General features: G+C 49.9%; 2 non-coding genes and 1 pseudogene across 2 annotated transcripts; 1 reads left to right on the top strand and 2 right to left on the bottom strand.

Annotated features, from left to right (window-relative positions):
* Window positions 1-98,122: 98,122 nt before the first annotated feature.
* LOC123358427 lies at window positions 98,123-266,896 on the bottom strand (annotated as a pseudogene).
* Window positions 157,758-157,829, bottom strand: TRNAC-GCA. The gene has a single exon. It is a non-coding gene; the product is annotated as a tRNA-Cys (tRNA).
* TRNAS-AGA lies at window positions 160,760-160,841 on the top strand. Its single transcript has one exon. It is a non-coding gene; the product is annotated as a tRNA-Ser (tRNA).
* Window positions 266,897-288,358: the final 21,462 nt, after the last annotated feature.

Raw genomic sequence — 288,358 nt, 5'->3', positions numbered from 1 at the left:
GTGGAATTTGTGGGATACTTGGCACAAAAAATAGTCCATGGTTTTAACCCCCAGCTCATTTTTAAGCAGTAACATCCCAAGGCCAGCTTCCTTGGCTCAAAGTGGCAGGAGAGTTATTATGATTATAAATCATATTCATTACCTTAGTGCTAAGGAGCAACTAACAGTGGGTCCCCATTGTGCTAGGCAAAGTACAAACACAGAATAGTAGCTGGCCCATGCACTGAAGAATTTACAATCTAAATACACAAGACAGACATAGAATGGGGGAACGGATAGACCCCACTATCTCTTTCACACACACACTGCTCACAGCCCCTGGAGAGAAAGCAAAGCACAGGAACTGGACGTTAGTCCAGCAAACACAGTGGAGGACAAGCTGTAATCTTCACACAATGGTCAAAAAGGAGGCATGTGGGTCCCTGCCCATAGAGAGGGGCTGGCTACAGGCCTGATACCTGAGGGGCCATTCCTTGAGCAGACCATGGAGGCAGGTCAAAGGCTTCGCTACCCCAGAACTGTGACATCGCAAAAGCACATTTTGGGGAATTAGGAAATCTAGTGACTCAGGGGTAATGGGAGGGAGAATTAAACTCCCCCAGTGTAAGGAGAAGGCTGGGGAATTACACACTAACATTCAGGAGCAACAGCCTCTAATTCTTCCGGAAAAAGGAGAAGGTCAGAAACAAGAACTGGGCCACGCAGCCTCAGGAGGGACAGGCTCAGAGATCCAAGGAGCCGGGAGGGAAGACAGCTTGTGGCTGCTGCAGATGGGAAGAGGGGGGACAAGACTCTCTCCAAACTCTCACTCTTCTTGACCCTGACCTGATTTTACAATCTATGACCCAGTCTCACGTCTTGTGGGCAATTTCATACTCACTAGAGGTAAGATGTCATGATCAGAGAACTGCTTATTAGCTTGGACCATGCATGGAGGGGCAAGGAGGTGAACATAGATAAATGGGTTATTAACGGCAGGTCGACACTACAGGCGGGATTGACACACTGAGATTGATCTAGCCGTGGTCGATTTAGTTATACGATTTAGTAAACGTGGCCTGAGCTTGCTACAGTTCAGGGCCTTATATTAAGCTGAGGCTTTGTGAGAGTGGTTATGCTGAAGTCTGGGATTTACCTGAGGTTTGGGTACGGATTCAGGGTTAAAGGTCTGGGATCCCCCACAGCTCTAGATCCCCAAACCTCTCCTCCCTCCCACTGATCCACCCAGCCCACTTCCTGGGTGCCCTTCCCCCACACTCCCCTCTCCTTCTTCCCATTACTGGCAGCCGGCACCACCTCCCGGCGCCTTGGGAGCTTCTTGTGTTCCCTCCTCGTCTCTCATTACCTTATCCCTCCCTGCTGCCTGCTAGTCTATGGGAGACAAGGAAAAAAAGGGGGGACAAAGAAACTTGTCAAAACTTGGATGATGAATAAAGGTATAAAGTTATTACTGCTCAGGTTCTTTAGAGACCCCACAGCTTCTAATAACCCAGGGGACAGGACTCCTTACCCAGAGAGGTCACCGTCTCATAGTTCTCCTTCATGACATCCCTGTAGAGGGCTCTCTGAACAGGGTCCAGCAGAGCCCATTCCTCCTTGGTGAAATACACAGCCACCTCCTCGAAGGTCACTGGCCCCTGAAAGAGCAAGAGTCCAACACTCAGTACCTGCTGCCCCACTCACAGCCCCACTACTCACAGAACAGCAGCACCAGGTAAATGGAAGCTCCGGGAGGCACATGTTAACAGAGTCCCACCTCACCTTGCCTAGAACAGCCAGGTGGCATCAGAGGGTAGAAAGAGAGAACCTTTGTGTCTCCCAGCTGACAGACGGAGGCAGGGTCATCACATTTATCATATACCTACTAGCCAGAGCTTAATATAGGAGATGGGGCTGTCTCTGGACCCTGCTGGTGGCTCCCTGGTAGGAAACCCAACACTCTCCAAATAAAATATATGGAAGAAAAGGGAAGTCAATAGTAAAGAATCTAAGTTAGAAGGTCAGAATTGTAGAAAGCTGGCAAGGGAAGCTAACAGAAATCAATGATCAACCAATGAAAATAAGAAGGAAGTTTTTAAAAGTACAAAATTAATCCTAACAATGGTAGTGCTACATTACTAGATGGAAATGGCAGAATAATCAACAAACATGCAGAAGAGGTAAAAGTGTTCAATAAATATTTCTCTCCTGGATTTGGAGAAAAACAGATGATGTAACTCATATCATAAGATGTTGACGCTGACAGTCTTTCCATTCCAGAAGTAACTCATGAGGATGTTAAACAGCAGCTATTAAAGTTAGATGTGTTTAAATCAGTGGGTCCAGAGAACTAGAGTTCTGAAAGACCTGCTGGAGGAGTGTGGTGGACTGTTAATGTTGATTTTAATTAGGACTTGGAACACTTGGGAAATTCTAGAAGACTGGAATAAAGCTAATGCTGTGCCAATATTTAAAAACTATCAAAGAGATGACGCAGCTAATTACAAGTGTGTCAGTCTGAAATCGATACTGGGCAAGAGAATGGAGCAGCCGATACTGGATTTCATTAATAAAGAAAGGAGGGTAATATAATTAGTATCCATTAAAAAGGTGTAGACACAATAGATCCTATCAAACTAACTGTATATCCTTACTGGATGAGATCAAAAGTTTGGTTGCAGCTAATAGTACTGATGTAATATACGTAGGCATATGAGTTGGTTCAGCACAATATTTTGACTAGAAAGGTACAAAATACACACGGCATACATTAAATAGATTAAAAATTGGGATTGTAAATAGGGAACCATGGTCGAGTGGATTTCCTTCTAGGGGGTTCCCACAAGGATTGGATCTTGGCCCTCTGCTATTTAACATTCTTATATGACCTGGAAGAGAATATAAAATCATCACCAATAACGTTTGCAGTTGCCACAAAGACTGGGGGTGGGGGGTAACTAATGAAGTGTCAGTAGGTTCAGGCTCCAGCACTGGGAGTCTGGGAAGTTTTCCCATCCCTGGCTGGAGGGTTATTTCCTGTTCCACAAAGGCGGGAAGTTCCATTCCCAACTCCTGTGCCTTGAAATTAGGCCCTATCTGACACTACAGCCCATATTCAGCATAGTGGCAGGATTATAATATGATTAGGACATGAGGCATTTTGTACAAGATGAGTCATGTGCGGTGTCATCGGAAAAGTTATGATTTGCTGAATATGATTATCCTACCTGTGTGCATGGATCATGTTTGTATTTGAAGTTATGGATATTGACTCTGTATCTGTCTTTCAAATGTGCTTACTCTGGGTAACAGCCACAACGAGCCTCTCAGGTACAACAATGAAGAAGCCAGACAGTGCTGATGGCTCATCAACAAAGACATGTGACCAGACCACATGACAATGAACTTCATTTTGGTACCTGTATTTTTCCACAAACTGGACTGGGAACTTAGTTTAGAACATAGGGTTCCCGCCATATGGAAAAGCTACATAAGGTGGGGTGTGACATCATCTCTTGGCCTCATTCCCCACACAAGAGAACTCCTGGAAGCACCTGAGGATCAAAGACTGAACTGGGGGAAGTGCTGGTCCCAGGGTAAAGGGATTTCTAGGTTGTGTATGGAAACTTGGGGGACTGCTTGTAGCATCAGTCAGGGTGAGAAATTGCTAATTCAAATTCTATCCAGATAGTATGTTAGGCTTGGTTTGAGTTTTTGGTTATTTGCTAAGTAATCTGCTTTGATCTGTTTGCTAACACTTATCGCCGGGAAATTGGCTGTTGTCTTCTCTCTCTCCTTGAGTGGCTCAGGTAAAGCACTCAGGTAGCTTAGTTGGATGCCTGGCGCCACCTGCTGTCGTGCTGGGTGATAACAGGCCCTGGAGAGGCTGGCTGAATCTCCAGCAAAGCAGTGTGAGAAGGGCCAGCCCAGCTTGAGGGTTAGAGGGCACAGCGGTTCCCAGAAGCCCCCCCAGACTGCACCCTGGGATGACAACCCATCACTCCCTACATTACACAAGTCTCAGCAGGTTTGTCACATCCTGTCCCCTCCCTTTCTCCACCCAAGATATTTCCTGCCTCCCACCACCTCTAGCAGCTCCCACCAGTGGTGAGCTCCAGCCGGGTGGCATGAACCGGTTGTTAAATTTAGAAGACTTTTTAGAACCGGTTTTTCCAGGATAAGCGGTTCTAAAAAAGCTTTTAAATTTAACAAAGGCTTGGGCAGCTGTCCACCCGGCCCCTGGCCCCAGCTCACCTCCCCCTCTCCCGTGAACGCTCCACCCTCCTTCTCCTCCCCCTCCCCTGCTTCCCACAAATCAAATGTTTGCAGGAAGCCTGAAACAAGCAGCAGGCAGGTAAGCCGGGCTGGGAGGGGGACGGCACGCGCGGCCCAGTCCGGCTCCACCTGAGCGGCTCCCCCTGGCCCCGGCCAAGCACCCCTGGCTCGGGCTGATCCCGGCTGAGCAGCTCAGATCCGGCCCAGCACGGGCCCTGCAGCACCGGTCCCGGCCGAGCGGCTCCAGCCCAGATCGGGGAGTCGGGTCCTGTGACACCAGTTGTGGTCCTGGCAGAGCTGGCTGCGGTCCCGGCCGAGCGGCTCCAGCCCGGATCGGGGAGTCGGGTCCTGCGGCCCAGTCGCGGTCCCGGCAGAGCGGACCCAGTCCTGGCCCCAGACAGTGTGATAAGGGGCTAGGGAACAGGGAGGGGGTGTTCGGTGGCTTGTGGGGGGCTGGATAGGGGTCGGGGCGGTCAGAGGGCAGGGTACAAGGGGGTTGAATGGGGGCAAGGGTCCTGGGGGACAGTCAGGAAGGAGCAGGGGTTGGATGAGGTGCTGGGGGGCAGTCAGGGACAGAGAGAAGGGGTGGTTGGATGGGGCAGAGGTTCCAGGGGGGCATCAAGAATGAGAGGAGGGGTTTGATGGGGCGGCAGGGGGCAGTCAGGGGACGGGGGGATGGGTCAGAGGTCCCCGGGGGGTGTCAAGGAGCATGGGGGCTTGGAAGGGGCACGACCCCTAGGGGGGCATGACCCCCTCGTGAGGTGAGGAGGAGGGAACCTGTTGTTAATATTTTGGCAGCTCATCACTGGCTCCCACCCTCCTGTACATTTACTGCTTCTCTCCCTCCAAGCAGAACCCACCACCAGCTCCCTGAGAATCCCTTACCTGAGCCAGCTCCATTGCAGTCATTTTCTTCCCCCTGGGAGGAGGGGATGATCTGGAGCAAAATGTGGACATTAATCTGTAGCCTGCCAGGGCGAGAAGGACAATGTGAGAGAATTCAGACAGGGTTTCTGTCCTTTCCTCATGTCGATTCCCCCCAGGATTTTCCCCTGCTAATGGACATTCTAGGTTCTGCCACACTGTGAAGCAGAGAGTGACCTTCTCCCAGTACAGGCCTAGCCCCGTCCCACCAGGTTGTGATCCTCTGACACAGGGTGAAACCCTCCCAGCAGCAGAGTCTCTCTGTTACACTTATCAAGTTTGCGGGTGATACCAAGCTGGGAGGGGTTGCAAGGACTTTGGAGGATAGAACTGAAATTCAAAATGATCTGGACAAACTGGAGAAATGGTCTGAAGTAAATAGGATGAAATTCAATAAGGACAAATGCATAGTACACCTCTCAGGAAGGAACACTCAGTGGCACACATACAAAATGGGAAATAACTGCCTAGGAAGGAGCGCTGTGGAAAGGGATCTGGGGGTCCTAGTGGATCACAAGCTAAATAGGAGTCAACAGTGTTGCAAAAAAGCAAGTATCATTTTGGGAAGTATTAGCAGGAGTACTGTAAGCAAGACACGAGAAAAAATTCTTCTGCTCTACTCCACGCTGATTAGGTCTCAACTGGAGTAGTGTGTCCAGTTCTGGGGGCCACATTTCAAGAAAGATGTGGACAAATTAGAGAAAGTCCAGAGAAGAGCAACAAACATGATTAAAGATCTAGAAAACATGACCTATGAGGGAAGATTGAAAAAAACTGGGGAAGACTCAGAGGGGACGATCACAGTTTTCAAGTACATAAAAGGTTGTTACAAAGATGCCGGAGAAAAATTGTTCTTCTTAACCTCTGAGGATAGGACAAGAAGCAATGGACTTAAATGGCAGCAAGGGCGGTTTAGGATGGAGATTAGGAAAAAAAACTCCCTGTCACGGTGGTTAAGCACTGGAATAAATTGCCCAGGGAGGTTGTGGAATCTCCATCACTGGGGATATTTAAGAGCAGGCTGGACAAACACCTCTCAGGGATTGTCTAGATAATACTGAGTCCTGCCTTGAGTGCAGGGGACTGGCCTATCTACCTCTCGAGGTCCCTTCCAGTTCTATGATTCTAAGAACCAAAGGCCAGAGAAGAGCAGAATCAAAGGAGTCACTCTGGGGATTCTCCCTGTCACTGTCCCCAAGGCAGCTCTCTCAGGTTTACAAAGCTGTTTGATGCTCCAGCCTTTATCCAGTCTCTCCTGGCAGTGCCCCTTTCATGGGCTGGGCTTTAATTTTAGCCTTTGGGAAGCGTGACCACGGGGGCTCTGAGACTGGGCCTTCTTGCCTCAGCACATCTTGTTTCTTTCTGTGTCTCCCCAGTGAGTCCAAATGAGTAGATACTCCTCATACGGACTGTGAACATAAGAGCTGCCCACTGCATCAGACCAATGATCCATCTAGCTTAGTGACCAGTGCCAGGTGCTTCAGAGGGAATGACCAGAACAGGGAATCATCAAGTGATCCCCCCCGTCACCCATTCCCAGCTTCTGGCAAACAGAGGCTAGAGACACCATCCCTGCCCAGCCTGCCTGTGACACTGGCAGATGAGGTGTTAGCTCTTGCAAAAGCCCCCATGTCTTCACTGAACAGGGACAAACGCATCACTGGAATCAGTCTGACTCACCTGTGTTAGTATTGTTAAAAGAGGTATTAGAATTATAACAATGGGTTTAGACTTTACTGAATGCGTGTGATTTGCTGCCAGGGTTAATATCTGACTAGCTGCATTGTGAGCCTCTGTAGCTCTGTAAATCACCAGACAGGAGAGAGACTTTACCTAGGTGAAGTGCTGATTGACAGCCGAATGCATTACACCCTGCCTGGCAGGAAAGGTTCATCAACACCAGATAGACTATTATGGGATGTTAAAGACAACAAAAGACTGTTGCTGTGCTCTTGACTTCCCAGTAGCTGAGTTTCCAGCTCAGAGCACATGGCAGGAAGGGGATAAAAAACCCCATGCAGAAGGAACTGATTATCTGTATGCTGCTTGGACTCGGGGGGGGGGGGGGGCAAAGTTTCTAGGCATAAGCACAAGATCCCCAGCTGATTAGCCTGGGTTAGTCCTAAAGAATATGCAGAGCTTGCTTATTATAGAAGCTTCTATTACCTTTTGAAATTTAAGACTGTAACTCGTCTGCATCTATAGGATTACCTGCTTTAACTTCGTAAACAACTCTCCTTTCCTTTTAAATAAGTCTTAATACAGGTTATTACAGGACTGGCTACAAGTGTTGTCTTTGTTGGAAGATCTAAGATTCAATTGACCTCAGTAAGTGACTGGTCCTTTGGCATAAGGTCAGGCTTGACAAAGCCCTGGCTGGGATGATTTAGTTGGGGATTGGTCCTGCTTTGAGCAGGGGGTTGGACTAGATACCTCCTGAGGTTCCTTCCAACCCTGATATTCTATGATTCTATGACTGGCAGTAACCGGAACATTGCTGTGATTCGTGGGGTAAGGCAGTGGTTCTCAACTAGGGGTCCTGGGCCCCCTGGGGGCCACTAGCAGATTTCAGGGCAGGGGCCAAGCAAGGGCAGCATTAGACTCACTGAGGCCCAGGGCAGAAAGCTGAAGTCCCAGCACATGGGGCTGAAGTCCAGGGCCCTGAGCCCCACCACCTGGGGCTGAAGCCAAAGCCTGAGCAATGTAGATTTGTGGGGCCCCTGTGGCATGGTGTCCCGAGAGAGGAAGAAAGTGCCCTGAGGACGCAGCCAGAGGGTTGAACCCTGACACACAACTGGCTCAGAGGGTGTCATAAACAGTTAGTTAAGGGTTAAAGTCTCTTTTACCTGTAAAGGGTTAACAAGCTCAGTAACCTGAGGAACACCTGACCAGAGGACCAATCAAGGGACAGGATAATTTCAAATCTCTGTGGAGGGAAGGCTTTGTCTGTGTTCTTTGTTTGAGTGTTCGTGCTCTCTTTGGATCTAAGAGAGGCCAGACATGTCTCCAAGTTCTCCTGGAGTATTTCCTACTATCCAGTATAGTGAGTATTAGTTAAAAAGGTGGATTAGTCTTTTGAGTTGCTTTCTATATTTGCAATTGTGTTTGCTGAAGTAATCTCTTTATTTCTATTGCTGTACTTTGCTTTTACTGAGAAAGAAAGGGGGAGGGGGAGTTCTCTCCAGCTTTATGATTTAGACTCTGTGTATTGTTCCATCTTGGTATTACAGAGATAGTGTACTTTCTTTTCATTCTTTTAATAAATTCTTTTCTGTTAAGGACTTGGTTAATACTTTCCTTGGGTGGATTCTCAGGGAAAGGGGGGGGGGGGGAGAGGGTTACTTCCCTTGGTATAGAGATTCAAGGTGATTTGAATCTGTGTCCATCTCTCTCCAGGACCAGGGAGAGTCTTGGAGGAGGGGGAGACAGGGCGTGGGTCAAACACGTAAACATTGACTGGTGGCAGCGAAGAAGATCTAAACTAGGATTTTAGTTTAGGGGAGTCCATGCAGGTCCCCATCTTGGAACCCAACAGCTCTAAGTGGGGGTGAGACCTATGACAGAGGGTCTCTGCAGTCAGGAAGGGCTCGCAGCGAGGGAAGCCCGGCAACTGATGGCTGGAGGGGTGAATAGGTTTGGGGTACGGTGGGGGAAGAAGCATCTGGGACTGGATAACCTGGGGCTGCGCAGTCACCATAGGGGACACTTGCTCCTCCTGTGCCCTTTCCACACCCTCTTGCGAGTCGAGAATGACCACCCTGTCCCCACCCCCAGCGGCAGCCGTGTCTCAGGACTCTCCCCAGTTGCACCCACTAACTCTCCTCCCATTTGGGGTACAGCTCGGGGCAACAAATTACCACCAAGATGAACCCAGCTGGCTGCTGCCTGTTCTGGTGCCACAGGGGCCTCTGGTGGGTGAAAGGCAGAACTGTAGCACTTCTCAGGCAGAACGTATCTTCTTCAAGCCAAAAAAAAGAAATTCTGCGCTGGACGTGAATTCTGTGCGTACGCAGCGGTGCAGAATTCCCGCATGAGTAACTCACACCTGGCACAAACACAGCCTGCTCACTCCCATCTCTTCTCCCTATGTGTCGAGTCCCAGAGCTGCTGCTGTCATTAATGCACACAGGCTTTCACTCCCGTTAGTGCTGGCAAGACCCAATCCAGTGATAGGACTGAACCCTTATTTTCCTATCACATGGGACAGTCTCAGCTGAGGGGGAGGTGAGATGGGGAGGGGGTACAAAGGGGAAAGTTGTTGTACCCATGTTGGTCCCAGGACAGCAAAGAGGTATTTTTAATTGGTTCTAAAACAATTACCTCCCCCACCTTGTCTCTCCAAGAGATCTGAAAGTGGCAGGAGGAGACAAACAGGAAGACAGAGCTCAGGACTCTAAACCAAACATTTCAAACCCCTGGACGAAACTACATTTCCCTTCTGCCCCTGGGTTTGTTTGTATCCTACAGGAGGGACCACCCCATTCCCCTCACAGCAGCAACGGGAGACTGCAGCCAGCCCCAGATGGTCTTTCCCAATCCTGGGATGTTTGTTGTGACAAAGATTGTGTGTGGTGGGTGCACGGGCTGGGGACAGCCGGACTGATCTGCAGATTGGAAAGTCAGGGCAACTCTAGCACAGCTTGGGGGCTGTGGGAGCAGTTCTAGAGCTGGGCCTCTGTCCTCTCCAGGTCCCATGGCAGATGGCTCTGGCAGCATCAAGTGGGTCCATCACTGCAGGGTAAGGTGGGGTAGTGTCTGAGATCAGGGTGAGAATTGCTCAAGAATGGGGGATGGAATTCACCTCCCCACCCCTCTGCAGAGCTCAGCAACTAGGGATTTATCCAGTGAAGTGAAATTCACACTGGGTGACTTTGAGTCAGCCACTGAAAGATCCTTGTGCCTTCGGTTCCACACTGGCCACAGGAGTTGACTAGTTCTCCCTCCCCAGACTGCCGGGGGCAGCCAGGGATAATTAGTGGGTTATGGGAATTAGAAGATGAAAATTCACTAAGAACAATGATATTTGTGTGTTTATTATTAAATCCCCAGACACCCACCAATCCCCGTCCTCCTTCTGATGAGCTATAAATATCTAAGGGACTCAGCTACCGGTCCTGCAGTCAGTTCCTGCCCTTCCCCACTTTCTAAAGCAGCACTTTTAAGAACAGGGCAGAGAAACATGTAAATACTTTGAACCAAATTCCAGAAGCTGCTGAGCATGGAGAAGTAAAAATGAAACCAAGATTCCGTCTCTCCAAGGACCTAGTGCAAAATAACAGACACTCCCCAGAAATCTGAAATGGCCACTTCATAACTGATAATGTTATTAATCTGTTCACTTCTGGGAATTACCACTAAGAGCAACAACCCAGTGACGGTGATTTCCTGAGGAAAAGATCTCATGTGTCTTTAGATCATACCGATTTGTAATCTGGAACGATATACACTAAAATGCCTAATTCGTAGCCCTACGGCAATTGCCTGGTGTCACTACAGGGCAGAATTAAGGTTGGTGCCTTAGTTGTGAATTTCCATCCCCTAGCATATTGCAATTGCTGTTAAGTGGGTTTGACAAAATTCATTGTGTCTATTTCTTTCTTTTAATTTCAATAGAGAGCGATATTTATTTTTAAACCCTTTTTTCAACGTTCACAATTTCAATGTTCAGAGCTGTGGGAAGTTATGGGGGTGGTCAGACAATTATTTAATAACAGTAACTGTTGAGAGTCCAAAAGCCAAATCATAGAACTGTTCAAAGAGAAATTGTCAATGTCACACCCAAAATATACAGTGTAAATATCCTTAAATCAAACTCCACTTTCTCCAGAAGCATTTCTGTATATTACCTATATAAATATTTTTTCATCTGTGTGTGTGTGTACAGTGAAATTAACATTTACTGCAATTTATTCATAAAAATCCAATCCTTTCAAGCGTAATTTTAAGTAATGAAGTACTTGAAGTATTTCACTTCCTATACTGGAATGTTTCACTTCAGGATAATTACACCCTCCCTGTGATGTATTTTACTCTCAGTACCGTAACCTCTTGTGATGTAGCTCCTGTCTAGGAGCTCTGCTGAAGCCAGTGGCATTATGATCAGGTGACACTGACATGAGCAGAGACACATGGGGGAGCATGAGGTAACATGGAGGCTACCAGAGTTGAACGTGGCCATAAGAGCACACGCTCTCTCAGCCTCTCCTCTCTCCCACCTCCCAGCGTCAGTAATTCTGAATCGTTCCCTGAAATCTAAATAGCCCCAGTATCAGAGACAGTGATTAACGCAGGTACCTTAGGGGCTGCAGCGCCAACCCCCTGCCTGGATTAGGAGGGTGAAGAATTGCAGTAGAAATGGGTTAGGTTGGGAGAGGGCACAGCTGATGGGGGACTGGGAGCTGAGTTGACCAAGAGGCCAGAACTCATGGGGGGGAGGTTTGGGAGAAGAAGTCAACAGGACTGGGTAGAGGCATTTTAGTGTATTTTCTTCATTAACCATTCTGCCACGTAGACTCAGACTTTAAAGGTCAGAAGGGACCATTATGATCATCTAGTCTGACCTCCTGCACAAAGCAGGCCACAGAATCCTACCCATCCACTTCTATAACAAACCCCTAACCTACATCTGAGTTACTGAAGTCTTCAAATTGTGGTTTGAAGCTCTCAAGCTGCAGAGAATCCTCCAGCAAGTGACCCATTTGGGCTTTGGCTACACTTGCAAATTTGCAGCGCTGCAGCAGGGTGTGAAAAAACACCCTCTCCGGCGCTGCAAAGCGCCAGTGTGATCAGAGCCCCAGCGCTGTATATCAATCCCCACAGGGAGGTGGAGTACGGACAGCGCTGGGAGAGCTCTCTCCCAGCGCTGGCACTCCGACTACACTTAGCGCTTCAAAGCGCTGCCGTGGCAGCGCTTTGAAGTGCTAAGTGTAGCCAAAGCCTTGGAAACTTTTCATTCACATCTAAACACCGGGGAGCTAAGCTGGGTTGATGCATTTTCACTTACAGTGGTACAGTTGTAATTAGGTGCTTAATCAGATGCTCATGCAGCACAAAGCAGTCAATAATGGGTGTGCTTTCATTCATTAACTTGACTGTGTGCTGTGCATCGCTTTGAAAAAAAGATGCTGTGAGGGAGTGTCAAAATTGTAGGCATTAAGAAATGGTAAGTAGGTGTCAGTTCATTTCTCATGCGTTTCTCTCCTAATTTTAATGTCAGTTTTGAATCAGTATTAATACCATGTTGTTTTAACAGAAGTAGGGTCCATTTGTATAATTGTTTGCAAGATTTCATTGGATATTGTGACCCAGCCGTCTTCACCTTTTATATTCAGATTCCTAAATACAACCCAGCACACCTCTCCTGACAGACTGCAGGCCCTGGCCGGTGATTTGTCAATTGGAAGTGACAGAGGAGGAGAAAAACCCGGGTGTATTGGTTGATCACAGGATAATTATGAGCTGCCAACGTGATGCAGCCGTGAAATAGGTTAATGCAGTCCTAGGATACATCAGGTGAGGTATTTCCAGCAGACACATGAAAGGGTTAGTACTGTTATACAAGGCACTGATGAGACCTCATCTGAAATAGACCTCTACCTTCTGGCCTTAAAGTCTGTGAGTCTATCAACTGTGCCTTGCGTTGCACAGACACTGATGGAGATCAGGGCCCCATCGTGCAGCACATGGCAGAGAACCTGACTGAGATCAGCACCCCCATTGTGCTGGGCACTGCACAGACAGAGAGGGACAGTCCTTGCCCCAAAGAGATCACAATCCAAGTAGACAACAGGGAGGAGGAAAACAGAGAGGGGCTGTGACTTCCCCCAGGTCACCAAGCAGGTCAGGGACAGAGCCAGGAACAGACCCCGGTAACGCCAGAGTCCCGTCACCCGCAGCTTGGAAAGGTCCCCAGACCCCATTGTATTAGGCTGCAGGAAGAGGTGGTTTGTCCATGGATGAACAGGCTGTCTTGGCAGGCAGCTCAGCTGCAGTCCCTGCACACAGCTGGGTATGTGGGTCATGGGTCAGGAGAAGTCAGTGTCCAGCCCTGTGGGGCTGTGCTCCTGGCTCATACCTCCAGCACTCACTGCTGCCCCTCCCTGACCAGCTGCACTGTTCAGCCAGCCTCAGGCCTCAGGGAGGTCACTGCCCCCCATCCCCCATCCCCCGCAAGCCTTCAAACAGGGACATGGTGCACCAGTACCAATCAGAGTGCACTAGTGTAAATTCTGTCTGTACTAAGGGTTTGCACCAGTGCCTAAAACACCAGGGTGGCAGAGACCTTCAGTGCCCAAACCAGCAGTACGGTGGCACTAGAACTGGGATCTAGTTCTAGCTCGGTCATAGACAGCCTGGGTGACCTTGGACACATCAATGTTTCTCCTCCCAACTTTAGTCTCTTTACCCAGCTGCCACTCACTGGGGTCTCCTCTCTCTCTCCAGAGCTGCTCACCACTACAGTCTGTGTGGGTGTCCCCAGAGCTAAGGCAGGTCAGCTCTGGAATAGTCTTACAAGGGGGGCTGGGGAGTCTCTTTCCCTGGAAGTTTTTAAGAACAAGTAGGACAAAGCTCTGTCAGAGACAATCTACAGATACTTGGTCCTGCCTTGGCAGAGAGAGCTGGACATGACAACATCTTGAGGTCCTATCTAGCCCTACATGTCTAGGATGCTATGCAATATATACATATAAAACAACAAGATGAAACCAAATAAAAACATGGTGTCAGGCCATTCAAAAAACAACAACAAAAAACTACACTGCACAGCATAAAATGACACAATACTAAGGAGAAGAAAGCAACGCAAAGCAAACTAACACACCTTAGGATAAAAGTACACAATGCAAAAGAGCTCAACTCAATCCAACACAACAAAGACACCAAACAAGCTGAGGCAAAACAATGCACCATAAAACTATGCAACACAACATGGTGCGATCACAGTTCCAAATGGCCCCATGCAAAACAGCTCAGCGTAGAACAGGACACAGCACAAAAGAGAATTATTTCAATGTAGGCCTGGAAGGGATCTTGAGAGGTCGTCTACTCCAGCCCCCTGTGCTGAGGCAGAACCAAGTGTTAGGATATAGCTATTCAGGCCTGTCTGCAAAGGCCTGTACTTTAAGAATGTAGGTGTATTCTTATCACTTAGCTAGTTATAGAGGTATAAAAGAAGTAATCAAAGATCACTGTCTGTGGAATGGCCTTCTCTTACTGCGACAGGCTAAAGCCTTCAGCCAGTACAGTGGTGCGACATGATCTGGGTCGGGGTCAGTGCAGTGCCAGACCCAACGGGGACACAGATCTCAGTCGAGGTCTCTGAAATGCCCAGCACTATGGAGGCAGCGGTTTGGGTCGCAGTCGTTCGCTGCCTGCGACAAGGGGGGCCGTGATCTCGGTCCAGGTCTCAGTTTTACCTGGCACAACAGTGGGGTCTGATCTCACCTCAGGTCTCTTCAGCGCCTGGCAGAACAGGGCCCAGATCTCAGTTGGGGTCTCTGCAGCACCTGGCAGAACAGGGCCACGCTCAGTACGATAAGAGCCCTGATCTCAGTCACACACCTGGGGAGAAAAGCGGGAAGATTTTTGAGCATTAGATATCAGTATTTCAGAACTGAGGAGAAAATGGGGCACAAACTAAATATTTGCCAATATAAGAGAGAAGCACCAACATCTGGGAGATTTTGTGTCACCATTTAACAGTTGAAGAGAAAAGATGGGAAATTGGAGGGGATTATACAAGGATATTGAATCAACAACAGAATGGGAGGGATTCTTCTCGCCCCACACTCACGTGGCCGGCAGGGAGCCCTGGGTGATGTCTTTTCACAGGGGAAAGGAGTGGGGCTGGAGTCAGAAAGTCACTATCAGTAGGGAGGGCCTGGCAGTGGGGTCTGGGAATGTGACTAGCAAGTGGTGGGGGGTGCAGTGTATATTGGAAAAGGGGTAAAAGAAATGCAAACAAAACATGGTACTTAATTAAAATCCTGTTAGGGCTCCAAAAGGAGCATAGTAGATTGTGCTTGCTTTTTCAGATCTTTGGAGCAGTGTTTTGGAGCAGAAGATGAAAGTGAACAGTAATAAGAACCCTGGTGGAAGTGAAATGTGTCCCTTTTGAAACAGTCTCTGAGCTGCTGATAGCTTTGAATCCAGAGGCAAGCCAAGAAAGACTCTGTGTGGATGCAAATTACCCAGCTGATGGGGGGAAGGAGGAAACTGCCATTTGCAGCACAAAGAACCTGAGAATAATGAATGCATCTGGTCAGCAAACAAGCTACTAGAAGACTTAGATTATGGCCCTCCAGAAAAGGGAGGTGAAAAAACAAGTCAAGCCTGAAAATAAGGGGGACAGGTTAACCCTAAGGAGAGAGAGAGAGAGAGAGAGTGTGTGTGTACACAGAGCAGAAATCTGAAGCTGTGGGAAACTGAGGCACGTCACCTCATAAATTTCATGAATGATCAGTGAGTGGGGTAATTCACTAGCCTGACTATAGAACAAAATAAGGACAGCCTGAAGGTAATTCTTCTGTTTTTCCTGCAATTAGCAAGGACATTTGTAAAAGGAATTGGTATTATTATTAAGAAATAATCTGACCCCACCAGGGGGGGTGGAAATTGTTTCTTTTGTTTTTCAGACACTCTACAACCATGCTGGCGCCAGCTGAAGAATAACCCAGAATACAATGGATCTGTGTTGTGTGGTGTTTGTCTGCGGTGTTGGTCTTGTTGCTAGCATGAGGTGGGTGGGGGATGGCTTCAAAAGGCTGACCTGGGGGGAGAGGAAGAGGTGTGTGGGAATGCAAAATGCTCAACTGGGAGGCCAGCACCTGGGTAATGGCTACTATGGTGCCTGGAAATAGAACGGCAGCTAAGGTGGGCCCCACAAGCCCTATGGGAATAATGAGAAGGGGAGGAGCTCACTGGGAATCAATGGAGGGGTGATGAAAAACGGTGCACATCAAAGGAAATGTTTGGCCGTGCCCCTCTCCTATGACTATGCAGGAGCAGGATCCATGGCCTATGGCAAGGGGTGGACAATTGGGCGTACTGTGTAGGAGGGGTTTTGCTGGAAATGTACATATTTCTGGGGGCACAATTACACCAGCCCCAACCAAACTACACACATACACATGCTGCTATCTGGACTTTGGTGCACAAATGGATCTGTAAATCTTATTGCTGTGAATAATTGTCTATTTAGCCTTTGAGCTTTTTGTGGCAAGGTCTCTCTGTCCCTGTGGGCATGTCCACACTGCAGTCAGACACCGGCAGCTGGCCCGTGCCCGCTGACTTGGGCTCACACGGCTCAGGCTGTGGGGCTGTTTAATTGTGGTGTCTATGGTCCAGCTGGGGCTGCAGCCCAAGGTCTGGCCCCCTCCCACCTCGCAGGGTCCTACAGCCTGGCCCCAGCCCGAGCCCAGACACCTACACTGCAATTAAACAGCCCCTTCGCCTGAGCCCTGTGAGCCTGAGGCACCTGGCATGGGCCAGCTAGGGGGTTTTTATGGCAGGGTAGAGATACCCTTGGTGTCTGTTCAGCACCTGTCACAATGGGGACCCTGATCTTGGTCAGTGTCTGTGAAGAGCCCTGCGCAACAGGGGCCTGACCTCAGTCGGGGACTCTGCAACTCCCGGCATTACAGGATCCCGGATTTTGTTTAGGACCCCTGCAGCATCTGGCAAAATGTGGGGGCAGGATCTCTGTCAGGGTCTGTGCAGTGCCCAGTACAGTGGTGGGGCGTGATCTGGGTCGGGGTCAGTGCAGGGCCAGGCCCAACGGGGACACAGATCGCAGTTGAGGTCTCTGAAGTGCCCAGCACAATGGAGGCAGCGGTTTGGGTCACAGTCATGCGCTGCCTGGCACAAGGGGGGCTGTGATCTCGGTCCAGGTCTCAGTTTTACCTGGCACAACAGTGGGGTCTGATCTCACCTGGGGTCTCTTCAGCGCCTAGCAGAACAGGGCCCAGATCTCAGTTGGGGTCTCTGCAGCACCTGGCAGAACAGGGCCACGCTCAGTACGATAAGAGCCCTGATCTCAGTCACACACCTGGAGAGAAAAGTGGGAAGATTTTTGAGAATTCGATATCAGTATTTCAGAACTGAGGATGGGGCACAAACTAAATATTTGCTAATGTGAGACAGAAGCACCAACATCTGGGAGATTTTACATCAACATTTAACAGTTCAAGAGAAGGGAGGGGAAATTGGAGGGGATTATACAGGGATATTCAATCAACAACAGAATGAGATGGATTCTTCTTGCCTCACACTCACAGGGCCAGCAGGTGCTGGGGAGTAGCTGGACTGGGAAACCTGGGGCTGGGCCGTCTCCATGGGGGACACTGGCTCCTCCCTCCCCTTCCTGGCCCGTCCCAGGGCCCGTTGCCAGCAGAGAGTGGCCCCCCCAGCCCAGCCCAGAGGTGTCCCTGTCTCAGGGCCCCCCCAGCCTCTGCCCATTCACCCTCTGCCCAGCTCAGGAATCACTCGGGGGAACCATTTCCCACCCGCACAAGGACAAATCCCTGCAGGTGGAAATGGGGGAAAACCCCCAAACCTGAGACCTGAACTGGCCACTGGCGAAGGGGAGAGAAAATGGGGCACAATCGGGGGAGAGGGGGGGAACAGGGAACTTCTCAGGGGTTGTGGGGGGTCACCCTGGGGGCTGCTCGTGGCTCTCTAGGGAGAAAGGGGGCAGGACGGGGGAGGAGGGGGGTCCCCACGGGAGGGGGCAGAGGTAAATCCGAGGGGATCTCAGCCCCCCCCTTTCTCTCCCCGCTCCTCGGGGGTCACCTGCCCCCCCCGGCCATGTCCGGGCTGCACAGACATTTCCCGCCCGCCCCTCCCCCCCAGCCCGGTCTCACGCCCCCAGCCCCGCCCGGCCCCACGCAGGGACCCCAGGGTTAATGAAAGGCTCTCCCGCCGCGATCTGCGCATGCCCAGAGCTCCAACGGCACCAACCCTTCTCCGGCCCGGGAGAGGCTCCAACGGCCCGGCGCGAGCCAGGCAGAGCCGCAGCGGCCCGCGCGCGTTTGCAGCTCGGCTTGGTCTCTCCCCCCAACGTCACTTCCGGTCCAGGGAGAGTCAGGAACTACATCTCCCAGACTGCCCCGGGGCCGCTTCCGCTCTCTCCAGCCCAGGTAAGGGAGGTCCCCCGGGGCCAGCCAGACCCTCCCCCCACCGCTCATCCTTTCCCCCGGCCCCGCCCCCTCTCCTAGCTGGTGCCTCTCAGACCCCCCCCCGCCTTTTCCCGGGGAGCGGCAGAGCTGGGGGGGGGGCTTGTGACCCCCACGTGATAACCGGCCCCCCCACAGCCCAACCCCCAGCCCTGACCCCGCCCCCAGCTCGAGCGTGTCCGCCCCACGCGTGTCCCCGGCCCTGTCCGCCCCGCGCTGCCCCCGGCCCCACCGCGCTGCCCCGCGGGCTGCAGGAGCCCCCGTGCTGCGCTTCCGGCCCCAGCCATGGCCCCGCTGCCACACAAGGGGCGGGGGCAGGGCCGGGGGGGGCGGGAAGGGGCGGCTCCTCCCCAGGCCTGGCCCCGCCCCCGGGCCCCACGCAGGGGGTGGGACACGTGGGGACCCGCCTCAGCCCGGAGGAGGCAGGAGAGGGGCCGGGGCTCCCCAGGAGAAAAGCGGGGGCAGGGGCTAGTGTAGCAGCTCCCCACCCCCAGCCCCTGCATTGGGTGTCAGCTGGATCCCAGCTGCTGCAGCCCGCCCTGGCGAGCGCTGCAGCCTGGGTGGTGGGGGTTGCGGAGCACAGAGAGGGTCTGGAGCGGCTGGGAGCGGGGGTGGGGGGAGGATTGCAGGGCACAGGAAGGCATTAACCCCTCTGTGCCTGGCCGGGGGGGCTTCTCTGGCTGCAGTGGCGCCAGCTCAGGTAGGGGTTATTGGAGGGGTTGCTGGTGGGTTCCTGCTGGAGGGGGAGGGGCAGGAAATACTGAAGAGGTGGCAACTTCTGGGGAGTTAGGGCTGGAGGGGGCAGGGAATACCCTGGGTGAGGAAAGGGAGTGGGACAGTGTGTGACAAACCTGCTGGGACTTGTTTAACGTGGGCCTAGATGTGGGTGTTGGGGGAGAAAATTCCCTAATTTGTGAAACAGGAAATAGAGAAACCAACCCCATGGGCAGGGCGGGGAAAACTGACCAGACTTCCTGTGCTGAATCCAGGGGCTGGTGTGACATGGAAAGGGGGCACCCAGCAGGGAGGTGTAGGGAAGATGTCCCAGCCCCTCACATCCAGCTGCTGGCAGTGGGGAGGGTGTTGGGTTCCCCACCATGGGGTTGTATCAGCCTCTGGCTAGTAGGTGTGTGATGGATCTGCCGGGAGAGACAAGGGGTCCCTCTTTGTTCTCTCACAGTGATGCCCCCTAGCTGCTCTCAGGACTGGTGGCACAAATTTTCTAAACTGAACCAAAAGTTCCTGCAGTTTTCAAAAGAGGAGAAAAGCAAAATCTGTGATTTCACACTCACAGTGTCTGATAAGTGGACAGAAAGTTATCACAGTGACAGGGACGGTGACTGGGGAATGCCGGGCAGTGCTTGGAGACAGGACTCTGACACAAGTTGATCAGAGAGAAGGATCATGGTTAGTAGAAGTTCCCACAGCCAGGGGCCCAGCAGCTATTCCCTGGGACGCAGACCCCAGAGTCCCCAGCCAGGGACCCCAGATACCCCTCAAAGCCCCACCGGCCAGGGAAGCCCCACCAGACCATGACTGTCAGGTTGGGAATCCCAAAGGGTTCCCCCCACCAAGAGCCCCCAGCAGCCAGAGACTCGCCTACTGGGAACTCAGTTCCTCACTGCCTGCCTAGGACCCGCCCCGCACACCACCACCAGCAGGATCTGCCCTGCCGTTTGTCTGGGACCCCCTCCTCCACCCAGCAGGACCCCCTGATGCTTTTCAGTGGGACCCCTCACTCTGCTTCCCTGGCATCCCCTGACCTAGTGCCAGGGATCCCCTCCCCCAGCTCTGTGCACTGGGCACGGCAGCGATGCCAGGAGCCAGCCGGGGAAGCCCAGACGGAGCTCCTGGCACAGCACCAGGCTCCCTCTAACCCCCTGTCCCGCCTCCCCAAGAGACGCCCACCCCGGCTGTTCTGCAGCCAACGGCCCCCAGCGATACCCACCTCCAGGACCCACAGCCTCAGGGCTGGGCACATCACAACCACCCCCTGAAACCCCAAATCTCCAGAACCCACCAACCTCACTAGGGTACCCCCTGTAATCTCCCCCCACAGACACCTCCCCCCACCCCGCACAACACTGTTACCTCAGAGTGTCTGCTGAGTGGATAGAGAGTTATCACCGCCCCCTGCTGGCCAGTCACACAGGCAGAGGGAGCCCTGGGGGATGTCTCCTGAACAGGAGAATGGAAGATCTGGAGGGCAAGAAAGGTAAGAAAAGTCCATGGCCTGTCACTAGCAAATAATGGCCACCATGGATCCACCCCAGAAGTGGCTGCATCTTAGCACAGGGGAAATCAACCCCTCACAGAGGCCATTTGCTATGGGGTTTGGGATACTTCTGGACCCACACTGCACTCACAGAGACCTCCTCATCCCGTGCCAGCTGGAGAAAAGAAAAGGGTCCAGCCAACTCTCCCATTACCAGCTGGGGACCACTGATCCCGAAAGAGGAGGAGGCCTCGAGCTTTGATGTGTATTAAAGATGTGGCTGGTCTCTTTCTTCGGCAAACATTTTAACGGAGGTAAAGGGGGGAAAGAAATGGTTCTCAAAGGAGAGGGGAAAGATCAACACTGGGGAATTTAACCCCCTGCAACCTCCACGATGGAGAATGATTCAGGGCAACAGGTTTCCTCTAAGAAAAGAGAAGTTGCTGGGATTGAAAGACACGGGGAACAGCCCCAAACATGAAAGGAATTTTAATTGATATTTGATAATAACGTAGAAGTGAAAGAGAAAGGGTGGAAATAGAGATTTTGGCTCTATTTTTGCAAATAATAGAGAGGAAAGTGGAAAATCAAAGGGATTTTATATCAGTTTATATCTGATGTGCAGTAAAATGTCAGTGTTTCACATCAGTATTTGTTAAATGAATAGAGAGGAAATGGGCAACATTTGCAAACATTGTATATCTATGTTCAAGAAGCTGAGAAAAGGTGTAAATCTGAGATTTTCTTGGTATTTTATAATTAGAGAGACAGGGGCAAATCTCAGGGCATATTCAATTAGAAATAGACAACTAGAGAGAAGTGGGGCAAATGTTTAGGGTATTTTATATCAACCTTTGAGATGTGCAGAGAAAACGTGTCACAAACTGCAACTGGAGGTGGAAAATCAGACTCCTGGAGAGACCAGGGGGAAATGGGGGAGGCGGGAGAGCGGCTCATTGGCGGGGAAAGGGGCAAATCTCCCCGGATTTTACAGCCCGGGTGAGACACTGAGCGAGAAAAGGGGCAGAACTGGAGAGAATTTGTATCGGGGGTGAGAGGCAAGTGGCACCAGAAATTAAAAGGTACAATGACTAGAGTGAAATCCCTGCAAGCTGCATGGACACTTCAAAAACACAATATTAGAGGCCCAACTTAAATATGTACCCCAAATTAAAAAACAGAGCAAAAGAACTAAAAAAGAGTCATCGTGGCTTAATGACCATGTAAAAGTAGCAGTGAGAGATAAAAAGGCATATTTTAAAAAGTGGAAGTCAAATCCTAGTGAGGTACATAGAAAGGAGCATAAACACTACCAAATTAAGTGTAAAAATGTAATAAGAAAAGCCAAAGAGGAGTTTGAAGAAGGGGCTAGCCAAAAACTCAAAAGGTAATATTGTTTTTTAAGTACATCAAAAGCAGGAAGCCTGCTAAACAACCAGTGGGGCCACTGGAGGATTGAGATACGAAAGGAGCCCTTAAAGACGATAAAGTCATTGCGGAGAAACTAAATGGATTCTTTGCTTCAGTCTTCATGGCTGAGGATGTTGGTGAGATTCCCAAACCTTTTGTGGGTGACAAATCTGAGGAACTGCCACAGATTGAAGTGTCACTAGAGCAGGTTTTGGAACTACTTGATAAACTTAACTGTAACAAGTCACCGGAACCAGATGGTATTTACCAAGAGTTCTGAAGGAACTCAAATGTGAAATTGAGGAACTATTAGCTATGGTTTGTAACCTGTCCTTTAAATCGGCTTCTGTACCCAATGACTGGAAGATTGCTAATGTAATGCCAATATTTAAAAAGGGCTCTAGAGGCGATCCTGGCAGTTGCAGACTGGTAAGTCTAATGTCTGTGCCAGGCAAATTAGTTGAAACAATAGTAAAGGAATAAAATTGTCAGGCACATAGAAGAACAAAAATTGTTGAGCAAAAGTCAATATGGTTTCTGTAAAGGGAAATCATGTCTTACTAATCTATTAGAGTTCTTTGAAGGTGTCAACAAACATGTGGACAAGGGGGAATCCAGTGGACATAGTGTACTTAGATTTCCAGAAAGCCTTTGACAAGGTCCCTCACCAAAGGCTCTTACATAAATTGTTATCATGGGATAAGAGGGAAGATCTTTTCATGGATTGAGAACTGGTTAAAAGACAGGGAACAAAGGGTAGGAATAAATGGTAAATTTTCAGAATGGAGAGGAGTAACTAGTGGTGTTCCCCAAGGGTCAGTCCTAGGACCAATCCTTTTCAACGTATTCATAAATGATCTGGAGAAAGGGGTAAACAGTGAGGTGGCAAAGTTTGCAGATGATACTTGTGACGATGCGGTTCTGATGGGACCCAACTGAGAGTGACAAATCGCTTAAAACAGGGCAGTTACAGCCCAAGGCTGGGATTTTTCCACCTCTAAGGCAAACGAAACCAGCCAGACAAAGAGGACTTTGGTTTCACCCCACTGGTTAACCACAAGTCACACAAGCAATTCCCTTAGACGCTCCAGTCTTCCAGTATCACCACCAGTGCCACTCATCCTGGGGATGAATGGTTATGAAAACCAACACCCCAATACAAGAAAAAGGTTCTCTTGATCCGAAGGAATCAAGCCCCAGACCCAGGTCAATATACACATCAGATCTTACCCACAAATCACGCTGTTGCCAATCCTTTAGAGTCTAAAGGTTTATTCATAAAAGAAAAAACATAGAGATGAGAGCTAGAATTGGTTAAATGGAATCAATTACATGCAGTAATGGCAAAGTTCTTAGTTCAGGCTTGTAGCAGTGATGGAGTAAATTGCAGGTTCAAATCAAGTCTCTGAAGTACATCCTCCTCTGGGATGGGTCAGTCAGTCCTTTGTTGAGAGCTTCAGTTTGTAGCAAAGTTCCTCCAGAGGTAAGAAGCAGGATTAAAAACAAGATGGAGATGAGGCATCAGCCTTTTATAGGCTTTTCCAGGTGTAAGAACACTTCTTCGTTCTGACTGTTGAAAATTACAGCAAAATGGCGTCTGGAGTCCCATGGGCAAGTCCCTGCATACTTTGCTGAGTTACAAGGCATATCTGCCTTCTCTCAATGGGTCAGTTGAATAGCTGATGGTCCTTAATGGGCCATCAAGCAGGTGAGGCAGAGCTAACACCAGCTTGTCTGGGATGTCTCCCAGAAGCACAGCATAAGTTGGAAATACAGACAGGATAGAGCTAATACTCATAACTTCAACTACAAAATGATACATACATATAGACACCATAATTATAACCAGCAACCCATAACCTGGTCTTGGACACCTTATATGACCCCCTTTACATAAGATTTGGTGCCACTATTTGGTGTTCTATATGGTCCCAGATTATATCAATAATGTCACAATACTAAACTGCTCAAGATAGTTAAGACCAAAGCAAACTGTGAAGAACTTCAAAAAGATCTCACAAAACTAAGTGACTGGGCAACAAAATGGCAAATGTGTATAAATGTCAAGTAATGCAGATTGGGAAAAATAACCCCAACTATACATACAATATGATGGGGGCAAAATTAGGCTAATCAGGAAAAACATCTTTTTGTCATTGTGGATAGTTCTCTGAAGACATCCAGCAATGTGCAGCAGAAGTCAAAAAAGCAAACAGGATGTTAGGAATTATTTAAAAAGGGATAGACAGTAATACAGAGAATATCTTATTGCCCTTGTATAAATCAATGGAAATAACTAATTTAGACCCCATCATTTTCTATGTATATTTGGGATTATGTTTGCCAATGGGCTGCACTATGTGTTATCCTGACATCGAGTACTGCTGAGATCCTGCATTCAATAATATCCCTGCCCTTCCTGTTCCCGTTCTCCACTGAACCCCACGCTTATGTTCCCAGCTTCCCGAGGACTCTGTCTTTGTCTCTGGACCCATCTGTCAGCAAGAAGCAGTGCCAGGGAGACTTTGATTTCTGGGACGTGGATTTACTTTCTGTGTGTTTTAAGAGACTCTGAAATTGAGTGTCTGTGACATTAAGCACAGTACAAACTGGACTGTTAACAGCTGTGTCACCTCAGTTCCCCAGGCTGGGGTGCCTTTTACACTGCTCTACTGTGAGAGCAGCCACGCCTGGGCAGTTCACATGCAGTCTCCAGCATGTAACTCGCTCCCAGCTACACAGTATTGAGTGCTGCTAGACAGTGACTCACAAATTACAGTGCCCCACAGGAGAACCCCAGAAAATTCTCTGGTCCCAGACTTCCCCCAGAAATGTGCATCTTGCACTGTCCAGCACACTCCTGAACAATGGGAGCTCATATGAAATCTGTTGTTTCATCAGTGGAAAATGACATGCACCAGCCTTGTTATTCCAAATGGAGTTTCCAACACACTTTAATCCAAACACACTGGTTTGATAAAAAAAGGAAACAAAATTATTAACTACTGAAAAAAAAGATTTGAAGTGACTACAAGTAATGAGGCATAAAAGTCAGAATTGTTTATGAAAGAAATGCAAAGATAAAACACAAACTAATGTTTAACTTAACAAGCTAAAAGGGATTTAAAACAAATGTTTCTCTCACCATGTGCTGAGACAGGCTCGTTTTCCTTTCAGCCAGGACTCCCCCTAACCTGCCCCTGCTGCCCACATTCAGTTCTTCAGGAGTTGTCATGAGCAGAGCGAAAGGGGGTGGGGGGGGAGAGAGTCTCATGCATTTTCCTCACCTCTTTTTATAATTCAGTCCTTTGTACTAGAAACCACTTCAGTTCCCAGCTGAGTCATGGTGACAGGCTGTCATAGATACGAGCTTCAAGTGTCTCTGTGATGGAATGTAAATGTCATCTTCACACCTTCCCCCTGGTGGAGAATGGCTATTTGACCAGCTGTTTGTCTTGCTGTCTCTGAGGAACTTAAGGTTAGGGTTGCAGCTTTTTCGGTAATATCATACCATAAAATCTCATCACTTTCCATACAATGTTGCTACACATTGTAACAGGAGTATCAGAGGGTAGCCGTGTTAGTCTGGATCTGTAAAAGCAGCAAAGAATCCTGTGGCACCTTATAGACTAACAGACAATTAGCAGCATGAGCTTTCGTGGGTGAATACCCACTTCTTCGGATGCAAGTAGTGGAAATTTCCCGGGGCAGGTATATATATGCAAGCAAGAAGCAAGCTAGAGATAACGAGGTTAGTTCAATCAGGGAGGATGAGGCCCTGTTCTAGCAGTAGAGGTGTGAAAACCAAGGGAGGAGAAACTGGTTCTGTAGTTGGCAAGCCATTCACAGTCTTTGTTTAATCCTGAGCTGATGGTGTCAAATTTGCAGATGAACTGAAGCTCAGCAGTTTCTCTTTGAAGTCTGGTCCTAAAGTTTTTTGCTGGAGGATGGCCACCTTAAGATCTGCTATTGTGTGTCCAGGGAGGTTGAAGTGTTCTCCTACAGGTTTTTGAATATTGCCATTCCTAATATCTGATTTGTGTCCATTTATCCATACAAACGGACTTCACTAAAATAAGACAGGAGATCTACATTACTCACATCACCTCTCTACAAAGGAAAAAGGACTGTAAGCTGTCTAAACTCTTACCTGCTACGGGGGCCACAACTGTGGTACCCCTAACCCACCCAGCAATATCGTCAATCTATCCAACCACACACTCAGCCCAGAAGAAAAGTCTGTCCTATCTCGGGGACTCTCTTTCTGCCCTGCCACCCCCACCAACATGATACAGTTCTGTGGCGATCTGGAAGCCTACTTTTGCCGTCTCCGACTGAAAGAATACTTTCAGGACAACACTGAACAACGCACTGATACACAGTTACCCTCCCACCAACAGCACAAGAAGAAGAACTCCACATGGACTCCTCCTGAGGGTCGAAATGACAGTCTGGACCTATACATTGAATGCTTCCGCCGACGTGCACAGGCAGAAATTGTGGAAAAACAACATCGCTTGCCTCATAACCTCAGTCGTGCAGAACGCAATGCCATCCACAGCCTCAGAAACCATCCTGACATTATAATCAAAGAGGCTGATAAAGGAGGTGCTGTAGTCATGAACAGGTCTGACTACCAAAAGGAGGCCGCCAGACAACTCTCCAATACCAAATTCTACAGGCCACTTCCCTTAGATCCCACTGAGGAATACACTAAGAAACTGCATCATCTACTCAGGACACTCCCTACGCTAACACCGGAACAAATCAACATACCCTTAGAGCCCCGACCAGGGTTATTCTATCTACTACCCAAGATCCACAAACCCGGAAATCCTGGACGCCCCATCATCTCGGGCATTGGAACTCTCACTGAAGGACTGTCTGGATATGTGGACTCTCTACTCAGACCCTATGCCACCAGCACTCCCAGCTATCTCCGTGACACCACTGATTTCCTGAGGAAACTACAATGCATTGGTGACCTTCCAGAAAACACCATCCTAGCCACCATGGATGTAGAGGCTCTCTACACAAACATCCCAAACAGATGGAATACAAGCTGTCAGGAACAGTATCCCTGATGATGCCACAGCACAACTGGTTGCTGAGCTCTGTGCCTTTATCCTCACACACAACTATTTCAAATTTGATGACAATATATATCTCCAGATCAGTGGCACCGCTATGGGCACCCGCATGGCCCCACAATATGCCAATATTTTTATGGCCGACCTGGAACAACGCTTCCTCAGCTCCCGTCCACTCACGCCCCTTCTCTACCTATGCTACATTGATGACATCTTCATCATCTGGACCCATGGGAAGGAGAGTCTGGAAAAATTCCACCAAGATTTCAACAGCTTCCATCCCACCATCAACCTCAGCCTGGACCAATCTACACGGGAGGTCCACTTTCTAGACACCACGGTGCAAATAAGTGATGGTCACATTAACACCACCTTATACCGAAAACCTACCGACCGCTATGCCTACCTTCATGCCTCCAGCTTCCATCCCAGGCACACCAAAAGATCCATTGTCTACAGCCAAGCACTGAGGTACAACCGCATCTGCTCTAACCCCTCAGACAAAGACCAACACCTACAAAATCTCCACCAAGCATTCTCAAAACTACAGTACCCACACGAGGAAATAAGGAAACAGATCAACAGAGCCAGACGTGTACCCAGAAGCCTCCTACTGCAAGACAAACCCAAGAAAGAAACCAACAAGACTCCACTGGCCATCACATACAGTCCCCAGCTCAAACCCCTCCAACGCATCATCAGGGATCTACAACCCATCCTGGACAATGATCCCTCACTTTCACAGGCCTTGGGTGGCAGGCCAGGTTGGCAGGTTGTTTGTGGGCGAGGACTGAAGCATATTCTCACCAGTAACTGCACACCGCACCATAGTAACTCTAGCTCAGGAACCAATCCATGCAACAAACCTCGATGCCAACTCTGCCCACATATCTACACCAGCGACACCATCACAGGACCTAACCAGATCAGCCACACCATCACCGGTTCATTCACCTGCACATCCACCAATGTAATATATGCCATCATATGCCAGCAATGCCCCTCTGCTATGTACATCGGCCAAACTGGACAGTCTCTAAGGAAAAGGATAAATGGACACAAATCAGATATTAGGAATGGCAATATTCAAAAACCTGTAGAACACTTCAACCTCCCTGGCCACACAATAGCAGATCTTAAGGTGGCCATCCTCCAGCAAAAAAACTTTAGGACCAGACTTCAAAGAGAAACTGCTGAGCTTCAGTTCATCTGTGAATACCCACTTCTTCGGATGCAAGTAGTGGAAATTTCCAGGGGCAGGTATATATGCAAGCAGGAAGCAAGCTAGGGATAACGAGGTTAGTTCAATCAGGGAGGATGAGGCCCTGTTCTAGCAGTAGAGGTGTGAAAACCAAGGGAGGAGAAACTGGTTCTGTAGTTGGCAAGCCATTCACAGTCTTTGTTTAATCCTCAGGATTAAACAAAGCTCAGGATTAAACAAAGACTGTGAATGGCTTGCCAACTACAGAACCAGTTTCTCCTCCCTTGGTTTTCACACCTCTACTGCTAGAACAGGGCCTCATCCTCCCTGATTGAACTAACCTCGTTATCCCTAGCTTGCTTCCTGCTTGCATATATATACCTGCCCCTGGAAATTTCCACTACTTGCACCCACGAAAGCTCATGCTGCTAATTGTCTGTTAGTCTATAAGGTGCCACAGGATTCTTTGCTGCTTGTATTGTAACAGGAGGATATTCAGTAGATTGCCTTTTCAAATGGTACCTCACAAGCCCTACAGTGATAAATGAAGGGGAGGGGAGGGATCTCCCTTTTATAAACACCCAGCCAGCCAGTTGGCTGTAAAATCCCTAATGGTGCGAGTTCTCTGCTTGCTTTACCTCTAAAGGGTAACAAGCCAACAGGGTTTAAAAAAAAAAGTATTGGGCACCTGACCAAAAGAGCCAATGGAAAGGCTAGAACTTTGTTAAATGGGAAAGTAACTTTCCCTTTGTCTGTTGTTCTCCGGAGAAGGCGACACGGAGTAGCAATGCTGTGTATGGCTTGAATCAGGTATGAAAATTCATCTTCCATACCTAGAAGAAATGATTTGGCCAGGGAATGTTTAGACAGACATAATCAGGTTTATTTTTTATTTTGGCTTTTGGATCTCCTCTATGCTATCCCAGATGCTTTTGTTTGCTTGTAAGCTTTAAGCTGAACCCTCAAGAAATCTGTTTTGGGTGCTTACAAAAATTTTCTTTTAAGATCTAGCAAAAGCCTAAGTTCCAGATGTATTGTTTTCCTTTTCAATTTTAATAAAATTTACCTCTTTTAAGAACAGGATTGGATTTTTGGTGTCCTAAGAAGTTTGTGTGTGTTTGATTATCTGGTAGCCACTGCTAATTTCCTTTGTTTTCTTTCTCAGCTTCTTCCCAGAGGGGAGGTGAAAGGGCTTGAGGGTGCCCCATAGGGAAGAATTCTCAAGCGCTCCTTCCTGGGTCCAAGGGTTTGGGTTTTTTTTGCCTTTGGGTGGTGGCAGCATTTACCAAGCCAAGGTCAGAGAGAAGCTGTAACTTTGGGGGTTTAATACAAGTCTAGAGTGGCACAAATTAATTTGTAGAATCCTGTCGGGCCCCCGCTTTCTGCACTCGGAGTGACAGAGTGGGGATTCAGCCCTGACACATACTATGAACAAAATTGATCATAATTTTCTAGAAGAGTGAACATAGGGGAACAGTAGCACAGTGTCTGTGTGTTCCCAACATATATGTGGGTATTCTAGTCCGTCCCAAGCAATGTGTTCGGCATCTTCAAACACCTGAGGAACCGGTCCTGGGAATTGACTGGTTTATTAAGTGACACTGTATGGAATTGAGAGACACTTTATATTATTATTATTTTATTATAAATACTGTGGCAAATTGCCGGTACGGTTATGCTGGGTCTCGCGCTTTCTCTTCTTTGGGGAAGGTACAGGGTGCCATTGCTTGCCTCTGAATCGGTATTTTAATTATCCCACTAGTGTCCTTGAGAAGGGGAGTGGAGAGGGAGGGACCTGGGCCCACCCTCTTCTCCAGGTCCCAACCCAGGGGCCCTGAGGTTAGTGGTGAACCACTTGAACTGGCGATTCCTTCCCCTGGGCTACTTCCCTTTCCTGCCCTTCAGCTTGTGGAGGGGCTTCTTGCCCTCCTTCTACACAAGCCAGGTGCCCCTTACCTAGGGTTTTTGGATTTCTCAGCCCACCGCAGCACTCCTCCAAACTTTCCTTTTGTCTCTCTTCAAAACTCTTCTCTGCTCCAACCAAACCTTCCTGCTCCAACTCCCACACTGTCTGACTGAAGCAGGGGTTTTTATCACCTGACTGACTGCTGGTGCTCTAATTCATCTATAGCAAACTTTCTTCCCTCTGCAGGGAATAAGGCTCCCTGCTAACCCTCTCCTGCTGCCCTCTGACCAGGCTGTATCACACTGTGTACTGAGAACTCCAAGGCTTTTCCATGCCATGTGCTGTGAAGCTTGTGTTTGGGACACAGGAATTAGAAGCCACTTGGCAAAAGGAATATAAAGGGGAGCTGCATCATCTCCATTTTGTCTTCAATCCCCCTTCCTACCTCTGGAGCAACTTCTCTACAAACTGAAGGCTTGAACAAAGGACTGAATAATGTGGATGTGTACCAGAGAGCCTTTCAAGCCAGAAACTCACCAATACTGCTAAGAACCAGCTGTATAGATTTCTGAATGTGTCTGACTGCTTTCCCATTTAACAACTCCCTTTTTCTTTCTTTCTTTCTTTCTTTCTTATAATAAACCTTTAGTTTAGATGCTTTCTTGCTTATAAACCTTTAGTTTAGATGCCAATGATTGGCTGGCATCATAGTATTTTGAGTAAGATCCAAACCTATACTGACCTGGTAATGTGGCTGACTCTGGGGTCAGAAGAACACTTTGTTTATGTGAGCAGAGTTTTTAAATAACCTCTCACTGTGCTGGACCTAGTTGCTGATTGGGAGTCAGAGAACAGGGATGCAATAAAGGGGGCCGTGTGATTTCTTTTTTCAGTTTCTCGATAACCAGTGTCGGGGATCAGAAGCACAGTTGGTGACTGGTCGGTGAGTTTAACTTCCGTGTTAACCACCAGTTTGGGGAGCCTCTGCTCTCCCTTTTTCAGCCTGCCCTGGTCTTGGCATTTTCAGTGAGGACTAGCCCAGGCACACCGGGTCACACCAAGTATTAAAGTTAAATTAATAGAATGTTTTTTATGACAAAGTTTTATGAAATCAATGGAACTCCTTTGTTTTCTTTCATCTGAGCAGGGTTTCCATTTTCCAAACCTGATGTGATCTCCCAGCTGGAACAAGGGGAAGAGCCATGGGTCTCAGACCTGCAGGGTTCAGAGGGAAAACAGACCCTGAGATCTCCCTGCAGAGGTGAGGAAACATTAAACCAACTCTGAGTGTGAAAGTGCCTGAAGGAAACATCTGGGATGCCCTACGAAGCCCTTGAGAGGTGTCTCAGTTCATTATTGTTGCCAGCAGGGGTCATATCCTCAGGGTAACTATAGCTCATGGCTTCCCGTAGATTCTAGCAGACACCAGGCAGTAGCTTCCTCCCTTCCCCTTGAGAATTTGGATGGGATTTGAAACCCAAATTGATCCCCTGCTCTCTCCTGTTTTGGGGAAGAGTATGGGGGAGTTCAGTTTGTGATTTTTATTTGACCTCCCTCCAGCACTTAGTTTGTTTTGGCTTTTCACTTTCATCCCTGTTTGATGTTTCTGTCTTTTTCACAGCAGGTGATGCAATGGCATGTGAGAAAGAGGAGCAGAATTCTCAGCAGAAAAATGTTCAGCAAGTGGATAAACACAGAGCATTATTGCAAAGATCAAAAAGCCATGTGTCCAGGAGTCATGAGGAGGAAAAGTCCTGTGAGATTCAGCACAGACCAGAGAGAGAACAAGGAAACCAGCCGGGGGTGAAAATGGGTAAACGTATTTCCTCTCAGGGAACTCAGAAGGACCTCAAGGAAACCACAACAAAGCAGGAAATCATCATTGGAAAGAGAAAAAATACATACACAGTGTGTGGAAAAAAGTTATGTGACTACTCAGCCCTTCTTAATCATCAGAGAATCCACACAGGGGACAGGCCCTACGAATGCCGTGAGTGTGGGAAAAGCTTCACTCAAAGATCAAACCTTTCTAGACATAAGAGAATCCACACAGGGGACAGGCCCTACGAATGCCGTGAGTGTGGGAAAACCTTCAATCGCAGATCAGCCCTTTTTACCCATCAGAGAATCCACACAGGGGACAGGCCCTACGAATGCCATGAGTGTGGGAAAACCTTCATTTACAGATCAGGCCTTTCTCGGCATCAGAGAATCCACACGGGGGACAGGCCCTACGAATGCCGTGAGTGTGGGAAAACCTTCACTCGAATATCAACCCTTTCTGTTCATCAGAGAATCCACACAGGGGAGAGGCCCTATGAATGCCGTGAGTGCGGGAAAAGCTTCTCTAGCAGCTCAGCCCTTATTCAGCATCAGAGAATCCACACAGACGAGAGGCCCTATGAATGCAGTGAGTGTGGGAAAAGCTTCTGTATCAGCTCAGCCCTTTCTAAACATCAGAGAATCCACACAGGGAAGAGTCCCTATGAATGCCGTGAGTGTGGGAAAAGCTTCTCTAGCAGCTCAGCCCTTATTCAGCATCAGAGAATCCACACAGGGGAGAGGCCCTATGAATGCCGTGAGTGTGGGAAAAGCTTCTCTAGCAGCTCAGCCCTTTCTAAACATCAGAGAATCCACACAGGGGAGAGGCCCTATGAATGCCGTGAGTGTGGGAAAACCTTCAATTGCCGCTCAAACCTTATTATTCATCAGAGAATCCACACAGGGGAGAGGCCCTATGAATGCCGTGAGTGTGGGAAAAGCTTCTATAGCAGCTCAGCCCTTTCTAAACATCAGAGAATCCACACAGATGAGAGGCCCTATGAATGCAGTGAGTGTGGGAAAAGCTTCTATAGCAGCTCAGCCCTTTCTAAACATCAGAGAATCCACACAGGGGAGAGGCCCTATGAATGCCGTGAGTGTGGGAAAAGCTTCACTCACAGCTCTCACCTTAATGGGCATCAGAGAATCCACACAGGAGAGAGGCCGTATGTATGCCGTGAGTGTGGGAAAACTTTCAATCACAGCTCGCACCTTCTTACCCATCTCAGAATTCACACAGGGGAGAGGCCCTACGAATGCCGTGAGTGTGGGAAAAACTTCATTTACCGCCAGCAGCTTATCAGCCATCAGAGAATCCACACAGGTCTGAGACCCAATGGAAGCAGTGAGTGTGGGAAACCCTTGTCTTGCCACTGAGCCCATGTGAGCCATCAGAGAATCTGCAAGGGGGATCAACACCACAAACCCTCTAGGGCTATCGATACTTTCATACTTTTCCTGATTCCCACAGAGTAACTTTTAAAAGCTGTTTGAACTGCATGAAGCACCGATATCCCTCAGCTTGGCCAGATGAGTGGCCCATTTTTGCATTTTGCAGTTTGACCTCTTTGAGGTGGACCCATTTGTCCTTTCTATCAACTCCATTGTCCCATGAGTAATTCAAGTGTGTCCTTCCCATAAGAAACAAGGGAGCATCACAGTTATACCATTCCTCCTATTGCAGTCATTGTTAGAGTCACCAATGATACATATTGTATCATTGCCAATTGTTCTCACGTTGCTCTGGGTTGTGCTGAAGAGCAGTTATCATGGGAACTTTTCATATTACATTTAAAAGAAGAGGAGCAGGGGCAGGAAAAAAGTGTCATTTCCGCTGCTGTGATACTGGAAGGAGATGTAAAAAGCGACAGAGTCCTGTGGCACCTTATAGACTAAAAAATGTTTTGGAGCATAAGCAATATACCAAAACCTACAGGATAACACTTCAGTCTCCCTGGACACACAATCGCAGATTTAAAAATAGCCATCCTGCAGCAAAAAAACTTCAGACCCAGACTTCAAAGAGAAATTGGAGTTTCAGTTTATTTGCAAATTTGACACCATCAGCTCAGGATTCAACAAAGACTGTGAATGGCTTGCCAACTACAAAGGCAGTTTCTCCTTCCTTGGTGTTCACACCTCCACTGCTATAAGAGAGCCTCATCCTCCCTGATTGAACTAACCTTGTTATCTCTAGTCTGATTCTTGCTTGCATATTTATACACGCCTCTGGAAATTTCCACTACATGCATCTGACGAAGTGGGGATTCATCCACGAAAGCTTATGCGCCAATACGTCTGTTAGTCTACAAGGTGCCACAGGACTCTTTGTCACGTTGTACAGATCTGAACTAACACAGCTACCTCTCTGATACTTGAAAGGAGATGGGGTGACTCAGAGATTCTCTCCTTCCCCATCACGGCAAAACTTTTACCTTTTGACTGAGCCAGGCAGAGTTTATCGTCATCACATTCTACCCCTCCACTTCTCAAAATGTCATGTGATGAAGTGTTCTCAGTTGTCTGTGCTTGGAGATGATGCTTTGACTTATTTAATCCTGTACCAGAGTTGCTGTGACTCGAGATGAAAGTATCAAAGGCCTGGAAGGGGAATTCAAATGGATCCTAAATACAGTGTCATCATTTAGAGTTTAAATCCCAGGTTCCATCTATTGGTAAAGCCAATTCTGGCAAGGTAGCTGTTTTTTCCTCCATTATGGGGATGCTGGGATACTAAACATGTTGTAAATAACATAACTGACTATGGAGACAGTGCTGAGCGAAGCAGATTTGAATGGATCAGAGGATAATGTGATGGGAGAATCTCTTGTCCTGATTCTAAATAATGAGATGTAACCTGCTCTGGAATTTCAATTTACACTTTCATTGTCATGTATTCTATCTCTCTGTGATCTGGGTTTCTATCTTTCTTGATGGCTGTGTGGTCGCACAATTAGATATTAGTTCAGCTCAGATTTATTGGAGAATTTAAGACAAATGACCATTTGCTAAAGTCATCATTTCTCCCTTCAGCTTTGCTTTTTCCCCATATCTCCATGATGACTTGGAGACAATTCAAGTGCAGTTCTGTCAACAGGAGAGAACTCTCCAGTTTACTGGCCATGGTAACAAAGACACAGCAGTGATTTAAAATCTCCATTAGGAAATGGTGAACAGCAGACCCCCCACTAACTGAGGGAAGTGCATATGAGCACAGTGTAGTTCAGTTACTTAAATCAATATTGTCTCAGATGGCTATGTTGGCAGGAGAAGCTCTCCTGCTGTTGTAGCGCTATCTACACAGGGGATTAGAGCTGTGTAACTACGTTGTTCAGCTGTGTTGATTTTTCACACCCCTGAGCAATAATTATACCGATAAATGTCTGTAGTGAAGACCAGACAGTTTTCTCTTGTGTTTTATGCATTTACATCACTTCTCCCTTACCTCCTACTTCTTGGAAAGATTTAAAGTGTGAAAAGAGAGGTATTTTTCCTCATGATGCAAACATTCCCACATAGGAGACGCCTTCCACCAACACGCATGGCAGAAGAACCAGAGATATATGAACTCTCAGAAGTGTTGGGACAAACCACAACTTGAGCCATGGTTCAGTTGTTGGCAATAGGGATTAAAAGAAAACTAACATATACGACAAGGATTTGTGATCTTTGAATATATTACTGTTACTAGTGAAAATGAAATTATAGGTGAAGTTATTGGTTAAAGAGTAAGACACTAATTGTTTGATAATCTGAATTATTTTGGAAAACTGAAAGTTGTCTTGTTTTTTTCTTTTTTTAGTCATACAGGAAATGATGGCTAATCTTCAAAAGTTAATTTGATTTAATTTACCCCCTGTAGTGTAAGGAGTTCTGGTAGAAAACCTCACTCCAAAGGTTGGGGTGGGAGAATAGGTGTTAGTGTGTAGAAGAGAATATTGGGCCCGTATAGATTTTATTTTTTTGTAAATTTCAAATAGAGCATATTTTACTGAACTTCAAAGTCAATTTCTATTAAAGGAAAACTACTCGAGGAGACAATTTGTATAGGTTTTTACTCTGTAAACGGGTCGACTGACCCCTGCGGCGCCTCCTGCTGGTTACTCTGGGAATTAGCTTTGTTCAGCACCGGAGCGCCCTGTGCAGGCTGGTGATCCACCTGTTCTCAGGCCCCCGTGTCCCTCCCTGGACCCAGTGCCCCTTTTCTCCAGGGTGCTGCCCCCTGGCAGTAACCCCTTTTCGCTCTGGGCTTCCCCTTTTGTCTCAGGGAACCCCCACCCTCTATCCCTACCTTGCCTCAGTATGTGGCTACTGTCAGTCATTGCCTAGCCCCACACTCTGGGGCAGACTGCAGTATCAGCCTATTCATCATTGGCAGGGTTGGGTTTGGACCTGCTGCTTTGGCTACCCCTGGGCTGCCCTCTGCAACCCCCAGTACCCGTTGGCCTTGTGCTAGGCCGCAGCCTGGGGCTTTCCTGGCTAGAGCTCCTCAGCCTTTCCCCGGCCCTGCTTCGCCCTAGGTACTTATCTCAGCTCCTAAGCAGCCAGGCCCATCTCCCTCTGAAGGCAGAGAGAGACTGTCTGTGCTTCTGGCTTCCCTGGCCTTCTTATAAGGCCCTGGGCTCAGTTTGGGGCGTGGCCCCAGCTGCAGCCACTTCCCCAATCAGCCCAGCCTAAAGGCTGTTTTCTTGAGCCTCAGCCCCTTCCCAGGGCTGTTTTTAACCCCTTCAGGGCTGGAGCAGGGGTCCACCCTGCTACATACCCACTTACACTGTAAGGGTCACTGACTTCCCCACTTCTCTAATTTGCAAAGGAAAGGCCTGACATCCGTCATAGGATGTGTCCAGCAGGTAGGAAACTGCAGTTGTCAACCATCAATACCAAGGAAAAGGCTGAAGTCCACTGCCTTTCATATCAAAAAGCCATCTAAAGGCTGGTCTACACTGAAAAGCTATGTTGACATGGCCACATCTCTCAGGGGTGTGAAAAATCCACTCTTCTGAGAGAAGTAGTTCATGTGAGCTGAGCCCCAGTGTAGACAGTGTTAGGTTGTCAGAAGAATATTTCCAGTGTTTGAAGGGTAGACACAGCTTTAGACAGGTTGATCCCCTCTGGGAAGCGAGTCATGACATCAATTCCAATTTTGACCCATCTCCCTGTAGGTGAGAGAGCTGCTAGTATGGAGGGCTGAGCCAGGTATCCAATCACCTGGTTCAACTGAGGGAAAAGCTCTTAGTACCCATCAGTCCAAAGACTGAGGGAAATGGAGCGTTCCAACCATTGTCATTTTAGTATTTTATTGTTCCTCTCTCTGTTTTTTGTGCTGGCCTTTCTGTTATATCAGAGTGTGGCTGTATAGCTCAGTGTATGTGTGATGAATGCTCTTTGGTGCCAGTTGGCAAAGAGGTCAGAGTAATTCACAAGAAACTCCTGTCTCAGACCCGACAAACTCATCCCACCTAATGCACTGATTTTTATGATATTTATCCAGGAAGCGTAGCAGTGAGATCTGTACTGAAACCTTGTAAATTATTGTTACTCCTGATCACTTCAAGAGGTGGGTATGAGTCCTATTGAAGGAGTAATGTAAGTCACCCCAATCACAGGTCTTGTTGGGGACAGCCCATTCAAGTGGGAGGGAATTGTCACCCGTCCCTTGCTAGCCAGTTATGCGATGTATTGCTGCATTGTCAGCCTTTGCACCAGCCCAGAAAAGCCAATGGAAAACTATCAAAGACAAATTATAGACATCGAAACCCTGTGGCAGTGAAAAGGACAATATGACAATGAGGAAATGGTCCTTCCTGTGAATATACACAAAAGACTGATTCAGTTTATGACAGGGTGGAGAGAAACACTCTGGGTCCATTCACCAAGGAGATCACTAATGACCAGTGGTGCTTCAAGAAAGGCAGAGGCCTGGCTCCTAGGGACTAGCAATCACTGCAATAGACTGTCACCTCACACGTCAGTCTATTTAGATAGGGAAGGGAGCTATTAAAGTGTAGGTTGCATTTTGTGATTTTGTTTTGTTGGTAATGGTTGGTTTCCATCACTCACATTTGTTTCTTTTTAAAACTCTGTCCCGTGGTAAAGAAATTTTTGTTTGTTCGATAACTGTGCTCAAGTGCTGTGTGTGATACCAGTAAAACTGGTAACCTGGGATGTACCATTGCTTTGGGCAGAGAGGATCTGGGATTTTTCTGAGCCCTGGTCTAACCTAGGGGAGGGGATCGATCTAAGTTATGCAACTTCAGCTACATGAATAACGTAGCTGAAGTCGATATACTTAGATCGACTTACCGTGGTGTCTTCGTCGCGGTGAGTCGACTGCTGCAGCTCCCCCATAGACTCTGCCTGCGCCTCTCACCGAGCTGGAGTACAGTCGAGGGGAGAGCACTCGGGGATCGATTTAGTGCATCTACACTAGATGCAATATATCGACCCCCGCTGGATCGATCGCTGCCCGCCGATTCGGCAGGTAGTACAGAAGGTCTAGAGAACATGACCTATGAGGGAAGATTGAAAAAATTGTGTTTGTTTAGTCTGGAGAAGAGAAGACTGAGAGGGGACGTGATCACAGTTTGCAAGTACACAAAAGGTTCTTACTAGACGACCTCTCGAGGTCCCTTCCAGTTCTGTGATTCTAAGAACCAAAGGCCAGAGAAGAGCAGAATCAAAGGAGTCACTCTGGGGATTCTCCCTGTCACTGTCCCCAAGGCAGCTCTCTCAGGTTTACAAAGCTGTTTGATGCTCCAGCCTTTATCCAGTCTCTCCTGGCAGTGCCCCCTTCATGGGCTGGGCCTAGTTTTAGCCTTTGGGAAGCGTGACCCCGGGGACTCTGAGACGGGGCCTTCTTGCCTCAGCACATCTTGTTCCTTTCTGTGGCTCCCCAGTGAGTCCCAATGAGTAGATACTCCTCATACAGACTGTGAACATAAGAGCTGCCCACTGCGTCAGACCAATGGTCCGTCTAGCTCAGTGGCCAGTGCCAGGTGCTTCAGAGGGAACTAACAGAACAGGTAACCATCAAATGATCCATCCCCTGTCGCCCAGTCCCAGCTTCTGGCAAACAGAGGCTAGAGACACCATCCCTACCCAGCCTGCCTGTGACACTGGCAGATGAGGTGTTAGCTCTTGCAAAAGCCCCCATGTCTTCACTGAACAGGGACAAACGCATCGCTGGAATCAGTCTGACTCACCTGTGTTAGTATTGTTAAAAGAGGCATTAGAATTATAACAATGGGTTTAGACTTTACTGAATGTGTGTGATTTGCTGCCAGGGTTAATATCTGACTAGCTGCATTGTGAGCCTCTGTAAATCAACACACCGGAGAGAGACTTTACCTAGGTGAAGTGCCTGACTGGCAACCGAATGCATTACACCCTGCCTGGCAGGAAAGGTCCATCCACACCAGATAGACTATTATGGGATGTTAAAGACGACACAAGACTGTTGTTGTGCTCTTCACTTCCCTCTGGCTGACTTTGCAGCTCAGAGCACATGGCAGGAAGGGGGTAAAAACCCCCATACAGAAGGAACTGATGATCTATATGCTGCTTGGACTCTGGGGGGCAAAGTTTCTAGGCATAAGCAAGAGATCCCCAGCTCCTTATTCTTTAGGACTAACCCAGGCTATGTAGAACCTGCTTATTATAGAAGCTTCTGTTACCTTTTAAAATTTAAGACTGTAACTCGTCTGCATCTGCTTTAACCTGCCTTAACTTTGTAAACAACTCTGGTTTTAAATAAATCTTAATACAGGTTATGACAGGACTGGCTACAAGTGTTGTCTTTCTTGTGAGATCTAAGATTCAATTGACCTAAGGAAGTGACTGGTCCTTCGGGACTGGCAGTAACTTGAACATTGCTGTGATTTGTGGGGTAAGGCAGTGGTTCTCAACCAGGGGTCTGGGGCCCCCTGGGGGGCCGTGAGCAGCTTTCAGGGAGCTGCCAAGCAAGGCCGGCATTAGACTCGCTGAGGCCCAGGGCAGACAGCTGAAGTCCCAGCGCATGGGGCTGAAGTCCAGGGCCCTGAGCCCCACCACTCAGAGCTGAAGCCAAAGCCTGAGCAATGTAGCTTTGTGGGGGCCCCTGTGGCATGGGGCCGCAGGCAGTTGCCCTGCTTGCTGCCCCCTACCGCCAGCCCTGGCTTTTATATGCAGAAAACCAGCTATTGTGGCCCACGTGGGCCGTGGAGTTTTTATAGCATGTGTGGGGGGAGGGCTCAGAAAGAAAAAGATTGAAAACCCCTGGAGGAAGGGACCATCTGACACAAAGGTTGGCTCACCTGCGTGGTGAGATATATGGGATCACCCAAGGGGACTGTCTGTGATTCCATGTTAATGCTGTTACAGAGCCTGAAGCGTTTACACTGGATACTTGGTTGGTGAAATCTCCATACAGACCTCACACCCAGTTTGGGGTTTGTTCCCTGCTTCTCACCAGTCTGCCTGAGGCTGGTGCTCGTGCTCTCGAGTCACTCTCTTGAGTCACTGGGGACAGCGCTACAGAGACTAACGGGCACAACGTTCCTGATCTGGATGTCAGTAAGGCTTTTGATACAGTTCCACAGGGGAAACTATTCGTCAAATTGGAGACGATGGGGATTAATATGAGAACCAAAAGGTCAATAAAGAATTAGTTAAAGGGGAGTCTACAAGGGGGTCATATTGAACGGTGAGTTGTCAGGCTGGAGGGAGTTACTAGTGCAGTTCCTCAGATCAGTCTTGGGACCAATCTTACTCAACACTTTTATCAGTGATCTTGGCACAAGAAGTGGGAGTGTGACACAAAGCAGGGAGGGATTGCCAATATGGAGGAGGACAGGAAAATCATACAAGAAAATCTGCATGTCCTTGAAAGCTGGAGTAATAGAAATGGAATGAAAATCAATAGTGCACAAATTCTACTTGTTAGTCCCCAAGTGCATAATTTTGCAATAAGCTGGGGATTTGTCAATTGGAAGTGACAGAGGAGGAGAAAGACCTGGGTGTATTGGTTGATCACAGGATAATTATGAGCTGCCAATGTGATGCAGCCGTGAAATAGGTTAATGCAGTCCTAGGATACATCAGGTGAGGTATTTCCAGCAGACACATGAAAGGGCTAGTACTGTTATACAAGGCACTGATGAGACCTCATCTGAAATACACCTCTACCTTCTGCCCTTAAAGTCTGTGAGTCTATCAACTGTGCCTTGCGTTGTACAGACACTGATGGAGATCAGGGCCCCATCGTGCAGCACATGGCAGAGAACCTGACTGAGATCAGCAGCCCCATTCTGCTGGGCACGGCACAGACAGAGAGGGACAGTCCTTGCCCCAAAGAGATCACAATCCAAGGGCAGGGGAGGAGGAAAACAGAGAGGGGCTGTGACTTCCCCCAGGTCACCAAGCAGGTCAGGGACAGAGCCAGGAACAGACCCCGGTAACGCCAGAGCCCCATCACCCGCAGCTTGGAAAGGTCCCCAGACCCCACTGTATTAGGCTGCAGGAAGAGGTGGTTTGTCCATGGATGCACAGGCTGTCTTGGCAGGCAGCTCAGCTGCGGTCCCTGCACACAGCTGGGGGGTGTCCCCTGGGTCAGAAGAAGTCAGTGTCCAGTCCTGTGGGGCTGTGCTCCTGGCTCATACCTCCAGCACTCACTGCTGCCCCTCCCTTCCCAGCTGCACTGTTCAGCCAGCCCCAGGCCTCAGGGAGGTCACTGCCCCCCATCTCCTGCAAGCCTTCAAACAGGGACATGGTGCACCAGTGCCAATCAGAGTGCACTAGTGTAAATTCTGTCTGTACTAAGGGTTTTCACCAGTGCCTAAAACACCAGGGTGGCAGAGACCTTCAGTGCCCAAAACAGCAGTATGGTGGCACTAGAACTGGGCTCTAGTTCTAGCTCCATCACGGACAGCCTGGGTGACCTTGGACACGTCAATGTTTCTCCTCCCAACTTCAGTCTCTTTACCCATCTGCCCACTCACTGGGGTCTCCTCTCTCTCCAGAGCTGCTCACCACTACAGTCTGTGTGGGTGTGCCCAGAGCTAAGGCAGGTCAGCTCTGGAATAGTCTTACAAGGGGGGCTGGGGAGTCTCTGTCCCTGGAAGTTTTTAAGAACAAGTAGGACAAAGCTCTGTCAGAGACAATCTACATATACTTGGTTCTGCCTTGACAGAGAGAGCTGGACTTGATGACATCTTGAGGTCCTATCTAGCCCTACATGTCTAGGATGCTATGCGATATATCCATATAAAACAACATACAGAGAAAAACCGCACGACAACATGATGTCAGGCCATTCAAAAAACAACAACAAAACAAAAACCTACATTGCACAGCATAAAATGACACAATACTAAGGAGAAGAAAGCAACACAATGCAAACTAACACACCTTAGGACAAAAGTACACAATGCAAAATAGGTGAACTCAAATCAACACAACACAGACACCAAACAAGTTGAGGCAAAACAATGCACCATAAAACTATGGAACACAACATGGGGCAATCACAGTTCCAAATGCACCATGCAAAACAGCTCAGCGTAGAACAGGACACAGCACAAAAGAGAATTATTTCAATGTAGGCCTGGAAGGGATCTTGAGAGGGCATCTACTCCAGCCCGCTGTGCTGAGGCAGAACCAAGTGTTAGGATATAGATATTCAGGCCTGTCTACAAAGGCCTGTACTTTAAGAATGTAGGTGTATTCTTATCACTTAGCTAGTTATAGAGGTATAAAAGAAGGAATCAAAGATCACTGTCTGTGGAATGGCCTTCTCTTACTGTGACAGGCTAAGGCCTTCAGCCAGTACAACGGTGCGACGTGATCTGGTTGGGGGTCAGTGCAGTGCCAGACCCAACGGGGACACAGATCTCAGTCGAGGTCTCTGAAGTGCCCAGCACAATGGAGGCAGCAGTTTGGGTCGCAGTCGTTTGCTGCCTGCGACAAGTGGGGCCGTGATCTCGGTCCAGGTCTCAGTTTTACCTGGCACAACAGTGGGATCTGATCTCACCTCAGGTCTCTTCAGCGCCTGGCAGAACAGGGCCCAGATCTCACTTGGGGTCTCTGCAGCAGCTGTCAGAACAGGGCCACGCTCAGTACGATAAGAGCCCTGATCTCAGTCACACACCTGGAGAGAAAAGCGGGAAGATTTTTGAGCATTAGATATCAGTATTTCAGAACTGAGGAGAAAATGGGGCACAAACTAAATATTTGCCAATATAAGAGAGAAGCACCAACATCTGGGAGATTTTGTGTCACCATTTAACAGTTGAAGAGAGAAGATGGGAAATTTGAGGGGATTATACAAGGATATTGAATCAACAACAGAATGGGAGGGATTCTTCTTGCCCCACACTCACATGGCCGGCAGGGAGCCCTGGGTGATGTCTTTTCACAGGGGAAAGGAGTGGGGCTGGAGTGAGAAAGTCACTATCAGTGGGGAGGGCTTGGCAGTGGGGTCTGGGAATGTGACTAGCAAGTGGTGGGGGGTGCAGTGTATATTGGAAAAGGGGTAAAAGAAATGCAAACAAAACATGGTACTTAATTAAAATCCTGTTAGGGCTCCAAAAGGAGCATAGTAGATTGTGCTTTCTTTTTCAGATCTTTTGAGCAGTGTTTTGGAGCAGAAGATGAAAGTGAAGAGTAATAAGAACCCTGGTGGAAGTGAAATGTGTCCCTTTTGAAACAGTCTCTGAGCTGCTGATAGCTTTGAATCCAGAGGCAAGCCAAGAAAGACTCTGTGTGGATGCAATACCCAGCTGATGGAGGAAGGAGGAAACTGCCATTTGCAGCACAAAGAACCTGAGAATAATGAATGCATCTGGTCAGCAAACAAGCTACTAGAAGACTCAGATTATGGCCCTCGAGAAAAGGGAGGTGAAAAAACAAGTCAAGCCAGAAAATAAGGGGGACAGGTTAACCCTAAGGAGCGTGTGTGTGTACAGAGCAGAAATCTGAAGCTGTGGGAAACTGAGGCACGCCACCTCATAAATTTCATAAATGGTCAGTGAGTGGGGTAATTCACTAGACTGACTATAGAACAAAATAAGGACAGCCTGAAGATAATTCTTCTGTTTTTCCTGCAATTAGCAAGGAAATTTGTAAAAGGAATTGGTATTATTATTAAGAAATAATCTGATCCCACCAGGGGGGTGGAAATTGTTTCTTTCGTTTTTCAGACACTCTACAACTATGCTGGTGCCAGCGGAAGAATACAATGGATCTATGTTGTGTGGTGTTTGTCTGTGGTGTTGGTCTTCCTGCTAGCATGAGGTGGGTGGGGGATGGCTCCAAAAGGCTGACCTGGGGGGAGAGGAAGAGGTGTGTGGGAATGCAAAATGCTCAACTGGGAGGCCAGCACCTGGGTAATGGCTACTATGGTGCCTGGAAATAGAACGGCAACTAAGGTGGGCCCTACAAGCCCTATGGGAATAATGAGGAGAGGAGCTCACTGGGAATCAATGGAGGGGTGTGAAAAATGGTGCACATCAAAGAAAACGTTTGGCTGTGCCCCTCTCCTATGACTATGCAGGAGCAGGATCAATGGCCTATGGCAAGGGGTGGACAATTGGGTGTACTGTGTAGGAGGGGTTTTGTTGGAAATGTACATATTTCTGGGGGCACAATTACACCAGCCCCAACCAAACTACACACATCTATATGCTGCTATCTGGACTTTGGTGCACAAATGGATCTGTAAATCTTATTGCTGTGAATAATTGAACCGGGGCATACCGCCTGATTCCATACCAAGTGGTTACGTTGGTTTAGACAATAACCCATTTCTCTGTGGACATTCAATGGACTTATAATATGGACAAAAGCACGTAAAACCTGCAGGGGCAGCTTGCTGCAGCTGCCAGCAACTGGACACATTAAGATCTTGACCCTGTCGAAGGAGGAGAGGCAGTGTTTCGGTCGTGGCTCGGACGTGGGACCATACTGCAGTGGTCAGGACTCGGTGTTGCTGTGCATTGTATATTGTTAACAGTACTTGTGTCACGCTGCACATGCAGATAACCTATAAGTAATGTAGTAAGTCCTTCCCACCCCGCAGTGTGCAAGACAACCCGGGCCCAATATAATGGGAAGTCTGGGACACTAATTGGACTAGGTGTGGTATGCCCGTAGAAGAGAAGGTGCAGGGCACGGTACTACACAAGGGGCAGTGGGACAAATGGAATATCGACACCTTCCACCTTGATGCCTGGCCCTATCAGAAAATGTGTCGCCATCTGTCCTGTGCTTTTCCAGGGATACCTGGGCAGGAGGATCCCAAAAGAAAAATAAAAAAAAAAGGAGGGTGGAGTGTTAGGATAGAGCTATTCAGGCCTGTCTGCAAAGGCCTGGACTGTAAGAATGTACCGTATTTATCGGCGTATAACACGCACAGGCGTATAACACGCACCTTCATTTTAAGGGGGAAATTTCAGGAAAAAAACTTAAATTTCAAATAAAGGACTTTGAAGCTTCTTAAGGTTCAGGGCCGGCTCCAGGCACCAGCGGGGAGGGGGGCTCGGGCCGGGCCGCTCGGGAGGGGGACGGGGGCTCGGGCAGGGTCGGGCCACGCCGCTCGGGAGGGGGGCAGGGGCTGGGGCTAGGGCCAGGGCCGCTCGGGGGAGGGAGGGAGGACGGGGTCTCGGGCCGCTCTGGAGGGGCGCGGGGGCTAAGGCAGCTCGGGCCGGGCCGCTCGGGAGGGGGCTAGGGCCAGGCCGTGCCGCTCGGGAGGTGGGGGCTCGCGCAGGCCGGGGCTCGGGGCTCAGGCCCCGCCGCTGGGGGGGGGGGAGAGGGGGGGGGCTCAGGCCGCTGGGGGGGGGGCTAGGGCCGCGCTGCTCGGGAGTCAGATAAAAGAGAGCTCATTTAGGGGGCGGCGAAATGACGGGCGTGTATGTGCCCGCTTACCGGAAGAGTGGCGGGAGCTCTTCCCCGGCTGCAGAGGACAGGCCGCTCCTCGGCTTGTCCCCGCGGGTGCACACCAAGAAGCGGCCCCTCCTCTGCAGCCGGGGAAGGGCCGCGCTACCAGCTCCGCCTGGGGGGGGGGTTGCTTACCGCGGAAAGGCGGGAGCCGGTAGCGCAGCCCTGCTCGGGCTGCAGAGGAGGGGCCGCTTCTCCTCCGCTTGTCCCCGCCGGTGCACTCCGAGAAGCGGCCCCTCCTCTGCAGCTGGGGAAGGGCCGCGCTACCAGCTCCGCCTGGGGGGGGGGTTGCTTACCGCGGAAAGGCGGGAGCCGGTAGCGCAGCCCTGCGCGGGCTGCAGAGGAGGGGCCGCTTCTCCTCCGCTTGTCCCCGCCGGTGCACTCCGAGAAGCGGCCCCTCCTCTGCAGCTGGGGAAGGGCCGCGCTACCAGCTCCCGCCGCTCTGCCGCAGTAAGGGCCCCCCCACCAGGCGGAGCTGGTAGCGTGGCCCTGCCCCAGCTGCAGAGGAGGGGCCGCTCCTCAGCTTGTTCCGCTGCTCTCCTGGGGGCAGCGGCCACCCCCCACCGTCCAGACCAACCGGTAGCCAGCTGCGGGCCGCCTCCCGGGGGGGGGGGGGCTAGGGCAGTGCTGCGCTGCTCGGGAGTGGGGCAGGGGCTAGGGTGCCGCTCCGCGCCGCTGGGGGGGGGGGGGGGCGGCGCTTTTCTTTTCTGCCTGCGGCGGCAGAAATCCTAGAGCCGGCCCTGTTAAGGTTATATCGGCGTATAACACGCACACATCATTTGCCCCCTATTTTCAGGGGAAAAAAGTGCGTGTTATACGCCGATAAATACGGTAGGTGTATTCTTATCACTTAGCTAGTTACAGAGGTATACAAGAAGGGATCAAAGATCACTGTCTGTGGAATGGCTTCTCTTACTGCGACAGGCTAAGGCCTTCAGCCAAGATGTAGTTAGGCAGCCATACGCTGGGAAGTGTCTGGTCACATCCTCACATTCCAAACTAGTCACATTGAAATAAGGTGCTATTGGGCTGTTAGGAATACAATCCTGCCCTGATATTTCTATCACCTCCAGAGAAAGAGAGGAGCCTAGAAGATGTAAAAGGAAACCTGGTTTGATAGCGTCCTGTCTGGCAAGAACTCACTTATCAATAGACACAGCTGGAAAACCCTTATCTCTGCATAAATGTAGTGGTGAAATCCTCACTTCTGTATTGTTTTGTATGTTTATTTGCATGGCCTCTGTCTGGCTCTATGATTGTTTCTGTCTACTGTACAATTAATTTTGTTGGGTGTAAACCAATGAAGGTGGTGGAATATAATTGGTTAAATAACCATGTTACAATATGTTAGGATTGGATAGTTAAATTTCAGTAAAATGATTGGTTAAGAAATAGCTAAACAAAACTCAGGTTTTACTATATAGTCTGCAGTCAATCAGGAAGTAAACGGGGGGGGGCGGGGGGGAGAATGGGAACAGGGACTGGGGGAATTGGGATCATGTTTTGCTAAAGGGGGGAATGAGAACAGGGGATGGGAACAGGAACAGGGACACAGGCAAGGCTCTGTGGTGTCAGAGCTGGGAAGGGGGACAGTAAGGAAGGAAACTGGAATCATGCTTGCTGGAAGTTCACCCCAATAAACATCAAATTGTTTACGCCTTTGGACTTGGGGTACTGCTGCTCTCTGTTCATGCGAGAAGGACCAGGGAAGTGAGAGGGTGAAGGACTAAGCCCCCTAACACCAAGTATCCCTAGACATTCCCAGACTGGTGTATCTCTAACTTGACCTTAAAAACCTCCAATGAAGGAAATTCCACAGCCTCCCTTGGAAGCCAATGCAAGGCAAACACAGACCAAAACAACGCTGTACACGCACACGCTGGGCTTGGGGTTAAGGGGAGAGGCAAGAATTCAAACAATCTGGGTTCAGTTCCCAGTTTTGCCCCAAATTCTCCATGAAAACTTGAGCAAATTACTTCAGCTCTCTGAGCTTCAGTTTCCCCATCTGTAAAATGGAGAGTCGCCTCCCACCATTGGCCTATTTAGCCTTTGAGCTTTTTGTGGCAAGGACTCTCTGTCCCTGTGGGCATGTCTACACTGCAGTCAGACACCGGCGGCTGGCCCGTGCCCGCTGACTTGGGCTCACACGGCTCAGGCTGTGGGGCTGTTTAATTGTGGTGTCCATGTTTCGGCTGGGGCTGCAGCCCAAGGTCTGGCACCCTCCCACCTCGCAGGGTCCTACAGCCTGGCCCCAGCCCGAGCCCAGACAACTACACTGCAATTAAACAGCCCCTTCGCCTGAGCCCTGTGAGCCTGAGTCACCTGACATGGGCCAGCTGGGGTTTTTTAACGGCAGGGTAGAGATACCCTTGGTGTCTGTTCAGCATCTGTCACAATGGGGACCCTGATCCTGGTCAGTGTCTGTGCAGAGCCCTGCACAACAGGAAGCCTGATCTCAGTCGGGGGCTCTGCAACTCCTGGCATTACAGGATCCCTGATTTTGTTTGGGGTCCCTGCAGCATTTGGCAAACTGTGGGGCCAGGATCCCTGTCAGGGTCTGTGCAGTGCCCAGTACAGTGGTGCGACGTGATCTGGGTCGGGGTCAGTGCAGGGCCAGACCCAACGGGGACACAGATCTCAGTCGAGGTCTCTGAAGTGCCCAGCACAATGGAGGCAGCGCTTTGGGTCGCAGTCGTTCGCTGCCTGCGACAAGGGGGGCCGTGATCTCGGTCCAGGTCTCAGTTTTACCTGGCACAACAGTGGGGTCTGATCTCACCTGGGGTCTCTGCAGCGCCTGGCAGTACGATAGGAGACCTGATCTCAGTCACACACCTGGGGAGAAAAGCGGGAAGATTTTTGAGCATTAGATCTCAGTATTTCAGAACTGAGGAGAAAATGGGGCACAAACTAAATATTTGCCAATATAAGAGAGAAGCACCAACCTCTGGGAGATTGTGTGTCACCATTTAAGGGTTCAAGAGAAAAGAGGGGAAATTGGAGGGGATTATACAAGGATATTGAATCAACAACAGAATGGGAGGGAATCTTCTTGCCTCACACTCACATGGACAGCAAGGAGCCCTGGGTGATGTCTTTTCACAGGGGACAGGAGTGGGGCTGGAGTGAGAAAGTCACTATCAGTGGGGAGGAGCTGGCAGTGGGGTCTGGGAATGTGACTAGCAAGCGGTGGGGGTGGGGGGGGCTGCTAGGTTGGGCAGGGTGGGGGAGGGGAAGTAGCTGGGAGGGGAAACCTGGGGCTGGGCCGTCTCCATGGGGGACACTTGCTCTTCCCTCCCCTTCCTGGCCCTTCCCAGGCCCCGTTGCCAGCAGAGAGTGGCCCCCCCAGCCCAGCCCAGAGGTGTCCCTGTCTCAGGGCCCCCCCAGCCTCTGCCCATTCACCCTCTGCCCAGCTCAGGAATCACTCGGGGGAACCATTTCCCACCCGCACAAGGACAAATCCCTGCAGGTGGAAATGGGGGAAACCCCCCAAACCTGAGACCTGAACTGGCCACTGGCGAAGGGGAGAGAAAATGGGGCACAATCGGGGGGGGGGCAGGGAACTTCTCAGGGGTTGGGGGAGGGGGGGTCACCCTGGGCGCTGCTCGTGGCTCTCTAGGGAGAAAGGGGGCAGGACGGGGGAGGAGGGGGGGCCCCACGGGAGGGGGCAGCGGTAAATCCGAGGGGATCTCAGCCCCCCCCTTTCTCTCCCCGCTCCTCGGGGGTCACCTGCCCCCCCCCCCGGCCATGTCCGGGCTGCACCGACATTTCCCGCCCGCCCCCCCCGGCCCCCCGCAGGGACCCCAGGGTTAATGAAGGGCTCTCCCGCCGCGATCTGCGCATGCCCAGAGCCCCAACGGCACCAACCCTTCTCCGGCCCGGGAGAGGCTCCAACGGCCCCGCGCGAGCCAGGCAGAGCCGCAGCGCCCAACGCCCTTTTCCAGCCCGGCTCCGGCTCCGGTTCCCCCGCCGACGTCACTTCCGCTCCGGGGAGGGTCAGGAACTACATCTCCCAGCCTGCCCCAGGGCCGCTCCCGGCCTCTTCTCAGCCCAGGTAAGGAAGGGCTCCAGCAGCTGTTACTGCGCATGCGCCGTGCGAGCCCCGCTGGGGGTGAGAGAACAAAGCCGCTGCTGCTCCCCGGGGGGGGCTCTGTGCGGGGGGGCCCGGCCGGGGGGGGGTTCTCCAGCTGGGCCCCGCCCCCCGGGCAGCCCCGGGCTCTGCCCGCCCCAGCCCCGCCCGGACCCCCGGGGAGTGAGAGACCCCGGGGGGGGGGCGCTGGGGGGGCGGGCACGTGACTCTGCCCCGGGGAACCCGGGAGAAGCCTCGGAGCCGCCTCGGCCCCAGCGGAGCCGCAGCAGGATCCGCCCCCCGCTGGGATGGGGGGGGCCGTGTGCGGGGGGGCCCTGGAGGGGTCCGGGGGGGGCGGGGCATTAAATCGCTCCCAATAGCCCTGTGCTACTCCCGGGCACTGCGCATGCTCAGTAGCAGCTGCTGAAGCCGCTGCCCTTCCCCCCGCCCGTATCAGCCGGAACGTTCCGCTGGGAGGGGGCGGGGCTGGGATGGGGCGAGGGAGCAACAGGGAGCGGGGCGGGGCCGGGGGCTGAGCAGGGAATTGATGGTGGGGGGGTGTCAGGCAGGTGGGGGCGGGGCTGGGGGACTAAAGGGAAGATCCGGGCGGGGCGGGGGGAGCATGAGTTGAGCCGGGGTTGCGGGGGGGGGGGTGAGTTCACTGTATCCTGCCCTGTTTGTGCCCCGTCCTCCCACCTACAAAGTCTCTCCAGCTTTTCCCCTTTTCCCCCATTATCACACGTGGGTATAAAATCCAGGGAGATCCCCCCCCCCCAATGATCAGCTCTCTAACCTGCCCCCCCACCCCGATTTCCCCTGGTCTAATCTCTGATTTTGCCCTGGTCTCTCTCTCTACTTCTCAAGTGTCAATTTAAAATCTCTCCCATGGGGCAGCTTTTCCCACCCATTTTTTCTGCAGTGATTTGTCCTCATTTAGGTGGGAAATTGTTGCCCTGAGTCATTCCCCAGCACATGGCTGCCCTGGTGTGGGGATGGGAGGAGATGCCCGTTCTCTGCCAAGGCAGGGATGGGAAAAGCACGTGTCCCCCATGGAGACTGTCCAGACCCGAGCTTCCCAATCCCACCCACTGACCCCAAACTACCAACACAGTTTCCCCCAGCCCTCAGTTGCCAGTCACCTGCCTGTCCCCCACTTCCGCCCCCTTCCTTTATCCAGGGACCTTCCAGCTCCCCCTCCCCCCTTAAATCAGCTCCTCACAGGCTCCCTGCTGCTCATGTGAATGGTGGCAGTGGGGGGGAACCATCACTTTGTGTTTATGTATTGGACAGTCTCAGAAAATCCAGGCAAACACTCCCCCTTTTCCCTTTAGTTATTTAATAGCAACATAAAATCCCCTCAGATCTTGGTATTTTTCTCTCATGTTATCAATTGCTTAGCTTGTGACTTGTTTTCTCTGCAAATCTCAAAGACTGATATAAAATACTCTAAACATTTGCCCCACTTTTCTTTAGTTGTCTAATTCTAAGTGAATATCCCCTGAGATTTTTTCCTTGTCTCTCTCATGATAAAATACAAAGAAAATCTCAGTTTTACACCTTTTCTCAAATTCTTGAACCTGGATATAAAACGTTTGCAAATGTTGCCCATTTCCTCTTTATTCATTTATCAAATATTGATGTGAAATACACTCAGATTTTACCTCATGCCAACAACTGATATAAAATCCCTCTTTTACACTTTCCTCTCTATAATTGGCAAAAATAGATCCAAAATCTCTCAGATTTCCACCCTTTCTTTTTCATTTCTGAACATTGATCTCAAAGCTCAGGATTTCCCTCTTTCTATGTCAATATCAATTAAAAATCCTCTCGGGTTTGGGGCTGTTCCCCGTGTTTCTAAATCCCAGCAACTTCTTCCTTCGAGGGAACCTGTTGCCCTGAGTTCTTCTCCATCCTGGAGGTCTCAGGGGGTTAAATTGCCCAGAGATCATCTTTCTCCTCTCCTTTGAGAATCACTTGTTCCCTCCTTTACCTCTGTTAAAATGTTTGCTGATGAAAGAGACCAGCCACGTATTTTATACCCATCAACGCCAGAGGCCTCTCCCTGTTTGGGGGGTCAGTGGTTCCCAGCCGGTAACGGGAGAGTTGGCTGGACCCTTTTCTTGTCTCCAGCTGGCACGGGATGAAGAGGTCACTCTGAGTGCAGTGTGGGTCCAGAAGTATCCTAAACCCCATGACAAATGGGCTCTGTGATGCAGCCACCTCTGGGGTGGATCCATGGTGACCATTATTTGCTAGTGACAGGGCATGGACATGTCTTACCTCTCTGCTGAAGGGCAGGCGGGGGTCCTAGGAGGGCAGTGGGGGAATCTCAGGATGGCAGTGAGTTCCTAACTGAGGTCCCTGGCTGGTGGGGGCTCTTGGTGGGGGAAACCTTTGGGATTCCCAGCCAGCAGTGAAGATCTGGTGGGCGTTCTTTGGCCGGTGGGGCTTTGAGGGGTATCTGGGGTCTCTGGCCAGGGATTATGGGGATTGGGTCCCAGGAAATATCTGGTGGGACCCTGGCTAGGGTGGTCTGGGTACTGGGGATGTTGGGGGCCCCCCTGGATGGAAGCTCTGGGGGCTGCTACTAACCATGTTCCTTCTATCTCATCAGCTTGTGCCAGAATCCTGGCTCCAAGCACTGCCCGGCATTCCCCGGCCAGGCCCAGGCACCGTGAAAACTTTCTATCCACTTATCAAACACTGTAAGGTGAAATGACAGATTTTGCTTTTCTCCCCTCTTGAAAACTGCAGGAACTTCCGGTTCCATTGGGAAAACTCCTGCCCGATTCCTTGTCCTAGATCTGGAGGGTGAGGGAGGTGGGAAGGGATCTAGCACTGCTATACTATGGCACTATCTTTCACAGCGTTCTGGACTCATTCTTTCTGAAATCTGGATTCATTAAGAGAAATGTTAATCCAGAGTCACTGTATGGAAAGACAAGGAGTGACTCCGGATGGACAGTGGGGCAAATGAGATCAGCAATTCTCCCTGTGAGGAGGGGCTCTCATTAGCTGCTCTCCCCAGAGAGCTAAAGGAGGGAAGCTGCTCAAACGCTCTGTCCCTCTCTGCTCAGGATACTGGGGTTCAGCTTCCTGGGTCAGACGCTGCAGCCCCCATTGTGATCGGGGAGACCAGGCTTAGCAGCTGCTGCTCCCCCAGCGGGGTTCTGTGCTGGGAAGTGACCTGAATTAAAGCTGCTTCTCTGCCCGGCCCAGGGGATGACTTTCTCCAGCTGGTCCTAGCCCCCTAGGGCAGCCCTGGGCCCTGTTAATACTAAATTCTGAGCCAGAGTCTCCAGGTAACTGACAGACCTCAGGGAAAGTGCTGGGGTCTGGCAAGAAAGTGACTCTGCACAAACAGCCCCTCCTCATTTCTCCTCCCAGTAGCAATTGCGAGTAGAAAATCCAGCCCTGGGAGAGCAAAGCCCCCAGGAATGGGACTTTCCCAGCCAGAGGGGCAGGGAGAGAGGACAGGGGAAGGAGAGACTGAAAGGGGCAGTGGGAGAAATGAGGGGGGAGAGATTTCCAGCTCTCTAGTCCACCCAGACACATGTATTGCTGCGTCCCTGGGCAGAACCACTTTCCAGTGAACAAAACAAGGATCAAACAGAGGAAAAGCCAATTCCTGACTCCATATTCCCCCTGCTGGGGTGTAGCTGCCGTGGGGTCAGTGTCCGAGGGAATCCCCCACAGTGACTCCTTTGGTTCTGGTCTTTTCTAGCCATGTGTTCAGAGACTTCGTTACGGGGTGAGGGGAGGGAGAAGGGAGGTTAAAAATGTGTCTGGGCTTAGCCTGGCAGGAGGGGCCAGGTCTACATTGTAATAAACAGATTGAGCATTTCCCAGCATGGTAGAATCTAGGGTGGCTGTCTGCAGGGAAAGGGCCTGGGGGAATTCTGATGTGAAATGAACTAAAACCTGTTCTGAAACGCCCACAACTGCCCTTCTCCCCCAGACAGGCTGCAGAATGGCGTCCATGTTTTGCTCCAGCTCATACCAGCCTGCTGTGGGACAGGGAAGAGAAATGGCTGCAGTGGAGCCAACTCAGGTAGAGATTATTGGGGGGTTGCTGGAGGGTTCCTGCTGGAGGAGAGGGAGAGCAAATACACCGGAGATGGGAAGGTTTGCACAGTCTGGTTTGGAGGTTGGTGCAGGGCAGGAAATTCACAGCGTGGGGAAAGGAGGAGGCCAGGGTGTGGCAAACCCGCTGGGAGTTATTTAATAAGTGGCCTAGATTCTAGGAACAGACCCAGGAGGTTGGGAGGTGGAAATGCCCTAATTTGTGAAGAAAGAAAATAGCCCACCTACATGGAGCTAGTCAAACTGACCAGACTCCCAGTGCTGGAGCCTGAGCTCACTAACCAGCGGCTGCTGTGAGATATGAAGGGGGCACCCATGAGTCAGGCTTATTGGAGCTGCCTCTCCCTTCATATCCCGCTCCTCACCATGGGGAGGGTGTTGGGCTTCCTACCAGGGAGCTCTCACTGGACCCTGCTAGGGGCTCCATCTCCTATATCAGTCAGTGGCTGGTAGGTGTGTGATGGATCTGCTGGGAGAGACAAGGGGCTCTCTCTTTGTCCCCTCACCCTGGTATTTGCTGGATACGCTGAGCGGGGTGGGGGTGGGACTCTGACTGTGATCCACCCAGAGCTTCCATTTGATTCGCTCCTCTCTGCCACAAATAGTGGGGCTGTGAGTGGGGAAAGAGGTCCTGAGTGTTGGACTCTTACTGTTTCAGGGGCCGGTGACCTTCGAGGAGGTGGCTGTGCATTTCACCAGGGAAGAGTGGGCTCTGCTGGACCCCACTCAGAGAGCCCTCTACTGGGATGTCATGCAGGAGAACTATGAGACTGTGACCTGGCTGGGTAAGGGTTCCTGTCCCCTCGGTTCTTGGAAGGGGAAATGAAGAATTAAGGTTCATGCCAGCCCCACAATGCCACCTCTACTCTGTCCTGTTGCAGCATCACCCCAATATGCCAGTGACACACACACACTACCAGAGACCCTCCCCTGCTGCAGAACACTTTGGGAACAGAGCACAGGAGCCGTATCATACAGTGTCAAATAGCTCCTGTTTGCTCAAGTGAAACTGTGAGTTAGGTCTGGCATAACTGTTCCATACCCCTAATCATTTTTGTTGCCCCTTTCTGAACCTTTTCCAATTCCAATATATCTTTTTTTGAGATTGTGCAACAACATCTGCATACAGTATTCAAGATGTGGGTGTATCATGGATTCATTTGTTGTTTTTACAAATATGATATATTCTGTCGTATCTATCCCTTTCTTAATTATTTCCAACATTGTTCGCTTTTTTTCACTGCTGCTGCACACTGAGTGGATGTTTTCAGAGAACAATCCACAGTGACTCCAAGATCCATCTCTTGAGTGGAAACAGCTAATTTAGACCCCATCATTCTGTATGTATAGTTGGGATTATGTTTTCCACTGGGCTGCACTATGTGCTATCCTGTCATCTAGTACTGCTGAGATCCTGCATTCAGTAATATCCCTGCCCTTCCTGTTCCCTTTCTCCACTGAACCCCACCAGCCCATGCTTCCTGTTTCCAGCTTCCCCAGCACTCTCTCGCTCTCTCTGAACCTCTCTGTCAGCAAGAAGCAGTACCAGGGACACTTGCCCTCTGTCTGGAGTCTTCGATTTCTGGGACATGGATTTACTTTCTCTGTGTTGTAAAAGGCTCTGTCATAATGAGGGTCTGTGACATTACCTAGAGTACAATCTGGACTGTTAAATAGCTGTGTCCCCTCAGTTCTCCAACCTGGGGTGCCTTTTCCACTGTTTTCCCGCGAGAACAGCCCCTCTTGGCCAATTAACATACAGTCTCCAGCATGTAACTCACTCCCAGCTACACAGTATTGAGTGCTGCTAGACAGCCACTCATGAATTACACCTCAGGAGAAAACCAGAAAATTCTCAAGTGCCCAACTTTCCCCCAGAAATGTGCGTCTTGCACTGTCCAGCACGCTATTGAACAACACAAGCTCATATGAAGTCTGTCATTTCATCAGTGGAAAATGACATGCACCAGCTTGTTATCCCAAAGGGAGTTTCCAACACACTTTAATCCAAACACACTGGTTAGATAAACAATAAACCAAGATTGTTAACTACCGAAAACTAAAACTAGGCCCAGCCGATGAAAGGGGCACTCCCAGGAGAGACTGTATAAAGGCCGGAACATCGAACAACTTTGTAAACCTGAGAGAGCTGCCTTGGGGACAATGACAGGGAGAATCCCCCAAAGTGACTCCTTGGATTCTGCTCTTCTCTGGCCTCTGATTGTTCCTTCCATAGTGGAGTACTTTGCACTTGTCCCTACTGAATTTCATCCTCTTTCCTTCAGATCATTTCTCCAGTTTGACCAGATCATTTTGAATTTTAATCCAATCCTCCAAAGCACTTACAACCCCTCCCAGCTTGGTATTGTCCGCAAACTTGATAAGTGTAACAGAGAGACTGTTATTGGGAGCGTTTCACCATGTGTCAGAGGGTTACACCCTGGTGGGAGGGCGCTAGGCCTGTACTGGGATAAGGTCACTCTGTGCTTCACCTAGAATGTCCATTAGCAGAGGAAAACCTGGGGGGAATCGACTTGTGGAATGGACAAAAGCCCTTTCTGAATTCTTACACCATGCCCTTTTCACCCCAGCAGGCTACAGGATAAGGTCCATGTTTTGCTCCAGATCATCCCATCCTCACAGGGGGAAGGAAATGGCTGCAATGGAGCTGGCTCAGGTAAGGGATTCTCAGGGAGCTGGTGGTGGGTTCTGCTTGGAGGGAGAGGAGCAGTAAATGCATAGGAGGGTGGGAATTGCTAGAGGTGGTAGGAGGCAGGAAATATCTCGGGTGGAGAAAGGGAGGGGACAGGATGTGACAAACCTGCTGACACTAGTGTAGTTTAGGGTGTGTTGGGTTGTCACCCCGGGGTGCAGTCTGGGGGGCAGTCTGGGAACCGCTGTGCCCTCTAACCCTCAAGCTGGGCTGGCCCTTCTCACACTGCTTTGCTGGAGATTCAGCCAGCCTCTCCAGGCCCTGTTATCACCCAACACGACAGCAGGTGGCGCCATACACCCAACTAAGCTACCTGAGTGCTTTACCTAAGCCACTCAAGGACAGATAGACAACAACAGCCAATTTCCCAGCTCCCCAACCTTGCACACTTGCTGTAGGATACATTCAGAATTATACCCTCTTGTAGTGCACAGGGATCTCTGTAATGTCAGCTCATTAATATAGCTCCCCTTCCCCTCGATCTGGGACAGATATTCACAGCAAGCTTGTGCTAACCAAGCTGAGATTTTCCCCAGACACTTCACTCAAAATACGCTGGTTAAGATAAAGCATAAAAGAAGTTTATTAACTGCAGAAAGGTAGATTAATTGATTATAAGTGATAACAAACAGATCAAAGCAGATTATTTAGCAAATAACCAAAACTCAAACTAAGCCTAACATACTAGCTGGATAGAATTTGAATTAGCAGTTTCTCACCCTGACTAATGATACAAGCAGTCCACCAAGTTTCCATACACAAGCTAGAAATCCCTTTACCCTGGGAGCAGCACTTCCCCCACTTCAGTTTTTGTTTCTCAGGTGTTTCCAGGAGTTCTCTTGTGTGGGGAATGAGACCAAGAGATGACATCACACCCCACCTTCTGTAGCTTTTCCATATGGTGGGACCCCTTTTTTCCAAACTCAGTTCCCAGTCCAGGTTGTGGAAAAATACAGGTAGTAAAATGGAGTTTCGTGTCATGTGGTCTGGTCACAGGCCCTGCTGCGTCACAGTATCCATGACTAATAGGCTGGCTGAAACAATCACAGGAAGGCTAAGCTCTTCCACAGTCCATTGTCTTTGTTGATGAGCCATCAGCTCTGTCTGGCTTCTTCATTGTTCTACCTGAAAGGCTCGTTGTGGGTGTTAGCCGGAGTAAGCACATTTGAAATACAGATACAGAGTCAATATCCATAACTTCAGATACGAACATGATATGTGCACACAACTAGGATAATCATATTTAGCAAATCATAACTTTTCCAGTGACACCACACATGATGCATCTTGTACAAAATACATCATAATTATGTCCTAATCATATTATAACCATACCACTATGATGAATATGGGGTGTAGTGTCAGATAGGGCCTAATTTCAAGGCACAGGAGTTGGGAATGGAACTTCCCCTCTTTGTGGAACAGGAAATAACCCTCCAGCCAGGGCTGGGAAAACTTCCCAGACTCCCAGTGCTGGAGCCTGAATCTACTGGCACTTCATTAGTTACCACCAACCCCAATCGTTGTGGCAACTGCAAACTTTATCAGTGATGATTTTATACTCTCTTCTAGCTCATGGATAAGAATGTTAAATAGCACAGGGCCAAGAACCAATCCCTGCGGGAACCTGTTAAAAAGAAATCCACTCGACCTGGTTCCCCATTTACTATCACAGTTTTTAATCTATTTAATGTATGCCGTGTTTATTTTGTATCATTCTAGTTTTTTTAGTAAAAATATTCTGCTGATCAAGTTATATCCCTTACAGAAGTTTAGGTATATTACATCAATACTATTAGCTGCAACCAATCTTTTGATCTCCTCCGGTAAGGATATCCCGTTAGTTTGATAGGCTCTATTTTCTCTAAACCTTTGTTAATGGGCCCTAATCATATTACCCTTCTTTGATTCTGTATTAATGAATGAAATCCAGTATTGGCTGCTCCATTATCTTGATGAGTATAGATGTCAGACTTCAGATCTTTTAGAAAGCCTTGGATACAAGTTATCCAGACCCTCTGATTTAAACATGTCTGACTTTTAATAGCTGCTGTTTAATGTCCTCATGACTTCTTGTTGGAATGGAAAGAGTTGTCGTCAACATCTTATGATACGAGTACATCATCTGTTTTTCTCCAAATCCAAGAGATAAATATTTATTGAGGACTTTTACCTCTTCTGCATTATATTTGATAATTCTGACATTTCTATCTAGTAAAGTACCATTGTTAGGATTAAGTTTGCACTTAATATACTTCTAAAAATTTCCTTCTTATTGTCATTGATTGGTCATTGATTTCTGATACCTTCCCTTACCAGTTTTCTACAATTCTGACCACCTAACTTCTATTCTTTACTATTGACTTCCCCTTTCTTCCATATATTTTATTTGGAGAGTGTTGGGATTCCTACCAGGGAGACACCAGCAGGGTCCAGAGACAGCCCCATCTCCTATATCAAGCTCTGGCTAGTAGCTATGTGATAAATGTGATGACCCTGCCTCCATCTGTCAGCTGGGAGACACAAAGGTTCTCTCTTTCTACCCTCTGATGCCTCCTGGCTGCTCTAAGCTAGGTGAGGTGGGACTCTGTTAACATGTGCCTCCCGGAGCTTCCATTTACCTGGTGCTGCTGTTCCATGAATAGTGGGGTTGTGAGTGGGGCAGCAGGTACTGAGTGTTGGACTCTTGCTCTTTCAGGGGCCGGTGACCTTCGAGGAGGTGGCTGTGTACTTCACCAGGGAAGAGGGGGCTCTGCTGGACCCCACTCAGAGAGCCCTCTACTGGGATGTCATGCAGGAGAACTATGAGAATGTGACCTCGCTGGGTAAGGATTCCTGTTCCCTCTGTTCTTGGAAGGGGAAATGAAGAGTGAAGGTTCATGCCACCCCCACAATGCCACCTCTACTCTGTCCTGTTGCAGCATCACCCCAATATGCCAGTGACACACACACACTACCAGAGACCCTCCCCTGCTGCAGAACACTTTGGGAACAGAGCACAGGAGCAGTATCACACAGTCTCAAATATCTCCTCTTTACTCAAGTAAAACTGGGGGTTAGGTCCAGCATAACGAACAGAAGCTTCCTACCCCCGGCCTTCTCTCAAACCCTGAGTCTTCTCTACCCAAATCAGAATGTGCTTGGGGTGTAACAAGCAGGCGGCTGGAGTCAGAGCTGCCGGTCCAGGGTTACTTATCACACAGACACTTGGTGCGGCCTTGAATGCTGGCTGGGAGTATCCAGACAGGGGATCTCCAGCAGGAGAACACTGAATCTCACCCAGGATTACAGATGACACAACTCCTCACTGCTCTGGATTGCACCCCAGCATGTGAAAATGGCCTAGGTTGGTAGTGACATTTCTTGAGACACGCAGAGTCTTGCTCCCATATCACCAGGTGTAATAACAATAACAGGAAAGGCCGAATATGGAAAACTGATTGTTCAGCTTGCTTTTGACCTGCATCATATTTTGCAATATAGTCCAAATAAGGAAATTAACGTGCAACATATGTGTCATTGTTTGGGGTTTTAAGCTTTAAAAGGCTTGTGTGGTTTTTAGCTCAGGGGGACAGTATTCCAATAGCTGTCGCCCCCTGCGCACTTTTAACCAAGAAAAGAACCTCAGGCTGAGCTGTTCCAAAATAAGTCGTGTGGTCGTTTTCCACAACAGCTTCAAGTGGTCCCTGTGATGGAATGTAAATGTCTTCTTCACACCTTCCCCCTGCAGGAGAACGGCTGTTTGACCAGCTGTTTGCCTTGCTGTCTCTGAGGAACTGGTCTGTGGGTGTTCCCCAGAATTGTAACTTTTTCAGTAATATCATACAGTAAAATCTCATAACTTTACATACAGCGTTACTACACGTTTTAACAGGAGGATAATATTCAGTAGGTTATGTGTTTTCAAATGATACCCCACAAGCCATACTGTGTACAAAATTGATGATAATTTTCTAGAAGAGTGAACACAGGGGTATAGACTGACACAGTGTCTGTGTGTGTGTTCCTAGCAGATATGTGGGTATTTCAGTCCCTCATAAGCACAGTGTTCGGCATCTTCAAGGACCTGGGGAACTGGTCCTGGGAATTCACTGGTTTACCAAGTGTGACACTGTATGGAATTGTGAGACACTTTGGTATTAATAATAAAATAATAATATAATCTGATAAAATTGCAATGAATCGCGCTAGATATGCCATGTAAGGTGTCAGTGAAAATGTTATGATTTGCCAAGTATGATAATTTTGTTTCTATGTTTGTACCACCTTTGTATTGTGAGTTATAGATATGTAGGGTATATCTGTATTTCCAGACTTGTGCAGTGTTTCTGGGTGACATCCTCAGACATATTGGCATCAACACTGCCTAGCCTGTTTGATGGCCCATTGAGAGTCATCAGCTGTACAATGAGTCCATGGAAAGGACCAAGGGGATACACCTATTGAGTCAGCAAGACATGCCGGGGTATGCCTGTGTAATGAGAACTTCAAGGCTTTTCCTTGCCACGTGCTGTGAATCTTGTGTTTGGAACACAGGAGGTACAGGCCACCTGGCAAAAGGAATGTAAAGGGCAGTTGCATCATCTCCATTCTGTCTTCAATCCCCCTTCCTACCTCTGGAGCAACTTCTCTACAAACTGAACCCTGGAACAAAGGAGTGAATGACCCATCCAAGCTATGGATGCGTTCCAGATGGACTTTCATAGAATCTTAGAATATCAGGGTTGGAAGGGACCTCAGGAGGTCATCTAGTCCAACCCCCTGCTCAAAGCAGGACCAAACCCAACTAAATCATCCCAGCCAGGGCTTTGTCAAGCCTGACCTTAAAAACCTCTAAGGAAGGAGATTCCACCACCTCCCTAGGTAACCCATTCCAGTTCTTCACCACCCTCCTAGAGAAATAGTTTTTCCTAATGTCCAACCTAAACCTCCCCCTCTGCAACTTGAGACCATTACTCCTTGTTCTGTCATCTTCTACCACTGAGAACAGTCTAGATCCATCCTCTTTGGAACCCCCTTTCAGGTAGTTGAAAGCAGCTATCAAATCCCCCCTCATTCTTCTCTTCTGCAGGCTAAACAATCTCAGTTCCCTCAGCCTCTCCTCATAAGTCATGTGCTCCAGCCCCCTAATCATTTTTGTTGCCCTCTGCTGGACTCTCTCCAATTTATCCACATCCTTCTTGTAGTGTGGGGCCCAAAACTGGACACAGTACTCCAAATGAGGCCTCACCAGTGCTGAATAGAGTGGAATGATCACATCCCTCGATCTGCTGGAAATGCCCCTACTTATACAACCCAAAATGCCATTAGCCTTCTTGGCAACAAGGGCACACTGTTGACTCATATTCAGCTTTTCGTCCACCATAACCCCTAGGTCCTTTTCTGCAGAACTGCTGCCCAGCCATTCGGTCCCTAGTCTGTAGCAGTGCATGGGATTCTTCCGTCCTAAGTGCAGGACTCTGCACTTGTCCTTGTTGAACCTCATCAGATTTCTTTTGGCCCAATCCTCTAATTTGTCTAGGTCCCTCTGTATCCTACCTCTACCCTCCAGCGTATCAACCACTCCTCCCAGTTTAGTGTCATCTGCAAACTTGCTAAGGGTGCAGTCCACACCATCCTCCAGATCGTTAATGAAGTTATTGAACAAAACCGGCCCCAGCACCGACCCTTGGGGCACTCCACTTGATACCGGCAGCCAACTAGACATGGAACCATTGATCACTACCCGTTGAGCCCGACCATCTAGCCAGTTTTCTATCCACCTTACCGTCCATTCATCCAGCCCATACTTCTTTAACTTGCTGGCAAGAATACTGTGGGAGACTGTATCAAAAGCTTTGCTAAAGTCCAGAAATAGCACATCCACTGCTTTCCCCTCATCCACAGAGCTGGTTATCTCATTATAGAAGGCAATTAGGTTAGTCAGGCATGACTTGCCCTTGGTGAATCCATGCTGACTGTTCCTGATCACTTTCCCCTCCTTTAAGTGGTTCAGAATTGATTCCTTGAGGACCTGTTCCATGATTTTTCCAGGGACTGAGGTGAGACTGACTGGCCTGTAGTTCCCTGGATCTTCCTTTTTCCCTTTTTTAAAGATAGGCACTACATTAGCTTTTTTCCAGTCATCAACTGGAAAAGCCAGCAACTCACCAATACAGCTAAGAACTTGATATATCCATTTTGGAATGTATCTGACTGCTTTCCCATTTAACTTCTTTCTGTCTTTCTTTCCTTTAAACCTTTAGTTTAGATGCTAAAGGATTGTCTGGAAGGATGGAATTTTGGGTAATATCCAAACCTATACTGACCTGGTGATGTGGCTGACTCTTTGGGGTCAGAGGAACACTTTGTTTATGTGAGCAGAGTTTTTAAATAACCTCTCACTGTACTGGACCTAGTTGCTGATTAGGAGCCAGAGAACTGGGATGCAATAAAGGGGGCTATGTGATTTCTTTTTTCAGCTTCTCGATAACCCATGTGGGGGATCAGAAGCACAGTTGGTGACTGGTCGGTGAGTTTAACTTCAGTGTTAACCAGCAGTTTTGGGAGCATCTGCTCTCCCTTTTTCAGCCTGCCCTAACTTTGGCATTTTCAGTGAGAACTGCCCCTGGCCCACCAGGTCACACTAAGCACTGAAGTTAAATTAATAGAATGTTTTTTTATGACCAAGTCTTATGAAATCAACTGAACTCCTTTGTTTTCTTTCATCTGAGCAGGGTTTCTAGTTTTCCAATGTGATGTGATCTCCCAGCTGGAACAAGGGGAAGAGCCATGGGTGCCAGACCTCCAGGGTTCAGAGGAAAGAGAGATTCTGAGAACTCCCTGCACAGGTGAGGAAACATTAAACCACCTCAGAATCTGTAAGTGCCTGAAGGAAACATCTACGATGCCCAACAAAGCTCTTGGGGTGGTCTCTCAGTTCATTATTGTCCCTAGCAGGGGTCATATCCTCAGGGTACATATGGTTCATGGCTTCCTGTAGATCCTAGCAGACACCAGGCAGTAGCTTCCTCCCTTCCCCCTGCGTATTTGGATGGGATGTGAATTCATCCCCCTCCTCTCTCCTATTTGGGGGAAGAGTTTGTGGGAATTCAGTGCCTGATTTTTATTTGACCTGTCTTCAGCACTTGTTTTCGTTTGGTCTTCCCCTTTCCATCCCTGTCTGAGGTTTCTGTCTCTGTCACAGCAGGTGATGCAATGGCATGTGAGAAAGAGGAGCAGAATTCTCAGCCTGAAAATGTTGAGCCAGTGGGTAGAAACAGAGCATTATCTCAAAGATCGAAAAGGAATGTGTCCAGGAGTCATGAGCAGGGAAAATCCTTGGAGAATCAGCACAGACCAGAAACAGATCAAGGAAACCAGCCAGGGGAGAAAGTGGATAAATTTATTTCCTGTTGGGGAACTCAGAAGGTCTTCATGGAAACCACAACACAACAGGAAATCCTCAGGCGAAAGAGAAAAAATACATGCAGTGAGTGTGGGAAAACCTTCAATCGCAGCTCCCACCTTATTAGGCATCAAACAATCCACAGAGGAGAGAGGCCCTATGAATGTAGTGAGTGTGGGAAAAACTTCACTCATAGATCAGCCCTTTCTGTTCATCGGAGAATCCACACAGGGGAGAGGCCCTATGAATGCCGTGAGTGTGGGAAAACCTTCAATCGCAGCTCAAACCTTTCTAAACATCAGAGAATCCACACGGGGGAGAGGCCCTTTGAATGCCATGAGTGTGGGAAAAGCTTCACTCACAGATCAGCCCTTTTTGTTCATCAGAGAATCCACACGGGGGAGAGGCCCTATGAATGCCATGAGTGTAGGAAAAGCTTCACTCACAGATCAGTCCTTTCTAGACATCAGAGAATCCACACAGGGGAGAGGCCCTATGAATGCAGTGAGTGCGGGAAAACCTTCAATCGCAGATCAGACCTTTCTAAACATCAGAGAATCCACACAGGGGACAGGCCCTACGAATGCCGTGAGTGTGGGAAAACCTTCAATCGCAGCTCAGCCCTTTCTGTACATCAGAGACTCCACACATGGGAGACACCCTACAAATGCCGTGATTGTGGGAAAACCTTCAATCGCAGCTCTCACCTTATTAGGCATCAAACAATCCACAGAGGAGAGAGGCCCTATGAATGCCGTGAGTGTGGAAAATGCTTCACTAGCAGCTCAAACCTTTCTCAACATCAGAGAATCCACACAGGGGAAAGGCCCTATGAATGCCGTGAGTGTGGGAAAACCTTCAATCACAGCTCACACCTTTCTAAACATCAGAGAATCCACACGGGGGACAGGCCCTATGAATGCCGTGAGTGTGGGAAAAGCTTCACTAGCAGCTCAGGCCTTTCTAAACATCGGAGAATCCACACAGGGGAGAGGCCCTATGAATGCCGTGATTGTGGAAAATGCTTCACTACTAGCCCAATCCTTTCTCAACATCAGAGAATCCACACAGGGGAGAGGCCCTATGAATGCAGTGTGTGTGGGAAAACCTTCTCTTGGCACTCAGCCCATATTAGGCATCAGAAAATCTGCAAGGGAGATCAACACTGTAAAAATCTCTAGGGCTATCAATACTTTACTTTTCCTGATTCCCACATACTAACTTTTAAAGATTTTTGAACTTTTTGCAGCACCGTATCTCTCAGCTTGATCAGGTGAGTGGCCCATTTTTGCCTTTTGCAGTTCACCCTCTTTTGAGATGGACCCATTTGTCCTTTCTATTGTCCCACAAGTAATCTGACTGTGCCCTTCATATGAGGAACCAGGGAGCATCACATTTATACCATTCCTCCTATTGCAAAGTTATTGTTAGAGTCACCAGTGATACAGATTGTATCCTTGCCAGTTGTTCTCTCGTTGCTCTCGGTTCCGCTGAAGAGCAGATATATTGGAAACTTTTTTCAAATTTTATATGTAAATGAAGAGGAGCGGGAAAAATGTGTCATTTCAGCCTCTGTGACACCGGGAGAATACATGGTGACACAGAGATTCCCTCCTTCCCCATCACCGCAGAACTGTTACCTTTTGCCTGAGCCATGCAGAGTTTATCTTCATCACATTCTATCCATCCACTTCTCAAAGTGTCATGTGATGAAGCATTCTCCATTGTCTGTGCTTGCAGATGATGTTTTGACTTCTTTAATCCTATATATTTTCTCTTTCGCCTGAGGATTGGAGGATTTGCTATGACTGGAGATGAAAGTGTCAAAGTCCTGGGAGGGGAATTCAAATGGATCCCAAATACAGTGTTATTATTTAGAGTTTAAATCCAAGGTTCCATCTATTGTAAAGCCACTTCTGGCAAGAGGGCTGTTTTTCCCTCATTATGGGAATGCTAGTATACTAAAAATTTTGTAAATAACATAACTGACTATTGAGACAGGGATGAGGGAAGCAGGTTTGAATGGATCAGAGGACAATGTGGTGGGAGAATCTCTTGTCCCGATTCTGAATAATCAGATGTAACCTGCTCTGGAATTTCACTTGACACTTTCTTTGTAATGTATTCTCTCTCTGTGATGTGGATTTCTATCTTTCCTGAAGGCTGTTTGGTCACCCAGGTGGATATTAGTTCAGTTTGATAGGAGGTAGCTCAGATTTATTGAAGAATTTAAGACAATGACCCTTTGCTAAAGTCCTCATTTATGATTTCAGCTTTGCTTTTTCCCCATCCCTCCATGATGACATGGAGAAAGTTGAAGTGCAGTTCTATCAACAGGAGAGAACTCTCTAATTTACTGGACAGGCTAACAAAGAAACAGCGGTGATTTGAAATTCCACTCAGAAATGGTGAACAACAGCAGAACCCCAACTAACTGACGGAAGTGCATCTGATCACAGTGTATTTCAGTTGTTTAAGGCAATATTGTCTCCGATGATCTGGGAAGAGAATTCCATGGTAAGTGGTTTTGAACTAGGCAAAATGCCCATGTGTTTGGTTCCCAGGGCATTTGTAACCCAGGCCCTACAGAAGATCTCTCCTAGCTAATCCTATGGTATGGGAAATGCAGCCTTTCATGACACAGATGTTGAGGAAATAGAAGTTGAGTTTTTGGTTGAATTTATCCTTTGTAGGTGCTAAAGATGTGTATAAAATGAAACCAGTGTTGAAAATGTAATAGCTTCCGAAAAATAGCCATTTTTTAATAGAATCTCCAGCTCTGGTAACTAACGAAGATTCTGATCCAGGCCTGTATCCAGTCCCTTCCCTGGACCTGTGCCACCGAATTAAAGAAAAGCTGGTCATGTTTCAGGAAGTCATTCCTCATTAACACTGCTGAGATTTTAAGTGGTTTTGTAAAGGATTCTACTTCAGAGAAGTGTAAATTTACCCTATCCAAGACCAAGGATTTGGAAAGAGCTGAGGTTGAAAGAGTCCACACCCAGTTCTTGGTTTCCACCCCAGTAAAGGAAGCTATGGTGACCCAAGGAATATTGTTTGTACAACTCCACTTCCTAGTTCAGTGTCGCTGATTACACTTCCAAAGTATGCCAGGGTTAGATTGAGAACAGTCATCCTTCACTGTTTGGATGCAAAGAGAGAGTGCTTCATAGGACAGTCCTTCCCTGTGGATCCCAAACTGGCTGCCTGGTTGGCACTGCTATAACAGATGCTCTAAGGCAATGGGAGAGATTTCTCCCATCAGACTTGATTAGTCCAGCCCCCGCAAGCGGTGGTGGCTATGTTGGCAGGAGAAGCCCTGGGCTTTGTAACTATGTTGCTCAGCTGTGTGGATTTTTCACACCCCTAAGGAATATAGTTATCCCGATAAATATCTTTAGTGTAGACCAGAGAGGTTTCTCTTGTGTTTTATGCATTTACATTACTTCTCTACCTCCTCCTACTTTGAAAGATTAAAAAGTGTGAAAAGAGAGGTATTTTTCTCCATGATGCAAACATTCCGACATAGAAGACCCCTTCTACCAACACATATGGCTGAAGATCCTGAGATATATGAACTCACAGAAGTGGTTGGGACCTACGTTGGGACAAACCACAATAAGAACCAAGGTTCAGTTGTTGGCAATGGGGATTAAAAGAAAACTAACATATATGACAAGAATTTGTGATCTTTGAATATGTTATTGTTACCAATTAAAATGAAATGATAGGTGAAGTTATTGGTTAAAGAATAAGAGACTGTGTGATAATGTGAATTATTTTGGAAAACTGAAAGTTGTCTTGGTTTTGTGTTTTGTTAGTCGTACAGGAAATGATGGCTAATCTTGAAAAGTTAATTAGATTTAATTTACCCTGGTTCCTCAACTGTAGCTACAGTTCTAGTACCCATCAATCCAAAGACTGAGAGAAATGGAGAGTTCCAACCATTGTCCTTTTAGTATCTTATTGTTCCTCTCTCGGTTTTTTGTGCTGGCCTTTCTATTCTATCACTTTCTGCATTTGTTTAGTTGGTCACAGTTGGTTTCCATCACTCACGTTTGTTTGTTTAAATCTCTATCTGTTGTGAAATAATTTTTTTGCTTGTTCGATAACTGTACTCAGGTGCTGTGTGAGATACAGTAGCAATGGTCCACAGTAAAACTAGTAACCTGGGATACGTGGGGAAGAGAGGATCTGGGATTTCACCGAGTATCTGGTGATCTGGGCTGGACCCCAGAGGGGGACACATTGGAGGAACTCAGGGGTTAAGGTGGCTGCTGTAGCTCAGAGGAGGGTCCTTGAGTTCCAGCAGGCTGGTAGTTTGGTCACTAACATCCAGCTGCCAAATGCAAAACTCCCTCTTCCTTGTGGCAGGTGGCAACAAGGAGACTCACAGCCCTTAGCACCCTGAGAAGGGTCACAATGTGCATCTATGTTGATCCACCTGTCAAATTCACACAGGGAAAGCTCCCGATAGCACAAAACTCTGCCCTATGAAATCATGGAACATGTGCGCTTTGCTCTGTGAAAGCATGTAAAGAATCCAAGTGCTGGAGGACAGGGTTTGGGTCCAGAGTGACCTAGACAAATTGGAGGTTTGGGCCAAAAAAAATCTGAGGAGGTTCAACAAGGAGAAGTGCAGAGTTCTGCACTTAGTACGGAAGAATCCTATGCACTGCCACAGACTGGGGACTGACTGAGTGAGGGGGGGTTTGATAGCAGCCTTCAACTACCTGAAAGAGCAGCATTGTGGGCTTCCGTCATGCCGGAACATCATACAAACAGCTCACGCAGCTGGAATCATAACACACAAGACCAGGGGATGGGAGATGCAGGTTTCCAAGGGTTCTGTCTTTCTCAGATGACACATTCCAGCCCCTTGTGTGCCTCCATCCTGTATGACCTGCTGGACTTCAACACATTTATTGTCTCATTCTATAGATAATGTGATTGCAACACAATGTGACTGAAATTAAACCACTTCCAGATGAGGAAACAACAGAAGAGAAAAGCCATTATTGCATTGGCTGGGAATCAAGCCCAGATCAACGGCTTAGAAAGCACCTATGCACACCACTATACCACCCATGCGTCTGGCAGGAGTAGCTTTCCTGCAGGTTCTGTGCACTGGCAAAGGGGGTGACACATGACCATGGAGTTAGTGAGCAGGGTGGATGGGCTGGAAGCTGCCTGACAGCTGGGAGCAGAGTTACCATCCCAGAGTGACTGAAAGGGGGCAATGGTGAAAACAGATCTCATTGGGAGCTGGCCCCACACCCGCCCCGCCCCTAGGAGAGGGGAACTGAAGCTCAACTTCAATCACAGAAAAATATTCCCTGAGAAGGAAGGGGACAGCTTGTTTTAAAGACCAGGTTTGTGTTTGTTCCTGCTACATACGGAGGGGCTGGGTAGTGCTGATTCCAGCCCCCAGACTCCAGGAGGATAAGGAACAAATTCAGGCTGCCAGTGACCTGCAGGAGGGAGATGATCTTTTGACAGTGACGGACGCCTCGTCCTAAAGGCCTTTGTCTGCCCCCTTCCAGTGACTGTTTGGCACAGGAATGCAGCCCCCCACTCCTGGGTCTCTCCTGGGGAAATAATGTTTCTGTGCAAAACACCAAAGCTTTTAACAGAAAGGAAGAAAAGGAAATGGCCACACGATGGGACTAGCACATAAGGAATGAAACACAAGATGCTTCTCCCACGTTGTGACGTTATTGATATAAATGGGGACCATATAGAACATGGGTTGCAACCAAGGTCCTGTGGTGGCACCAAATCCTAAGTAAAGGGGGTCATATAAGGTGTCTAAGACCAGGTTCTGGGTTGCTGGTTATGATTATGCTGTCTGTATGTCTGTGTATCATTTTGTAGTTTAAGTATAAGTATTGGCTCTATACTGTCTATATTTTGTATTATGCTCTGCCTCTGGGAAGTGTCCCAGACAAAGCTGATGTTAGCCCGGCATAGCTGGCTTGATGGCCCATTAAAGGGCCATCAGCTACACAATTGACCCATGGAGAGAAGGCAGACACGCCTTGTGACTCAGCAAAGTATGCAGGGACTGGCCCATGTGACTCCAGACTCCATATTTTTGCTGTAAGTTTCCACCGTGAGGACAAAGGGATTCTTACACCTGGAAAAGTCTATATAAGGCTGATGCATCATCTCCATCTGGTCTTCAATCCTGCTTCTGACCTCTGGAAGGACTTTGCTACAAACTGAAGCTCTGCACAAAGGACTGTTGACCCATCCCAGCGGGGGATGTTCCAGAGACTTAATCTGAACCTGCAGTTTACTCCAGCACTGCTGCAAGCCTGAACTAAGAACTTTGCCATTACTGTATGTAATTGATTCCATTTAACCAATTCTACCTCTCATCTCTACCTTTTTCCCTTTGTAAATAAACCTTTAGATTTTAGATTCTAAAGGATTGGCAACAGCGTGATTTGTGGGTAAGATCTGATGTATATATTGACCTGGGTCTGGGGCTTGGTCCTTTGGGATCGAGGGAACCTTTTTCTTTTATTGGGGTGTTGGTTTTCATAACCATTCATCCCCAGGACGAGTGCACTGGTGGTGATGCTGGGAGACTGGAGTGTCTAAGGAAATTGCTTGCGTGACTTGTGGTTAGCCAGTGGGGTGAGACCAAAGTCCTTTTTGTCTGGCTGGTTTGGTTTGCCTTAGAGGTGGAAAAACCCCAGCCTAGGGCTGTGACTGCCCTGTTTGAGCAATTGGTCCTGATTTGGCACTCTCAGTTGGGTCCCGCCAGAATCGCTCCGTCACAGTGGCGTAGTCGTGCTTGGATCCACAGAACCAGGTCAATTAAGCTTTGGGTCAGAACCCCACGCTATCCAAATTTTAACTTTGGGATTGAGAGTTGGGTTGGTTAAAGGTCAGTGACCATGAGACAGAAAGCATCAGGAAAAGCAAGGAAACTGCAAGCCTTGAGAGACAGCCTGCAGTTTGATTATGAGCAAGAACTGGCAAAAATTCGAATGGAAGAGAAGCAAGTCTTGGCCCAGCTGGAGAGAGAGGCAGATGAGAGAAAGAGAGAGGCTGCTAAGAGAGAAGAAAAAGCTCGTAAGGGACGTCTGGAGCTGCTGGCTGCTGAGGAGGAGACTCGCAAGGTGCAGCAGGAGACTCACAAGATGCAACAAGAAACTGCTAGACTCCAGCTCCAAGTCAAAAAAGCAAGGGAAGAACGGCAGAGACTGTATCCTCTTGAAAGTCCAGTTTGTAACAATGTTGGTATGTTGTATAACTCTGAGCAGTTGTTTGGGGGTAACCAAATGTACCCCAACAATGCCACCTTTTATGTCAATGCTGTTACTGTGTGTTCAGTAGGGGGTGGCCCCATAAATGGTGCCAGTGCTATGTATGAGAGTGTAAAAGTCAATGGTAAAAGCTGTTTAGGGCAAATTATGGCTTCTAACATCACTCTTGTTAAAGCAGATCTGGTCAAAGAAGAAGATTATTTACCAAATCAGAGTGTGAATGTTGTGATCCTCTGTGAGTTTACTGTCCGTGTGCCTTTAGCCAGAATCCACCTTGAGTGGAATGGGGCTCAGCATGAAGTGATAGCTGGCGTCAGGAAGTTATTGCCTAAAGATCTTTTAATTGGGGAAAATGTTGAAGCTTTGTTCAATCCAGGTAGCCAGTCACAGGAGAGGAATAATCTTAAACCTGGTTTGTCTGTGCAAAAAAGCAGCTTGTCTGGGAATGAAGTTTCTGAATGTCTGTCTGATGTCTCAGAAGTCAATCTGAAGTTAGATCAAGAGCAGAAAGATGTCATGGATGAGGAAAATGTTTCTCAGGAGCAGATTAAGGTAGATGGTCAGGTTAAAGCCCTAACTGAGGAAGGAAAGGGTAAATTTGTAATGGGTAATGCATTGGTGGCTAGTGCAGCTTGTAGAAGTGAACCTGAAATGGGTAACTGTGATTTGCTAAAAGTAGCTCAGTGTAGTGAAAAAAGCAGCAGCTTATCTGTTGGGAGTGGCAATGTGCCTGGTAGGGAAAGTTTGGAGGAGCCTAGGCAGCCTTGTAAGCTAATGGCTTTGTCTAATCAGCAGTTTGGGAAGGGAGGGATAATGGAAGATGAGTGTCCCTGTCCCTTACCTGTTTCCTGTGTGGAGAAATGTGACAGTGAGGGGAATGTGCCTGTCTCTGTCAGGGGTATTGACTTGCCTATGAAGGGAGCTACCTCGGTCTCCAAGCAGTTGTCTGTGAACAGCCCTGTGTGCTGGGACAAGGGAAATGAGATCCCAAGCTGTGTGTCTGGTAAAGGAGAATGTGTCTCTGGCTCTTCTGTGTCTGTGGAGCAGACAGAAGGTGCCTGTCAGCCTGTGATGGTTGAGGGTGATTCAGTTGTCTCGGAGTTGGTTGTAAATACAGCTAAAGCCCAGGAAGGGAATAGTCCTGAGTTTGTGTCTGCTGGGGAGAATGGCACTGTGACTAGGTTGCATCCAGTTAGTGTCATAGCAAGGTCCCAAAGACCAGACAGTTCTGGTGCTTGTAGTTTGCCAGTTGCTAATGTGTGGTTGGAAAAGGGTGCAGCAACTCTGTCTGATCAGGGTGATACCCTAGCCAGGGCACAAGGAGAGCATGAAGGTGAGTTAAGTGTGTTACCTACTGACAGTTTGACAACTTGTAGCAAGAAGGAAAAGATTCCTGAACTTGTTCATGGCCAAGGGAAGAAGACTGCTTCTGACCTGTTATCTAGAAAGTCTGTAGGTGTGCCTAAAAGGGGATTGTGTAGAAATCCGCCTGTTGGGCCTGAAGTGAGTCTAAATGTAAGTGAGACCCAGAAAGCGTCTGTGGTTGCTCAGGGAAGTGTTCCTGTAGAGCAAGCCCTAGGTGGAGAAGGGAAGGGCAGAATTTCTGAGAGGGGTGAATTGCTGCTTAGAAAAGCTCCTAGGGAAAGGAATCCTCATGGTAGCCTGTGCAAGCAGTTTACTGCAACTGAAGGGTGTAAAAGTGATTTAATCAAGGAAGTTTCAGTTCCTAACAGCCAGAAATTTTCTGTTGTGAATGGATCCACTGACTTTCCTTTTGAGAGATCCAGTGTGGGCAGCTTTGAAAAGGTCTCAGGTGGAGTAGAAGCTGTTAAGGAAGTTGAGCAGCCCTATAACCACCTGGCTGTGTGTAGCCAGCTTGTTGGGGAGACAATGCTATTGGGACAGGAATGTCTCCATGCTGAATCGGTAAGTGAGCAGTCTGTGCTTCAGGGTCTGAGGACAGATTCAGTTACTGGTGTTTCAAAGCAGAACAGTTTTATGGCTGAATGCTTAAGGAGGCAGGGGAGAGCAAGCCAGCTCTCACCCTCAGACTCTTTGGATTTGTGTGGTATCTCTGTAAGACAAAGTCCAGCCTTGGAATCCATAGCAGCTAAAGAGTTAAAAGCTAGTGTCTGTGTTGATGCGAATTACTTGGCTGGCAGGGAGAAGAAAGAACTGCTAATAGCTGTTAGCACACAGGGCCCACCCCATCAGCCAGTGAATTCTGTTAAGCAAGAGAAATCAGGGTTTAATCCAGAAGGAAAGAGAAGACTGAATTTTGCAAAGGGAAGCCACAGGTTAACCCTAAAATGCCCAAACTCCAATGGTATTGAGCCAAGGGTGTGGCATGACAAATATGATTGTAAATGGACACTTGCAATGAATTTGTTGTTATTGCTAATGCTAACTGTAACAATGTATAATGTGCCTAATCTTTTGGAAAATCCCTTGAACATGTTGAAAGGAATACATGAAAACGCACTTTATGTTAAAGGGCCTTGCTATACTGATGTTTCACAGTTAATGCCTGTAAACAGTGTTGGAACTTTTCACAGGGGAAAATACATTCCAGACCTGATGTGCTGTATGAAAGGGGAAACTGAGGCACACTACCATATTGCTTTCATGGCTAAATGCCAAAAGTCCTGTACTATGAACAACCTCAATATCTACATTGGTTTAATGTTAATTGGGTTCAAAACATTGGCCAGAACTGGTATGGATAAAGTAGCTATTTTCTTTAGCTCTTGGCAAGATCACATGAAACATACAGGAACCATGCTGCAAAAGCTAACCAAGTTATACCTTAAGTTTGTAAAGAGATCCATTCATGTTATTGAACATGACTTTGATAAACCATTTCGGTTATACACTGGTACGGCCTGTAGCCCAACACTAGCTGTAGTGAGACGGACCCAAGGAAAGGGAGCTCTTGGGATGCAGTCAGCGATGTTTTGTCATCCCTTCCTGCATCAATTTTGCGTTGGGGGTGTGACGTTATTGATATAAATGGGGACCATATAGAACATGGGTTGCAACCAAGGTCCTGTGGTGGCACCAAATCCTAAGTAAAGGGGGTCATATAAGGTGTCTAAGACCAGGTTCTGGGTTGCTGGTTATGATTATGCTGTCTGTATGTCTGTGTATCATTTTGTAGTTTAAGTATAAGTATTGGCTCTATACTGTCTATATTTTGTATTATGCTCTGCCTCTGGGAAGTGTCCCAGACAAAGCTGATGTTAGCCCGGCATAGCTGGCTTGATGGCCCATTAAAGGGCCATCAGCTACACAATTGACCCATGGAGAGAAGGCAGACACGCCTTGTGACTCAGCAAAGTATGCAGGGACTGGCCCATGTGACTCCAGACTCCATATTTTTGCTGTAAGTTTCCACCGTGAGGACAAAGGGATTCTTACACCTGGAAAAGTCTATATAAGGCTGATGCATCATCTCCATCTGGTCTTCAATCCTGCTTCTGACCTCTGGAAGGACTTTGCTACAAACTGAAGCTCTGCACAAAGGACTGTTGACCCATCCCAGCGGGGGATGTTCCAGAGACTTAATCTGAACCTGCAGTTTACTCCAGCACTGCTGCAAGCCTGAACTAAGAACTTTGCCATTACTGTATGTAATTGATTCCATTTAACCAATTCTACCTCTCATCTCTACCTTTTTCCCTTTGTAAATAAACCTTTAGATTTTAGATTCTAAAGGATTGGCAACAGCGTGATTTGTGGGTAAGATCTGATGTATATATTGACCTGGGTCTGGGGCTTGGTCCTTTGGGATCGAGGGAACCTTTTTCTTTTATTGGGGTGTTGGTTTTCATAACCATTCATCCCCAGGACGAGTGCACTGGTGGTGATGCTGGGAGACTGGAGTGTCTAAGGAAATTGCTTGCGTGACTTGTGGTTAGCCAGTGGGGTGAGACCAAAGTCCTTTTTGTCTGGCTGGTTTGGTTTGCCTTAGAGGTGGAAAAACCCCAGCCTAGGGCTGTGACTGCCCTGTTTGAGTAATTGGTCCTGATTTGGCACTCTCAGTTGGGTCCCGCCAGAATCGCTCCGTCACACACGTGCATTGACTTTTAACCTTGTTTGTGGTGGTGGTGTATCCATGTTGGTCCCAGGGGTCCTCTGGGGCGCCGGGCATTGGCCACTTTCGGGAGAGTGGGCTAAATGAACTGGTCTGACTCAGTGTGGCTGTTCTTATGTTCTAACTGCTGGTTATGGAAGAGACGACCTTCCAGGTTACACAGAACTGAAGAAGGGTGCTGGGTTAGCTCCACAGCTTGTCTCTTTCACCAACAGAGGTTGGTCCTCTGCAAGCTCTTACCCTCACCCGCCTTGTCTCTCTTGGACTCTGAAAAGTGCTTTCTCTCCACTCCCCTTGGAGAGAAGTTAAGTTTCCCAAAGGGAAGACGTATCAGGCTGAAGCAATTGTATTGATTGTGACACTAGAATTGAAGATTTAATATTATAAATAAATGAGTCTAAACCTGAGGTTCTGGTTTTCACATTGGTTTTTCTAACTCAGTTCCCAATGCTCTTCTAGAAAGGCCTCCAGGCTGCCTGCCCAGCCCAGCAAAAGTGGCAAGCAGAAAGCCCACAATGCTGCTCTTTCAGGTAGTTGAAGGCTGCTATCAAACCCCCCTCACTCAGTCAGTCCCCAGTCTGTGGCAGTGCATAGGATTCTTCCGTCCTAAGTGCAGGACTCTGCACTTCTCCTTGTTGAACCTCCTCAGATTTCTTTGGGCCCAATCCTCCAATTTGTCTAGGTCGCTCTGCACCCAAACCCTGTCCTCCAGCGCTTGGATTCTTTACATGCTTTCACAGAGCAAAGAGCACATGTTCCATGATTTCATAGGGCAGAGTTTTGTGCTATCGGGAGCTTTCCCTGTGCCAATTTGACAGGTGGATCAACATAGAGACACATTGTGACCCTTCTCAGGGTGCTGAGGGCTGTGAGTCTCCTTGTTGCCACCTGCCACAAGGAAGAGGGACTTTTGCATTTGGCAGCTGGATGTTAGTGACCAAACTCACCAGCCTGCTGGAACTCAAGGACCCTCATCTGAGCTACAGCAGCCATCTTAACCCTTGAGTTCCTTCAATGTGTCCCCCTCTGGGGTCCAGCCTGGATCACCAGATACTCGGTGAAATCCCAGATCCTCTCTTCCCCAAGTATCCCAGGTTACTAGTTTTACTGTGGACCATTGCTACTGTATCTCACACAGCACCTGAGTAGTTATTGAACAAGCAAAAAATTTATTTCACAACAGATAGAGATTTAAACAAACGTGAGTGATGGAAACCAACTGTTACCACTAAACAAAGGCAGAAAGTAATAGAATAGAAAGGCCAGCACAAAAAAGAGAGAGAGGAACAATAAGATACTAAAAGGACAATGGTTGGAACTCTCCATTTCTCTCAGTCTTTGGATTGATGGGTACTAGAGCTGTAGCAACAGTTGAGGAACCAGGGTAAATTAAATCAAATTAACTTTTCAAGATTAGCCATCATTTCCTGTATGACTAACAAAACACAAAAACAAGATGACTTTCAGTTTTCCAAAATAATTCACATTATCACACAGTCTCTTACTCTTTATCCAATAACTTCACCTATAATTTCATTTTAACTGGTAACAATAACATATTCAAAGATCACAAATTCTTGTCATATATGTTAGTTTTCTTTTAATCCCCATTGCCAACAACTGAACCTTGGCTCAAGTTGTGGTTTCTTCCAACGTGAGTCCCAACACTTCTGTGAGTTCATATATCTCGGGTCTTCTGCCATGTGTGTTGGTAGAAGGGGTCTTCTATGTTGCAATGTTTGCATCATGGAGAAAAATACCTCTCTTTTCACACTTTTTAATCTTTCAAAGTAGGAGGAGGTAGAGAAGTAAGGTAAATGCATAAAACACAAGAGAAAACTAAGGCCTGGTCTACACTAAAGACATTTATCAGGATAACTATATTGCTTAGGGGTGTGAAAAATCCACACAGCTGAGCAACATAGTTACAAAGCCCTAACCCTCTGTGTAGATAAGTGCTACATGAGCGGGAGAGCTTCTCCTGCCAACATAGCCACCGCTGCTTGCGGGGGCTGGACTAATCAAGTCTGATGAGAGAAATCTCTCTCATTGGCTTAGAGCATCTGTTATAGCAGCGCTACAGCAGCGCAGCTACATTGGTGCAGCTGTGTCAACATCAGCTTAATTGTGTAGCCACAGCGTCAGACACAAAACCATAGAATCAGGACTCAACATGCATGTCTCTGGAAGTCTGAAATTGGAGGCTGACAAATACGTTGCCTCATTGGTTACCATCATTTCTACAGCCTGAAAGTCCTTGTTACCCAATCAGGCAGCCAGTTTGGGATCCACAGGGAAGGACTGTCCTATGAAGCACTCTCTCTTTGCATCCAAACAGTGAAGGATGACTGTTCTCAATCTAACCCTGGCATACTTTGGAAGTGTAATCAGTGACACTGAACTAGGAAGTGGAGTTGTACAAACCATTTTCCTTGGGTCACAATAGCTTCCTTTACTGGGGTGGAAACCAAGAACTGGGTGTGGACTCTTTCAACCTCAGCTCTTTCCAAATCCTTGGTTTTGGATAGGGTAAATTTACACTTCTCTGAAGACTACTTTACAAAACCACTTAAAATCTCAGCAATGTTAATGAGGAGTGGCTTCCTGAAACATGCCCAGCTTTTCTTTAATTTGGTGGCACAGGTCCAGGGAAGGGACTGGATACAGGCCTGGGATCAGAATCTTCGTTAGTTACCAGAGCTGGAGATTATATTCAAACATGGCTATTTTTCTGAAGCTATTACATTTTCAACACTGGTTTCATTTTGTACACATCTTTAGCGCCTACAAAGGATAAATTCAACTAAAAACTCCACTTCTATTTCCTCAACATCTGTGTCATGAAAGGCTGCATTTCCCATAGCATAGGATTTGCTAGGAGAGATCTTCTGTAGGGCCTGGGCATTTTGCCTAGTTCAAAACCACTTACCATGGAATTCTCTTCCCAGGTCATCGGAGACAATATTGCCTTAAACAACTGAAATACACTGTGATCAGATGCACTTCCTTCAGTTAGTTGGAGTTCTGCTGTTGTTCACCATTTCTGAGTGGAGATTTTAAATCACTGCTATTTCTTTGTTAGCCTGTCCAGTAAATTAGAGAGTTCTCTCCTGTTGATAGAACTGCACTTCAACTTTCTCCATATCATCATGGAGGGATGGGGAAAAAGCAAAGCTGAAATCATAAATGAGGACTTTAGCAAAGGGTCATTGTCTTAAATTCTTCAATAAATCTGAGCTACATCCTATCAAACTGAACTAATATCCAATTGGGTGACCAAACAGCCTTCAGGAAAGATAGAAACCCGCATCACAGAGAGACAATACATGACAAAGAAAGTGTCAAGTGAAATTCCAGAGCAGGTTACATCTGATTATTCAGAGTCGGGACAAGCGATTTTCCCACCACATTCTCCTCTGATCCATTCAAACCTGCTTCCCTCATCCCTGTCTCAATAGTCAGTTATGTTATTTAAAATTTTTTAAAGTATCCCAGCATGCCCATAATGAGGGAAAAACAGCCCTCTTGCCAGAAGTGGCTTTACAATAGATGGAACCTGGAATTTAAACTCTAAATGATCACACTGTATTTGGGATCCATTTGAATTCCCCTCCCAGGTCTTTGACACTTTCATCTCCAGTCATAGCGACTCTGATATAGGATTAAAGTAGTCAAAACATCATCTTCAAGCACAGACAATGGAGAATGCTTCATCACATGACACTTTGAGAAGTGGATGGATAGAATGTGACGAAGCTAAACTCTACCTGGCTCAGGCAAAAGGTAACAGTTCTGCAGTGAAGGGGAAGGAGGAAATCTCTGAGTCACTCCATCTCCTTCCAGTGTCACAGAAGCTGAAATTATACTTTTTTCCTGCCCCTGCTCCTCTTCATTTACATATAATTTGAAAAATTCCCAACATAACTGCTCTTCAGCACAACCCAGAGCAATGTGAGAACTGACAAGGATACAATCTATATCACTGGTGACTATAACAATAACTTTGCAATAGGAGAAATGGTATAAATGTGATGCTCCCTGGTTCCTCATAGGAAGGGTACACTCCAATTACTTGTGGGACAATAGAAAGGACAAATAGGTCCATCTCAAAAGAGGGCGAACTGCAAAAGGCAAAAATGGGCCACTCATCTGGACAAGCTGAGGGATAATGGTGCTGCAAACAGTTCAAAGAGCTTTAAAAGTTACTATGTGAGAATCAGGAAAAGTATTAAAAAAACCCAAAGTATTGATAGCCCTAGAGATTTTTACAATGTTGATCTCTCTTGCAGATTCTCTGATGGCTAACATGGGCTGAGTGCCAAGAGAAGGTTTTCCCACACTCATGGCATACATAGGGCCTCTCCCCTCTGTGGATTCTCTGATGCTGAGAAAGGGCTGAACTCTTAGTGAAGCATTTTCCACACTCACAGCATTTATACGGCCTCTCCCCCGTGTGAATTCTTTGATGTCTAATAAGGTGCGAACTGCGATTGAAGGTTTTCCCGCACTCACTGCATTCGTAGGGTCTTTCCCCTCTGTGGATCCTCTGATGTCTAGAAAGGGCTGAGCTGTGAGTGAAGCTTTTCCCGCACTCACTGCATTCATAGGGCCTCTCATCTGTGTGGATTCTCTGATGAACATAAAGGGCTGAGCTGTAAGTGAAGCTTTTCCCACACTCACGGCATTCATAGGGCCTTTCCCCCGTGTGGATTCTCTGATGAACAGAAAGGGCTGATCTTTGAGTGAAGCTTTTCCCACACTCACTGCATTCATAGGGCCTGTCCCCTGTGTGGATTCTCTGATGAACAGAAAGGGTTGATATTTGAGTGAAGCTTTTCCCACAGTCACTGCATTCGTAGGGCCTGTCCCCTGTGTGGATTCTCTGATGTCTAGAAAGGCCTGATCTGTAAGTGAAGGTTTTCCCACACTCACGGCATTCATAGGGCCTCTCCCCCGTGTGGATTCTCTGATGTTGAGAAAGGGCTGAGCTACTAGTGAAGCATTTTCCACATTCACTGCATTCATAGGGCCTCTCTCCTCTGTGGATTGTTTTATGCCTAATAAGGTGCGACCTGCGATTGAAGGTTTCCCCACACTCAGGGCATTTGTAGGGCCTCTCCCCTGTGTGGATTCTCAGATGAACAGAAAGGCTTGATCCGTGAATGAAGTTTTGCCCACACTCAGTGCGTGTATTTTTTCTCTTTCGCCTAAGGATTTCCTGTTGTGTTGTGGTTTCCATGAGGACCTTCTGAGTTCCCCAACAGGAAATAAATTTACCCAATTTCTCCCCTGGCTGGTTTCCTTGCTCTCTTTCTGGTCTGTGCTGAATCTCCCAGGAGTTTCCCTGCTCAGGATTTCTGGACACATTCCTTTTCGATCTTTGCGATAATGCTCTGTGTTTATCCACTTGCTCAACATTTTCCTGCTGAGAATTCTGCTCCTCTTTCTCACGGACCATTGCATCACCTGCTGTGATAGAGACAGACACCTCAAACAGGGATGGAACAGGAAAGACCAAACCAAAACAAGTGCTGGAGAGGGCAAATAAAAATCAGGAGCTGAACTCCCCCAAACTTTTCCCACAGACAATCCAGGAAGTTTCTAGAAAGTGTAGGGGACAATTTCCTGGTGCAAGTGCTGAAGGAACCAACTAGGGGAAAAGCTCTTCTTGACCTGCTGCTCACAAACAGGGAAGAAATAGTAGAGGAAGCAATAGTGGATGGGAACCTGGGAGGCAGTGACCATGAGATGGTTGAGTTCAGGATCCTGACACAAGGAAGAAAAGAGAGCAGTAGAACAGAGACCCTGGACTTCAGAAAAGCAGACTTCGACTCCCTCAGGGAACTGATGGGCAAGGTCCCTTGGGAGAATAATATGACGGGGAAAGGAGTCGAGGAAAGCTGGCTGTATTTTAAAGAATCCTTATTGAGGTTGCAGGAACAAACCATCTCGATGTGTAGGAAGAAAAGTAAATATGGCAGGCGACCAGCTTGGCTTAACAGTGAAATCCTTGCTCGTCTTAAACACAAAAAAACAGCTTACAAGAAGTGGAAGATTGGACAAATAACCAGGGAGGAGTATAAAAGTATTGTTCAGGCATGCAGGAGTGAAATTAGGAAGGCCAAATCACACTTGGAGTTGCAGCTAGCCAGAGATGTTAGGAGTAACAAGAAGGGTTTCTTCAGGTATGTTAGCAACAAGAAGAAAGTCAAGGAAAGTGTGGGCCCCTTGCTGAATGAGGGAGGGAACCTAGTGACAGAGGATGTGGAGAAAGCTAGTGTACTCAATGCTTTTTTTGCCTCTGTCTTCACAGACAAGGTCAGCTCCCAGACAGCTGCACTCTGCAGCACGGTATGGGGAGGAGGTGACCAGCTCTCTGTAGAGAAAGTAGTAGTTCGGGACTGTTTAGAAAAGCTGGACGAGCACAAGTCCATGGGGCCGGATGCACTGCATCCGAGGGTGCTAAAGGAGTTGGCCGATGAGACTGCAGAGCCATTGGCCATTATCTTTGAAAAATCATGGCGATCGGGGAAGGTCCCGGATGACTGGAAAAAAGTTAATGTAGTGCCCATCTTTAAAAAAGGGAAGAAGGAAGATCCAGGGAACTACAGGCCAGTCAGTCTCACCTCAGTCCCTGGAAAAATCATGGAACAGGTCCTCAAGGAATCAATTCTGAACCACTTAAAGGAGGGGAAAGTGATCAGGAACAGTCAGCATGGATTCACCAAGGGCAAGTCATGCCTGACTAACCTAATTGCCTTCTATAATGAGATAACCGGCTCTGTGGATGAGGGGAAAGCAGTGGATGTGCTATTTCTGGACTTTAGCAAAGCTTTTGATACAGTCTCCCACAGTATTCTTGCCAGCAAGTTAAAGAAGTATGAGCTGGATGAATGGACGGTAAGGTAGATAGAAAACTGGCTAGAAGGTCGGGCTCAACGGGTAGTGATCAATGGTTCCATGTCTAGTTGGCAGCCGGTATCAAGTGGAGTGCCCCAAGGATCGGTGCTGGGGCCGGTTTTGTTCAATATCTTCATTAACAATCTGGAGGATGGTGTGGACTGCACCCTTAGCAAGTTTGCAGATGACACTAAACTGGGAGGAGTGGTTGATACGCTGGAGGGTAGGGATAGGATACAGAGGGACCTAGACAAATTAGAGGATTGGGCCAAAAGAAACATGATGAGGTTCAACAAGGACAAGTGCAGAGTCCTGCACTTAGGACGGAAGAATCCCATGCACTGCTACAGACTAGGGACCAAATGGCTGGGCAGCAGTTCTGCAGAAAAGGACCTAGAGGTTACGGTGGACAAAAAGCTGAATATGAGTCAACAGTGTGCCCTTGTTGCCAAGAAGGCTAATGGCATTTTGGGTTGTATAAGTACGGGCATTTCCAGCAGATCGAGGGATGTGATCATTCCCCTCTATTCAGCACTGGTGAGGCCTCATTTGGAGTACTGTATCCAGTTTTGGGCCCCACACTACAAGAAGGATGTGGATAAATTGGAGAGAGTCCAGCGGAGGGCAACAAAAATGATTAGGGGGCTGGAGCACATGACTTATGAGGAGAGGCTGAGGGAACTGGGATTGTTTAGTCTGCAGAAGAGAAGAATGAGGGGGGATTTGATAGCTGCTTTCAACTACCTGAAAGGGGGTTCCAAAGAGGATGGATCTAGACTGTTCTCAGTGGTAGAAGATGACAGAACAAGGAGTAATGGTCTCAAGTTGCAGAGAGGGAGGTTTAGGTTGGACATTAGAAAAAACTTTTTCACTAGTAGGGTGGTGAAGCACTAGAATGGGTTACCTAGGGAGGTGGTGGAATCTCCTTCCTTAGAGGTTTTCAAGGTCAGGCTTGACAAAGCCCTGGCTGGGATGATTTAGTTGGGTTTGGTCCTGCTTTGAGCAGAGGGTTGGACTAGACACCTCCTGAGGTCCCTTCCAACCCTGAGATTCTATGATTCTAAATAAGAGAGAGGAGGGGATCAATTCAGCCTTCACATCCCATCCAAATACGCAGGGGGAAGGGAGGAAGCTACTGCCTGGTGTCTGCTAGGATCTATAGGAAGCCATGAGCTATATTTACCCTGAGGATATGACTCCTGCTAGGGACAATAATGAACTGAGACACCTCCCCAAGGGCTTTGTAGGGCATCCCAGATGTTTCCTTCAGGCAGTTACAGATTCTGAGGTGGTTTAATGTTTCCTCACCTGTGCAGGGAGATCTCAGGATCTCTCTTTCCTCTGAACCCTGGAGGTCTGGGACCCATGGCTCTTCCCCTTGTTCCAGCTGGGAGATCACATCAGGCTGGGTAACAGGAAACCCTGCTCAGATGAAAGAAAACAAAGGAATTCAGTTGATTTCATAAGACTTTGTCATAAAAAACATTCTATTAATTTAACTTCAGTGCTTAGTGTGACCTGGTGGGCCAGAAGCAGGTCTCACTGAAAATGCCAAGATCAGAGCAGGCTGAAAAAGGGATCACCCACTTGGGTTATCGAGAAGCTGAAAAAAGAAATCACACGGCCCCCTTTATTGCATCTCAATTCTCTGACTCCTAATGAGCACTTAAGTCAAGTACAGTGAGAGGTTATTTCAAAACTCTGCTCACATAAACAAAATGATCTTCTGACCCCAAAGGTCAGCCACGTTACCAGGTCAGTATAGGTTTGGATCTTACCCAAAATACCACACTGCCAGCCAATCCTTAGCATCTAAACTAAAGGTTTAAACAAAAGAAAGAAAGAAAGAAAGTTAAATGGGAACGCAGTCAGATACATTCCAAAATGGATATATCAGGTTCTTAGCAGTATTGGTGAGTTGCCGGTGTGAAAATCTGCCTGGAACACATCCACAGCTTGGATGGATCATTCAGTCCTTTGTTCCAGGGTTCAGTTTGCAGAGAAGTTGCTCCAGAAGTAGGAAGGGGGATTGAAGACAAAATGGAGATGATGCAGCTGCCCTTTATATTTCTTTTGCTATGTGGCTTGTACTTCCTGTGTCCCAAACACAAGATTCACAGCATGTGGCATGGAAAAGCCTTCGAGTTCTCATTACACAGGCATACCCCGGCATGTCTTGCTGACTCAATAGGTGTATCCCCTTGGTCCTTTCCATGGGCTCATTGTACAGCTGATGACCCTCAATGGGCCATCAAACAGGCTAGGCAGTGTTGATGTCAATATGTCTGGGGGTGTCACCCAGAAACACTGCACAAGTCTGGAAATACAGATATACCCTACATATCTATAACTCACAATACAAAGGTGATACAGACATAGAAACAATATTATCATACTTGGCAAATCATAACATTTCCCCTGACACCTTACATGGCATATCTAGCATGATTCATTTTAATTTGATAAGATTATATTATTTTATTATTAATACCAAAGTGTCTCACAATTCCATACAGTGTCACTCTTGGTAAACCAGTGAATTTCCAGGACTAGTTCCCCAGGTCCTTGAAGATGCCGAACACTATGCTTATGAGGGACTGAAATACCCACATATCTGCTGGGAACACACACACAGACACTGTGTCAGTCTATACCCCTATGTTCACTCTTCTAGAAAATTATGATCAATTTTGTACACAGTATGGCTTGTGAGGTATCATTTGAAAATGCATAATCTACTGAATATTATCCTCCTGTTAAAATGTGTAGTAACACTGTATGTAAAGTTATGAGATTTTACAGTATGAGATTACTGAAAATGTTACAATTCTGGGGAACACCCACAGAGCAGTTCCTCAGAGACAGCAAGGCAAACAGCTGGTCAAACAGCCATTCTCCTGCAGGGGGAAGGTGTGAAGACGACATTTACATTCCATCACAGGGACCTCTTAAAGCTGTTGTGGAAAACAACCACACGATTGATTTTGAATCAGCTCAGCCTGAGGCTCTTTTCTTGGTTACAAGCGCGCAGGGGGCGACAGCTATTGGAATACTGTCCCCCTGAGCTAAAAACCACACAAGCCTTTTAAAGCTTAAAACCACAATCAATGGCACATACATTGCACGTTAATTACCTTATTTGGAATATATTGCAAAATATGATGCAGGTCAAAAGCGAGCTGAACAATCAGTTTTCCATATTTGGCCTTTCCTGTTCTTGTTATTCCTAGTCTAGTTCGTGGTTTGACTTTTCTAACACTTCCATTGTGGTTATGTTTCACAAGCTCAGTTACTGCAAATCAGTGTGTTTGGGGACTTTCCACTACACCTCCTTAGGCCCCTTCTGCACACAAAGCCATTGTTCCCCAATTTGGGGGATTTTCCATTCCACTTTGCCTTTCTATGCCCTTTACACAGAGAAGCAAGCTCAGCTAATACTTCAGGCCTTCTAACTTGACCAAAGCTCCAAAGCTCTTTCTGTAGATTTTCCCTCCCAATTCTCATATCTCCGACAGACAGCCTGGCACCATGACTCAGCTGAGAACTGAAGTTGTTTCTAGTACAAAGGACTGAGTTATAAAAAGAGGTGAGGAAAATGCTTGAGACTCTCTCCCCCCTTTCCCTCTGCTCGTGACAACTCCTGAAGAGCTGAACGTGGGCGGCAGAGGCAGGTTAGGGGGAGTCCTGGCTGAAAGGAAAACCAGCCTGTCTCAGCACATGGTGAGAGAAACATTTGCCTTGAATCCGTTTCAGCTGGTTAACTTAGATGTTAGTTTGTGTTTTATCTTTGCATTTCTTTTGTAAACAATTCTGAGCTTTATGCCTCATTATCTGTATCTTAAAATATTTTTTTTGATAGTTAATAATCTTGTTTTATTCTTTATCTAACCAGTGTAGTTGGATTAAAGTGTGTTGGAAACTCCATCTGGGATAACAAGGCTGGCGCATGTCATTTTCCACTGATGAAATGACAGACTTCATATGAGCTCCCATTGTTCAGGAGTGTGCTGGACAGCGAAAGATGCCCATTTCTGGGGGAAGTCTGGGAGCAGAGAATTTTCTGGGGTTCTCCTGTGCTGCACTGTAACTCGTGAGTGACTGACTAGCAGCACTCAATACTGTGTAGCTGGGAGTGAGTTACATGCTGGAGACTGTGTGTGAACTGCCCAGGAGTGGCTGCTCTCACAGCAGAGCAGTGTAAAAGGCACCCCAGCCTGGGGAACTGAGCGGACACAGCTGTTCAACAGTCCAGGTTGTACTGTGCTTAATGTCACAGACACTCAATTTCAAAGAGTCTCCTACAACCCAGAGAAAGTAAATCCACGTCCCAGAAATCAAAGACTCCAGAGAGAGGGCAAGTCTCCCCGGCACTGCTTCTTGCTCACAGAGAGGTCCAGAGACAGAGAGAGTCCTGGGGAAGCTGGAAACAGGAAGCATGGGCCGGTGGGGTTCAGCGGAGAAAGGGAACAGGAAGGGCAGGGATATTACTGAATGCAGGATCTCAGCAGTACTAGATGACAGGATAGCACATAGTGCAGCCCATTGGAAAACATAATCCCAACTATACATACAGAATGACGGGGTCTAAATTAGTTGTTTCCACTCAAGAGACGGATCTTGGAGTCACTGTGGATAGTTCTCTGAAAACATCCACTCAATGTGCAGCGGCAGTGAAAAAAGCAAACAGAATGTTGGGAATCATTAAGAAAGGGATAGATAAAAAGACAGAAAATATTATATTGCCTGTATATAAATCCATGGTACGCCCACATCTCGAACACTGTGTGCAGATGCATAGACAGCTGCAGCGGCACAGCAGCCAGCAAACAGAGCTGTAAACAGGGGAGTTTCAGAGGGAGTTTACTTGGGAGACTAAGAGACCTAGGCAGAGGAACTGACAGGCTAGTGAAGGGAGTGGGTGGTGGTCTGCCAGTGTTCTGGTGCCTTTTGGGGGTTTGTTTTGTTTTGTGTTTCTTGGACTAACACATTTTAGGTGGGAAGGCTATGACCGATACAGAGGCAGCAGGGAAAGACACAATGAGGATGACTGGATGTGGAAGCTGCGGCATGTACACGATCCTGGAGGGGGTACCTGAAAAGAGTTTTGTCTGCATGAAGTGCCACCTGATAGAGCTGATAAAGGTAATAGGTAATAAAGGTAATAACTGGAGATATACCAATCTCCTAGAACTGGAAAGGACCTTGAAAGGTCATCGAGTCCAGCCCCCTGCCTTCACTAGCAGGACCAATTTTTGCCCCAGATCCCTAAGTGGCCTCCTCAAGGATTGAACTCACAACCCTGGGTTTAGCAGGCCAATGCAGGTGGAAACTCTGGTCAAGTTTAGAAGGGGGTTCGAGCCGATGATGGAGCAAAGACATGAGGAGGCTGAAGGGATAAGCTCAGACTTGCAGATGGAAGCAGGACCAAAGAACTCTGAGGGGAGACTGCTGGGTGAGGAAAGTGGACAGTGGAAGCATGTGACTAAGAGAACCAGGCAGAGGAAAAGAGGGGCCAGTGAAGGAGAAATAGAGCTCAGGGACAGGTTTGCAGAGCTGGAAAATGAAGAAGGGGCACAGCAGGTGGTTGCTGAAGGTGAGAGGGCAAGGAAGAAGAGAAGAGCTGCTAGTCCTATAGGAAGAGGGGAAGAGTCAATGGAGACAATACCAAATATGACCCCCAGGAGGATACGGGAAGGGTTGCGGAGGATTGCAAGGGTGAATAGGAATCGAGAGGACTTGCAGCCAGTGGGAGCAGGGGATAGACCGGAGAATCACACTGTCACCAGGAAAAGGCAGGTCTACGTGATTGGGGACTCCCGACTGAGAAGAATAGACAGGCCTGTAAGTAGAGCTGATCCGGAGAACAGAAGGGTGTGCTGTCTGCCAGGTGCTAAGATATGGGATGTGGACCTGAGGCTGAAAAGGATCCTAACGGGAGCGGGAAAGAATCTGTTGATTGTCCTTCATGTGGGAACAAATGGTACGGCTAGATTCTCGCTGGAACGTATCAAGGGAGACTATGCCAGGCTGGGGAAGACGCTTAAGGAAATCGAGGCTCAAGTGATCTTCAGTGGGATTCTGCCGGTTCCCAGAGAAGGACAACAAAGGTGTGACAAGATTATGGCGACCAACAGATGGCTCAGGCAGTGGTGCTATAAGGAGGGCTTTGTGACGTACAGCCACTGGGAAGCATTCATGGATAGAAGACTGTTCTCTCGGGATGGACTCCACCTGAGTAAGGAGGGAAATAGACTTCTAGGATGGAGGCTGGCACAATTGATTAAGAGAGCTTTAAACTAGGAATTTGGGGGAGATGTCCAGGTAATCTCCACGCTGGAATTTAACATTGAGAGGGAAGAAAACAAAGTAAGAGAGGATACAGCCGTGGGCAGAAGAATGGACATAAGGAGGAAGGGTAGTGTAGATACCAGTCTAATAGGTGATGCTGGTGGTAGAATGTCTGTGCCTAACCCCCGGGGAAAGAATGTCAGTGAAGCCAAACAGCAGGAATTAAGATGTCTGTACACTAATGCGAGGAGCCTAGGTAACAAAATGGAGGAACTAGAGCTACTGGTGCAGGAAGTGAAACTGGATATTATAGGGATAACAGAAACATAGTGGAATAGTAGATCATGACTGGAGTACAGGTATTGAAGGGTATGTGCTGTTTAGGAAAGACAGAAATAAAGGCAAAGGTGGTGGAGTAGCATTGTATATCAATGATGAAGTTAACTGTAAAGAAATAAGAAATGATGGAATGGATAAGACAGAGTCTATCTGGGCAAAAATCACACTGGGAAAGAAAGCTACTAGAGCCTCCCCTGAGATAGTGCTTGGGGTGTGCTACAGACCGCCGGGATCTGATTTGGAGATGGATAGAGACCTCTTTAATGTTTTTAATGAAGTAAACACTAACGGGAATTGTGTGATCATGGGAGACTAACTTCCCAGATATAGACTGGAGGACAAGTGCTAGTAGTAGTAATAGGGCTCAGATTTTTCTGGATGTGATAGCTGATGGATTTCTTCACCACACAGTTGAAGAACCAACAAGAGGGGATGCCATTTTAGATTTGGTTTTGGTGAGTAGTGAGGACCTCATAGAAGAAATGGTTGTAGGGGACAACCTTGGTTCGAGTGATCATGAGCTAATTCAGTTCAAACTAGATGGAAGGATAAACAAAAAGAGATCTGAGACTAGGGTGTTTGATTTCAAAAGGACTAACTTTAAAGAATTAAGGAAATTAGTTAGGGAAGTGGATTGGATTGAAGAACTTGTGGATCTAAAGGTGGAGGAGGCCTGGAATTACTTTAAGTCAAAGCTGCAGAAACTTATCAGAAGCCTGCATCCCAAGAAAGGGGGAAAAAATCACAGACAGGAGTTGTAGACCAAGGTGGATGAGCAAGCATCTCAGAGAGGTGATTAAGAAAAAGCAGAAAGCCTACAAGGAGTAGAAGATGGGCAGGATTAGCAAGGAAAGCTACCTTATTGAGGTCAGAACATTTAGGGATAAAGTGAGAAAGGACAAAAGCCATGTAGAGTTGAACCTTGCAAAAGGAATTAAAACCAATAGTAAAAGGTTCTATAGCCATATAAATAAGAAGAAAACAAAGAAAGAAGAAGTGGGACCGCTAAACATTGAGGATGGAATGGAGGTTAAGGATAATCTAGGCATGGCCCAATATCTAAATAAATACTTTGCCTCAGTCTTTAATAAGGCTAATGAGGAGCTTAGGGATAATGGAAGGATGACAAATGGGAATGAGGATATGGAGGTAGATATTACCACATCTGAGGTAGAAGCCAAACTCAAACAGCTTAATGGGACAATCGGAGGGCCCAGATAATCTTCATCCAAGAATATTAAAGGAACTGGCACATGAAATTGCAAGCCCATTAGCAAGAATTTTTAATGAATCAGTAAACTCAGGGGTTGTACCGTACGACTGCAGAATTGCTAACGTAGTTCCTATTTTTAAGAAAGGGGAAAAAAGTGATCTGAGTAACTATAGGCCTGTTAATTTGACATCTGTAGTATGTAAGGTCTTGGGAAAAAAAATTTGAAGGAGAAAGTAATTAAGGACATTGAGGTCAATGGTAATTGGGACAAAATACAACATGGTTTCACAAAAGGTAGATTGTGCCAAACCAACCTGATCTCCTTCTTTGAGAAGGTAACGGATTATTTAGACAAAGGAAATGTAGTGGATCTAATTTACCTCGATTTCAGTAAGGCATTTGACACAGTTCCACATGGGGAATTATTAGTTAAATTGGAAAAGATGGGGATCAATATGAAAATTGAAAGCCGGATAAGGAACTGGTAAAAGGGGAGACTACAACGGGTCGTACTGAAGGGTGAACTGTCAAGCTGGAAGGAGGTTACTAGTGGAGTTCCTCAGGGATCAGTTTTGGGACCAATCTTATTTAACCTTTTTATTACTGACCTTGGCACAAAAAGCAGGAATGTGCTAATAAAGTTTGCGGATGTCACAAAGCTGGGAGGTATTGCTAACACAGAGAAGGACCGGAATCTCATACAGGAAGATCTGGATGACCTTGTAAACTGGAGTAATAGTAATAGTGAAAAGTGCAAAGTCATGCATTTAGGGATTAATAATAAGAATTTTAGTTATAAATTGGAGACACATCAGTTGGAAGTAACAGAGGAGGAGAAGGACCTCGGAGTATTGGTTGATCACAGGATGATCATGATGTGATATGGCTGTTAAAAAAGCTAATGCAGTTTTAGGATGCATCAGGCGAGGTATTTCCAGCAAAGATAAGGAGGTGTTAGTACCGTTATATAAGGCACTGGTGAGACCTCATCTGGAATACTGTGTGTAGTTCTGGTCTCCCATGTTTAAGAAGGATGAATTCAAACTGGAACAGGTTCAGAGACGGGCTACTAGGATGATTCGAGGAATGGACAACCTGTCATATGAAAGGAGACTCAAAGAGCTTGGCTTGTTTAGCCTAATCAAAAGAAGGTTGAGGGGGGGATATGATGGCTCTTTATAAATATATCAGAGGGATTAATATTAGGGAGGGAGAGGAATTATTTAAGCTTAGCACCAATGTGAACACAAGAACAAATGGGTATAAACTGGACACTAGGAAGTGTAGACTTGAAATCAGACGAAGGTTTCTAACCATTAGAGGAGTGAAGTTCTGGAACAGCCTTCCAAGGGGAGTAGTGGGGGCAAAAGACATATCTGGCTTTAAGACTAAGCTTGATAAGTTTATGGAAGGGATGGTATGATGGGATAGCCTCATTTTGGCAATTGATCTTTGATTATCAGCAGGTAAGTATGCCCAATGGTCTGTGATGGGATGTTAGATGGGATGGGATCTGAGTTACTACAGAGAATTCTTTCCTGGGTGCTGGCTGGTGAGTCTTGCCCACATGCTCAGGGCTTAACTGATTGCCATATTTGGGGTTGGGAGGGAATTTTCCTCCAGGGCAGATTGGCAGAGGCCCTGGAGGTTTTTTGCCTTCCTCTGCAGCGTGGGGCACAGGTCACTTGTTGGAGGATTCTCTGCAGCTTGAGGTCTTCAAACCACAATTTGAAGACTTCAATAACACAGACATAGGTTAGGGGTTTGTTATAGAAGTGGATGGGTAAGATTCTGTGGCCTGGATTGTGCAAGAGATCAGACTAGATTATCATAATGGTCCCTTCTGACCTTAAAGTCTATGAGTCTATGATGTGGTCACCCCATCTCAAAGAAGTTTACTGGAGCAAATAGGAGATATTTGACACTGTGATACTGCTCCTGTGCTCTGTTCCCAAAGTGTTCTGCAGCAGGGGAGGGTCTGTGGCAGTGTGTGTGTGTCTCACTGGCATATTGGGGTGATGCAGAAACAGGGCAGAGTAGAGGTGGCATTGCGGGGCTGGCGTGAACTTTATCTCTTCATTTCCCCTTCCAAGAACTGAAGGGACAGGAACCCTTACCCAGCGAGGTCACAGTCTCATAGTTCTCCTGCATGACATCCCAGTAGAGGGCTCTCTGAGTGGGGTCCAGCAGAGCCCACTCTTCCCTGGTGAAATACACAGCCACCTCCTCGAAGGTCACCGGCCCCTGAAAGAGCAAGAGTCCAACATTCAGTACCTGTTGCCCCACTCACACTATTCGTGGAGGAGAGGAGCCAAACAAATGGAAGCTCTGGGTGGATCACAGTCAACAGAGTCCCACCCCCACCCCATTCAGAGCATGCTGGAAACACCAGGGTGAGGGGACGAAGAGGGAGCCCCTCCTCTCTCCCAGCAGAGCCATCACCCACCTACTAGCCACAGACTGATACAGGAGATGGAGCCCCTAGCAGGGACCAGGAAGCTCTCCCTGGTCGGAAACCCAACACCCTCCTCCTTGTGAGGAGCTGGATGTGAAGGGCGGGGCAGCTCCCCTAAACCTCACTGCTGGATGCCCCTTTGATATCTCACAGCAGCCACTGGTCAGTCAGGTCGGGCTCCAGCACTGGGAGTCTGGTCAGCTTTCCTAGCCCCATGTAGGAGGATTATTTTCTGTTTCACAGATTAGGGTATTTCCACCTCCTAATCTCATGGGTCTGTTCCTAGAATCTAGGCCACTTATTAAACAACTCCCAGCAGGTTTGCCACACTCTGTCCTCCTCCCTTTCCCACCCTGTGCATTTCCTGCCCCGCTCCAACCTCCAAACCAGACTGCACAACTCTTTCCCTCTCTGGTGTATTTGCTGTCCCTCTCCCTCCTGCAGGAACTCACCAGCAACCTCTCGATAATCCCTACCTGAACAGGCTCCTCTACACCCATTTCTCTTCCCTCTCCCATGAGCGGTTGGGATGAGCTGGAGTGAAACATGGACGTCGTTCTGCAGCCTGTCTGGGGGAGAAGGGCAGTTGTGGGCGTTTCAGAACAGGCTTTAGTTAATTTCACATCATGACAGACATCCTAGATTCTGCCATCCTGGGAAAATGCCTGATCTCTTTATTACAGTGTAGACCTGGCCCCTCCTGCCAGGTTAAGCCCACAGAGACATTTTTAACCACCCTTCTCCCTCCCCTCACCCCCTAACAAAGTCTCTGAACACAAGGCTAGAAAAGAGCAGAACCAAAGGAGTCACTGTGGGGGATTCCCTCGGACACTGACCCCACGGCAGCCACACCCCAGCAGGGGGAATATGGAGTCAGGAACTGGCTTTTCCTCTCTCTGATCCTTGTTTTGTCCACTGGAAAGTGGTTCTGCCCAGGGATGCAGTAATACATGTGTCTGGGTGGACTAGAGAGCTGGAAATCTCTCCCCTCTCATTTCTACCACTGCCCCTTTCAGACTCTCCTTCCCCTGTCCTCTCTCCCTGCCCCTCCGGCTGGGACACTCCCATTCCTGGGGGCTTTGCTCTCCCAGGGCTGGATTTTCTCCTGGCAATTGCTACTGGGAGCAATTAGGGAGGGGCTGTTTGTGCAGAGTCACTTTCTTGCCAGTCCCCAGCACTTTCCCTGAGGTCTGTCAGTTACCTGGAGACTCTGGCTCAGAATTTAGTATTAACAGGGCCCAGGGCTGCCCTAGGGGGCTAGGACCAGCTGGAGAAAGTCATCCCCTGGGCTAGGCAGAGAAGCAGCTTTAATTAAGGTCACTTCCCAGCACAGAACCCCACTGGGGGAGCAGCAGCTGCTAAGCCTGGTCTCTCAGATCACAATGGAGGCTGCAGCGTCTGACCCAGGAAGCTGAACCCCAGTATCCTGAGCAGAGAGGGACAGAGCGTCTGAGCAGCTTCCCTCCTTTAGCTCTCTGGGGAGAGCAGCTAATGAGAGCCCCTCCTCACTGGGAGAATTGCTGATCTCATTTGCCCCACTGTCGATCCGGAGTCACTCCTTGTCTTTCCATACAGTGACTCTGGATTAACAATGGTCTCAATGAAACCAGAGTTCAGAAACAATGGGGGTATCTGGCCAGGGACCCCAGATACCCCCACCGGTCACAGTAAGAGCTGGTCACTGGCGAAGGGGAGAGAAAATGGGGCACAATCGGGGGGGGGGGAGACAGGGAACTTCTCAGGGGTGGGGGGAGGGGAGGTCACCCTGGGGGCTGCTCGTGGCTCTCTAGGGAGAAAGGGGGCAGGACGGGAGAGGAGGGGGGTCCCCACGGGAGGGGGCAGCGGTAAATCCGAGGGGATCTCAGCCCCCCCCTTTCTCTCCCCGCCCCTCGGGGGGGTCACCTTCCCCCCGGCCACGGTTAATGAAGGGCTCTCCCGCCGCGATCTGCGCATGCCCAGAGCTCGAACGGCACCAACCCTTCTCCGGCCCGGGAGAGGCTCCAACGGCCCCGCGCCAGCCAGGCAGAGCCACAGCGCCCAACGCTCCTTCGCAGCCCGGCTCCGGCTCCTCTGTCGACGTCACTTCCGCTCCGAGGAGAGTCAGGAACTACATCTCCCAGCCTGCCCCGGGGCCGCTTCCGTCCTATTCGCAGCCCAGGGAAGGGAGGGTTTTAGCAGCTGTTACTGCGCATGCTCCGTGCGAGCCCCGCTGCAGGCGGGAGAACAAGGCTGCTGCTGCCGCCTCCGCGTGAGCCGGGCCCGGGCTGAGCCGCTGCTGCTCCCCGGGGGGGCCCGGCCGGGGGGGGGTTTCTCCAGCTGGGCCCCGCCCCCCGGGCAGCCCCGGGCTCTGCCCGCCCCAGCCCCGCCCGGAGCCCCCGGGGAGTGAGAGACCCCGGGGGGGGGGCGCTGGGGGGGCGGGCACGTGACTCTGCCCCGGGGAACCCGGGAGAAGCCTCGGAGCCGCCTCGGCCCCAGCGGAGCCGCAGCAGGATCCGCCCCCGGGGGGGGGGAGCCCGGTGGGGGGGGGGAAGGTCAGTGGGACGCGGGGGGGGGGGGGGGTTGAACTGTCCCTGGGCAGCCAGGAAATTCCCGGGGGGGGTCGAAGGGGGGAGGGGGGTGAATTGGATCCTGTCCCTGTTTGTGCCACTCGCCTCTCGCCCCCGATACAAATTCTCTCCAGTTCTGTCCCTTTTCTCGCTCAGTGTCTCACCCGGGCTGTAAAATCCGGGGAGATTCACCCCCTTTCCCCTCCAATGAGCCGCTCTCCCGCCTCCCCCATTTCCCCCTGGTCTCTCCAGGAGTCTGATTCTCCACCTCCAGTTGCAGGTCGTGACACGTTTTCTCTGCAAATCTCAAGGGTTGATATAAAATACCCTAAACATTTGCCCCCCTTCTCTCTAGTTGTCTATTTCTAATTGAATATGCCCTGAGATTTCCCCGTCTCTCTAATTATAAAATACCAAGAAAATCTCAGTTTTGCACCTTTTCTCAGATTCTTGAACATAGCTTGGTGGGGCAGGGCTGGGCTGGCAGGGGCTGTGGGTCGGGAGTGAGGGGCACCATCAGAGGTTGAGGGGGGGCAGGGTTGGACTGTAAGGGGGCTGTGGGTCGGGAGTGAGGGGCACCATTAAAGCTTCAGCCGGGGCCACCCCCCAGCTATAGCCCTGTACTGTATGTACAGGATGTTTCTAAACACACAGCACGTGCACACTACTTCCCCCCCCCCCCCCAGTGTAGTATTAAATTGCTTGGTTTACATTGTGATCCGCAAAGCTGAGTCAGGTGCCTGAACTCCCCACACAATACCTGGGTTCCACAGGCACCTTCCACTGTGAGTCACAAACGCCAGTTCACTAGGTGGGGAGCCATGTGAGCTAGTCAATGGGAGAGGCTGGCAAGGGGGAGGTACTAGCACCGCATGAGGAATATTCAACGTCATTGAAATATAGTCAGAAGTAAAATTTCATTGCTCGGTGCTGCAGAACAGTCAACGTTTCCAGCCGATGGGACTGCAGCTGGGGGGGTGGGGATTCCATTTGAAAACTTGAAAGAGGTAAACAATGAACAGAAAACCACACAGACATTGAATAGTAACAGTAACAAAGGACAGTCAAATAGCAAGAAACGAACAGAAAAAAATAACATGAAGAGACTAAAAAAAAATCTACAAAAGAAATCAAAGACATTGAAAAAAAATGTCACCGCAGAGCTGGTGGGGCAGGGCTGGACTGGCAGGGGGCTGTGGATCAGGAGTGAGGGGCTGGGAGAAGCACATTGTCCTAAACCCTGCCCCCCCCCCTCAAAGATAGATGCCTAAATCTGGGTTGCAGGGGGGTGGCTGTGGCTTAGCACTCCACAAATGGGAACCCAGCCCCTGCCGTCAGGTGACTCAGGTGCCTAAGGCATTTCTTGGACTGGAGGTAGGCAGCTGCCTCAAGCCACACAAACTGGCGGTAGGGGGAGAAGGAAGAGGTGGGGTTGGTCACATCAGCTGCTTTATAACGCTTAGCCCCACGGTTCACACACTCCCCTGGGCTGTGGGAGACCCGGGTTCAGTTCCCCCTGGCTGGAAGAGCTGATGAACGTGAGTACCAACCTCAGGCCAAACAGCTACAAACTACTCAACCTTATATGCTGCTTCCATGACACCATGTATCAGCGGGTGCCAACTCATCCGATCCCTTTCCTGTAGCCCACGGGGTAAGCAGAGCTGGGTGCCTGCCCCTATATTATTTACTTGGTTCCAGGCTGGAGTGCTAGAAGTCGCTGCGTTTTGCTACCGTACAGATGTCCAGTGCTGGATGAAACTTCTGGGGGCCTGGCACCAAACATATGTGTGGGCCCCCATGGGGAATAATTGTAAAAGACAGGAGATCAACACAGGACTTGTCTTTGACACAGCACACAGGTTTTATTAACAATATTTGAAGTTTAAGTTGCAGATGGAGGTGGCTGCCACTAGGGTACCAGCAGTGGTAGCCCGAGGGGAAAAAAAGATACACACACAAGTGGATATAAACTAAATTATAAAAGAAAACAGAGAAAATGAAACACAGCTAACAAAAGCCAGAGCACCCAAAATACTAGCCATGTGCTGCTCCCACTAAAAAGGCCCATTCCCACTAGCTCACCATTCACATTTCTCATAGGAACCACCAGGGCTTGTATTACATTTTGATATGAAATTGGGGGTGAATTTAAAACTATTTAAAATATTTTAAAAATAAAAAAACATCAAAATTTTAATACATTTTACTGACAGTATAATTAGTCATACTAGACTTGCTTGTCCTCCCCCCAAGGCCGAGAGGCACACAGACTGGGATCAGGACCAGCTGTGCCCCCAAAAGACCAGGCCAACCCTCCAAATCAGACCAGAGCCACATCCCTCCCCCAGAACAACCCCCTGGAACTGGACCACTTTGAATCAGGCTCTAAGACACCATAAACTGTACGGACTACCTAAGACAAAAATACCATTTCTCATTCTTTTTTCTTTGTTTTTTGAAAAGTAAACGTAAGAGTGGCCAGGCTAGGTCAAACCAAAGGTCCATCTAGCCCAGTATCCTGTCTGCCGAAGAAGTGGGCTGGAGCCCACGAAAGCTTATGCTACAATAAATTTGTTAGTCTCCAAGGTGCCACAAGTCCTCCTGTTCTTTTTGTGGATACAGACTAACACGGCTGCTACTCTGAAACCTGTCTTCCAACAGTGGCCAATGCCCGGTGCCCCAGAGGGAATGAACAGAACAGGTAATGATCCAGTGAGCCATCCCCTGTCACCTATTCCCAGCTTCTGGCAAACAGAGGCTAGAGACACCATCCCTGCCCATCCTGGCTAATAGTCCCAGGGACCTCTCCTCCATGAATTTATCTAGTTCTTTTTTAACCCTTTTATAATCTTGGCCTTCACAACATCCTCTGGCGAGGAGTTCCACAGGTTGACTGTGCGTTGTATGAAGAAATACTGCCTTTGGTTTGTTTTAAACCTGCTGCCTCTTCATTTGATTTGGTGACCCCTACTTCTTGTGTTAGAAGAAGTAGTAAACACCACTTCTGTATCTACTTTCTCTACACCAGTCATGATTTTATAGACCTCTCATCTCCCCCACCCTGCATATCTTGTGAACTGGGCTTTTCCCTCCCTGCTGCTGCAGCCTCCTCCCCACTCTTGGGCACAGCACCCACACACCCCTCTGCCCCTGCAGCCAGCTCCCCCCTCTAGGGCTGCTTGGTTGCCAATATTCCTGATGCTGGGAACTGAGAGGGGAGGGGATGGCAGGAGAAAGGCAGGTAATGCCCTTCCCCCCCAGGGGAACAGGCCTGGGGGCTGGTCAGTGCTGGGAGGGGACAGTCTCTGCTGCGGGTGTCACTGTCCGGGACAGAGACTCTCTCCAGCCTGAGCTGGGACTGGGCAGATTATCAGGGGACACATATTTGTGCCCCCTTTATTGTTTTCAGGATTGAAATAAGGGCGGAGAACCCCAGAGAAGGTGTCAGTGAAAGTGAAGAGATGGGACTTGTCAGTCACATTGTAAAAGGAGACCTCGCCCGCCTCATAGTCCAGGAAAATCCCCACCCGTCTGGGCCTGACGCTCACGGACAGCAAGGTCGGGGGGGAGGCATTGGCCTCGCATTGCCCAGCATGCTGCCATATTATCCAGGTTCCATTCTTCGGTAGAAATAGAATATGCCCCTTCCTGCGCCCATCTTCCCTACAGACCCCCAGAGTCCAGAGATTCTTTTCTCCAACCTCCACCTCCCAGTAATGTCTCCCGCCCGTGAATCCCTCAGCGCCCAGGACAACCGCCATAGTATCAAATCTCTCCGGATTGTCAGGCAGATCCTGGCGCTCGTCTCGGTGTGTCACACGTTTCCGATCCTCAGCCAGGACGAGGTAGGGATTTGCTGTGCTGGGATCCAGAGTCACATCCACTGGGGAGAGAGTCACAGAGTCACTGCCGGGGCCAGAGGCTGGCCATTCTAGGGGGGCACAATCTAAAGGGGAGGACATGTGACCACCCCATGTGTCTTCTCCCCTGTGCCCGGCCCAGGGCTGCCCCGCTCCTCCTGCCCCATGTTACCTGTGGGAGCGGGGGGGAGAGCTCTGTCCTTTTCCCACTGCACCTGTGCCCCAGGGCCTGGGCGGGGAGTGGGACAGAGCCTTTCTGATGTGGCCAAAGCCAGCTGCTCCTGGTCGCTGCCTCTGTGCAGCTGAGCCAGCCTGGCTGGGGTGACAGCTCCTGCTCCCTGCCTGGGCCCACCTGCGGGGGATGGGGGCTGAGCTGAGGGGACTCTGGCTCACTCAGCACCTGGTCCCGCATCCATCCTCCTGCTCCCCACTGCCAGGGCTGGGGCCAGGCACAGCGGGAGAAGGGAACTCCCCCTTCTCCCTGCAGCAGGCCAATCTGGGCAGGCCCCCCCCCCACATGTAGCCTCGAGAAGTGGCATGTACACCCTGGCAGCTGGAGCTCCATGCACTGAGTGGGGTACGAGGACATCCCAGCGGCTGTGTGAGCCCCGCACGGTGCTGCTGACATGGCTCAGCCCTGACCCCTGCTGGAACCTCTCTCCCTGCGGCCCATGCAGGTCTTGGTCTCCCTGTGGTTGCCATTAATGTGAGTTATGATGTGAGCTCCTGTCCACTAAGAACTGGCCTCGGGCTGGGCTGAGATCGGTGACAGGGAAGTGAAAGCTCCCATCACTGCCCCCTGCCAAACCAGCCCATCCAGCTTCCCCCCGCAATGCGGTAACAGCAATACTCACACTTGGCAACACCCTGAGCGCCCCCAGCGGGCAGGGCGAGGGCCTGTCCAAGGGGCACAATCTTCAGGAAAAACAACAAGGAGTTCGGTGGCACCTTAAAGACCAACAGATTTATTATGGCATCAACTTCCGTGGGTAAAAAATCCCATTTCTTCAGCTGCACGGAGTACGAAGAAGTGGATTTTTTCCCCACAAAAGCTTATGCCCTAATAAATCGGTTGGTCTTTAAGGTGCCATCGAACTCCTCGTTGTTTTTGTGGATACAGACTGACACGGCTGCCCCTCTGAATCTTCAACAAGGGAGACTGAGGCTGGAGATTAGGAAACATTTTCTCACTCTCAGGGCGGTGAAGCTCTGGACCGGCTCCAAGGGAGCCTGTGGGATCCCTGGCACTGGCGGTTTGTAAGAACAGGTTGGACAAACCCCTGTCAGGGATGGTCTAGGCCCTGCCCCAGTGCAGGGAGCTGGATTAGGCGACCTCACAAAGTCCCTTCCAACCCTGCATTGCTATGAGTCTAGGTTACAGCTGTTCTGGCGCTGGGTCCAGGGCCCTGGCGGTTCTAAGCACGGTGTGTGGCACACGGTGGAGTTAACAATCTTAGTGATCACAGCAGCTGGCAGCTCAGAGTCCCTGCCAGGGCCTGTAACCAGCTCAGCTGGGTGTTACTGGCTTGTGTGGACAGGAGCTAGGGTTGCCACCTGTCCAGGTTTTCACAGGATCAGCCCATTGTTCAGGTCGCTGTCCTGCGAAATCTGAGTCTGTGCTGGATGTTAAAAGTCCTGGGTTTGTCAGTGGCTGTAGTGGGGGAAGCTGTGGGGTGGCAGTGACTGCTCAAAGGGAGCGCTAGCTTCAGAGTGTCTTGGGACCAGCAAGCGGGAGATGAGGAGCTCGGAGCTGGTAGGGCCCAGTCACCACGGTGGAAGTACCAACCGTGACGTTTAACTGCCGGATGGTAACGGGGTGGATCTGGTGCCAGACCCTGCTTTGTGAGGCTGGTGCCCAGGGCAGTGACAGGAACAGAAGCCTGAGAGGGCTGGTCTCCTCTCCCAGGGTGGGATGGGACACAGTGCCCGGGGTGAGGAGACAGGGGGTGTAGGTGGAGCAGGCAGATGTCCCATTTTTTACACCTCAGAGGGGGCAACCACAACAGGACCCCAACATTGTTTGTGTAACTGATCTGAGTGCCCCCCTCCCTCCCAGCTGTGTGCGGTAGGATACCCCAGAGTACATGGAGCCATGGCCAGTGGTGCTGCAATGTGTGTGCATGTCCCTTGGGGTCTCTAATCCCTGCTGGAGCTGCCCAGACTCTCCCAGCCTTCACCAGTACATACGTATGGTCAGGCAGCATGCTGGGTGAAAATACACCCAGACAGCTGTTTGTAGCCTATCGAATGTCATAGGAAAATGCTCTGTGTAGGGAAAGGAGCCAGGAGCTCCCACGGGGAGGTGGATCTCCCCATGGATAAAATATCAGCGACTTGTACAGTACCTGCGTAGAGCTGTGCGCTTCTCCACCCTGTAACTAAACACAGACAGAGGGGTGAGAACGCCCGTGAACACCAACACTCTGAACAGGAAACAATGTCACACAAGGGTGATAATGGGGGGAATGGAACTTACCGATCTCAGCCTGGAGTTTGGCTAAAAACAAAACACAGAGAAACGAGTCAGGATCACATCATGTTGCAGAAGGAAAGCGAGTCAAAAAGACTTTAAAGCAGAGAAGTTAAAATCCTTAGACTCAGCCAGGAGGCTACATCAGCAACCAGAGCCTGGCAGCTCCTGGGCAACAAAGGAATCAGCAAGGGGAGAAACACAGTAACCCCATCCTGCCACCTGGCCAGGTGCAAGAGGTTGTGAGAGCCAAAGAGGGATCCTTCAGCAAATGGAAAATATTAAAATTTTAACCCTGTGAAGTCAGTAAAAGGAGAAAAGTGCATCGGGTGAAGAGTATGAGGGGACTGAATAGGCCAAAGTTTAACTAGAAGAGTAAATGGCCAGAGATATAAAACAAATACCAGGGATTTATTTCAGGCTATCAGAATCAGGAAGCCTGTGAGAGAATCAGTGGGTGCCCTGGATCAGCAGGGATAAAGGGAGCAATTCAGGAGGGTGAGGACAATGGTGAGAGAATAACCGATTTCTTTATATTGATTATCACCATAGAGGGTGTTCGGGAGAGACCTACTGTGGTAGAACACACCCCTGTACTCACACTCTATGCACTATTGTAATAATCTTTGTACAAAGTATGCCTTGAAAGGTATCGTTTGAAAACTCATCATTTGCTGATCAGTACTTCCCTGGGAAAATATGTGTGACACATTTGTATGTGATGTTTGAAGATTCCCCTGTACAGTGTTATTAACCCAAGTTCCAAGCCCCACAGCTGAGGCCAAACAGAAATTGGCAAACAGGTCTGGCCTAAACAAAGGAGTGTGTGCTCTGCTTAATTTGCATTAATCAAGCAGAAAGGGAAAACAAATGAACAAAAATACTAGCAGGAAATATCCTCCTACATAGATTCCGTGTCTCAGCTGGAAATGTTTTTTCAAGGTGTGTGTGTTAGGGGGGAAGAACTGAAACTATAAAAAGGAGGGAAACCACCCCAAGGCCCCCTGTTTTCTCTGTCCCTGCACATCAGATTCACTGCACCTGAAGAGAAAAAGGAAGCCCTCATTGGACTCTGGGGAAGGGGACCTGACCTGAAAGTTTGGTCAGTAACCTGCTGGAGCATGTGATAAGAATCTGCTTGAATTTAATATAGTTTGTTAAGTTAAACTTCAGTAAACATCTTAACTTTATTTTTCTTGTAACCATTTCTGACTGTTATGCCTCATCACCTGTACTCACTTAAAATCTTTCTCTTTGCAGTTAATACATTTGTTTTACTGTTTTATCTAAACCAGTGTGTTGAAATAGAAATATATGAATAATTATGTGAGATAATAACATGGCATATTATTCCCTTAAAAGAATAACATCTTAAAATATTTTGTACTGTCCAGGAGAGGGCTGGGCAGTGCAGGACACACATTTCTGGGAGGAGATCTTCGACTGGGGGTATGCTCAGGCCACCCTGCAGTATAACCAAGGCAGAGGTTGCAGAGAAGGTTGAAAGATTTCTTCACCATATAGCCACCGAATCAACAAGAGGTGATGCTATTTTAGATTTAGTATTGGTGAGTAGTGAGGATCTCATAGAAGAACTGGTTGGAGAGGAGAGCCTTGATCTGAGCGATCATGAGCTAACTCAGTTTAAACTAAATGGAATGATAAACAAAAATATGGCTGCAACCAGGATCCTTGATTTAAAAAAAAAAGAGGGAATTAGTTAGAGAAGTGGACTGGACTAAAGAACTCAAGGATCTGAATATGGAGGAAGCTTGGAATTACTTTAAGCCAAAGTTGCAGAAGCAATCAGAAGCTTGCATCCCACGCAAGGGGAAACACATTTTTAGGGAAGGGTTGCAGACCAAACTGGATGAGTAAGCATATGAAACAGGCATCAAGAGAAAGCGGAAAGCCTACAAGGAATGGAAGATGGGACTGATCAGCAAGGAAAACTCCCTCTTGGAGGTCAGAAAGTGTAGGGAAAAAGTGAGAATTGCTAAAAGCCAAGCAGCGCTGGACCTTATGAAGGGAATTAAAACCAATAAGTAAAAGGTTTTATAGCCACATAAATAAGAAGAAAACAAGAAAAGAAGCGGGACCATTAAACACTGAAGATGGAGTGGAGATTAAAGTAATCTAGGCATGGCCCAACACCTAAATGAATACTTTCCTTCAGTTTTTTATAAGGGTAACGAGGAGCTTACGGGTAGTGGCAGGGTGGCTAATGGGAATGAGGATATGGAAATAGAAATGACCACATCCAAGGTGAAAGTCAAACTCAAACAGCTCAATGAGATCAAATTGGGGGCCAGCTAATCTCCATCCAAGAATATTAAAGGAACTGGCACGTGAAATCACAAGCACAATAGCAAGTTTTTTAATGAATCTGTAAACTCCAGGGTTGTACCCTATGATTGGAGAATTGCTAATATCGTTTATATTTTTAAGAAAGGGGAAAAAACTGATCCAGTTTGACCTCAATTGTATGCAAGGTCTTGGAACAAATGTTGATGGAGAAAGTAGTTAAGGACATAGAAGTAAATGGTAATTGGGATAAAATACAACATGGGTTTACAAAAGGTAGCTCGTGCCAGAGCAACCTGATCTCTTTCTCTGAGAAGGTAACTGATTTTTTAGACAAAGGAGATGTAGTAGATCTAACCTACCTGGGCTTCAGTAAGGCATTTGATACATTTCTACATGGGAAATTGTTAATTAAATTGGAGAAGCTGGAGACAAATATGACAACTGAAAGGTGTTTAAGGAACTATTTAAATGGGAGATGACAACAGGTCATACTGACAGGAGAATTGTCAGGCTGGAAGGAGGTTACTAGTGTAGTTCCTCGAAGATCAGTCTTGGGACCAATCTTATTTAACATTTTCATTAAAGACCTTAGCACACTCCCACTTTTTGTGCCAATACAATTTTCAGATGACACGTCAGGAGGTATTGCCAATATGGAGGAGGACTGGATCTGAACACCCTTGAAAACAGGAGTAATAGAAATGGGATGAAATTTAACAGTGCAAAGTGCAGGGTCATGCACTTCAGGACTAGCAACAATAACTTTTGGTACAAGGTGGGAAAGTTTAAGTTGAAAGTGACAGAAGAGCACTTGGGTATATTGGTTGATCTCAGGATGTCTATGAGCTACCACTGTGATATGGCCATGAAAAATCCTCATGAAATCCTAGGAGTTATTTCTAGTAGAGATAGGGCAGAAATGGTTACTCCCCTTGTGCAGTACGGCAAGGAATCATTACAGCTATTCACACAGGTTATTGCAGTGGTTCCCAACGCGGTGCCCGCGGGCGCCTCCACCGAATTTCAGCGGCATTTCGGCGGGGACGCCTCTCGATGACGCTGCTTGCCGTCGACAAGTGACGTCATCAAGAGGTGTCGCTCCCGAATTTCGGCGGGGACACCTCTCAAATGCCGAAATGCCACCGAAATTCGGTGGGTGCTCCACCGCCGCAGTAGTCCTTCATCTGGCGCCCGCCAGATGAAAAGGTTGGGGACCATTGGGTTCTATATACTCAGGAAACAAGACCTGTGCATCTCTGTGGACACCTCTATGAAGATCTCTGCTGAATGTGTAGCAGTGATTTAAAGAAGGAAGTGTTAGGATGCACACAAAACAGGACAGAAAAACATACCGTGTGCAGTACTGGTCACCCCATCTCAGAAAGGGTCTTTCAGGCGGAGCAATTAGAATAATTACAGCTCTGAAGACAAGGTCATATAAAGACTGATTGAAAGAGGTGGGACATTTTAGTTTACGGCGCAGACATGACAGAGGAATACAAAAGAGTGTGAGAGAGAGAAATTTGGGTGCTCATATCTATCTTCTTTCCTAATACAAGAAGAGGAGACTCAAATACACTGAAAGGCAGCAAATCTCACACTATAAGAGGAAATGGTATTTTATATGAGGCATAATTAGCCTGTGAAACTCCTTACCACAAGAAAAACAAAAGGATAGTGCCGTGGCTAAAGAGAACATGAAGATTTACACTGGGTAGGACTGAAAACAAAAACAGACAAACAAAGAAAAAAACCCAAATGGACAAAGGATTCAAAGAGGCCCAGGCATTGATATGGAAATGCAAATAATCAGAGTTGTGACCGTTCTCAAAAACACAAGCATTCTGTCAGGGAGAGAAACCCCCTCCTGCTTCAGGGCACAAGGCAAACATTAACTGATGGGGGTCAGGGAAGGAACTTTCCCTGGGGGCAGGTTAGTCTGTCATTGGGCATTAGGGGGTTTCTCGCACCTTCTCCTGAAGCAGCAAGTGCTGGCCACTGTAAGAAGCAGGATCCCAGACTAGCTTAGCCTGAGTCTGATTTGCTCTGGCAACAACTCGTGTGTTCTGAAAAGCTTCTGTTTTAGAGCCTGATTCAGCAAAACACGTAAGCACATGCTGAATCGGGATGGACTGACTCATGGCTTAAAGTGCAGCATGTGCTCAGCTACCCTGCTGAATGGGAGCCGGGTGCAGTGAGCAGCTGGGGAGAGGGAGGGGGACCCTGGGCCATGGGCCCAGCGCAGGGAGACACCACCAGCCAAGAGGCCTTGCAGGGTGGGGGCGATGCTGGGAAGAAGGGTCCTACCAACTGGTGCAAATTTTTAAACATCTTGCTGCAGGAACTTTGAGGCTGCAAGGCCCTGGGATTTTGGATGGCATGCAATGAACTAATGACTAAAATGAAGTGACGGGGAAACTGTTTCCAAGGAACAATGGGAGAAAAACTTCGCCTGGGCAGAGTTTTCATCACGAAAACAGTAGTGTGGCTGTTGTACGGCTGGAGGCACTAACTCTAAAAGCTGTCTGTCTGAGGTAATGGCAGCTAGAAAAGCTAGCCACAGGCTTGTCTCATCTGGCCAGTATGAGGAATCTTAACACCTGATGATACTCAGCTGGGGAGTCCAATATGCCTGCCTACACATCCCCATTAAGGCTGTTACCCACTTCTCTGTGGTGCTAGGACCCCTATAATCACCCTGGAAGAACACTAGCGTAGCTGAGATTACTAGAACATTGTGGTCTTCCAGGGTTGAGAGTTCAATCCTTGAGGAGGCCCCTTAGGGATCTGGGGCAAAAAATCAGTACTTGGTCCTGCTAGTGAAGGCAGGGGGCTGGATTCGATGACCTTTCAAGGTCCCTTCCAGTTCTAGGAGACAGGTATATCTCCTATTATTATATTATAGTATTTGTAATGTGGCAGCATCTCAAGATGAGGCCCCATTGTACTGGGCACATCACAAAGAGACAGAACATGCCACAGAGAGCATTCTCTTCCCCCCTCACTTCTGAAATGTGACACAATGAGATCAGTGAGTGAAATTCCCTAGTTGAGTTCTGTCTGGAGACTCCCTGCAGATGTGCACTTCTCCTCCGATGCCCATGCTGTTAACTGTAGGTCATCCAAGTCCATATGAAGATGGACTTCCGACTTCAAGGTGCAATGGAGATTCCTTGAATGTCTATCAAGTCCAAAGGACCTTCTGAGCCAATGGAAAACTAGGAGGATGACGTCAGCTCTTTCTTTACCCTACTGCCATTGCCTACAAGAGAATCTTTGCTCTCTGGTTATTCTGGAAGGAATACAAACTTTCACGCTTTAGATCAGGCCGCACAACTCGTAAAGCGGCGAGGGCCACATTACTCCAAAGCAAACAGCTGAGGGCCAAACCCCCTGGCCCCGCGGAAACACCTCCCCCCCCAGTACCTCCCGACCCCGCAAAAACACCCCGCTCCAGCACCGCCCAGCCCTGCAGAAACAAACCCTCCTTCCCCAGCGCTGCCCCACCAAAACAGCTGTGGGCCAAAAAGGAAGGTTGGGGGTGGGGAGGTGATACTTGATTTTAAATCAACAGGGGGCTCCCAGCTGAAGAGGTGGCTGGGAGCCCTCAGGGTCAAATTAAAGGGCCTGGGGCTCCGGCGGCTGGGGGAACCCGGAGCTTTGCGGGGCTGGGGCAGGGATTTAAAGGGCCCAGAGCTCCTGCCACTGAGGGGAGCCCGAGCCCTTTAAATCCCAGCCCCAGCCCATCCGCTGGAGCCGCGGCCGGGATTCAAAGGGCTCTGGGCTGCCCGCAGCGGCGGGGAGCTCTGAGCTCTTTAAATCTCAGCCGCCGCCCCTAAGAGGGCCCCGCACCCAAGCCCCAATGTGGCGTGCTGGCAAGAGCCGGTGCGCTGTACTGAGGTGGCCCAGCTTCCCCAGGGGGCAATTTAAAGGGCCTGGGGCAGGGCTGTGGGGCTGCGGGGCTCTGGGAGCTATTTTAAAAGTCCAGGGCTCCCGTTGCATCTACTGACCCGGTCCTTTAAATAGCCACCGGAGCCCCACTGCTTCCCCAGGGCTCCCTCGGTTCTTTAAAGGGCCGGGGCGGTAGAAGCAGGGGAGCCCCGGGCCCTTTAAATAGCCCCCAAGCCCCAGGCTGCTGCTGCTACACCGGTGGGGGAAGGAGGAGGAGGGGCACTCACCGTACAGGGTGGGCTGTACCCCCTGTACTTGCACCCCCTGCCCACACCCAGCCCCTGCCTGCAGCCAGCCCCGCACCCCCTGCCCGCAGCCAGCCCCACACCCCCTGCCCGCAGCCAGCCCATCTCCAGCCAGCCCCACACCCCCTGCCCACACCAGCCCCGCACCCCTTGCCCTGCCTGCACCAGCTCCTGTCTCCAACCCCTGCTGCACCCCCTGCCCTGCCTGCACCAGCACCGCACCCTCTGCCCTGTCTCCAGCCAACCCCTGCCGCACCCCCCTGCCTGAAGCCAGCCTGTCTCACACTCCTGTCTCCAGCCCTGCCAACCCCTGATGCACCCCCGCTGCGTCCCTGCCTGAAGCCAGCCAGCCTGCCCCACACACCCCTGTCTCCAGCCAGCCCCGCACCCCTTGCCCTCCCTGCAGCCAGACCCTACCTCCAATCAGCCTCTGCCCTGCCTCCAGCCAGCCCCTTGGCCACTGGTGCCCTGCAATTCCCAGGGCAGTAACCCTACACACCTGCTTCAATGAGGGGGGCAGGGAGCAGCTGAGACCCACACATGTGCACACCCGAGGGTGCCCAGACAGCAAGTGTGGAAAATCGGGACAGGGTGGGGGGTAATAGGAGCCTATATAAGAAAAAGACCCCAAAATCGACACTGTCCCTCTAAAATCGGGACATCTGGTCACTCTAGCACACCCCCAGGGAGTGGCAGGGACCCACACATGTGAAACGGAGCTCCTTTCTAGTTCAGGCCCATCTGTTTAAAAAAGAACTTTAGGTAGGGCCATACAGCCATATTCTCCTGGACATGTCGGGCTTTTTGGTTCTTAAATCGTCATCCGGGAGGAAAATACGGATGTATGGTAACCCTATTGGGACAAAAAATACAGACTGTGGCACATCCCTTAAATCAGAACTTTTTAACAGGGAACCAGTTGCTAAGAAATGAAAGGCTTTTTCTTACATTTTTTTTTTTTTTTAAGTCATCACTCCCGGGGCCCTGCTGAAAATGTTTGAATTGGGCCCCGCACTTCTTAAAGCCGGCCCTGCCGGCCGCGGCTGAGATTCAAAGGGCTCTGGGCTCCCCGCGGCTGCAGAGTGCCGTGTGCGTATGTTGTGCAGGCCTGCTTTAGAGCCTCAGCATAACTGATGGCAGGTAGAGGCAAACTTCCCTTGTGGCAAGTTATTCAATAACTGGCCACTACAAGAGTTCTTGCACCTTCCTTTTGAAGCAGCTGATGCTTGCCACAGTCAGAAACAGGACCCCCGGCTTGGATAGACCCCTGGTCTGATTCCATGTGGTTATGCCATTGTTTTTGGCCAGACACCACTGACAGAGCTAATGACGTGAACTAAATGCATGTGCACGCTGAGACTTTGGCCATGTGGAATCAGACCAGAGTGGCTTCAGCATGCTGCTTGTACTTACCTTTCCGCTGGGGCATACAAAGGTGTTCCAGGAACGCTGCCTAATTTTGCATTGGACCCAGTGTGTGGTTCCATGTCATCAGAAAGAAGTCCTGGAGACACATTTTCAGAAATCCCACTTGGGATGACACTGATGCATGCACCAGCAATCCTCGCAGCTGGAGATAATTGGCTGTGGATGATGACTGCCCAGGAATGGCTGATGCAAATCTTTCCCAAGCGCACTGCATTCTCCCTTCTTGTTCCTTTACCTTTTGCTCTGCGTTGTATCCAGATGCAGCAGATGGCCAGGACAATGACAAGATCCAGGATCACTGCCAGAGCCACCACCCAGGGAGAGACCCGTGGAAAAAAGAGATCTGCAGGAGAAATATTGATTTAGGAACAAACACATGTAGAATGAAGACAGGACATTGAGAAAATGGTGACACTGTGACTGGTTAAAAGAATCTCACAGGGAAATACAACGTGAAATGTGGCTCCTTTGAGTTTTATTATTAAGCCAATGAAATTCCGAATGCTAATCTGGTTACCAAACATGGTTAATTAATATAAGTGGGGATATTAGTGGTAGGCACGGGGCATGGCAGAGCTCCACTACACCCATCTGCCACTGGTGTAACTTAGAGCAGCCCCTAGGCTTCTCTACTGGATGTCAGGGCTGCAACCAGTGCAGACTGGCCCTCGAGATCAGAATGCTGTAACCAATTACTGATGCTCCACATTCTCCTGTGCTCAGGGAAGCTCAACCACACAGGGATTTTAATAACAACAAAGCCTGAGTCTGAGGGCGGGTTTACATTGCAGTGTAGACATACAGCGTGTTCCTTGCTCACTGGGGGCAGGGGTTTCCTACAGAATCTAGAATCACTAGGGGATGATTAATACAATATTCCGCAACAGTGGCTATGCAAATTCCCCAGTCCTTGAAGCTTGACCTTCTGGGGTATAGGAGGAGGGACGGGTTTTACCTGTTTCCAGGAAGTTGGGGGGACAAAGTGAGACTTTTGGAATAAAAGGCAGTTAAAACAGACTCAGGGGTCAGGGCTTTCTTCCTGGGTGAGCAAATGGACAGCACCTTCTTTACACTGGTGCTGGAGCCTGAGCAGACCTGCTGGGGGAATCACAGTGAGGTGCAGAGGGGACTGCAAGTCTAAGCCCCCAGTCTGGAAGGAGAGAGATGCAGGTATCTGCCTACGAGAGATGACAGCTGGGAGCTGGAAACCTTAACTGGATGCCCTCAAGGAAGACCAGGAAGGGAGTCAAAGGTGACTCTGTGAAACTGATGCACTGGGCATGCCACAGGGAAATGTTACAGCCCTTTGAGATGGAAGATGAATAGTGCTTTACAAATGCAAAATTATTATTACAGTGACAAAATATTGGTTCTATAATAATAAAGTTACTAGCTAGGAAATAGTACAAAAAGCCTGAACTGTTTTTCTAAAATGTTAAGCTGGATTTAGGTAACATTTTGTATTTACACCTTATAGGCTTGATTGTTTATGCCTAGCAAATCTCCCTATCAATTTCATTGTACAATGAATACAGGATCAGGCTCATGAAACGAGACAAAAAACGCCCTATGTGCACAGGGGGGGTCCGGGTCATGCTGCCTGTGGAGTTCTGCATTTCCTGACTTTTGTGCAATTCAATACAAGTTACAGTTTGAACCCTCAGGTCTAACTTTTTAAGGCAATGGGAGTTTTGCCAGGGTCTGAACTGCAGCAGGGGATCCATAGTGCAGCCATTTTACATGTCAGTCTGGATAGCCCACAAACATTATATAGAACTATTTTGAGTCACCAGGTATATCCAAAGAGAGTTGAGGATGCTCAAGACCTCACTACTAGGAGACACTCTAGTAAGTGCTCCCCACTAACATCTGCAGTGTCTCAGTCTGTCCATGTGCGGCACTGACCTGCTATGTAAATTGCTGACTCTCTCTCCAGGTTGACACGCGGGTTCCTAACACAGCAGGACACTTTCTGGTTGGACTCTTCTGTTATAACAATGGCAATCTCTGTTTGAAACAGGCCACCGGCTGCTCGGGATATGTTTTCAGAGGCTGATGGTAAGAGCTGCCCCTGGAGATCTCTCCACTGAGCCTCGGGCTGTGGGTACCATCCGGATGATCGACACACCACCTTGATCCCCCCGTCCTGATGTCCCTCCACAGAGATGTCAGGGCCAGAGCCCAAGCCTAGAGGGGAATGCAATGAACTGATGTTAAATCTACAATATTGTGTTATGAGCCAAATGTTTCATGACAGTATCTTCAAGAACACCCCTTTGGGAAGGGGGGAGGCATGGATTCTCGTAAACTAGGAATTTCTGGGACACCTGGAAGATGTGAACAGCACTGACCGAGGTAAGGAGGAGATGATGTAGGACGGGGTGGCCAACCTGTGGCTCCGGAGTCCCGTGTGGCTCTTCAGAAGTTAATATAGGCCTGTATAGGCACCGACCCCGGGGCTGGAGTTCCAGGCGCCAACTTTCCAATGTGCCGGGGGTGCTCACTGCTCAGCCCTGGCTCTGCCACAGGCCCTGCCTCCACTCCACCCCTCCCTTGAGCCTGCCATGCCCTCACTCCTCCCCCTCCCTCCCAGAACCTCCTGCACGCCATGAAACAGCTGATCGGGAGGTGTGTGTGTGGGGGTGCTGATTAGTGTGGCTTCCCATGGGTGGGAGGCACTGGGAGCAGGGGGTCGGAGCTGATTGGGGGCTGCTGACGTATTACTGTGATTCTTTGGCAATGTACATTGGTAAACTCTGGCTCCTTCTCAGGCTCAGGTTGGGCACCCCATATGTGTGGTATTGTTCTATCCACTCTCAAGGCCTGATCCAGAGCGTAACGCCTCACATTAACAATCTGGGCTTTGGATTAGGCCTGGAAGAGCTCTGTAGTGTCAGACTAGATTGGATATAGAGACCATTTCTTTTTGTTTTAATGTGATCGATGCTCTGCATTCTCAATCCATCTTGTGTTAATGAGAGTATTTGAGTCTCAGGGCGAGTCTACTCACAGGCTGGTACCAGCAAAACGAAACCAACTTCAACTCACATCTTTGGTTCTTTCGGTGCAAGTCAGTGTGTAACGCTCTTATTTTGTGTCTCATTTTTATTTCATTTAAATCAGTTGTGAAATGGGACACTGTTAATCTGAAACGACACACACGTAGACTCGCACTGACATCACAAAGGCGTGGATTCAAATTGATGGGCCGAGTTTGTGAATGCTGTTGGAGAAGAACTCAGTTCTCACTCTCTGGTTGGGTGCAGCAAAGTCAGATACTTTATTTCTCGAGCAATTGCATAGAGGGAGGGAGTGCGCTAGGATGCAGGGTTTCCCCCTCCTAGGCAGGTCTCTCCACAGGTAAACAGTTCCAGCATTTATACCTTTTGTTACAGACAATAAGAAGCACCAGCTGCATTTTGTTTATACATAGGTCATCCTGATAACATATTTTTCTCACTTATTTTGACTCTAATCTTATTTACACAAGGTCACAACAACTTCTCACACAGTTCCTTCCCACTCGCCTTACACAATCCTCGCTTCTAAAAATCTCGCGTTATTAGGGTCACAGTTAGCCTGACTCTTGCTAACAGAGACTGTCATGCATTAAGATCCCCTACAAATCCCTGTCAGTTCTTGTTCTACTTCCACAATGCCTTACACTCAACTCAGGGCTTAGCTACACTTACGGTTTGCAGCGCTGGTCATCCAGCTGTGTAGGAGCAGCGCTGGTGTGTGGCCACACTCACAGCTACCAGCGCTGGTGTGTGGCCACATTTGCAACATTTGCAGCGCTGTTGGGAGTGCTGCATTATGGGCAGCTATCCCAGCATTCAAGTGGCAACAACGTGCTTTTCAAAAGAGGGGGGTGGAGGGTGGTGTACTGTGACAGGGAGCGGGGAAGAGAGAGAGAGTGGATTTTTGGAGCCAACACTTTAGCTTCCTGGATTGAAAAATCACAAAATGTTCGCGAACCCTTGGTCTTAATTGCAAACAGCCTGCCTCCAACGCTGTTTCTCTGTCAAGCAAACATTCACTCCCTGCCTCTCATTTGATCGTTCACAGCCAGGTACAGATAGCTCCTGTTTGCTGTGATCAGTGTTTGTTTTTTAGATAAGCAGTTCAACGGAGCTCCGATTGGAGTTCACAACAAAACAAAGAGAGGCTGCATAACAAAACAAAGAGAGTAATTTAGTTAAAAGCTTTCTGGGATATCTCCTTATTCCCTGGAGGCCAATACAAGCGCTGGTGTGTGTCCACACTTGATGAGCAGCGCTGGATCACCAGCGCTGCAATCGCTACACCCCAACCTGGCCAGGTGTACAGCCAGCGCTGCAGCCAGGGAGTTGCAGCACTGGATGTGCCTTGCATGTGTGGACGGTTACTAATTGCAGCGCTGGAAAGCCTCTACCAGCGCTGCAACTTGCAAGTGTAGCCAAGCCCTCAGTGGCACCTCTCTGTTATTCTGTCTGTGTTTGTAATGTGACACCTTTTGAACGCTGTACCTAGTCGATTCCGAAAGTGCAGGGACTGTTCTAGGTCTCACTGGGCACTTGACTTAGGGGAAAATTGGAAAACCAAACAGGGGACAAATTAAGCCTCTGCCAACTGATTAGCCCAACCACAACTTCAAGCCCCTTTGCAAGTGTCCAGAGATCAAACTTCCAGCATAACTAGTGTGTCACACACTTTGTATCTTGTGTAGGCTGAGTGCATCGCACGCATGAGGGGCTCCTTGCGTACCTCCATACCCCCCACAAGTCACTGTCCCATCCCCCTCTACTTCAGGGACTCCCTGCAACTCCCCCCAATCTCCCCCATACCAGGGGTTCTGTGTGCACACCCCCATTCCCACTTCCCCCAATGCTGTCCCTTTCCCCCATGCCAGTGGCTCTGTTTACTGTCCTATTTCCATGTCCTCCACACTGGGGTCCCCATCCTTTCCATCATGCCATGGTTTATGGGTGTCTCTTCTCCCCCATAGATTGGAAGGGTAGGGTGGATGGCTGGTGCCCTCTCTCCCCTGACTGGAGCAGGTATTGAGGAGGCAGGACACTGGGAAGGAGGAAGGAAGGAATGACCTCTCCATCCCCTCTGGCTGTCCCTGCTGGCTGAGTATCCACCCCATGGAGGGAGAACAATTATTTCTCTTCTAACACTGGAGGTGTCAACATGATAAACTCTGTTGGCAGAGTGAGTAGGGCTGTTATGCTTCAAGGTGTTAATGGTGCCATCAACAGATATCAGCTCCATATGGCCCCCATTTCCCCCCATTTTTGTTTTCTGATTGTCTCCAAGATCAACAGGATTCTGGCCTTTGATGCTGAGAAAATTCCCTAAAATGTTGGAATTGATCAGAGGTGGCATTCAGTCCATTTGGCCCCACTGCCTCTCATTGACTGCTGTTCTGTCATATGTGCAGATCCTTCATTTTCTCTAAGGACCAGGGATAAGCTGCTACATAACCCAGGAGACTGATAGTGTGAGCAGGGGTAAGGGAATCAGTTTTCCTTTTAACAATGCTATAAACAGGCTTGGTGCAGCAGGTGCATATAAGAGGAATCATGTGGAGTAGTTGTGAACCACCTAATTGACATGCATGAAGGCTGAACTCTTCCATAACCTTCACTTGCAAAGCAAAGTTTAGAAGCAGCCTCAGCGTACAGAGCATTCCAGCAAGCCCTTCAATGTGTCCTGAGAGCAGACACTGACTCTACTGGGAAATTATGGGAAGTCAAAAGAGAATTCAAAGAATTGGCCGGCAGAGAAACCACAAGCATTGTTTCCCAAGAGCTCTCTATTTATTATCCTTTCTGAAGTAAAAACAGCAGTGAAACAAGTTACTAACCTTCCACCTGCAGGAGCACTGAGGCGCCTTGAAAAAAGGTAAGTGATTGAAATAAACAAGCGTCAGACCTTCGTCAGAAGGTCGGATATCACGTATTCTCAGGGAAACACTTCCACTGGTGATGTCATCTTTCAGCAGCTCTCTCCTTCCTTGATAGTCCAACATCTGATTTTCATACTGATCCTGCCCATTTTGGTACAGGTGCACAACTGCAGAGTCCTGGGATCGGACCCATCTCACCTCCATGCTCTGAGCGCTCATCCTGGGGGAGAGGTGGCAGGGCAGGACGGCCTCCCCACCGACAGATGCTGTGATTGGACGATCAGGTCCAGTCACTGTGAACTGTGCTGTGAAATGTGTCAGGGATAAAAAGTCAATTAAATCAAAGAGGAGCTGAGTGGTGTGTTAATTCAGTAGTAAGACCCCAGTAAGAGAGAGCATCGTGTATTAGAATGCATGACATGTACCCACGCAGTGCCCTACACACGTGTACGATGGCAGAGCTCATGTGAATTTTATGCATTACTTGTATGATCTCTGACTATGGCTCAACACTTCTCATGGACACCGTGGGGATAATGGTATGGGGGGCCTGATTCTCTGATACGCCAAGGCCTTTTCATGCTGCTGCAGCACAGGAACCGTCCCAGCTGCTGTAGAGATGGTGTAAGCGCTTGCAAAGTGTAAAGATATGAAAACAGATCATCACCACCACACAGGTGGTCACTTTAATGGGGGGGTCTCTGTGTACAGACTCAACATCGACCTGTAGTGGTGCTCCCTGTGTTCTGTGTATTCGAAGCTGCCAGAAACCAGCCAGAGCAATAGGCTGGATGAATATCTAGGCCTGAGAAGACTGAGTAGAGGCAGCAACAGTGGTGAGCTGGAGCCGGTTCGCAAGAACAGGCTGCTAAATTTAGAAGCCGGCGTAGAACCAGTTCTTAAAGGGGCGGGCGGGCGGCCAAACTCTGGTCTGCAGGCCACATCCGGCCTGCGGGCCCGGCCTGTCTGGGCCGCTTGAGCTCCCAGCTAGGGAGGCTGAGGCTCGCCTGGCCCCTCCCCCGCACAGAGCCACGGGAGCCCTGGGGAAGCGGCGAGGGGGGGCTCCAGCAGCTATTTAAAGGACCGAGGCGGTAGAGGCAGCTGGAGCCCTGGCCCTTTAAATAACCCCTGGAGCCCCCTGCTACCCCAGGGCTCGGGGGCTATCTAAAGGGCCCGGGGCTCCCCTGCTTCGACCACCCCGGCCCTGTAAACAGCCGCAGGAGCCCTGGGGAAGCGGTGGGACTCCAGCGGCTATTTAAAGGGCCGGGGCGGTAGAAGTAGTGGGAGCCCCCAGAGCCCCGCAGCCCTACCCCAGGGCTCCAGCAGTGGGGCTCTGGTGGCAATTTAAAGGGCCTGGAGCTCCAGCCCCTGCTGGGAGCCCCAAGCCCTTTAAATTGCCCCCTGGGGAAGCCGAGCCACCCTGGTGCGGTGCACCGGCTCTCGCCGGTACGCCGTACTGGTGCACACTGGCTTGCTTTCACCTCTGGGTAAGGGGGTGGGGCTGCAAGCTCCAGTGGCTGTGCAGCATCCATACACAGCAGCATGGTAAGGGGGCCGGCCGGGGCTGGGAGGAGGGGTTGGATAAGGGGTAGGGAGCGGTTGGAGGGGGCGGAGGTTATGGGGGGAGTCAGGGGATGTGGAACAGGGGAGTTGGGTAGGTGTGGGAGCCCCGGGGGTCTGTCAGGGTGGTGGTGGCTGAGGTTGAGGCAGTCAGGGGGCAGGGAGTGGGGCGAGTTGGGTAGGGGGTGGGGTCCTGGGGGGCAGTTAGGGTGGGGGGGTCTCGGGAGGAGGTGGTCAGGGGACAAGGAGGGGTGGTTGATGGGTTGCGGGTTCTGAGGGGGGCAGTCGGGGGCAAGACGTGGGTTGGGGTCAGAGGGGTGGGTGGCAGGGGGGAGACAGGCACGTGGGGCTTGTACTCACCACGTGGTTCCCTACCAGGTCTTCGGCAGCACTTCGGCGGCGGGTCCTTCACTCGCTGTGGGTGAAGGACCTGCTGCCGAAAACCCAGAGCGAGTGAAGACCCCTCTGCCGCCGAACCACCAAGGACCCGGTAGGGAACTGGTTCTTAGGATTTTGGGAGCTCATCACTGGGTAGCAACCATGGTTATTAGGGATCCAGCTGTGCCCTGCAGTGTCTCCATTTGTGTAGAGCAGGAGACACCAGGCGGGGTGAGCAGACGTGGTTTGCAAGACAAGGCAGTGGTGCGAGATGGATGTTAATAACCAGCAATAGACCAGCAGCAAACCCAGCGAGGAGGCCGGAGCCTCTCCAGGTGCACCATCAGCCTCTGCACCTGTAGAGCGAGGCAGAGAGCGACGTAGCCGGGCAGAGCGGAGCTCACTGTGGAGCCGGGGGAGAAGGAGGGAACCTTCCCCATCATCATAGCTGGGTCTGGGGAACAGGAGAAATAACAAACGAGATGGCGGGTGAGTGTGATGCAGTGAGTGCCATGGAGCTGCAGGGAGGAGGTAACAGGCCTCACTGCTGCCTAACATACAGCCAAAGGGAAGGGATTTTCCCTACAGTCCTCGTCTGGCCCGGCTCTGAGCTAAAACCCCCGAGCTGCTGTCTGGTCTGTTTAGATTGTACGAAGCTCTCCAGGGCAGAGATGGTCTCTCACTATTGGTGTGTCCAGGGCCCAGTACAATGGGGCCCCCATCTTGGTTTGGGCATTTACGTGTTACCGTAATCCCAGTGAATGAATAAATAAGAAGGGAGGTATTAAGGAAAACAAGCCAGTGCAGGCAAAGCTCTTGAGCTTAGGCCACTTATTGCTTTGGGGAAAGCAGCTCCATCTCCCAGCAACATCTGTCCCAGGTGAGGGTATTCTGGGGATCTCGCTACCTCGGGGCAATGGGGGGCATTCCAGTGAATAACATCACCCTTTGGCTTTCTGAACAAGCTCCTTCTCTGCGTCCTGGTCACACACATCAATGTAACATCAGCTAGAGCAGGGGTCGGCAACCTTTGGCTTGCGGCCCGTCAGAGTAATCCGCTAGCGGGCCACGAGACAGTTTGTTTACATTGACCATCCACAGGCATGGCCACCTGCAGCTCCCAATGGCCGCGGTTCACCATTCCTGGCCAATGGGAGCTGCGGGAAGCGGTGGCCAGCACACCAGAGGTCAGGCAGTTCCTTAGTGTATGTGGTTTGAGAACGTCTGGTGGAAAGGACCATCTGTCACAAAGGTGAACTCACCTGCGTGGTAAAATATATGGGGTCACCCAAGAGGACTGTCTGTGACTCCATGTTAATGCCGTTACAGTGCCTGAAGCGTTTACACTGGATACTTGGTTGGTGAAATCTCCATACAGACCTCACACCCAATTTGGGGTTTGTTCCCTGCTTCTTACCAGTCTGCCCGAGGCTGGTGCTCGTGCTCTCGAGTCACTGGGGACAGCGTTACAGAGAGAGGGGCTGTGACTTCCCCACGGTCACTGAACAGGTCTGTGACAGAGCCAGGAACAGACCCTGTTAACTCCACAGCCCCGTCACCCGCAGCTTGGGAAGGTCCCCCGAGCACACTGTATTAGGCTGCAGGAAGAGGTGTGCAGGGACTGCAGCTGAGCTGCCCTGCCAAGACAGCCTGTGCATCCCTGGACAAACCACCTCGCTGGGGGGGGGGGTGTCCCCTGGGTCAGGAGAAGTCAGTGTCCAGCCCTGTGGGGCTGCGCTCCTGGCTCATACCTCCAGCACTCACTGCTGCCCCTCCCTTCCCAGCTGTACTGTTCAGCCAGCCTCAGACCTCTGTGAGGTCACTTCCCCCCGCCCCCACCTCAAACCTTCAAACTGGGACATGGTGCACCAGTGCCAATCAGAGTGCACTAGTGTAACTTCTGTCTACACTAAGGGTTTGCACCAGTGCCTAAAACACCAGGGTGGCAGAGACCTTCAGTGCCCAAAACAGCAGTACAGTGGCACTAGAACCTATTTCTAGCTCGTTCACAGACAGCCTGGGTGACCTTGGACACGTCAATGTTTCTCCTCCCAACTTTAGTCTCTTTCCCCAGCTGCCCACTCACCGGGGTCTCCTCTCTCCAGAGCTGCTCACCACTACAGTCTGTGTGGGTGTCCCCAGAGCTAAGGCAGGTCAGCTCGGGAATAGTCTTACAAGGGGGCTGGGGAGTCTCTGTCCCTGGAAGTTTTTAAGAACAAATAGGACAAAGCTCTGCCAGAGACAATCTACATATACATGGTCCTGCCTCGGCAGAGACAGCTGGACTTGATGACATCTTGATGTTCTGTCCAGCACTACATTTCTAGGATGCCATGAAATATATACGTACAAAACACAACATCCAGAGTAAAACCCACCACAACATAATGTCAGGAAACTCAGGAAAAAAAAAAGAAAAAATAAACAACAAAAGCCACAGCATATAATGACAATACAGAGGAAAAGAAAACACGATGCAAACTAACACACCCTAGGACAATATTACACAACGAAAAAAAAATAGCTCATCTCAAACCAGCACAACACAGGCACCAAACATGCTGAGGCAAAACAATTCACCATAAAACTGCTCCACAACGTGGTGCGATCACAGTTCCAAATGGCACCATGCAAAACAGCTCAGCGTAGAACAGGACACAGCACAAAAGAGAATTATTTCAGTGTAGGCCTGGAAGGGATCTTGAGAGGGCGTCTCCTCCAGCCGCCTGCGCTGAGGCAGGACCAAGTATCCCTAGACATTCCCAGACTGGTGCATCTCTAACCAGGTCTTAAAAACCTCCAGTGAAGGAAATTCCACAGCCTCCCTTGGAAGCCAATGCAAGGCAAACACAGACCAAAACAACCCTGCACACACACACACGCTGGGCTTGGGGTTAAGGGGAGAGGCAAGAATTCAAACAATCTGGGTTCAGTTCCCAGTTTTGCCCCAAATTCTCCATGCAAACTTGTTAGACACGGGCGGCTGGCCCGTGCCCGCTGACTTGGGCTCACACGGCTCAGGCTGTGGGGCAGTTTAATTGTGGTGTCCATTTTCTGGCTGGGGCTGCAGCCCAAGGTCTGGCACCCTCCCACCTCGCAGGGTCCTACAGCCTGGCTCCAGCCCGAGCCCAGACACCTACACTGCAATTAAACAGCCCCTTCGCCTGAGCCCGTGAGCCTGAGTCACCTGGCATGGGCCAGCTGGGGGTTTTTAATGGCAGGGTAAAGATACCCTTGGTGTCTGTTCAACACCTGTTACAATGGGGACCCTGATCTTGGTCAGTGTGCAGAGTCCTGACCAACAGGGGAGCCTGAGCTCAGTTGGGGGCTCTGCAACTCCCGGCATTACAGGATCCCTGATTTTGTTTAGGGCCCCTGCAGTATCTGGCAAAATGTGGGGGCAGGATCTCTGTCAGGTTCTGTGCAGTGCCCAGTACAGTGGTGGGGTGTGATCTTCATTAGGGTCAGTGCAATGCCAGACTCAGCAGGATCTCTGAAGTGCCCAGCACAATGGAGGCAGCGGTTTGGGCCGCTGTCTGGCCCCAGGTTCCACCGGCCTGGTCCTGCTCCTGCTGTGCCAGCGCCCCCCCCCCGCTGCTGCCCCCCCGCCCAGCGCCCCCCCTGCTGCTGCTGCTGCTGCCCCCACTGCCCAGCGCCCCCCAGCTGCCAGTCACCCGCCCCCCTGCTGCTGCTGCTGCCCCCCCGCCCAGCGCCCCCCCGCTGCCAGTCACCCGCCCCCCCTGCTGCTGCTGCTGCCCCCACTGCCCAGCGCCCCCCAGCTGCCAGTCACCCGCCCCCCCTGCTGCTGCTGGTGCCCCCACTGCCCAGCACCCCCCCAGCTGCCAGTCACCCGCCCCCCCTGCTGCTGGTGCCCCCCCGCCCAGCGCCCCCCCGCTGCCAGTCACCCGCCCCCCCTGCTGCTGCTGGTGCCCCCACTGCCCAGCGCCCCCCCAGCTGCCAGTCTCCTGCCCGCCCTGCTGCTGCCCCCACTGCCCAGTGCCCCCCCAGCTGTCAGTCACCCCCCCGCCCTGCTGCTGCCCCCCTGCCCAGTGCCCCGCCAGCTGGCAGTCACCCGCCCGCCCTACTGCTGCTTCCCCCACTGCCCAGCGCCCCCTCAGCTGTCCATCACCCACCCCCCTGCTCCTCCTGCCCCCACTGCCCAGCACCCCCCCAGCTGCCAGTCACCCACCCCCCTGCTGCGGCCCCCACTGCCCAGCGCCCCCCCCCAGCTGCCAGTCACCCCCCACCCTGCTGCTGCTTCCTCCCCACTGCCAGGGAGTTTTCCTGCTCCATACTCCCCTCACGTACCCTCTTAAAGCACCTCCCCACAGGGCTCCCTGCTGCCCATGTGAAGGGTGGGGGTGGGGGGGGGAATTATTACTGTCTGTTTATGGAACTTCCATTGTTATTCTCCATCCCATTCCTTGTGAATCTGAGCACGTTCGCTTTTCTGCTGGCAGCTGTGCCGTGAGTGGAGCTTTTCATTGATCTGTCTACAGCAGTGGTTCCCAACCTTTTTGTGGCCAGTAGCACATTCATGTTTTCAGAAGAGAGTGTGGTGGGCGCCAACAATTTTTCAAGGCTTATTTTCTGTTTATGTTAAATATACAAAAAAAATCATTTAATATTACATAATATATGAATCCATAAGATAAAAACAGTAATTTTACATGTGAAAGGTATTAACTAAATTATTCGGCAATTACTCTTTCACCTTCCCATGTGAATTTGTTCTTTTTTATCTACAAAACATTTTACAAAATAAATATCATAAACAGTTTTCATCTTTATTTTAAAAAAAGTAAAACATTGTTGAACTGCTGGTCCAAATATATTTATTATCCTTACTTTAACATAGACTGAAGCCTGCAGCCCCAGAGTTCTCTGTTCCCGGCCGGGGCTGGGCTGCAGCTTCTCTCCAGCTTCGAAGCCGCAGCCCCGTGCCTGCCAAGGACAGAGACCACCGGTGCCCGCAGCCCCGGAGAAGCTGGAGAGAAGCCACAGCCCCGCGCCTGCCAGGGACAGAGAGCACCGGTGCCTGCAGCCCCAGAGAAGCCGGAGAAAAGCTGCAGCCCCACGCCTGCCAGGGACGGAGAGCACCGGCGCCCGCAGCCTGCAGCCTCGGAGAAGCTGGAGAGAAGCCGCAGCCCCGCTCCTGCCAGGGACAGAGAGCACCGGCGCCCGCAGCCTGCAGCCCCGGAGAAGCCGGAGATAAGCTGCAGTCCCGCGCCTGCCAGGGACAGAGAGCACCGGCGCCCGCAGCCTGCAGCCCCAGAGAAGCCGGAGATAAGCTGCAGCCCCGCGCCTGCCAGGGACAGAGAGCACCGGCGCCTGCAGCCTGAGTTCTCTGTCCCCGTCAGGCACAGGGCCACAGCTTCTCTCCCCTGCTGGGCAGTAGGTGGGCGCACATAAATGCCCCGGCAGGCACCATGGCGCTCGTGGGCACCGTGTTGGGAGCCACTGGTCTACAGCCACGTGCAGATCCCTTTCTTTAGTTGTGTAGCCGATATGTTCTGCTGACGCTGCCAGGTGTAATGCATGTTCAGTAGGGGGTTCTCCCCTACTAATGCTGCAGTGTCCTTCTCCTCTAGGTTAGTATATTAATGATCTCATTTTAGTGTCATGTGTGTCAGTTTGTTGCCATGGCACTCGTGTGCTCAGACATCTGAGGATGCTCTGCAGAAAAGCTCCTTGAATGGGGTGATCCACAGGGAGTAGCTCAAACCTGCAAAGTGCCTGGCCAGGGGCAGGATATTAGCCCAGCAAGGGAGGGGGCGTGGCAGTGACATCACAAAGGCCTTTGGCAGGACCTCAGCCTATTGGTCCAAGGTGGTGGGGAGGTGGTGACCTCACAGAGAGATGCTGACATCAGCCAGTCAGGACAGGGGTGAGGGGCTAGGGAAACCTCAGAGACCCCTGTGGCTTTGCTTCAGCAAGTCTCCTTCTCCAGGTCTCTCTTTGAGGACTGAGAGAGTATTCGGGTTCACGGACGTGAGCGCCAGGAGGAACCTCTTTCGAGTTTTCTCCTTCCCTTTCTCCCTGTGAGGAGCTGATTTAAGGGGGGGGGGAAGCTGGAAGGCTCCCTGGATAAAGGAAGGGGGCGGAAGTGGGGGACAGGCAGGTGACTGGCAACTAAGGGCTGGGGGAAACTGTGTTGGTAGTTTGGGGGCAGGGGTGGGATTGGGAAACTGGGGTCTGGACAGTCTCCATGGGGGACACGTGCTCTTCTCATCCCTGCCCTGGCAGAGAACAGGCACCTCCTTCCATCCCCACTCCTGGGCAGCCATGTGCTGGGGAATGACTCAGGGCAACAATTTCCCACCTAAATGAGGACAAATCACTGCAGATAAAATGGGTGGGAAAAGCTGCCCCATTGGAGAGATTTTGAATTGACACTTGAGAAATACAGAGAGACCAGGGGGAAAAGGGGAAAAGCTGGAGAGACTTTGTATGTGGGAGGACGGGGCACAAACAGGGCAGGATTCAGTGAACTCACCTCCCCCCCCCACGGGAATTTCCTGGCTACACAAACCAATTCATATTTCCCGCCCCAATGACCTTCCCCACTGCAACCCCGACTCCCCCCCTGCGCCCTCCCCGCTCAACTCCAGTGCCCCCCCCCCCAGCCCGGATCTTCCCTTTACCCCCTCAGCCCCGCCCCCACCTGCCCGACTCCCCCCACCATCAATTCCCTGCTCAGCCCCCGCCGCTCGCTCGACCCATCCCAGCCCCGCCCCCAGCGCCACGTTCCGGCTGATACGGGCAGGGGGAAGGGCAGCGGCTTCAGCACCTGCTACTGAGCATGCGCAGTGCCCGGGAGCAGCACAACTCTATGGGGAAAGATTTAATACACCGCCCCGCCCCATCCCAGCTGGGGGCGGATCCTGCTGCGGCTCCGAGGCTTCTCCCGGGTTCCCCGGGGCAGAGTCACGTGCCCGCCCCCCAGCGCCCCCCCCGGAGTCTCTCACTCCCCGGGGCTGGGGCGGGCAGAGCCCGGGGCTGCCCGGGGGGCGTGGCCCAGCTGGAGAAACCAACCCCCCCCCCCGGGGAGCAGCAGCGGCTCAGCCCGGGCCCGGCTCACGCGGAGGCTGCAGCAGCAGCAGCAGCAGCTTTGTTCTCCCGCCCCGCGCGGGGCTCGCACAGAGCATGCGCAGTAACAGCTGATAAAACCCTCTCTTCCTTGGGCTGCGAAGAGGATGGACGCGGCCCCGGGGCAGGCTGGGAGATGTAGTTCCTGATGCTCCCTGGACCGGAAGTGACGTTGGGTGGAGAGACCAAGCCGAGCTGCAAACGCGCGCGGGCCGTTGCGGCGCTGCCTGGCTCGCGCGGGGCCGTTGGAGCCTCTCCCGGAGCCGTTGGAGGGTTGGTGCTGGTGGAGCTCTGGGCATGCGCAGATCGCGGCGGGAGAGCCCTTCATTAACCCCCCCCCGTGCCCGGCCTGGGCCCTGCCCCGCTGGAGCCGCCCTGGGGCCGCCCCGGGCTCCGCCCGCCCCGCTGCGGAGCTGCAGCCTCCAGGCCCCGGAGCGAGCCCCGGGGGCGGGGCCGGGCGGTGACTCTGCCCCAGTGCCCGGGGGGGGGGGGGACCCGGCATCTCGCAGCGCCGGGATCTGCTCCCTGGCGGGGGGGGGGCAGCGCCCGCGGGGGGCTCGGAGCTGCTGCCCCCGCAGGAGCCCAGCGCCCCCCGGGCCCGGCCAGGCTCTGCCCTGGGGCCCCGCGGGGGGTGCTGGGGGGAGGGGCCCGGCCCCACTGGGGTCCCTGCGTGGGGCTGGGGGGGGTGAGACCGGGCTGGGGGGGGGCGGGAAATGTCGGTGCAGCCCGGACATGGCCGGGGGGGGGGGGCAGGTGACCCCTGAGGAGCGGGGAGAGAAAGGGGGGGGCTGAGATCCCCTCGGATTTACCGCTGCCCCCTCCCGTGGGGACCCCCCTCCTCTCCCGTCCTGCCCCCTTTCTCCCTAGAGAGCCACGAGCAGCGCCCAGGGTGATCCCCCCTCCCCCAACCCCTGAGAAGTTCCCTGTCCCCCCCCCCCCCGATTGTGCCCCATTTTCTCTCCCCTTCGCCAATGGCCAGTTCAGGTCTCAGGTTTGGGGGGTTTCCCCCATTTCCACCGGCAGGGATTTGTCCTTGTGCGGGTGGGAAATGGTTCCCCCCAGTGATTCCTGAGCTGGGCAGAGGGTGAATGGGCAGAGGCTGGGGGGGCCTGAGACAGGGACACGGCTGGGCTGGGGGGGCCACTCTCTGCTGGCAACGGGGCCTGGGAAGGGCCAGGAAGGGGAGGGAGGATCAAGGGCCCCACCCCGCCCCAGACTGCCCAGCCCCACGTTTCCCAGTCCCAGCTACTCCCCCCCCCCCATCACCTGCTAATCACATTCCCAGACCCCATTGCCAGCCCCTCCCCACAGCCAGCGACTTTCTGACTCCAGCCCCACTCCTTTTCCCTGTGAGTGTGGGGCAAGAAGAATCCATCCCATTCTGTTGATTCAATATCCTTGTATAAGCCCCTCCAATTTCCCATCTTTTCTCTTGAATGGTGACATAAAATCTCCCCACATGATGCTTGTCCCTTATATTGGCAAATATTTAGTTTGTGCCCCATTTTCTCCTCAGTTCTGAAATACTGATATCAAATTCTCAAAAATCTTCCCCCTTTTCTCTCCAGGTGTGTGACTGAGATTGGGGCTCTTATCGTACTGAGTGTGGCCCTGTTCTGCCAGATGCTGCAGAGACCCCAACTGAGATCTGGGCCCTGTTCTGCCAGGCACTGAAGAGACCCCAGGTGAGATCAGACCCCACTGTTGTGCCCGGTAAAACTGAGACCTGGACCGAGATCACGGCCCCCCTTGTGCCAGGCAGCACATGACTGCGGCCCAAACCGCTGCCTCCATTGTGCTGGGCACTTCAGAGATCCTGCTGAGTCTGGCATTGCACTGACCCTAATGAAGATCACACCCCACCACTGTACTGGGCACTGCACTGACCCTGACAAGGATCCTGGCCCCACATTTTGCCAGATACTGCAGGGGCCCTAAACAAAATCAGGGATCCTGTAATGCCAGGAGTTGCAGAGCCCCTGACTGAGCTCAGGCTCCCCTGTTGGTCAGGACTCTGCACACTGACCAAGATCAGGGTCCCCATTGTAACAGGTGTTGAACAGACACCAAGGGTATCTTTACCCTGCCATTAAAACCCCCAAGCTGGCCCATGCTAGGTGACTCAGGCTCATAGGGCTCAGGCGAAGGGGCTGTTTAATTGCAGTGTAGATGTCTGGGCTCGGGCTGGAGCCAGGCTGTAGGACCCTGCGAGGTGGGAGGGTGCCAGACCTTGGGCTGCACCCCCAGCCGGAAAATGGACACCACAATTAAACTGCCCCACAGCCTGAGCCGTGTGAGCCCAAGTCAGTGGGCATGGGCCAGCCGCCGGTGTCTAACAAGTTTGCATGGAGAATTTGGGGCAAAACTGGGAACTGAACCCAGATTGTTTGAATTCTTGCCTCTCCCCTTAACCCCAGGCCCAGCGTGTGTGTGTGCAGCGTTGTTTTGGTCTGTGTTTGCCTTTCACTGGCTTCCAAGGGAGACTGTGGAATTTCCTTCACTGGAGGTTTTTAAGACCTGGGTAGAGATGCACCAGTCTGGGAATGTCTAGGGATACTTGGTCCTGCCTCAGCACAGGAGGCTGGAGGAGACGACCTCTCAAGATCCCTTCCAGGCCTACACTGAAATAATTCTCTTTTGTGCTGTGTCCTGTTCTACGCTGAGCTGTTTTGCATGGGGCCATTTGGAACTGTGATCGCACCATGTTGTGTAGCAGTTTTATGCTGCACTGTTTTGCCTCAGCATGTTTGGTGCCTGTGTTGTGCTGGTTTGAGATGAGCTCTTTTTTTTTTTTTTTTTCATTGTGTAATATTGTCCTAGGGTGTGTAAATTGCATCGTGTTTTCTTTTCCTCTGTATTGTCATTATATGCTATGGCTTTTGTTGTTTGTTTTTTCCTTTTTTTTCCCTGAGTTTCCTGACATTATGTTGTGATGGGTTTTACTCTGGATGTTGTGTTTTATACGTATATATTTCATGGCATCCTAGAAATGTAGTGCTGGGCAGGACCTCAAGATGTCATCAAGTCCAGCTCTCTCTGCTGAGGCAGGAGCAAGTATATGTAGATTATCTCCGGCAGAGCTTTGTCCTACTTGTTCTTAAAAACTTCCAGGGAAAGAGACTCCCTAGCCCCCCCTTGTAAGACTATTCCAGAGCTGAACTGCCTTAGCTCTGGGGACACCCACACAGACTGTAGTGGTGAGCAGCTCTGGAAAGAGAGGAGACCCCAGTGAGTGGCAGCTGGGTAAAGAGACTGAAGTTGGGAGGAGAAACATTGACGTGTCCAAGGTCACCCAGGCTGTCTGTGACCGAGCTAGAAATAGGTTCTAGTGCCACCGTACTGCTGTTTCTGAAGGTCTCTGCCACCCTGGTGTTTTAGGCACTGGTGCAAACCCTTAGTGTAGACAGAATTTACACTAGTGCACTCTGATTGGTACTAGTGCACCATGTCCCAGTTTGAAGGTTTGAGGTGGGGGCGGGGGGAAGTGACCTCACAGAGGCTTGGGGCAGGCTGAACAGTGCAGCTGGTAAGGGAGGGGCAGCAGTGAGTGCTGGAGGTATGAGCCAGGAGCACAGCCCCACAGGGCTGGACACTGACTTCTCCTGACCCAGGGGACACACCCAGAGGCGTTGCCAGCAAAATGCCGCTGAATTTGTGTTCACCGGCCAGTATGCGGGCGCACTTAGACGCCCTGGTGGGCGCTGTGGCATCCGCAGGCACCACGTTGGGGACCCCTGTTCTAAGCTGTCAACCCTCTCTGCCTGAGGCCGTGGGGCCCTTTCTTCCTCTCTCGGGGCACCAGGTGAAACAGCACCAGAGTCGACTGTCAGCAAACAAGGGTAAATAAAGGAATGAAAGAAAAGAAGTGGGGGGGACTTTGGACAGATCCCAACAGGATATGGGGCCCTGGGAGACTCTCAGTCCCCTTCAGAGTTTACTGGGTCTCCAGCATTGCCTTTGAGGGTGCTGCTCCCACGCCCTCCCCTCCCCCTTTACTGCCACCACAGGGCCTGTCACCGTCACTTCCTGAGGGGTGACCCCAGAGGGTGTGTTTTGTTATCCCTCCCCGAACCGGACCCCTTGTGCACCCTCCGTCACTCACCTCTGTCTGAGGAGACAAGGCGGATCGTGGGGCACGGGCGCTGCTGTGCTGGAGATGGGTGGCAGCCTGGACCCTCCTAGAAGGTTGCTGGGATGCTGACGTGCCCTGGAGGACAACGGGGGCTTGGTGGAGACCACAGACCCTTTGGCCCACACTGTGTCCCTGTGAAGCCTGCTCTGCAGTGCTGCCAATTGCTGCTGGTGGCGTTGTGCCCGTTAGTCTCTGTAGCACTGTCCCCAGTGACTGGAGAGCACGAGCACCAGCCTCAGACTGACTGGTGAGAAGCAGGAAACAAACCCAAATTGGGTGTGAGGTCTGTATGGAGATTTCACCAACCAAGTATCCAGTGTAAACGCTTCAGGCTCTGTAACAGCATCAACGTGGAACCACAGACAGTCCCCTTGGGTGATCCCATATATCTCACCACGCAGGTGAGCTCACCTTTGTGACAGATGGTCCCTTGCACTGGGCGTTCTCAACCTTTTTCTTTCTGAGGTCCCCCCTCCCCCCAACACGCTATAAAAACTCCACAGCCCCCGTGGGCCACAGTAACCAGAGCTGGCGTTAGGGGGGATGCCACAGGGCCCCCCACAAAGCTCCATCGCTCAGGCCAGGGGTCTCAAACACCCGGGCTGCATGCGGCCTGCGGGGCTCTTGGGTGTGGCCGCCAAGCTCCCCTCTGCCTACCCGCGGGATGGCCCCCGTGGTGCTGCGAGCCCCATGCCGCTGTCTGGAGCAGCTGGCAGCTCGCCCCTCCCGGCCGGGGGAGGGGGAAAGAGGCAGAGGGCTCCTGCATTGCCTCCTTCCAGGCACCGCCCCCCACAGCTCCCATTGGCCGGGAACAGGGAACCGCGGCCAATGGGAGCATCGCGGGAGGTACCTAGAGGAGCGGCAAGAGAGCGCATGCCCGGAGCCCTGACACCCCCCCACCCCCGCGAGGCTGCAGGGACATGGAGCAGCGCGGGGCCGGGGGCCAGGGCAGGCAGGCAGGGAGCCTCCCTTGGCCCCGGTGCCCACTGCTGCCACCCCGGAGCCACTCTAGGTAACCGGCGCCGGGCTGGAGCCTGCACCCAACCCCCTGCCCTGAGCCCCCTGCCACATTCCACACCCCTCCTGCACCCCAACCCCCTGCCCTGAGCCCCCTGCCGCATCCCACACCCCTCCTGCACCCCAGCTCCCTTCCCTGAGCCCCCTGCCGCATCCCACACCCCTCCTGCACCCCAGCCCCCTGCCCTGAGCCCCCTGCCGCATCCCACACCCCTCCTGCACCCCAACCCCCTGCCCTGAGCCCCCTGCCACATCCCACACCCCTCCTGCTCCTCAACCCCCTGCCCTGAGCCCCCTGCCACATCCCACACCCCTTCTGCACCCCAGCTCCCTGCCCTGAGCTACCTGCCGCATCCCACACCCCTCCTGCACCCCAACCCCCTGCCCTGAGCCCCCTGCCACATCCCACACCCCTCCTGCACCCCAACCCCCTGCCCTGAGCCCCCTGCCTCATCCCACACCCCTCCTGCACCCCAACCCCCTGCCCTGAACCCCCTGCCACATCCCACACCCCTCCTGCACCCCAGCTCCCTTCCCTGAGCCCCCTGCCTCATCCCACACCCCTCCTGCACCCGAAACCCCTGCCCTGAGCCCCCTGCCGCATCCCACACACACCCTGCACCCCAACCCCCTGCCCTGAGCCCCCTGCCACATCCCACACCCCTCCTGCACCCCAGCTCCCTTCCCTGAGCCCCCTGCCTCATCCCACACCCCTCCTGCATCCCAGCTCCCTTCCCTGAGCCTCCTGCCTCATCCCACACCCCTCCTGCACCCCAGCTCCCTGCCCTGAGCCCCCTGCCTCATCCCACACCCCTCCTGCACCCCAGCTCCCTTCCCTGAGCCTCCTGCCACATCCCACACCCCTCCTGTACCCCAGCTCCCTTCCCTGAGCCCCCTACCACATCCCACACCCCTCCTGCACCCCAGCTCCCTTCCCTGAGCCCCCCGCCACACCCCAACTTGCTTCCCTGAGCCCACTGCCGCATCCTGCAACCCTCCTGCACCCCAGGTCCCTTCCCTCAGCTCCCTGCCGCATCCCACACCCCTCCTGCACTCCCTGATCTGAGCCACCTGCTGCACCCCTCACCCTCTTGCATCCCACCCACCAATGCCCTGCCCTGAGCTCCCTGCCTCACCCTGCACCATTTCTGCACCCCCTGGGGGCAGCGTTGGGGTGGGGACTTCGGGGTAGGGGTTGGATTGGGGCAGGGAAGGGGTGGAGTGGGGGCGGGGCCAGAGGCAGCAAAGGGGGGGTGTCAGTGATGCGGCCCTCGGTTCAATGCTCTAGTCCTCATGTGGCCCTCGTGCTCGTTGGAGACCCCTGGCCTAGGCTTTGGCTTCAGACCCGGGTGGTGGGGCTCAGGCCCTGACTTCAGCCCCATGTTCTGGGAGTTCAGCTTTCTGCCCTGGGCCTCAGGAAGTCCAATGCCGGCCTTGCTTGGCAGCCCCCTGAAAGCTGCTCACAGCCCCCCAGGGGGCCCCAGACCCCTGGTTGAGAACCCCTGCCTTACCCCACGAGTCACAGCAATGTTCAAGTTACTGCCAGTCCCAAAGGACCAGTCACTTCCGTAGGTCCATTGAATCTTAGATCTTCCAACAAAGACAACACTTGTAGCCAGTCCTGTCATAACCTGTATTAAGACTTATTTAAAAGGACAGGAGAGTTGTTTACAAAGTTAAAGCAGGTAATCCTATAGATGCAGACAAGTTACAGTCTGAAATTTCAAATGGTAATAGAAGCTTCTATAATAAGCAAGCTCTGCATATTCTTTAGGACTAACCCGGGGTCCGGCCGGGCGGCGCGGTTCCTGCCCCGAGGTCCGGCCGGGCGGTGCGGTTTCTGCCCCGGGGTTCGGCCCTTCCTGCCATGTGCTCTGTCCTGGAAACTCAGCTAATGGGGAATCAAGAGCACAACAACAGTTTTGTGTCTCCGTTAATGTCCCATAATAGTCTCTCTGGGGTTGGACTAGATGACCTCCTGAGGTCCCTTCCAACCCTGAGATTCTACGATTTCCTGCCAGGCAGGGTGTAATGCATTCTGTTGCCAATCAGCACTTCGCATAGGTAAAGTCTCTCTCCTGTGTGGTGATTTACAGAGCCACAGTGGCTCACAATGCAACTAGTCAGATGTTAACCCAGGCAGCAACTCACAAGCATTCAATGAAGTCTAAACACTAAACACATTCTTATGGACACAGTACTCCAGTTGTGGCCTAATCCGCACAGAGTGGAGTGGAAGAATTACTACTTGTGTCTTGCTTACAGTACTCCCTCAAATACATCCCAGAATGATGTTTGTCCTTTTGCACTGTTGACTTGTACTTAGCTTGTGATCCACTATGGCCCCCAGCTCCCTTTCCACAGTGCTCCTTCCTGGGCAGGAATTTCCCATTTTGTACGTGTGCACCTGATTGTTCCTTCCTAAATGAAGCACTTTGCATTTGTCCTAATTGAATTTCATCCTATTTACTTCAGTCCTTTTCTCCAGATCATTTTGAATTTTAATCATAGAATATCAGGGTTGGAAGGGACCACAGGAGGTATCTAGTCCAATCCCCTGCTCAAAGCAGGACAAATCCCCAGACAGATTTTTGCCCCAAATCCCTAAATGGCCCCCTCAAGGATTGAACTCACAGCCTTGGGTTTAGCAGGCCGATGCTCAAACCACTGAGCTCTCCCTCCCTGGTCTATCCTCTAAAGCACTTGCAACCCCTCCCAGCTTGGTATTGTCTGCAAACTTGGTAAGTATAACAGAGGATGTTACTGGGAGGGTTTCACCATGTCTCAGAGGGTTACACCCTGGTGGGAGGGGGCTAGGCCTGTACTGGAATAAGGTCACACTGTGCTTCACAGTGTGGCAGAACCTAGAGTGTCCATTAACAGGGAAAAATCAGGGGGGAATCAGCATGTGGAATGGACAAAAGCCCCCTCTGCATTCTCTCACATTGCCCTTCTCGTCCTGGCAGGATACAGATTAACGTCCACGTTTTGCTCCAGATCATTTCATCCTCCCAAAGGGAAGGAAATGGCTGCAATGGAGCTGGCTCAGGTAAGGGATTCTCAGGGAGCTGGTGGTGGGTTCTGCTTGGAGGGAGAGGAGCAGTAAATGCATAGGAGGGTAGGAGTTGCTGGAGGTGGTGGGAGGCAGGAAATGTCTCGTATGGAGAAAGGGAGGGGACAGGATGTGACAAACCTGCTGAGACTTGTGTAATTTAGGGTGTGATGGGTTGTTACCCCGGGGTGCAGTCTGGGAACCGCTGTGCCCTCTAACCCTCAAGCTGGGCTGGCCCTTCTCACACGGCTTTGCTGGAGATTCAACCAGCCTCTCCAGGGCCTGTTATCACCCAACACGACAGCAAGTGGCGCCATGCATCCAACTAAGCTACCTGAGTGCTTTACCTAAGCCACTCAAGGACAGATAGACGACAACAGCCAATTTCCCAGCTCCCCAACCTTGCACACCTGCTGTAGTATAAATTCAGAATTATCCCATCTTATAGTGCACAGGGATCTGGATAATGTAAGCTCATTAATATAGTTCGCCTTCCCCTCGATATGGGAAAGATGTGCACAACAAGCCTGTGCTAACCAAGCTCAGCTTTTCCCCAAACACTTCACTCAAAATGCACTGATTAAGATAAAGCATAAAACAAGTTTATTAATGGCAGAAAGGTAGATTTGAAGTAATTATTGTTAGAACAAAAAAGGAGCCGGTTGATCCAGAGGCGGATATGAATACAGGCTTCTTTATTGCGTTACTTGTTCCCCTTGACCCAACTATCGAGTAAGCACTGGATTAGTTACATCACATGCCTTTTATCTAAGTTTGTATGTAAACACCTACATCCATTACAACACCCCAAAACCCCTCATTAAGTAGTAAACACTCATACAATTAGTATACCCACCCCTATCCACTATCACTGTATTACACATATCATAGAGGCATTTTTACCTTGAAAATACCGTTCTTTGCAATAACGTGTTGCCACAGATTTCCCTAAACAGCAGTTCTCAGGGTATGGAGGAAGGGTCAATGAGCAGTTCTCGGGGAGGGAGGAAGGGGCCATAAGCCAGGGCTTGTTTATGTAGCTGGGAAAGGAAGGGAGGGGGAGGTAACATTTCTTTTACTTTTTTTCACACAAAGGACATTCATTCCAGCAACTACATTTCTCATGCAGCTGCATCAATGTAAATTCTTACAAGCAACAGAGAGAGGAAAAATATGGCAACTTATTTGTTAAGCAAAGAATTCCTGCCTGCTTATGCCTTTGTCCCCAATGCATGTCAGCACATTAGCAGCTTCCCAGGTCCTTTACTGAACCCTAACGTATCCCAACAATTCTAAGTGATAGCAAACAGATCAAAGCCGATTACTTAGCAGATAACCAAAAACTCAAACTAAGCCTAACATACTAGATGGATAGAATTTGAATTAGCAATTTCTCACCCTGACTGATGCTACAAGCAGTCCCCCAAGTTTCCATACACAAGCTAGAAATCCCTTTACCCTGGGACCACCAGTTCCCCCAGTTCAGTCTTTGTTCCTTAGGTGTTTCCAGGAGTTCTCTTGTGTGGGGAATGAGGCCAAGAGATGATGTCATACCCCACCTTATGTGGCTTTTCCATATGGCAGGAACCATTTGTTCCAAACTCAGTTCCCAGTCCAGTTTGTGGAAAAATACAGGTACCAAAATGGAGTTCGTTGTCATGTGGTCTAGTCACATGTCCTACCTAGCGTGTCCTGCTGAGTCATAGTAGCCATGACTCATAGGCTGGCTGAAACATTCACAGGAAGGCTAAGCTCTTCCACGATCCATTCTCTTTGTTGATGAGCCATCAGCTCTGTCTGGCTTCTTCATTGTTGTACCTGAAAGGCTCGTTGTGGGTGTTACCCAGAGTAAGCACATTTGAAATACAGCTACAGAGTCAATATCCATAACTTCAGATACAAACATGATCCATGCACACAAATAGGATAATCATATTCAGCACATGACGCATCTTGCACAAAATGCATCATAATTATGTCCTAATCATATTATAACCATGCTGAATATGGGGTGTAGTGTCAGATAGGGCCTAATTTCAAGGCACGGGATTTGGGAATGGAACTTCTCCTCTTTGTGGAACAGGAAATAACCCTCCAGCCAGGGCTGGGACAACTTCCCAGACTCCCAGTGCTGGAGCCTGAATCTACTGCCACTTCATTAGTTACCACCACCCGCAATCTTTGTGATACTGCAAACTTTATCCATGATGATTTTATATTCTGTTCTAGGTCATTGATAAGAATGTTAAATAGCACATGGGCAAAAAGCAATCCTTGTGGGAACCTGCTAGAAAGAAATCCACTTGACCATGGTTCCCCATTTACAATCCCAGTTTTTAATCTATTTAATGTATGCTGTGTTTATTTTGTATCATTCTAGTTTTTTAGTCAAAGTTTTGTGCTAAATCAAGTCATATGCCTTACAGAAGTCTAGATATATTACATCAATAATATTAGCTGCAACCAAACTTTTGATCTCATCTAATAAGGATATCCAGTTAGTTTGATAGGATCTATTTTCTCTAAACCTTTGTTAATGGGTACTAATTATATTACCTTCCTTTAATTCTTTATTAACGAAATCCAGTATCGACTGCTCCATTATTTTGCTCAGTATTGATATCAGACTGACACTCTTATAATTAGCTGGGTCATCTCTTTTACACTTTTTAGTATTGGCACAGCATTAGCTTAATTCCAGTCTTCTGGAATTTCCCCAGTGTTCCAAGTCCTAATTACAATCAACATTAATAGTCCACCACGCTCCTCCACCAGGTCTTTAAAAACTCTTGGATACAAGTTATCTGGACCTGCTTATTTAAACATGTCTAACTGTAATAGCTGCTGTTTAATGTCCTTGTGAGTTCTTGTTGGAATGGAAGGAGTGTCATCGTCAACATCTTATGATACGAGTACAGCATCTGTTTTTCTCCAAATCCAGGAGAGAACACTTATTGAACACTTTTACCTCTTCTGCATTATTTTTGATAATTCTGCCATTTCCGTCTAGTAATTTATCACTACCATTGTTAGGATTAATATACTTTTCAAAACTTCCTTCTTATTTTCATTGATTGGTCATTGATTTCTGATAGCTTCCTGTGACGAGGCGGTTCTGGCGGGACCCAACTGAGAGTGCCAATTCAGGACCACTTTCTCAAACAGGGCAGTCACAGCCCTAGGCTGGGGTTTTTCCACCTCTAAGGCAAACGAAACCAGCCAGACAAAAAGGACTTTGGTCTCACCCCACTGGCTAACCACAAGTCACACGAGCAATTTCCTTAGACACTCCAGTCTCCCGGTATCACCACCAGTGCCACCCGTCCCGGGGAGGAATGGTTATGAAAACCAACACCCCAATAAAAGAAAAAGGTTCTTTCAATTCCAAAGAATCAAGCCCCAGACCCAGGTCAATATACACATCAGATCTTACCCACAAATCACGCTGTTGCCAATCCTTTAGAATCTAAAATCTGAAGGTATATTCATAAAAGGAAAAAGGTACAGATGAGAGCTAGAATTGGTTAAATGGAATCAATTACATACAGTAATGGCAAAGTTCTTAGTTCAGGCTTGTAGCAGTGATGGCATAAACTGCAGGTTCAAATCAAGTCTCTGGAGAACATCCCCCGCTGGGATGGGTCATCAGTCCCTTGTGTAGAGCTTCAGCATGTAGCAAAGTCCCTCCAGAGGTAGAAGCAGGATTGAAGATAAGATGGAGATGAGGCATCAGCCTTATATAGGCTTTTCCAGGTGTAAGAACCTCTTTGTCCTTACTGTGGAAAATTACAGCAAAATGGAGTCTGGGGTCACATGGGCCAGTCCCTGCATACTTTGCTGAGTCACAAGGCGTGTCTGCCTTCTCTCCATGGGTCAATTGTGTAGCTGATGGTCCTTAATGGGCCATCAAGCAGGCTAGGCAGAGCTAACACCAACTTGTCTGCGATGTCTCCCAGAAGCACAGCACCAGCTTGAAATACAGACAGTATAGAGCCAATATTCGTAACTTCAACTACAAAATGATACATACATACATACAGACAGCATAATCATAACCAGCAACCCATAACCTGGTCTTAGACACCTCATATGACCCCCTTTACATTAGATTTGGTGCCACTACAGGACCTTGGTTGCAACCCATGTTCTATATGGTCCCAATTTATATCAATAATGTCACACTTCCCTTACCAATTTTCTACAATTCTGACTTTCTAACTCAGGGGTGAGTAACCTTTCAGAAGTCTTCATTTATTCACTCTAATTTAAGGTTTTGAGTGCCAGTAATACATTTTAACATTTTTAGAAGATCTTTCTCTGTCTATAATATATAACTGGTGGCCAGGACCCGGGCATTGTGAGTGCCACGGAAAATCAGCTTGCATGCTGCCTTCAGCTCTCGTGCCATAGGTTGCCTACCCCTGTTCTAACTAATATTCTTTACTACTGACTTCCCTTTTCTTTCTTATATTTTATTTGGAGAGTGTTTCCTACCAGGGAGCCATTAGTAGGGTCCAGAGCCAGCCCCATCTCCTATATTAAGCTCTGGCTAGTGGGTATGTGATAAATGTGAAGACCCTGCCTCCGTCTGTCAGCTGGGAGACACAAAGGTTCTCTCTTTCTACCCTCTGATGCCGCCTGTCTGTTCTAGGCAAGGTGGGGTAGAACTCTGTTAACATGTGCCTCCCGGGGCTTCCATTTACCTGGTGCTGCTGTTCCGTGAATAGTGGGGTTGTGAGTGGGGCAGCAGGTACTGAGTGTTGGACTCTTGCTCTTTCAGGGGCCGGTGACCTTCGAGGAGGTGGCTGTGTACTTCACCAAGGGGGAATGGGCACTGCTGGACCCTGTTCAGAGAGCCCTCTACAGGGATGTCATGCAGGAGAACTATGAGACGGTGACCTCGCTGGGTAAGGAGTCCTCTCCCGTCGGTTATTAGAAGCTGTGGAGTCTCTGAAGAACCTGAGTAGTAATAACTTTATACCTTTATTCCTCATACAAGTTTTGACAAGTTTCCTTGCCCCCCCCTTTTTTGCCTTATCTCCCACCCACTAGTACCATTTTTGGACATGTGCCTTTTTGGTGCCGTCAGTCATTTTAAAATTGCATTGAATGTATCCTTATTGGCTACATTCATAACTACATTAATCACTGTAGCTTTCATGCCTTTTCCTCATTTTAAGAGGAAAATATGCTGCCTGTAGAATTCTAAATTGACTAAATAGGTGTGTGATTCATGCATGGCTTGTGTGACAGTCAGATGAGCTCTTTTAGGAGAGCATGTAATGTTGCCGTTCAGGATCCCATGGGTGAAGGGATAAGCGAGCCGTGGGAGGGACGGAGACGGGGGGTAGTAGATATGCCAGGACATGGGGCGGGTGTGTGCAGGGTTAGAGCTAAGAAACAGCAGGGAGGTAGGAGGCTGTGAGAGACAAGGAGAAAATACAAGAAGTTCTCAAGGTGCCGGGAGGTGGTGCTGGCTGAGAGTAATGGGAAGAAGGGGAGGGGAGTGTGGAGGAAGGGCACCCAGGAAGTGGGGTGGGTGGGTCAGTGGGAGGGAGGAGAGGTTTAGGGATTTGGAGCTGTGGGGGATCCCAGACCTTTAACCCCAAATCCCTACCGAAGCCTTGTTGCTTTAGAGCCTCCACTCCAGTTTTATTTCTGTTCAGTTTCACTTTATTATACATTTTTTTCCCCAAATATTATTATTTTAACTCTTGACCTCCCTCTCCCACTCATTACCCCCCTCCTCACATAACCTCCCCATCTCCTATGCACAGCGACCCCGGCCACCGACCCTGAGTCCTTGCTGCATCCTCCCGCCCAGAGCAGGGCCCCTACCCAGGCACAAATGGGCACTTCGTAGATGATGTCACAGGGTGGTATAGTCTGTACAATTTTTACACCTATAAGATTACATATTCCGAAGCCCTTCACACCAGTCGGGCTTATCTCTATACGCCGATACAGTCTGTTCCCTTCCCAGCTCTGATGCTGCAGAGCCTTGCCTGTGTCCCTGTTCCCGTTCTCCCCCTAACCAACATTCAACATTCATGGGGCCTCATCTGGAGCACTGTGTCCAGTTTTGGGCCCAACACTATAAGAAGGATGTGGAAAAATTGGAAAGCATCCAGCGGGGGGCAACAAAAATGGTTAGGGGACTGAAACACATGACTTCTGAGGAGAGGCTGAGGGAACTGGGATTGTTTAGTCTGCAGAAGAGAAGAATGAGGGGGGATTTGATAGCTGTTTTCAACTATCTGAAAGGGGGCTCCAAAGAGGATGGATCTAGGGGTACGTCTTCACTACCCGCCGGATCGGCGGGTAACAATCGATTTCTCGGAGTTCGATATATCGCGTCTCATCTAGAGTAATATTCTCAGCTATATCTTAACCAATAATTGTGCTGAAATTTAACTAACCAATTCTAACATATTGTGACATAATTCTCTAACCCAGGCGTCGGCCACCTTTCAGAAGTGGTGTGCTGAGTCTTCATTTATTCACTCTAATTTAAGATTTCATGTGCCAATAATACATTTTAATGTTTTTAGAAAGTCTCTTTCTATAAGTCTATAATACATAATTGAACTATTGTATGTAAAGTCAGCAAGGTTTTTAAAATGTTTAAGAAGCTTCATTTAAAATTAATTAAAAATGCAGAGCCTTCTGGACCGGTGGCCAGGACCTGGGCAGTGTGAGTGCCACTGAAAATCAGCTCGCGTGCCGCCATAGGTTGCTTACTACTGCTCTAACCAATTATAAACCACTACCCTAATTAACTTACACCTGGCAACATTAATTATACAGGAGAGAGAAACAATTAGGGAACCAGACTGATTAACAATGTAAAAGTGGTGGCCATAAAGATAAAGCAATACAGAAATGAGGGTTTCACAACCACAACCATTGATAAGTGATTTCTTGCCAGACAGAATGCTATCAAATTAAGGTTTCTTTAACCATCTTAAGATCCAGACAGGACTGTCTTCCTAACAGCCCAATAGCACCTTATTTCAGTGTGACTGGTTTGGGATGTGAGGATGTGACCCTTTGCTTCCCAGCTTATGGCTGCCCCTGGTGCTTAGCCAAAGGCCTTAGCCTAAGAACAAGGCCTCAGGCTATCCTAGTGAGAGAAGGCCCAGACACAGGCACACTGTGATTTTGATTCTTTGTTTTCATACTCCTGTAACTAGCTACGTGATTAAGAACTTAGGGGTATTTTTAAGTCTAGGCTTTGCAGGCAGGCCTGAATATCTCTATTCTAACAGAGGGTTCTACCCCTTCCCCCATGCTGTGTCTGTCTTGTCTATTTAGACTGTAAATTCTTCAGAGCATGGGCCATCTACTATTCTGCATTTGTACTGTGCCTAGCACAACGGAGACACACTGTTAGTTGGTCCTTAGGCACTAAGGTAATGCGTATGATTAATAATAATAATAACTCTCCTGCCACTTGGAGCCAAGGAAGCTGGTCTTGGGATGTTACTGCTTAAAAATGAGCTGGGGGTTAAAACCATGGACTATTCTTTGTGACAAGTATCCCACAAATTCCACCGACCTCCCTTGTTTTCTTTGTCTGGCATAGGGTTTCTAAATTCCAAACCTGATGTGGTCTCACAGCTGGAACGAGGGGAAGAGCCGTGGGTCCCGGACCTCCAGGGTTCTGAGAAAGAAGTGCTTCCAAGAGCTGCCTGCACAGGTGAGGACTTGGTTAAAGCAAGTCAAAAACTGTCCGTGAATACAGAAAACATTCGGGATGCCCTACAAAGACCTTGTGAGCTCTCCAAGTTCAGGATTGTTCCCTGCAGATGTGGAATAATTAGGCAGATGTCACTCATGGCTTCCCACCTATCCTGACTAACAACTGGCAGCAGATCCCTACCTGATCCCACTTTCCCCTGCATGTTCTGGTGAAATGCAGACCAAAACTGATCCCTTCCTCTCTCCTCTGGGGAAAATCAGCTCCTGATAGGTTTGATCTCTCCTGCACATATTTTGGTTTGTTCATCCCTTTTAAAATTCCTGTCTCTGAGATTTCCTTTCTCTCAGGCACAGGGAGTGACCTATGTCTGGATTCTCTCTGTCTCCCATCAGGTGATAGGATGGTGCGTGAGAATGAGGAGCAGAAACCCCAGCAGGAAGATGCAGAGCAAGGAGCACCACATGGGACTTTATCAGGAAGACCCAAAGGGAATGTTTCCAGGAGTTGTGCACTCCGAGAAACAGTAAAAGCCTCTGAGACTCAGCAGAGGCCAGAGGAGAACTTCAGTAGCCTCTCAGACCTTATTACACATGAGAGAATCAACTTGGAAGAGACACACTACACATGCCACGAGTGTGGGAAAAGCTTCAATCGGCGCTCAGACCTTATCACACATCAGAGAATCCACACAGGGGAGACGCCCTACATGTGCGCTGAGTGCGGGAAAAGCTTCAATCGGCGCTCAAACCTTATCAGACATGAGAGAATCCACCGAGGAGAGACGCCCTACACATGCGCTGAGTGCGGGAAAAGCTTCAGTCTGCGCTCAAACCTTATCACACATCAGAGAATCCACACGGGGGAGACACCCTACACGTGCGCTGAGTGCGGGAAAAGCTTCATTCAGCGCTCACACCTTATCACACATCAGAGAATCCACACAGGGGAGACGCCCTACACATGCGCTGAGTGCGGGAAAAGCTTCAGGCGGCGCTCTCACCTTATCAGACATCAGAGAATCCACACAGGGGAGATGCCCTACACATGCTCTGAGTGCGGGAAAAGCTTCAATCAGCGCTCAGACCTTATCACACATGAGAGAATCCACACAGGAGAGATGCCGTACACGTGCGCTGAGTGCGGGAAAAGCTTCAGTCGGCGCTCAGACCTTATCAGACATCAGAGAATCCACACAGGGGAGACGCCCTACACGTGCACTGAGTGCGGGAAAAGCTTCAGTCAGCGCTCAAACCTTATCACACATCAGAGAATCCACACAGGAGAGATGCCCTACACATGCTCTGAGTGCGGGAAAAGCTTCAGTCGGCGCTCACACCTTATCACACATCAGAGAATCCACACAGGAGAGAAGCCCTACACATGCGCGGAGTGCAGGAAAAGCTTCAGTCAGCGCTCAATCTTTATCGCACATCAGAGAATCCACACATGAGAGACGCCCTACACATGCGCTGAGTGCGGGAAAAGTTTCATTGAGCACTCAGACTTTGTCAGACATCGTAGAATCCACAGTGGAGAGAGACCCTACACATGCTCTGCATTTGGGAAAAGCTTCAATCAGATGTCATTCCCTATTAGATATCAGAAAATCCAAATGGGAGAGAACTGTAAGAAATACCTTTTATTAGGGCTTCCCAAAGATTTGTTTTAAAAAAAAAATCACATTTGCTAATTCCAATATAGTGATCTTTGCACCATCTTCACTGTGGTCTCTCAGCTCTGCCGGATGAGTTGCCTGCTTCTGACTTTTGCAGTTCACCCTTCTTTGGGGTCAGTCCTGTGATCTTTTCTATCAGCTCCTTTCCTTTTGACTTGTAGGAGCGTGTGTCCCTCCAGCCAGGAATTTCATCAGCTCCAGGTGCGGGAGAGAGGGTTGATGCCAACAAGCTACCCTGAGGCAAAAGTTACCTGTGCCTTACATCCACTAGGACTCTACATGGAATTGGGTGCTCAAGTTAGTGATTTTGGTGTAAAAAGACAATTATAGTTGTAGAGCAGAAGCAGCCCAAGGAGTGAATCGAACAGACAATGATCAAGTGATCTCTCTCCTGCCATCCATCTCCATCCTCTGACAAATGGAGGCTAGGGACACCATTCCTTACTCATCCTGGCTAATAGCCATTAATGGACTTAACTGGATAAATTCATGGAGGTTTTCTTTTAAACCCTGTGTGACGTTATTGATATAAATTGGGATCATATAGAACATGGGTTGCAACCAAGGTCCTGTAGTGGCACCAAATCTTAGGTAAAGGGGGTCATATAAGGTGTCTAAGACCAAGTTATGGGTTGCTGGTTATGATTATGCTGTCTGTGTGCATGTGTCATTTTTAGTTGAAGTTAGGTATATTGGCTCTATACTGTCTGTATTTCAAGTTGGTGATGTGCTTCTGGGTGATATCCTAGACAAGTTGGTGTTAGCTCTGCTTAGCCTGCTTGATGGCCCATTAAGGACCATCAGCTACACAACTGACCCATGGAGAGAAGGCAAATACGCCTTATGACTCAACGAAGTATGCAGGGACTGGCCCATGTGACTCCAGACTCCATTTTGCTGTAATTTTCCACAGTAAGGACAAAGAGGTTCTTACACCTGCAAAAGCCTATATAAGGCTGATGCATCATCTCCATCTTGTCTTCAATCCTGCTTCTTACCTCTGGAGGGACTTTGCTACAAACTGAAGCTCTGAACAAAGGACTGACTGACCCATCCCAGAGGAGGATGTACTCCAGAGTCTTGATTTGAACCTGCAGTTTACTCCATCACTGCTGCAAGCCTGAACTAAGAACTTTGCCATTACTGTATGTAATTGATTCCATTTAACCAATTCTACCTCTCATCTCTACCCCCTTTTTCCCTTTGTAAATAAACCTTTAGGTTTTAGATTCTAAAGGATTGGCAACAGTGTGATTTGTTGGTAAGATCTGATGTGTATATTGACCTGGCCCTGGGGCTTGGTCCTTTGGGATCGAGAGAATCTTTTTCTTTCATTGGGGTGTTGGTTTTCATAACCAGTCATCCCCAGGACGAGTGCACTGGTGGTGATACTGGGATACTGGAGTGTCTAAGGAAATTGCTTGTGTGACTTGTGGTTAGCCAGTGGGGTGAGACCAGAGTCCTCTTTGTCTGGCTGGTTTGGTTTTCCTTAGAGGTGGAAAAACCCCAGCCTAGGGCTGTGACTGCCCTGTTTGAGCAATTGGTCCTGATTTGGCACTCTCAGTTGGGTCCCGCCAGAACCGCACTGTCACAGTGTGTTATAGTCCTAGCCTTCACACCCTGCTCCGGTAAGGAGTTCCACAGGTTAACGGTGCGCTGTGTGAAGAAGAACTTCCTTTTATTTGTTTTAAACCTGCTGCCTATTAATTTCGTTTGGTGGCCCCTAGTTCTTGTATTATGGGAATAAATAAATAACTTTTCCTTATCTACTTTCTCCACATCACTCATGATTTTATATACCTCTATCATATTCCCTCTTAGTCTCCTCTTTTCCAAGCTGAAAAGCCCTAGCCTCTTTAATCTCTCCTCATATGGGACCCGTTCCAAACCCCTAATCATTTTAATTGCCCTTCTCTGAACCTTTTCTAATGCCCGTATATCTTTTTTGAGATGAGACGACCACATCTGTACATAGTATTCAAGATGTGGGCATACCATGGAGTTATATAAGGGCAATAATATACTCTGTCTTATTCTCTATCCCCTTTTTAATGATTCCTAACATCCTGTTTGCTTTTTTGACCGCCTCTGCACACTGCATGGACATCTTCAGAGAACTATCCATGATGACTCCAAGATCTTTTTCCTGATTTGTTGTAACTAAATTAGTCCCCATCATATTTTATGTATAATTGGAGTTATTTTTTCCAATATGCATTACTTTACATTTATCCACATTAAATTTCATGTGCCATTTTGTTGCCCAATCACTTAGTTTTGTGAGATCTTTTTGAAGTTCTTCACAGTCTGCTTTGGTCTTAACTATTTTGAGCAGTTTAGTATCATCTGCAAACTTTTCCACCTCACTTTTTACCCCTTTCTCCAGATCGTTTATGAATAAGGTGAATAGGATTGGTCCTAGGACTGACCCTTGGGGAACACCACTAGTTACCCCTCTCCATTCTGAGAATTTACCATTAATTCCTACCCTTTGTTCCCTGTCTTTTAACCAGTTCTCAATCCATGAAAGGACCTTCCCTTTTATCCCATGACAACTTAATTTATGTAAGAGCCTTTGGTGAGGGACCTTGTCAAAGGCTTTCTGGAAATCTAAGTACACTATGTCCACTGGATCTCCCTTGTCCACATGTTTGTTGACCCCTTCAAAGAACTCTAATCGATTAGTAAGACACGATTTCCCTTTACGGAATCCGTGTTGACTTTTGCCCAACAATTTATGTTCTATGTGTCTGACAATTTTATTCTTTACTATTGTTTCAACTAATTTGCCCGGTACCAATGTTAGACTTACTGGTCTGTAATTGCCGGGATCACCTCTAGAGCCCTTTTAAAATGTTGGCGTTACATTAGCTAACTTCCAGTCATTGGGTACCGAAGCCGATTCAAAGGACAGGTTACAAACCATTGTTAATAGTTCCGCAACTTCACATTTGAGTTCTTTCAGAACTCTTGGGTGAATGCCATCGGGTCCTGGTGACTTGTTAATGTTGAGTTTATCACTTAATTCCAAAACCTGCTCTAGTGACACTTCAGTCTGTGACAGTTCCTCAGATTTGTCACCTACAATTTGGCAATGTTTATGCTCCTTTCTAGGATTTGACTTCCACTTTTTAAAGGAAGTCTTTTTGTCTCTCACTGCTTCTTTTACATGGTTGTTAAGCCCCGGTGGCTCTTTTTTAGTTCTTTTACTATGTTTCTTAAATTGGGGTATACATTTAAGTTGGGCCTGTATTATGGTGTCGTTAAAGTGTCCATGCAGCTTACAGGAATTTCACTTCAGTCACTGTACCTTTTAATTTCTGTTTAACTAACCCCCTCATTTTTGTATAGTTCCCCTTTTTTAAATTAAATGCCACAACGTTGGGCTGTTGAGATGTTCTTCCCACCACAGGGATGTTAAATGTTGTTATATTATGCCATTTATTTCGTGCAACTGCAGTTATTCGGGAGAGTACAGACAGGCAGAGTTTCCCCTCCCGAGGTAGGTCTCGGTTAGATAAACAATTAAGGCAAGCATTTATACCTTTTGCGATATACAGTAAGGAGCAACAACTGCATTTTGTTTGTACATATTCCTTTCTGATATCTTACTTCTCTCAGCAATTTCTGCTACAATCTGCATTCTATTCTTATCTAACACAAGGTTGAAAACCAGCATCTCTTACAGTTCTTTTCCGCTCGCCCACGCCCTGCTTGGAAGTCTCCCATTATTAGCTGTTAGTTAGCCTGGTAAATATCAAGTCCCTGAGAAAACACAGTTATACGAAGCAAAACGAAATCACAAACAGAAATGTCATTGGAAATTCAAAAATTAAAAAGGAAAATGCAATTCCCATCACTTCATTGTATCTGGGCCATTCCTGTATCGAGAGTACCCGCTAAGGGCCCTGTGTGCTTATGGGAAACCTGGAGGAACTCATAGCAGAGCCTGAACATGAAACTCAACTGCTCCCAGGTGCCGCAGTAAAACCCTTTCCCTGCTGTGATGTTGATGATTTTATGAAAATATGCTAATGGGTGTGAATATAATGTAACTGGAACATGCTTCATGCAAAAGGTCTCTTGTGCAGTATCATTACAAAGCTTATTATCTACTGTGTGTGTTCAGCCTATTTGTATGAACCGATCATTCCTGTATCTGAAGCTAGAAATATGAGCTATAACTCTGAGGTCCTGTTGTAATGATGCAAAGTGTGGGCCATTAATAGTGGTTTGGACTCTTGATGGCTCCCATTAACCAGGACAATTGACTGGAGATGGCTCTGTCCTGCACCATCTGAGTCAGGCCAGGAACAATGAAGGCTTGGGGTCTCACAGGGCATGTGACCATGTCACCTGGTACAGGAATCCATCTTAAACCTGGGTCTTTTCCCCAGGAGAGAGAGAAAAGATTCCTGCCTTGTACCAAAGCTGTATAAGGGGGTGGAACAGAAGAAAGGTGGCTGCAGTCATGAGAAATCCCCTAGCTACCACCTGAGCTGGAACAAGGACTATACCAGGTGAAAAGATTGGGCCCAGACAAGAAATAAGTCTAGTCTGCAAAAGAAGCTTATTGGAAGATCTCTGAGGGTGAGATTTTATCTGTATTGAGTTTCATACTGTATTAGTCTTAGACTTGCATGTTTTTGTTTTATTTTGCTCTATGGAGAATACAAACTCCACAGAGAAGGAAAAGTTAATGCCTTAGAAAAATCTGTGTGTGTTAGAGTGTCTAGGAACCACTCTCCTATAGCTTCTTTTCTCTGATTTCCTTTAGAAAATCTGAAGCAGGGAGCAGAAAACCATTGTCTTTTCTGAGGTGTGAGCTCAGGACCTACTGAGTATGAAACTGACATGCTGCCAACTATGCTAAGAAGGCCCAGGAAAATGTTTAGGCTCAGTGCATATAGGATCCTCCTACAGCAGTGACTGGAGCAGGGAAGGAGCTGGAAGAAGCAGAGAGCTCTGGTGCCCACAGACCTGTCCTGGCCTCTTTCTCAGCAGCAAAGAAATCAATTTGCCCTTCCAGTGAACAATCTGCTGGAACTAATGGCAGCACAGGGGCGATGTTTCTAAAGTTTTTCTACCTCTACATTTTAGAACTTACTCTCCTTTTTCTAGTATAGTACTTTGTATATGAATTAGGCAAAACAAACTACACAGGTAAGAGAAACAAGGGCTTGAGAGAAAGCTTGAACTCATAACCCCAACAGATGGCCCCTCTGCACTAACTAGTTGCACCCCTGCAGATGTTTTTTAAACACATTTGGGAAGCAGGCAGTTATCAGTCTCTGTGGTTCACACCTTTGCCTGGTAATTGAAAGGCTGCTGGTTCAAACTTAACTCAAGATGCGGCTTTTCAGCGATGAGACTCTAGTACATTTTAATAGGAAGAAAATCTCCTCTATTCTGGCTTTGCCCCATTAGACTCCTTCTGCCCATCTTCTCCCCCTCCCCCAGTCTCTTTCCTTCCCTACTGGGGCCATGCAGAGAGGAGCCCCAGTCAGTCTCTGTCACAGAGAGTCTGTATTCCATAAAGGGAGGAAGGGATCTCTCTAAAACATTGATAATGGGGAGGAGAGTGGTGTGCGTGGTTAGGGGGAGACAGGATGGAGAACTAACAGTGGGGCACAGAGAGATTCCCCCAGATTGGGGAGATCCCCTGCTGCCCCCCATCAGCCAGCTGTGAGAAGAACAACGGTGGGGGTGGGGGGTCTCCACATGCTGCCCCAACTGCCAACTCTGCCAACTGTGGCAATGAGAGCTGCAGGGGTGGAGTCTGCGGGCAGCGGTGCGCAGAGATGCCCCCGGCCCTCCAGCTTAGGGGCTGCGGGTTGCTTTCAGGAGATGCCCGAGGTGAATGCTGCACCCCTCACCCTCTCCTGCAACCCCAACCCCCTGCCCCAGCCCAGACCCCACACCTGCACCCAACCTCCCTCCAAGAGCCTGCCCCCCACACTGCCTCCTTCACCACAACCCCCTGACTGAGCCCAGACCCTGCACCCAAACTCTCCCAGAGCCCAACCCCTCTCCCTCCCACAACCAAACTCCTTCCCAGAGCCTTAGGCAGGTGTGTGTGGCAGGTGGGGCAGGACTTGGTCCCATTCTGGGCACCACCAAAAATTATACAAACCTGCCACCCCTGTCCAGCCCAATCTTCTGCTGATGCACCTCAGCCCACACCCGTGCAGGGTTTGAAACTTTCATTGCTTAAATTCCAGGACGTGGAGGGTTTTCAGCTCCCCTTTGCCTAGAGGGAACCTTCACCCCACTCCTAACCAGGTTCTTGTCCATGGGATCACTGTAGGGGGGCTGGGTCCCTCTATGTCTTTTCTCTCTCTAGGACAGGCCTGGGTGCAATAACTGGGGGCATCTGAGCACGCAGGACCTTCTGTGGGGCTGCCATTCCCCTTCCCCTTCTGTGGTCCCATCTGCCATTGACTCCAGGCTTTTTTCTATCCATCGTCAGCACCATCCCAAGCCAGCAGCACTCGCCTCAAAAAGACAAAGAGTCCCATGGCACCTTACAGACTAACAGACGTATTGGAGCATAAGCTTCCGTGGGTGAATCCCACTTCGTCAGATGAATGTAGTGGAAATTTGCAGGAGCAGGTATAAGTATGCAGGCAAGAATCAGCCTAGAGATAAGGAGGTTAGTTCAATCAGGGAGGATGAGACCCTCTTCTAGCAGTTGAGGTGTGATCACCAAGGGAGGAGAAACTGCTTTTGTAGTTGGCTAGCCAGTCACAGAATTCCCACTTCATCGGACGAAGTGGGGATTCAGCCGCGAAAGCTCATGCTCCAATACGTCTGTTAGGCTAGAAGGTGCCACAGGACTCTGTCGCCTTTTACAGATCCAGACTAACATGGCCACCCCTCTGATACTCAAAAAGACAGTGTCCCCTGCTGGGAGTAAATCATTGACCCCTCTCCTCCCTGAGCACTGACTGCCCTCTGTTTCCTTGCCTCGCAGTCTGTGCAGATGGGACCTTTCCCTCCAGTGCTGGAGGATTCGGCCTTCTCATCTACCATTGTCCCAAGCAGCACAGCAGGTGGGAATCTTAAATGTACCAAGGTGACTTAGGAGCAGAACACCCTCCCCCAACCTTCCATGCAATTGTCACTTGCCCCTCACTGAGCAGGACTGAAACTGGTGCAGGGAGACTGGTGGGCCATATCCCCTCTGGGCATGAGCAAACCAGCAGGGTGAAAAAATGATCATGAAGATGCTGAGGATTGAACCCAGAACCTTATACATGCAAAGCATGTGCTCAACCACTGAGCTACATCCCCTAGCAGGTTGTGTTTACTATGGGTTACACTCAGAGCCCTCCTGTTTCCAGAGCATCCAGTGACCTATAAGCTTCACAAGAAGCCCGTTCCCCTCTCTGAGGACCAATCCTGCTCTCCTGGAGGTGACTTGTTCATAGGGGTCACTTTTCAGCAGGGCCAGATTCTATGTGTGGGGCACAGAGTGTGGTTGCCCTGGTCTCAGGGTGCAGAGATACACTCAGCCATCTCCCCTGCATTGGGTTGGGGGTGCGGCAATCCCCTGCTGCAAGGTCATAGTGGGGGATGCTGTGAGCAGCTCAACACCTCACCCTGGTGGCAGAAGTGGTGTGCGGAGCTCCAGGTGTTTCTAGGATCTGCTATTTCCACCTGCCTGTAAACTCCAGCTTTCCCCAGCACATTCACTGCGGTGCAATTGGGTCACTGTTTCCATGGCTGAACAGCAAAGAATGGCGCCCAGTTTCCCTTCTATCGGCAGCAGGATTAGCCTGTGTCGGTGGTTAATGAGGTGGATCTAGTTGTAGATTGTTATTCGTTCCCCACCTTGACAATTTACACAGTCCCTTTCCCAGGCAGATTCCCAGCACCTCAGTGATCCTGGTAGCAGGGTTGGGTCCTGAGATTTTCAGGGTTCTTTTCCCCTCCACCTGGAGTGATCTCAGCTTTTTCCTCATCCCAGACATTCCATGAAATAGCAACAGGGGCATAAAGAAAGAGGGGAGGGAACATCTCACGGCCAGGGCTGGATGTGCCCAGAGCCCACTGCTTGTCCACTGTTTCCATGGAATTTGGCCCCCTGCTTTGCACAAGGGACAGAGAAAGATCTTGCTGTTCCTGTGTCTGTGCAAAGAAAATTGTGCTTCTGTATGAAAGAGAGGCGGGAAATGGCCCCATGATGGGGCAATAGCCTCAGGATTAAGAACAAAGGACAATGATGGGAAGGTTCACAATTGACTCAGTAGTTGCATACAAAGGTGCACGTTTGGCAGTTACATTGGGAAATTCTGGCTCCTTCTCAGGCTCAGGTTGGCCACCCCGGTCTAGGTGTAGAAGTGACAACATTTAAACTTGAAAGAGGGGCCAATTTCCCCATCATTTCACACCTTTACACCCAAACACGATGACTTTCTGAATGAACCCTCCTCGTTCAGCCAGAAGATCTTGGGGTGGATGTAGGAGTCACTGGGTAAAATTCTCTGGACTCTGTTCTGAATCAGGTCAGAGCAGAGGTACCTAGTGATCTAGTCTGGCTGTAAAATCTATAGATCAACACCATTAATATGAAATTAATCCTCAGAAACAGCTGTTCCCCACCCAGACCCCAGCAAAGGACTCTCCAGGGAAGGGGCTGTTGAGGAAGGAAAGAAGGAAGACGTCCTTCTCCCCCTGGAGGAACTGGGCTCTGCGCTTTGGACAGAAAGGAGGGGAAGGAAATGGCCACACGATGGCAGCAGAACCTAAGAAATGAAACAATAGGCTTATGTCCACACTGCAATGAAACACCCAGAGCTGCCCCATACCAGCTCAGGCTCCTGGGGCTTGGGCTGTGGGGTGGTAAATTTGCAGTGTAGACATCTCGGCTCAGGCTCAATACCGGGCTCTGATACCTCATAAGGCTGGGAGGGAGTGTAGCAAGTAAAAAAGGTAGAACGGCAGTGGAGTATTACCCTGGTCTCAATGGCATTTCTCCATTGGTCTGTCTGCTCTGGGGCAGGGACAATAACACGTCCTGCTGCTTTTGTTATTTCAAAGGGCGGTTTAGGATTTTCATTCTCACACATGGTGCACGAAGTAGGACTCAACCCTCGGCATAAACTAAACGAGCTGCCCACAGATTCTGGCAGCCACAATGAGCATTTGGTGTGAGAGCTCAGACCTGCCCCTGTCCCACAGGGACGGGGTCATCTATGAGGGGACTGGGCCACTGACCTACCAGCTCCTAACTCCCAAACTTTCAGTAACTCTATCATCAGTGCCTGTGAGTGTAATTTAAACCATCAAAACAGTCATAGTGGGCTAGACCATAGTCTGGACTTCGGGTTTGGAAAAGAGCTGCCACAATCCATAGACCAGGTTGTTATATAACATGCACATGGATTTTAACCCTTCACATACAGTAATGGGAAAGTTCTTGGTTCAGGCTTGTAGCAGTGATGGAATAAACTGCAGGTTCAATAAACAGCTGGGATGGGTCATTCAGTCCTTTGTACAGAGCTTCAGTTTGTAGCAAAGTCTCTCCAGAGGTATGAAGCAGGATTGAAGACAAGATGGAGATGAGGCATCAGCCTTTTATAGTCTCTTGCCATGTGGTCTTTGCTTTCTTTGTCCCAAGGACACTCTGTCCAGCACGTGGCATAGAAAAACCTTAGAGTTCTGTCCATAGGCAGGTCCCTGCAGACCTTGCTGAGTTACAAGGCATATCTGCCTTCTCTCAGTGGGTCAATTGTAGAGCTGATGGTCTTTAATGGGCCATCAAGCAGGCTAGGCAGAACTGACACCAACTTGTCAGGCTGGGGTGTTTCCCGGAAGCAGAGCACAAGTTTGAAATATGGACAGAACAGAGCCAATACTTATAACATCAACTACAAAAATGATACACATCTAGAGATGGCATCATTATAATCAACCAATCAGAACCTCTCCATAGACCCCTTACATGACAACCTTTCTACAATATTGGCTGCAAATATAGAACAGTGGTCACAACGGTGATCTATACAGTTACAGATTATGTCAGTAACGTCACAGGAGGTGACATGGCATCAGTGAGACTGATACTGGAATACTGCCTCCAGTTTTGGTGTCCTCATTTGAAAAAGATGTTGTGAAATTGGAGCTGGGGCAGCAAAGAGCCACCAAATGTCCTGAGGGCTGGAGAAAAATGCCTTCTAGTGAGCTACTGAAAGAGCTCAACCTGTCCAGCTTATCAAAAGAAGATTGAAAGGTGACTTCATTGAAGTGTTGAAGTGCATTAATGGAGAGAAAAGATTGGATAATAAAGGGCTTTTTAGTCTAGCAGAGAAAAGCATAACAAGACCCAATGTCTGGAAGGTGAAAAGAGACAAATTCATATTACAACTAAGGCACAAAGATTCAACAGTGAGGATGATTGACCACAGGAACAAGCTACCAAGGAAAGTGGTGGATTCTCCATCTCTTGATGTCATTTCATGAAGACTAGATGCCTTTCTGGAATGTGTTTGCCCCAAAAGTAGCTCTTGTGTCATACAGGAGGCCTGTGATATGCAGGGGGTCAGATTAGATGCTCTAATGGTCTCTTCTGGCCATAAAGTCAACTCATTTCTGAAAAACTGAGTGTAGCATTGAGAGCAGCATCTGATGTTTTCCTGTCTAGCCGGCTTGCTGCCTAGAACGAACGCTCCTTGATACGGGTGATCCACAGGGAGTAGCTCAAACCTCCAGAGTGCCTGGCTAGGGGCAGGACATTAGCGCAGCAAGGGAGGGGTGTGGCAGTGACATCACAAAGGCCTTTTGCAGGACCTCAGACCATTGGTCAAAGTTTTGGGGAGGTGGTGACCTCACAGAGAGATGCTGACATCAGCCAGGCAGGACAGGAGCGAGGGGCCAGGGAAACCTCAGAGACTCCTGTGGCTTTGCTTCAGCAAGTCTCCTTCTCCGGGTCTCTCTTTGAGGACTGAGAGAGTATTCGGGTTCACGGAGGTGAGCGCCAGGAGGAACCTCTTTCGAGTTTTCTCCTTCCCTTTTCATGATTTTACTAGAAAACAGCCGTCCCTGTTTAGAAGGTAAGAGCGTCCTGGAGGTTTGAAACCTGTTCAGTCTGATCCATCTGGTGACAGTTGAATTCTAAGCATGGAAAACACGAGCTTAAGGAGACAGAAGTTTATTGCGCACCTGGGATTTTGTCCCTGAGAATCACTGGGGACATTAGGGTTTGTCCTTTTTGTTTCCCCTTTTCCTCCATCCATCCCTCTTTGTGTCTTGCTTGTTTTGTCCTTTCTCCTGTTCCCCTCACAACACCAAGAGTGTGTGTGTGTGTGTGTGTGTGTTGCGGGGAGTGCTCTGCAGCTCCCACTGTGGGAGGTCCACCCAAAAATGTGGGGCTGAAATAGTGCTCGGGCAATGATCCACACCAGTGACCTGGGCCATCCTTTGGGCTCTCTGGTGAGAACCCTCAGCCTCCCGTCCGCAGTCTCTACCCTGATTGGCTGAGCAGGGGGTTATTGATAGGGAGGAGACTCCGGTCCTTGTTGTTCTCTTTTAAGACCAAGGAAATAAGTCAGAACCAGAACCCCCTACCACAAGGTCTGCCCACCAGCCGCCACCTCCCTGACCCGTCCCTGGAACCCACCCTGCCCACCACCCACACCTCTCTGCCCCTCCCCTGAGACCCACCCTGTCCACGTCTTTCTTCGGTCGTCTGTTGTTATTCCATGAAACATCAAGAATGGAAATAAAAAGCTGAGTTTACTCCAGGGTGAGGAAACAAAGAAGCCACCAACCCCCCGGCATTGCTGCTTTAGTTAAAGTGTTTTAATTAAACAGCTATTGAATGTCCTCCCTATGCCCCTTGTGTCACCAGAGCACATCCACGCTAGCAGTTCGTGGATGGCAACAGAGAGCAGTGCACTGTGGGCAACTATCCCACTGTGCAACTGGCTGCAGGGTGTTTTGGGAAGGGTTTGCAATGCCTCACGGGCTGGTACAGCATCACATGACGCAGGTTTCTCTATCCCACCGTTCCATGGGCATCTTACAAGATTACTAGCTGCTTTTCAACTGCAGTGTGCGTGGCAGGGGAGAGACTGTGTGTGTATGGGGAGAGACAGTGTGTGTGTTGGGGAAGAGTGAGTGTGTTGAGATAGGTAGGAGCAGATCATTATTATCCCTACTTGAAAGAGGGAGAAGCTACATATGAGAAAGAAGAATTGACTTGTCTGAGGTCACACAGCCAGTCAGTGGCAGAGTTGGGAATAGGACCCAAGAGCCCTGATTTTCAAACTAACCATCGGATCTTGAATTTCAGACATTGAATTACCTGAGTAAAGTGCTCTCACATGAGCTCCAGACCAACAACAGTGACAGGAATTATTCAGCAAGTATTTGAGGAGAACTGCAATGTTAGAGAGAATCATGAACTCCTCAGAGACCATTAATGCAGAGAAGCAGCAAAATCCATCAAACACAGAACTGGTTCTGACTTATTTCCTTGGTCTTAAAAGGGACCAACAAGGACCTGAGTCTCCTCCCTGTCAATATCCCCCTGCTCAGCCAATCAGGGTAGAGACTGAGGACGGGAGGCTGAGGGTTCTCACCAGACAGCCCAAAGGATGGCCCAGGTCACTGATGGGGATCACTGCCCGAGCACTATTTCAGCCCCACATTTTTGGGTGGACCTCCCACAGTGGGAGCTGCAGAGCACTCCCCACAACACACACACACACACACACACACACACACACACACACCTCCTGGTGTTGGGAGGGGAACAGGAGAAAGGACAAAAGAAGCAAGAGATAAAGAGAAAGGAGGGAGGGATGGAGGAAAAGGTAAAACAAAAAGGACAAACCCCAATGTCCCCAGTGATTCTAAGGGACAAAATCCCAGGTGTGGAATAAAATTCTGCCTCCTTAAGCTCATGTTTTCCATGCCTAGAATTCAACTGTCACCAGATGGATCAGACTGAACCGGTTTCAAACCTCCAGGAGGCTCTTACCTTCTAAACAGGGACGGCTGTTTTCTAGTAAAATCACTATGAGGGAAGGAGAAAACTCAAAAGAGGTTCCTCCTGGCGCTCATGTCAGTGAACCCGAATACTCTCTCAGTCCTCAAAGAGAGACCTGGAGAAGGAGACTTGCTGCAGCAAAGCCACAGGGGTCTCTGAGGTTTCCCTGGCCCCTCGCCCCCGTCCTGCCTGGCTGATGTCAGCATCTCTCTGTGAGGTCACCACCTCCCCACCACCTTTGACCAATAGGCTGAGGTCCTGCAAAAGGCCTTTGTGATGTCACTGCCACACCCCTCCCTTGCTGGGCTAATGTCCTGCCCCTGGCCAGGCACTTTGGAGGTTTGAGCTACTCCCTGTGGATCACCCCACTCAAGGAGCGTTCGTTCTAGGCAGCAAGCCGGCTAGACAGGGAAACATCAGACGCTGCTCCCAATGCTACACTCAGTTTTTCAGAAATTATGGCCAGTAGAGACCATTAGAGCATCTAATCACAGAATCATAGACTATCAGGGTTGGAAGGGACTTCAGGAGGTCATCTACTCCAATCTACTGCTCAAAGCAGGACCAATTCCCAACTAAATCATCCTAGCCAGGGCTTTGTCAAGCCTGACCTTAAAAACCTCTAAGGAAGGAGATTCCACCACCTCCCTAGGTAACCCATTGCAGTACTTCACCACTCTCTGAATGAAAAAGTTTTTCCTAATATCCAACCTAAACCTCCCCCACTGCAACTTGAGACCATTACTCCTTGTTCTGTCATCAGGTACCACTGAGAACAGTCTAGATCCATCCTCTTTGGAACCCTCCTTCAGGCAGTTGAAAGCAGCTATCAAATCCCCCCTCAGTCTTCTCTTCTGCAGACTAAACAAGCCCAGTTCCCTCAGCCTCTCCTCATAAGTCATGTGCTTCAACCCCCTAATCATTTTTTGTTGCCTTCTGCTGGACTCTTTCCAATTTTTCCACATCCTTCTTGTAGTGTGGGGCCCAAAACTGGACACAGTATCCAGATGAGGCTTCACCAATGTCTAATAGAGGGGAATGATCACATCCCTCGATCTGCCGGCAATGCCCCTAATTATACAGCCCAAAATGCCGTTAGCCTTCTTGGCAACAAGGGCACACTGTTGACTCATAGCCAGCTTCTCGTCCACTGTAACCTCTTGGTCCTTTTCTGCAGAACTGCTTCCTAGCCATTCGGTCCCTAGTCTGTAGCAGTGAATGGGATTCTTCCGTCCTAAGTGCAGGACTCTGCATTTGTCCTTGTTGAACCTCATCAGGTTTCTTTTGGCCCAGTCCTCTAATTTGTCTAGGTCCCTCTGTATCCTATCCCTACCCTCCAGCGTATCTATCACTCCTCCCAGTTTAGTGTCATCTGCAAACTTGCTGAGGGTGCAGTCCACACCATCCTCCAGATCGTTAATGAAGATATTGAACAAAACCGGCCCCAGGACCGACCCTTGGGGCACTCCACTTGAAATTGGCTGCCAGCTAGACATGGAGGCGTTGATCACTACCCATTGAGCCCGACGATCTACCCAGGTTTCTATCCACCTTATAGTCCCAGTCATCCCAGACCCAGTCCATTCATCCAGCCCATACTCCTTTAACTTGCTGGCAAGAATACTGTGGGAGACTGTATCAAAAGCTTTACTAAAGTCAAGGGATAACACATCCACTGCTTTCCCCTCATCCACAGAGCCAGTTATCTCCTCATAGAAGGCAATTAGGTTAGTCAGGCATGACTTGCCCTTGGTGAATCCATGCTGACTGTTCCTGATCACTTTCCTCTCCTCTAAGTGCTTCAGAATTGATTCCTTGAGGATCTGCTCCATGATTTTTCCAGGGACTGAGGTGAGGTTGACTGACCTGTAGTTCCCCGGATCCTCCTTCTTCCCTTTTTTAAAGATGGGCACTACAGTAGCCTTTTTCCAGTCATCCAGGACCTCCCCCGATCGCCATGAGTTTTCAAAGATAATGGCCAATGGCTCTGCAATCACATCTGCCAACTCCTTTAGCACCCTCGGATGCAGCGCATCCGGCCCCATGGACTTGTGCTCGTCCAGTTTTTCTAAACAGTCCTGAACCACTTCTTTCTCCACAGAGGGCTGGTCACCTTCTCCCCATGCTGTGCTGCCCAGTGCAGCAGTCTGGGAGCTGACCTTGTTTTTGAAGACAGAGGCAAAAAAAAGCATTGAGTACATTAGCTTTTTCCACATCCTCTGTCCACTAAGTTACCTCCCTCATTCAGTAAGGGGCCCACACTTTCCTTGACTTTCTTCATGTTGCCAACATACCTGAAGAAACCCTTCTTGTTACTCTTAACATCTCTTGCTAGATGCAACTCCAAGTGTTATTTGGCCTTCCTGATTTCACTCCTGCATGCCTGAGCAATATTTTTATACTCCTCCCTGGTCATTTGTCCAATCTTCCACTTCTTGTAAGCTTCTTTTTTGTGTTTAAGATCAGCAAGGATTTCACTGTTAAGCCAAGCTGGTCGCCTGCCATATTTACTATTCTTTCTACACATCGGGATGGTTTTTTCCTGCAACCTCAATAAGGATTCTTTAATCCTTTAGAGGATTGGAACTGATTTCAGTGAAGGGACATGTTTGCTAGGTTTTTATGCATTTGCACAGGAAAACATTGAGTGTTTCTATTCATTTCAGGAATCCCTATTCAGTGGAACTCCTGAACATAATGGAAATGCCATTATTTTTGTTGAAGGAAGAGGTTTGTAAGGGGGCACTTGGATTTGAACCAAGGACCACTTGAACTGCAGTCAAACACTCTACCGCTGAGCTATACCCCCATGAGTGCTGTGTAAATAAGTCAGAGATCTTAAAGATTTTGAAGGACAGGCCCTGCCTCAGCGATCTCCTGTTCTGTTCCCAGACCACAGTGCTTTTAAAAATGGGGTTTGATTAAACTTATAGATCCATGTAAACACCACAGCTTGCACACCCACCCCCATAGCTTCCCCCAGGGACATAGCTACCACCTCTCGGGGAGATGGATTAACTACACGGACGGGACAGCTCTCTCCCCTCCGCTTAGAGCATCTTCATTATTTATGAATAGGTAGGAAATAACCTCCTGAATGGACAGTAACCAATTTATCAAATATTGCTGGGTCTGCATTCAATATGGGTACCTGGTCGTATTGGCTGGATTAGTAGGAGCATTGCCGGCAGATCCAGGGAAGTGATTATTCCCTTCTATTCGGCACTGGTGAGGCCACATCTGGAGCATTGCGTCCAGCTTTCGCCCCCCCCGCACTACAGAAACAAATTGGAGAGAGTCTAGGGGAGGGCAACAAAAATGATTTGGGTGCAGAGGACTTACGAGGAGAGGCTGAGGGCAGGGCCACCCAGAGGGGGGGCAGGTGGGGCAATTTGCCCCAGGCCCTGCAGGGCCCCCATGAGAATACAGGATTCTAGAGTATTGCAATTTTTTTTTATGGAAGGGGCCCCCGAAATTGTTTTGCCCCAGGCCCCCTGAATCCTCTGGGCGCCCTGCCCCCTCCACCCCCTTCCCTCGTTCTCCTCCCTCTGAGGCCCCCCCTGTGCTCCGCCCTCACTCCCATTGGCCACTTCCCACCAACGCTCTTCCACTGTGGCTGAGGCCTGCTGGTCCACCTTCCGCTCGCTCCTCTCCTCCCTGAAGGCCTCCTGGTGCCTCTCCACCCCCTACCCCAAGGCCTCCCTGCTGCCCCCACCTCTCTGCCCCTCCCCTGAGACCCGCCCCGCCCACCGCCCCCACCTCTCTGCCCCTCCCCTGAGACCCGCCCTGCCCCCTGCCCCCACCTCTCTGCCCCTCCCCTGAGACCCGCCCTGCCCACCGCCCCCACCTCTCTGCCCCTCCCCTGAGACCCGCCCTGCCCACCGCCCCCACCTCTCTACCCCTCCCCTGAGACCCACCCTGCCCACCGCCCCCACCTCTCTGCCCCTCCCCTGAGACCCGCCCCGCCCCACCCCCACCTCTCTGCCCCTCCCCTGAGACCCGCCCTGCCCCCCCCCCCCACCTCTCTGCCCCTCCCCTGAGACCCGCCCTGCCCCCCGCCCCCACCTCTCTGCCCCCTCCCCTGAGACCCGCCCTGCCCCCCACCCCCACCTCTCTGCCCCCCCCCCGAGACCCGCCCTCCCCCCCGCCCCCACCTCTCTGCCCCTCCCCTGAGACCCGCCCTGCCCACCGCCCCCACCTCTCTGCCCCTCCCCTGAGACCCGCCCTGCCCACCGCCCCACCTCTCTGCCGCTCCCGTGAGACCCGCCCTGCCCACCGCCCCCACCTCTCTGCCCCTCCCCTGAGACCCGCCCTGCCCACCGCCCCCACCTCTCTGCCCCTCCCCTGAGACCCGCCCTGCCCACCGCCCCCACCTCTCTGCCCCTCCCCTGAGACCCGCCCTGCCCACCCCCCCACCTCTCTGCCCCTCCCCTGAGACCCTCCCTGCCCACCGCCCCCACCTCTCTGCCCCTCCCCTGAGACCCGCCCTGCCCACCTCCCCCACCTCTCTGCCCCTCCCCTGAGACCAGCCCTGCCCACCGCCCCCACCTCTCTGCCCCCTCCCCTGAGACCCGCCCTGCCCACCTCCCCCACCTCTCTGCCCCTCCCCAGAGACCCACCCTGCCCACCGCCCCCACCTCTCTGCCCCTCCCCTGAGACCCGCCCTGCCCCCACCTCTCTGCCCCTCCCCTGAGACCCGCCCTGCCCACCGCCCCCACCTCTGTGCCCCCTCCTCTGAGACCCACCCTGCCCACCGCCCCCACCTCTCTGCCCTTCCCCTGAGACCCGCCCTGCCCACCACCCCCACCTCTCTGCCCCTCCCCTGAGACCCGCCCTGCCCCCACCTCTCTGCCCCCTCCTCTGAGACCCAGCCGGCCGTCCGCCCCATCTCTGCCCCTCCCCTGAGACCCGCCCTGCCCACCGCCCCCACCTCTCTGCCCCTTCCCTGAGACCCGCCCTGCTCACCGCCCCACCTCTCTGCCCCTCCCCAGAGACCCACCCTACCCATCACCCCCACCTCTCCGCCCCTCCCCCCGAGACCCGCCCTGCCCACCGCCCCCACCTCTCCGCCCCTCCCCTGAGACCCGCCCTGCTCACCGCCCCCACCTCTCTGCCCCTCCCCTGAGACCCGCCCTGCCCACCGCCCCCACCTCTCTGCCCCTCCCGTGAGACCCACCCTGCCCACTGCCCCCACCTCTCTGCCCCTCCCCTGACCTGCCCTGTCCACCACCCCCATCTCTCTGCCCCTCCCCTGACCTGCCCTGTCCACCACCCCCACCTCTCTGCCCCTCCCCTGAGACCCGCCCTGTCCACCTCTTTCCTTGGTCGTCTGTTGTTATTCCATGAAACATCAAGGATGGAATAAAAAGCTGAGTTTGCTCCAGGGTGAGGAAAGAAAGGAGCCACCAACCCCCTGACAAATCTCAGTGCCCCAGAGAAAACCTGCCCCCTGCTATTGCGATCACTGCTGTGCTGGGGATATGGCAGGAAAGGGACTGTCTGAATGATCAAGGCAGGAAATAGACAACAATCTACAGCAACGTCATTGACCACAAACACACTCTAACCATGCTCCAGCCAGAAGGGAAACGAGGGGGAATTCTTGCAGTTCAGCCATGGACACACTTACACAAGGGCACAACAGTGTGTGTGTTGTGGAAGCTGGTCTGAGGAAACAACTGGAATTGATCACTCAGTGAGAACAGAACTAGAGTGCGGTGAGAGACACATCTCAACCAAGTAGTTGTGGCTGAGTGGTTAAGGCGATGGACTAGAAATCCATTGGGGTTTCCCCGCGCAGGTTTGAATCCTGCCAACTACGGAGAAAGTTGTGGTTTTTTAGTTTCAAGGGAGCTGGGTCTTGTCTCACTCTCAAGCTGTGTCTACACTATTGGGTAATGCGGCTTTAAAGTGTTTTAATTAAACAGCTGCTGCATGTCCACACTATGCCCCTTGTGTCACCAGAGCACATCCACGCTAGAATCTTGGATGGCCACAGAGAGCAGTGCACTGTGGGTAGCTGTGCAACTGGCTGCAGGGTGTTTTGGGAAGGGTTTGCAATGCCTCATGGGCTGGTACAGCATCACATGATGCAGGTTTCTCTATCCCACCGTTCCATGGGCATTTTACTGGATTGCCAGCTGCTTTTCAACTGCAGTGTGCGTGGCAGGGTAGAGACTGTGTGTGTGTGGGGAGAGGGAGTGTGTGTGTGGGGAGAGGGAGTGTGTCGGCACACTGTCTCTATGTTCAGACAGCTGCTGCAAGCAACCAGGCCTGAGGCAGGGGGAGGGGGCAGCCCCAACATCAGCCCCCGCTTCCCTCACTGGCTCAGCTCAGCACAGCAGCCTCTGTCACACGCACACACACACACTGCTGCTGAGCTCTGTGTCAGGGGTGCTGGAACAGGGGGTTTAGAGGGCCGTGGCCTCACCACTCTTAACTGGCTGTTAGGACAAATGATGGAGGGCGGAAAGGGGGAGTCTTGGGGGGGGAGAGGCATTCTGTGGGTGTGGCCTCGGGGGGAGAGGTGGTGTGAGTGTGGGTCCTTGGGGAAGGGGTGTCATGGGAGTGCCACAGTTCAGACAATAGTGACCCCCCCACTGTAAGGAAGCTCCCGCCGCCCCTGCTCTGTGTTGGTAGCGCGGGAGAGAGCAGCGTTCCAGGGCAGTGATTTGCTCCCCGGGGCTCCGCCAGGGGGGCTTGGGAGGCTGCAGGGAGCCCTGGGCCCTTTAAATCACCAGCCTGGGGAAGCCGGGCGGGGCTGGCACAGCGTACCCGCTCTTGCCAGTACCCCATACCGGAATGTACCAGCTTACGTTCACTTCTGGAAGGTCCTCACGTGGATCAATGACTGGTTAAAAGCCAGGAAACAAAGGGTAGGAATAAATGGACAGTTTTCAGGATGCAAATAGGTAACTAGTGGTGCCTGTACTGGGACTAGTCAACATCTTCATAAACGATCTGCTAAACAGCGAGGTGACAAAATTTGCGGATGATCCAAAACTACAGAGGATAGTTAAGTCCAAAACAGCCTGGGAGGATCTAAAAAGAGATTTCACAAAACTGGGTGAAAGGGCAACAAAACGGCGGATAAAATTCAATGTTGATCAATGCAAAGTGATGCACATTGGCAAACATAATCCCAACTACACATATAAAACGATGGGATGTAAAATAGCTGTTCCAACTCAAGTGAGAGATCTTGGAGTCACTGTGGATAGTTCTCTGCAAACATCCACTCAATGGGCAGTGGCAGGCAAAAAGCGAACAGAATGTTGGGAATCATTAAGAAAGGGATAGAGAATAAGAGAGAAAATCTTATTGCCACTGTATAAATCCATGGTACGCCCATATCTTGAATACTGCGTGCAGATATGGTCGCTCCATCTTAAAAAAGATGTATTGGAATTGGAAAAGGTTCAGAAATGGGTATGGAGTGTCTGCCATATGAGGAGAGAATAATAAGACTGGGACTTTTCAGCTTGGAGAAAAGCTGACTAAGGGGAAATATGCTAGAGGTCTATAAAATCATGACTGGTGTGGGGAAAGTAAATGAGGAGTGTTACTTATTCCTTCTCATAACACAAGAACTAGGGGTCACCAAATGAAATTAAGAGGCAGCCCGTTTAAAACAAACACAAGGAAGTATTTTTTCACACAACGCACAGTCAACCTGCGGAACTCCTTGCCAGAGGAGGTTGTGAAGGCCAAGACTATAACAGGGTTCCAAAAAAGAGCTAAATCGATTCATGGAGGACATGCTCTGAGCCAGGATGGGCAGAGAAGGTGTCCCTAGTCTCTGTTTGCCAGGAGCTGGGAATAGGTGACAGGGAATGGGTCACTTGGTGATTCCCTGTTCTGTTCATTCGCTCTGGGGCACCTGGCTTTGGCCGCTATGGGAAGACAGGATACTGGGCTAGATGGACCCAGTCTGACCCAGTCTGGCCGTTCGTACGTCCTTATGCTCTTTTCATAAGATGCCTGGGATTCTGCCTCACAATGTGTCCCTGAGGTCTCAGCCAAAATGCCCCAGACAGACACACACTCTGGGCTCCTGAAGCCTCTGCCCCCCACCTAGTGCCTATGGCTCATCCCTGACCCTTACTGCTGCTCCTTGCTATAGACTGTGAGAGGAGCGGAGGCAGCGCAGGAGCCTTCTGGGGACGCAGATCTGAGGCTTTGGGAGAGACACATTGTCTGAGATATCAGAGCGCTGCAAACCCTGCAGCCACCCCCTCAATCCGGGGCCTGTTCCAGCCCTGAGTCTGGGCTGCCGCGATCCCTCCCCCAGAGCAGGGCGCCCACAGATTACAGCCTGAAAATAGGCGTGTGAGACTAACTCCTGTTCTTCCTGACAGGGCCTCCCCTAGACCAAGTGCCTCTCCCAGGCAAGACGTGTCTTCGGTGCCCCCCCCATTTGTAGCTCAGCTCATGATTTTGATGCACAATTTCGATGCATGATTTTCTCTGTCATATAAGATGATAAATTTGCAGGCTAGGTTCTGTAAACCTGTATTTATTCATGCCATATATAAGCAAATAGAACAAATGCATTTTCTTTAAGCATATAGAAACTTTTTAATTTTGACAGTAACTGAAATGTACTAACATCTAGAAATGGAGCTGTCACTAGCACAGGGTGGGCCGGTATTAAACAGTGTTACAGTCAGAGACAGACAGCGTTAGGATGTTAACCCCAGGCCCTTTGTTCAAAGGTCGCTTCTCTCGCCTTTCCCCCATGAACTGAAGCGCAGCATTAAAGAGATCCAAAGATTGGCCAATGGCATTTCCAAGTGCTAAAATAGCAAGCGATGTCAGTCTCTCATTGGCTATCAGCAACTGAAGATGTGGTTTAATGAGCCGGAGCTTCAAGGCGAGGGTGGCTCTGTCCACTGCCTTCCGTTGCGCTGCTGGGCCCCAAGTCCCTGGTGGCCAATATGTGATGCTGGGAGAAGAGAGTGGGGTGGCAAGTGGCGGCAGGACTTTTGCCACCAGGGTCTAGCTGCCCAACTTCCTCCTCGTACTGCTGGCCCCCCGTCGCCTTCAGGTAACCCAGGAACTAAGGCAGGAATAGGGCGAGGAAGCAAGTAAAGCCGAGCAAGGCAGGCAAAAGTGAATCTTGTCTTCATGGGCCGCTCGCAATGACGTCCTTTTTCTGTGCCACAGCTGACAACAACATCCCAGACAGAAAAGCAGGAGGCCAAAAAGAAACCGAGCAGCTGCTGAAGTAGTTCAGTTGGGAGCGTGCTAGACTAACAGGCTCTTCTATCCTCCTTTGTGCACGGGTGGGATGTTTTCTGAAAGTGCAGCAGTTCCTTTAACTGCCACGAGTCCCTCATTTCAGGCTATGCAGCAGGAAAAGGCAGCATGGGCTTCTGCACCGAGTTGGCCCACCTGACCTTTCATTCTTCTCTTGCTCTTTGTCAGCAAGGGGAAGAAAAAGAAGCTCTCCCTCAAGCTGGAGTCACAAGGGCGACGTAAGGACGACTTCCTGAGTGCCCGCTCCAGTCCTCTGCTCTGCCAGCTGACCCATCGAAGGGCTGCCACCACTTTCTCCAGGTTTGTCCATCAGTCTGTGCTAGGGTGAGCAACAACCAAGCAGATGGAGTTTCTGTAGTGTGGTGGTTATTGTATTTGCCTAACACGTAAAAGGCCCCTGGTTCAAAACCAGGCAGAAACATGCTGGCTTCCTTTTCCCAGATCCCCTTGCTGTTCAGGAAGGCCTCCTCCTTCTCCTATTGGCCTGTCCGTGGGATAACTCCAACCCCTGCATGACAGAGGGTGCTGACAGCAGTGGAGAAAGCACCTTGGCATCAGGCTGGAGAACCTAGAGGAGTGCGGCGTGTTACCTTTTGGAGGCTTGTGGCTTGGCCTCCATTGCCCTAGGAGGTTGGCCGGTGGAGGCCGGCTCTTCCTGCTGGCCTCCTCTGCGTGACTTGCCAAAGGAGGAAGTGAGGCAGGAATGGGGCAAAAGAGGAAAGTCGAGCTGAGGAAGGCAGGGCAGAAAGTAAGCATATCATTGTGGCTAAATGGGGTTAGTAGAGCATCACCATTCGTTCTGCAAAGCCGGGGGAGGTGCGGTTGGCTGCTGGGAGGCAGAATCCTGTGCCTGCCTCTTGGCTTCCCAGGGGTGGCTCCTTGCAGCCCAGGAGAAGCAGGGTTCTGGGGGGAAGGAAAAGCAGCAATGGCGAGGCTGAGTGGGCTCCTTTCTGGCCGAGATGGTGGGTCTGGGAGTTGCCTGTAAGCCATAAGTGGACTTGGTGCAGTGAAAACCGCTGCTGCATTCTGGCTGACCTGGGGAAGCCATTAATGACTTGGGAGTGGGGGCAGGGCACTGGCTGTGAGCAAATGGGATCCAGGAAGCCCCAGCCTGCCCCTCCAGGGGCCGAGTCTTCTTTTCTCCTGCCATGGGGAGCCCGGCCTTAAGCCTTCCCAGCATGCACTGCAGCTCGAGCATTAAGCCTTCCTGTGTGCATAACCGAACTACGGCCTAGCGTAATAAGGTGTAAAGTTTAGATTGTGAATTTATCTTTAATTTCCATGGTAACTTACTTTGATCTTTTATGCCTACCACTTATAATCCTTAAAACTCCATCTTTCTGTAGTTAATAAATCTGTTTTATGAAACTGGTGTATTTTGCTTGAAGTTCTTAGGAAATCTCAGCTCCTTTACAAAGCTGGTTCATGTACTATTCACATTGAGGGAGGGGTGGACCCTGCGTAATAAACTCACTATTGTGTCCTACAGGAGGCCTGTGATATGCAGGGGGTCAGATTAGATGCTCTAATGGTCTCTTCTGGCCATAAAGTCGACTAATTTCTGAAAAACTGAGTGTAGCATTGGGAGCAGCGTCTGATGTTTTCCTGTCTAGCCGGCTTGCTGCCTAGAACGAACGCTCCTTGAGTGGGGTGATCCACAGGGAGTAGCTCAAACCTCCAAAGTGCCTGGCCAGGGGCAGGACATTGGCGCAGCAAGGGAGGGGTGTGGCAGTGACATCACAAAGGCCTTTTGCAGGACCTCAGCCTATTGGTCAAAGGTGGTGGGGAGGTGGTGACCTCACAGAGAGATGCTGACATCAGCTAGGCAGGACAGGGGTCAGAGGGGCCAGGGAGACCTCAGAGACCCCTGTGGCTTTGCTTCAGCAAGTCTCCTTCTCCAGGTCTCTCTCTGAGGACTGAGAGAGTATTCGGGTTCACGGACGTGAGCGCCAGGAGGAACCTCTTTCGAGTTTTCTCCTTCCCTTGTAGTGATTTTACTAGAAAACAGCCATCCCTGTTTAGAAGGTAAGAGCCTCCTCAAGGTTTGAAACCTGTTCAGTCTGATCCATCTGGTGACAGTTGAATTCTAGGCATGGAAAACACGAGCTTAAGGAGGCAGAATTTTATTGCGCACCTGGGATTTTGTCCCTTAGAATCACTGGGGACATTGGGGTTTGTCCTTTTTGTTTCCGCTTTTCCTCCATCCCTCCCTCCTTTCTCTTCGTCTTTTGCTTCTTTTGTCCTTTCTCCTGTTCCCCTCCCAACAGCAGGAGAGGGGTGTGTGTGTGTGTGTGTGTGTGTTGCGGGGGAGTGCTCTGCAGCTCCCACTGTGGGAGGTCCACCCAAAAATGTGGGGCTGAAATAGTGCTCGGGCAGTGATCCCCACCAATGACCTGGGCCATCCTTTGGGCTCTGTGGTGAGAACCCTCAGCCTCCCGTCTTCAGTCTCTATCCTGATTGGCTCAGCAGGGGGTTATTGACAGGGAGGAGACTCAGGTCCTTGTTGGTCTCTTTTAAGACCAAGGAAATAAGTCAGAACCAGTTCTATGTTTGATGAATTTTGCTGCTTCTCTGCATTAATTGTCTCTGAGCAGTTCATGATTCTCTCTAACCTTGCAGTTCTCCTCAAATACTTGCTGAATAATTACTGTCACTGTTGTTGGTCTGGAGCTCATCTGAGAGCATTTTATTCAGGTCATTCAGTGTCTGAAATTCAAGATCCGATGGTTAGTTTGAAAATCAGGGCTCTTGGGTCCTATTCCCAACTCTGCCACTGACTGGCTGTGTGACCTCAGACAACTCAATTATCCTTTCTCAGCCTCAGCTTCTCCCTCTTTCAAGTAGGGATAATAATGATCCGCTCCTACCTACTTCACAGTGCATGGAGGCAGGGTCGGCTCTAGGTTTTTTGCCTCCCTAAGGAAAAAAAATTTTGGCTGCCCCCATCCCAGCCCTGGGCTCCCCCTCACACCATCCTGCTGCCCGAGCCCTGGGCTCCCCCCAACCTGCACCCGCTGCCGCTGTAGCTCTGGGCCTCCCCACACCTGCATCCCCCTGCCACCCCATCCCTGGGTTCTTCCCCCCCAACCCACACCCCCCTGCCATTCCAGCCCTGGGCTCCCCCCCACATCCTGTGCTGCCCCAGATCTGGGCTTTCCCCTTCCCCCCCACCAATGCTCCCCAACCCACACACCCCCTGCCGCCCCAGGCCTGGGTCACTGGTAACTTGCTCCCAGGGTGGGTCACTCAGCAGGGATTTTGGATGTGCACAGAACACAGACAGGCTTGGTTCCCATATGGTTACAGAGCTGCAGTAAAGTGGAACAATTTTCAGCATGTGTGATTGGAGGATATCTGGATGCATATTATAAGACTGTCCTCCATAAATGAGGAAAAGTTGAGGTGCCTTTATTATTCTTTTGTTCCACTCTTTCTTTCTCTGGGGAAGTTGCCAATGCAATATCACTGTCTTCCTTTTAAACAAATAAAACAAAAACAAACAAAAAGGCAATGGCTGTTGAAAATTGCAATTCCAGTCCTAATAACCCCTGGGTAAGCATTTCTTGCTCAATTTTATCCTACTTTTTCTACAGCAAATGACAGTGGATCAGCCTATTTGATTTGGGAGAAATGAAGTAACAGCTGCCCAAACTGAGCTGGAGCACTCCTGAATGTTGAGGTGTTCAGATCTGGAAGGCAGGCGCTAGATTCCCTTTCTGAACATTAACTAAATCTGGAAAGGAAAAGTCAATTTCTGCTTCCATGGCTCAGGAGTGGAAATCATCCTACGTGCCTGGGGCTGTATCTAGAGCTGCCCAGGTCCAGCAGAGCCTCCCCTCCCTCACTTTTCATTTTAAATTCTGGTGGGATCCATGTACCTCCCTTGCCAGGCTTCAGCTAGAGAGGGGCCCTGGCCACTTAGTCCCCCCAGTTCCTTCTTTGGGGGCTGCCAGGTGAGGTCACACCAGTATCCCTCAGCCCGTCTGGGGAGGTCTTCTGAAGGGGATGTCTGGGGCAAAGCTTTCTAGTCCAAAACATCGGTGGCTGGAGGGGGGCACCATTTTCAGTAGTTTAATGTTTGGTGCTGCAGTGAGTGACTGCTGTGAGCAGTAATATAGCGGACCCCCCCCCCCCGGGTCTTTGAATGAGGCTTTATACTGGGGTGGGGGGAGTGAGGAGTTAAGCAGCGAGTCGGTGGATGGAGAGGGGCAAATCTCCGAGATTCAAAATCCGGGACTGTGTCTGTTGGTCCTTTTTGCTGCTTTTCTCTGGGCTGGGGGTTGTCCCAGTGCTGCACAGAGGGGTTCCCAAAGGAAGGTGCTTGCTCCTAACCCCCGAGGCCGTCAGTGTGTCGGCTCTTCTCTAGCCAGCCCACTTGCCAAGTCTGATTGGCCTTGGTCTGGCTCCCAGCCCCTCTCCAAGGGGTGCAGCTGTCTGGAGGTGCTGCCTTCCTCAGTCCCACCTCATTCACTCCACAGGGCGACTCATTACCAAGGAGGGGGAAGATCTTATTCTACTTCTAGCAAAAAGACATTTTTCTGTTACCTTAATTACACTACCTTAGGGGCCCCCTATAACATATTACCAAGGTTCAATACAAAGTCATAGACAAGATATACAAAAATGCGTAATGCAGAGATTTATCTACAACTGCACTGAGTGACTGTGGGGTGCAGTGATATAGTGACCCCTGGGTCTGTGAATGGGGCTTTACACTTGGGGGGGTGAGGGGGCAAGTGGGGAGCAGGTGGGCGAGCGGGTGGGCAAGTGGCAGGTGGGCACAGAGGTGAGCAGGGAGTCAGCAGGGGCTCTAGGGGCGGGAATGGGGGTTTCTGGCAGGGGAGGGAGGAGGTGAAAGGAGGCGAGTGGTGGGTGGGGGACTGACTAGCAGGAGATGCAGCAGGCCAGCGGGGGGGCTAGGGGGTGAAGAGGGGTGTGATGGTGAGATCTGATCACCCTACGGGGGCCGTTTCTCCTCCCTCCCCCAAACCTTCCTTTTCGGCCCACAGCTGTTTCGGTGGAGCGGTGTTGGGGAAGGAGGGTTGGTTTCTGTGGGGCGGGCTGCGCTGTGGGGGGGGTTGTTTCCACAGGGATGGGTGGCGCGGGGGAGGTGTTTCAAGGAGGCTGGGTGGCACAGACGGGAGCGGAGCAGCTCCTGGGGGCGGGGCTCTGGCACAGGCCGGGGGCGGGGCAGCTCCTGGGGGCGGGGCTCAGGCTGGGGGCGGGGCTCTGGCACAGGCCGGGGGCGGGGCAGCTCCTGGGGGCGGGGCTCAGGCTGGGGGCGGGGCTCCAGCACAGCCCAGGGGCGGGGCAGCTCCTGGGGGCGGGGCTCTGGCACGGGGCGGGGGCGGGGCAGCTCCTGGGGGCGGGGCTCTGGCACAGCCCGGGGGCGGGGCAGCTCCTGGGGGCGGGGCTCTGGCACATTGTGATGCAGGAGCCCGGGCTCAGCAGCTGCTCCCTGGTGGCCACGTGCTGCCAGCAGCGCTGGAGCCGCCCGGGCCGGAGCGGAGCCGCTGTTCTCAGCTGCAGCAGGAGCTGCCCCCGGCCCCGCTGGGCTCCAGGTGGGGACAGAGCCTGGGGCCCGGGGTTCCCCTGGGTGCGGCTGGCGGGGCGGGAGGGGAGAGGCCGGAGCTGCAGGCGGGGAAGGGCGGGGGGCAGGCGGGGGGTTGATCGGACTCTGGGCACCAGGGGAGCCCCGGGGCAGAGTGTGTGTGTGAGTGTCCCGGGCCCAGGCGTGCGCAGGGGGGGAGCCCCGGCACCCCAATGCCCTGAGCCCCGGCTGGGGAGGCTGCTCCCCCCTCCCGTGGGGGCTCCGGGGGGGGAGGAGGCTGCGGCGGCTGCAGGCGGGTGCTCGGCCCCCCCCCCGGGATTGACCCGCTGCCGGCAGCTTGTGGCGCCTCCTCCGCGGAGCTTTTCCCCGGGGGCGGCCTGGGCGCAGCTGCGATCAGCTGTTTGCTGGGCAGGCTCCGCTCCGCTGCTCCCCCCCCCCGCTCCTGGGGGGCTGAGTGAGCTCCCCCCAAACAGCCCCAGGGGTCGGTGGGGGGGGTGGGGCAGCAGCAGCAGAGCCCCCCCCCGCTCCCCTGGGGCTGCCCCGCCCCGCTCGGGCTGGGGGCTCTGCCAGGGCCCCCGTGTGAATCGCTGCTCCCTGCCCGCCAGGCTCGGCTCCGGCCACAGCAGCGGCAGGTGCCCCGGGGAGCCCAGCTGGGCTGGGGCTGGGGGAGGTTGGGGGGAGGAGACGCTCCAGATACCGGCGGGGGGCGGGGCGGGAGCTGAGCTGGGGACGGGGGAGGAGAAGCCCTGGGCCCTGCAGGAGCTGCACTGGGGCGGGGGGATGGAGGGGGCGAGGAGCCACCCTGGGGCAGGGAGGAGAACCCCGGGCCCTGGCAGAAGACGTGGGGCTGAAGTCCCCGGCTCGGGAGCCCCAGCCAACTTAGTAGCAGAAGTTGCAGGGCTGAAGCCCTGACCCCCCCCCCCCTCTGTGTGGAGCTGGCCTGAGCCCCTCTCGCTCCCATCGCCCCTGTGGAGCTGGCTCCCACTCTCCGGCGGTGGGGAAATTCAGCCCCAATCTCCCCATGTTGGTATCTCCATTTCCCCCCCATCACCCAGCCATGGATGGATTTAGCCCGGGAGGCAGGGTCAGTGTTGGCCCCATTGGGCAGGTGGGATCTAGGGCACAAAGAGATGAAGTGAGTTTCCCAAGGCCAAGCAGGGAGTCTGTGGCAGAGCAGAGACTCAAACCCAGGACGCCTGAGCCTGAGTCCTGTGCCTTAACCATAGGCAACCTTCCCCCCGAAGGAGAGGGAACCTCCTCTGCCACTTTGAGTGTGTGGGTGGGAGCAGCCACTAGACAGAGCTGCCAGGAGGTGGGGAGGGAGGTTGGATAGTTGGGGGGGTGATTAGTGGGTGGGGGGGTCTCTGGAGGGGGCGGTCAGGGGACAAGCAGCAGGGGGGGTTGGGGGTTCTGAGGGGGGCAGCCAGGGGGCAGGAAGGGGGAGGCAGTGGATGGGGTGAGGCTAGGGCGGGGCTCCCTGGGTGCGCACCCTAATGAAATGTGCTGCACATGCCTGTGGTCACGGGGGTGAGCTACTTGCATCCTTTTCCTGTTTGTGCCATTTCTTTCCCTCTCAAAACCAGATAACAATTCTCTCTGGTTCTTCCTCTTCTCTCTCCCCTCCCCACATGTGGCTAGAAAACCCCAGGAGATTCCCTCGTTTTCCCTAAAATTATTGACTCTCTAGTCTCTCATTTTCCCTATTTTCTCCATAATTCTTAAATTCTCCTCAGCTTTGGGATGTGAACCCAGCCCGTTTATCTGCAGCAATTTGTCCTTGGGTGGGTGGGAATTTACTGTCCTGTGTCACTCCCCCAGCGTGGGTGGTGGTTAGTGGGTGCTGGCTGGGGGAGCCCGCAGACGCGGCTGCCTCTGGGGGGGGAGATGGGGGGGCCGATCTCTGCCAGCGACAGGACATGGCCGCACAGGAGGGGAAGGGAGGAGCCAGTGTCCCCATGGAGCCTGCCCAGCCCCTTTGGTTCTGCTCCTTTCCAGCATTTTGTTCAGAGACTTTATTACTGGGGAGGCTGAAAAATCTCCCTGTGGGCTTAGCCTGGCAGGAGGGGCCAGGTCTCCCCTGCAGTAAAGAGATGGAGCATGTTCCCAGCATGGCAGAGCCTAGGCTGTGTCTCTGCAGGGAAAGATCCTGGGGGAATCGTGATGTGACATGAACTAAAGCCTGTTCTGAAACCTCCACAACTGCCCTTCTCGCCCTGCCAGGCTGCAGGATGTCGTCCATGTTTCGCTCCAGCTCATCCCATCCTCCCATGGGACAGGGAAGGGAAATGGCTGCAGAGGATCCCGTCCAGGTAGGGGTTATTGGGGAGTTGCTGGTGGGTTCCTGCTGGAGGGAGAGGGACACCAAATGCACCGGAGGAGGGAGGCTTGGGCAGTCTGGTTTGGGGGTTGGAGTTTGCCAAAAAATTCCCAGGAGGGAGAATGGGAGGAGGCCAGGGTGTAGCAAACCTGTTGGGACTTGTTCAATATGCGGCTTCCATTCTAGGAACAGACCCACGAGGTAAGAGGGTGGAAATGCTCTAATTTGTGGGACAGGAAACAACCCCCCTAGGTGGGGCTAGGAAAATGGGCCAGAATCCCAGGGCTGGAGCCCGACCTGATTAACCAGCGGCTGCTGTGAGATGTGAGGGGGCACCCACCAGGGAGGCTTAGGGGGTGGTTCTTAACCTTTTTCTTTCTAAGGCCCCAACGTGCTATAAAAACTCCACTGCCCTGCATATGCCTGGTTCTCTGCATATAAAAGCCAGGGCTGGCAATTGCCTGGGGCCCCATGTGACAGGTCCCCCCGCAAAGCCTCTGCTACTTGCTTCAAATGTACAGTCTCTAGGAACACACACAGACCAAGGGAAGTGACCACACAGACATTCACAAGCACAAGGTCTAGTCGGTTTTACAAGTTTTATTAAAGTTACAGTTAAGGTTACGAATACCCAAGTGTTGCATTGTAGAGGAGCATGGACAGAGTCTGACAACTCATGTGATTATAAGCAGAGAGTTTTTTATTTATTTTTAGCATGCTTTTATATTTTATTATGGCAAGCAATTAGACAGTTGCTAATTGGTTAATTAAATATACACAGCCGCAGCTGTAACCCCATCCTAATTAACATTCTACACACCTGTTTGACTTATCATCCTATTTACAGTTAGCTGGCCGATGAGAGCGCGCCCAAGGTCAGCCCTTTATACACAGTTCCCAGCGTTATCGGCTCGTCCCAGAAGCCTAAACAATCTCAGCATTTCACATTCTATTCCCAACACCCAAGCATATAGAAATTCTATAAAGACCTGTGCAAAAGTTACAACTCTAGTTCTACTCACATCCTGAACGATAGTATTAGGGTCTGATGTGTCTCTCATGGATTGATCATCAGTAGAGGGATGGTTCCTGCTGGAGTTTCACACAGGGAGCTCAATTTTCCTGCTCTGGGCACCCCCTTTATATAATGTGGTTCTGATTATACCTCATTAGCATTGACACACAACCTGTGTCCTGTGGGTAAGGCACATTTGGAAACAGAGGCGCCTTTCCAGAATGTTTTTTATTTAAAATTAATCTTCTGGCTAATTGTTCACCCTGTTACCACTTGGTACCTCTTTTCCCATCATCTTAGGGCATCGGGTTATTCCTCGGCCATTTACTTCTGTCAGCATTTCCTAGCTCCAAGGCCTAAAATAGCGAAGCTAAAATCTTGCAGGTCTCAGCCTACAGGCCTTGCATGTCAGCCCTATTTACGTAGATACCTAATACATGATTATTCTCGCTACAGACCGACCAATCGATTCTCTATTTAGCACACAGTGATTCCATATGACATAACGTGTTAGTTATTTATAACACCACACAATAAATAAACGGTAAACTAAAATCACTGGCTGCCATTCCCACCCTTACTCCTACACTGCTGCTGTGGCCTGTGGTGCCCGATGCTCTGCCTGCAGCTCAAGCCGGGCTTTGCGCTCTCACACGGGGGCTGCTTCTTGCTGGAGCCCCAGATACCCTGCAGCCCTGTGGTCGCTCCTGGCTCACCAGGGGCCATTTCAGATTTTGGGGCGGGGGGCAACTTTAACTGTGATCCCAGGGGCTACTGAGGCACCTGAAAACTGTAGGGTTTTTTTCAGAAAATAACTTAGAAATTCACTGACAAGCTCTGTATCTAATTGTTATATAAAGAAAGATAAATATATACTGACTCCAATTACAGCCACATTAAATTTAAGAGTAAATTTAGAACAATCAGGAGTTAATACAGCAAGATATTCCCTATCCCAAGCCTTGAGGTATCAGTTCTGGAGCTTTGATGCAGGTGTCAGAAACACAAGTTTGATACTTTGCACCCTCTCTTTAGCAGAGATAAATAAATATAGAGAAAGGAAGCAGATTTTACTTAACAGACACACTCTCTGTTACTGCCATTATCTCCTCTATTTTAGTCAATTGTTTTTCACTCCACTGACAACGTATTTACTTACTTTTATATACGTGATTAAGGTTTTTTCTCTTTAATTAAGAACAGGAAATTATTTTTCTAGTTATTTTGGCATTTATGTTTACCGATCACAATCATGTATGTGACTCACTAACATGATTTCATAGAAATTTTAAGTTACTTTCCAGATGTAACTGTACCATGAAGTTTGGGGGAGACAGGGCCATGCACTTCCCCCACTTCCTGCCATTCACCGTGACTCTCAGCCAGCCAGTAAAACAGAAGGTTTCTTAGATTTGAAGCTAAAGCTGAGAGGCTAAAAACTGTGGTGCTGATATTTGTGTTCACACTGAAGCCTGGATTCAGAAACCCTCACCCCTCGTGGGTGGGCTCAAGTCCATCTGTCTGCACTGTAATTTTATAGTCTTGCAGCACAAGCCCCATAACCCTGAGTCAGCTGACCCGGGCTTTGCGACAGGTGCCCTGGGTGTGTTAATCGCAGTGTAGACATAACATTAGGCTACGTCTCCAGTGCAATGAAACACCCACTACTGGCCTGTATCACATTAATCAGGGTCATGCGGCTTGGGCTGTAAAGTTGCAGTGTCCGTGTCTCGGCTCAGGCTCAGTCCCCTGCTCCAGGAGCCCAGAAGGTTGGGAGGGGGTTTAGCAAGTGGAAATGGTAAAACCGCAGGGGAGTATTACCCTGGACTCATGGCATTTCTCCATTGGTCTGTCTGCTTTGGGGCAGGGACAGAAACACGTCCTGCTGCTTTTGTTATTTCAAAGGGCGGTTTAGGATTTTCATTCTCAGACTCGGTGCACAAAACAGGACTCAACCCTCGGCATAAACTAAAGGAGCTGCCCACAGATTCTGGCAGCCACAATGAGCATTTGGTGTGAGAGCTCAGACCTGCCCCTGTCCCAGAGGGTCGGGGTCGTCTGTGAGGGGACTGGACCACTGACCTATCAGCTCCTAACTCCCAAACTTTCAGTAACTCTATCCTCAGTGCCTGTGAGTGTAATTTAAACCATAAGAAAAACCGCACTAGGCTAGACCGAAGGTCCATCTATCTCTGAATCTCGTCTTCTGACAGTAGCCAGTACCAGGTGCCCCAAAAGCAACTCAGTAAGGTACCACTGGAACTTGAACCCAGGATCTCCTGTATACGAAACAGTGGTTTTAGCCAACTAAGCCATGGTGCCTACAGCTGCTGAAGGGATCATGTCTGCACACACCTGACTCTCTGCCAACCTCCATCTGGGCCTGACAAGCTTTGCTGGTGTTTGGATTCAGTAAAGCAGAGGAGCAGGTGAAGTTTTACTCCCAAGGTTCTTTGGACAGGTCTACACTACAAAATTAGATCGGTGTAGCTACATTACTCAGGGGTGTAAAAAATTTACCTCCCTAAGCAATGCAGTTATATCAGCCTAACCCCGGTGCAGATAGCGCTGTGCCAACAGGAGGGCTTCTCCCATCAACATAGCTTGGGGAGGGGCTTGGTTAGTGAAGATGAAGAGAATAGGTGGCCCATGGCTCTTGCATTTGGGGAGGCTGGGTGTGAGCGCTGGAAGCTCCCTAGAAGTGGGGGGCCCATTGGTGCCCAGACCATGGCACTGCCCCCCACCCTTCTCCTCTCTCTGAGGCCCCACCTGTGCTCCCCCCTTGCTCCTGTTTGGCCACTTCCCACCCCCCACTCTTCCTCTTTGGCTGAGGACGGCTGATCCACCTTTCGCTCTCTCCTCTCCTCCCCCAAGGCCTTCCTGCCTGCTGCTCGTGCCTCTCCACCCCCTACCACAAGGTCTGCCCACCAGCCGCCACCACCACCGCTCTGACCCATCCCTGCAACCCACCCTGCCCACCACCCACACCTCTCTGCCTCTCCCCTGAGACCTGCTCTGCCCATCGCTTGAACCTCTCTGCCCCTCCCCGAGCCCCACCCTGTCCACGTCTTTCTTCGGTCATCTGTTATTCCATGAAACATCAAGAATGGAATAAAAAGCTGAGTTTACTACAGGGTGAGGAAAGAAAGGAGCCACCAAGCCCCCAGCATTGCTGCTTTAGTTAAAGTGTTTTAATTAAACAGCTGTTGCGTGTCCACACTATGCCCCTTGTGTCACCAGAGCACATCCACGCTAGCCTCTCTTGGATCGCCACAGAGAGCAGTGCACTGTGGGTAGCTATCCCACTATGCAACTGGTGCAGGGTGATTTGAGAAGGGTTTGCAATATCTCACAGGATGGTACAGCATCACACGATACAGGTTTCTCCTTCCCATTGTTCCATGGGCATCCTACTGGATTGCCAGCTGCTTTTCAACTGCAGTGTGGAGACTGTGTGTGCGAAGAGACAGTGTGTGTGTTGGGGGAGTGTGTGTGTTGGGGAAGAGTGAGTGTGTTGAGGTAGGTAGGAGCAGATCATTATTATCCCTACTTGAAAGAGAGAGAAGCTAAGGCTGAGAAAGGAGAATTGACTTGTCTTAGGTCACACAGCCAAGTCAGTGGCAGAGTTGGGAATAGGACCCAAGAACCCTGATTTTCAAACTAACCATCGGATCTTGAATTTCAGACATTGAATGACCTGAATAAAGTGCTCACAGATGAGCTCCAGACCAACAACAGTGCACAGGAATTATTCAGCAAGTATTTGAGGAGAACTGCAATGTTAGAGAGAATCATGAACTGCTCAGAGACCATTAATGTAGAGAAGCAGCAAAATTCATCAAACACAGAACTGGTTCCGACTTATTTCCTTGGTCTTAAAGAGACCAAGGACCTGACTCTCCTCCCTGTCAATAACCCCCTGCTCAGCCAATCAGGGTAGAGACTGAGGCTGATGGTTCTCACCAAAGAGCCCAAAGGATGGCCCAGGTCACTGGTGGGGATCACTGCCCGAGCACTATTTCAGCCCCCCAGTTTTGGGTGGACCTCCCACAGTGGGAGCTGCAGAGCCCTCCCCTGCAAAACACACACACACACACACACACACACACACACACACACACACACACACCCCCTCCTGGTGTTGGGAGGAGAACAGGAGAAAGGATAAAAGAAGCAAGAGACAAAGAGAAAGGAGGGAGGGATGGAGGAAGGAAAAGGTGAAACAAAAAGAACAAACCCCAGTGTCCCCAGTGATTCTAAGGGACAAAATCCCAGGTGTGCAATAAAATTCTGCCTCCTTAAGCTCGTGTTTTCCATGCCTAGAATTCAACTGTCACCAGATGGATCAGACTGAACAGGTTTCAAACCTCCAGGAGGCTCTTACCTTCTAAACAGGGACGGCTGTTTTCTAGTAAAATCACTAACAGGGAAGGAGAAAACTCGAAAGAGGTTCCTCCTGGCGCTCCCGTCCGTGAACCCGAATACTCTCTCAGTCCTCAGAGAGAGACCTGGAGAAGGAGACTCGCTGAAGCAAAGCCACAGGGGTCTCTGAGGTTTCCCTGGCCCCTCACCCCTGTCCTGCCTGGCTGATGTCAGCATCTCTCTGTGAGGTCACCACCTCCCCACCAACTTGGACCAATAGTCTGAGGTCCTGCAAAAGGCCTTTGTGATGTCACTGCCACAACCCTCCCTTGCTGTGCCAATGTCCTGCCCCTGGCCAGGCACTTTGCAGGTTTGAGCTACTCCCTGGGGATCACCCCACTCAAGGAGCGTTCGTTCTAGGCAGCAAGCCGGCTGGACAGGGAAACATCAGACGCTGCTCCCAATGCTACACTCAGTTTTTCAGAAATTAGTCGACTTTATGGCAAGAAGAGACCATTAGAGCATCTAATCTGACCCCCTGCATATCACAGGCCTCCTGTATGACACAATAGCAGGTGAGGGTGGGGGCTGAGGAAGCGAGCGGGCAGGCAGTGGCCGGGGGGGGCAGGTGAGCCGGTGTCTGGCCCCAGCTCACCTCCACTCCGCCTCCTCCCCTGAATGCCCCGCCTCGCTTTCCCCCTCCCCCAGCTAATCAGCTGTTCGCGCAGGAAGCCTTGGAGGGAAGAGAAGCCGTGTGGCGGCTTCGCGCTCAGGCCCAGCAAGGTGGAGACGGAGACGAGGTGAGCTGGGGCAGGGGGGCCGCCCGCACCGCAGCAGGTAACCCGGGGGGGGGCACTGGGGAACCGCTCCCCACCCCAGCTCACCTACCTCCCCTCCGCCTCCCTGGGCCTGAGCACGAAGCCGCCATTTGCTTCTCAGCCCTCCCAGGCTTCCTGCACGAACCGTCAGGGGACAGGGAGAAGGGGTGGTTGGTTGGGGCAAGGGTCCCAGGGGGGCCATCAGGAATGAGAGGAGGGGTTGGATGGGGTGGCAGGGAGCAGTCAGGGGACAGGGAAGGGGGGTGGATGGGGTAGGGGTTCCGGGGGGGGGGGCGTCAAGGAACGTGGGGGGTTGGATGGGACAGGAGTCCCAGGGGGCAGGAGTGGGCCACAACCCCCATGTGGGGTGAGGAGGGAACTGGTTGTTAAGATTTTGGCAGCTCATCACTGGCTAGGGGGCTGGGAGGCTGAGGAGGTGAGCGGGCGGGCAGTGGTGGGGGGTGAGTATGCGAGCCGGGGAGGGGGGAACGGAGGTGAGAAGGGGGGGCAGGTGAGCCGGGGGGTGTGGGGGTCTGAGGAGGCGAGCGGGTGGGCATTGGCGGGGGGTCAGGTGAGCTGGCGGTGGGGGAGGAGAGGTGAGGAGGCGAGTGGGCGGGCAGGCAGGTGAGCCGTGGGGGGTGGAGGCCTGAGGCGAGTGGGCGGGTGAGCCGGCAGCAGGGGAGGGGGGTTGAGGAGGTGAGCGGGGGGGGTGGGGGGCTGAGGAGGTGAATGGTGAGTCAGTGGCTGACCTGTTCTACTGATCTGGTCTGGCTCCCAGCCCCTCTCCAAGGGTTGCAGCTGTCTGGAGGTGCTGTCTTCCACGCCTTCCTCAGTCCCACCTCATTCACTCCACAGGGCAACTGATTACCAAGGGGCGTGGGGATCTTATTCTACTTCTAGCAAAAATACATTTTTCTTTTACCTTAATTACACTACCTTAGAGGCCCCCTATAAACATATTAGCAAGGTTCATTACCACTGTTTTGGCAGGGCGGTGCTGGGGAAGGAGGGTTTGTTTCCACGGGGCAGGCGGCACTTGGGGGGGGGGAATTGTTTCGGGGGGCCTGGGCGGCGTTGTTTTTGCAGGGTGGGTTGTGTTTCAGAGGGGCTGGGCGGTGCTGGGGGGGGTGTTGGGTGGGGTTTCCCCCTCAGCTGTTTTCTTTGGAGTAATATTGCCCTCGCCGCTTTACGAGTTGTGCAGGCCTGGACTAAACCACAGCCTCGGGACTCAGCATTCAAGTATCCTGCAGTCTGAACTTCACATCTGATACATTCCCTCATTGGCTACCATTGTTTGCCCAGCATGGAAGTGGTTATTGTCCAACAAGGCAGCCAGATTGGGACCCGTAGGCATGGAATGGCTCTGAAGGAATCAGCTGTTTCTCTCTGTGCTTCATCTAACTTTGGATCCAAATGGTAAAAGACAGTTGTGCCCAATTTAATCATGGCATCCTTCAGGAGTGTGATCAATGCCACTTCAGGAGGGAGCAGGGTTCTAAAAATAGTTTACCTGGGCCACAGGTCACCATAGCTTCCATCTCAGGGGTGAAAATCAACCACTACTACCTGCAATTTCTACCTGAGTTCTTGTCAAATCTTTGACCTTCCTTGGAGTAATTTCACACTTCTCTGGCGTAGAATTCTTCACCAACCGCACAACAGATCAGTAGCGACAGTGAGGTACAACTCCCCCTTCCGTGCCCCTTTATTTCTTTAATCTGGTGGCACAGATTTAAATTAGGGACTAAATTCAGGTGTGACTTAGAATCCCTGTAAGACAACAAATGTCAGGTCTCTATTAAAAATATTTATCTTTCTGCAGCTATAGCACATTCAACACAGATTTCATTTTCTACACATTTGTAGAATCTCCCAGGGGTGAGCTGAACAGAAATGTCACTTCCCTTTTTCCCCATCTCTACCTAGATAGGGATTGCGTTTCCCAAATAATAGGCAACATGCAGCTAATGAGGAAGGAGATCTCTTCAGGAGCAACCTCCTGCAGGGCCTGGGCCACAACTGCTTTGGGAGCCCAATACATGGGTATTTTGCTTAGTTCCAAGTTATTTACGAAGGAATCCTCTTCCCAGCCCTTTAGAAAAAATATAGACCTAAGAAGCTGAACAAAAGAGAGATTGGGATGGTGATGAGGAATCAGGGTAAATCAGAGGGATTCCCTATCTTCTTCTGTTGTTATCATAGAATCATAGAATTCAAGATCAGAAGGGACCATTATGATCATCTAGTCTGACCTCCTGCAAGATGCAGGCCACATAAGCCGATCCACCCACTCCTGAACTAATTCTCTCCCTTGACTCTGCTGTTGAATGCTCCAAATCGTGATTTAGAGACTTCAAGTAGCAGATAATCCACCAGCAAGCAACCCCTGCCCCATGCTTCGGAGGAAGGCGAAAAACCTCCAGGGCCACTGCCAATCTACCCTGGAGGAAAATTCCTTCCCGACACAAAATGTGGCGATAAGCTGAACCCCGAGCATGCGGGCAAGACTCTCCAGCCAGACCCTCTGGAAAGGGCTAACAATATCCCAACATTGACCCTTTGTACTAATTACCAGTGTGGCACGTTATTGACCTATTGACTAAACCCCTTATCCTATCATACCATCTCCTCCATAAAGTTATCCAGCTCAATCTTAAAGTCATGGAGGTCCTTCGCCCCCACTGTTTCCCTCGGTAGGCTGTTCCAGAATTGCACTCCCCTGATGGTTAGAAACCTTCGTCTAATTTCAAGCCTAAATTTCCTAACTGACAATTTATATCCGTTTGTCCTCGTGTCCACATTAGCACTGAGCTGAAATAATTCCTCTCCTTCCCTGGTATTTATCCCTCTGATATATTTAAAGAGTGCAATCATATCTCCTCTTATCCTTCTTTTGGTTAAGGAAAACAAACCGAGCTCCTCAAGTCTCTTTTCATACGACAGGCCTTCCATTCCTCGGATCATTCTAGTGGCCCTTCTTTGTACTCGCTCCAGTTTGAATTCATCCTTCTTAAACATGGGAGACCAAAACTGCACACAATACTCCAAATGAGGTCTTACCAACGCCTTATATAACGGGACTAGCACCTCCTTATCCCTACTAGAAATACCTCGCCTAATGCATCCCAAGACCGCATTAGCTTTTTTAACGGCCACATCACATTGCTTACTCATAGTCATCCTACGATCAACCAGGACTCCTAGGTCCTTCTCCTCCTCTGTTACTTCCAACTGGTGCGTCCCCAGCTTATAACTAAAATTCTTATTAATCATCCCTAAATGCATAACCTTACACTTCTCATTATTGAATTTCATCTTGTTACTAATACTCCAGTTTACAAGGTCATCCAAATCTCCCTGGAGGATATCCCGATCCTTTTCCGAATTGGCAATACCTCCCAACTTGGTGTCATCCGCAAACTTTATCAGCCCACTCCTACTTTTGGTTCCGAGGTCAGCGATAAATAGATTAAATAAAATCAGACCCAAAACCGAACCTTGAGGAACTCCACTGGTAACCCCCCTCCAACCCGACATATCACCCTTCAATACGACCCTCTGCAGTCTCCCCTTTAACCAGCTCCTTATCCACCTCTGGATTTTCATTTCGATCCCCATCTTTTCCAATTTAACCAGTAATTCCTCATGCGGTACCGTATCAAACGCCTTACTGAAATCAAGATATATTAGGTCCACCGCATTTCCCTTGTCTAAAAAATCTGTTACTTTCTCAAAGAAGGAGATCAGGTTGGTTTGACACGATCTACCTTTCGTAAAACCATGCTGTAATTTGTCCCAGTTGCCATCGGCCTCAAGGTCCGTAACCACTCTCTCCTTTATAATTTTTTCCATGACTTTGCATGCTACAGATGTTAAATTAACAGGCCTGTAGTTACCCGGGTCACTTTTTTCCCCCTTCTTGAATATAGGAACTATATTAGCTAATCTCCAGTTGAACGGTACAATCCCCGAGTTTAGAGATTTATTAAAAATCATCGCTAACGGGCTTGCAATTTCACTCGCCAATTCCCTTAATATTCTAGGATGAAGATTATCCGGGCCCCCCAATTTACTTATAGAGGGGAAGTGACATTTTCCCCTATCCCTGTGTTGTTCCTGCACTTTGTTATAGTTCAATATATTTTAAGTGAGAAAAATGGTAGTAAAAATATCTGCTCCCCAGCACAACCTGAACCAACATCAGAGCAACTGGGAATGAAACAACTGGTTCCTAAAGGGGGAACTCGATGACTAACAATTGCTGTGAAATGGGGGAACAGTATAACCGTGATGCTCAGGGTTTGTTTAGACTAGGGAAAGTGATGGCGTTTAGGTCAGGTCACGGGGGAAGCTAATGCCAACCACTGCACCTGGGCGCATGTGCTCTACAACTCTAATTGTCTTGTTACCCCAAGATCACTAACTTGAGCAGCCAACCCCATGTACCGCTCTAGTGGATGGAAGGCACAGGTAGTTTTTGCCTCAGTGTAGCTTGTTGGGTGTGATGATGCAGTCTTGGCGGGACCCAACTGACAGTGCCAGTTCAAGACCAATTGCTTAAACAGGGCAGTCACAGCACTAGGCTGGGGGTTTTCCACCTCTAAGGCAAACTAAACCAGCCAGACAAAAAGGACTTTGGTTTCACCCCACTGGCTAACCACAAGTCACACGAGCAATTTCCTTAGACACTCCAGTCTCCCAGTATCACCACCAGTGCCACCCGTCCCGGGGAGGAATGGTTATGAAAACCAACACCCCAATAAAAGAAAAAAGTTCTTTCGATTCCAAAGAATCAAGCCCCAGACCCAGGTCAATATACACATCAGATCTTACCCACAAATCACACTGTTGCCAATCCTTTAGAATCTAAAATCTAAAGGTTTATTCATAAAAGGAAAAAGGTAGAGATGAGAGTTAGAATTGGTTAAATGGAATCAATTACATGAAGTAATGGCAAAGTTCTTAGTTCAGACTTGTAGCAGTGATGGAGTAAACTGCAGGTTCAAATCAAGTCACTGGAGAACATCTCCCGCTGGGATGGGTCATCAGTCCTTTGTGCAGAGCTTCAGTTTGTAGCAAAGTCCCTCCAGAGGTAGAAGCAGGATTGAAGACAAGATGGAGATGAGGCATCAGCCTTATATAGGCTTTTCCAGGTGTAAGAACCTCTTTGTCCTTACTGTGGAAAATTACAGCAAAATGGAGTCTGGAGTCACATGGGGAAGTCCCTGCACACCCTGCTGAGTCACAAGGCGTATCTGCCTCCTCTCCATGGGTCAATTGTGTAGCTGATGGTCCTTAATGGGACATCAAGCAGGCTAGGCAGAACTGACACCAACTTGTCCGGGGTGTTCCCCAGAAGCAGAGCACAAGTTTGAAATACAGACAGGATAGAGCCAATATTCATAACTTCAACTACAAAATGATACATGCACACAGACAGCAAAATCGTAACCAGCAACCCATAACCTGGTCTTAGACACCTTATATGACCCCCTTTACATAAGATTTGGTGCCACTACAGGACCTTGGTTACAACCATGTTCTATATGGTCCCAGATTATATCAATAACGTCACCTGGAGCTGATGAACATTCCTGGCTGGAGGGACACACACTCCTTCAATTCAAAGAGAAAGGAGTTGATAGAGAAGATCACAGGACTGACCCCAAAGAAGGGTGAGCTGTACAAGGGAGAAGCAGGCAACTCATCTGGGGGAGCTGAGACACCACGGTGAAGATGGTGCAAAGATCACTATGACGGAATTAACAAATGTGATTAAAAAAAAAATCTTTGGTCAGTCCTAGTCAAGGTGTTTGTGGATTTCCAGATGTCTAATAAGGACTGAGCTGTAACCGAAGCTTTTACCGCACTCAGAGCACGTGTAGGGCGTCTCCCCTGTGTGGATTCTCTGATGTGTAATAAGGTTTGAGCTTCGATTGAAGCTTTTCCCACACTCATGGCATGTGTAGCGTGTCTCTTCCAAGTTGTTTCTCTCACGTGTAATAAGGTCTGAGTGGCTACTGAAGTTCTCCTCTGGCCTGTGCAGAGTCTCACAGGCTTTTGCTTTTTCTGGGAGTGCACAACTCCTGGAATCGTTCCCTTTGGATCTTCCTGATAACATCCTATGTGGTTCTACTTTCTCAGCATCTTCCTGCTGGGGTTTCTCCTCCTCATTCTCACTCACCTTCCCATCACCTGATGGGAGACAGAGAGAATCCAGACACAGGTCACTCTCTGCACCTGAGAGAAAGGAAATATCAGAGAGAGGAATGGAAAAAGGAGGGAACAAACCAAAATATGTGCAGGAAAGATCAGTCCTATCAGGAGCTGATTTTCCCCAAATCCTTCCCCAGAGGAGAGAGGAAGGGATCAGTTTTGATCCACATCTCACCAGAACACTCAGGGGAAAGTGAGATGGGGAGGGACCTGCTGCCAGTTGTCAGTCAGAATAGGTGGGAAGCCATAATGATTCCACATCTGCAGGGAACAATCTTGAACTTGGAGAGCTCACAAGGTCTTTGTAGGGCATCCCGAATGTTTCCTGCATTCACAGACAGTTTTTGAGTTGGTTTAACCAATTCCCTACCTGTGAAGGCAGCTCTTGGGAGCACTTTTTTTCTCAGAGCCCTGGAGTTCTGGGACCCACGGCTCTTCCCCTCGTTCCAGCTGCGAGATCACATCAGGTCTGGAAACTGGAAACCCTACTGCAGGCAAAGAAAACAAGGGAGATCAGTGGAATTTGTGGGATACTTGTCACAAGGAATAGTCCATGGTTTTAACCCCAGCTCATTTTTAAGCAGTAACATCCCAAGGCCAGCTTCCTTGGCTCAAAGTGGCAGGAGAATTATTATGATTATAAATCATATGAATTACCTTAGTGCCTAAGGACCAACTAACAGTGGGTCCCCATTGTGCTAGGAGAAGTACAAACACAGAATAGTAGATGGCCCATGCCCTGAAGAATTTACAATCTAAATACACAAGACAGACACAGAATGGGGGAAGGGATAGACCCCACTGTTAGAATAGAGATATTCAGGCCTGCCTGTAAAGCCTATAGTTTAAGAACTTAGGGGTATTTTTATCACTTAGCTAGTTACAGGAGTACGAAAACAAAGAATCAAAATCACTGTCTGTATTTGTAAGGGCCTTCTCTTACTGTGACCGTCTGAGGCCTTGTTCTTAGGCTAAGGCCTTTGGCTAAGCAGCAGGGGCAGCCATAAGCTGGGAAGCGAAGGGTCACATCCTCACATCACAAACCAGTCACACTGAAATAAGGTGCTACTGGGCTGTTAGGAAGATGATCCTGTCCTGATAGTGCCCATCACCACCAGATAAAGAAACAGATCTTAAGATGGTTAAAGAAAACTTAGTTTGACAGCAGCCTGTCTGGCAAGAAATCCCTTATCAATGCTTGTGGTTGTGAAACCCTCATTTCTGTATTGTTCTATCTTTATGGCCACCACTTTTCTATTGTTAATCTGTCTGGTTCTCTAATTGTTTCTGTCTGCTGTATAATTAATTTTGCTAGATGTAAGTTAATTAGGGTGGTGGGATATAATTGGTTAGAGAATTGTTACAATCTGTTAGAATTGGTTCGTTAAATTTCAGTAAAATGATTGGTTAACGTATAGCTGAGAATATTACTGTATAAACGGGGTCAAAGAGGAGGGGGAAGGGAAATTGGAATCATGTTTGTTAAAATGTAGGGGGGGGGGACAGGAACACAGGCAAGGCTCAGCTGCATCAGAGCTGGGAAGGGGGACACGGGATAAACGCTCTGCGGCGTCAGAGCTGGGAAGGGAACACTGGGGAACAGACTGTATCAGTATATCGAGATCAGCCCGACCGGTGTGAAGGGCTTCAGAATATGCTTCCTTGGAAACTAACCCCAATAAACATGGCACTGTCTGCGCTTTGGACTTCTGGTCTTTTGCTGCTTCCTGTCTGCGTGACAAGAACCAGGGAAGTGGGAGGGTGAAGAGAAAACCCTCTAACAAAAGTGACATGATCTGATACCCAAGAGGTGAGCCTTAGAGGAAGGTTTTAATACACTTTGGAACGGATCAGGGATTCCCATGAGGACTGGTGAGGGGGTGATGGTAAATACGCATTTAGATCCTTTTCTTGTTTTGTATCTTTTCCCCATAAGGCTGAACCTCTGGCACTGTCATGGATCCATAGGATCTGTGCAATGCCCTGGCTTGTAAACAGTCCTTGGGAGGTGCCCCTTGAGTGCACTAGACCCCCAAGGGCTCCCACTCTTCCACAAGGACAGGCCACTTAGCTTCAACACCTGAGACTGAGCCTCTGGCTTCAACACTCCTACTTCAACCTGTGAGCTCTGCCAGCAGGTCCAGCTGAACTACACTCCTGTTCAGAGACTGTTCCTCATTCATGCTTCAATGCACCTCAGCAAGTTTTTGCTGTGACACTGGGCAGACTTTTAAAACATTGCAGGGTTTATTAGTCAACCGAAACACAGCACTGGAAAGTCTTTTCATTAGCACAGAGAAGCAATGAAGACAATATAGTCCACACTGGCCAGTGCCCTTGAGCCAGGCTGCTGTAGAAAACAGTTTGGTTTCTTTTCACTGTCTCTGTCCATTTGTCTTCACTCCGGCAAAGCTCCCTGTGTCTGCGAGCCCAGTTCTTCCTGCTCCCAAAAACATAACGAGTCCATGTGTGCTTCACTCAGCCAAGCTGAGATCCTCCCATGGACAGGTGACAATTATTCCCTTGTCTCTGTCGGGTATTCCATTGATCTAAGTTGGCCCCAGTCAATCCTTAATGACCCATTCATATCACCCCATGACAGCTACGTGACAAAACACCTCACGTCTCCTGCTCTTTAGAATCATAGCAATACCAATCACAGCGGGAAACTGAGGTGTGTATTGGCATCATACAAGTATCACCAAAAGTCCCACCTCTCTCACACACACACACTGCTCACAGCCCCTGGAGAGAAAGCAAAGCACAGGAACTGGCCGTTAGTCCAGTGAACACAGTGGAGGACAAGCTGCAATCCTCATACCCTGGTCAAAAAGGAGAGGCAGGTGGGTCCCTGCCCATAGAGAGGGGCTGGCTACAGGCCTGATACCTGAGGGGCCATTCCGTGAGCAGACCATGGAGGCAGGTCAAAGGCTTCGCTACCCCAGAACTGTGACATCGCAAAAGCACATTTTGGGGAATTAGGAAATCTAGTGACTCAGGGGTAATGGGAGGGAGAATTAAACTCCCCCAGTGGGAGGAGAAGGCTGGGGAATTACACACTAACATTCAGGAGCAACAGCCTCTCATTCTTCCGGAAAAGGAGAAGGTCAGAAACAAGAACTGGGCCACGCAGCCTCAGGAGGGACAGGCTCAGAGATCCAAGGAGCCGGGAGGGAAGACAGCTTGCGGCTGCTGCAGATGGGGAGAGGGGGGACAAGACTCACTCCAAACTCTCACTCTTCTTGACCCCGACCTGATTTTACGATCTATGACCCAGTCTCACGTCTTGTGGGCAATTTCATACTCGCTAGAGGTAACATGTCATGATCAGAGAATTGCTTATGAGCTTGGAACATGTGTGGAGGGGCAAGGAGGTGAACATAGATAAATGGGTTATTCAGCTTGCTACAGTTAAGGGCCTTATATGAGGCGGAGGCTTTGTGGGAGAAGTTCTGCTGAAGTCTGGGATTTACCTGACCAGGCCTAAGGAGAGAATCCCAGGTCAGATATTTCGCACCCTCATTTTGACAGACTAAGGAGTAACTACAAACAGGTGGAATACGCCACAGGATTCTGAAAGGACGTTTGGGGTGGGCTTTAGCAATTAGGTTGCTATGCAGGATCTCAGCAGTTGGACACATTTATATATTGGGATTATTAATAACTAAGTGATGTAAATCATGAGTATTAAGGCTTGATGCTAAATTATGGACTTCCCAAAGGTCACATATGGGTTGGGGCAGCTATTGACATTATTGTAATCAGAGCAAAGCAGCAGATGCGGTATATCGCCATCCTATTACCATAAGGAAGTGAATAAATTACCTCTCCTAGTGACCATTTTTTCATTTTGTCAGGTCCCCGAGACAGTGTAAACTGAAGCAGGGCCTCCCTTCTGACGGGCTCCCTTGCGCCTCAATCTTTGTTTCCATTGGTGTCATAACTTGTACGTCCGCACAGTGCAAGCCCCTCTTTACTATACTGATCTTAGTCTAACTGTTACGTGGATTGATCCTTGCCTGTGATTTCAGTTATAACTGTCTCCATTCAATCAAGTTTCTGTGTGTTTCACCCAATTCCATCTTCTCAATTAACTTTGCGTAGCCATGTACAAGGGCGAGCTGCACCCCAATACGTCATCTTATAGGTGTAAAAATTGCACAGGCTACACCACCACCCTGTGACATCATCAACAAAGTGCCCATTTGTGCCTGGGTAGGGGCCCTGCTACGGGAGGGAGGATGCAGCAAGGACTCAGGGTCGGTGGCCGGGGTCGCTGAGCACAGAGATGGGGAGGTTATATGGGGAGGGGGGTAATGAGCGACAGAGGGAGGTCAAGAATTAAAATAATAATATTTGGGGGAGGAAATGTATAATGAAGTGAAACAGAACAGAAAGGAAACTGGAGCGTGGGCTCTAGAACAACAAGGCTTGGGCAGGGATTCAGGGTTAAAGGTCTGGGATCCCCCACAGCTCTAGATCCCCAAACCTCTCCTCCCTCCCACCGACCCACCCAGCCCACTTCCTGGGTGCCCTTCCCCCACACTCCCCTCCCCTTCTTCCCATTACTCTCAGCCAGCACCAACTCCCGGCGCCTTGGGAGCTTCTTGTGTTCCCTCCTCGTCTCTCACAACCTCGTCCCTCCCTGCTGCTTCTTAGCTCTAACCCTGCACACACCCGCCCCACGTCCTGGCACCCCAGAATTATCTACTCCCCCCTTCTCCTCCCCTCCCACAGCTCTGTTCTCCCTTCACTGGTGGGGTCCTGAATGGCAACGTTATACGCTCTCCTATCAAAAGAGGAGCTCATCTGACTGTCACACAAGCCATGCATGAGTCACACACCTATTTTTATTAATTAAATTATTTATTTTTAAATAATTTTTAAAATATTTTTTTTTATAATTTTATTAATTAATTTAAAAAAACAGTTGCTAATATAGCCAATAAGGACACATTAAATGCAATTTCAAAATGACTGATGACAAATGTCTAAAAATTATTCTAGTGGGTGGGAGATGAGGCAAAAAGAGGGGGGGCAAGGAAACTTGTCAAAACTTGTATGATGAATAAAGGTATAAAGTTATTACTACTCAGGTTCTTTAGAGACCCCACAGCTTCTAATGACCCAGGGGACAGGACTCCTTACCCAGCGAGGTCACGTTCTCATAGTTCTCCTGCATGACATCCCTGTAGAGGGCTCTCTGAGTGGGGTCCAGCAGAGCCCCCTCTTCCCTGGTGAAGTACACAGCCACTTCCTCGAAGGTCACCGGCCCCTGAAAGAGCAAGAGTCCAACACTCGGTACCTGCTGCCCCACTCACAGCCCCACACTCATGGGGGAGAGGAGACAATCAAACGGAAGCTCTGGGTGGCTCACAGGCAGGAGTCCCACCCCCACCCCGCTCAGAGCAGCCAGGAAACGCCAGGGGGAGGGGACGAAGCGAGAGCCCCTTGTCTCTCCCAGCAGATCCATCACCCCCCCCACTAGCCACAGCCGGACACAGGAGACGGAGGCCCTGGCAGGTGCAGGGAGAGCTCGCTGGCAGGGAGCCCAGCGCTGTTCTCATTGTGAAGAGCTGGACGGGGCCAGACTCAGTGGGGGGCAGACGACATGACGGTCCAGGGGGGCCTTGCTGAGGGGGTTCCTCCAGCAGGGGTGTCCTGTCTCTCCTCCCCCCACTTCTCTTCAGCTGTCTGCCCCTGCACCTGTTCCTGCAGCCCTGCCCCCCCTCCCCACTTGGAGCTGTCCCGGCCAAGCTGCTCCCAGGAGCCTCCTGTGCTGTGCGGGGGGGGGGGGGGTGGCCCCACCCTCCTGCCTCTGTGCCCAGTCTCTGCTGAGCTGAGGTGGGGGGACAAGATTCTGTGCTGCTGCCTCTGGGTCAGGAGTGGGGGCTGCTGGCCCCTGCTGCCGTGTGAACGAGCCTTCGGACTAGTGAGTGCCGCTGGGCTGGAAGTGACAGTGGGTGTGTCTCACACTCCCCCCCCCACACTCCTCCCCCCCACTCACCCCACAACAGACACTTCAGTTACTGTTATTACTTCCTTTTACTTCCTGTCAAAATGCACAAAGTACATGTAGTCTCCGTAATTTTATTCTTTCACATTCGGACAGGATGACAGTGCTGGTAGTTTAGCTTTTTAACTGATCTCTGAATTTCATCATTTTATTTCTGTCTTATGCTTAAATTCAGTTCTTTGAGTAACGAGTTCTAAAATGCCTCACCTGGCCTGGCTGGAGTAATTATCATTATTACTGTTATTGCCGTATTGTGCTTTGTCATTCGTTATTTACAATGGTACAATCAAATAACAGACTGTACATTTTGCTTGTACTTACCTTAGCAGGGCTCGTTTGAAAAAAAATAGCTAAACTCAAAACTTTAGACACTGTGCAGATGAAGATCATTTATCTTCAGACTGTATTTTTAAATCTGTCTGTAAAGTAACTTAAAATTTCTATGAAAATAAACGCAGCTCCAAGTATGATACTAATAGCAATGATGGAGTCAAATCTTACTGAGTCACATACACGATAGTGATATGCAGAGAACCAGGCACATGCAGGGCCGTGGAGTTTTTATAGCACGTTGGGGGCCTTAGAAAGAAAAAAGTTAAGAACCACCCCCTAAGCCTCCCTGGTGGGTGCCCTCTCACATCTCACAGCAGCCGCTGGTTAATGAGGTCGGGCTCCAACCCTGGGATTCTGGCCCATTTTCCTAGCCCCACCTAGGGGGGTTGTTTCCTGTCCCACAAATTAGAGCATTTCCACCCTCTTACCTCGTGGGTCTGTTCCTAGAATGGAAGCCGCATATTGAACAAGTCCCAACAGGTTTGCTACACCCTGGCCTCCTCCCATTCTCCACCCTGGGAATTTTTTGGCAAACTCCAACCCCCAAACCAGACTGCCCAAGCCTCCCTCCTCCGGTGCATTTGGTGTCCCTCTCCCTCCAGCAGGAACCCACCAGCAAACCCCCAATAACCCCTACCTGGACGGGATCCTCTGCAGCCATTTCCCTTCCCTGTCCCATGGGAGGATGGGATGAGCTGGAGCGAAACATGGACAACATCCTGCAGCCTGGCAGGGCGAGAAGGGCAGTTGTGGAGGTTTCAGAACAGGCTTTAGTTCATGTCACATCACGATTCCCCCAGGATCTTTCCCTGCAGAGACACAGCCTAGGCTCTGCCATGTTGGGAAATGCTCCATCTCTTTATTGCAGGGGAGACCTGGCCCCTCCTGCCAGGCTAAGCTCACAGGAAGATTTTTCAGCCTCCCCAGTAATAAAGTCTCTGAACAAAATGCTGGAAAGGAGCAGAACCAAAGGGGCTGGGCAGGCTCCATAGGGACACTGGCTCCTCCCTTCCCCTCCTGTGCGGCCATGTCCTGTTGCTGGCAGAGATCGGCCCCCCCATCTCCCCCGCAGAGGCAGCCATGTCTGCGGGCTCCCCCAGCCAGCACCTACTAACCCCCACCCACACTGGGGGAGTGACACAGGACAGCAAATTCCCACCCACCCAAGGACAAATTGCTGCAGATAAACGGGCTGGGTTCACATCCCAAAGCTGAGGAGAACTGAAGAATTACAGAAAAAATAAGGAAAATAAGAGACTAGAGAGTCAGTAATTTTAGGGAAAACGAGGGAAACTCCTTGGGTTTTCTAGCCACGTGTGGGGAGGGGAGAGAGAAGGGGAAGAACCAGAGAGAATTGTTATCAGGGTTTGAGACGGAAAGAAATGGAACAAACAGGAAAAGGATGCGAGTGGCTCACCCCCGCGACCACAGGCGCGTGCAGCACATTTCATTAGGGTGCGCACCCAGGGAGCCCCGCCCTAGCCCCACCCCATCCACTGCCTCCCCCTTCCTGCCCCCTGGCTGCCCCCCTCAGAACCCCCAACCCCCCCTGCTCCTTGTCCCCTGACTGCCCCCTCCTGAGACCCCCCCACTGTAACTGCCTCCCTAGGACCCTACCCCCTACCCGTCCCCCTGACCCTTATCCACACCCCCGACCCCAGACAGACCCCCGGGACTCCCACGCCCCATCCAACCACTCCCCACCCCCTGACAGGACCCCCCAGAACTCCCGACCCATCCAACTCCCTCTGCTGCCTTCCTGCCCCAACCCCTCAACCCATCCAACCCCCCTGCTCCTTGCCCCTGACCACCCCCTCCAGAGACCCCCCCACCCCCTAATCTCCGCAACTATCTAACCCCCCTCCCCATCTCCTGGCAGCTCTGTCTAGTGGCTGCTCCCACCCACACACTCAAAGGGGCGGAGAAGGTTCCCTCTCCTTCGGGGGGAAGGTTGCCTAGTGGTTAAGGCACAGGGCTCAGGTGTTCTGGGTTTGAGTCTCTGCTCTGCCACAGACTCCCTGCTTAGCCTTGGGAAAGTCACTTCACCTTGTTGTGCCCTAGATCCCACCTGCCCAATGGGGCCAACACTGACCCTGCCTCCTGGGCTAAATCCATCCATGGCTGCGTGATGGGGCTGGGCCCCCAGCATAGCTCCAGCCCAGTAAGGGGCTTCTCCAGCTCAGCTCCTCCACCCACACGCCGGTATCTGGAGCTTCTCCTCCCCCCAACCTCCCCCTGCCCCAGCCCCAGCCCAGCTGGGCTCCCCGGGGCACCCGCCGCTGCTGTGGCCGGAGCCGAGCCTGGCGGGCAGGGAGCAGCGATTCACGCGGGGGCCCTGGCAGAGCCCCCAGCCCGAGCGGGGCGGGGCAGCCCCAGGGGAGCGGGGAGGGGCTCTGCTGCTGCTGGCCCCGCCCCCCCACCGACCCCTGGGGCTGTTTGGGGGGGTCACTCAGCCCCCCAGGAGTGGGGGGGGGAGCAGCGGAGCGGAGCCTGCCCAGCAAACAGCTGATCGCAGCTGCGCCCAGGCCGCCCCCGGGGAAAAGCTCCGCGGAGGAGGCACCACAAGCTGCCGGCAGCGGGTCATTCCCGGGGGGGCCGAGCACCCGCCTGCAGCCGCCGCAGCCTCCTCCCCCCCCGGAGCCCCCATGGGAGGGGGAGCAGCCTCCCCAGCCGGGGCTCAGGGCATTGGGGTGCCGGGGCTCCCCCCATGCGCACGCCTGGGCCCGGGACACTCACACACACACTCTGCCCCGGGGCTCCCCTGGTGCCCAGAGACCGACCAACCCCCCGCCTGCCCCCCCGCCCTTCCCGCCTGCAGCTCCGGCCTCTCCCCTCCCGCCCCGCCCGCCGCACCCAGGGGAACCCCGGGCCCCAGGCTCTGTCCCCACCTGGAGCCCAGCAGGGCCGGGGGCAGCTCCTGCTGCAGCTGAGAACAGCGGCTCCGCTCCGGCCCGGGCGGCTCCAGCGCTGCTGGCAGCACGTGGCCACCAGGGAGCAGCTGCTGAGCCCGGGCTCCTGCGTCACAATGTGCCAGAGCCCCGCCCCCAGGAGCTGCCCCGCCCCCGGGCTGTGCCAGAGCCCCGCCCCCAGGAGCTGCCCCGCCCCCGGGCTGTGCCAGAGCCCCGCCCCCAGGAGCTGCCCCCGCCCCTGGCCTGTGCCAGAGCCCCACCCCCAGGAGCTGCCCCGCCCCTGGCCTGTGCCAGAGCTCCGCCCCCAGGAGATGCCCCGCCCCTGGCCTGTGCCAGAGCCCCGCCCCCAGGAGCTGCCCCGCCCCTGGCCTGTGCCAGAGCCCCGCCCCCAGGAGCTGCCCCGCCCCCGGGCTGTGCCAGAGCCCCGCCCCCGTGAGCTGCCCCGCCCCCAGGCTGTGCCAGAGCCCCGCCCCCAGAAGCTGCCCCACCCCCGGGCTGTGCCAGAGCCCTGCCCCCAGGAGCTCCCCCACCCCCGGGCTCTGCCAGAGCCCCGCCCCCAGGAGCTGCCCCCCCCCTGGGATTTTTGTTCTCCTGTTTCCTTCTTCCCAGCACCTGCCGCTCCCTTTCTGTGTCTGCAAACACCCCCCGGGCGGGCTGCAGCTCTCGCTGGGGGCTGGCTCCAGTGGCTGAAGTTGCTTCCATCTCTAATCACCTGGGGCAGGGGTAGAGGGAACGAAGGGAGGAGATGGGCCCAGGGTGTGAAAGCAGAATTAGGGGGCAGGGAAAGAAGGACTGTTTGGAAAGGTGGAAAGGAAACCCTGTTGCTGCTCCTGGGTGATCCAGATGGAGTCAGAAGAAGTTGGGCAGCAGAGGCTCAGATAAATTGAGGGGAACCCCCTGGCTGTCCCAGTGTTGGCCAGGGATTGTACAGCACCTTGCACAATATGGGGTCCGATCTCAGTCATGGTCTGTGCACCACCTGGGAGCCCTAATGTCTGTTTCCTGATCACAGGCACTGGAGATGGAGAGAGGGAAACCTCAGCACCTGAAGGGTTAATGCAGCCCTGTGTGCAGCCCCTGCTAGGGTGACCTGACAGCAAATGTGAACAATCGGGACAGGGAGTGGGGGTAATAGGAGCCTATATAAGAAAAAGGCCCAAAAATCGGGACATCTGGTCACGCTAGTCCCTGCTGCGCTCACGAGGGGTTGGCTTAGAGAGTTGTAGTAATAACAGCAGCAAAGAGTCCTGTGGCACCTTATAGACTAACAGACGTATTGGAGCAGGAGCTTTCGTGGGTAAATCCCCACTTCGTCAGATACACCAATAGTCCCATATGGGCTAGTGGTCAGGATTCCTGGTTTTCATCCACGGGGCCTGGGTTCAACTTCTGCTGTGGGAACGGTGCAGAGCTTTTGCCCAGAGTGGAGACAGGAAATGAAAGGAACAGGGAGGGATACTGCCAGCAGGGGAGTTAGACAGTGTGGGGAGGGGATCCCAGAAGTCGGGGTGGGGGGAAGAGGTCTGAGGGGAGACCAGGGAAGGATCCCAGCAGTGTGGGAAGTTGAGAGCACAGGCCTGGCATGGGGGGTGGGGAGAGTGAATGTGTCCCTCTAAACCCACCAACTGCAGACTAGGCAGGACTGGAAGAATTACCTATTTGTTGGTAATTGTCAATTTCTGTGTAAACACACGACCCAATGCCAAAATATTTCTATCGATAATTATCAAAATTGGCAGATGGGCAAAGTAAGAAACATGCTGCTTGAGAACTTACCCTGTTGTAGGAGCAGCAGTGATCTGTGTGCTGCGTATCACCTGTATGCCCAAAAGGTCTGTTACACTCCCCCCACCCCCCGCCCCGTCTCCTCTCCCTCTCTGAATGCCTGTGAAGTGGCTTTCCCCCTCCCCCGCTCCTGCAATGCTTGTGGGATGAAGGGGCTGGTTGAACAGCTGGAAGATCAGAAGAGCTCCTAGATAGACAAGATGTCTGGGACTCTCATTAGGCAGCATTGTGAAAGCACAGCTGAGCACAGGGCCCCTTCCCCTTTTAAGGACCTGAACCTCATGGCCTGCGACTAGAGATGACTTGGCTGCATCTGGCGGGTCACACTCCACCTCAGCCAGTGTCCATGCAGGGTCCATGCTCTGGGTGTGCGAGTGCTGCCTAATGAGAGTCCCAGACACCTTGTCTACCTGGAAGCTCTTCTGCTCTTCAACCAGCCCATTCATCCCACAAGCATTGCAGGAGAGAGCGGGAGGGGGAGGGGGAAAGCCACTTCACAGGCATTCAGAGAGGGAGAGGAGACAAAAGCGTGGGGGAGGGGAAGTATAACAGACCTTTTGACCATAGAAATCACTGCTGCTCCTACAGCAGCAGGGACAGGCCACTAGGAGCTGGGGAAAGGAAGCCACCATGTTTCTGCCTGGCTTCAAACCAGGGACCTTTTGCGTGTTAGGCAAACGTGATAATCACTACACTACAGAAACTCTGTCATGGGGCTATGCCCTTCCCTTCATAAGAACATAAGAATGGCCATACTGGGTCAGACCAAAGGTCCATCCATCCCATATCCTATCTGCCAACAGTGGCCAATGCCAGGTGCCCCAGAGGGAGTGAACCTAACCGGTAATGATCAAGTGATCTCTCTCCTGCCATCCATCTCCACTCTCTGACAAACAGAGGCTAGGGACACCATTCCTTACCCATCCTGGCTAATATCCATTAATGGACTTAACCTCCATTAATTTATCTGCAAAAAGAACAAAGAGAACATGTGGCACCTTAGAGACTAACAAATGTATTTGAGCATAAGCTTTTGTGGGCTAAAACTCACTTCATCGCATGCATGCAGTTAAAAATTCAGTAGGAAGATATATATACACACAGAGAACGTGAAAAAATGGGTGTTGCCATACACACTATAGGAGAAAGGACAAAGGAAGCAAGAGATGAAGAGAAAAGAGGGATCAGACAGTGGATGGAGCAAGAGGTGAAACAAAAAGGACAAACCCTTATGTCCCCAGTGATTCTAAGAGACAAAATCACAGGCGCAGAATAAAATTCTGCCTCCTTAACCTCGTGTTTTCCATGCCTAGAATTCAACTGTCATCAGATGGATCAGACTGAACAGGTTTCAAACCTCCAGGAGGCTCTTACCTTCTAAACAGGGATGGCTGTTTTCTAGTAAAATCACTAAAAGCGAAGGAGAAAACTCAAAAGAGGTTCCTCCTGGCGCTCACATCCGTGAACCCAAATACTCTCTCAGTCCTCAAAGAGAGACCTGGAGAAGAAGACTTGCTGGAGCAAAGCCACAGGGGTTTCTGAGGTTTCCCTGGCCCCTCGCCCCTGTCCTGCCTGGCTGATGTCAGCATCTCTCTATGAGGTCACCACCTCCCCACCACCTTGGACCAATAGGCTGAGGTCCTGCAAAAGGTCTTTGTGATGTCACTGCCACACCCCTCCCTTGCTGTGCCAATGTCCTGCCCCTGGCCAGGCACTTTGCAGGTTTGAGCTACTCCCTGTGGATCACCCCACTCAAGGAGCGTTCGTTCTAGGCAGCAAGCCGGCTAGACAGGGAAACATCAGACGCTGCTCCCAATGCTACACTCAGTTTTTCAGAAATGAGTCAACTTTATGGCCAGAAGAGACCATTAGAGCATCTAATCTGACCCCCTGCATATCACAGGCCTCTTGTATGGCACAATAACTACTTTGGGGGCAAATACATTCCAGAAAGGCATTTAGTCTAGATGAAATGACATCAAGAGATGGAGAATCCACCACTTTCCTTGGTAGCTTGTTCCTGTGGTGAATCATCCTCGCTGTTGAATATTTGTGCCTTTGTTGTAATATGAATTTGTCTCTTTTCACCTTCCAGCCACTGGGTCTTGTTATGCCTTTCTCTGCTATTTTAAAGAGTCCTTTAATACCCAATCTTTTCTCTCTATTAAGGCACTTCAGCACTTCAATGAAGTCACCTTTCAATCTTCTTTTGATCAGCTAAACAGGTTGAGCTCTTTCAATAGCTCACTAGAAGGCATTTTTCTCCAGCCCTCAGAACATTTGGTGGCTCTTTGCTGCCCCAACTCCAATTTCACAACATCTTTTTCAAATGAAGACACCAAAACTGGAGGCAGTATTCCAGTATCAGTCTCACTGATGCCGTGTCACCTCTTGTGACGTTATTGACATAATCTGTAACTGTATAGATCACCATTGCGACCACTGTTCTATATTTGTAGCCAGTATTGTAGAAAGGTTGTCGTGTAAGGGGTCTATGGAGAGGTTCTGATTGGCTGATTATAATGATGCTATCTCTAGATGTGTTTCATTTTTGTAGTTGAAGTTATGAATATTGGCTCTCTGCCGGCTCACCCGCCCCCTCGCCACTGCCCACCCACTCGCCTCCTCAGCCCCCCTCCCTCACCTGCTATTGTGTCATACAGGAGGCCTGTGCAGGGGGTCCGATTAGATGCTCTAATGGTCTCTTCTGGCCGTAAAGTCGACTAATTTCTGAAAAACTGAGTGTAGCATTGGGAGCAGCGTCTGATGTTTCCCTGTCTAGCCGGCTTGCTGCCTAGAACGAACGCTCCTTGAGTGGGGTGATCCACAGGGAGTAGCTCAAACCTCCAAAGTGCCTGGCCTGGGGCAGGACATTAGGCCAGCAAGGGAGGGGTGTGGCAGTGACATCACAAAGGTTTTTTGCAGGACCTCAAACTATTGGTGGGGAGCTGGTGACCTCACAGAGAGATGCTGACATCAGCCAGGCAGGACAGGGGTGAGGGGCCAGGGAAACCTCAGAGACCCCTGTGGCTTTGCTTCAGCAAGTCTCCTTCTCCAGGTCTCTCTTTGAGGACTGAGGGAGTATTCGGGTTCACGGACGTGAGCGCCAGGAGGAACCTCTTTTGAGTTTTCTCCTTCCCTTTTAGTGATTTTACTAGAAAACAGCCGTCCCTGTTTAGAAGGTAAGAGCTTCCTTGAGGTTTGAAACCTGTTCAGTCTGATCCATCTGGTGAGAGTTGAATTCTAGGCATGGAAAACACGAGCTTAAGGAGGCAGAATTTTATTCTGAATTTTATTTGATCCCCACCAATGACCTGGGCCATCCTTTGGGCTCTCTGGTGAGAACCCTCAGCCTCCCGTCCTCAGTCTCTACCCTGATTGGCTGAGCAGGGGGTTATTGACAGGGAGGAGACTCAGGTCCTTGTTGTTCTCTTTCAAGACCAAGAAAATAAGTTAGAACCAGTTCTGTGTTTGACGAATTTTGCTGCTTCTCTGCATTAATGGTCTCTGAGCAGTTCATGATTCTCTCTAACATTGCAGTTCTCCTCAAATACTTGCTGAATAATTCCTGTGCACTGTTGTTGGTCTGGAGCTCATGTGAGAGCACTTTATTCAGGTTATTCAATGTCTGAAATTCAAGAGCCGATGGTTAGTTTGAAAATCAGGGCTCTTGGGTCCTATTCCCAACTCTGCCACTGACTGGCTGTGTGACCTCAGACAAGTCAATTCTCCTTTCTCAGCCTCAGCTTCTCCCTCTTTCAAGTAGGGATAATAATGATCTGCTCCTACCTACCTCACAGTGGGTGGAGGCAGGGCCGGCTCTAGGTTTTTTGCCGTCCCAAGCAAAAAATTTTTTGGCTGCACCCACCCAAGCCCTGGGCTCCCCACTGCACCTCCCTGCCACCCCAGCCCTGGGCTCTGCCCCCCACATACCCCATGCTGCCCCAGGTCTTGGCTCCGCCCTTTCCCCTTACTGCTCCCCCACCGACACCCCCCGCCACCCCAGCCCTGGGCTTTGCCCCTCCACCTGCACCCCCTGCCACCCCAGGAGGTGTGTGTGTGTGTGGGGGGGGGGGAAATTCCAGATCTTTCCACCTATTCCAAATTCCTACTAAGGCGCCACTTTGGGGGAATGTGCTCAGTGGGGGAGCAGCAGCCCCCCCTGCTCCCTCCTAGCTACACTCCTGCTTGTGGGGGCCCCTGCAAGACCCAGGGCCTGGGGCAAATTGCCCCCCTTGCCCCCGCCTCTGGGCGGTCCTGCTAGCAGCTCTTCTGGGAGCGCAGGGGAGGAATGACTCCCCCTTCTCTAGCTTCTCCCCATGGGGCTCTGGGGAGCAGGGTCGGTTGTGTGATAAATTCCATCCAACTCCCCCTTTGATCCAAGCCGAGGGGCGTCTCAGCCTCCACGATCCCCTTGGCAGGGCCAAACAAGGGATGTTTTCCACTGCCCAGGAGACCCAGCCAGGGACTCAAGGCACCCCCAGACTTTCCCTTTCTCCCTTCTGGGAAATCAAGTTCAAGTTCTACAAGGAGCTAAAGAAGCCTCAACCCCGCATCTGAATTTATGTCACATTTCTCACTTCCCGACACAAACAAATGTCATTTCAATCCCACATGAGTCTACTTCAGTCATTCCTCAGCCCGATTCCTTCACCCTCCTGCCTTAGCTTAGGGCTTTGCGCCACCCTGTGGGCATTTCATTTCCCTTCTCAGTTTCACACAGAGACACAATTTCCTTTGCATGGATCCATGAACAGCAAAACCTCCCTGTGTCTCTAATCTGAGCCAGGGCATTCGATTGTATTGACATCTTCTCTCCTGCAATGGTAATGGTCAAACAGAGGGGACGTGGCCACCTTCAGCCCTGGCAGTGAGATATTCCCTCTCCTCTTTCTTCATGCTGATGTTGTTATTCCATAAAACATGAACCATGGAATAAAAAGCTGAGTTTACTCCAGGGTGAGGAAAGAAAGGAGCCACCAACTCCCCAAAAAATCTCAGTGCCCCAGAGAAAAGCTGCCCCTGTTATTGGAACTAATGATGTGCTGGAGATATGTTGGGAAAAGGGACTGTCTGAATTGCCAAGGCAGGAAACGAACAATCTACAGCAACATCATTAACCACAGACACACTCTAGCCATGCTCCAGCCAGTGGGGAAGTGGGCAGGAATTCATAATGTCAACTATAAAAATGATACATATCTAGAAATAGCATAATTATAATCAGCCAATCAGAACCTCTCCATAGACCCCTTACGCAACAACCTTTCTACAATACTGGCTACAAATAGAACAGCGGTCGCAATGGTGATCTATACGGTTGCAGATTATGTCAGTAACATCACAGGAGGTACCACGGCATCAGTGAGACTGATACTGGAATACTGCCTTCAGTTATGGTGTCCCCGTTTGAAAAAGATGTTGTGAAATTGGAGCTGGGGCAGCAAAGAGCCACCAAATGTTCTGAGGGCTGGAGAAAAATGCCTTCTAGTGAGCTATTGAAAGAGCTCAACCTGTTTAGCTGATCAAAAGAAGATTGAAAGGTGACTTCACTGAAGTGTTGAAGTGCCTTAATGGAGAGAAAAGATTGGGTATTAAAGGGCTCTTGAATCGAGCAGAGAAAGGCCTAACAAGACCCAATGGCTGGAAGGTGAAAAGAGACAAATTCATATTACAACTAAGGCACAAATATTCAACAGTGAGGATGATTTACCACAGGAACAAGCTACCAAGGAAAGTGGTGGATTCTCCATCTCCTGATGTCATTTCATTAAGACTAGATGCCTTTCTGGAATGTGTTTGCCCCAAAAGTAGCTATGGTGTCCTACAGGAGGCCTGTGATATGCAGGGGGTCAGATTAGATGCTCTAATGGTTTCTTCTGGCCATAAAGTCGACTAATTTCTGAAAAACTGAGTGCAGCATTGGGAGCAGCGTCTGATGTTTCCCTGTCTAGCCGGCTTGCTGCCTAGAACGAACGCTCCTGGAGTGGGGTGATCCACAGGGAGTAGCTCAAACCTCCAAAGTGCCTGGCCAGGGGCAGGACATTAGCCCAGCAAGGGAGGGGTGCGGCAGTGACATCACAAAGGCCTTTTGCAGGACCTCAGACTATTGGTCCGAGGTGGTGGGGAGGTGGTGACCTCACAGAGAGATGCTGACATCAGCCAGGCAGGACAGGGGCGAGGGGCCAGAGAAACCTCAGAGACCCCTGTGGCTTTGCTTCAGCAAGTCTCCTTCTCCAGGTCTCTCTCTGAGGACTGAGGGAGTATTCGGGTTCACGGACGTGAGCGCCAGGAGGAACCTCTTTCGAGTTTTCTCCTTCCCTTTTAGTGATTTTACTAGAAAACAGCCGTCCCTGTTTAGAAGGTAAGAGCCTCCTGGAGGTTTGAAACCTGTTCAGTCTGATCCATCTGGTGACATGCCACTTCCCTTCTCTGTACCTCAGGCTCCTCCCCATCTGCCCAATGGGAAGAGGGACAGTTCTCGAACTCTGGGCAGTCGTGAGCCTTAGTGAGATAAGGGCAGTGGTGAGCTGCAGCCGTTTTGCACCGGTTCGTCAGAACCGGTTGTTAAATTTAGAAGCCCGTTTAGAACCGGTTGTTCCTCGAGGGACAACTAGTTCCAAAAGGGCTTTTAAATTTAACAAAAGCTCTAGCAGCTCCCCACCCTTCCCCTGGCCCCAGCTCACCTCACTCTGCTTCTGCCTCCTCTTCTGAAGCTCCTCCGGCTTCTCCTCCCCGTCCCCAGCTTCCCGTGAATCAACTGTTCGCGCGGGAAGCCTGGGAGGGCTGGGAAGGAAGCAGCGGCTTCCACCAGGTGAGCTGGGGCCAGGGGCGCCAGCTGGAGGAGGGCTCCAGGCGCCGCGCCACCCGGCGAGGTTGCAGCGGGACTCTGGGGCCAGGCGGCGCGGCTCCTGCCCCCCGGGTCCAGCTGCGACCTCGCCAGGCGGCGCGGCTCGGCTCCTGCCCGGCCCCCAGGTCCGGCCCCAACGTCGGCTGGGTGGCTCCAGTCCCAGCCCCAGTCCCAGCCCAGCTGGGCCCCCACCTCCAGGCAGCATGGTAAGGGACATGGGAGGGCGTGTTGGATAGAGGGCAGGGGAGTTGGGGGGGAGGATTAGTGTCGGAGCGGTCAGAGGGCAGGGAACAGGGGGATTGAATGGGGGCAAGGGTCCCGGGGGGCAGTCAGAAAGGAGCAGGGGTTGGATGGGGCAGTGGGGGGCAGTTAGGGGTAGGGATTCCAGGGACAGTCAGGGGACAGAGAGAAGGGGTGGTTGGATGGGGTAGGGGTCCCGGGGTGCCATCAGGAATGAGAGAATGGGTTGGATGGGGTGGCAAGGGGCAGTCACGGGACACGGAAGGGGGGTGGATAGGGCACGGGTCCCGGGGGGGGGCTGGCAAGGAACATGGGGGGGTTGGATGGGGCAGGAGTCCCCAGGGGGCGGCATGACCCCTCATGGGGTGAGGAGGAGAGAACCGGTTGTTAATATTTTGGCAGCTCATCACTGGATAAGGGGCGATAAAGCCCTCTGTGAAGGAGAAAGGGGAGTTTCATGGTGTTTTAGCACCAAGGAATTCAAAAGTTTGCTAAAATGTCTAGTCTGTGGAAACAAGAAATGGTCGGGGCCAAACTTTTTAACCACAGCCTTTTCTAAAGCCCATTCAGGGATGTGAGTCTCTGTCTTTTCGGTACCTGGGGTTCTTTGCCAGCTGGAGAGAAGAGGTTCCTGCCTCCATTTTTGTGGCCTTAACAAACCAGGTGTTGTGCCCCAGTTCTCGTCTGAGATCCCTGAAAAAGAACATCTTCCCATCCATGAACAAGACAGGACCTATCTTTCAAAGGGGAACAAAGAGACCCCTGGGCCTTACAGACTAGCCAGCCTCACTTCCATAGCTGGGGAGATACTGCAATACATTCTTAAACACTCAGTTTGTCAGCAGCACCTACAGGATAATTTGGTTCTTAGGACGAGTGAGCATGGATTTGTCAAGAACAAATCATCCCAAACCCAGCCTCTTTCCTTCTTTGGCAGGGTTCTGGGCCTGGTGGAGGTGGGTAAACAGTAGATGGGATCTATCTTGGGGTTACTAAGGCTTTTGACACAATCCCGCAGGACATTCTCACAAGCAAACGAGGGAAATGCAGTCTAGATGCAATCAGTGTCATGTGGGTGCAGAGCTGGTTGAAAGCCCAGACTCCAAGGGCCCTTCTCCATGTGTGGCTGCCCAACGGAGGGGGGGCACCTAGTGGGTCCGACAGGGATCAGTCCGGGGTCCGGTGCTATTCAATAGTTTCATGAATGATTTGGAAGATGGAGTGGAGATCATGCTTCTAAAATGTGCAACTGACACCAAGCACTTTGGAGCACAGGACTGGAATTCAAAACGCCCTTAACAAATTGGAGACTTGGTCTTCTTGAGCCAAACCCCATGGCTGGGCCCCTCTCTCTAGACTGGGCTGAAGTGAAATCCCAGAGCCAGACTCTCCTCCTCCTGGGCAGCGCGCTCCGGCCTTGAATGCTCAGATGCTGCTTAGCGCTGTCAGAGCAGCTTTGGCTGGGGGATTCTCCCAGCACTTTCCAATAGTGGGAAGGTACGAAATCCCCATTTGCCTGCTGGGGACAGAGCCCTAGAGGGGAGGGGGGGAGCAACTTGCCCAGAGTCCCCCAGGAAAAGGAAAACAACCAGCAGTGGAACCAATAGGAAACCCAGCAATGGAACTCAGGAGTCCTGGGGGTGTGCTAGGGTGACCAGATGTCCCAATTTTGGGGTCTTTTTCTTATCTAGGATCCTATTACCCCCCACTCCCTGTCCCGATTTTTCACACTCGCTGTCTGGTCACCTTAGGGTGTAACCATGTGGGGTCCCAGCTGCTCCCTGCCCCCCTCACTGAAGCAGGTGTGCAGGGTTACTGCCCTGGGAAGTGCAGGGCACCAGTGGCCATGGGGCTGGCTGCAGGCAGGGCAGGAGCTGGCTGGAGGTAGGGTCTGGCTGCAGGCAAGGGGTGCGGGGCTGGCTAGAGACAGGGGTGTGTGGGGCTGGCTGGCTTCAGGCAGGGATGCAGTGGGGGTGCATCAGGGGTTGGCAGGGCTGGAGACAGAGGAGTGCGGGACAGGCTGGCTTCAGGCAGGCGTGAGTGGCAGGGGGTGTGGAAGGGGCTGGCTGTGGGCAGGGGGTGTAGAGCTGGCTGCAGGCAGGGCAGGGAGGATGTGGCTGGTGCAGGCAGGGCAGAGGGTGCAGGGCTGCAGGCAGGGCAGGGGGTGCGGGGCTGGCTGCAGACGGGCTGGCTGCAGGCAGGGCAGGGGGTGCGGGGCTGGCTGCGGGCAGGGCAGGGGGTGCGGGGCTGGCTGCAGACAAGGGCTGGCTGCGGGCAGGGCAGGGGGTGCGGGGCTGGCCGCAGACAGGGGCTGGCTGCGGGCAGGGCAGGGGGTGCGGGGCTGGCCAGAGGCAGGGTGTGTACGTTGCTGTGTGGAACTCACAGACTCCTGCAGACCAAGGGCAGCTGTTTCCATGGCAGAGAGCCTGGCACTTAGGAGACTTTCTTGACTTGCTGTTTTGAAGCAATTCAGTAAAATAACGGTGGAGCTACAATGTCCGGTCCAAAATTTCAGCCCCCCCGGTGCAAAAACACTATTTTAGGATCTAAACAGGAGGCTTCCAGCGCTAGGACACCTGACCAGAGAGCTCAGTGGGGGCGTAACAGCTGCTGACTCTGAGGGTCCTGGGCAAAATCCACTTGCAGGTGGAGGCGTTTCGATTTATTTGATCGATAATGAAGAAGGCGAAGATTTAATCACGGGTATTTTTAGTAAATGTCATGGACAGATCACGGGCAAAACCCAAAAGCTCATTGCCCATGACCCGGCCATGACTTATACCATAAATACCCCGCATTGAATCGTGGGGAGGGAGGCCCAAGGGGTCCGTGGCACCAGCTGTGGGCGCAGGGAGTCCAGGGGGCCTGTGGCACCATGTACGGGGGGAGAAGCCCTGGGGACCCACTGCCACTCCAGATGCTGCCAAGTCAGGGGAGTCCCAGAGGCCAGCCCTGCTCCGGCCATCTCGGGACAGGTGCCAGGAGCCACTGAGCTGTGGCTGCTCCTGCCACCCTTGGAACCACTGCTCAAGCTGCCCCCAGGCCAGCTGCTGGGGCAGCCACGGAGTCAGCCGCAGTGGCCACTGCAGAAGTCACAGAATCTATGACTTGTGCAGCCTCCGTGACACAGAGGGATCCCTAATAAAGAGACAAACCCCTCCCTGCTGTGACTGCAGTTCCTGGAAGGAAAGAGAAGAACAGAAAGTGAAGAGAGAAGGAAAGAGAGAGATTCCCTGTCACCTCTCTCCCCTGCTCCCTCCCCCTTGTATTCTGTAACCCCATCTCACTGGGTTCCCTGTGCTGATACCATGGGGGTGACACTAGAGTTCTGGGGATTTGGGGGAGAGGAAGGGGGCTCTTCACTTCTCAGCATTTCACACAAATTTGTGTTTGGGCTGAAATTTCTCCTGTTAGGCCTCTCAGTCAGAGCTGTACCCACCCTGTTTGCGGGGTGGGGGGGAGGAAGAGGGGGGAGAGATGTAAATTGCAGAGCAGGCAGAGAAGTCGCCCATAAAGGGTCATATTGATCTGGTGACTGGTTCTGACCGGGGTCACACGTCCTCTGACACAGGGTCATGTGCAGAACATGGGAGCTCTGGCTTGTCCTAAATGCTGTAGACTGTGAGTTCCTGGAAAGGGCAGGGGAGAGGGAGCAAGAGGAGAAAGGCAGAGACATTGGGGGGAGGAATTGGGGGAGAAGAAGGAGAGAACAGAGAGACAATAAATCAGGCCTGCACAACTCCTAAAGCGGCGAGGGCCACATTCCTCCAAAGAAAACAGCTGAGGGCTGAAACCTCCCAGCCCGAGGAAACACCCCAACCCCAGGGCCGCCCAGCCCTGCGGAAACAAACCCTCCTTCCCCAGCGCCGCCCCACCAAAACAGCTGTGGGCCAAAAAGGAAGGTTGGGGTGGGGAGGTGATGCTTTATTTTAAATCAACCAGGGGCTCCCAGCTAAAGAGGTGGCTGGGAGCCCTCAGGGTCAAATTAAAGGGCCTGGGGCTCCGGCGGCTGGGGGAACCCGGCAGGGCCGGCTCTAGGTTTTTTGCTGCCCCAAGCAAAAAAAATTGTGGCTGTCCCCCTTCCCAGCCCTGGGCTCCCCCCATACCCTCCTGCTGCCTCAGTCCTGGGCTCTCCCCCCACCCACACTCACACACCCTGCCACCCCAGCGCTGGGCTTCCCCCTTTCTTCCCCACGAGTGCCCTCCCTGCACCCTGCTGCTGCCCCAGCCCTGGGCTCCCCCTCACCAGTCCCCCCCGACACCTCCTGCTGCCCCAGCCCTGGGTCACTGGTAATTCGCTCCCAGGGCGGGTCATTCAGCCGGAATTTTGGATGTGCACAAAACACAGACAGGATTGGTTCCCATATGGTTACAGAGCTGCAGTAATGTGGAACAATTTTCAGCTTGTGTGATTGGAAGATATCTGGATGCATATTATAAGACTGTCCTCCATAAATGGGGAAAAGTTGAGGTGCCTTTATTATTCTTTTGTTCCACTCTTTCTTTCTATGGGGAATTTGCCAATGCAATATCACTGTCTTCCTTTCAAACAAACAAAAAGGCAATGGCTGTTGAAAATAGCAATTCCAGTCCTAATAAGCATTTCTTACTCAATTTTATCCTACTTTTTCTACAGCAAGTTACAGTGGATTAGTATATTTGATTTGGGAGAAATGAAGTAACAGCTGCCCAAACCGAGCTTGAGCACTCCTGAATTTTGAGGTGTTCAAATCTGGAAAGCAGGTGCTGGGGGTGGGGGGGCTCCATGGGGGAGCATGGCAGCAACTGTCTGGAGCTGCACGGAGCCAGACATGCTGGTCTGAGTGGCACAATAAGCGGTTTGGGGTTTGGAGAAGGGGTAGGGGGTTCTGGGGGGACAGTCAAGGGACAAGGAGCAGGGGGGGTTGGATGGGGCAGAGGTTCAGAGGGGCAGTCAGGGGACAGGCAGCAATAGGATAGGCATGGGAATCCAGGAGGTTTATAAGGGGACAGGTAGGGGGTGGGGTCCTGGGGGGAAGTTGGGTGGGGTCTTAGGAGGGGGCAGTTGGGGACAAGGAGAAGGGAGGCTTAGATGGGGCAGGGGTCTCGGGAGGGGGTAATCAGGGGACAAGGACCAGTGGTGCTTAGATAGGGGGTGTGGGTCCTGGGGGGCAATTGGGGCAGGGGTCTGGGGAGGGGGCAATCAGCGGCCAGGGGCTGGAATTCAAAGGGCTCTGGGCTGCTGGCAGCCGCGGGGAGCCCAGAGCCCTCTGATTCCCGGCCGCGGCTGGGATTTAAAAGGCTCTGGGCTCCCAGCCGCAGTGGGCAGCGCAGAGCCCTTTGAATCCCGGACCCCGCTGAGATTTAAAGGGCTCTGGGCTCCTTGTTCCTGCAGGCAGCCCAGAGTCCTTTGATTCCCTGCCGTGGCTGGGATTCAAAGGGCTCTGGACTGCCCGCAGAGCGCCGGGGGGGGGGATTTAGAATCTCCCGGCGGGCCGCACAGTGAGGCTCCGCGGGCCGCATGTTGTGCAGGCCTGTGATAGAGGTATATAAAATCACGAGTGATGTGGAGAAAGTAGATAAGGAAAAGTTATTTACTTACTCCCATAATACAAGAACTAGGGGCCACCAAATGAAATTAATAGGCAGCAGGTTTAAAACAAATAAATGGAAGTTCTTCTTCACACAGCGCACAGTCAACTTGTGGAACTCCTTGCCAGAAGAGGTTGTGAAGGCTAGGACTATAACAGGGTTTAAAAGAAAACTGGATAAATTCATGGAGGTTAAGTCCATTAATGGCTATTAGCCAGGATGGGTAAGGAATGGTGTCCCTAGCCTCTGTTTGTCAGAGAGTGGAGATGGATGGCAGGAGAGAGATCACTTGATCATTGTCTGTTAGGTTCACTCCCTGGGCTGCTTCTGCTCTACAACTATAATTGTCTTTTTACACCAAAATCACTAACTTGAGCACCCAATTCCATGTACAGTCCTAGTGGATGTAAGGCACAGGTAACTTTTGCCTCAGGGTAGCTTATTGGCATCAACCCTCTCTCCCGCACCTGGAGCTGATGAAATTCCTGGCTGGAGGGACACATGCTCCTACAAGTCGAAAGGAAAGGAGCTGATAGAAAAGATCACAGGACTGACCCCAAAGAAGGGTGGGCTGCAAAAGGCAGAAGCAGACAACTCATCCGGCAGAGCTGAGAGACCACAGTGAAGATGGTGCAAAGTTCACTATATTGGAATTAGCAAATGTGATTTTTTTTAAAAGAAATCTTTGGGAAGCCCTAATAAAGGCATTTCTTACAGTTCTCTCCCATTTGGATTTTCTGATATCTAATAGGGAATGACATCTGACTGAAGCTTTTCCCAAATGCAGAGCATGTGTAGGGTCTCTCTCCACTGTGGATTCTACGATGTCTGACAAAGTCTGAGTGCTCAATGAAACTTTTCCCGCACTCAGAGCATGTGTAGGGGATCTCTCATGTGTGGATTCTCTGATGTGTGATAAGGTGTGAGCGCCGACTGAAGCTTTTCCCGCACTCAGCGCATGTGTAGGGCTTCTCCCCTGTGTGGATTCTCTGGTGTGTGATAAGGGTTGAGCGCTGACTGAAACTTTTCCCGCATTCAGAGCACGTGTAGGGCGTCTCTCCTGTGTGGATTCTCTGATGTGTGATAAGGTTTGAGCGCCGACTGAAGCTTTTCCCGCACTCAGCGCACGTGTAGGGCGTCTCCCCTGTGTGGATTCTCTGATGTCTGATAAGGTGTGAGCACCGACTGAAGCTTTTCCCGCACTCAGAGCACGTGTAGGGCGTCTCCCCTGTGTGGATTCTCTGGTGTCTGATAAGGTGTGAGCGTTGACTGAAGCTTTTCCCGCACTCAGAGCACGTGTAGGGCGTCTCCCCTGTGTGGATTCTCTGGTGTCTGATGAGGTGTGAGCGCAGACTGAAGCTTTTCCCGCACTCAGCGCACGTGTAGGGCGTCTCCCCTGTGTGGATTCTCTGATGTGTGATAAGGTTTGAGCGCTGACTGAAGCTTTTCCCGCACTGAGCGCACGTGCAAGGCGTCTCTCTTGTGTGGATTCTCTGATGTCTGACAAGGACTGAGCGCTGACTGAAGCTTTCCCCGCACTCATGGCATGTGTAGTTTGTCTCTTCCAAGTTGATTCTCTCACGTGTAATAAGGGCTGAGAGGCTACTGAAGTTCTCCTCTGGCCTCTGCTGAGTCTCAGAGGCTTTTACTGTTTCTCGGAGTGCACAACTCCTGGAAACATTCCCTTTGGGTCTTCCTGATAACGTCCCATGTGGTGCTCCTTGCTCAGCATCTTCCTGCTGGGGTTTCTGCATCTCATTCTCACGCACCATCCTATCACCTGATGGGAGACAGAGAGAATCCAGACATAGGTCACTCCCTGTGCCTGAGAGAAAGGAAATCTCAGAGACAGGAATTTTAAAAGGGATGAACAAACCAAAATATGTGCAGGAGAGATCAAACCTATCAGGAGCTGATTTTCCCCAGAGGAGAGAGGAAGGGATCAGTTTTGGTCTGCATTTCACCAGAACATGCAGGGGAAAGTGGGATCAGGTAGGGATCTGCTGCCAGTTGTTAGTCAGGATAGGTGGGAAGGCATGAGTGACATCTGCCTAATTATTCCACATCTGCAGGGAACAATCCTGAACTTGGAGAGCTCACAAGGTCTTTGGTAGGGCATCCCGAATGTTTCCTGTATTCACGGACAGTTTTTGACTTGCTTTAACCAAGTCCTCACCTCTGCAGGCAGCTCTCGGGAGCACTTCTTTCTCAGAACCCTGGAGGTCCGGGACCCATGGCTCTTCCCCTCGTTCCAGCTGTGAGACCACATCAGGTTTGGAATTTAGAAACCCTACGCCAGGCAAAGAAAACCAGGAAGGTCAGTGGAATTTGTGGGATACTTGTCACAAAGAATAGTCCATGGTTTTAAGCTCAGATCATTTTTAAGCAGTAACATCCCAAGACCAGCTTCCTTGGCTCCAAGTGGCAGGAGAGTTATTATTAATCATACGCATTACCTTAGTGCCTAAGGACCAACTAACAGTGTGTCTCTGTTGTGCTAGGCACAGTACAAATGCAGAATAGTAGATGGCCCGTGCTCTGAAGAATTTACAGTCTAAATAGACAAGACAGACGCAGCATGGGGGAAGGGGTAGAACCCTCTGTTAGAATGGCGATATTCAGGCCTGCCTGCAAAGCCTATATTTTAAGAACTTAGGTGTATTTTTATCACATAGCTAGTTACAGGAGTATGAAAACAAAGAATCAAAATCACAGTGTGCCTGTGTCTGGGCCTTCTCTCACTAGGATAGGCTGAGGCCTTGTTCTTAGGCTAAGGCCTTTGGCTAAGCAGCAGGGGCAGCCATAAGCTGGGAAGCGAAGGGTCACATCCTCACATCCCAAACCAGTCACACTGAAATAAGGTGCTATTGGGCTGTTAGGAAGACAATCCTGTCTGGATCTTAAGATGGTTAAAGAAACCTTAATTTGATAGCATTCTGTCTGGCAAGAAATCACTTATCAATCGTTGTGGTTGTGAAACCCTCATTTCTGTATTGCTTTATCTTTATGGCCACCACTTTTACATTGTTAATCAGTCTGGTTCTCTAATTGTTTCTCTCTCCTGTATAATTAATGTTGCCAGGTGTAAGTTAATTAGGGTAGTGGTTTATAACTGGTTAGAGCAGGAGTAGGCAACCTATGGCAGCACATGAGCTGATTTTCAGTGGCACTCACACTGCCCAGGTCCTGGCCACCGGTCCAGAAGGCTCTGCATTTTTAATTAATTTTAAATGAAGCTTCTTAAACATTTAAAAAACCTTACTGACTTTACATACAATAGTTCAATTATGTATTATAGAATTATAGAAAGAGACTTTCTAAAAACATTAAAATGTATTATTGGCACATGAAATCTTAAATTAGAGCGAATAAATGAAGACTCAGCACACCACTTCTGAAAGGTGGCCGGCGCCTGGGTTAGAGAATTATGTCACAATATGTTAGAATTGGTTAGTTAAATTTCAGCACAATGTTTGGTTAAGATATAGCTGAGAATATTGCTCTATAAATGGGGTCAAAGTGGAGGGGGGAAGGAAATTGGAATTATAGAATATCAGGGTTGGAAGGGACCTCAGCAGGTCATCTAGTCCCACCCCTGCTCAAAGCAGGACCAATCCCCAACTAAATCATCCCAGCCAAGGCTTTGTCAAGCCTGACCTTATAAACCTCTAAGGAAGGAGATTCCACCACCTCCGTGGGGAACCCATCCCAGGGCTTCACCACCCTCCTAGTGAAATAGTGTTTCCTAATAGCCAACCTAAACCTCCCCCATTGCAACTTGAAATCATTACTCTTGGTTCTGTCATCTGCTACCACTGAGAACAGTCTAGACCCATCCTCTTTGGAACCCCTCTTCAGGTAGTTGAAAGCAGCTATCAAATCCCCCCTCATTCTTCTCTTCTGCAGACTAAACAATCCCAGTTCCCTCAGCCTCTCCTCAGAAGTCATGTGTTCCAGTCCCCTAACCATTTTTGTTGCCCCCCGCAGGATGCTTTCCAATTTTTCCACATCCTTCTTAGAGTGTTGGGCCCAAAACTGGACACAGTGCTCCAGATGAGGCCCCATGAATGTTGAATGTTGGTTAGGGGGTGAACGGGAACAGGGACACAGGCCAGGCTCTGTGGCATCAGAGCTGGGAAGGGAACACTGGGGAACAGACGGTATCGGCGCATAGAGATAAGCCCGACTGGTGTGAAGGGCTTCGGAATATGTAATCTTATAGGTGTAAAAATTGTACAGACTATACCACCCTGTGACATCATCAACGAAGTGCCCATTTGTGCCTGGGTAGGGGCCCTACTCTGGGCGGGAGGATGCAGCAAGGACTCAGGATCGGTGGCCAGGGTCTCTGTGCACAGAGACGGGGAGGTTATATGGGGAGGGCGTAATGAGTGGGAGAGGGAGGTCAAGAGTTAAAATAATAATATTTGGGGAAAAAAATTGTATAATAAAGTGAAACTGAACAGAAATAAAACTGGAGTGGAGGCTCTAAAGCAACAAGGCTTCGGTAGGGATTTGGGGTTAAAGGTCTGGGATCCCCCACAGCTCCAGACCCCCAAAGCTCTCCTCCCTCCCACTGATGCACCCACCCCACTTCCTGGGTGCCCTTCCTCCACACTCCCCTCCGCTTCTTCCCATTACTCTCAGCCAGCACCACCTCCCGGCACCTTGAGAACTTCTTGTATTTTCTCCTCGTCTCTCACAGCCTCCTACCTCCCTGCTGCTTCTTAGCTCTAACCCTGCACACACCCGCCCCATGTCCTGGCATATCTACTACCCCCCATCTCCGTCCCTCCCACGGCTCGCTTATCCCTTCACCCATGGGATCCTGAACGGCAACATTACACGCTCTCCTAAAAGAGCTCATCTGACTGTCACACAAGCCAGGCATGAGTCACACACCTATTTACTCAATTTAGAATTCTACAGGCAGCATATTTTCCTCTTAAAATGAGGAAAAGGCATGAAAGCTACAGTGATTAATGTAGTTATGAATGTAGTCAATAAGGATACATTCAATGCAATTTTAAAATGACTGACAGCACCAAAAAGGCACATGTCCAAAAATGGTACTAGTGGGTGGGAGATAAGGCAAAAAAGGGGGGGCAAGGAAACTTGTCAAAACTTGTATGACGAATAAAGGTATAAAGTTATTACTACTCAGGTTCTTCAGAGACACCACAGCTTCTAATCACCCAGGGGACAGGACTCCTTACCCAGCGAGGTCACCGTCTCATAGTTCTCCTGCATGACATCCCTGTAGAGGGCTCTCTGAACAGGGTCCAGCAGAGCCCATTCCCCCTTGGTGAAATACACAGCCACCTCCTCGAAGGTCACCGGCCCCTGAAAGAGCAAGAGTCCAACACTCAGTAACTGCTGCCCCACTCACAGCCCCACTGTTCACAGAACAGCAGCACCAGGTAAATGGAAGCCCCGGGAGGCACATGTTAACAGAGTCCCACCCCACCTTGCCTAGAACAGACAGGCGGCATCAGAGGGTGGAAAGAGAGAACCTTTGTGTCTCCCAGCTGACAGACGGAGGCAGGGTCTTCACATTTATCACATACCTACTAGCCAGAGCTTGATATAGGAGATGGGGCTGGCTGTGGACCCTACTAATGGCTCCCTGGTAGGAAACACTCTCCAAATAAAATATAAGAAAGAAAAGGGAAGTCAGTAGTAAAGAATATTAGTTAGAACAGGGGTAGGCAACCTATGGCACGGGTACTGAAGGCAGCACGCAAGCTGATTTTCCGTGGCACTCACAATGCCCGGGTCCTGGCCACCAGTCCGGGGGGCTCTGCATTTTAATTTAATTTTAAATGAAGTTTCTTAAACATTTTAAAAGCCTTATTTACTTTACATATAACAATAGTTTAGTTATATATTATAGACAGAGAAAGATCTTCTAAAAATGTTAAAATGTATTACTGGCACTCAAAACCTTAAATTAGAGTGAATAAATGAAGACTTCTGAAAGGTTGCTCACCCCTGAGTTAGAAGGTCAGAATTGTAGAAAATTGGTAAGGGAAGTGTGACGTTATTGATATGAATTGGGACCTTATAGAACATGGGTTGCAACCAAGGTCCTGTAGTGGCACCAAATCTGATGTGAACGGGGGTCATATGAGGTGTCTAAGACCAGGTTATGGGTTGCTGGTTATGATTATGCTGTCTGTATGTATGTATCATTTTGTAGTTGAAGTTATGAATATTAGCTCTATACTGTCTGTATTTCAAGCTAGTGCTGTGCTTCTGGGAGACATCGCAGACAAGTTGGTGTTAGCTATGCCTAGCCTATTTGATGGCCCATTAAGGACCATCAACTACACAATTGACTCATGGAGAGAAGGCAGATAAGCCTTATGACTCAGCAAAGTATGCAGGGACTGGCCCATGTGACCCCAGACTCCATTTTGCTGTAATTTTCCACAGTAAGGATAAAGAGGTTCTTACACCTGGAAAAGCCTATATAAGGCTGATGCCTCATCTCCATCTTATCTTCAATCCTGCTTCTACCTCTGGAGGGACTTTGCTACATGCTGAAGCTCTACACAAGGGACTGATGACCCATCCCAGCGGGGGATGTTCTCCAGAGACTTGATTTGAACCTGCAGTTTATGCCATCACTGCTACAAGCCTGTACTAAGAACTTTGCCATTACTGTATGTAATTGATTCCATTTAACCAATTCTAGCTCTCATCTCTACCTTTTTCCTTTTATGAATAAACCTTTAGATTTTAGATTCTAAAGGATTGGCAACAGCGTGATTTGTGGGTAAGATCTGATGTGTATATTGACCTGGGTCTGGGGCTTGATTCTTTGGAATTGAAAGAACCTTTTTCTTTTATTGGGGTGTTGGTTTTCATAACCATTCCTCCCCGGGACGGGTGGCACTGGTGGTGATACTGGGAGACTGGAGTGTCTAAGGAAATTGCTCGTGTGACTTGTGGTTAGCCAGTGGGGTGAAACCGAAGTCCTTTTTGTCTGGCTGGTTTGGTTTGCCTTAGAGGTGGAAAAACCCCAGCCTAGGGCTGTGACTGCCCTGTTTGAGCAAGTGGTCCTAAATTGGCACTCTCAGTTGGGTCCCGCCAGAACCGCCTCGTCACAAGAAGCTATCAGAAATCAATGACCAATCAATGAAAATAAGAAGGAAGTTTTGAAAAGTATATTAATCCTAACAATGGTAGTGATAAATTACTAGACGGAAATGGCAGAATTATCAAAAATCATGCAGAAGAGGTAAAAGTGTTCAATAAGTGTTTTCTCCTGGATTTGGAGAAAAACAGATGCTGTACTCGTATCATAAGATGCTGACGACGACACTCCTTCCATTCCAACAAGAACTCACAAGGACATTAAACAGCAGCTATTACAGTTAGACATGTTTAAATAAGCAGGTCCAGATAACTTGTATCCAAGAGTTTTTAAAGACCTGGTGGAGGAGCGTGGTGGACCATTAATGTTGATTGTAATTAGGACTTGGAACACTGGGGAAATTCCAGAAGACTGGAATTAAGCTAATGCTGTGCCAATACTAAAAAGTGTAAAAGAGATGACCCAGCTAATTACAAGAGTGTCAGTCTGATATCAATACTGAGCAAAATAATGGAGCAGTCGATACTGGATTTTGTTAATAAAGAATTAAAGGAAGGTAATATAATTAGTACCTATTAACAAAGTTTTAGAGAAAATAGATCCTATCAAACTAACTGGATATCCTTATTAGATGAGACCAAAAGTTTGGTTGCAGCTAATATTATTGATGTAATATATTTAGACTTCTGTAAGGCATATGACTTGATTCAGCACAATATTTTGACACAAAAACTAGAATGATACAAAATAAACACGGCATACATTAAATAGATTAAAAACTGGGATTGTAAATGGGGAACCATGGTCAAGTGGATTTATTTCTAGCGGGTTCCCACAAGGATTGCTTTTTGCCCGTGTGCTATTTAACATTCTTATCAATGACCTAGAACAGAATATAAAATCATCATGGATAAAGTTTGCAGTATCACAAAGATTGCGGGTGGTGGTAACTAATGAAGTGGCAGTAGATTCAGGCTCCAGCACTGGGAGTCTGGGAAGTTTTCCCAGCCCTGGCTGGAGGGTTATTTCCTGTTCCACAAAGAGGAGAAGTTCCATTCCCAAATCCCGTGCCTTGAAATTAGGCCCTATCTGACACTACACCCCATATTCAGCATAGTGGTATGGTTATAATATGATTAGGACATAATTATGACGCATTTTGTGCAAGATGCGTCATGTGCTGAATATGATTATCCTATTTGTGTGCATGGATCATGTTTGCATTTGAAGTTATGGATATTGACTCTGTATCTGTATTTCAAATGTGCTTACTCTGGGTAACACCCACAACGAGCCTTTCAGGTACAACAATGAAGAAGCCAGACAGAGCTGATGGCTTATCAACAAAGACAATGGACCGTGGAAGAGCTTAGCCTTCCTGTGATTGTTTTAGCCAGCCTATGAGTCATGGCTACTATGACTCAGCAGGACATGCTAGGACATGTGACTAGACCACATGACAATGAACTCCATTTTGGTACCTGTATTTTTCCACAAACTGGACCGGGAACTTAGTTTAGAACAAATGGTTCCCACCATATGGAAAAGCTACATAAGGTGGGGTGTGACATCATCTCTTGGCCTCATTTCCCACACAAGTGAACTCCTGGAAACACCTGAGGAACAAAGACTGAACTGGGGGAACTGCTGCTCCCAGGGTAAAGGGATTTCTAGCTTGTGTATGGAAACTTGGGGGACTGCTTGTACCATCAGTCAGGGTGAGAAATTGCAAATTCAAATTCTATCCATCTAGTATGTTAAGCTTAGTTTGAGTTTTTGGTTATCTGCTAAATAATCAGCTTTGATCTGTTTGATATCACTTAGAATTGTTGGGATACGTTAGGGTTCAGTAAAACAGCTGGGAAGCTGCTAATGTGCTGCCATGCATTGGGGACAAAGGCATAAGCAGGCAGTAATTCTTTGCTTAACAAATAAGTTGCCATATTTTTCCTTTCTCTGTTGCTTGTAAGAATTGACATTGATGCAGCTCCATGAGAAATGTAGTTGCTGGAATGAATGTCCTTTGTGTGAAAGAAAGTAAAAGAAATGTTATCTCCCCCTCCCCCTCCCAGCTACATAAACAAGCCCTGGCTTATGGCCCCTTCCTCCCTCCCCGAGAACTGCTCATTGACCCTTCCTCCATACCCTGAGAACTGCTGTTTAGGGAAATTTGTGGCAACACGTTATCGCAAAGAACGGTATTTTCAAGGTAAAAATGCCTCTATGATATGTGTAATACTGTGATAGTGGATAGGGGTGGGTATACTAATTGTATGAGTGTTTCTACTACTTAATAAGGGGTTTTGGGGTGTTGTAACGGATGTAGGTGTTTACATACAAACTTAGATAAAAGGCATGTGATGTAACTAATCCAGTACTTACTCGATTATTGTGTTACTTGTTCCCCTTGACCCAACTAAGAAGCCTGTATTCATATCCGCCTCTGGATCAACCGGCTCCTTTTTTGTTCTAACAATAATTACTTAAAATCTACCTTTCTGCCATTAATAAACTTGTTTTATCCTTTATCTTAATCAGTGCATTTTGAGTGAAGTGTTTGGGGGAAAGCTGAGCTTGGTTAGCACAGGCTTGTTGTGCACATCTTTCCCAGATCGAGGGGAAGGCGAACTATATTAATGAGCTTACATGATACAGATCCCTGTGCACTATAAGATGGTATAATTCTGAATTTATACTACAGCAGGTGTGCAAGGTTGGGGAGCTGGGAAATTGTCTGTTGTCGTCTATCTGTCCTTGAGCGGCTTAGGTAAAGCACTCAGGTAGCTTAGTTGGGTGTATGGCGCCACCTGCTGTCGTGTTGGGTGATAACAGGGCCTGGAGAGGCTGGCTGAATCTCCAGCAAAGCAGTGTGAGAAGGGCCAGCCCAGCTTGAGGGTTAGAGGGCACAGTGGTTCCCAGAACCCTCCCAGACTGCACCCCAGGGTGACCCCATCACACCCTAAATTACATAAGTCTCAGCAGGTTTGTCACATCCTGTCCCCTCCCTTTCTCCACCCGAGATATTTCCTGCCTCCCACCACCTCCAGCAGCTCCCACCCTCCTGTACATTTACTGCTCCTCTCCCTCCAAGCAGAACCCACCACCAGCTCCCTGATAATCCCTTACCTGAGCCAGCTCCATTGCAGCCATTTCCTTCCTTTGGGAGGATGAAATGATCTGGAGCAAAACGTGGACGTTAATCTGTAGCCTGCCAGGACGAGATGGGCAATGTGAGAGAATGCAGAGGGGGCTTTTGTCCATTCCACATGCTGATTCCCCCCGGATTTTTCCCTGCTAATGGACACTCTAGGTTGCGCCACACTGTGAAGCACAGAGTGACTGTATTCCAGTACAGGCCTAGCCCCCTCCCACCATGGTGTAACCCTCTGAGACACGGTGAAACCCTCCCAGTAACATCCTCTGTTATACTTACCAAGTTTGCAGACAATACCAAGCTGGGAGGGGTGGCAAGTGCTTTAGAGGATAGACCAGGGAGGGAGAGCTCAGTGGTTTGAGCATCAGCCTGCTAAACCCAAGGCTGTGAGTTCAATCCTTGAGGGGGGCATTTAGGGATTTGGGGGAAAAAATCTGTCTGGGGATTTGTCCTGCTTTGAGCAGGGGATTGGACTAGATACCTCCTATGGTCCCTTCCAACCCTGATATTCTATGATTAAAATTCAAAATGATCTGGAGAAAAGGCCTGAAGTAAATAGGATGAAATTCAATTAGGACAAATGCAAAGTGCTTCATTTAGGAAGGCACAATCAGGTGCACACGTACAAAATGGGAAATTCCTGCCCAGGAAGGAGCACTGCGGAAAGGGAGCTGGGGGCCAGAGTGGATCACAAGCTAAGTATAAGTCAACAGTGCAAAAGGGCAAACATCATTCTGGGATGTATTTGAGGGAGTACTGTAAGCAAGACACAAGCAGTAATTCTTCCACTCCACTCTGTGCGGATTAGGCCACAACTGGAGTAGTGTGTCCATTTGTGGGTGCCACATATGAGGAAAGATGTGGACAAATTGGAGAAAGTCCAGAGAAGAGCAACAAAAATGATTAAAGGTCTAGAAAACATGACCTATGAGGGAAGATTGAAAAAATTGGGTTTGTTTAGTCTGGAGTAGAGAGAACATGATAATAGTTTTCAAGTACATAAAAGGAAGAAAAAATGTGGAAGAAAAAATTCTTAACCTCTGAGGATAGAACAAGAAGTAATGGCCTTAAATTGCAGCAAGGGCGGTTTAGGATGGAGATTAGGAAAAAACTTCCTAACTGTCAGAGTAGTTAAACTCCAGAACAAATAGCGTAGGGAGGTTGTGGAATCTCCATCATTGGGGATTTTTAAGAGGAGGCTGGACAAACACCTCAGGGATGGTCTAGATAATACTGAGTCCTGCCTTGAGGGCAGGGGACTGGACTAGATGACCTCTTGAGGCCCCTTCCAGTTCTATAATTCTAAGAACCAAAGGCCAGTGAAGAGCAGAATCAAAGGAGTCACTCTGGGGGATTCTCCCTGTCACTGTCCCCAAGGCAGCTGTCTCAGGTTAACTAAGTTGTTTGATGCTTTAGCCTTTGTAGAGTCTCTCCTGGGAGTGCCCCTTTCATGGGCTGGGCCTAGTTTTAGCTTTTGACAAGTGTGACCCCGGGGGCTCTGAGACTGGGCCTTCTTGCCTCAGCACATCTTGTTTCTTTCTGTGGCTCCCCAGTGAGTCCCAATGAGTAGATACTCCTGATAGAGACTGTGAACATAAGAAGGGCCCACTGCCTCAGAGCAATGGTCCATCTAGCTCAGTGGCCAATGCCAGGTGCTTCAGAGGGAAAGAACAGAACAGGTAACCATCAAGTGATCCATCCCCTGTCACCCATTCCCAGCTTCTGGCAAACAGAGGCTAGAGACACCATCCCTGCCCAGCCTGCCTGTGACACTGGCAGATGAGGTGTTAGCTCTTACACAAGCCTCCATGTCTTAACTGAACATGGACAAACACACAGTGGAATCAGTCTGACTCACCTGTGTTAGTATTGTTAAAACAGGTATTAGGATTATAAGAACACGTTTAGACTTCATTAAATGCTTGTGAGTTTCTGCCTGGGTTAATATCTGACTAGTTGCATTGTGAGCCTCTGTGGCTCTGTAAATCACCAGACAGGAGAGAGACTTTACCTAGGTGAAGTGCTGATTGGCAACCGAATGCATTACACCCTGCCTGGCAGGAAAGGTCCATCCACACCAGGGACACTATTATGGGCGTTAAAGAAGACACAAGACTGTTGTTGTGCTCTTGACTTCCCATTAGCTGAGCTGGCAGCTCAGAGCACATGGCAGGAAGGGGATAAAAAACCCCACACAGAAATGTAGTGAGGCGGTGTGGCTCCCCGCTGCCTCAGAGGGGGAAGAGCCCATCCGGAGGCTGGAGTGGGCAGAGCTAGGGAGCGCTGAGCCCGCCCCTCAGAGGGTCAGGCGGCAACCCAGAACTATAAAGGCCGGCCCTCAGCGCTCACTAGGAGCCCAGCCGCCAGAGAGGACAGACGTCCCTAGTGGAACCCATGACTGGGAAACCCCCGCGGCCCAAGGCGGCCGCTCAGACTGGCCAGACCGGCCCTGCGCCCGCTATCCGGAGGAGTTGCCAGGCCTGCCGATCAACCCCTGCCCCGAAAAACCCATGCTCCTGGATCCCCCAGAGGCCAACACCAAGAACCAGTTTGGGCCCGAGGGGGAGTGTGGAAGTAGCCCGGGGGCAGCTGATCCCAGTCTGGCTGCAGCACTACCAGAGCCTATGTCAGTGTGTTGCGGCCAGGATCCCCACTGACTACGCACTGGGTCTTCTGCTGCTGCTAGTGCCCCGGGCTGGGATGCAGTGGAGTGGGAGGGCCTGCGTCCCCCCTGCCACCCAACTCCTGGGTGGAAGACTCTCCCTCTCCCTGGCCTGAAGAGGCTGGACCTATTGTTACTGCTCAGCCCTGCCTGAGGGCCTGAGCCCCTGACTCAGTGTTTGTTGCCCCGCCCTGAGCCGGGGCCAGGCTGACCAGGTTTCTGCCGGTTACAGCAAGGGCTACCGAGGGAGACCCCCACGGCCGGATTAATTCCCCGGGATCAACTGTGGGTAGTGAGCCGGTGTGGTTCCCCACTGATTATCTGTATGCTGCTTGGACTCTGGGGGGCAAAGTTTCTAGGCAAAAAGGAAGGGATCCCCAGCTGCTTGGCCTGGGTTAGTCATAAGGAAGATATAAGGCAACTCCAGCAGACCCTGGGGGCTGTGGGCATGGGTAGCAGTTCTGGAGCTGTGGGCAGGGGGAGCAGTTCTGGAGCTGGGCCTCTGTCCTCTCTAGCTCCCATGGCAGATGGCTCTGGCAGCATCAAGTGGGTCCATCACTGCAGGGGAAGGTTGGGGTAGTGTCTGAGATCAGGGTGAGAATTGGAGGGGAGTCCATGCTCAAGAATGGGGGATGGAATTCACCTCCCCACCCCGCTGCAGAGCTCAGCAACTAGGGCTTTATCCAGTGAAGTGAAATTCACTCTGGATGATTTTGAGCCAGTCACTGAAAGATCCTTGTTCCACACTGGCCACAGGAGTCGACTAGTTCTCCCTCCCCAGACTCCCGGGGGCAGCCAGGGATAATTAGTGGGTTATGGGAATTAGAAGATGAAAATTCACTAAGAACAAAGAAATTTGTGTGTTTATTAAATCCCCAGACACCCACCAAACCCTGTGCTCCTTCTGATGAGCTATACATATCTAAGGGACTCAGCTACTGATCCTGCAGTCAGTTCCTGCCCTTCCCCACTTTCTAAAGCGGCACTTTTAAGAACAGGGCAGGGAAACATGCAAATACTTTGAACCAAATTCCAGGAGCTGCTGAGCATGGAGAAGTTAAAATAAAACCAAGGTTCCGTCTCTCCAAGGACCTGGCCCCTAGTGCAAAATAACAGACACTCCCCAGAAATCTGAAATGGCCACTTCATAACTGATAATGTTATTAATCTGTTCACTTCTGGGAATTACCACTAAGAGAAACAACCCAATGACAGTGATATCCTGAGGAAAAGATCTCATGTGTCTTTAGATCATACCGATTTGTAAGCTGGAACAATATACACTAAAATGCCTAATTCGTAGCCCTACGGCAATTGCCTGGTGTCACTACAGGGCAGAATTAAGGTTGGTGCCTTAGTTGTGAATTTCCATCCCCTAGCATATTGCAATTGCTGTTAAGTGGGTTTGACAAAATTCATTGTGTCTATTTCTTTCTTTTAATTTCAACAGAGAGCGATATTTATTTTTAAGCCCTTTTTTCAATGTTTACAATTTCAATGTTCAGAGCTGTGGGAAGTTACGGGGGTCGTCAGACAACAATTATTTAATAACAGTAACTGTTGAGATTCCAAAAGCCAAATCATAACTGTTCAAAGAGAAATTGTCAATGTCACAGGCAAAATATATAGTGTAAATATCCTTAAATCAAACTCCTTTCTCCAGAAGCATTTCTGTATATTACCTATATACATATTTTTTCATCTCTGTGTGTGTACAGTGAAATTAACATTTACTGCAATTTATTCATAAAAATCCAATCCTTTCAAGCATAATTTTAAGTAATGAAGTACTTGAAGTCTTTCACTTCCTAGACTGGAATGTTTCACTTCAGGATAATTACACCCTCCCTGTGATGTATTTCACTCTCAGTACTGTAACCCCCTCCTGATGTAGCTCCTGTCTGGGAGCTCTGCTGAAGCCAGTGGCATTATGATCAGGTGACACTGACATGAGCAGAGACACATGGGGGACGGGGGAGGATGAGGTAACATGGAGGCTACCAGAGTTGAACGTGGCCGTAGGAGCAAACGCTCTCTCAGCCTCTCCTCTCCCCCACCTCCCAGAGTCAGTAATTCTGAATCGTTCCCTGAAATCTAAATAGCCCCAGTATGAGAGACAGTGATTAACGCAGGTACCTTAGGGGCTGCAGCGCCAGCCCCCTGCCTGGATGAGGAGGGTGAAGAATTGCAGTAGAAATGGGTTAGGCTGGGAGAGGGCACAGCTGATGGGGGTCTGGGAGCTGAGTTGACCAAGAGGCCAGAACTCATGGGGGAGTTGGGAGAAGAAGTCAACAGGACTGGGTAGAGGCACTTCTGTGTATTTTCCCCATTAACCATTCTGCCATGTATTTAATTTAGAAACTTTTCATTCACATCTAAAAACCTTGGAGCTAAGCTGGGTTGATGCATTTCCACTTACAGTGGTACAGTTGTAATTAGGTGCTTAATCAGATGCTCATGCAGCACAAAGCAGTCAATAATGGGTGTGCTTTCATTCATTAACTTGACTGTGTGCTGTGCATCACTTTGAAAAAAAGATGCTGTGAGGGAGTGTCAAAATTTTAGGCATTAAGAAATGGTAAGTAGGTGTCAGTTCATTTCTCATGCGTTTCTCTCCTAATTTTAATTTCAGTTTTGAATCAGTATTAATACCATGTTGTTTTAACAGCAGTAGGGTCCATTTGTATAATTGTTTGCAAGATTTCATTGGATATTGTGAACCAGCCGTCTTCACCTTTTATTTTCAGATTTCTAAATACACCCCAGCGCACCTCTCCTGACAGACTGCAGGCCCTGGCCGGTGACATGTTCCTTAGACAGCAAACACCTGACGAGCCCTTTCGCCCTCAAACGTGCATCTGGCTCTTTGACGTTGCTTTATCCGCCCCACCAGAAAACGCTGTAGGAAACCCGGTCATTACAGCCGACCGCACTAGGTACCGTTCTACCAGCTCTGGGCCAACATTCAAATGGTTCTGTTTGTTTATCTTTCATTCAGCTTTGCAATTCTTAGATCCCATTTAAAAACTGGAAGTGAAATAACCAAAGCAAGTTAAGAAAGGAGCGGCCTCGGGCATAGGTGGGGGTAAAACAATAAATAGAAAAAACTGACTATGCAAAAAGGAACATTGCAAACTATCAGAGCCCAGACCCCCGCCCAGCTGAACCCACCCCAGCCAGGCATATCAAGCTGGGTCCCTGAAAAATCGCCCAGCCCGTCTGGCAGTGAACGCTGCGTGTTCCAGGCAGAGCTACGGTGTGTGCGTCTGCTCTGCTGACATGCTGCTTTGGTACGGAACGAGCCACGGCCACAGGGAGCAGAGACATGGACTCCTACAAAACACAATCCCAGATACACCTCCAATGCCGCATCCCCCCCACCTCCCCCCACTGTCTGCCATCCCCTCCCCCACCTCCACATGGCCATTCTCAGCCTATTGCTAACACTTCCTCTCAGCCTTCAGCACTATAAATAAATAAAACATGGTGTTACAAAAGGTAGATTGTGCCAGAGAAACCTGATCTGGACGTCAGTAAGGCTTTTGATACAGTTCCACATGGGAAACTATTCGTTAAATTGGAGATGATGGGGATTAATATGAGAACCCAAAGGTCAATAAATAATTGGTTAAAGGGGAGTCTACAAGGGGGTCATATTGAACGGTGAGTTGTCAGGCTGGAGGGAGTTACTAGGGCAGTTCCTCAGATCAGTCTTGGGACCAATCTTACTCAACACTTTTATTAGTGATCTTGGCACAAGAAGTGGGAGTGGGACACAGAGCCGGGAGGGATTGCCAATATGGAGGAGGACAGGAAAATCATACAAGAAAATCTGCATGTCCTTGAAAGCTGGAGTAATAGAAATGGGATGAAAATCAATAGTGCACAAATTCGACTTGTTAGTCCCCAAGTGCATAATTTTGCAATAAGCTGGGGATTTGTCCATTGGAAGTGACAGAGGAGGAGACTGGTTGATCCCAGGATAATTATGAGCTGCCAATGTGAGGCAGCCGTGAAATAGGTTAATGCAGTCCTAGGATACATCAGGTGAGGTATTTTCAGCAGACACATAGAATCATAGATTATTAGGGGTGGAAGGGACCTCAGTAGATCATCTAGTCCAACCCCCTGCTCAAAGCAGGACCAATCCCCTGACAGATTTTTGCCCCAGATCCCTAAATGGCCCCCTCAAGGATTGAACTCACAACCCTGGGTTTAGCAGGCCAATGCTCAAACCACTGAGCTATACATGAAAGGGTTAGTGCTGTTATACAAGGCACCAATGAGACCTCATCTGAAATACACCTCTACCTTCTGCCTTAAAGTCTGTGAGTCTATAAGCTGTGCCTTGTGTTGCACAGACACTGATGGAGATCAGGGCCCCATCGTGCAGCAAATGGCAGAGAACCTGACTGAGATCAGCAGCCCCATTCTGCTGGGCTCTGCACAGACAGAGAGGGACAGTCCTTGCCCCAAAGAGATCACAATCCAAGTAGACAATGGGGAGGAGGAAAACAGAGAGGGGCTGGGACTTCCCCCAGGTCACCAAGCAGGTCAGGGACAGAGCCAGGAACAGACCCCAGTAACGCCAGAGCCCCATCACCCGCAGCTTGGAAAGGTCCCCAGACCCCATTGTATTAGGCTGCAGGAAGAGGTGGTTTGTCCATGGATGCACAGGCTGTCTTGGCAGGGCAGCTCAGCTGCAATCCCTGCACACAGCTGGGTGTGTGGGTCATGGGTCAGGAGAAGTCAGTGTCCAGCCCTGTGTGGCTGTGCTCCTGGCTCATACCTCCAGCACTCACTGCTGCCCCTCCCTTACCAGCTGCACTGTTCAGCCAGCCCCAGGCCTCTGGGAGGTCACTGCCCCCCCTCCCCTATCCCCTGCAAGCCTTCAAACAGGGACATGGTGCACCAGTACCAATCAGAGTGCACTAGTGTAAATTCTGTCTGTACTAAGGGTTTGCACCAGTGCCTAAAACACCAGGGTGGCAGAGACCTTCAGTGCCCAAAACAGCAGTACGGTGGCACTAGAACTGGGATCTAGTTCTAGCTCCATCACGGACAGCCTGGGTGACCTTGGATACGTCAATGTTTCTCCTCCCAACTTTAGTCTCTTTACCCAGCTGCCACTCACTGGGGTCTCCTCTCTCTCCAGAGCTGCTCACCACTAGTCTGTGCGGGTGTCCCCAGAGCTAAGGCAGGTCAGCTCTGGAATAGTCTTACAAGGGGGGGCTGGAGAGTCTCTTTCCCTGGAAGTTTTTAAGAACAAGTAGGACAAAGCTCTGTCAGAGACAATCTACATATACTTGGTCCTGCCTTGGCAGAGAGAGCTGGACATGACAACATCTTGAGGTCCTGTCCAGCTCTACATTTCTATGATGTTATGCAATACAGATACATAAAAAACAACAAGATGAAACCAAATAAAAACATGGTGTCAGGCCATTCAAAAAACAACAACAAAAAACTACACTGCACAGCATAAAATGACACAATACTAAGGAGAAGAAAGCAACGCAAAGCAAACTAACACACCTTGGGATAAAAGTACACAATGCAAAAGAGCTCAACTCAATCCAACACAACAAAGACACCAAACAAGCTGAGGCAAAACAATGCACCATAAAACTATGCAACACAACATGGGGCAATCCCAGTTCCAAATGGCACCATGCAAAACAGCTCAGCGTAGAACAGGACACAGCACAAAAGAGAATTATTTCAATGTAGGCCTGGAAGGGATCTTGAGAGGGCGTCTACTCCAGCCCCCTGTGCTGAGGCAGAACCAAGTGTTAGGATATAGCTATTCAGGCCTGTCTGCAAAGGCCTGTACTTTAAGAATGTAGGTGTATTCTTATCACTTAGCTAGTTATAGAGGTATAAAAGAAGGAATCAAAGATCACTGTCTGTGGAATGGCCTTCTCTTACTGTGACAGGCTAAGGCCTTCAGCCAGTACAGTGGTGCGACGTGATCTGGGTCGGGGTCAGTGCAGGGCCAGGCCCAACGGGGACACAGATCTCAGTCGAGGTCTCTGCAGTGCCCAGCACAGTGGACGCAGCGGTTTGGGTCACAGTCGTTCGCTGCCTGGCACAAGTGGGGGCCATGATCTCGGTCCAGGTCTCAGTTTTACCTGGCACAACAGTGGGGTCTGATCTCACCTGCGGTCTCTTCAGTGCCTGGCACAACAGGGCCCAGATCTCAATTGGGGTCTCTGCAGCAGCTGTCAGAACAGGGCCACGCTCAGTACGATAAGAGCCCTGATCTCAGTCACACACCTGGAGAGAAAAGCGGGAAGATTTTTGAGCATTAGATATCAGTATTTCAGAACTGAGGAGAAAATGGGGCACAAACTAAATATTTGCCAATATAAGAGAGAAGCACCAACATCTGGGAGATTTTGTGTCACCATTTAACAGTTGAAGAGAAAAGATGGGAAATTGGAGGGGATTATACAGGGATATTGAATCAACAACAGAATGGGATGGATTCTTCTTGCCCCACACTCACATGGCCGGCAGGGAGCCCTGGGTGATGTCTTTTCACAGGGGAAAGGAGTGGGGCTGGAGTGAGAAAGTCACTATCAGTGGGGAGGGGCTGGCAGTGGGGTCTGGGAATGTGATTAGCAAGTGGTGGGGGGTGCAGTGTATATTGGAAAAGGGGTAAAAGAAATGCAAACAAAACATGGTACTTAATTAAAATCCTGTTAGGGCTCCAAAAGGAGCATAGTAGATTGTGCTGCTTTTTCAGATCTTTTGAGCAGTGTTTTGGAGCAGAAGATGAAAGTGAACAGTAATAAGAACCCTGGTGGAAGTGAAATGTGTCCCTTTTGAAACAGTCTCTGAGCTGCTGATAGCTTTGAATCCAGAGACAAGCCAAGAAAGCCTCTGTGTGGATGCAAATTACCCAGCTGATGGGGGAAAGGAGGAAACTGCCATTTGCAGCACAAAGAACCTGAGAATAATGAATGCATCTGGTCAGCAAACAAGCTACTAGAAGACTCAGATTATGGCCCTCCAGAAAAGGGAGGTGAAAAAACAAGTCAAGCCTGAAAATAAGGGGGACAGGTTAACCCTAAGGGGAGAGAGAGAGAGAGAGAGTGTGTGTGTGTACACAGAGCAGAAATCTGAAGCTGTGGGAAACTGAGGCACGCCACCTCATAAATTTCATAAATGATCAGTGAGTGGGGTAATTCACTAGCCTGACTATAGAACAAAATAAGGACAGCCTGAAGGTAATTCTTCTGTTTTTCCTGCAATTAGCAAGGAAATTTGAAAAAGGAATTGGTATTATTATTAAGAAATAATCTGTCCCCACCAGGGGGGTGGAAATCGTTTCTTTTGTTTTTCAGACACTCTACAACCATGCTGGCGCCAGCGGAAGAATAACCCAGAATACAATGGATCTATGTTGTGTGGTGTTTGTCTGTGGTGTTGGTCTTGTTGCTAGCATGAGGTGGGTGGGGGATGGCTTCAAAAGGCTGACCTGGGGGGAGAGGAAGAGGTGTGTGGGAATGCAAAATGCTCAACTGGGAGGCCAGCACCTGTGTAATGGCTACTATGGTGCCTGGAAATAGAACGGCAACTAAGGTGGGCCCTACAAGCCCTATGGGAATAATGAGAAGGGGAGGAGCTCACTGGGAATCAATGGAGGGGTGTGAAAAATGGTGCACATCAAAGGAAATGTTTGGCTGTGCCCCTCTCCTATGACTATGCAGGAGCAGGATCAATGGCCTATGGCAAGGGGTGGACAATTGGGTGTACTGTGTAGGAGGGGTTTTGCTGGAAATGTACATATTTCTGGGGGCACAATTACACCAGCCCCAACCAAACTACACATATCTATATGCTGCTATCTGGACTTTGGTGCACAAATGGATCTGTAAATCTTATTGCTGTGAATAATTGAACCGGGGCATACCGCCTGATTCCATACCAAGTGATTACGTTGGCTTGGACAATAACCCATTTCTCTGTGGACAGTCAATGGACTTATAATATGGACAAAAGCACGTAAAACCTGCAGGGGCAGCTTGCTGCAGTTGCCAGCAACGGGACACATTAAGATCCAGACCCTGTCGAAGGAGGAGAGGCACGTCCGGCAGTGGCTCGGACGTGGGACCACACTGCAGTGGTCAGGACTCGGTGTTGCTGTGCATTGTATATTGTTAACAGCACTTGTGTCACGCTGCATGTGCAGATAACCTATAAGTAACGCAGTAAGCCCTTCCCACCCCGCAGTCAACCCGGGCCCAATCTAATGGGAAGTCTGGGACACTAATTGGAATAGGTGTGGTCTGCCCGTACGAGAGAAGGTGCAGGGCACGGGACTACACAAGGGGCAGTGGGACAAATGGAATATCGACACCTTCCACCTTGATGCCTGGCCCGACCAGGAGATGTGTCGCCCTCTGTCCTGTGCTTTTCCAGGGGTACCTGGGCAGGAGGATCCCAAAAGAAAAAGGAAAAAAAAAAAGGGGTGGAGTGTTAGGATAGAGCTATTCAGGCCTGTCTGCAAAGGCCTGTACTTTAAGAATGTAGGTGTATTCTTATCACTTCGCTAGTTACAGAGGTATAAAAGAAGGAATCAAAGATCACTGTCTGTGGAATGGCCTTCTCTTACTGCCTAACTACATCTTGCCTTCAGCCAAGATGTAGTTAGGCAGCCATACGCTGGGAAGTGTCTGGTCACATCCTCACATTCCAAACTAGTCACATTGAAATAAGGTGCTATTGGGCTGTTAGGAATACAATCCTGCCCTGATATTCCTGTCACCTCCAGAGAAAGAGAAGAGCCTAGAAGATGTAAAAGGAAACCTGGTTTGATAGCGTCCTGTCTGGCAAGAACTCACTTATCAATAGACACAGCTGGAAAACCCTTATGTCTGTATAAATGTAGTTGTGAAATCCTCACTTCTGTATTGTTCTGTATGTTTATTTGCATGGTCTCTGTCTGGTTCTGTGATTGTTTCTGTCTGCTGTACAATTAATTTTGTTGGGTGTAAACCAATGAAGGTGGTGGAATATAATTGGTTAAATAACCATGTTACAATATGTTAGGATTGGATAGTTAAATTTCAGTAAAATGATTGGTTAAGGAATAGCTAAGCAAAACTCAGGTTTTACTATATAGTCTGCAGTCAATCAGGAAGTAAAGGGGGGGGGGGGGAAATGGGATCATGTTTTGCTAAAGGGGGAAATGGGAACAGGGAATGGGAACAGGGACAGGGACACAGGCAAGGCTCTGTGGTGTCAGAGCTGGGAAGGGGGACACTGAAGAAGGAAACTGGAATCATGCTTGCTGGAAGTTCACCCCAATAAACATCGAATTATTTGCGCCTTTGGACTTGGGGTACTGCTGCTCTCTGTTCATGCGAGAAGGACCAGGGAAGTGAGAGGGTGAAGGACTAAGCCCCCTAACACCAAGTACCCCTAGACATTCCCAGACTGGTGTATCTCTAACCTGGCCTTAAAAACCTCCAGTGAAGGAAATTCCACAGCCTCCCTTGGAAGCCAATGCAAGGCAAACACTGACCAAAACAACACTGTACATGCACACGCTGGGCTTGGGGTTAAGGGGAGAGGCAAGAATTCAAACAATCTGGGTTCAGTTCCCAGTTTTGCCCCAAATTCTCCATGCAAACTTGAGCAAATTACTTCAGCTCTCTGAGCTTCAGTTTCCCCATCTGTAAAATGGAGAGTCGCCTCCCACCATTGGCCTATTCAGCCTTTGAGCTTTTAGTGTCAAGGCCTCTCTGTCCCTGTGGGCATGTCCACACTGCAGTCAGACACCGGCGGCTGGTCTGTGCCCGCTGACTTGGGCTCACACGGCTCAGGCTGTGGGGCTGTTTAATTGTGGTGTCTATGGTCCAGCTGGGGCTGCAGCCCAAGGTCTGGCACCCTCCCACCTTGCAGGATCCTACAGCCTGGCCCCAGCCCCAGCCCAGACACCTACACTGCAATTAAACAGCCCCTTCGCCTGAGCCCTGTGAGCCTGAGTCACCTGGCATGGGCCAGCTGGGGGTTTTTAACGGCAGGTTAGAGATACCCTTGGTGTCTGTTCAACACCTGTTACAATGGGGACCCTGATCTTGGTCAGTGTCTGTGCAGAGCCCTGCACAACAGGAAGCCTGATCTCAGTCGGGGGCTCTGCAACTCCCGGCATTACAGGATCCCTGATTTTGTTTAGGGCCCCTGCAGCATTTGGCAAACTGTGGGGCCAGGATCCCTGTCAGGGTCTGTGCAGTGCCCAGTACAGTGGTGCGACGTGATCTGGGTTGGGGTCAGTGCAGTGCCAGACCCAGCGGGGACACAGATCTCAGTCAAGGTCTCTGAAGTGCCCAGCACAACGGAGGCAGCGCTTTGAGTCGCAGTCGTTCGCTGCCTGCGACAAGGGAGGCCGTGATCTCGGTCCAGGTCTCAGTTTTACCTGGCACAACAGTGGGGTCTGATCTCACCTGGGGTCTCTTCAGTGCCTGGCAGAACAGGGCCCAGATCTCAGTTGGGGTCTCTGCAGCACCTGGCAGAACAGGGCCACGCTCAGTACGGTAAGAGCCCTGATCTCAGTCACACACCTGGGGAGAAAAGCGGGAAGATTTTTGAGCATTCGATATCAGTATTTCAGAACTGAGGAGAAAATGGGGCACAAACTCAATATTTGCCAATATAAGAAAGAAGCACCAACATATGGGAGATTTTGTGTCAGCATTTAACAGTTGAAGAGAAAAGATGGGAAATTGGAGGGGATTATACAGGGATATTGAATCAACAACAGAATGGGATGGATTCTTCTTGCCCCACACTCACATGGCCGGCAGGGATCCCTGGGTGATGTCTTTTCACAGGGGAAAGGAGGGGACTGGAGTCACAAAGTCACTATCAGTGGGGAGGAGCTGGCAGTGGGGTCTGGGAATGTGACTAGCAGGTGATGGGGTGGGGGAGGCTGCTGGGTTGGGCAGGGTGGGGGAGGGGAAGTAGCTGGGAGGGGAAACCTGGGGCTGGGCCGTCTCCATGGGGGACACTTGCTCCTCCCTCCCCTTCCTGGCCCGTCCCAGGCCCCGTTGCCAGCAGAGAGTGGCCCCCCCAGCCCCGCCCAGAGGTGTCCCTGTCTCAGGGCCCCCCCAGCCTCTGCCCATTCACCCTCTGCCCAGCTCAGGAATCACTCGGGGGAACCATTTCCCACCCGCACAAGGACAAATCCCTGCAGGTGGAAATGGGGGAAACCCCCCAAACCTGAGACCTGAACTGGCCACTGGCGAAGGGGAGAGAAAATGGGGCACAATCGGGGGGAGGGGGACAGGGAACTTCTCAGGGGGTTGGGGGAGGGGGGGTCACCCTGGGTGCTGCTCGTGGCTCTCTAGGGAGAAAGGGGGCAGGGCGGGGGAGGAGGGGGGTCCCCACGGGAGGGGGCAGCGGTAAATCCGAGGGGATCTCAGCCCCCCCCTTTCTCTCCCCGCTCCTCGGGGGTCACCTGCCCCCCCCCCGGCCATGTCCGGGCTGCACCGACATTTCCCGCCCGCCCCCGCGCAGGGACCCCAGGGTTAATGACGGGCTCTCCCGCCGCGATCTGCGCATGCCCAGAGCTCCAACGGCACCAACCCTTCTCCGGCCCGGGAGAGGCTGCAACGGTCCCGCGCGAGCCAGGCAGAGCCACAGCTCCTTCACAGCCCGGTTCCGGCTCCCCGCTGACGTCACTTCCGCTCCGGGGATAGTCAGGAACTACATCTCCCAGCCTGCCCCGGGGCCGCTTCCGCTCTCTCCAGCCCAGGGAAGGGAGGGTTCCAGCTGCTGTTACTGCGCATGCTCCGTGCGAGCATCGCTGCGGGCGGGAGAACAAAGCTGCTGCTGCCGTCTCCGCGTGAGCCGGGCCTGGGCTGAGCCGCTGCTGCTCCCCGGGGGGGCGGGTCTGTGCGGGGGGGCCCGGCCGGGGGGGGGTTTCTCCAGCTGGGCCCCGCCCCCCGGGCAGCCCCGGGCTCTGCCCGCCCCAGCCCCGCCCGGAGCCCCCGGGGAGTGAGAGACCCCGGGGGGGGCGCTGGGGGGGCGGGCACGTGACTCTGCCCCGGGGAACCCGGGAGAAGCCTCGGAGCCGCCTCGGCCCCAGCGGAGCCGCAGCAGGATCCGCCCCCCCCCGCTGGGATGGGGGGGCCGGGGCCCGGCGGGGGGCGGTGCATTAAATCGCTCCCCATGGCCCTGTGCGGCTCCCGGGCACTGCGCATGCTCAGTAGCAGCTGCTGAAGCCGCTGCCCTTCCCCCCGCCCGTATCAGCCGGAACGTTGCGCCTGGGGGCGGGGCTGGGAGGGGGCGGGGCCGGGGGCTGAGCAGGGAATTGATGGGGGGGGTCAGGCAGGTGGGGGCGGGGCTGTGGGGGGGCTAAAGGGAAGATCCGGGCGCGGGGGGGAGCAGGAGTTGAGCGGGGGGGCGCAGGGGGGGAGCCGGGGTTGCGCGGGGGGGGGGGGGGAAGGTCATTGGGGCGGGACATTTGAACTGTTTTGTGCAGCCAGGAAATTCCCGCGGGGGGGGGGGAGGGGAGTTCACTGAATCCTGCCCTGTTTGTGCCCTGTCCTCCCACCTATAAAGTCTCTCCAGCTTTTCCCCTTTTCCCCCATTATCACACGTGGCTAGAAAATCCAGGGAGATCCCCCCAATGATGAGCTCTCTCATCTCAGATTTCCCCCTGGTCTCTCTCTCTACTTCTCAAGTGTCAATTTAAAATCTCTCCGGTGGGGCAGCTTTCCCCACCCATTTGATCTGCAGCGATTTGTCCTCATTTAGGTGGGAAATTGTTACCCTGAGTCATTCCCCAGCACATGGCTGCCCCTGGCGTGGGGGTGGGAGGAGATGCCTGTTCTCTGCCAAGGCGGGGACGGGAAGAGCACGTGTCCCCCATGGAGACTGCCCAGACCCCAGTTTCCCAATCCCACCCACTGACCCCAAACTACCCACACAGTTTCCCCCAGCCCTCAGTTGCCAGTCACCTGCCCGTCCCCCACTTCCGCCCGCTTCCTTTATCCAGCCCTCCCCTCCCCCCTTAAATCAGCTCCTCCCAGGCTCCCTGCTGCTCATGGAATGGTGGCGGGGGGGGGGGGGGGGGGAACCATCACCTTGTGTTTATGTATTGGACAGTCTCATAAAATCCAGTCCAACACTCCCCCTTTTCCCCTTAGTCATTTAATAGCAACATAAAATCCCCCTCAGATCTTGGTATTTTTCTCTCATGTTATCAATTGCTTAGCTTGTGACTTGTTTTCTCTGCAAATCTCAAAGACTGATATAAAATACTCTAAACATTTGCCCCACTTTTCGTTAGTTGTCTAATTCTAAGTGAATATCCCCTGAGATTTTTTCCTTGTCTCTCTAATCATAAAATACAAAGAAAATCTCAGCTTTACACCTTTCCTCAGATTCTTTAACATGGATACAAAATGTTTGCAAATGTTGCCCATTTCCCATTTGCCCATGTTCTATTCATTTATCAAATACACTCAGATTTTACCTCATACCAACAACTGATATAAAATCCCTCTGATTTTACACTTTCCTCTCTATAATTGGCAAAAATAGATCCAAAATCTCTCAGATTTCCACCCTTTCTTTTTCATTTCTGAACACTGATCTCAAAGCTCAGGATTTCCTTCCTTCTACGTCAATATCAATTAAAAATCCTCTCGGGTTTGGGGCTGTTCCCCGCGTTTCTAAATCCCAGCAACTTCTTCCTTCGAGGGAACCTGTTGCCCTAAGTTCTTCTCCATCCTGGAGGTCTCAGGGGGTTAAATTGCCCAGAGATCATCTTTCCCGTCTCCTTTGAGAATCATTTGTTTCCTCCTTTACCTCTGTTAAAATGTTTGCTGATGAAAGAGACCAGCCACATATTTAATACCCATCAACGCCAGAGGCCTCTCCCTGTTTGGGGGGTCAGTGGTTCCCAGCTGGTAACGGGAGAGTTGGCTGGACCCTTTTCTTGTCTCCAGCTGGCACGGGATGAAGAGGTCACTCAGTGCAGTGTGGGTCCAGAAGTATCCTAAACCCCATGACAAATGGTCTCTGTGATGCAGCCACCTCTGGGGTGGATCCATGGAGACCATTATTTGCTAGTGACAGGGCATGGACATGTCTTACCTTTCTGCTGAAGGGCAGGTGGGGGTCCTACGCGGGCAGTGGGGGAATCCCAGGATGGCAGTGAGTTCCTAACTGGGGTCCCTGGCTGGTGGGGGCTCTTGGTGGGGGGAACCTTTGGGATTCCCAGCCAGCAGTGAAGATCTGGTGGGGGTTCTCTGGCCGGTGGGGCTCTGAGGGGTGGGTATCTGGGGTCTCTGGCCAGGGATTCTGGGGGTTGGGTCCCAGGAAATATCTGGCTGGGGGGGTCTGGGTACTGGGGATGTTGGGGGGCCCCTGGATGGAGGCTCTGGGGGCTGCTACTAACCATGTTCCTTCTATCTCATCAGCTTATGCCAGAATCCTGGCTCCAAGCACTGCCCGACATTCCCCGGCCAGGCCCAGTCACTGTGATAACTTTCTAGCCACTTATCAAACACTGTGAGGTGAAAAGACAGATTTTGCTTTTCTCCCCTCTTGAAAACCACAGGAACTTCTGGTTTCATAGGGAAAATTCCTGCCCGATTCCTTGTCCTAGATCTGGAGGGTGAGGGAGGTGGGAAGGGGCTACACTATGGCACTATCTTCCACAGCATTCTGGACTCGTTCTTTCTGAAATCTGGATTCATTGAGAGAAATGTTAATCCAGAGTCACTGTATGGAAAGACAAGGAGCGACTCCAGATGGACAGTGGGGCGAATGAGATCAGCAATTCTCCCTGTGAGGAGGGGCTCTCATTAGCTGCTCTCCCCAGAGAGCTAAAGGAGGGAAGCTGCTCAAACGCTCTGTCCCTCTCTGCTCAGGATACTGGGGTTCAGCTTCCTGGGTCAGAGGCTGCAGCCTCCATTGTGATCTGGGAGACCAGGCTTAGCAGCTGCTGCTCCCCCAGCGGGGTTCTGTGCTGGGAAGTGACCTGAATTAAAGCTGCTTCTCTGCCTGGCCCAGGGGATGACTTTCTCCAGCTGGTCCTAGCCCCCTAGGGCAGCCCTGGGCCCTGTTAATACTAAATTCTGAGCCAGAGTCTCCAGGTAACTGAAAGAAACGAAGGGAAAATGCTGGGGTCTGGCCTTAAAATTACTCCACACAAACAGACCCCCCCCTCATTTCTCATCCAATTAACAATTGCAGGAGCAAATCCAGCCCTGGGGGAGCAAACTACCCAGGAATGGGACTTTCCTACCAGACGGGCAGGGAGAGGGGAAAAGGAGATAGAAGGAGAAAGAGAGACTGAAAGGGGCTGTGGGAGAGAAGAGTTTGGAGAGAGATTTCCAGATCTCTGATCTGCCCAGACAGATGTATTACTGCACCCTGGGTAGAGTCACTTTCCTGTGGAAAAGATGAGAATCAGACAGAGGAAAATCCAGTTCCTGACTCCATATCCCTCCTGCTGGGGTGTGGCTGCCGTGGGGTCAGTGTCTGAGGGGATCCCCCACAGTGACTCCTTTGGTTCTGCTTTTTTCTAGCCTTGTGTTCAGAGACTTTGTTAGGGGGTGAGGGGAGGGAGAAGGGAGGTTAAAAATGTCTCTGTGGGCTTAGCCTGGCAGGAGAGGCCAGGTCTACACTGTACAAAGAGATCAAGCCTTTCTCAGCATGGCAGACTCTAGGGTGCCTGTCTGCAGGGAAAGGGCCTGGGGGAATCATGCTGTGAAATGAATTAAAGCCTGTTCTGAAACCTTCACAACTGCCCTTCTCGCCCTGCCAGGCTGCGGAATAACGTCCATGTTTAGCTCCAGTTCATCCCGTCCTCTCGTTGGACAGGGGAGAGAAATGGCTGCAGAGGAGCCGGTTCAGGTAGGTATTATCAGGGGGTTGCTGGTGGGTTCCTCCAGGGGGGGAGAGGGACAGCAAATACGTGGGAGATGGGAAGGTTTGCACAGGCTGGTTTGGAGGTTGCAGTCTGGTTTGCAGGAAATGCACAGGGTGGAGAAAGGGAGGAGGACAGGGGTGTGCTAAACCTGCTGGGAGTTATTTAATATGTGGCCTAGATTCTAGGAACAGACCCAGGAGGTTCGGCGGTGGAAATGCTCTAGTCTGTGGAGCAGAAAATAACTCAGCTGCATGGAGCTGGGAAAACTGACCAGACTCATAGTGCTGGAGCCCGACCTGACTAACCAGCGGCTGCTGTGAGATATGAAGGGGGCACCCACCAGTGAGGCTTAGGGGAGATTCCCCTCCCTTCCCATCCAGCTCTTCAGAATGGGGAGGTTGTTGGGCTTCCTACCAGGGAGCTGTCCCTGGACCCTGCTAGGGGCTCCATCTCCTGAATCAGTCTGTGGCTAGTAGGGGGGTGATGGCTCTGCTGGGAGAGAGGAGGGGCTCTCGCTTCGTCCCCTCCCCCTGGTGTTTCCTGGATGCTCTGAGCAGGGTGGGGGTGGGACTCTGACTGCAATCCACCCAGAGTTTCTGTTTGGCTCCTGTCCTCCATGTACAGGGGGGCTGTGAGTGGGGCAGCAGGTACTGAGTGTTGGACTCTTGCTCTTTCAGGGGCCGGTGACCTTCGAGGAGGTGGCTGTGTATTTCACCAGGGAAGAGTGGGCTCTGCTGGACCCCACTCAGAGAGCCCTCTACAGGGATGTCATGCAGGAGAACTATGAGACTGTGACCTCGCTGGGTAAGGGTTCCTGTCCCCTCGGTTCTTGGAAGGGGAAAAGAAGAGAGAGAGTTCACGCCAGCCCCACAATGCCACCTCTACTCTCTCCTGTTGCAGCATCACCCCGATATGCCAGTGACACACACACACACTGCCACAGACCCTCCCCTGCTGCAGAACGCTTTGGGAACAGAGCACAGGAGCCGTATCGCACAGTGTGAAATAGCTCCTGTTTGCTCAAGTAAAACTGAGGGTTAGGTGCGGCATAATCAGCAGAAGCTTCCTACCCCTGATCTCTCAAACCCTGAGCCTTCTCCCCCCAGACCACAATAATGCTTGGGGTGTAACGAGCAGGCTGCTGGAGTCAGAGCTGCTGGCCCAGGGTCACTTATCACACAGACACTCCGTGCGTCCTTGAATGCTGGCTGGGGGTATCCAGAGAAGGAAGCTCAGTGGCGGATTTAGCGTTAGTGGGGCCCTGTGCTCAGCTCCATTTTAGGGGTCCCTCCTGGGGACATAGGCAAGAAAAAGAACATTCTCTCATTTCCCTCCCACCCCCATTTTTCATTCTTTTTTTCCTTCCTCCTCCTCCTATAAGTAATAGGAAGTAAATGAAAATAAAGTGAGGTACATTGATTGTTTTTGTCGTCTAACTGATTTTTCCACAGACCATTTGAAAATCGCTGAGAGTCTTGGTGCACCACTTAATGATCTTTCCATATATTGTTTGTGCCGTTAGCTAACTATTTTAAAGCGCTTTGGATAAGAGCCCTGTATTAAAAATTAAAAATGTTGGAGTGCAGGGTCTGGCCAGGAGTTAGGGTGTGGGAGGGGGCAGGGGGTTGGGGTGTGGAGCACTTACCTGGAGCAGCTCCTGTTTCATGCGAGCAGTGCAGGTGGGGATGTGAGGGGGGCAGGAGTCAGGGTGGGCAGGAGGCTTCTGGGAGGGGGGCAGGAGTCAGGGCTGGGGGTGTGTGATGGGCAGGGGGTGGGGGATAAGTGGTTATGGGTGGTTGCAGGAATCAGGGAGGGCAGGGAACTGGGGTGTGTTTGAGAGGGGTGAAGGAGTGAGGGCTGGGGGTGTGAGGGGGTGCAAGGGTCAGGGAGGGCAGGGTGTTCAGGGTGCAGGAGTCAGGGCTGGGGGTGCAGGGTCTGGGAGGGAGTTAGGGTGCAGGAGCAGCTGGAGATTGGGGTGCAGGGTCTGGCCAGGTTTTAGGATGCAGGAGGGGGCTCAGGGTTGGGGTAGGAGGTTGGGGGGTGAAGTGCTTACCTGGGGAAGCTCCCATTTGGTGTGAGGGGTGCAGATGGCAATGTAGAGGGGGGTGTGCAGGAGCTCCCATTTGGTGCTCAGGGTGCTGTTGAGGATGTGGGACAGGGTGCAGGAGTCAGAGCATGGGGTGTGAGGGCTCGTTATGTGGGAGGGGATGCAGGAGTCAGGTCTGGGGGCTGGGAGGGTGGGCTGGGGTACTGGGGGTGCTCCCAGCCCCCTACCCTGAGTGGCTGAAGCAGGGGCTGGGAGGTATGTGATAGGGGAGTGCTTTGTAAAGCAGTGAGCAGGTGACCAGGGAGCTTTTCAAACAGGGCTGCTAATGGGGAGTTTCGTGAGGGAGTTTGGAAGGGGAGTGGGAAGGGGGCGAGGTACTCTTGCCATTCTTTAAAACACTTAAGCTATAATACAAACTTCTTGGTTGAAACAAAACCCCTATTGTTAACCTAGGTAGCTGTAAGAGAGAATGCAGGCAGAAGCCCAGCAGCAGAGTGGGGGCTATCCTGTTTATTGCTCTCAATGTAGCATGTATGATTACCTGCCCTGTGGGCGGGTGGCTTACGTGTGCATTCGGTGCAAGGAGCTCCTGGCCCTCAGAGACCGCGTGGAGGCTTTGGAGGCCAGGGTGGTGGAACTGGAGACGCTAAGGGAGGCAGAGAAGTATGTTGATGAGGCTTTCCGGGACACTGTAGATTTCTCCCACCTCTGGTCAGACAGCCACTGCGCTATTGAGGAGGTTGAAAGGCCCAGGGAAGGAGAGCAGTCAATGGGAGCAGAGGGAAACCTTCCCATAATTGGGACCCTCCTCCCAGATGGTGTTGGGGTAACCTCTTGCACTGAGGTTACCTCTCCGGGGAGGGAACCCCAGGCATTAAGAAAAGGCAGCTGTTAGTAATGGGAGATTTGATCATTAGAAACAAGGATAGCTGGGTTTGTGATGACCCGGAGAACCGTATGGTGACTTGCCTGCCTGGTGCAAAGGTTGCTGATTTCTCGAGGCATCTAGATAGATTTATGTGTAGTGCTGGGGAGGAGCCGGTGGTCATGGTACATGTAGGCACCAGTGACCTAAGGAACGGTAGGTGAGATGTCCTGGAGGCCAAATTTAGTCTGCGAGGAAAGAGGCTGAAATGTGGGACCCCTATGGTGGCATTCTCAGAAAAGCTTCCAGTTCCATGCACAGGGCCAGGTAGGCAGGCAGAGCTTCAGAGTCTCAGTGGGTGGATGAGATGATGGTGTAGAGAGGAGGCGTTTAGATTGATTAGGACCTGGGGAAACTTTGGGGATGGGGAAGCCTATACAGGAAGGATGGGCTCCACCTAAACCAACGTGGAACCAAACTGCTGGCACTTAACATTAAAAAGGTTGCAGAGCAGTTTTTAAACTAAGAGATGGGGGAAAGCTAATGGCTGCAGAGGAGCTCGTGGATCGGACAGAGACTTGTCTTAGAGGAGAGACTAGTGATAGAGATTTTCTAGTTCTAGTCAGGCAGAGAGGCTGGAAGAGGATAAAGTAGGGGCCAGATCAGACGAGAAGCATTCACACACACACAAGAATCTGACACATCAGAAAAGGGCAGACAAATAAACAGCGGCAAGTTTTTAAAGTGCTTGTACACAAATGCCAGAAGTCTAAATAATAAGATGGGTGAATTAGAGTGCCTCGTGTTAAAGGAGGATATTGACATAATAGGCATCACAGAAACCTGGTGGAGTGAGGACAATCGATGGGACACAATCATTCCAGGGTACAAAATATATCGGAAGGACAGAGCAGGTCATATTCGGGGGGTGGGGAGGGGAGTGGCACTGTATGTTAAAAAAAAATGTAAACTCAAATGTAGTAAAAATCTTAAATGAAACCATATGTTCCATAGAATCTCTATGGATAGTAATTCCATGCTCTAATAAGAATATAACAATAGGGATCTGTTATCGACCACCTGTCAAAGACAGTGATAGTGAGGATGAAATGCGAAGGGAGATTGGAGAGGCTATCAAAATAAGGAATCCATAATAATGGGAGATTTCAATTATCCCCTTATTGACTGGGTACATGTCACCTCAGGACAAAATGCAGAGACAAAATTTCTGGATCCTTTAAATGACTATTTCTTGGAGCAGCTGGTACAAGAACCCGCAATGGGAGAAGCAACTCTCGATTTAGTCCTGAGTGGAGCGCAGGATCTAGTCCAAGGGCTAACTGTAACAGGACCGCTTGGAAATAGTGACCATAATATAACAACATTTAACATTCCTGTGGTAGGAAGAACAGCTCAACACTGGCATTTAATTTCAGGAACGGGAACTATGCAAAAATGAGGGGGTTAGTTAAACAGAAATTAAAAGGTACAATGACTAGAGTGAAATCCCTGCAAACTGCATGGACACTTTTCAAAAACACAATATTAGAGGCCCAACTTAAATATATACCCCAAATTAAAAAACACATCAAAAGAACTAAAAAAGAGTCACCGTGGCTTAACGACCATGTAAAAGAAGCAGTGAGAGATAAAAAGGCATCTTCTAAAAAGTGGAAGTCAAATCCTAGTGAGGTACATAGAAAGGAGCATAAACACTACCAAATTAAGTGTAAAAATGTAATAAGAAAAGCCAAAGAGGAGTTTGAAGAAGGGGCTAGCCAAAAACTCAAAAGGTAATAACAAAAGCAGGAAGCCTGCTAAACAACCAGTGGGGCCACTGGAGGATTGAGATACAAAAGGAGCCCTTAAAGACGATAAAGTCATTGTGGAGAAACTAAATGGATTCTTTGCTTGTGTCTTCATGGCTGAGGATGTTGGTGAGATTCCCAAACCTTTTGTGGGTGACAAATCTGAGGAACTGCCAATAGAACAGGTTTTGGAACTACTTGATAAACTTAACTGTAACAAGTCACCGGAACCAGATGGTATTTACCAAGAGTTCTGAAGGAACTCAAATGTGAAATTAGGGAACTATTAGCTATGGTTTGTAACCTGTCCTTTAAATCGGCTTCTGTACCCAATGACTGGAAGATTGCTAATAGAACAGAATAAGAATAAGAACAGAAATTGTTGAGCAAAAGTCAATATGGTTTCTGTAAAGGGAAATCATGTCTTACTAATATATTAGAGTTCTTTGAAGGTGTCAACAAACATGTGGACAAGTGGGATCCAGTGGACATAGTGTACTTAGATTTCCAGAATGCCTTTGACAAGGTCCCTCACCAAAGGCTCTTACATAAATTATGTTATCATGGGATAAGAGGGAAGATCTTTTCATGGATTGAGAACTGGTTAAAAGACAGGGAACAAAGGGTAGGAATAAATGGTAAATTTTCAGAATGGAGAGGAGTAACTAGTGGTGTTCCCCAAGGGTCAGTCCTAGGACCAATCCTATTCAACGTATTCATAAATGATCTGGAGAAAGGGGTAAACAGTGAGGTGGCAAAGTTTGCAGATGATACTTGTGATGATGCGGTGGGACCCAACTGAGAGTGATGAATCGCTTAAAACAGGGCAGTTACAGCCCAAGGCTGGGATTTTTCCACCTCTAAGGCAAGGCTAACCAAACCAGCCAGCCAAAGAGGACTTTGGTTTCACCCCACTGGTTAACCACAAGTCACACAAGCAATTCCCTTAGACACTCCAGTCTTCCAGTATCACGACCAGTGCACTCGTCCTGGGGATGAATGGTTATGAAAACCAACACCCCAATAAAAGTAAAAGGTTCTCTCGATCCCAAAGAATCAAGTCCCAGACCGAGGTCAATATACACATCAGATCTCACCCACGAATCACGCTATTGCCAATCCTTTAGAATCTAAAATCTAAAGGTTTTTTCATCAAAGGAAAAAGATAAAGATGAGAGCTAGAATTAGTTAAATGGAATCAATTACATGCAGTAATGGCAAAGTTCTTAGTTCAGGCTTGTAGCAGTGATGGAGTAAACTGCAGGTTCAAATCAAGTCTCTGGAGTACATCCTCCTCTGGGATGGGTCAGTCAGTCCTTTGTTCAGAGCTTCAGTTTGTAGCAAAGTTCCTCCAGAGGTAAGAAGCAGGATTGAAAACAAGATGGAGATGAGGCATCAGCCTTTTATAGGCTTTTCGAGGTGTAAGAACCTCTTTGTTCTTACTGTGGAAAATGACAGCAAAATGGAGTCTGGAGTCACATGGGCGAGTCCCTGCATACTTTGCTGAGTTACAAGGCGTATCTGCCTTCTCTCAATGGGTCAGTTGAATAGCTGATGGTCCTTAATGGGCCATCAAGCAGGCTAGGCAGAGCTAACACCAACTTGTCTGGGATGTCTCCCAGAAGCACAGCATAAATTTGAAATACAGACAGTATAGAGCCAATACTCATAACTTCAACTACAGAATGATACAAACATATAGACTCCATAATTATAACCAGCAACCCATAACCTGGTCTTGGATACCTTATATGACCCCGTTTACATAAGATTTGGTGCCACTACAGGACCTTGGTTGCAATCATGTTCTATATGGTCCCAGATTATATCAATAACGTCACAATACTAAACTGCTCAAGATAGTTAAGACCAAAGCAAACTGTGAAGAACTTCAAAAAGATCTCACAAAACTAAGTGACTGGGCAATAAAATGGCAAATGTGTATAAATGTCAAGTGATGCACATTGCAAAAAATAATCCCAACTATACATACAATATGATGGGGGGCAAAATTAGGCTAATCAGGAAAAAGATCTTTTTGTCATTGTGGATAGTTCTCTGAAGACATCCAGCAGTGTGCAGCGGAAGTCAAAAAAGCAAACAGGATGTTAGGAATTATTTAGAAAGGGATAGACAGTAATACAGAGAATATCTTATTGCCCTTGTATAAATCAATGGAAATAACTAATTTAGACCCCATCATTTTATATGTATATTTGGGATTATGTTTGCCAATGGGCTGCAATATGTGTTATCCTGACATCTAGAACTGCTGAGATGCTGCATTCAATAATATCCCTGCCCTTCCTGTTCCCGTTCTCCACTGAGCCCCACGCTTATGTTTCCAGCTTCCCCAGGACTCTGTCTTTGTCTCTGGACCCATCTGTCAGCAAGAAGCAGTGCCAGGGAGACTTCGATTTCTGGGACGTGGATTCACTTTCTGTATGTTTTAGGGGAGACTTTGAAATTGAGTGTCTGTGACATTAAGCACAGTATAATCTGGACTGTTAACAGCTGTGTCCCCTCAGTTCCCCAAGCTGGGGTGCCTTTTACACTGCTCTACTGTGAGAGCAGCCACTCCTGGGCAGTTCACACGCAGTCTCCAGCATGTAACTCGCTCCCAGCTACACACTATTGAGTGCTGCTAGTCAGTGACTCACAAATTACAGTACCCCACAGGGAGAACCCCAGAAAATTCTCTGCTCCCAGACTTCCCCCAGAAATGTGCATCTTGCACTGTCCAGCACACTCCTGAACAATGGGAGCTCATATGAAATCTGTCATTTCATCAGTGGAAAATGACATGCACCAGCCTTGTTATTCCAAATGGAGTTTCCAACACACTTTAATCCAAACACACTGGTTTGATTAAAAGAGGAAACAAAATTATTAACTACTGAAAAAAAAGATTTGAAGTGACTACAAGTAATGAGGCATAAAAGTCAGAATTGTTTATGAAAGAAATGCAAAGATAAAACACAAACTAATGTTTAACTTAACAAGCTAAAAGGGATTTAAAACAAATGTTTCTCTCACCATCTGCTGAGACAGGCTGGTTTTCCTTTCAGCCAGGATTCCCCCTAACCTGCCCCTGCCGCCCACATTCAGTTCTTCAGGAGTTGTCATGAGCAGAGGGAAAGGGGGGAGAGAGAGAGAGAGAGAGTCTCATGCATTTTCCTCACCTCTTTTTATAATTCAGTCCTTTGTACTAGAAACCACTTCAGTTCCCAGCTGAGTCATGGTGACAGGCTGTCATAGATACGAGCTTCAAGTGTCTCTGTGATGGAATGTAAATGTCATCTTCACACCTTCCCCCTGTGGAGAATGGCTATTTGACCAGCTGTTTGCCTTGCTGTCTCTGAGGAACTTAAGGTTAGGGTTGCAGCTTTTTCAGTAATATCATAGCGTAAAATCTCATCACTTTCCATACAATGTTGCTACACAGTTTAACAGGAGGATATTCAGTAGATTATGTCTTTTCAAATGGTACCTCACAAGCCCTACAGTGATAAATGAAGGGGAGGGGAGGGATCTCCCTTTTATAAACAACCAGCCAGCCAGTTGGCTGTAAAATCCCTTTTGGTGCGAGTTCTCTGCTTGCTTTACCTCTAAAGGGTTAACAAGCCAACAGGGTTTTTTAAAAAAAAAAGTATTGGGCACCTGACCAAAAGAGCCAATGGAAAGGCTAGAACTTTTTTAAATGGGAAAGTAACTTTCCCTTTGTCTCTTGTTCTCCGGAGAAGGCGACACGGAGTAGCAATGCTGTGTATGGCTTGAAGCAGGTATGAAAATTCATCTTCCATACCTAGAAGAAATGATTTGGATAGGGAATGTTTAGACAGACACAATCAGGTTTATTTTTTATTTTGGCTTTTGGATCTCCTCGGTGCTGTCCCAGATGCTTTTGTTTGCTTGTAAGCTTTAAGCTGAACCCCCAAGAAAGCTATTTTGGGTGCTTACAAAAAATTTCTTTTAAGATCTAGCAAAAGCCTAAGTTCCAGATGTATTGTTTTCCTTTTCAATGTTAATAAAATTTATCTCTTTTAAGAACAGGATTGGATTTTTGGTGTCCTAAGAGGTTTGTGTGTGTTGTTTGATTAGCTGCAAAGAATTCTGTGGCACCTTATAGACTAACAGATGCATACCCACTTCTTCAGATGCAAGTTTGATTAGCTGGTAGCCACAGCTAATTTCCTTTGTTTTCTTTCTCAGCTCTTTCCCGGAGAGGAGGTGAAAGGGCTTGAGGGTGCCCCAGAGGGAAGAATTCTCAAGTGCTCCTTCCTGGGTCCAAGGGTTTGGGGTTTTTTTGCATTTGGGTGGTGGCAGCATTTACCAAGCCAAGGTCAGAGAAAAGCTGTAACTTTGGGGCTTTAATACAAGCCTAGAGTGGCACAAATTAATTTGTAGAATCCTGTCGGGCCCCCGCTTTCTGTACTCGGAGTGACAGAGTCGGGATTCAGCCCTGACACATACTATGAACAAAATTGATCATAATTTTCTAGAAGAGTGAACATAGGGGAACAGACTAGCACAGTGTCTGTGTGTTCCCAACATACATGTGGGTATTCTAGTCCCTCACAAGCAAGGTGTTCGGCATCTTCAAACAGCTGAGGAACCGGTCCTGGGAATTCACTGGTTTATTAAGTGACACTGTATGGAATTGAGAGACACTTTATATTATTATTATTTTATTATAAATACTGTGGCAAATTGCCGGTACGGTTATGCTGGGTCTCGCGCTTTCTCTTCTTTGGAGAAGGTTCAGGGCGCCACTGCTTGCCTCTGAATCGGTATTTTAATTACCCCACTGGTGTCCTTGAGGAGGGGAGTGGAGAGGGAGGGACCTGGGCCCGCCCTCTACTCCAGGTCCCAGCCCAGGGGCCCTGAGGTTAGTGGTGAACCACTTGAACTGATGGTTCCTTCCCCTGGGCTACTTCCCGCTCCTACCCTTCAGTTTGTGGGGGCTTCCTGCCCTCCCTCTGTACAAGCCAGGTGCCCCTTACCTAGTGTCTTGGACTTCTTAGCCCACTGCAGTACTTCTCCAAACTTTCCTCTGCTTCCCTTCAAACTGTTCTCTGCTCCAACACCAATCCCCTCTGCTCCAGCTCCTTCCCTGTCTGATTGGAGCAAGGGTCTTTATCAGGTGACTGACTGCAGGTGCTCTAATTGGCTTCAGGTGCTCTAGTTCATCTATGGCAAACTTTCTTCCCTCTACAGGGAATAAGGCTCCCTTCTAACCCTCTCCAGCTGCCCTCTGGCCAGGCTGTATCACACTGTGTACTGAGAACTCCAAGGCTTTTCCATGCCATGTGCTGTGAAGCTTGTGTTTGGGACACAGGAATTAGAAGCCACTTGGCAAAAGGAATATAAAGGGCAGCTGCATCATCTCCATTTTGTCTTTAATGCCTCTTCCTACCTGTGGAGCAACTTCTCTACAAACTGAAGGCTTGAACAAAGGAGTGAATAATGTGGATGTTTACCAGAGAGCCGTTCAAGCCAGAAACTCACCAATACTGCTAAGAACCAGATGTATAGATTTCTGAATGTGTCTGACTGCTTTCCCATTTAACAACTCCCTTTTTCTTTCTTTTATAATAAACCTTTAGTTCAGATGCTTTCTTGCTTATAAACCTTTAGTTTAGATGCCAACGAATGGCTGGCATCGTAGTATTTTGAGTAAGATCCAAACCTATACTGACCTGGTAATGTGACTGACTCTGGGGTCAGAAGAACACTTTGTTTATGTGAGCAGAGTTTTTAAATAACCTCTCACTGTGCTGGACCTAGGTGCTGATTAGGAGCCAGAGAACTGGAATGCAATAAAGGGGGCCGTGTGATTTCTTTTTTCAGTTTCTCGATAACCAGTGTGGGGGATCAGAAGCACAGTTGGTGACTGGTTGGTGAGTTTAACTTCCGTGTTAACCACCAGTTTCGGGAGCCTCTGCTCTCCCTTTTTCAGCCTGCCCTGGTCTTGGCATTTTCAGTGAGGACTAGCTCAGGCACACCGGGTCACACTAAGTATTAAAGTTAAATTAATAGAATGTTTTTTATGAGAAAGTTTTATGAAATCAATGGAACTCCTTTGTTTTCTTTCTTCTGAGCAGGGTTTCCATTTTCCAAACCTGATGTGATCTCCCAACTGGAACAAGGGGAAGAGCCGTGGGTCTCAGATCTGCAGGGTTCAGAGGGAAAACAGACCCTGAGATCTCCCTGCAGAGGTGAGGAAACATTAAACCAACTCTGAGTGTGAAAGTGCCTGAAGGAAACATCTGGGATGCCCTACCAAGCCCTTGAGAGGTGTCTCAGTTCATTATTGTTGCCAGCAGGGGTCATATCCTCAGGGTAACTATAGCTCATGGCTTCCCGTAGATCCTAGCAGACACCAGCAGTAGCTTCCTCCCTTCCCCCTGCGTATTTGGATGGGATTTGAAAGCCAAATTGATCCCCTCCTCTCTCCTGTTTTGGGGAAGAGTACGGGGGAGTTCAGTTTGTGATTTTTATTTGACCTCCTCCAGCACTTAGTTTGTTTTGGCTTTTCACTTTTCATCCCTGTTTGATGTTTCTGTCTTTTTCACAGCAGGTGATGCAATGGCATGTGAGAAAGAGGAGCAGAATTCTCAGCAGAAAAATGTTCAGCAAGTGGATAAACACAGAGCATTATTGCAAAGATCAAAAAGCCATGTGTCCAGGAGTCATGAGGAGGAAAAATCCTGTGAGATTCAGCACAGACCAGAGAGAGAACAAGGAAACCAGCCAGGGGTGAAAATGGGTAAATGTATTTCCTCTCAGGGAACTCAGAAGGACCTCAAGGAAACCACAACAAAGCAGGAAATCATCATTGGAAAGAGAAAAAATACATGCACAGTGTGTGGAAAAAACTTACGTGACTACTCAGCCCTTCTTAATCATCAGAGAATCCACACAAGGGACAGGCCCTACGAATGCCGTGAGTGTGGGAAAAGCTTCACTCAAAGATCAGTCCTTTCTAGACATCAGAGAATCCACACAGGGGACAGGCCCTATGAATGCTGTGAGTGTGGGAAAAGCTTCACTCACAGATCAGCCCTTTCTGTTCATCAGAGAATCCACACAGGGGACAGGCCCTACGAATGCCGTGAGTGTGGGAAAACCTTCAATTGCAGATCAGACCTTTCTAAACATCAGATAATCCACACAGGGGACAGGCCCTACGAATGCCTTGAGTGTGGGAAAACCTTCAATCGCAGATCAGACCTTTCTAAACATCAGAGAATCCACACAGGGGACAGGCCCTATGAATGCAGTGAGTGCGGGAAAAACTTCACTAGCAGCTCAGACCTTTCTAAACATCAGAGAATCCACACAGGGGAAAGGCCCTATGAATGTCGTGAGTGTGGGAAAAGCTTCACTCACAGATCAGCCCTTTCTAGACATCGGAGAATCCACACAGGGGACAGGCCCTACAAATGCCGTGAGTGTGGGAAAACCTTCACTCAAAGATCAACCCTTTCTGTTCATCAGAGAATTCACACAGGGGAGAGGCCCTATGAATGCCGTGAGTGTGGGAAAACCTTCAATCGCAGATCAGCCCTTTTTACCCATCAGAGAATCCACACAGGGGAGAGGCTCTATGAATGCCGTGAGTGTGGGAAAAGCTTCGCTCAAAGATCAAGCCTTTCTAGACATCAGAGGAGCCACACAGGGGACAGGCCCTACGAATGCCGTGAGTGTGGGAAAAACTTCACTAACAGCTCACACCTTTCTAGACATCAGAGAATCCACACCGGGGAACAGGCCCTACGAATGCCGTGAGTGTGGGAAAACCTTCTCTTGGCACTCAGCCCATATTAGCCATCAGAGAATCTGCAAGGGCAATGAACACCATAAAAACCCCTGTTCAATTCCAGGTCAGAAAGCAAAACTCTTCTGCAAGAATATCCAAAAAATATTGTGTTTCACTTCACTGCATAAGTACAGTTGTGTGGCAATTAAGTGATGACCCTAAAATTTCATAAAAGCAAAGAACGCTGAACAAAAAAGTGGGAAATACGGCTGTATCTGAGAAAATGGCTTGGAAAGAAGGAAGACAAAAATTGATCGGTCGAGAGAAAAGGCCCTGTTTTCCCCTAGTTTGGAACTTCTCTCACAACTACTGGAATAGAAAAGCTAAACAAATGGTGTCCTATTGTTGCAAAGGAGATTGAAGTGAGGCCATTTTCTCCAGATAAAAGAAAATGGTCATGTCAGGAGTGGGATTTGAAACCACGTCTCTATGCAGAAACCAGAACACCCAAGAGAGAGGAAAAAAGAGTCTTAAAACTGGCACTTTGGACCAGTCCACAATCCTAACGCTACAAAGAATGTGACTTATCAACCCTAGTTTTCATTAATATTTGATGACACTCTTTAGGGAGGCAAGATGGCACATCTCTTTCAACTCCTAGAGACCTTCTCCAGCACAGCTGATTTTTAGGCACACTCACCCGGACCTAAAGTTACACGTTTCCTGGAGTTCCATGAGTTCTGCAGTGTTGGAATCTCCCTGCTCACGTTTTAAGCGAACAAAAGATGGGTGCTGGCATTCTGAGACCCTCAAAATCCTGCCCTGGGGGCCAGACAGTTAAGCAACCAGCATCCACAACCTCTACCATGATAGCATCCCGTCTGGCAACAACTCACTTATCAATAGCTGGGGTCTGAAATCCTCATTTCTTTGTTCTATCACTGTAGTCTCCACTTTCCTATTGCTTGTCTGTATAATCTCTGTCTGGTTCTGTGATTGTTTCTGTCTGCTGTATAATTAATTTGTTGGGTGTAAAGCAATTCAGGTGGTGGGGTATAACTGGTTAGATAATCATGTTAGGATTGGTAAGTTACATTTCAGTAAAATGATTGGTTAAGGTATAGCTAAGCAGAACTCCAATTTTACTATATAGTCTGCAGGTTCAGGTACTGACAACAGTGGCTGCCTTTTAGCCAGAGCTTTTAATCAGGGCAATACATTGATCCTGTAAAATCATTTCCCAGCCGTAGTCCATCACCCACATTCCTTAGGGCATTGGGCCACCATGTGGACGTTTCATTTCCCTCCTCAATTTCAGACAGAGACACAATTTCCTTTGCACCGATCCATGAACAGCAAAACCTCCCTGTGTCTCTTGTCTGAGCCAGCGCATTCGATTCCATTGACACCTTCTCTCCTGCAATGGCAATGGTCATGCAGACGGGACAAGGCCACCTTCACCTCTGACAGTGAGATATTGGATCAGCTCTTTCTTTACGCTGCTGCTGTTAGTCCATGAAACATCAGGGATGGATGCAAGGCTGAGTTCATGCACCAACCCCCTGAAACATTTCAGCGCCCCAGAGAAATCCTGACTCCGGCTATTGGCATGATCTGGTGGAGATTTGAATAGGAACGGGACGGTCTGAATTGTCAGTGTGGGGAATGAACAACAATCTATAGCAATGTCGTTAACCACAAACACACTCTAATCATGCTCCATCCGGAAGGGAAATGGGCAGGAACTCTTGCTAAAAGGCAGCCACTGTTGTTAGTACCTGAACCTGTGTAGGGACACCCGAGTGGGTATCGAGTCCATTGCCTTAACCAGGGGTAGTCGATTATTTTATCAAGATTCAAATTTCTTGGTCAAGGTATAATCAATGTATAGACGCCAGAGAAAATAATACACTGATGCTAATGAGAAGAATATAGAAATATTTTGCAGTCACTATGGGCATAACTATGATTGTTTTGTGTTTCACTCTTTATATATGGCACCACCTTCCTTCCCTTTAGACTTCTAGTTTACCAAGGGTAAAACTAAACAACTCTTCAGATACCAGGGATTTGATGTAGCTGCTTTCAATCCTCCGGCTCTGCCGGAATAAGTAACATTTCAGGCTGTCACTGAACTGAAGGAGGGAGATCATTTTTTGACAGGTTACGCCTCCTCTTAAAGGTGTTTGTCTGGCAGCCTTGGTTCCCAGGTCTCTCCTGAGGGAAGAAAGTTTCTGTGCAAAATACCAAACCTTTTAACAGAGCGGAGGGAAAGGCAACGGCCACATGATGAGGCCAATATGTACCACAACATGATTCGTTTATGTGGGATGACTCTGAGCACTGACTGATCTGCACTCTCTTGTGTTTGAAGAGATGTTGAGTTTTGCACTTGGGAACCTATAAGGTTGAAGCAATGTTATGGATAGTGACACTGCGACTGAAGGGTGATTTAAGGTTGTAAAAATTGTTAAAAACACTGAGCTTAAACGTGAACTGCCTGTTATTAAAGGCTGGTTTCCCCACGTCGGTTCCATAAGCTCTGCTAGAAAGGCCCTGGGTTCTCTCCTGCCTCGGTGGGAACTAGAGGGAATCGTCCCCTGCTGCCCTTGGCTCCAGGCTGATTTTTCTGGGGAGGGGGCGTGGAATTGATTTGTTTGCTGTTGGGAAGGGAGCCAGGCCAGTTCTCAGGGAACGAGAACTCCCAGCATCTGCCCAGCCCAACCCAGGCTGCTGCCCTGTCCCAGCCTCTGTTCCCCTGGGGGCCCTGCATATTTGACTCTAGAGCAGGCCGGGAGCAGCAGCTGAGGCAGAGGACACCTGGGCTGGGCAGATAGGGAATTTAGCAAGTGGAAATGGTAAAACCGCAGTGAAGTATTACCTTGGACTCGACGGCATTTCTCCATTGGTCTGTCTGCTTTGGGGCAGGGACAATGACACGTCCTGCTGCATTCGTCATTTCAAAGGGGGGTTTAGGATTTTCATTCTCAGACACGGTGCACAAAGCAGGACTCAACCCAGGGTGCAAACGAAATGAGCCACTCACAGGTTCTGGCAGCCACAATGAGCAGTTGGTGCGAGAGCTCAGACCTGCCCCTGTCCCAGAGGGAGGGGGGTGTCTACAAGGGGCTTGGACCACTGATCTACCAGCGCCTAACTCCCAAACTTTCAGTAACTCTATTATCAGTGCCCATGAGTGTAATTTAAACCATGAGAAAAACCACACTAGGCTAGACCAAAGGCCCATCTCGCTCTGAATCTTGTCCTCTGACAGTAGCCAATACCAGGTGCCCCCAAAGCCACCACTGGGAGTTGAACCCAGGATCACCTGTTTACAAGGCAGGTGCTTTAGCCAGCTAAGCCACGGTGCCTGCCTGAGTGTAAGATATAGTGTCTGCCCACACCTGACTCCCTGCCATCTCCACCAGGACCTGACACGCTTTCCTTGTGTTTGGATTCTGCAAAGCAGAGGAGCAGGTGACGTTTTCCTTGCAAGCTGTGTGTGTGAGTGAATCTTTGGCCAGGTCTGCACTACAAAGTTGTTTCAGCAGAAATATATTGCTCAGGTGTGTGAAGAACACACAACGCTCCCTCGGTCGGCAGCTTGGTGTGGCTGGTGTACACACTGCAATGCCACGTCTGGTGACAAAACTGCCCTATTTTGGTGACAAAAGAAAACCACTTTGATGAGAGACCTAAATCTTTTTGCAGCAAACTTACAGTGACAGAGTGCCAGTGTAAATGCTGCTGGTCTTTAAATCACCATAACTGGCCTCCGCCAGTATCCCACAATGCCCGCTGTGAACTCACCTGCCCTGCATTCCTGCTAAAGAGGCTGGGCCCCTCCCCTTTCCGAGCTCCAGGAAGTTTTGGCAGCTGAGCCTGCTGCTCTGCTCCGGCAGCCAGGAGCAAATCACTGCCGTGGAATGCTGCTCTCCGGCACTGCGAACACAGAGCAGGGGGCGGGAACTTCCTTACAGTGTGGGGTGCCACCGGCATCCGAACTGTGACATCCCATGACACCCCTTCCCTCGAGGAGGCTCTTACCTTCTAAACAGGGATGGCTGTTTTCTAGTAAAATCACTAAAAGGGAAGGAGAAAACTCGAAAGAGGTTCCTCCTGGCGCTCACGTCCGTGAACCCGAATACTCCCTCAGACCTCAAAGAGAGACCTGGAGAAGGAGACTTGCTGAAGCAAAGCCACAGGGGTCTCTGAGGTTCCCCTGGCCCCTCGCCCCTGTCCTGCCTGGCTGATGTCAGCATCTCTCTGTGAGGTCACCACCTCCCCACCACCTTGGACCAATAGTCTGAGGTCCTGCAAAAGGCCTTTGTGATGTCACTGCCACACCCCTCCCTTGCTGTGCCAATGTCCTGCCCCTGGCCAGGCACTTTGCAGGTTTGAGCTACTCCCTGTGGATCACCCCACTCAAGGAGCGTTCGTTCTAGGCAGCAAGCCGGCTAGACAGGGAAACATCAGACGCTGCTCCCAATGCTACACTCAGTTTTTCAGAAATTAGTCGACTTTATGGCCAGAAGAGACCATTAGAGCATCTAATCTGACCCCCTGCATATCACAGGCCTCCTGTAGGACACAAGAGCTACTTTTGGGCAAACACATTCCAGAAAGGCATCTAGTCTTCATGAAATGACATCAAGAGATGGAGAATCCACCACTTTCCTTGGTAGCTTGTTCCTGTGGTGAATCATCCTCACTGTTGAATATTTGAGCCTTAATTGTAATATGAATTTGTCTCTTTTCACCTTCCAGCCACTGGGTATTGTTATGCCTTTCTCTGCTCGATTCAAGAGCCCTTTAATACCCAATCTTATCTCTCCATTAAGACACTTCAATACTTCAGTGAAGTCACCTTTCAATCTTCTTTTGATCAGCTAAACAGGTTGAGCTCTTTCAATAGCTCACTAGAAGGCATTTTTCTCCAGCCCTCAGAACATTTGGTGGCTCTTTGCTGTCCCAAACTCTAATTTCACAACATCTTTTTCAAACGAGGACACCAAAACTGGAGGCAGTATTCCAGTATCAGTCTCACTGATGCTGTGTCACCTCCTGTGACGTTACTGACATAATCTGTAACTGTATAGATCACCGTTGCGACTGCTGTTCTATATTTGCAGCCAATATTGTAGAAAGGTTGTTGTGTAAGGGGTCTATGGAGAGGTTCTGATTGGCTGATTATAATGATGCTATCTCTAAATGTGTATCATTTTTGTAGTTGACTTTATGAATATTGGTTCTATGCTGCCCGTATTTCAAAGTTGTGCTCTGCTTAAAGGGAACACCTGAGAGATGATGGTGTCAGTTCTGCCTAGCCTGCTTGATGCAGGTTAGGCAAATGTGAGAACCACTACACTACAGAAAGTCCATTACACTGCCCTGCCCTGCCCTGCCCTCAAATTCCCTGCACTTTGGTGGTGCTCACCCTGGCACACACTGATGGGCGAACCTGGAGAAACTCGCAGCAGCTCTTTGATGGGTCAGCTGGAAGAACAGAGGACTGGAGCCAGGGATCAGGAAGTCGTCCTTACATCACCTTTGTGACTCTAGCTTGAAGGGGAGCTTCTTTTTCTTCCCCTTGCTGAGAAGCAGCAAGAGAAGAAAGAAAGGTCCGGTGGGGCAACTGGGTGCAGAAGCCAATGCTGCCTTTTCCTGCAGTGAAGCCCAAAATGAGGGACTTGCATTGAGTAAAGGCAGTGCTGTGCTTCCAGGAAAGAGCCGACTGCTGCAGAAAGAGGGATGAAACAGCCTGTGATTGAACCAGGGACCTTTAGATCTTCAGTCTAATGCTCTCCCAACTGAGCTACTTCAGCACCTGCAGGGGCCTTTTTTGGGCTGCTGCTTCTCACCTTGGAGTTTATTCTCCATAAACCATCTCTCCAGTCAACAATGGCCAATGCAAGACAGACATCGCTTGCTATTTTAGCCCTTGGAAACATCATCAACTAGTCTCTGGATCTCTCAAATGCTGCGCTTCATTTCATGGGGGAAAAGCGAGAGAAGCGACCTTTGAACAAAGGGCCTGGGGTTAACATCCTAACGCTGTCTGTCTCCGACTGTAACACTATTTAATACTGGCCCACCCGGTGCTAGTGACAGTTCCATTTCTAGATGTTAGTACATTTCAGTTACTGTCAAAATTAAAAGTTTCTATATGCTTAAAAGAAATGATTTTTTAATTTGCTTATATATGGCATGAATAAATACAGATTTACACATCCTAGCATGAACATTTATTGTCTTATATGATAGAGAAAATCCTGCATCCAAACTGTGCATCGAAATCATGAAATGAGCTACAAATGCAATAAAAATAAGGTATTCAATGGTTTAACATATGGAGCGGGGCTGGGGGGCACTGAAGACACGTCTTGCCTGGGATGCCACTTGGTCTAGGGGAGGCCCTGTCAGGGAAAGCAGGAGCTAGTCTCACACCCCTATTTCCAGGCTGTAATCTGTGGGCGACCTGCTCTGGGGGAGGGATCGCGGCAGCCCAGACTCAGGGCTGGAACAGGCCCCGGAGTGAGGGGGTGGCTGCAGGGTTTGCAGCACTCTGACGTCTCAGACAATGTGTCTCTCCCAAAGCCTCAGATCTGCGTCCCCAGAAGGCTCCTGCGCTGCCTCCGCTCCTCTCACAGTCTATAGCAAGGAGCAGCAGCAAGGGTCAGGGATGAGCCATAGGCACTAGGTGGGAGGCAGAGGCTTCAGGAGGAAACCCAGCCCCCAGAGCAGAGGGGGATGGGAGGCTTTTTCTCTCTCCTTAGCCACGGGCTATAGCTCCAAGAGCTCTGTGAAATGCCTCCCCGCCCACAGCCTGGGGAAGGGGAAGGAGTCTCAGGTTCTAGCTCAGGGGAATGGAGTAACATTCAGGGGGATGCAACTGGGCCCGGGCCAGCCGCCATGGGGGTGGGGAGGAGGAGCCACTAAGCTCCACTCTTGGCTCCAGCCCCAGCTCTGGCCCCTGCCTCAGCCCCCTTACCCCTGTCTGTGTCCCTTCCCCCTTAGCTGCGGCCCCACTCCCAGCCATGATTCAGGACCACTGATCTCGGTGATGGGACAAGGGGGTTAAATCTTGGCAGAGACCCCCCAAAGGGCAGGTGTGGCTGCTGTCTGGCTGCCTGGGCCCAGACAATGGTCACAAATTCTGTCTCCTAGCAACCAATGGCCGGGGCACACCTGCTGCAAGAGGCCAGCTGGCTGGGAGGAGTCGGAGAACAAAGAACGAGCTGGAGGCCAGCTGAGCAGGTTGCCAGGGAAACAGGACAGAGGACAGACGAGGGGCAAAGGGCCTGGCTGAGTCGGGCTGTTGGGAGCAAGGAGTCTGCTGGGTTGGGGACTCGAGGGGAGAGCCCAGGCTCTGAGTTCGGGGTCTGCCCAAGATGGACGTTGCTGAATCTTCCTGCTTCCTGTGCGAACACAGAACTTTCCCAGGCTGGATCCCAGACCCCTAACAAACCTTCTGTTGTACAGCGCTGGCTGAGAGTCACTGGTGACTGTGGAAGTTGGGGGTGCAGGACTCCCCTTCGGGGGAGTGAGGCTTTCCCAGGTGTCCGATTCAGGTGGACTCACTGCAGGAAGCTCCTGGTGTGGAACAGGGGGGCTGAAAGGTCCAAGGTCAGTCCCAGGAGGGGCTGAAGCCAAGGAGGCTTCCCCCAGTGAGAGCGTCCCCTGGGGGTGTCACACTGACGAGGCTCTTGCCTGGGTTTGACTCAGAGCTGTTCCAGAGCACGGAGCCTGTGTGCCCGTCACAGCCCCCCAGCATGTGACCTACAGGCTCCACTCTGGCAAAGCTCCCTGTAAATCAGAGACAAACTCCCCCCTTCTCCCAGTTAATCTCCCCTGCAGAGAACCCAGAGCAGCTCCTGCCTCGCTGGGTCTCCTGCCAGCCACAGCTGGCCAAGGAGCTGCCCGAGCCGTTCCCCGGGGCTCTGGATTTATCATCTCGCAACGACTCGATTCAACTTGCTCAGGTTAGAAAGAAAGTTGGGTTTTTTTTTTATGAGCCTGAAAATTGCCTCCGGTGTGAAAGTCAGAGCGGGATTATTTCACGCTCACGCACCCTTATCACTATTGAAGGAGTAAAGGAACGTGCAAACCAATGAAGCCTTAACATGTCATTTGCATCCTCAAGCCTTGTCCCTGTGTCAGGATCTCAAGGACAGACAGAAATGTTACCCGGTGTCAGGAGGAGAGAGGAAAGCACTTCCCCTCGTGTGTTTCCCCCAGGCTGTTGTGCAAGACAGCAGAGGCGCTTTAGGGCATTTTCTGTCACTGATTTTTTTCATTGGTGTGGGAGGAAAGACTTAGACCTGCCCACTTTGTGACCCTGTGAATGTGAAGTGACCAAGTGGTGAGTTAACAATGATGCTGTTGCACAAGATCTGACTGGAACTAGAAAACAAAAAGTCCTTAAAGTGGAACTCTTGGGTGAATAGGCCGATCTGATTTGTATTCAACCTTGGAAGGCAATAGACTGTTACATTGGGCAGAACAGCCTGGTTTGGTTTGGTTGGTTCATGGGTTGGCTGCTTTCCCTGGTAAATTGCAGAGCATTCAGAGAAGAGCCACAGGAATGATTACAGGCTTGAGCAGGGAGAGGAGTTTAAAAACAAACCGAACCTTCCCTGCTCCTGCCGGCTGTGAGTGCTGAGGACATTTTCCTTCTCTACTCCAGGGTCTCTCTTCTGCCAGATTCTCAGCAAGTCAGGCCCCCTGCAGACTATGGCAGAGCAGTTTGGTATGAAGCTGCAGGACTCACAATGTAAGAGTGCAGCTGCTGTAGCACCTTGACTGACCATGGGCTAAATCCTGCAGCCCTGGCAGCCCAGGATAACCTCCCACTGGTGGTGATGGGAATTCAGCCTTTGTAACGATCTGCTGGTACCTGAGCTCTCAGATGTGAATTAAACTGGGGGCAGACACAGCTCTGTCCAAACAAGTGAAGGATGTAAGTGAAAGAGCAAAGCTGGCCCTGGGGAGCTGCTGCAGTCCCATCACCACAGCTGGAAGGGATCAGATGGAAAACACATGGAGCAGCACCGAGAAAAGGAAGTTTGTCAGTGAGATCAGTAGCAATAAATGTGAACTGAAGGAGTGCTTTCTCCTCTGTGCCGACAGGTTTGAATTGTGTTACTGTACTATGAGATAAAGCTTTACAATATCCTGCTCTAATTTCAGGATGGGTCTGTAACCATAATTAGTCTCTGTAGAAGTGGGACTTTCAAAATTCCCAAGGAATTTAAGGGGTGGGGTTCATGGTTGGTCACCTGAGGGAGTGCAGTAGAGTTCAAACCAAAGACCAGAGAGGCGAGAACAGGGATTATGGGACACCTCCCTTAGGCCAATCACAGCACTGTCATCGACCAGGGTGTCTACACTGGTACCGTGGCGCTGTAGCCCAGGGGCAGAAAGCTGTACGCCTCTCGTTGGGAATCCCTCTGATTTACCGTTTTTACAGTGGGTGAAATGACAATTGTTCCTATCCCTGCCCTGTTCCTGCTCTTTGTTATAGTTCAATATATTTTAAGTGAGAAAAATGGCAGCAAAAATATCTGCTCTCCAGCACAACTTGAAGCAACATCAGAGCAACTGGGAATGAAACAATTTATTTCCAAAAGGGGAACTCGATGACTAACAATGGCTTTGAAATGGGGGAACAGTATAACCGTAATGCTCAGGGTTTGTTTAGACTAGGAAAAGTGATGGAGTTTAGGTCAGGTCAAGGGGAAAGCTAATGCCAACCCCTGCACCTGGGCATCTGTTCTACAACTATAATTGTCTTTTTACATCAAGATCATTAACTTGAGCAGCCGACGCCATGTACAGCCCTAGTGGATGGAAGGCACAGATACTTTTTGCCTCAGTGTACCTTGTTGGGATCAAACCTCCAGGAGCTGATGAACATTCCTGGCCCAAAAGGAAAGGAGTTGATAGAAAAGATCACAGGACTGACCCCAAAAAAGGGTGAGCTGCAAAAGGCAGAAGCAGGTAACTGATCTGGGGGAGCTGAGAGACCACGGTGAAGATGGTGCAAAAATCATTATGTGGGAATTAGGAAATGTGTTTTTTTTTTTAAATGTTGCCCAGCCCTAGTCAAGGGATTAATTACAGTTCTCTCTCGTGTGGATTTTCTGATGTCTAATAAGGGTTGAGCTCTGATTGAAACTTTTCCCGCACTCAGTGCACGTGTAGGGAGTCTCCCCGTGTGGATTCTCTGATGTGTGATAAGGTGTGAGCTCCGCTTGAAGCTTTTCCCGCACTCAGAGCACGTGTAGGGCGTCTCCCCTGTGTGGATTCTCTGATGTGTGATAAGGTTTGAGCTCCGATTGAAGCTTCTCCCGCACTCAGGGCACGTGTAGGGCGTCTCCCCTGTGTGGATTCTCTGATGTGTGATAAGGTTTGAGCTCCGATTGAAGCTTCTCCCGCACTCAGGGCACGTGTAGGGCGTCTCCCCTGTGTGGATTCTCTGATGTCTGATAAGGGCAGAGCTCCAATTGAAGCTTTTCCCGCACTCATGGCACATGTAGCGTGTCTCTTCCAAGTTGATTCTGTCGCTTGTTATAAGGTCTGAGTGGCTACTAAAGTTTTCCTCTGGCCTCTGCTGGGTCTCACAGGCTTTTGTTTTTTCTGGGACTGCACAACTCCTGGAAACATTCCCTTTGGATCTTCCTGTTAAAGTTCCATGTGGTTCTCCTTGCTCAGCATCTTCCTGCTGGGGTTTCTCCTCCTCATTCTCACTCACCATCCCAACACCTGATGGGAGACAGAGAGAATCCAGACACTGGTCACTCCCTGTGCCGGAAAGAAAGAAAATCTCAGAGAGAGGAATGGTAAAAGGGATGAACAATCCAAAATATGTGTGGGAGAGATCAAACCTATCAGGTGCTGATTTTCCCCAAACCCTTCCACAGAGGAGAGAGGAAGGGATCAGTTTTGGTCTGCATCTCACGAGAACACTTGGGGGAAAGCGAGATCGGGGAGGGATCTGCTGCTAGTTGTCAGTCAGAATAGGAGGGAAGCCATGAGTGACATCTGCCATAATGATTCCACATCTGCAGGGAACAATCCTGAACTTGGAGAGCTCACAGGGTCTTTGTAGGGCATCCCAAATGTTTCCTGCATTCCCACACAGTTGTTGAGTTGGTTTAACCAAGTCCTCACCTGTGAAGGCAGCTCTTGGCAGCACTTCTTTCTCAGAGCCCTGGAGGTCTGGGACCCACGGCTCTTCCCCTCGTTCCAGCTGGGAGATCACATCAGGTTTGGAATTTGGAAACCCTACTGCAGGCAAAGAAAACGAGGGAGGTCAGTGGAATTTGTGGGATACTTGTCACAAAGAATAGTCCATGGTTTTAACCCCCAGCTCATTTTAAAGAAGTAACATCCCAAGGCCAGCTTCCTTGGCTCAAAGTGGCAGGAGAGTTATTATAATAAATCATATTCATTACCTTAGTGCCTAAGGACCAACTAACAGTGGGTCCCCATTGTGCTAGGCAAAGTACAAACAGAGAACAGTAGATGGCCCATGCCCTGAAGAATTTACAATCTGAATAGACAAGACAGACACAGAATGGGGGAAGGGGTAGACCCCACTGTTAGAATAGAGATATTCAGGCCTGCCTGTAAAGCCTATAGTTTAAGAACTTAGGTGTATTTTTATCTCTTAGCTACTTACAGGAGTATGAAAACAAAGAATCAAAATCACTGTCTGTATTTGTAAGGGCCTTCTCTTACTGTGACAGTCTGAGGCCTTGTTCTTAGGCTAAGGCCTTTGGCTAAGCAGCAGGGGCAGCCATAAGCTGGGAAGCGCAGAGTCACATCCTCACATCCCAAACCCGTCACACTGAAATAAGGTGCTATTGGGCTGTTAGGAAGATGATCCTGTTTGGACAGCACCCATCACCACCAGATAAAGAAACAGATCTTAAGATGGTTAAAGAAAACTTAGTTTGACAGCAGCCTGTCTGGCAAGAAATCACTTACTTATGCTTGTGGTTGTGAAACCCTCATTTCCGTATTATTCTATCTTTATGGCCACCACTTTTACATTGTTAATCAGTCTGATTCTCTAATTGTTTCTATCTGCTGTATAATTAATTTTGCTAGATGTAAGTTAATTAGGGTAGTGGGATACAATTGGTTAGAGAATTATGTTTCAGTGTGTTAGGACTGGTTAGTTACATTTCAGTACAATGATTGGTTAAGCAAAGGTGTAGCTGAGCGTATTACTATATAAACTGAGTCAAACAGGAGGGTGAACAGGAACAGGGAACAGGGACACAGGCAAGGCTCTGCGGTGTCAGAACTGGTAATGGGGACACGGGGAAAATGCTCTACGGTGTCAGAGCGGATAAGGGGGACACGGGGTAAACGCTCTGCGGTGTCAGAGCAGGTAAGGGGGACACGGGGTAAACACTCTGCGGTGTCAGAGCGGGTAAGGGGGACACGGGGTAAACGCTTTGCACCATCAAAGCTGGGAACAGAGCACTGGGGAACAGACTAAGAGATAAGCCCGACTGGTGTGAAGGGCTTCGGAATATGATTGCTTGGAAATTAACCCCAATAAACATGGCATTGTCTGCGCTTCTGACTTCTGGTCTGTTGCTGCTTCCTGTCTGCGTGACAAGAACCAGGGATGTGGGAGGGTGAAGGGAAAGCCCTGTAACAAAACTGACATGACCTGATAACCAAGAGGTGAGCCTTAGAGGACGGTTTTAATACACACTGGAACTGATCAGGGATTCCCCTGAGGACTGACAGGAAGCAATGGTAAATATGCATTTAGATCCTTTTCTTGTTTTGTATCTTTTCCCCAAAAGGCTGAACCTCTGGCACGGTCATGGATCCATAGGATCTCTGCAATGCCCTGGCTTTTAAACCGTCCTTGGGAGGTGCCCCTTGAGTGCACTAGACCCCCAAGGGGTCCCACTCTTCCACAAGGACAGGCCATGTAGCTTCAACACCTGAAACTGAGCCTCTGGCTTCAACACTCCTACTTCAACCTGTGAGCTCTGCCAGCAGGTCCAGCTGAACGACACTCCTGTTCAGTTTGAAAATTCTTGTGGATGCTGCTGCAATACTGACGGTCCAAAACCGCTATTAAAATGCTTCCGAGTCCTTAACTTGGCGGTGAGCTTGGTCACGTGGCATAGGAATGCGCTGTCAGCGAGGTGGCAAGTGCCGCAGTGGCAGATGAGGGACCCAGAACCCGAAGTGGAGGGGGAGATGAAAGCTGAACCAAAGGAGGGAGTTTCAGGGCAGTGCTTGCTCTGGTCAACGGACGTGGCCTGGGGTGGGGTTTTTCCTGCGGATCTTGGATCGAGACCCCGCAGAGTTTGCAAGGTGTCGGTGCGTCTGGGTGGGGAACGAAAGCATCTACGTCAGTCTAAGAACTGAATTCTGTTCAGTGACGGTTCCTCAGTCAATGCACAGAGCAAGTTTTTGCTGTGACACTGGGCAGACTTTAAAACATAGCAGGGTTTATTAGTCAACTGAAACGCAGCATTGGAAAGTCCTTAGATTAGCACAGGGAAGCGAAGAAGACAATATAGTCCATACTGGCGAATGCCCTTGAGCCATGCTGCTGTAGAACACGCTTTGGTTTCCTTTCCCTGTGCCTGTCCATTAGCCCTCACTCCAGTAGAGCTCCCTGCGCCTGCGAGCCCAGTTCTTCCTGCTCCCAAAAAAGGACGGTTACTCACCGTTGTAACTGTTCTTCTTCGAGATGTGTTGCTCATATCCATTCCAGTTAGGTGTGCGCGTGCCGCGTGCACGTTCGTCGGAAGATTTTTACCCTAGCAACACTCGGTGGGTCGGCTGGGCGCCCCCTGGAGTGGCGCCGCTATAGCGCCGGATATATACCCCTGCCGACCCATCCGCTCCTCAGTTCCTTCTTGCCGGCTACTCCGACAGTGGGGAAGGAGGGTGGGTTTGGAATGGATATGAGCAACACATCTCGAAGAACAACAGTTACAACGGTGAGTAACCGTCTTTTCTTCTTCGAGTGATTGCTCATATCCATTCCAGTTAGGTGATTCCCAAGCCTTACCTAGGCGGTGGGGTCGGAGTGAGACGTCGCAGAATGCAAAACTGCTGAGCTAAAGGCTGCATCGTCTCTGGATTGTTGGACCAATGCGTAGTGTGAGGCAAAGGTGTGAATCGATGACCAGGTAGCCACCCTACATATTTCCTGGATGGGGACATGAGCCAGGAAGGCGGCAGAAGAGGCCTGCGCCCGCGTAGAATGGGCAGTGAGATGGCTAGCGGGAACGTGAGCCAGTTCGTAGCACGTTCGGATGCAGGATGTCACCCAAGATGAGATCCGTTGGGAAGAGACCGGCATGCCCTTCATGCGGTCTGCCACCGCTACAAAGAGCTGAGGTGAATGCCAGAAGGGTTTTGTTCTCTCTATATAAAAGGCGAGAGCCCTACGGACATCCAAAGTATGTAGTTGTTGTTCCCGGCGCGATGAGTGCGGCTTCAAGAAAAAAACTGGGAGGAAAATGTCTTGATTGACATGAAAAGCAGACACCACCTTAGGGAGGAAAGAGGGGTGCGGCCGCAGGTGTACCTTGTCCTTATGGAAGACCGTATAAGGGGGATCAGCCGTCAAGGCACGAAGCTCTGAGACTCGCCTCGCCGAGGTGATAGCGACGAGGAAGGCCGTCTTCCAGGAAAGGTACAGCAGGGAACAGGTGACCAGAGGCTCGAAGGGGGCCCACATAAGCTTGGTCAACACCAGGTTTAGATCCCAGGTGGGGGCTGGGTGACGGACTTCGGGGTACAACCGTTCCAGTCCCTTAAGGAACCTGGAAACCATGGGGTGAGAAAAAATTGAACGGCCACTTTTGCCTGGGTGGAAGGTAAAATATAGCTGCCAGATGAACCTTTATAGAAGAGACCGCCAGGACCTGCTCTTTGAGGGACCAGAGGTAATCCAGGATAGTAGGGATGGAAACCTGTCCTGGGACCAAGTTATTCTGATCGCACCGGAACGAGAAACGCTTCCACTTGGCGAGATAAGTCGTCCTAGTGGAAGGCTTCCTACTTCCCAAGAGGACCTGTTGTACGGAAGCAGAGCAGCACAACTCCGATTGGTTCAACCACGCAGGAGCCATGCAGTGAGATGAAGGGACTGCAGGTCTGGGTGGTGAAGCCTGCCGAAGTCCTGTGTTATGAGGTCCGGCCACAGTGGCAGGGGAATCGGATCTGCCACTGAGAGGTTGAACAACAGGGTGTACCAGTGCTGCCTCAGCCATGCTGGAGCAATGAGGATCAGGTTGGCTCTGTCCCTGCGGAGCATGAGTAGGACTCTGTGAACAAGGGGAAATGGGGAAAAGGCATAAAATAGGTGCCTTGTCCACGGGAGGAGGAATGCATCTGAGAGGGAGCCCGGGGAGCATCCTTGGTAGCAGCAGAACACCTGGCATTTCCTGTTCTCGAAAGCCCCACCTCCAGAAAACGGAATGGATGACGTCAGGACGAATCGACCACTCGTGAGACAGGAAGGATTTGCTGAGGCGATCTGCCAGAGTGTTCTGGACTCCTGGGAGAAAAGACGCTACCAAATCGATAGAGTGGGCTATGCAAAAGTGAGCGGCTTCTTGGCAAAGTAGGGAGGAGCGAGCCCCACCCTGCTTGTTTATGTAAAACATGGTCGTCGTGTTGTCTCTGAACACAGATACACAGCGGCCTTGGAGATGGACCCGAAACACCTGGCATGCTAGACGGACTGCCCTCAGCTCCCTGACATTGATATGCAAGGCCAGCTCCTGGGGCAACCAGAGGCCTTGAGTGTGAAGGTTCCCGACGTGGGCACCCCAACCCAGAGACGATGCGTCTGTGGTTAGTGCCACCGAGGGTTGGGGAGGGTGGAACGGCCTCCCTGCGCAAACTACAGTGGGGTCCAGCCACCAGGTGAGGGAGTCGAGAACCGTCCTGGGGATAGTGATCACCGAGTCTATATTGTCTCTGTGTGGACGGTATAGAGAAGCAAACCAGGTTTGGAAGCACCGAAGTCGCAGCCTTGCGTACTTGGTCACAAAGGTGCAGGACGCCATGTGACCTAATAGACCGAGGCAGGTGCGCACCGACGTTGTCGGGAAGGATTGAAAACTTCAAATGATCGAAGACATTGCCTGAAACCGTGGCAGAGGAAGGCAGGCCCTGGCCAGATTGGAGTCCAGAACTGCTCCAATAAAGTCTATTCTCTGCGTTGGAGTCAGGGTAGACTTTTCTACGTTGATCATGAGGCCAAGCCTCCCAAAGAGGTCTTTGACGACACACAGGTGCTGTGATACTTGCAACTGGGAAGTCCCTCGAATGAGCCAATCGTCGAGGTACGGGTAGATGTGTATTCGATGACGGCGGAGGGAGGCAGCTACTACGGCCATACATTTGGTGTAGACTCTTGGGGCTGTAGAAAGACCGAAGGGAAGCACCGTGAACTGGAAGTGCTGTTGGTTGACCACAAACCTGAGATACCATCTGTGCGGCGGGTAAATGGCGATGTGGAAATACGCGTCCTTCATATCGAGGGCAGCATACCAGTCTCCCGGATCCAGGGATGGGATGATGGTCCCCAGGGATACCATGCGGAACTTGAGCTTTATCATGAATTTGTTGAGTTCTCGCAGGTCCAGGATCGGTCGTAGACCCCCCTTTGCCTTGGGGATTAAAAAGTAGCGGGAATAGAACCCCTTACCCCTCATGCCCTCTGGCACCTCCTCTATGGCTCCCAGATTTAGGAGCGCATGGACCTCTTCTAAGAGAAATTGCTCGTGAGAGGGGACCCTGAAGAGGGACGGGTAGGGCGGGTGGGATTGGGGTGGAGAAACAAATTGGAGGTGGTATCCCGTTTCCACCGTGCGGAGGACCCAACGGTTGGAGGTCAGCTGGGACCAGGCAGGGAGGAAATGGGAGAGGCGGTTGAAGAAGGAGGGAAAAGGATCCGGCAGGGAAACTGGTGGGCCGTCCTCGGACATCCCATCAAAAGTTTTGTTTTGGGCCCGTAGGTGGTTTAGGGGGCGCTTGACTTTGGTTTCCCTGAGAGCCAGACTGTCTCCGCCGATTCCCCCTGCCGCGCCGTCTGGTCGTATCCTGACGCGGCCTAGGCTGGTTATAAGGGCGGTATAGTTGGGGCCGGAAGGACCTACGTTGGGTCACCGGCGTGTGCATACCCAACGAGCGCATTATGACTCGATTGTCCTTGAGGCTCTGCAACCTGGGGTTGGTTTTGTCCGAGAAAAGGCCCTGGCCCTCAAAAGGCAAATCCTGAATTGTCTGCTGCAATTCTGGGGGAAGGCCTGAATCTTGTAGCCAGGAGATGCGTCTCATCGTTACCCCGGATGCAAGCGTTCTGGCTGCCGAGTCCGCTGCATCCAGAGAGGCCTGGAGGGAAGTTCTCGCCACTTTTTTACCTTCCTCTAGTAGGGCCGTAAACTCTGCGTGGGACTCCTGGGCAAAGAGTTCTGCAAACTTCCCCACAGACACCCACGTATTAAAATTATAACGACTTAGGAGGGCCTGCTGGTTTGCTACCCTAAGTTGGAGGCCTCCAGCCGAGTAGACCTTACGGCCTAGGAGGTCCATGCTCCTAGCCTCCTTCGCCTTAGGAGCCGGTGCATGCTGGCCATGACGCTCCCGTTCGTTCGCGGATTGGACAACCAGGGAGCAGGGAGGTGGGTGGGTGTAGAGATATTCGTACCCCTTTGCGGGGACCATATATTTTCTCTCTACTCCCCTAGCTGTAGGTGTAATAGAAGCTGGGGATTGCCAAATTGTGTCTGCATTGGCTTGAATAGTGCGGAGGAACGGGAGAGCCACTCGAAGGGGCGCATCCGCCGATAATATGTCTACGACAGGGTCCTCTATTTCAGCAACCTCCTCCACTGGCAAATTCATGTTTTGTGCTACTCTCCGCAAGAGGTCTTGATGGGCCCTGAGATCAATAGGCGGAGGACCAGAGGAGGATGTTCCTGCCACTGCCTCATCAGGAGAGGAGGAGGAGGAGAGGCCCGGTACCAACGGGTCCTGAGGTGGGTCATGGACTGGTGGAGCACCATCTGCATCAGGTGGAATCTCAGGGTCTGCAGATTGAAGTGGATCCTCGTCCGTGCCCGCAGGAGGAGGATGGCTTACAGTCGCTTCAGGAACCCTGTGCTCTGAGGGGCTGGAGCGTTGAGCCACAAGTGGGGCACCTTGGGCCTCGTGATATGCCCACGGAGTCCAAAAGGCCCATTGATGAGGACCTTGCTCCTGGCTTTGTGCCTCCGGATGGTGGCACTGTGGAAGCCAGTAAATAATTAACAAGGATTTGAAGAGATCTTAATGAATGTTAGTTAGCAAGAGTCAGGCCATACTGTGACCCTTATGACGTGAGATTTGTAGAAGCAAGATAATGTAAGACAGAGTGAACTGTGTGAAAGTATTACGACCTTGCAATGTGCAGTCTTGCTTTTTCTAGTAAGATAGCAGAAAAGCTTATGTATAAACAAAATGTAGTTGTTGCTTTCTACTGTCTGTATTATTGCTAGAAATTGTCTGAAACAACGGTATAAAGGCTTGATGTAATTGTTTACCAGTTGAGAGACCTGTCCAGGACCCTGTGTCCTATGGCACTCTCTCCCTCCATGGTAATTACTGGAGAAATAATAAAGTATTTAATTTTGCTGCACCCAAACAAAAAGCGAGAACTAAGTTTTTCTTCGACAATTTGGGGGCTCGTCCGGGATGGCAACGCCCACGGACCCACAGACAACTACTACGGATCATTCCCCTTCGAACCCCATGGCGCCACATGAGAGGTATGAGACCTTTTGAAATCTCTATTGGGGTATCGGAGGAGGACTTTCCGTGAGGACGTCTGTCTCTGTTGGGCTCACGCCATCTGAACTTATTGACTGTGCAGCAGGATCAGATGCAAAGTGGTATTGGGGAGAGGCCCCAATAAGGTTAGCTTATAGCAGTACTGGGAACTGCTGAGTTGGCCAAGGAAATGCATAAGGAAATGCATAAGGTAATGCATAGGTAAATGCATTAGAATGCACTGGTGCTGAGGGGTTTTTACTGCCTCAAGAGGGGTTGTCATACCGCCTCATGGTATTGGTCCGGACCAGGTAAAGATGCATCATGGTTTAAAAAAAAAAAAAAAAAAAAAAGATAAAAAGGTTGAAAAAGGGTTAAAAAAAAAAAGAAAAAGGAAGAAAAAGAGGCCTTGGTGTGTGTGTGTGTACACCAGTGTGAGTGGCTGTTACTGGGCTAGCCCGGTAACTAGTGGATCTTTAGGAGATCCGACCCACGGTGGGCTGACTCAGCCTGGCATAGTCCGGCGAGGAAGCTGCCTGGGTCTAGGGGTGTGTGAACCCATCTTCCCTCCCCTTTCCCTTCCGTGTGGGCTACTGACAGTCTGATCATCTCCTTGGTTTTTGAGCCGCTAGCGCGGACAGGACACCCTCTCTGTGTGTGTAAGTGGAAAATGGGTAAGGGACAGTCTAAATATTCCACCTTACCCCCTAAGGGTGCCCCAGCATATTACATGTACGTACATTATGGTCCTAAAACCTGCAGGTATTTAAATGATTGGAATCTGTACACGCGTGAAAATTCATTTAAACAATGCCCATTAGAAGGTACCTTCAATCTAGATAAGATCATATATCTCAGTGGAGCTTTAATCACAGAGAAAAACCTCTGACACAGTGTGAGCAATTTGTCTAGGAACGGGTTAATTTGAAATTCGGCTTAGCCCAGAGATAAAGGAGAAGTTGTTTTGTGTTCAAGGTCATGAATTAGTGCGGACTATGCTAAGTGCAAAGAAAAACTGCTTTCAGCCCCAGCTGCTTGTGGAAAATAGAAACTGAGGCAAACCAAAAGCAGGAGTTACAGAATTGGAATTATATTTGCAAAGCTTAACTTCCCAGTGAGACATGTGTGAGTATTAAAGTGGTTTAAGGCTTGGGGCATTCATCTTTTTCCCGAGTGATGTGGGAGCATTCCCAACACTCTCCATTGTTGTTTTATTATTTTTAATGAAGCTTTAAAATTTGATTATATGCTCTGTCGGTCTGATCACCTGACATGAGGGATAAATTAGTAACAGGAATTTGTCACAGTTTGGTGAGCAATTAAGAATGGGGGGCACTGCAGAATTTACACCATCTATCTGTTTTACCCTTGTTAGTTTATGTTTGCTTTGTTTGGTACTGTTGGTGTTATGTGTTAAGAATAGCATGATTATAGGTGAGCTCTAATAGAATAAGGAAACACTATTTGGTTTTGGTGCACTATTTAGCTTTGGCTCTGTTTTGTTTAACTGGTTACTGATGTTTTTCTGCTCTGTTCATTTGGGCGTTAGGTGTGTGAGCGGAACTGAACTTCTCGTTCGTAATTCCTCAGGGTGGAAGCCATGTGTGCGATGAAGCTCTGAGGTTGTCCTGAGATTTTACAGTCCCGCCCCCCCCCTGTAGCGGACAATGTAATAGAAGTAGGAAAAATCTGGCTTAGACTGTAATTTTCTTGGCTCTCTGTGTAATTTTCTTTTCTGTTTAAGTGTCAGCAGACAAATGGGTGGGTCTCTGGGTAGACCCCCAAAGGGGTTTGGATTATGTGTTAAGTGAATGGCCACGTATTTTTGCCCAGGTGGCAAGCCTTACTAGGGAGGACTCAGGTAGTCTTGTGAGTAGAAATGTTTTGGGGACAAGACCAGAAGGGTGGGGGCTAGTTGAGTAGCCCACCCTCCTAGCTAAGAACTGGTTGTGGAACAAGCTCGTGTCCATGGACGGGACGATTCAGTGAGGAAAAAAGGATCGGGCCCAAGCGGGAGGGCAACAGACAGAGTGATTGGAAAACAGGTTGGAAACTTTTGAGGGTGTAGTGGAAAGAAGGAGTAAGTGAATATAAGCATGAGGATTTCAAATACTCAAGAGGATATTTGGAATGGTGATTTGAGTTGATAAAAGTGACTGTTGGAAGGGAAAAGCAAGTGATTTTTAAGAGAACAGTTTTTGGTGTCTATGAAATGTTTGTAAATAAATTCAGGCAAAGAACTTATTAGATTGCAATCATTTGGCTATGAACAATTTTGTTAAATCAGTTGAAGAATGTATACAGTGCTATGTAATGAGAATTTTATTAGGCTCTACAGGCACTATAAGTGGTGATGTTTTCTTTCAGTGTTTAAAAGCAGGAGTTAAAAGAAATAAAAAGCAAGCCAGAAACAATCGGTGTTACTGCAAATTAACTAACTGATAAGGTAAAGGCCGCTGAAACCAAGGCTGTCTAAGAAACACATACGAGAAAATATGGGGTAATTCCTCTGTTTTGCCTAGAATCAACAAGAGTATTTGTATATTTTAAGTATTTAATTGCCCAGACGGGGTGGACCTCTGTTTTTGTCTTTCAGATAATCAAAGAAAACTAATGCCAGCTGCACAGCATTCAACGTACCTTGATTTACTGGCACAGTAAAAAATTATGTTGTGTGTTCTATGTTCTGTCTTGTTGTGTTTTTTTTTCGTGGCCAGAATTGTTGTGTTTAATATTTTCATGAGATGGTCTGATTTGATATCAAGCGGAAATGTTGGATTGAGATGCAGATACTTGTTTTGTTCAACTTAGAATACAAAGTGTTTGGTTACATCAGAAAAATGTGATATACTAAAGTCTAATACATTTTCTTAAGTAAGAGAAAGAAACTACATTGGCCAAATCTTTTAATTGAGAATTGTTGTTAAAATTTGCATACTGACAGTCTTTGGAAGCGAGGACATGAAAAGTTAACCCACTCCCCATATTGTACGAGGGATCCTTCTGGCTACCTCAGACTTTTAGCCAGAGGGCTGGGGATGGTGGATAGCTATTGGACTAGAAGTTATATTAAGTGAACTTCTCAAAGTGGGTGTGCTTGTCCTGGCTTGTTCTTCCACAGTTCTGTAATAAGGTTATTTTAGTGAAAGGGTATATGTGGCATACATTGAATGATAATACTTCTGTACTGTATAACAGTACTGTTTATGTGTTCATGGTATGAAAAAGGTGTATAATTGAAGAGTAAGAGTTTCCTTTGTAGGTTAAATGGAAAAAACAACCAGAGAATGGCTAACATGCGCTGGCCCCAGTCAAGGACACCGCTTGGCTGCCTACCAAGGGAAGGGGGGGGGAATGGTTGCTGCAGTTACACGAGATTGGTGTGCAGCGGCCAGCCCACTCTCCTCCTTGGGGACCTTTTGTAAATATTCAGATTGATTTTATTTAAATGTCTAAATGTTGTGGTTATGAATATGTATTAGTTTTAGTTGATGTATTTACCACTTGGGTTGAAGCTTTTCCCTGCAGGACAGTAGATGTCTTTGCTTACAGATTTTGTACCACGTTTTGGCATCCCTGTGACTATCAACAGTGGTCGTGGAACTCATTTTACTGGACAGATTGTAAAGGGGTTATGTGCAACTCACTGCCCTCACCACCCACAGTCTGCTGGGACAGTGGAACGCCGGAACGGGACTTACAAAAAATGAACTGGCCAAGATTTGTGCTGAGACACACTTAAAGTGGCCAGATGCCTTTCCTTTGGCACTGATGTGTATGAGAGCCATTCCCAATCGAAAGACTGGACTCAGCCCTCATGCAGTTTTGACAGGACGCCCAATGTGACTACCAACTGCATCCCCACTAACCCCAGCTCAGATGGACATTCATTTGCTGGATAACATAATGCTTAAGTATTGTCAGGCACTAATGAAATGTGTTAAGTCTTTTTATACACAGGTGATGGAAGCACTACCAAAGGATCCTGTGCAACCTTGCCACTCGTTGGAACCAGGAGCCTGGGTCTACATAAAGATCCATCAGCGAAAGACTGCCTTGGCTCCATGCTGGAAAGGCCCTTTCCAAGTCCTGCTGACTACCGACACCGCTGTGCAGTGCCACAGACTGACTGCTTGGACCCAGGATTCTCACTGCAAAAACACCCCTCCACATCAGATGAATTTTCCTATTGATGCTTAGCCTATTCTTTCTTCTAGTTCTACTGTGCTTCTGGACAGCAGGGAAAAAGCTCCCTTGTCCACTGACAGACCAACTGTGCCTTTAGACTTTTCTAGAAAAAGCACAGCTATTACAGGGTGATATGTGCTGGAAACCTCTCCCCTGTAGGATGCTGAACCTTAATTGTTTTGGGAAAGAAGAAGAAGCACTCACTCCACTGACATTGCCAAAGTCCAGGAATTCCTGACTGAAAAGGACATTGAGTACTGACCCTGGTGAAGAAACAAAGAATTACATTCTGGCAGGAAGAAATTTGTGGGACCCATGCTTGGGACTGTGGTATTAATTGGATTTTGGGGTTTATTCTACAGGCTGCGCCCTGTGTTCTGGATAAATCCTTCAGTATGTATTGCCCTCCCTAATTGGATTTTAACTGACATTGCCCTTATCCAGTTTTCTACATACCCAGATTGTCGTTTCCACCCTTAGTTCTATGACCCAGAAGGAGACTGACAGAGATGGTATTGAATATCACTGAGGCTGGGAAGGCATTGCAGTGGGATCTGGACCAGACTTGGCCCACTGCCCTTACAGACACGTCAGGAGTACCATCTGATCTGTGGTCATGAAGACATACTTGGACACTTTCTGGATGGAAGTGTGGACATTCGCAGTGCTCCTTCCAAGCATATGGACCAGTTAGGGACTGTGGGCTCCCACATACCGAATCCTGCTGGGTCCATGGGGAGGATGCATGTGGAACTGAATTATTTACCGAGACATCTGGGAAATTAGACCACCTGGTATACCTACCTGATTTATAGACAGTACCCCTAGAATAACACCTGATGGGATATACATATTGATTTTACCACTGCTGCAGGCAATTATATCATTTACTGGCCTGCAGATAGAATGCAGATAGAATGTAGATAGAATGCAGATAAAATATTGCAAGTAGCTCTTAGATTTTAGGTATATTTTGATTGGACTAGAATAATGCCTGATCGGTTTCAAAATTTGCTTTCATTGTTACCAAAGGTTCTAAGAATCTCTGAATTGCAAGGGCAAATTCCCATGCTTTAGAATATATATCAAGCTGGAAGGAATGACTTTCATACAGCTTATAGAGTGTTTACTTTATGTACTAGGTATGATGTTTTGTGCTTTGTGTTCGCAATTGTACAACAGCCCCATTATATTATTCCTATGGGATTGTTATTGTTTGTAATGTTGTTAGTTAATTTAGGATTATATTATTGTTGTTGTTGTTGTAAATAACGTAAGAATAGCAATACCTTTCATGTTCATTCTAATCATGCATTGTCATTACGTCCCATGACGGTTGACATGTTTGCTGTAGAATCTGAAGTCCATGGTTTCATGCGAATTGAGAGTTGAAATTGTTTGTTGTACTAGAAGTACAAAAGGGGGGAGTGTGGAAGCCAGTAAATAATTAACAAGGTTTTAAAGAGATCCTAATGAATGTTAGTTAGCATGAGTTAGGTTAACTGTGACCCTGGTGATGTGAGGAAGCAAGATAATGTAAGACAGAGGGAATTGTGTGAAAGTTATTACGACCTTGCAATATGCAGTCTTGCAGTCTTGTTTTTCTAGTGAGATAGCAGAGAAGCTTATGTATAAACAAAATGTATTTGTTGCTTTTTACTGTCTGTATTATTGTTAGAAATTGTCTGTAAAAGGTATAAAGGCTTGCTGTGATTGTTTACCAGTTGAGAGACCTGTCCAGGACCCTGTGTCCTATGGCACTCTCTCCCTCCATGGTAATTACTGGAGAAATAATAAAGTATTTGGTTTTGCTGCACCCAAACGAAAAGCGAGAACTGAGTTTTTCTTCGACAATTATAATCAATTAATCTACCTTTCTGCAGTTAATAAACTTCTTTTATGCTTTATCTTAACCAGCGTATTTTGAGTGAAGTGTCTGGGGAAAATCTCAGCTTGGTTAGCACAAGCTTGCTGTGAATATCTGTCCCAGATCGAGGGGAAGGGGAGCTATATTAATGAGCTGACATTACAGAGATCCCTGTGCACTACAAGAGGGTATAATTCTGAATGTATCCTACAGCAAGTGTGCAAGGTTGGGGAGCTGGGAAATTGGCTGTTGTTGTCTATCTGTCCTTGAGTGGCTCAGGTAAAGCACTCAGGTAGCTTAGTTGGGTGTATGGCGCCACCTGCTGTCGTGTTGGGTGATAACAGGGCCTGGAGAGGCTGGCTGAATCTCCAGCAAAGCAGTGTGAGAAGGGCCAGCCCAGCTTGAGGGTTAGAGGGCGCAGCGGTTCCCAGACTGCCCCCCAGACTGCACCCCGGGGTGACAACCCAACACACCCTAAACTACACTAGTGTCAGCAGGTTTGTCACATCCTGTCCCCTCCCTTTCTCCACCCGAGATATTTCTTGCCTCCTACCACCTCTAGCAATTCCCACCCTCCTATGCATTTACTGCTCCTCTCCCTCCAAGCAGAACCCACCACCAGCTCCCTGAGAATCCCTTACCTGAGCCAGCTCCATTGCAGCCATTTCCTTCCCCCTGTGAGGATGGGATGATCTGGAGCAAAACATGGACCTTATCCTGTAGCCTGCTGGGGTGAAAAGGGCATGGTGTAAGAATTCAGAAAGGGCTTTTGTCCATTCCACAAGTCGATTCCCCCCAGGTTTTCCTCTGCTAATGGACATTCTAGGTGAAGCACAGAGTGACCTTATCCCAGTACAGGCCTAGCGCCCTCCCACCAGGGTGTAACCCTCTGACACATGGTGAAACGCTCCCAATAACAGTCTCTCTGTTACACTTATCAAGTTTGCGGACAATACCAAGCTGGGAGGGGTTGTAAGTGCTTTGGAGGATTGGATTAAAATTCAAAATGATCTGGTCAAACTGGAGAAATGATCTGAAGGAAAGAGGATGAAATTCAGTAGGGACAAGTGCAAAGTACTCCACTATGGAAGGAACAATCAGAGGCCAGAGAAGAGCAGAATCCAAGGAGTCACTTTGGGGGATTCTCCCTGTCATTGTCCCCAAGGCAGCTCTCTCAGGTTTACAAAGTTGTTCGATGTTCCGGCCTTTATACAGTCTCTCCTGGGAGTGCCCCTTTCATCGGCTGGGCCTAGTTTTAGTTTTCGGTAGTTAACAATCTTGGTTTATTGTTTATCTAACCAGTGTGTTTGGATTAAAGTGTGTTGGAAACTCCCTTTGGGATAACAAGCTGGTGCATGTCATTTTCCACTGATGAAATGACAGACTTCATATGAGCTTGTGTTGTTCAGTAGCGTGCTGGACAGTGCAAGACGCACATTTCTGGGGGAAAGTTGGGCACTTGAGAATTTTCTGGTTTTCTCCTGAGGTGTAATTCATGAGTGGCTGTCTAGCAGCACTCAATACTGTGTAGCTGGGAGTGAGTTACATGCTGGAGACTGTATGTTAATTGGCCAAGAGGGGCTGTTCTCGCGGGAAAACAGTGGAAAAGGCACCCCAGGTTGGAGAACTGAGGGGACACAGCTATTTAACAGTCCAGATTGTACTCTAGGTAATGTCACAGACCCTCATTATGACAGAGCCTTTTACAACACAGAGAAAGTAAATCCATGTCCCAGAAATCGAAGACTCCAGACAGAGGGCAAGTGTCCCTGGTACTGCTTCTTGCTGACAGAGAGGTTCAGAGAGAGCGAGAGAGTGCTGGGGAAGCTGGAAACAGGAAGCATGGGCTGGTGGAGTTCAGTGGAGAAAGGGAACAGGAAGGGCAGGGATATTACTGAATGCAGGATCTCAGCAGTACTAGATGACAGGATAGCACATAGTGCAGCCCAGTGGAAAACATAATCCCAACTATACATACAGAATGATGGGGTCTAAATTAGCTGTTTCCACTCAAGAGATGGATCTTGGAGTCACTGTGGATTGTTCTCTGAAAACATCCACTCAGTGTGCAGCAGCAGTGAAAAAAAGCGAACAATGTTGGAAATAATTAAGAAAGGGATAGATACGACAGAATATATCATATATCATATTTGTAAAAACAACAAATGAATCCATGATACACCCACATCTTGAATACTGTATGCAGATGTTGTTGCACAATCTCAAAAAAAGATATATTGGAATTGGAAAAGGTTCAGAAAGGGGCAACAAAAATGATTAGGGGTATGGAACAGTTATGCCAGACCTAACTCACAGTTTCACTTGAGCAAACAGGAGCTATTTGACACTGTATGATACGGCTCCTGTGCTCTGTTCCCAAAGTGTTCTGCAGCAGGGGAGGGTCTCTGGTAGTGTGTGTGTGTCACTGGCATATTGGGGTGATGCTGCAACAGGACAGAGTAGAGGTGGCATTGTGGGGCTGGCATGAACCTTAATTCTTCATTTCCCCTTCCAAGAACCGAGGGGACAGGAACCCTTACCCAGCCAGGTCACAGTCTCATAGTTCTCCTGCATGACATCCCAGTAGAGGGCTCTCTGAGTGGGGTCCAGCAGAGCCCACTCTTCCCTGGTGAAATGCACAGCCACCTCCTCGAAGGTCACCGGCCCCTGAAACAGTAAGAGTCCAACACTCAGGACCTCTTTCCCCACTCACAGCCCCACTATTTGTGGCAGAGAGGAGCGAATCAAATGGAAGCTCTGGGTGGATCACAGTCAGAGTCCCACCCCCACCCCGCTCAGCGTATCCAGCAAATACCAGGGTGAGGGGACAAAGAGAGAGCCCCTTGTCTCTCCCAGCAGATCCATCACACACCTACTAGCCACCGACTGATATAGGAGATGGAGCCCCTAGCAGGGTCCAGTGAGAGCTCCCTGGTAGGAAGCCCAACACCCTCCCCATGGTGAGGAGCGGGATATGAAGGGAGAGGCAGCTCCAATAAGCCTGACTCATGGGTGCCCCCTTCATATCTCACAGCAGCCGCTGGTTAGTGAGCTCAGGCTCCAGCACTGGGAGTCTGGTCAGTTTGACTAGCTCCATGTAGGTGGGCTATTTTCTTTCTTCACAAATTAGGGCATTTCCACCTCCCAACCTCCTGGGTCTGTTCCTAGAATCTAGGCCACTTATTAAATAACTCCCAGCGGGTTTGCCACACCCTGGCCTCCTCCTTTCCCCACGCTGTGAATTTCCTGCCCTGCACCAACCTCCAAACCAGACTGTGCAAACCTTCCCATCTCCGGTGTATTTGCTCTCCCTCTCCTCCAGCAGGAACCCTCCAGCAACCCCCCAATAATCTCTACCTGAGTTGGCTCCACTGCAGCCATTTCTCTTCCCTGTCCCACAGCAGGCTGGTATGAGCTGGAGCAAAACATGGACGCCATTCTGCAGCCTGTCTGGGGGAGAAGGGCAGTTGTGGGCGTTTCAGAACAGGTTTTAGTTCATTTCACATCAGAATTCCCCCAGGCCCTTTCCCTGCAGACAGCCACCCTAGATTCTACCATGCTGGGAAATGCTCAATCTGTTTATTACAATGTAGACCTGGCCCCTCCTGCCAGGCTAAGCCCAGACACATTTTTAACCTCCCTTCTCCCTCCCCTCACCCCGTAACGAAGTCTCTGAACACATGGCTAGAAAAGACCAGAACCAAAGGAGTCACTGTGGGGGATTCCCTCGGACACTGACCCCACGGCAGCTACACCCCAGCAGGGGGAATATGGAGTCAGGAATTGGCTTTTCCTCTGTTTGATCCTTGTTTTGTTCACTGGAAAGTGGTTCTGCCCAGGGACGCAGCAATACATGTGTCTGGGTGGACTAGAGAGCTGGAAATCTCTCCCCCCTCATTTCTCCCACTGCCCCTTTCAGTCTCTCCTTCCCCTGTCCTCTCTCCCTGCCCCTCTGGCTGGGAAAGTCCCATTCCTGTGGGCTTTGCTCTCCCAGGGCTGGATTTTCTACTCGCAATTGCTACTGGGAGGAGAAATGAGGAGGGGCTGTTTGTGCAGAGTCACTTTCTTGCCAGACCCCAGCACTTTCCCTGAGGTCTGTCAGTTACCTGGAGACTCTGGCTCAGAATTTAGTATTAACAGGGCCCAGGGCTGCCCTAGGGGGCTAGGACCAGCTGGAGAAAGTCATCCCCTGGGCCGGGCAGAGAAGCAGCTTTAATTCAGGTCACTTCCCAGCACAGAACCCCGCTGGGGGAGCAGCAGCTGCTAAGCCTGGTCTCCCCGATCACAATGGGGGCTGCAGCGTCTGACCCAGGAAGCTGAACCCCAGTATCCTGAGCAGAGAGGGACAGAGCGTTTGAGCAGCTTCCCTCCTTTAGCTCTCTGGGGAGAGCAGCTAATGAGAGCCCCTCCTCACAGGGAGAATTGCTGATCTCATTTGCCCCACTGTCCATCCGGAGTCACTCCTTGTCTTTCCATACAGTGACTCTGGATTAACATTTCTCTTAATGAATCCAGATTTCAGAAAGAATGAGTCCAGAACGCTGTGAAAGATAGTACCATAGTATAGCAGTGCTAGATCCCTTCCCACCTCCCTCACCCTCCAGATCTAGGACAAGGAATCGGGCAGGAGTTTTCCCAATGGAACCGGAAGTTCCTGCAGTTTTCAAGAGGGGAGAAAAGCAAAATCTGTCATTTCACCTTACAGTGTTTGATAAGTGGATAGAAAGTTTTCACGGTGCCTGGGCCTGGCCGGGGAATGCCGGGCAGTGCTTGGAGCCAGGATTCTGGCACAAGCTGATGAGATAGAAGGAACATGGTTAGTAGCAGCCCCCAGAGCTTCCATCCAGGGGGGCCCCCAACATCCCCAGTACCCAGACCACCCTAGCCAGGGTCCCACCAGATATTTCCTGGGACCCAATCCCCAGAATCCCTGGCCAGAGACCCCAGATACCCCTCAGAGCCCCACCGGCCAGAGAACGCCCACCAGATCTTCACTGCTGGCTGGGAATCCCAAAGGTTTCCCCCACCAAGAGCCCCCACCAGCCAGGGACCTCAGTTAGGAACTCACTGCCATCCTGAGATTCCCCCACTGCCCTCCTAGGACCCCCGCCTGCCCTTCAGCAGAGAGGTAAGACATGTCCATGCCCTGTCACTAGCAAATAATGGTCACCATGGATCCACCCCAGAGGTGGCTGCATCACAGAGCCCATTTGTCATGGGGTTTAGGATACTTCTGGACCCACACTGCACTCAGAGTGACCTCTTCATCCCGTGCCAGCTGGAGACAAGAAAAGGGTCCAGCCAACTCTCCCGTTACCGGCTGGGAGCCACTGACCCCCCAAACAGGGAGAGGCCTCTGGCGTTGATGGGTATAAAATACGTGGCTGGTCTCTTTCATCAGCAAACATTTTAACAGAGGTAAAGGAGGGAACAAGTGATTCTCAAAGGAGAGGAGAAAGATGATCTCTGGGCAATTTAACCCCCTGAGACCTCCAGGATGGAGAAGAACTCAGGGCAACAGGTTCCCTCGAAGGAAGAAGTTGCTGGGATTTAGAAACACGGGGAACAGCCCCAAACCCGAGAGGATTTTTAATTGATATTGACGTAGAAGGAAGGAAATCCTGAGCTTTGAGATCAGTGTTCAGAAATGAAAAAGAAAGGGTGGAAATCTGAGAGATTTTGGATCCATTTTGCAAATTATAGAGAGGAAAGTGTAAAAGAGGGATTTTATATCAGTTGTTGGCATGAGGTAAAATCTGAGTGTATTTCACATCAATATTTGATAAATGAATAAAGAGGAAATGGGCAACATTTGCAAACGTTTTATATCCAGGTTCAAGAATTTGAGAAAAGGTGTAAAACTGAGATTTTCTTTGTATTTTATCATGAGAGAGACAAGGAAAAAATCTCAGGGGATATTCACTTAGAATTAGACAACTAAAGAAAAGTGGGGCAAATGTTTAGAGTATTTTATATCAGTCTTTGAGATTTGCAGAGAAAACAAGTCACAAGCTAAGCAATTGATAACATGAGAGAAAAATACCAAGATCTGAGGGGATTTTATGTTGCTATTAAATAACTAAAGGGAAAAGGGGGAGTGTTTGCCTGGATTTTCTGAGACTGTCCAATACATAAACACAAAGTGATGGTTCCCCCCCACTGCCACCATTCACATGAGCAGCAGGGAGCCTGGGAGGAGCTGATTTAAGGGGGGAGGGGGAGCTGGAAGGCTCCCTGGATAAAGGAAGGGGGCGGAAGTGGGGGACGGACAGGTGACTGGCAACTGAGGGCTGGGGGAAACTGTGTTGGTAGTTTGGGGTCAGTGGGTGGGATTGGGAAGCTCGGGTCTGGACAGTCTCCATGGGGGACACGTGCTTTTCCCATCCCCGCCTTGGCAGAGAACGGGCACCTCCTCCCATCCCCACACCAGGGCAGCCATGTGCTGGGGAATGACTCAGGGCAACAATTTCCCACCTAAATGAGGACAAATCACTGCAGAAAAAATGGGTGGGAAAAGCTGCCCCATGGGAGAGATTTTAAATTGACACTTGAGAAGTAGAGAGAGAGACCAGGGCAAAATCAGAGATTAGACCAGGGGAAATCGGGGGAGGTTAGAGAGCTGATCATTGGGGGGGGGGGGATCTCCCTGGATTTTATACCCACGTGTGATAATGGGGGAAAAGGGGAAAAGCTGGAGAGACTTTGTAGGTGGGAGGACGGGGCACAAACAGGGCAGGATTCAGTGAACTCCCCTCCCCCCCCCGCAACCCCGGCTCAACTCATGCTCCCCCCGCCCCGCCCGGATCTTCCCTTTAGTCCCCCAGCCCCGCCCCCACCTGCCTGACACCCCCCCACCATCAATTCCCTGCTCAGCCCCCGGCCCCGCCCCGCTCCCTGTTGCTCCCTCGCCCCATCCCAGCCCCGCCCCCTCCCAGCGGAACGTTCCGGCTGATGCGGGCGTGGGGAAGGGCAGCGGCTTCAGCAGCTGCTACTGAGCATGCGCAGTGCCCGGGAGTAGCACAGGGCTATTGGGAGCGATTTAATGCCCCGCCCCCCCCGGACCCCTCCAGGGCCACCCCGCACACGGCCCCCCCCATCCCAGCGGGGGGCGGATCCTGCTGCGGCTCCGCTGGGGCCGAGGCGGCTCCGAGGCTTCTCCCGGGTTCCCCGGGGCAGAGTCACGTGCCCGCCCCCCCAGCGCCCCCCCCCCGGGGTCTCTCACTCCCCGGGGGTCCGGGCGGGGCTGGGGCGGGCAGAGCCCGGGGCTGCCCGGGGGGCGGGGCCCAGCTGGAGAAACCCCCCCCCCGGCCGGGCCCCCCCGCACAGAGCCCCCCCCGGGGAGCAGCAGCGGCTTTGTTCTCTCACCCCCAGCGGGGCTCGCACGGCGCATGCGCAGTAACAGCTGCTGGAGCCCTTCCTTACCTGGGCTGAGAAGAGGCCGGCAGCGGCCCTGGGGCAGGCTGGGAGATGTAGTTCCTGACCCTCCCCGGAGCGGAAGTGACGTCGGCGGGGGAACCGGAGCCGGAGCCGGGCTGGAAAAGGGCGTTGGGCGCTGCGGCTCTGCCTGGCGCGCGGGGCCGTTGGAGCCTCTCCCGGGCCGGAGAAGGGTTGGTGCCGTTGGGGCTCTGGGCATGCGCAGATCGCGGCGGGAGAGCCCTTCATTAACCCTGGGGTCCCTGCGGGGGGGCGGGCGGAAAATGTCTGTGCAGCCCGGACATGGCCGGGGGGGGGAGCAGGTGACCCCCGAGAAGCGGGGAGAGAAAGGGGGGGGCTGAGATCCCCTCGGATTTACCGCTGCCCCCTCCCGTGGGGACCCCCCTCCTCCCCCGTCCTGCCCCCTTTCTCCCTAGAGAGCCACGAGCAGCGCCCAGGGTGACCCCCCCTCCCCCAACCCCTGAGAAGTTCCCTGTCCCCCCCCCCCCGATTGTGCCCCATTTTCTCTCCCCTTCGCCAGTGGCCGGTTCAGGTCTCAGGTTTGGGGGTTTCCCCCATTTCCACCTGCAGGGATTTGTCCTTGTGCGGGTGGGAAATGGTTCCCCCCAGTGATTCCTGAGCTGGGCAGAGGGTGAATGGGCAGAGGCTGGGGGGGCCCTGAGACAGGGACACCGCTGGGCTGGGCTGGGCTGGGGGGGCCACTCTCTGCTGGCAACGGGGCCTGGGAAGGGCCAGGAAGGGGAGGGAGGAGCAAGTGTCCCCCATGGAGACAGCCCAGCCCCAGGTTTCCCCTCCCAGCTACTTCCCCTCCCCCACCCTGCCCAACCTAGCAGCCCCCCCCACCCCCACCGCTTGCTAGTCACATTCCCAGACCCCACTGCCAGCTCCTCCCCACTGATAGTGACTTTCTCACTCCAGCCCCACTCCTGTCCCCTGTGAAAAGACATCACCCAGGGCTCCTTGCTGTCCATGTGAGTGTGAGGCAAGAAGATTCCCTCCCATTCTGTTGTTGATTCAATATCCTTGTATAATCCCCTCCAATTTCCCCTCTTTTCTCTTGAACCCTTAAATGGTGACACACAATCTCCCAGAGGTTGGTGCTTCTCTCTTATATTGGCAAATATTTAGTTTGTGCCCCATTTTCTCCTCAGTTCTGAAATACTGAGATCTAATGCTCAAAAATCTTCCCGCTTTTCTCCCCAGGTGTGTGACTGAGATCAGGTCTCCTATCGTACTGCCAGGCGCTGCAGAGACCCCAGGTGAGATCAGACCCCACTGTTGTGCCAGGTAAAACTGAGACCTGGACCGAGATCACGGCCCCCCTTGTCGCAGGCAGCGAACGACTGCGACCCAAAGCGCTGCCTCCATTGTGCTGGGCACTTCAGAGACCTCGACTGAGATCTGTGTCCCCGTTGGGTCTGGCACTGCACTGACCCCGACCCAGATCACGTCGCACCACTGTACTGGGCACTGCACAGACCCTGACAGGGATCCTGGCCCCACAGTTTGCCAAATGCTGCAGGGATCCTGTAATGCCAGGAGTTGCAGAGCCCCCGACTGAGATCAGGCTTCCTGTTGTGCAGGGCTCTGCACAGACACTGACCAGGATCAGGGTCCCCATTGTGACAGATGCTGAACAGACACCAAGGGTATCTCTACCCTGCTTTAAAAAACCCCAGCTGGCCCATGTCAGGTGACTCAGGCTCACAGGGCTCAGGCGTAGGGGCTGTTTAATTCAGTGTAGGTGTCTGGGCTCGGGCTGAGGCCAGGCTGTAGGACCCTGCGAGGTGGGAGGGTGCCAGACCTTGGGCTGCAGCCCCAGCCGAAACATGGACACCACAATTAAACAGCCCCACAGCCTGAGCCGTGTGAGCCCAAGTCAGCGGGCACGGGCCAGCCGCCGGTGTCTGACTGCAGTGTAGACATGCCCACAGGGACAGAGAGTCCTTGCCACAAAAAGCTCAAAGGCTAAATAGGCCAATGGTGGGAGGCGACTCTCCATTTTACAGATGGGGAAACTGAAGCTCAGAGAGCTGAAGTAATTTGCTCAAGTTTTCATGGAGAATTTGGGGCAAAACTGGGAACTGAACCCAGATTGTTTGAATTCTTGCCTCTCCCCTTAACCCCAAGCCCAGCGTGTGCGTGTACAGCGTTGTTTTGGTCTGTGTTTGCCTTGCATTGGCTTCCAAGGGAGGCTGTGGAATTTCCTTCATTGGAGGTTTTTAAGGTCAGGTTAGAGATACACCAGTCTGGGAATGTCTAGGGATACTTGGTGTTAGGGGGCTTAGTCCTTCACCCTCTCACTTCCCTGGTCCTTCTCGCATGAACAGAGAGCAGCAGTACCCCAAGTCCAAAGGCGCAAACAATTTGATGTTTATTGGGGTGAACTTCCAGCAAGCATGTTTCCAGTTTCCTTCCTTACTGTCCCCCTTCCCAGCTCTGACACCACAGAGCCTTGCCTGTGTCCCTGTTCCAGTTCCCATCCCCTGTTCTCATTCCCCCCTTTAGCAAAACATGATCCCAATTCCCCCAGTCCCTGTTCCCATTGCCCCCCCCCCTACTTCCTGATTGACTGCAGACTATATAGTAAAACCTGAGTTTTGCTTAGCTATTTCTTAACCAATCATTTTACTGAAATTTAACTATCCAATCCTAACATATTGTAACATGGTTATTTAACCAATTATATTCCACCACCTTCATTGGTTTACACCCAACAAAATTAATTGTACAGCAGACAGAAACAATCACAGAACCAGACAGAGACCATGCAAATAAACATACAGAACAATACAGAAGTGAGGATTTCACCACTACATTTATACAGAGATAAGGGTTTTCCAGCTGTGTCTATTGATAAGTGAGTTCTTGCCAGACAGGACGCTATCAAACCAGGTTTCCTTTTACATCTTCTAGGCTCCTCTCTTTCTCTGGAGGTGATAGAAATATCAGGGCAGGATTGTATTCCTAACAGCCCAATAGCACCTTATTTCAATGTGACTAGTTTGGAATGTGAGGATGTGACCAGACACTTCCCAGCGTATGGCTGCCTAACTACATCTTGGCTGAAGGCCTTAGCCTGTCGCAGTAAGAGAAGCCATTCCACAGACAGTGATCTTTGATTCCTTCTTTTATACCTCTATAACTAGCTAAGTGATAAGAATACACCTACATTCTTACAGTCCAGGCCTTTGCAGACAGGTCTGAATAGCTCTAGCCTAACACTCCACCCCCTTTTTTTTTATTTTTCTTTTGGGATCCTCCTGCCCAGGTATCCCTGGAAAAGCACAGGACAGATGGCGACACATTTTCTGATAGGGCCAGGCATCAAGGTGGAAGGTGTCGATATTCCATTTGTCCCACTGCCCCTTGTGTAGTACCGTGCCCTGCACCTTCTCTCGTACGGACAGACCCCCACCTAGTTCAATTAGTGTCCCAGACTTCCCATTATATTGGGCCCGGGTTGTCTTGCACACTGCGGGGTGGGAAGGGCTTACTACATTACATATAGGTTATCTGCATATGCAGTATGACACAAGTACTGTTAACAATATACAATGCACAGCAACACCGAGTCCTGACCACTGCAGTATGGTCCCACGTCCGAGCCACGACCGAAACACTGCCTCTCCTCCTTCGACAGGGTCAGGATCTTAATGTGTCCCGTTGCTGGCAGCTGCAGCAAGCTGCCCCTGCAGGTTTTACGTGCTTTTGTCCATATTATAAGTCCATTGAATGTCCACAGAGAAATGGGTTATTGTCCAAGCCAACGTAACCACTTGGTATGGAATCAGGCGGTATGCCCCGGTTCAATTATTCACAGCAATAAGATTTACAGATCCATTTGTGCACCAAAGTCCAGATAGCAGCATATAGATGTGTGTAGTTTGGTTTGGGCTGGTGTAATTGTGCCCCCAGAAATATGTACATTTCCAGCAAAACACCTCATACACAGTACGCCCAATTGTCCACCCCTTGCCATAGGCCATTGATCCTGCTCCTGCATAGTCATAGGAGAGGGGCACAGCCAAACATTTTCTTTGATGTGCACCATTTTTCACACCCCTCCATTGATTCCCAGTGAGCTCCTCCCCTTCTCCTTATTCCCATAGGGCTTGTAGGGCCCACCTTAGTTGCCGTTCTATTTCCAGGCACCATAGTAGCCATTACACAGGTGCTGGCCTCCCAGTTGAGCATTTTGCATTCCCATACACCTCTTCCTCTCCCCCCAGGTCAGCCTTTTGAAGCCATCCCCCACCCACCTCATGCTAGCAGCAAGACCAACACCACAGACAAACACCACACAACAGAGATCCATTGTATTCTGGGTTATTCTTCAGCTGGCGCCAGCATGGTTGTAGAGTGTCTGAAAAACAAAAGAAACAATTTCCACCCCCCCTGGTGGGGTCAGATTATTTCTTAATAATAATACCAATTCCTTTTACAAATGTCCTTGCTAATTGCAGGAAAAACAGAAGAATTACCTTCAGGCTGTCCTTATTCTGTTCTATAGTCAGGCTAGTGAATTACCCCACTCACTGATCATTCATGAAATTTATGAGGTGACGTGCCTCAGTTTCCCACAGCTTCAGATTTCTGTTCTGTGCACACACACACACACTCTCTCTCTCTCTCTCTCTCTCTCTCTCTCTCCTTAGGGTTAACCTGTCCCCCTTATTTTCAGGCTTGACTTGTTTTTTCACCTCCCTTTTCTGGAGGGCCATAATCTAAGTCTTCTAGTAGCTTGTTTGCTGACCAGATGCATTCATTATTCTCAGGTTCTTTGTGCTGCAAATTGCAGTTTCCTCCTTCCTCCATCAGCTGGGTATTGCATCCACACAGAGTCTTTCTTGGCTTGCCTCTGGATTCAAAGCTATCAGCAGCTCAGAGACTGTTTCAAAAGGGACACATTTCACTTCCACCAGGGTTCTTATTACTGTTCACTTTCATCTTCTGCTCCAAAACACTGCTTAAAAGATCTGAAAAAGGAGCACAATCTACTATGCTCCTTTTGGAGCCCTAACAGGATTTTAATTAAGTACCATGTTTTGTTTGCATTTCTTTTACCCCTTTTCCAATATACACTGCACCCCCCACCACTTGCTAGTCACATTCCCAGACCCCACTGCCAGGCCCTCCCTACTGATAGTGACTTTCTGACTCCAGCCCCACTCCTTTCCCCTGTGAAAAGACATCACCCAGGGCTCGCTGCCGGCCACGTGAGTGTGGGGCGAGAAGAATCCCTCCCATTCTGTTGTTGATTCAATATCCTTGTATAATCCCCTCCAATTTCCCATCTTTTCTCTTCAACTGTTAAATGGTGACACAAAATCTCCCAGATGTTGGTGCTTCTCTCTTATATTGGCAAATATTTAGTTTGTGCCCCATTTTCTCCTCAGTTCTGAAATACTGATATCTAATGCTCAAAAATCTTCCCGCTTTTCTCCCCAGGTGTGTGACTGAGATCAGGGCTCTTATCGTACTGAGCGTGGCCCTGTTCTGCCAGGTGCTGCAGAGACCCCAACTGAGATCTGGGCCCTGTTCTGCTAGGCGCTGAAAAGACCTGAGGTGAGATCAGACCCCACTGTTGTGCCAGGTAAAACTGAGACCTGGACCGAGATCACGGCCCCCCTTGTCGCAGGCAGCGAACGACTGCGACCCAAACCGCTGCCTCCATAGTGCTGGGCACTTCAGAGACCTCGACTGAGATCTGTGTCCCCGTTGGGTCTGGCACTGCACTGACCCCGACCCAGATCATGTCGCACCACTGTACTGGCTGAAGGCCTTAGCCTGTCGCAGTAAGAGAAGGCCATTCCACAGACAGTGATCTTTGATTACTTCTTTTATACCTCTATAACTAGCTAAGTGATAAGAATACACCTACATTCTTAAAGTACAGGCCTTTGCAGACAGGCCTGAATAGCTATATCCTAACACTTGGTTCTGCCTCAGCACAGGGGGCTGGAGTAGACGACCTCTCAAGATCCCTTCCAGGCCTACATTGAAATAATTCTCTTTTGTGCTGTGTCCTGTTCTACGCTGAGCTGTTTTGCATGGGGCCATTTGGAACTGTGATCGCACCATGTTGTGTTGCATAGTTTTATGGTGCATTGTTTTGCCTCAGCTTGTTTGGTGTCTTTGTTGTGTTGGATTGAGTTGAGCTCTTTTGCATTGTGTACTTTTATCCTAAGGTGTGTTAGTTTGCTTTGCGTTGCTTTCTTCTCCTTAGTATTGTGTCATTTTATGCTGTGCAGTGTAGTTTTTTGTTGTTGTTTTTTGAATGGCCTGACACCATGTTTTTATTTGGTTTCATCTTGTTGTTTTATATGTATATATTGCATAGCATCCTAGACATGTAGGGCTAGATAGGACCTCAAGATGTTGTCATGTCCAGCTCTCTCTGCCAAGGCAGGACCAAGTATCTGTAGATTGTCTCTGACAGAGCTTTGTCCTACTTGTTCTTAAAAACTTCCAGGGAAAGAGACTCCCCAGCCCCCCTTGTA

Source organism: Mauremys mutica, unplaced genomic scaffold, assembly GCF_020497125.1.
Source record: "Mauremys mutica isolate MM-2020 ecotype Southern unplaced genomic scaffold, ASM2049712v1 Super-Scaffold_100054, whole genome shotgun sequence".
NCBI classification, from domain to species: domain Eukaryota; kingdom Metazoa; phylum Chordata; order Testudines; family Geoemydidae; genus Mauremys; species Mauremys mutica.
Note: the sequence above shows the minus strand (reverse complement) of the source record. Positions and strands in the feature narration are given on the sequence as shown.